Source organism: Spermophilus citellus (assembly GCF_964194105.1).
Source record: "Spermophilus citellus genome assembly, chromosome: 2".
Taxonomy (NCBI): domain Eukaryota; kingdom Metazoa; phylum Chordata; class Mammalia; order Rodentia; family Sciuridae; genus Spermophilus; species Spermophilus citellus.
This window is the reverse complement of record NC_138183.1, coordinates 75,121,564-75,409,921: the sequence shown is the minus strand read 5'-3', so window position 1 is coordinate 75,409,921 and position 288,358 is coordinate 75,121,564. Positions and strand designations below refer to the sequence as shown.

The 288,358-nt window shown below is 35.6% G+C and overlaps 2 protein-coding genes and 1 long non-coding RNA gene across 4 annotated transcripts; 2 read left to right on the top strand and 1 right to left on the bottom strand.

The window, feature by feature from the left end:
• Positions 1-22,312: 22,312 nt before the first annotated feature.
• On the bottom strand, positions 22,313-40,507 carry ANXA1 (annexin A1). The gene is made up of 13 exons (XM_081279097.1): positions 40,296-40,507; positions 34,028-34,107; positions 33,834-33,942; positions 33,216-33,310; positions 32,295-32,408; positions 31,762-31,852; positions 29,699-29,778; positions 28,973-29,029; positions 27,360-27,453; positions 26,403-26,498; positions 25,288-25,346; positions 23,700-23,822; positions 22,313-22,561 (listed from the first exon to the last, which is right to left on the bottom strand). The coding sequence occupies exons 2-13, from the start codon at positions 34,091-34,093 to the stop codon at positions 22,505-22,507; spliced, it is 1,041 nt and encodes a 346-aa protein (XP_081135223.1). The 5' UTR covers positions 34,094-34,107; positions 40,296-40,507; the 3' UTR covers positions 22,313-22,504.
• Positions 40,508-102,524: 62,017 nt separating this feature from the next.
• LOC308642305 lies at positions 102,525-105,504 on the top strand. The gene is made up of 3 exons (XR_014020525.1): positions 102,525-102,730; positions 103,299-103,420; positions 105,389-105,504. It is a non-coding gene; the product is annotated as an uncharacterized lncRNA (long non-coding RNA).
• A 40,218-nt stretch (positions 105,505-145,722) lies between these two features.
• ALDH1A1 (aldehyde dehydrogenase 1 family member A1) lies at positions 145,723-286,849 on the top strand. 2 transcript variants are annotated; one of them, XM_081279365.1, is made up of 16 exons: positions 145,724-145,857; positions 198,792-198,888; positions 202,286-202,413; positions 237,489-237,568; positions 250,814-250,918; positions 261,522-261,662; positions 263,576-263,705; positions 265,425-265,486; positions 267,100-267,228; positions 268,577-268,690; positions 269,724-269,826; positions 271,406-271,590; positions 276,216-276,380; positions 279,544-279,701; positions 281,656-281,730; positions 286,259-286,849. In XM_081279365.1, exons 3-16 carry the CDS (start codon positions 202,338-202,340, stop codon positions 286,329-286,331), a joined length of 1,596 nt encoding a protein of 531 aa, XP_081135491.1. In that variant the 5' UTR covers positions 145,724-145,857; positions 198,792-198,888; positions 202,286-202,337; the 3' UTR covers positions 286,332-286,849. The 2 variants fall into 2 exon arrangements, with proteins under 2 accessions (XP_081135492.1, XP_081135491.1); XM_081279366.1 differs by lacking the exon at positions 237,489-237,568 and having other exon boundaries at positions 145,723-145,857.
• The last annotated feature ends 1,509 nt before the right edge of the window (positions 286,850-288,358 follow it).

Genomic DNA, 288,358 nt, shown 5'->3' with positions numbered 1-288,358 from the left:
GACCACAGCTCCACAGCACTGGGGCTTAGATGAATGACAGTGAGAGTGCTCAGTAGTTAGGTAAATAGAGCACTCGGTGGGGCTGAAAGTGTAACCAAATCCTTGGGGAACTGCCTCCGGTGAGCAGGACCTGGCTGGCTGGCAGGAGGAAGGGAAGGAGGGGCCGTAGAAGTGAAATGGCTCTGGACCAACAGGATTGAGAGACTCCCAGGAACCGCCTTACAGGGATTGCTGTTGACACATTGAGGGCAAAACTCAGCCCGGAGGGCACAGCTTTGCCTACGGGAAGAGAAGAAAATGGATCTCTAAGACCTAATTTTATTTCCTATTTCATTTTAATTTTTTCTCTCCCTTTTCCCTCTCTCTCTCCCCTTCCAAGTTTTACTGCTCTTCCCATTCTCCTCTATGCTATCTATCTCCCTCTCCTTCTTTCTTGTCAAGAGCACCTACCTTCCCCTTCCCCCCAACATTCATCCCAAGCATTACGTCCTCCATTTTGCGTAACTGTCTAAATACAAATAGGTGTGCGCCCTCCCCCCGCGCCTGCAAGGTAGCCGGACCTGCAACCCATCAGCAGGTGAGGCCCAGCAAACTGGGAGTGGCAGAGCCGCCCCACGTGCCTGCAAGGTAGGCGCACCTGCTACCAACCAGCAGAACAGGCCCAGTGGCCTGCCGATGTGGTAGGCACAGTGCCCCAATTGGAGGAGGAGCAGAGCCCCTGCCCGCGCCTGAGCGGGAGACTTTGCAACTATACAAGAGTAATAAAATATATATGGGGAAAATTCAATAACACAACAGTCTCAGTAAGCATAAAGAAACGTGAACAGTATGAAGAGACAAGGAAAGAAAGGACCACAAGCAATGCAGGTCAACTCAACGTTAGAAGAGGTAATATCTGCAGCAGATGGAATGTCAGATAAAGAATTCAGGATATACATGCTTCAGATGATCTGGAGTCTCAAGGACGACATTAGACAGCAAAATCAGACAATGAAAGATCTCTTCAACAATGAAATACATAAACAAATCCAGGAAGCAAAAGATCAACTATACAGGGAGATAGAGGTTATAAAAAACAAACAAACAGAAATCCTAGAAAGGCAGGAAGCAATAAACCAACTTAAAAACTCAATTGAGAATACTACCAGCAGAGTAGAACACTTAGAAGATAGAACATCAGACAATGAAGACAAAGTATTTCAACTTGAAAAGAACATAGACAGCTCAGCCAGACTGTTAAGAAACCATGAGCAGAACATCCAAGAAATATGGGATAACATTAAAAGACCAAACTTAAGAGTCATTGGGATACAGGAAGGCACAGAGCTCCAAACCAAAAGAATGAGCAATCTATTCAATGAAATAATTCAAGAAAACTTTCCCAGACTTGAAGAACGAGACAGAATCCAAAATCCTAGAAGCCTACAGGACGCCGAATGTGCATAATCATAAGAGATCCACACCTAGACACATTATAATGAAGATGCCCAAAATACAGAATAAGGAGAGAATTTTAAAAGCTACAAGAGAAAGGAAGCAGATTACATTTAGGGGTAAACCAATCAGGATAACAGCTGATCTCTCAACACAGACTTTGAAAGCTAGAAGATCCTGGAATAACATATTTCAAACACTGAAAGAAAATGGGTTCCAACCAAGAATTGTGTATCCAGCAAAATTAAGCTTCAAGATGGAAGATGAAATTAAAACCTTCCACGATAAACAAAAGTTAAAAGAATTTGCAGCTAGAAAACCATCTCTCCAAAAAATCCTCAGCAAAACATTACAGGAAGAGGAAATGGAAAATAACAATGAAAACCAACAGTGGGAGGTAGGACAGTAAAGGGGGGAAAATAATCAAAGAGGAAAACAAACCATATTCAGTAACATAAATAAACAAATATGGCTGGAAAGATAACCCATATCTCAATAATAACCCTAAATGTTAATGGCTTAAACTCACCAATTAAGAGACACAGGCTAGTAGAATGGATCACAAAACATGACCCATCAATATGCTGCCTACAGGAGATGCATTTGATAGGAAAAGACATACATAGACTGAAGGTGAAAGATTGGGAAAAATCATATCACTCATATGGACTTTGGAAACAAGCAGGAGTGTCCATACTCATATCAAATAAAATAGCTTTCAAGCCAAAGTTAATCAAAAGGGATAAAGAGGGACACTACATACTGCTCAAGGGAACCATACACCAACAAGACATAACAATCATAAATATATATGCCCCAAACAATGGTGCAGCTATGTTCATCAAAAAAAAATCTTCTCAAGTTCAAGAGTCTAATAGACCACCATACAATAATCATGGGAGACTTCAACACACATCTCTCACCACTGGACAGATCTTCCAAACAAAAGTTGAAGAAGGAAACTATAGAACTCAATAACACAATTAACAACCTAGACTTAATTGATATATATAGAATACACCACCCAACATCAAGCATTTACACTTTTTTCTCAGCAGCACATGGATCCTTCTCAAAAATAGATCATATATTATGTCACAGGGCAACTCTTAGACAATATAAAGGAGTAGAGATAATACCATGCATCTTATCTGACCATAATGGAATGAAACTGAAAATCAATGATAAAAGAAGGAAGGAAAAATCATGCATCACTTGGAGAATGAACAATAGGTTACTGAATGATCAATGGGTTATAGAAGACATTAAGGAGGAAATTAAAAAATTCTTAGAGATAAATGAAAACACAGACACAACATATCGGAATCTATGGGACACATTGAAAGCAGTTCTAAGAGGAAAATTCATTGCATGGAGTTCATTCCTTAAAAAAAGAAAAAACCAACAAATAAATGATCTCATACTTCATCTCAAAATCCTAGAAAAAGAAGAGCAAAATAACAGCAAAAGAAGTAGAAGGCAAGAAATAATTAAAATCAGAGCTGAAATTAATGAAATCGAAACAAAAGAAACAATTGAAAAAATTGATAAAACTAAAAGTTGGTTCTTTGAAAAAATAAATAAGATCGACAGACCCTTAGCCATGCTAACGAAGAGAAGAAGAGAGAGAACTCATATTACTAGCATACAGGATGAAAAAGGCAATATCACAACAGACACTTCAGAAATACAGAAGATAATCAGAAATTATTTTGAATCCTTATACTCCAATAAAATAGAAGATAGTGAAGGCATCGATAAATTTCTTAAGTCATATGATCTGCCCAGATTGAGACAGGAGGATATAGACAACCTAAACAGACCAATATCAATTGAGGAAATACAAGAAACCATCAAAAGATTACCAACTAAGAAAAGCCCAGGACCGGATGGGTATACAGCAGAGTTTTACAAAACCTTTAAAGAGGAACTAATACCAATACTTTTCAAGCTATTTCAGGAAATAGAAAAAGAGGGAGCTCTTCCAAATTCATTCTATGAGGCCAACACCACCCTGATTCCTAAACCAGACAAAGACACTTCAAAGAAAGAAAACTACAGACCTATATCTCTAATGAACCTAGACGCAAAAATCCTCAATAAAATTCTGGCGAATCGGATACAAAATCATATCAAAAAAATTGTACACCATGATCAATTAGGATTCATCCCTGGGATGCAAGGATGGTTCAATATACGGAAATCAATAAATGTTATTCACCACATCAATAGACTTAAAAATAAGAACCATATGATCATCTCGATAGATGCGGAAAAAGCATTCGACAAAGTACAGCATCCCTTTTTGTTCAAAACTCTCGAAAAAATAGGGATAACAGGAACATACCTCAACATTGTAAAAGCAATCTACGCTAAGCCCCAGGCTAGCATCATTCTGAATGGAGAACAATTGAAGGCATTCCCTCTAAAATCTGGAACAAGACAGGGATGCCCTCTCTCACCACTTCTGTTCAACATAGTTCTCGAAACACTGGCCAGAGCAATTAGACAGATGAAAGAAATTAAAGGCATAAAAATAGGAAAAGAAGAACTTAAATTATCACTATTTGCAGATGACATGATTCTATACCTAGCAGACCCAAAAGGGTCTACAAAGAAACTATTACAGCTAATAAATGAATTCAGCAAAGTGGCAGGATATAAAATCAACACACATAAATCAAAGGCATTCCTGTATATCAGCAACAAACCCTCTGAAATGGAAATGAGGACAACCACTCCATTCACAATATCCTCAAAAATAATAGAATACTTGGGAATCAACCTAACAAAAGAGGTAAAAGACTTATACAATGAAAACTACAGAACCCTAAAGAGAGAAATTGAAGAAGATCTTAGAAGATGGAAAAATATACCCTGTTCATGGATAGGCAGAACTAACATCATCAAAATGGCGATATTACCAAAAGTTCTCTATAGGTTTAATGCAATGCCAATCAAAATCCCAACGGCATTTCTTGTAGAAATAGAGAAAGCAATCATGAAATTCATATGGAAAAATAAAAGACCCAGAATAGCAAAAATAATGCTAAGCAGGAAGTGTGAATCAGGTGGTATAGCGATACCAGACTTCAAACTATACTACAGAGCAATAGTGACAAAAACAGCATGGTATTGGTACCAAAACAGGTGGGTGGACCAATGGTACAGAATAGAGGACACAGAAACCAACCCACAAAACTACAACTTTCTTATATTTGATAAAGGGGCTAAAAGCATGCAATGGAGGAAGGATAGCATCTTCAACAAATGGTGCTGGGAAAACTGGAAATCCATATGCAACAAAATGAAACTGAATCCCTTTCTCTCGCCATGCACAAAAGTTAACTCAAAATGGATCAAGGAGCTTGATATCAAACCAGAGACAAGGCATCTGATAGAAGAAAAAGTTGGCTACAACCTACATACTGTGGGGTCGGGCTCCAAATTCCTCAATAGGACACCCATAGCACAAGAATTAATATCTAGAATCAACAAATGGGACTTGTTCAAACTAAAAAGTTTTTTCTCAGCAAAAGAAACAACAAGAGAGGTAAATAGGGAGCCTACATCATGGGAACAAATCTTTATTCCTCACACTTCAGATAGAGCCCTAATATCCAGAGTATATAAAGAACTCAAAAAATTAGACAATAAGATAACAAATAACCCAATCAACAAATGGGCCAAGGACCTAAACAGACACTTCTCAGAGGAGGACATACAATCAATCAACAAGTACATGAAAAAATGCTCAACATCGCTAGCAGTCAGAGAAATGCAAATCAAAACCACCCTAAGATACCATCTCACTCCAGTAAGATTGGCAGCCATTATGAAGTAAAACAACAACAAGTGCTGGCGAGGATGTGGGGAAAAGGGTACACTTGTACATTGTTGGTGGGACTGCAAATTGGTGCAACCAATTTGGAAAGCAGTATGGAGATTTCTTGGAAAGCTGGGAATGGAACCACCATTTGATCCAGCTATTCCCCTTCTGAGTCTATTCCCTAAAGACCTAAAAACAGCATGCTACAGGGACACTGCTACATCGATGTTCATAGCAGTACAATTCACAATAGCAAGACTGTGGAAGCAACCTAGATGCCCTTCAATAGACGAATGGATAAAAAAAAATGTGGCATTTATACACAATGGAGTATTACTCTGCATTAAAAAATGAAAAAATTATAGAATTTGGAGGGAAATGGATGGCATTAGAGCAGATTATGCTAAGTGAAGCTAGCCAATCCCTAAAAAACAATGCCAAATGTCTTCTTTGATATAAGGAGAGTAACTAAGAACAGAGTAGGGAAGAAGAGCATGAGAAGATGACTAACATTAAACAGGGATGAGAGGTGGGAGGGACAGGGAGAGAGAAGGGAAATTGCTTGGAAATGGAAGGAGACCCTTAGGGTTATACAAAATTACATACAAGAGGAAGTGAGGGGAAAGGGAAGAATAATACAAGGGGGAGAAATGAATTACAGTAGAGGGGGTAGAGAGAGAAGAGGGGAGGGGAGGGGAGGGGAGGGGGGATAGTAGAGGATAGGAAAGGCAGCAGAATACAACAGACATGAGTATGTCAATATGTAAATCAGTGGAAGTTTAACTGATGTGACTCTGCAATCTGTATACGGGGTAAAAATGGGAGTTCATAACCCACTTGAATCAAAGTGTGAAATATGATATATCAAGAACTATGTAATGTTTTGAACAACCAATAAAAAAAAAGAAAAAAAAAAGAAAAGAAATAAATAAAATGTAAATGTTGTGCTAAGAAGAATAGATGTTCCCTTAACCACATTGGGCCCTATCCCGCAGTCTTTGCAAAGGAAAAAAATCGCCACTTAACTCAGAGAAAGTTTATCCTCTACTGTGATCTGATACCTATCTGCAAAGCTTGCCTTTTGTTTTTAGTGTTTGCTGTGTTTTTGTTTTGTTTTGTTTTGTTTCTTGGCAAGGCATTGAAAAGGAGGCGGTTAGAAACTGCAATAAAATTAAAACTGTATTATTTACATATAGAGTCTCTTACCTGATCTAAGAAGTAAATTACTCACTACATTTCTCATCTCCCATAAGACAATCTTTTATCAATTTTATAGCTGAGACACCCAAGGAAACTAGCATATATTATACACAGATAAGAAAATAAATGATATTTTTCCCTGAAAAAGTGAAGGCAAAAACAGAATACTTATTTTTTTTCCTCTTCATAACTTAATTGGAACCTCAATCAAAAAGCTTTCGCATTAGGTAACCAGGAATTGAAGAATGTCTGTTTCAAATGGTCTTGATTTTATTTTTGTTATTGTTAACACAAATGAGAGATCATTTTATCTAATGTTCCAACTCATATCCCATTATTCAGCTTGTAGTAGCAAATCTGTTTATGTAGGGCAGATATATAGTCATCACCTGGCCAGGTGAAGCTGGCCACTACCACCAGCAGAGCCTCCAGCAGTGTGTGGGGTCAGCCTATTGCAGAGCCTCATTCTTATGTTTTGAGCATCTGAAGCCCAACTTTGTTGGTGTACCATGGAAATCTGAATGCTTATTGATCAATGCAAAATTGAAAGCATGCATGAAGTCTTTTCTGAGAGTGTAACTCTGGAATGTGCTGCCCAAGGAACTTGCCATCAAATTCTTTCAATTCAAATGCTGAATGCATTTGGAGCCTTGAGAAACCTTTGATCCAGTGTATGTCAAAGTCCAATGAGGTTTCTGTCACTTTTTCCCTTCCTGCTTCTCTCTACTTCTTTCTCCTCTTCCTCTTCCCTTCTCATTTTGATTTTTCTTTATCTCTTTTCTTTCCTTTCTTTTTTCTTTTTTTCTCTCTTTCTTCTCCTGTTTTTTCTTTTTTTCTTCCATCCTCCCTTCCCAGTACCCTTCCTTGGCTTTCTTCTCTTTGACAATAATAATAACACTGATAATATCAATCGAAAAAACAGAGCAGTAACAACAAATAGAAAACTAATAATATTTGTATATCTGTACCTTACTGAGATTATCTCATTTAATCACTTTAACCTCATTATGAGCAAACAGGGACATTATGATAAAGTAAACTTTTCAACATATTAATTCAGCACATATATTTGGACACATGTTATGAAATTAGGATATAACAGGCATCAAATCAGATGAATATTCTTATAGAATTTGCATTCTAGAAAGAAAGACAGCATGAACGGTTTAACAAAATAACTACGAATTATGAAATAAAATGTATACTCTAGACAGAAAATAGAGTCTTAAATAAGGTAGCGAATATGAACTGAAATGTTCATATATAGAGTAGTATGGTCCTTAATGATGACAATGATATATTCTGAGATATGTGCTGTTGGGTGATTTTGTTAATTCATTGCCTGCTGATCAAAATGTTGTTGTGACACACTTGAGCACATACGAACACACCCAGATGATGAAGGAACTATGTCCTCGAAATCTGGGGTCCTGCTTCTCTGAGTTGTTTTTGACTCCTGCTATTTTAGTTTTCTTCCTATTAGTCTTACACTTTATAGTGTCTCTGTTTATATTACCCTTAGTCTTTTTTTTTTTTTTTTTACATTCTGAAAAAATTAGGCTTTCACTTCCTTAGGTGAAATATTGCAATCATACTTTGTGAATTGTACCCCTACTGGGGCCAGGCTCCTCAGAAATGTGTTCCAGAGCTAATATCTTAGTTAACTTGCATAGATGGTCAATCTCATTCATCATGTCATGCATCCTTGCCCAGATTTTAAGCTATGGGGACTTTTTATCTCTGTACCTAATAATTATGTGTGTATGCAGACATTTTAAGGATAAAAAAGTTTGTAGGTTTTTAACAATATATTTTTAGTCACTTTAGAAAATTTGTAATGTCAAAAGTAATCATTTTTTCTAATTTTAAGTAATCTAAAATATTGAAAATATTATAAAATATTATATTATTTTTTCCTTGAAGTATTGTTAAAGTTTTAAAGATATTCTTTAAAAAGGAGATCATAGTTTTAATATAGTCCTTGTTTTAATTTATTTTCTGCATCCCTAATGCTAACAAATTAAATAAAATATTAAAATGCATATTTTAATTTCATGCCACACTAAGATTCCTCAGCAAATATAAACAGCATTTCTCATTACACTTACTTAGGTTTTATTGAGTACAGTCATGTTGTCTAATGTAGACCATCCATATTTGTCATACATTATAGAAAAGCAACGAAGATAGTACTACTTAAGAAATATATGGATTTTCTGACACCCAAAACATAACATTCGTCAAATAAATATTTTTGAATGTGTTAATAAATGAATGAAAATCAATATTTCTTAGATTGACAAAGCTATATGGCCTCAGGACAAGGAATGTGTATGTTTATTCATTCAACAATGTTTATGGAGCATTTTCTGTCCTCTAGCAACTATATTATATTTTTAGAATTTCACTTTTAGAAACAGTGCCTGCATTTTAATAGAGAAGACCTATTAATAAATTATTGCCAATTAAAAATTGAACTTCAATCATCATAAGCTTTAAGAAGAATTTCAAGATACTAGAATATACTTTGTATACAACCTAAGATATGAAAAATTGTGCTGTATATGTGCAATAAGAATTGTGATGCATTCTGCTGTCATATATAAATTTAAAAATATGAAGAAAAAAAGAATATAATAAAGGAGTGATCCTCTGTGGGGGGCCACTGGTGTAATAATAAAAAGCTAATGAGTTATCAAAGGTCTAAAACGCTTTTAACAAAGCTCTAAGAATCCACTTAAGCTCAAGCAAAGCTCAAATTTTTAGAGTATGTTTATTAATGCCTCATATTTTTATAAAAGCAGAGCTTAAACCGAAAAACTAATCTTAATCATGCTGTAGCAAATTAAAAGACACTGCACTTCCCCATTGCCTAGATAGTATCAGAAACATTTAAGGTTCTACTATGAAATAGGTCTGTAGATTAGATAGAAATATTGTGTCAATGTTAATTTCCTGATTTTGATCATTTTACTATGGTTCTGTCAGAAAATGTCTTTGTTCTTTAGGAAACACATGCTAAGGCATTGAGTGATAAAGGGAATCATGTTTAAACATGTTTTCCAATGGTTCAAAACAAATTTGGGTGTATGAGAAGAAAAAGAGAGAGAGCGCAAGGGGGACAGAAAAGATGGAAAAATGGGAAAATGCTAAAATTAAACTCGACATAATAGTGTACATAATATAATCCCAGCAACTGAGGAGGCTGAGGCAGTAGCATCACAAGTTCAAGGCCAGCTTCAGCAACATAGTGAGGCCCTAAGCAACTTATCTAGATCCTGTCTTAAAACAAAAAGTAAAAAAAGCTGGGGTTGTAGCTCACTGGTAATTCACCCCTGAGTTTGATCCCAATACCAAAAATAAATAAGCAAAAGTTCAAATTAGGGGATCTGAAATAAAGGTATAAATCTTTGTTCTAGTCCTAAAACTTTTTTGTATGTCTGAAATTATTTAGATTTTTTTTTAAATTACAATTAGAGTGTATGGAAAATAATACTAGACACAATTCCTGGCATGTCTTCATGTCGAGCCTTAAATTGATGATTTTCAACAAACAACTTGAGTCAATCACTTGATATGACAAATTAAATAAAAAAGTACTTGTTTTTGGCATACACAACATCTTTGTTTGTATGTGGTGCTGAGCGAGTGCGCTACTGCTTGAGCCACATCTCCAGCCTCCCTACATGAACTTTTAATTCACAAAGTGAAAAGTAAAATATCTGTGTGTTAGGTATAGGATCACAGAGACAGTTTTAAAAGCTGCTTAGAAAGTTTTAGTTCAAAAAGACTGAATTAAGCACAGGAATTTTTATCCTCTCCTTACTACAGTCTTCCTGAAATTACAATAGACATACCCAAGAGAAAATTACTTATGATGGGAAAAAAATCAAAAATATAGCATCCATCAATTACATAAATGTTGAATTTCCATAGTATAGAAAATCAATAGATTCCTATTGATGTATAAATGGGCATATAAAGGCAAATCAAAACATGTGCAGAAGAAGGCTGAGAAAAAATAACCACAATTTCTTTCCATAGAAAGTGGCTGGGCTGGGGATGTGGCTCAAACAGTAACACACTCGCCTGGCATGTGTGGGGTGCTGAGTTTGATCCTCAGCACCACATAAAATAAAAATAAAGATGTTGTGTCCACCGAAAACTGAAAAATAAATATTATAAAAATTCTCTCTCTCTCTCTCTCTCTCTCTCTCTCTCTCTCTCTCTCTCTCTAAAAAAAAATAAAAATAAAAAGAAAGTGGCCATGCTCCCCAAAGTGGCCAACCTCAGAGTAGACAGACAAAGTTCAGGAAGGGCAAGGTTACCTACAGAGTAATTAGTGAAAGGCTAAATAGAGAGTGGTAGAGTTTCCATATTTGCATCTGGCTGCAATATATGCCACCAAGTAATGGCATCAGAGGAATGATAATCCATGGTGTTTATTTGGCCATAAAGAAGAAGACCAAGATATTGCAGAGTTGTCCAGAGGCCGTGCTGTTATTAAGTCTTGGCCAACCCTACAACCATACCCTCCAGACTTTCTTGTTATGAGCAGGAAATAAATTCTTACTCATTTAAGCCATGATACTAATAATGAAGTTTTCTTTCATCAGGAGCCAAAAAACATTCCCAAACTGAGCCAACATTTAAATACGTAAACACAATAATCTGAAAAAATCAAAATAATGATATAATTAACAAAGAGTTATAAATGTAGGTAAGACCAAGGAGATTGAGTAAGAAAGTTATTAACTTCATCTTTTACGATAGGGATATTAACATATACTCTCTAAAGTTAACAAACCAAAAAATAGAAGTTTATGTTTCTAGTAAGAAATATTGAATTAATCATCTAAAGAAGGAAAATATAAATTTTCCAAATGCCTTATCCTGTGGAGTATTGTAATTTCCCAGACAATATATGAAAGAAAGACAAAATTAGGAAAAGTGACTTAAGGATTTTAAATGAATTTTAAAAAGGAGTAATTCAAAATCATATATATTGAAAATATGAAATGAGGGAAGATAGCATACAAAATGATATCACATCACTTTCTTAATATTATATCCCTATTTACCTGTACAAATAAAACATGGATAAATAAGTTGATATGGTTATTCAGTGTATTTCTTGCAATTTTTTTGTCCTAAATGTTTTCTTTTTCCTTCACACAGCTGAGAAAGAATAAAAGGTTAACAATGTAAAAAAAATTCTTAGAATTTAAGGTATATTTTAATTTTAAGAATCCCTGGAAAGAGGGAATTGAGTATTATTGGATTTCATGTGCCTTCAGTGGATGCTTTTTTCCCCTTACATTTTTTTATTTTCAAGGATCTCTTTTTATTTTTCTTGCCATGTCAGATATACACCCTCAATCAATGCTAATAGTCTTAAGTAATTGAAAATCTCTTGTTTATGTGTGAACTGACTTTAGACAATCTGCCATAAATCCAAGTGTCTACTGGCATAGCACCAGGAGACAAGAAGCAAGACTTTAAAACACTAGATGTTTTCTGCTAAACTTCTGTTTTCACAGTGCTGAATTCTAAATGGAGTTATTAGTTCTTATTGATACTTTTGGCTGTTAAAATCTAGAGGAGTCCTTCTACTAGTAAACATTCCTAATAAAACACCCTTAACTTTTGTTTGTTTCCATCCTTAATAATCTTATTAATCTTTGGCAGTCATTGGGGTCCCTGAATTTCTGTTTGCTACCAGTGCAAAGATCCTGGTAATGGTGGCCAGACGTTATCCATCTCTCACAGTGTTATTCTGTTACTCAGCAAGCCTTAAATTCATTTTCAGATAGGAAAAGTGGACACAGAGAGCTTCAGTTTGCAAGAATCATCCAAGTGTTGGAGAAGTCACTAGATATACAAGGGGGAGTGGGCTGTGAAAAGTCAGTGTTCACACCTTAGGCTTGAAGGACATGGAAATGCAATGGAAAATAAAACCAAGCATGCAGATTATGTTATGTGACCATAAGTTAGCCAAGTAACCACCTTAGGTCATAGATGAAACACTTAAGAGAGTAGTCAGGGGACACAGAACCCATGGAGGGTAGGGAGGAAGGGAAAAAAGGAGAGAATCAGAGGATCAAATTCATGGGAGAAGATGATATAACAGAGTTGTTGAATATAGCAAAGAGAAATAGGGGCTAAAAGTGGTCATTTTGACTGATAAGGTCGAAAGTGGTTTCCAAGGTCATTTTGGCAGAGTAGTGAAGAGTAAAGTAGGGGAAAGGATCACCAAGGTGTACTTTTTAGGAGCTACGGATGAGAAGGGGGACAAAAAAAATGTGTGTGTGACTTATAAAGCTCCATGCTCTATTAATCTTAAACAATGTTACACTGAATTATAGACAATGGATGTTTGCATTCTAATGCTTTATTACAAATAAAATAATGAATGTATAATATCACTATTATGTTTCCCTGGTACATATATAGTTTTCCCATTGTAGTTAAGTTTTTATTCTTTTATATCCTCTTAAAATATTTTTCATACTTTTCAGTGGATACAGATAATTTGTCCTGGGCTAGATTATAAATCCTATACAGATATAGAGCATGCTTTCTAGATTTTTTTTTAAACATTTTACCACATGGTTCTTTATTCTGTATGCATTGAAGAGGAAGTTCAAAATATTGCCACTAGATGGTGCAAAAGATCAAAAGGTGGATGAAATCAGGGGCAAAAATCTTCCACCATGATCGATCATTTTGAAATAAATTATGAAATTGTACTTTTCAAATAAATATGAAAGCTACATTTCCAAGTTCTCTAGCTAATATATATCTGAAAAAAATATGCCAACTCATTATTACTGTTTAAAAGGAAGATTCTCCTGGGGAAAGCCTTGGAAATATTGAAGTCAACATTTTAATGACTGGAATCTAATAATGGTCTTACTATTTCCTTGAAAAGTGTTCCCTCCATCACCCAGCACAACATAAGAAGTGTGCCTAAAATTTCATAGTTCAATTCTGCACTTTCTGTCAGAAAATATTAAGTTTCCCCAACAAATAAAAGTAGGGGAATTTCTTCATTTACGATTTTATCATTTCTTTTTTTTTTTTTTTAGCACTTTCCTCATTTTTGTGGAACAATTGACTAACATAAAACAATATTAGGATGCTACACAGTAATGCTCACATAACAATTATATATTAAATGTATTTAAGAGCAGAGTTTTTAAAACACAGTTCCTCATTTTTATCAGCATTTTATTGTGGAAGAATTATGGTTCCCTTTGCCACTAAATGCGAGTGTTCTGGCAATACATTTGCATTATTGTCTTTGCACTCTAAAGAGCACCACATGTGCACTCTGATCAGAACTCATGTGGACATATTCACCACCCAGAAGGAATCTCAGAAGTAGGAACACTTTGTGAATTCCTCAGCGGATCAGGGTTTCCTACTCACAGCTCTGGCTTGGTATCTGTTTTCACTAACCAGCCCTATTACCTAATGGAAGTAAGTAATGCTATCCTCAGCTTAGGTGGCCCCAGAAGCCTTGGCATATGCTAAGCTAGACACTTGAGTTTTGTTTTTATGTTTTATGATAGAAAATCCTTGAATCTTTTAAAGAAGATAAGAAAGAACTAATAAAAGTAAAACTTTTAAATTCAACTAAACAATGATGGACCCTATTAGTGTCATTTTCCATTGAATACATCAAAACAAAACTAAGAAAACTAAGAGTAAACAAGGGGCAAAACGTACCCACTTTAAACAGCAACATTATTTAATAAATGAGCTTACTATACAAGTAAATAAGTAATGAGTACTTACTTTACTGTTGTTTTAAGCATAAGTCGTTTTGTTTGACTTATTATTTGTCTCAAGTTTTTTTTTTCACAAAACTCACCAAAACATAAATTAAGACTTATTTTTAAGTATAAAAAAATTTGGGAAAACTACCATATATGACTAGGTCATAAAGGTTCCACAAATCACAGCTTATTTTTAGAGAAAATTATACTCCCCCGCTTTTTTTTCTTTTGACTGTGGTTAATCTTGTCTTTATTCCAAGTTTGCACATATTAGTAGGAAAATTAACCTGGTGACCTGTCTTGTTTAAAATCCACTAATAATAATCCTTTTAAGAACTGGCAATGTCTCACCACCCAAGTTTACTAGCTATAGACTTTAGTTTCCAATATCAAGTAATCCCCAGAAGGATAAGAGATGGATAAGGGACAAAAACAGAAGGGTCAGAAGACACTGGGCCTCCATCTTCATATTCTCCAATGACTCCCTTTTCCAGTACATGCCTAAAATTCTTAGACTAAAGCAAGCAAGGGAAAGGGTGGAAGAGAAATTAAGAAACCACACTGTTTTTCCTGGACAAATAAAAGGAGTATCTAAAAGTAAATTGTCAGATCCAATGAAGTCACAGCAGATGCAGAAAAGTTAAATTCTCCCCTCCTAAAGCAGAATGTATTAGTTTTTGAAAAGTAAATAATTTTCAGACAAAACACATAAGCTAAATTCAGGGCTGGCTTCAAAGATGTATGGCCTGTGCAGATGCACAGGGCTCCATGACCAAAAAGTCCAATTTTGCTTATTGATGGGCTCTCACCTTCTTGAAATTCTTAAGAATTTCTGAACAAGGAGCCTTATCTTTTTTATTTCACACTGGCTCTGCAAGTTATGCAGATGTGCTTGCTTAACTTTATTCTCTTGTCCTTTCAAAATATGATGTGAGGCCACTACAGAAAAGCCAATAATTTCTTCCTCCCTCCATCTCTCTTTTTCTTACCCTCTCTCTTTCCTTTTAAAAATACTCATAAAATACGGTTTTTCTATGACTATGAAGGTATGTTTTTTGGGTACTTTGATATTTTTCTCCCATGGTATCAGACTTAGAAAGTCGTAAGTAGGACCCTAAATGCAGAGACTAGAAGGAAGACATACAGACACTAGATAAATGAGGATAAAGATATTTAAAATATAAAAACTGAAAATGAAATCAGTATTTTGAAGAAAAAGATTGTGCTTGTGTGTTATTAAAGCAATTTTTAAGTCTAGGAAAAAAATAAATAAAATATAAAAGTTAAGGCATCTGAAATTAATAGCTGGTTTGCATTCCACCCACACAAACTTTCCAGTGGTCACAGTCCCCATGAAAATGGAACCACAATAATTGTTTCCAGTTAGAAGAAGAGCCTAAAAGTTTATTTCCATATTTCCAGTAGACTAGCCAAAATCAGTATTCTTTCCAGATGAGTGGTTTTATTGGTTGATGACTCAACTTGGGACTAAGCCTGAGTTTCTGTGTACCCCTCTACTTGGACATAAAGGAAAAAAATGTGATTTTTTTTCAAATCACAGGACTTTATTAAGCTGGAATCACTGATAATAAATAAATAAAATCTACTTTCTCTAAGCTAAAATCATGAGGTTCATATGAGCTTATAGTTACACAAATTGGAAACAAATGGTTATTCAAAATCAGAAGAAAATGTGCTGGTGTCCAGGTCATAAAGACTGAGGAGGATGAGTCTGAGCCCTTATGAACATTGTTAAAAAAAAGTTGTGAACACACTGGTGCCTTGCATGCAGGGAGTCAAAAAGCTCCTCCTGTCTAATGGGGCGGATACAAGTTCATCACAGAGCTCTGGCCACTCCCAGGCCTATATGCATTTCTCCAGCTGCCCATCCTGCTGTCACTGTTGTGAGGGGATCTGCCAGTTCTCCTCTCCTGCCTCCCTGGGGTCTCCAGGCCTAGTCAGCATATTTCCCTGATCCACCTGTCTCACCTATGGCCATGGTTCTGGATTCAACAGGAGCAGAAAGAGTAACACCTCTGTAATCTTTGATACCCAGATGTATTCAAGGCATTTTCATTTCTATTCTTTTCTCCCATGTCTAATAGGCTGAGTTTGAACCCTGCTCCTTTTCATTTTCCCTGCACCTACATTGGATCCATTTATAGTTTTATATTAATATACAAAAGACAGTCTATAAACAAGCTATCCACTATTTAAAAGGCTGACAGTATTTAATAATCTTCAGTGAGCTAAGAATATAAAGAATATAACCCATAGCCTAGTTGACTACATGTGATAAATTCACTACATTTATCTTTGCAGCAACTGGAAATGGTCTAATGTTTCTAACATTACAGGATATTTCATAATGAATTATCATATTAAAGGAAGATCTCTTTTTTAGCAATGCTACTCGTAGTAGCAGTAGCTACTATATATTAAAATTTACTGAGTGTTTTCTGTATGCTGCATGCTGATGATCATGTTCAGTTTTTTTCATGATCATTAATATTCTCATTTCACTGATGAGCAAACCCAGCTTAAAGAGGGTAAGAAACTAGGCTGAGCCCCACTACCAGTGCATATTGGGGCTGGGATTAGACTCAAACTGCCTAATTCCGAGTTATGGCTGTGAAGACACTGACCTCCTCTGAGCCCATTTTCAGAGTCAGAAATTAAACAGTAATAATAATTGCCAGGAGCACTTTTACATGTCAAACGCACAGAAAGTATTTAAAAGGTGGGTCGCTTTGGCTATTGAGTCAGCATCTCCAAGCATTAGAATCAAAGCTAAGGAAAAAGGATCATTTCCACATGACTTCTTTTTGGTTTTCTGGATACTAACAGCTGTTTCTATTCCAGTATTTCTGGTTCAGCTACAGCAGGCACTTAAATTCATCTTAAGAATTTCTTATATGATATTGGGGCAGGCCCCAAATGGCTAGAGTTAGGCTCCCTTGCTGAGGCTTGTGGTGGACTATGAGATGTTTTGTTATGTTTTTAGTATGTAGCCAAGGCCACGAATTGGCTCTATATGGTTAGTGTGTAGTCAAGACCAGAAACACTCTGATTCAGCCTACATACTCAAGGTCATAAAAGTCTGCTTGTGAGCCTGCACCTACTTATGAAACATGTTGGCAGTGTGCATTCTCTGTTTGGCCTACATATAAAAAGGGCCTATGAAAAAGACTCGGAGGCTAAATGGCAATGACTAGGGCAAAATGTAACTGGCTGGGGGCTAAAGCTGAAGCTGGAGGCTAGAGGCTGTTGTCACATCTGAATAAAGCATGTCTACTATTCTAACTGTGTCTTGCATCTTCTTCCACCTGCTGGGAACCTGAATCTGTTTCCTAGGTTAGAGTCCCTCCGAGATATATGACCATACAATTATTCAAAGTCATTTCAGTTTGGAGTTGAGAATTAGCTTAATCCAAATTTAATCACCACAAGATCTCTACCATCTATATCAGCAAAGGTGGATGAAAACTAAAATCTGATTCAATTATTCTGTTTGGCCTATCATTAACAATTATGTTAGCATTTGAAAGCATTGAATTTTTTCACTTTCTCTTAATTGGCTTGATATTAGCTATTCCTCTGATTATTTCCTATTAAGTGTCAATTGCTTTAACTCTATCATATATAATCATTGTAGCAACTCTGAATAGCAGGTAGGGATAGCAGAATTTTACTAGTGAAAATCTATAAATTACAAAAGGTAATTGTTACCTTTGGGGCCACAGTAGAAGTTTGATTAGACAGATCTTTTTTGGTTTCCAGGTCACTATCCTCTGTACCACTCTGCTCCTGTGTCATAAAAAGCCCTAAGCAAATATTTACAAATGTCTTTTCTTCTCCCTCTTCTTTGGCTAGCAATATTGCATAACACTTGCAAAAATCAAAACAAAATGAAAAAAAAACATGATTATTCTTAAGTCTTGTTCATAGAATACAATCCTCTGAGCCAAAAAGTAATTATGCTGAAAAACTGTTAACATATAATTACAACTCTGGAATGCACTATAATATAGAGGCTTAAGTGCTAAAAAATGTCTGTTAGGGCCCTTCAGTTGATAGCTCTAGGATTACTAAAGTTAACAAGAATGAGAGGAGAACAGATAAGGTTTAGAGTGATAAAGTATAAAATGTGAGCATTTGAAGAAGTAAAGATTGTAGAATACCCACAAAGGTGAAGTACAGAAAGTGCCAGAGAACATGCTGACCCAAGATGGGATGCTGGGTGAGACCCAGGTCATGTCACATATTATTTGTCTCCATAAGAAAGTTGTCTTTTTCCTAAAAGCAATTGGAAGTCAACAAAGCAGTGTTAACTCTGTCTGTGTGTGTGCATGTGTGTGTGTGTGTGTGTGTGTGTGTGTGTGTGGTGGGACTGTTGGGTGGTAGAAGTACTAATGAGGATCATATTTGCTTTTTGATAAGGTAATCATTTTATACTTACAATTTTGCAATTGTTATTGTTAGTATTTAATGGAAAGAAATGTGAAAAAATTGAAATGTAGATTCTAGTGGTAAGGGTACAGATATCCTAAATTTATTCATTAAAAATAGAAATCTTTGCAGGCTCTGTGGTGCACACCTGTAATCCTGGTGGCTTGGAGGCTGGGGCAGGAGGATTGTAAATTTGAAGCCAGCCTCAGCAACTTAGGGAGGCCCTAAGTAACTTAGTTAGTGAGACCCTGTCCTAAAATAAAACATAAAAAGAGCTGAGGTTGTAACTCAGTGGTAAAGTACCTCTGGGTTCAATCCCCAGTACCTGCCTCCAACCCCCCAAAATATGAAATTCTAGACCAAACTAACATCTTGGAGTTCAACATCATTTTGCAGATCTAAAGGCAATTTACTGTGAATTCAATTCTGATGAAAAACAAAATTAAAGAATGTGTACAAAAATATTTATTTTGAGATAAATATCAAATGCATGCTAATGGTAGGTTGCCTATGAGAGTAGAGACAAAAGTGAGCAAGGTATGGGGTAAGTCAGTAAAAATAAGTAAATAATATCTTGTAATTAACGTGAAGAATAATTGGGAATATTTTGTAAGTTTTAGACCTCTCCTCAAGATAGTAAGTAATACTTTGCTTGATTTTCCCTTGATGAATAACCCATAATAAAATGGACAAGAGTGTTATATGCCTAAATTTTTAATAAGAATTCCATGAAACTTACACAAAGTAATTCTTGTGGGGGGAGGAGCTGCTGTCCTGCAGGTTGTAGTCAGATATTCACAGGTGTCATTTGCTTCTACCCACTGAATGCCAGTAACACCATCTCCCATTTGTAGTAGCTTCACAATGTCTCCTGACATTGTCTTGTCTTCTGGGGGCCAAACCTGGCCCTGATTGAAGACCACTGGCTGAGACCAATTATGCCACCCTATTTCCAATCTGATCAGTGATTCTTAAAACACAGTCTGCTGATGTGGGGATGGGAGAAAGTTTTCTAGGAGGGAAAAAGAATGAGAGAGAAAATATGCAACTGGCTCCACCTTCTCTTACTTCCCTTTTTTCTTTTTCTTTTTATTTTATTTATTTATTTATTTATTTTTTGCTGGAGCTCTGGCTGCCATTTTAAAACAATGAGATAAACACTAACGGGAAATGCCAAAAGAACAGAGCATTTCCTGCTGTCGTTCAATCCTAACCCAATGCAACAATGCAAACAGTCTTTCCTGTATTTGGGAGAGGAGGATGGCGAAAATAAAAATCCCATTTATTTCACCATTATTAGACATCTTTTCTGTTACCTATGAAGGACCACAATCTTATTTGATATGTTCCTAAAAACTATCACTGTTCATTTCATACAAGGTATTAAGGAACAAGGAATAAAGGAAGAAGGGAGTCAAATAAAGGGGGCTTGAACGAATTGACCTGGGAACTCCAGGGGCAGAGGTATTATCAGAAGTATCACAGGGTACAATATATAGGTATTTGCTTTATTATTTAATAATAAGAAAAGCATGCAAATGAGGATAGATAAAGTTGATATATAAGCAAGGAGCGAGGAGCTTGTGGAACATTTTAGACATAGATGAAAGACATAAAGCAAGTACATCCTGAGAATAAAATGAGATGGAAGGACCAATAATTAGTACACAGGGAAGGTATTATAGCATGAGATATTTTCTCTCTTGTATTACTTCTAGATATGATTACTACTTTATTTGAGAGATTACTCATTGATAGTATTTAGTTTCTACTTCTCCATGTCAAAACCAACAAGTATTGTGTGTGTGTGTGTGTGTGTGTGTATGTGTTCATTTAAAAAACTAATGTACCAGGCCAAAAAAAAAAATAGAGTTTGTGCCAATGCAAAATACTGACTGCATGCTTAATGTGTTTGTACATTCATATATTTAATTTTTCAAGTATATATTATCATCCAGGACTGAGTTAGGTACTACAAACACAGAAGCGAATTGAACAAGCATAGTTCCTACCCTTGTGAAACCTGGAGAAAAACAAGGACAGCTGATTAGGAAATTACAGCACAAGATTATGGAAAACAGGAGGAAGACTTAACCAAAGACTATTTGGAAGAATTAAGAGCTTAACACAGATAGATCTGAGCCATTCATTTAATTAAAAAGACAAATAGAGGGGATGGCAAGTTTTCCCTGAGTTTAATCATTACATACAGAGTATTGTTAGAATTTTACCTACACCACAGTTTACCAAGAGAAATATCCTGACCAGGGGGACCTTATTTCTTAGCATGATCTTTAATTTTAATATCTTGTTGTGGAACTTAAGACTATCACCTTTTTATTCATCCCCTTCTCCTAAATCTTGACAAAAATGTTTATTTCTTATAGCTGCTATTTGCATGTCTCAACCATGTTTTCTTTAAATCTGGTTATTAAAAGGGCATATGCTATCACAAAAAAAATTGGCAAATAATGCAAAATTGCCTTTTATTGTTCTGTTCACTAGATTTACCACAAAAAGTAAGAAGCAAGCCGGAAGGAGGAAGAAAGGTAGGAAAGGGGCAGGCAGGGGAAAAAAAAGAATCACAGTATTTGTAAGAAAAAGAAGATGTATTTACTTTTGATATTTTTGGATACTTGTGATTAAAATCATCTCCTGTCAAAGGTCTGGCATCTGAAGTAAATTTTTACTGAGTCTCATTCCTTCCTCATACATGTCCTTTTTTCCCACAACTTTGGGAAGGAGAAGAAATTTCAGGACTTCAAATTAGGTGAAGAGTTTGTAAATATGCTATTAAAAGTAAAATCTATCAAAAGAAAAATAAATAAATTGGATTTTATTAAAATGTTAAGCTTTTGTTCCAAAAAGTCATGTTTGTATAAATATGTCAAAATTGACTCCACTGTAATGCACAACTAAAAAGAACACATTTTTTAATATTCCTAAATATAAAGAAAATGAAAAAAAAGCTACTCACTGAAATAAAATATTACTAACAGAGAAAATCTGGCAAAGAACTATTATCTAGAATATGCAAAGTATTCTCAAAAATCATCAATAAAAAATAAACTAGTGACAACACCAAATTCTAGCAAGGGTGTGGAGAAACTCAACCACTGTTCCATTTATGATGGCAAAGTAAAATGGTATTACCATAAAAACCTGATATGTTTGACAGGTTGTTTTAGAAAAAAAAATCAACATACAATTGCCAAGAAACAAACATGAGAAATTTTTTGTTGGTGTTGCCATTTCATTTTTATACTACTCCATGAAATATTGCAGATGTCAATTATAACGTTGGTGCATAGAAATCCAGACAGCCTCTTGGTAATCTGTACTCAGATGACAAAATGTTAAGGAGTTCATTTTCCAACTCCATTAATATTTTCTTCAATTTGGCATGTGAAAATGATTTCATTAATAATTGTCAATTAGCATTCAGGCTCCAGTCCCTTGATACCAAATTAAATCTCTGCATTACACATAAAAGAAAATCAGAATAAAGAGCCAATGACACCAATTGTCTTGTAACACTTTATTTTCAATTACTTGTACCTTTCTCAGGTAGTTACCAGAACAACTTGTTTATGGGGTTTTAGGGTTTAAGGTAAACATATTTAAAAAAAAATGTTTCTCTCTACTATACAGAGTTGTGATATAAAAATTACTTATAGGCTCTATATTTCAGAAAATAGGTAGCAAGACTGTAATCCCACTGAGCAAACCTTCCTAGTTAACCCTGTTACAGAATGAAAAGCTACAATTCAGCAATCTTTTGATGAGAAGGCTTGAGAACATCATGGATTGTTTAGTTTCCTCCACAAAGGGCCACCAGGATTTTTTCATAATCTCCCTTGGTTTCATCCTGTTGATTCAAAAATAGTGTACCCTTAGTGCTATGCAAAATCTTAAACAATATTTTAATTGTAGAAAAATTGCATATTTACAGACTATTTCATACATTGCAGTACATCCGTGATCTGGGATCTATAATCAAAATACTGTTTGTATAATTAAATAATATGCACAGCCAAAATCTGGTAAGTGTGGATTGTTGTACAAAAAGCAAAGGCTTTCAAGATTCAAATTATAAACTTCCCTGAGTTAATTATGTTATATGTTAGAGCCATTTTTATCTAAGGGTAAAATACATTATACAGGATTGAATAAAGTATTACAAATATAACCTCATATATATGAGAAAAATATTTTGATTCACTCACCAGAATCACTCACTTTTTATTTGTAGTTTTTAGTTATTGGATACAAATAACAGTGTTAATTTAAATAGTTATCAATCTTTCAATATGTTCAAAATCCTTGACTTTTCTTTCTGTCTTATATTTCAACATCCAAATGAGGAAACTTTAACATATATTTTATACATTTTACCATGATAAAATTAATTAAAATATTTTTAATAATAAGCCTTTTATCTTCTGACAGATTTTAATTGTAAAATAAATCATGATGTCTATGCTGGTAAAAATTCTGAAATATTTTGAATATTTATGCAAGAGCAAGTAAACATTTTTATGATTTAAATTGAAAAATGTACTAGTTCTCCATTACTAGTGAGTAGATTTTGCCAGTGAAAGTTTATTGACAAAGTATTCACCTAGATATACTGAATTAATCTTATATATGAAATTTATGGATACAATGAGTTATCTCTTTTTTTGTTTTTGTCATTTAAAAAATAAAATAAGTTATTACAATGATATTTGTATACTTCTATTTGAAGAAACATAAAAACCTCTTCCAGCCACACTATGAACCTATAAATGCTAGACAAAATGTTAATGTAAATCTAGAGCTAATATAACAAAGAAATGTGAAAAAATCAGTTACTTAAATAACAGGCAAATAATTTTCCTTATCTCAGAAAATAAAATTTTAAGTTTTATACAGATTTAATTATGTATTTAGTCAGTTCTTCTTTTGAAGATGATCCTAAAAGAAATTTCATTTGTGGAGGTGAGACTATAAAAAGCACTACATACCAGAATGGCTTGGCACAGAGAGATACCATACATCTTCTGATAGTATGCTTTGATTTCATTCATGTCGATTTCAGAACGGGAGACCATAACTCTGATCAACGTCTTATGACGGGTTCCAGCACCCTATACAAAAAAAAAAAAAAAAAAAAAGTGCCATTTCTTGTATTGTATTCAGAAGGAACTCTCATTAAAGAGGGATTTTTAAAGTGAATCCCTATGGAGAAACCACCTCTCTATTCTTACAACACACACACACACACACACACACACACACACACACACACACACGGGGGTACCCAGACAAGTGGTAATGAAATTAAAAGAAACCAGCTGCCTGATTAGAGCTTTTCAACCTCCTAACTGCCCTTCTACCAGTCAGTCTTTCCTATGTCTGAACCATCCAACAATTGCAAATAAAGAGCATTTTTACAAAATTGTGACTAAGATCATCTAACTCATCTAGTTAAAATACTTCATCAGTCTCCTGTTGCTCTCAGTTTTCATCCAATCATTTTATCAGCCTTACAATATCCTGCTTGACTGCACAACCTCTTCCACTGTGCACCATCACTCTGATGATATTTACCACTTGAAAAGAGTTGTGCTACTATCTGCTTCCAAGCTTAAGGATGTGCCGTTTCCTTTCTTGGACCATCCTTGCTTCGTCCCCCTTATCATATACCCTTGTCCTTACCTGGCTCATGTATACTCAGGTTCAGGTCTTAGGTTAGCTGACAGCGAACCTACTTGGTTTCTGAAGTCTGGGGCACATGTCCCTTTTTGCTCTCTTTTAATGCCAAGTAGTCATCATTACCCATCTAAATACCACACGGACAGTGGCAGGCATGGTGACAGCAAATGTGCTAAGTACACTATACTAGTACCTGTCATTCTGTGTTAGGTATGCCTAACGTGTCTACCATCTCCCAGGATTCCTTAGTAGTATTGGAATGGTTAGAAACCCTCTGCCCCTATATTTCTCTGAAGACCTCCTCATTTTGGAATACAAAGACTAAACAAAGATAACTTCCTAACTATCCATTTGAGAACTCAAAATGAAAATATAGAGGTGGTATCCTGTATAATACTGTGCATGTTAGACAGTAAAGTTAAAGTGATATAGTTTTAAGTATCTCAAATTCATCTTAGTAACACCTTCTACTTCTGTAACCATGGGATGACATTTTAAAAGATTCACTATTAATTCATGGCATGAAAGACAGCATAATAAAAAAGATAAATGAAAAGAAAATGGAAGATTATAAAACACACAACTTTAGTGGAAGTAGGCTACTAAAATCACACATTAAAAGGGAAGGTATATCACCCTTCCCTTGGTGTCTCAAGTTTTGCAAGTCACAAATCAGCCATAAATCACTTACAAGCTGCCATTACAACCACATCCATGTATTTTTAAAAATGCACCAAATCTAACACAAATAAAGTGGTAGATTTTCTCTTGTACTGAATAGAAAAAAGATTCTCTTCAGTGAGAAGATATTAACTCCGATTTTCAAACAATATTAGGTTTTCTATTCTACCTGCTAATACATTTATTCTCTAAGCAAAGCATATGAGTGGATGGTACCTTCATGGCCAGATGAAGCTTCTCAGCAAAGAAAGCTGGTTTGCTTGTGGCACACTTCACTGCAAGAGAGATGAGTTTTAGTTGATATATTCATCACAGAAGAAAGATGCATATGAAAGAAACAGGAATAGAGAGTTTTGCCAATAGGTTTCCATCTACCTCTAGTTCTTTCCCATCCCAATATGAGACATTCACCTTAAAGAAAGATATTGTAACTCTCTAGATGGTGATTCGGAGTATTCTTTCCCCTGAAAATATCAACTATTTCCTAATTATATTTAATTCATCCCAACTGCAACTTCAAGAGTTAGAGCTATCCCAAATAAACTCTCAGTGCATACAGGGAAACAAGCAAGTATTTAAAGCCTACAAGTAAGTATTTGAATCATTTGTAATAAGAACATTTTTTAAAGTCCTGAAATACAACAAGCTTTAAATATAAAGAAGATGCTCAAACAAAATACTAGCACAGGTCTTTTTTTTTTTTTTTGGAGTTTTCTTTATTTGCTATTCCAAGGGAGAGCCATGGACCTACAGCATTGCTATCTACCAGAGGCTTGTTAGAAATGCAGAACCTTCTGAATCAGGATCTGCATGTTAACACAATTCCCAGGGTATTCAACCATAAGCAAGGTAAAATTTGAGCAACACTTTTTGAGAACACAGATTCTTTTACTCTAATGGTCAACTCAATAATCTAGAAGACTTTTTAACACTCAAATTTTCAGAAGCCAACTTCAAACTGCTAAATCAGATTCTCCTAGGCTTGCCCAAGACCATACAACTAACAAATGGTAGAATAAAATTTGAATATATATTTATCTAATTCCAAATCCCATGCCTTTGGTGACCATTCTTGACTGCCCAGCAGTGTGTCCATCTTAGTGTACCGCTTGGCATAAGTAGTTATTCCATAAGTACATTCTACTTCTCCATGTTTTTGAAAAGGGAAATAGTATCTGTTGCTTCTTTGTCAATTTTACAAGTAGCCTCTATCTGAAACATGGATGTATCACCTCTGAAGGTTGGTGCTTTGTTTGTTTGTTTGACATATTAGGCAACATTAAAAACACAGTTCCTAGTTAGAAATTTCTTTGAAGCCCAGGACTACATACCAATGGCTGTAAGGCACTTCTCAATGTCACCCTTCAGCTCCAGGTCCAGGACTTTGTTCATGTCATGTTTGCTGTATTTGGTGTATTTCTGAAAAACTGAACATTAAATTTAAATTAAGGTACATACGAATCATCCTTTTAAAAAGTCTAGCAAAATCAGGGTAACTGATTCAAGGAAATTCTAGGGTTGGCTAAACTCCAGCCACACTTTAAAAACTATTCATACAAATCAGCATAATATGAATACTTCATCTCCTCCTAGGAATGTAACCCATGTGGCCATTTTGGTGCTCCTGTATATTTGGGGAAAAGTTTGCAAGTGTTAACAGTTATTAGAAATGATACATGATGGCAACCATAACACTTACTACAGCAGAATTATGTGCCAAAGCAAATGGATGTTCCCTCATATAAAGATCTGTACGGTGATTTTCTCTTGTTTAGCATTAGAAATCAATGTGTTATAATAAGATAATGAGCTTTAGATAGACATTATGGCACTACTCTTGCCTTGACTACTGTTGGGCTCAGAGCAAGTCTTGTGCTCAAAGGTCAGAAGTCTTTTTGAGCTTTGGTTTTGTTTTAACTTTTGTTTTCTGTAATACCTGTGTAATCTTTTCTTCTTTTACCCCCAAGTGTTTTGGTTTGTTTTGCTTTGCTTTGTTGTAAGTTTTGTTTTGTTCCATTATATGGGTATTTTTTATCATATCTAAGCCAAATCGTTGGGGAGAATAGAAACTGTGAAAATAAACAATGTTCCACGTGCCAAAGATGCAAAATGTATTTCCAATACATTGTAAAAATGGGCAAATAGCTGTATTGGGTCAGGAGCACTTTACCATATGATATAGGAGGGACCTGAATAAGACGTTTGTCTTTCCCTGCTCTATATGTCCTCAGTGAAAAAAAAATTCCATTTTCCATGAACTGATACCATAAAAATATTTTTCTTGTTACCTCTACGAAGATGGGGATAGCTTCTTGAGGTAAGAATGGTATTGAACACATTCACATCTGTCCCCTTTCTTCTTTCTCCTGCTTCATATAAGGCCTGTCAAGAAACACAATAGATTAATGCTTGACTGCCAAAATGTTGTGTCCATCAGGATGGTAGATTTTCCCCAAAGCTTTTCTAGACAGTTGCTCTGTGCTCAATACAATCGGAGGATGCCAGAAGAAGACGGCACATTCCTCAATGACAGGGACCTATTTTGTTTGTCATGTCAGCCACTAACTCTCTCAAGGTCCCGTGTAAACCCTAGAGACAAGAATATATTTGCAGACACATGTTTGCAGAATTACATTGCCTTAAGATTATGCTGCACATCAAGACCTCTTCAAGTAACTCTCTTTAAAAGATTCTCACTCTACTATTCAAAGTAATTATCATTAAATGGTACTTGTAAATCAATAAATTAACCATAAGCTAGATCAGGTGTTTTGATATTACAATTTCTAAGATTCAAATGCTGACTCTGAAAATTTAAAGGCTATTTAAGCTCAGGCAAATAATTTAACTTTACTGAACCACAAATTTTCATCTTTTGTAAATGAAATAGATAATCCCCTGCCCTATTGTCACAAGTATGCTCTGTTAACTTTGAAATGTTAATTACTATCATCCTCCTGGGTCACACTAATCCATGTAGCCTCTATAAATATACATCTAAGTGCCCTGAGAGTCTTAAAATGGAAAACATATTCAGAAATGTCACAAGCAAACAAGAATAATTTTTATCATGGGCAATTATTCAAGTGCACACTCTAGTTCTTTTATATGCTTGTAAAATTTCTGTTTAAACAATCAAACTTTCAATCAAAAGTTATTTTGAACTTTTCAAGCAAAATGATCTGCTATGTATGCATTTAATTAAACAGAAAGTTAATTAGTGCCTATTGCAAGATGATGTACTGGTACAATATGTTGATGTGGGTGGACAAATAAGTTTTTTTTTTTCCTTAATGACTCATTTGTTGGGAAAGCATAATGCAAATAATTGTTCTTTTTAAATGGAAATTCCAGATCTGAAATGTTCTGCTTTTTTCTAACATCAACAATGGTTTACTGCATAAATAAAGGTAACTTCATTGAATGGTATGCAATAGTATGTTTTCAATGATATAACTTTGATATTATAATTTAAATTGTATTTATAATATCACTGCAAAAATTTTAGAATATAAATTTGCATCTGTAAACCATTTCATAATCACTGTTAAAAGAATGTTAGATGTGCTTACTGTTTTATATTTTGAACTTAAAAATTTTTCTTCCCTTTCTTATACTTGATAAAATGAAAATTTAGAATTGTTCTCAATAAAGCAATTCTTGGAAAACAAACAAACAAAAATTCTCATTGTTCTCTTTTAATCCTCTCTGGCTGTATGAGATCCATTGAAAACTTAAAGACCATATTTTCAGTCTTGAACCAGGAAGCTGTATCTCATTCAGGGAAGGAATGTTAAGGAACCACTGGCTTCTCAGCAGATCTGAACCCTGATGTCACACAGGCTGACCTGTGCAGTGTAAGAAGACCTACTGAAGCAATATTTGCTGAGCTCTTGCTTACCCTGGCATCTGTATCAGCCAAGTCTTCGTTCACGCCCAAATCTTCACATCTGTCACCCTAAAAAGAAAAAAATAAGTCTCATTCTATCATAAGCTTTAAGTAATCACATGATTTACTTAATTCCCTTGAACTCGGACACATAATAATTTTTGAGAAAAGAGTCAAAAGAGAATCTTGTCTTTTGTGAAAACATGGATGAAAGTGAGGGGCACCATACTAAGTGAAATAAGCCAGGCACAGAAAGACAAATACCACATGACCTCAGTTAGACATGGAATTTTAAAAAGCTGAACTCACAGAAGTGGAGAGTATATGGTTACCAGAGTCAGGGGGAAGGGAGGATATTGACCCAGGAGTACTAAGTTTCAGACTGGAAGCATAAGTTTGGGGATCTATTGCACAGTAAGGTGACCATAGTCAATGAAAATGTAGTGTATATTTCTAAGTAAATAAGAGAGTAAATTTCAAATGTTTCACCATAAAAAAAGGATAGGTAATCAAGGTAATGAGTATACTATTTAGCTTGATTTAATAATCCCACATGTATACATATATAAAACATCACAATGTATCCATAAATGCAATTATGATTTATCAATTAAAATAGTATTAATTAAAAAAGAAAATAAAGGAAAACAGTTAATTAGTTATTTCTAGAGAGGGTTCAAATATCAGATTTTACTGTTCATGAAAGAGCAGAGGAATTTCCCAAAGTATTTGTTATACCTTAGCAAGAGAAAGCAAAGCATTCCGAAAGTCTCCAGATGTGTCCGAGGTGATGTCTTTGGCTAGATCTCTTTTCAGTTCTAAGAAATAAGAAAAATAGGTTTTTTAGTAAGCTATTGAAAAGCAATGGTTCTAATAATAGAATAACCATATCTGATACGTATTGGCTTACAACTTATAATTGCCACAATGTCCATTGACTTATGAAACATATTTCAAATTATTATCATTTTTGAATAAAATTTGAGAAATTAGAACAGGTGAAATTTTAGATAATGAAATTGATTTCCTAACCAACCTAGATGCCCCTCAATAGATGCATGGATAAAGAAACTGTGGTTTATAGACCCAATGAAATATTACTCAGTCTTTAAAAAGAATGAAATTATGGCATTTGCAGGTAAATGGATGGAGCTGGAAAATATCGTGCTAAGCAAAGTAAGCCAATCCCACAAAACCAAAGGCCAGATGTTTTCTCTGATAAGTAAATGCTGATACATAATGATGTGGGAAAGTGAACAAGGGACGAATGGAGGAACTTTGCATTGGGCAGAGAGGAGTGAGGGGAAGGGAGGGGAGGTGACAGTGAGAAAGCTGGTGAAAGAGATGGACATTATTACTCTGTGTACATGTAGGATTGCACAAAAGACGTGACTGCATTGTGTACAACCAGATAAATGAAAAGTTATGCTCCATTTGTGTACAATGAGTCAAAATGCGTTCTACTGTCATGTATAGCTAATGACAACAAATAAATAAATTATTTCCTGTAGGGCTTTGGAAGCAATCTGAATAACACTGTGAATGAAAACCCAGAGTCAAAAAGTTTTATCTAACAAGAATAATTTACACATTTATCAAATAATTCTGAAATAAAAGTATGCCAGAATTAAGCAATATAGTGAATAGAGCAGGTATTTAAAAGAATTAAACAAAAATACTCACTTCAGCATAAATTATTTATTTACTTTAAAAAGTGTAACTATCTTGTATGCAATATAGCTTAATGATGTATGTATGTGTATAGAGATATTTTAACCTGTCTATATACACACATTAACTGTACAAAATCATGCTGTAATAGAAAAAAAATTAGCTGAATTTGTAATTGACTAGAAACAGAGCAATTTAATAAGCTATCAATGGACTAATCTTCATTATAATGGAGAAATATGGATGTTTATCTTTATAAAATATGCTTTGTCAAACAAAAATTAATAACAATGTTCCTTTTGATTATTATCACTGATAAATAGATATAAGGTAAAAACATCTGTAATGACATAAACATTTCAAAAATTAAGTTAAAATTTTCTTGCTTTCATACTTTTATTATATTGTTCTAAAAACAATGTATAAGAACTTTTGGGCTTTCGGGCTTGATATGAGAACAAGGGAGGAAGATATCTAATGGAAAAAGTCATGTATTGGTTTGGGGAAAGAAAAGGAAAATAGTAACTGATATGTGGGTATCCTCTTATTAGTGGGGAGCATGCCATTTAAATGAGATATTTCACTGAATATGTAAAATGAGTCATGGTTGGTCTCTCTATACCATGAATCTAATTGAGATAAAGAGTATGGGAATCATTTATGTTCATAATGGTAAAGTTAAGGTTTCCAACATAGAATTAAAAGTACCCAATTCTTTACCTTGTCAAAGACAGGTGAACAATATTTTTGAAGATGTTTTATTACATACTCTTCTCAAAAATAAAAAAAAATAATAATGCTGGACCATTTTTATGAAATAACTCTCAGAAAACAGTGCTCTGAATTAAGGTCTCCATCCTAATAACTTGAGCCCATTAGTTCTGGATGGACATTTTCTATTAAATGCCAGCCCCATGTGACCTGGGACCTGGGATATCAGCACCCTAGACATTGAATGCTGCCTGATAACAATGTATGCTTTCAGTAGATATGTGTAAAACAGTAAAGACACATTTTAATAGGTAGGCTTTCCAAAGCCTGCACAACCAACATCAGCATTTAATTTTAAGATAGTGTATCAGAATTCCTTTCCCAGGAGCACACTTGGACTGTTGGACACTACAACTTACCATCTCTGTAGACTCTGTTAATTTCTCTTATTTCTCTATTATTTCTTGATGCCAAAATTTCAATCAGAGTATCTTCATCAGTTCCAAGTCCCTGAATTGAAAGAAGAGAAAAGGAAAAACATATACAAATCTGGATTCAAGAGGATCAACAAGATTTTTTTTAATTTAATTTGAATTTAAGTTGTTTGAATTTAATCATGTCAATTTCACCTGTAATTTTTAATAATTATGATAAATTCTATTTACTGTATGCCTCAAATTTAAACCCCAAATTGGGTTTAAAAACCAATATTTCAGGTAAAGACATAAAAATGCAGATACTTGATTTAGATGATGTTCAAGAAGGATATTAGTGCCAACATTTATTTTTTCTCTACTAATTTATATTTATTGGATCATTGATTTACTAATTCACTGAGCTCCCACTGATTGACATACACTGTACTAGATATTGAAGAGGTGATGCTAGGAATAAGCAGACTTGCTCCATTTACTGTCCTAAGAAAGGAGTTTTGCCTAATCAGGAGGGTTACCTTCATGGCAGCACGGAGCTCATCTGCATCAAATTGGGCTGGAGTTTTCAGCAGAGCTAAAACAACTTCTTCCAGGTGACCTGTAAGGGCTTTCTTCAGAATTTCATCCAGGGGCTATAAGAAAGTTTAGAAGAAGTTAGGTGCTAGCTTCTATAGCAATGTGGTAATACTTGATCTTAGGTCATCTTGCTAGAATATCCTAAACACAGCCATCTTTTAGAGTTCCTTCCCTTCACCTTGACAAGCATGACAGATATTTAGGAATGTCATCTTCATTTTATAGATCTAGAGAGATTAGATGAAATTTACTGAATCTACTTTTAAATTCTTAGAGAATAGGGAGAAAAGAAATCACACAATTCAAAGAACAGAAGTCTGTCTATCAACAGAAAATATTAGTAAGAATACTTTAAAAACACAATATGAAGTTTTCCAAGCATTGAGCTTTGCTTGCTCAGATAAGTACTATCATTGAACATCAATGATTTACAGCTTTCTAATGGCACCAATTTAAAAAAATTATATACATATTTTCTGTAGAAGATACAAAGCTTACTTCTAAAATAAATATATACAAACTTTAAATTTCAGTTCATTTTAAATTTAGCAGAAGATGCATTTCAATCAAAATATATTCTTTGTCACCTATATTAATTTTAATATTTGTTATGTTCAGATTGAAGACTTATCTCTAATATAGAACATCACTCCTGCAAAGAACTTACACAAAGATGACCAGCATATGAAACCAACTAATTTGCTAAACTTGAATCAATTCTAACAAAATGGATGAATAAATACTGCAATGCCAGTCTCAGATATAATGGGAGAATGATAGCTAGAAACTTGAAGAACTAGGTAAGTGTGCTTCAGAATCTATGATGATGCATAAATGAAACCCAAATCAAACTTCAAAACTACCTTTCCCTTTTCCTGGAGGTATGCAGCTTTGATTTGTTGACGCTGAGCATTGTTTCTCTTAGTCAGAATGTCAATAATGGTTGCTTCATCCACACCTGGAAATAAAGAGACTCCAGACTTTAAAATCAATTTTCCTCATAATCAACAACTAACATAAAATGATTCATTTTCAAGGTGCTCCAAGTGAGGTTCTTAACAAACCAAAAAATATAAATTATATCATCCCAAGAAATAAATGCCACACTACTATCAAGCTAAAGCACTTAGGATGGCATTTCATTCATTTGAATGAAAAATGAAACTCCAATTAATTGTCCCTGGACCTCAGTGTCACAGGGTTTGGTCCAAGTTTAAACCCTAAAAGTGATCAGAATGGTGATTTCAGGCTTCAGTATCTGCTTGAAATGGGCTCAGTGGATACCTGTAACAGCAATTATTCCATTGATTATACCACAATTTTTCAAAGTAACAAGAAAGGAAATACATCTTCATTCAACAAAGAGAACTTTTATCTTCAAATGAAATTCTCTTTCCAGTCTCTCAGATCTATTATTCAACAGCCAATGGAAAGCCACTTTGGAGTTCTGGGGAGTAGCTGTTCTCAGGAGACACACTCACCTTTAGCCATGATGGCCTTGTGCAAAGCTTCGACATCCGAGGAAGGATTGAAGCTAGGATAGGGGCTCACGGCTGACCCAGGACCACCTTTGGATGATTTCACAGTTTGCTATGGTGGAGAGACAGGCATACATTAATGTCCATTTACTTGTGTTAATTCCATTTTAATATAGTAACTAAGTCATTGTACTTACAACATATTCCTGCTCTTGGTTGTCAATAAACCAGGCCTGCTTGAGGAATTCTGATACCATTGCCATTTTCAAAGAAGTGTCTGGAAAGAAAAGGGGTAGATGTTTTTGTGAAACAAACCCACCACACACAAACACTCCCCTTACATACCCAAGACATAGCATTATAAAGTTTCCTTGTGCTTACTTGATGGGATTGTGTTTAGGGGCATAATAAATATAAAGTGTAGGTATTTTAAATGGTCTAACTCTAAAAAAGAAACTCACAGCCTTCACTCAGAAACTGAACTCTTTCTTAGTATATTTAATTCTAACCTTCTTAGAGCAAGTGCTGGCTGAGCAAAGCCCTTTACAAAATGAGTCAAGATTAATCTGTCAGAAAGTAGAAGAGAATAAAACAGAGAAGTTGATCTTATTTGGAAAGCTGAAAAAAGTTTGCTGGGGCAAAAAATGTTGACAGAAGCTGAAACAAAGAAGTTCAAATGTATGTCCAGAGCATTAAGGAAATGATACATTTGTAAAAACAAAGTGGCATAATTTCATTTATATTTCAGAAAGATGCTTCATTTCAGGTCATGGAGAATGACTAAGAGACGGACAAGTTGGAAGATTGGAGATCACTTAGTAGGTGATTAGAGAACCTGTGTGAGATGAATTAGGGCCTGTACCACGGGATGCTTAGAGGAAAAGCATAAGTTTTACATTTGTGAGGTCAATATTCTGTAACAATCTGCAGGTGTGGTTTACTTAAAACTCAATTTACTCAAAAATCCATGTATTTCTTCCCAAATCATCCACTTTCTTCCTCCATTTCTGGGTGAAAAATGGTTTCACTACTTATAGTAATTGCTATCTTCACATTTCCTTCTATCTGAACTAAGTATTTCTTAGACATACGTGTTTTTTCCTCAACACACATGCACACATGTGTGTACACACACACACACACACACACACACACACACACACACAGATGGACAAGGATTATTTTGTACCAATATTTTTTTCTAACAAGAAGCACTGGAGTGAAATTGCAACATGCATGCCCTGATGTCAAACTTTATGTTGAATAAAATTTCTTAAATTGTTCTGTTGTGATAATACTTTTACTTAATGGATCATATATATTTTTAAAACTTTATGCATGTTAAAAAATTAATGTGTCTTCTGTTTTCTTCATGTACACACACAAAAAAATTGCCATCAGTGATTCTTTTTCTCTGGAGCTGTATTTTAGAAGCTCATACTGAAAATCTACCCTGATATCTCTTTCCACACCCTTTTGTTATATCACTTTGGAGACTACTCTCATGGATTCTTGTGAAGGAGGTTGAAAAGATAATCTCTGCAGTTTTAAATTCATGATATAAAGTGAAGTGACTCACGAGGAGTAAAACTCATAACCTGATTCCTTAACAGCATGTTCAGACAAAGTATTTCAATCCACACCTGCTGAAAAATGACTGCACTTCCAAGTAATGAGATTAAATACCTGAGGGAAATAATATCCAAAGCAGAAACAACTGCCACTTAATTATCATGGGGATTGTTCAAATTACTATTTTGTCATCTGTGTGAAAAACCAGTATATTGTGCATTCAGTTAATGCATTTTCTTCTCTCCAGCAACCCATAAATTTAGCTGTTTTCCTATGGTAAAGTCATGATGTGCAGTTTTGCACAAGATTTTACTTCCCATTATAGTCTAATCTGGTGCAATTGCTGTTGCCACATGAAATTTCAAATGCAAACTGTTTAATTGGCACACCCTACATTTCATAGCAATTCTAGTAAAATTTCAAATATTCAGAATTTCTTTTTCATCATCTCATTCAAACCTTTAATAAAGTAGAATCCTCAAAAAAAGTAATATAATTGGTCACTTGGCAAAGTTTTTTTTTTCTATTACTTATAAAAACATGTTCAATAATTCTATTCTTTTCAACTAGAGAAGAAAAACTCCTAAAGAGAGCAAAGCAGAAATAAGAATATTTGCAAATGTGCTACTAAAAGTACATCCATTAAAAACACTGAGAAAGTCTAGGAAAATAATGATATTGCTGTATTAATTGCATAACACAAAATAACAATAAGGGAGTTGAATAATTTATTTGACATGAGTGTCCTTAGACAAGAGAGCTTTGTGACTTGTAACTTCTGAGTGCCTCCATTTTAGTCTGGACTCTTGACCTAGAAACATAGTCTAGGAGAGAAAAGCAGGAGAATGAAATCACCCTCAAGACAGTCCAGGGAGGGAAATGAAAGTTGAGTCTGTCAAATAACATCTTCTAGCTCTTAGCAAAGCTTAGACACAAGATCATGGTAGGATGTAAGAAACTACTCTAAAGGAAACATATTTTACCATAGTCTGCTAGTTTAGTGCCCTCATCAAATTTCATGTATTAACAGAATTTTTGCATAACCATAGCACACCTTACAAATACCACAGCAAAACAAAATTTTGGCCCAATTTTATTACTAAATCCCTCTGCCTATTCAGCACTTTACACTGTGTATGAAAACCACCTTAGACTTGAGAGTTCACAATAGGGTTTCTTTTTTAATAATATGTTTAAAACTTGACTGGGTTTTTAAGATCCTATTCTACTAACTATTTTAGATTAATATGTATTTCAATTAGCTACCAGTGAGTTTCAAACCAAGTTTATCTCCATGATGAGCATCAGATATTTTGGGGTGAAATTAGCTATTTGTACATAGGGCTGACCTACAAGAAAATTAATAATGTTCCACATTTCTTCTGACTGATGAACAAGCACTATGTACCAATCTCAGTTTATCTGTGGACTAAATATGTAGCATTTTAAAGGTTAGAACATTTTTGTATATTTGTGTGTCCTAAGAGAGTCCCCATCATTTTTCTATCTTTATCAGCCTTATGAAAGGCAACTTCCAGAATTTGTGACAGAGGAAGCTTTGTTCTGTGGTTTACCATAACTTCCTGGTTACAACAGTGATATTACTATATTAACTGCATAACACAACATACAAAAGATAACAGGCTTGAGCAATTTATTTGACACAAGAGAGTGTCCCTGGAGGAGATATCTTCGTGATTTGTCTTGGTTACATGCAAGAATTATCAGAATTTCTGCAATGCCAGTAGCATCGCCTCTTGTTTGGAACAACTTTATCATCATAATCTCATTTTCTGTCTAGGAAAATAGAGCATGATTTTCAGTCAGTGTTGTAGCTAGTAGTGGCCAGAATTGTGACACAAATCCATGCCTTCTGACTTCTACATGTTACATGCTTTAAAAATTAGTGACCAAAAGACAATAATATCAAGGACAGTATTATTTTTAATAACTCACACTTGAAAATCACATTCATTAACCATCAAACCGTGGAGACTATAGCAGGTTTCATAGCAGCACTAGGGAGTTTATTTTTTTTTATTTTTTTTAGAGAGAGAGAGAGGGAGAGAGAGAGAGAGAATTTTTTAATATTTATTATTATTATTATTATTATTTTTAGTTCTCGGCGGACACAACATCTTTGTTGGTATGTGGTGCTGAGGATCAAACCCGGGCCGCACGCATGTCAGGCGAGCGCGCTACCGCTTGAGCCACATCCCCAGCCCCAGGGAGTTTATTTTTAAATGCTTTGGCCTAGTACATTTTTTTCCTTGACTATGTATTTTATAAATCCTTACCATTGCTATTCTTGAGAAGAAGACAATTAAACTATACAATGGCCTGATTCTGAGGAACCAATTTATGAAATGTAAGTTTATATTCCATTGCCTGAAATGTGCTTTCTCCTGCACACCCTCTTCCTTTCACCTTACTGCTTACTTCTAAGTGAGGACTTAGCATAGAGGACCCATCACATCCTACACCAAGCCTTCATTGAGTCCTCAGCACTGGATTGACCTTCTGTGCTCTCCCAAAACATTCTGTCTTCATCTCTGCAGTAGCTCAACTATTGTGCTCTTACCCCTTTCTGATGACTCCTTTATAGCCCCCAGAAGCATTCCATGAGAGCAGAGCAAATATACCATTCATTATGTACGTACGTCCTAACCCTGGCAAAATGCCTGGTATTTAGTATGTTTGTAACTATTATTGAATTAATAAATAATGCATCATTGCTAGGATTTTAGAAGAGATCTATACCGGTTTAATCAACATCTATCCACATCTATAGAATAGCAACTTAAAAACTAACATACTCCTGGCCTTAATTGGATTTTATTCATTTTTACTTATTTATTACTGGTGCATTTTAATTATACGTAAAAGTGGAATTCATTATATCAAGTCTAAATTTGTATATAACATAATTTTCTGAGTTTTCCCTCTCCCCCCATCCACTTGTTTTACTATATTGATTTTCCTTCTATTATTATTATTATTAATATCTTCATCATTATTTTAATCAGTACATTATTACATATGTATATATATATATATATATATATATATATATATATATATATAAGCAGGATTCACTCTGGTATATTCATACATGGATGTAGTATATCTTGGTAGATTTCTTTTCCTAGTGGTTCCTCCTGCTCCCCTCCTCCCTCACTTTAGATCCCTTTCCTCTATTCTATTAGCAATTTGACCCCAAGAAAATATCAAACTTCTCCAGATGGTTTTAATTGATAAAATATAAATCTTGGAATGAATAGTATCTAAAAACCATTACAGCTCCGAAGTACCAATCTTAAATTTCACCTTGAGTGGTTGGAGGTGAAGAAAGTTAGCCTGATGAAAGAAGGCTACTATTGGATCTATCATGATCTTCATGATAAATATCTGTCAGAACTCAAAGGAAAGGGAAGTAGTTTACTTCAAAACAATTTATAGCTTATCACTAAATGTAATAGGCCCATTCACTTTGCTTTGATGTTAAATAAGTCATAAATTAATGGTTCTAGAGAGAATTAAGAACAATCAGTTTAGATAGCTAGCATCATGTACTGAAATCAACTTTGCAGATGTTTCGATTGAAAAAGTACTTAATAAGCTTGAAACTCTAGCTGGTTCCCTAATAGTGTTGTTATTATTTTGCCAACATCAATCATATGTTGGGTGTCTGCCAGATGTGGATGCCTGGGGCTAGGGCGGTAACATAACTTCTGGGTAAGAGATCATTTCAGAGTTATGAAACCAGTATTTTTCCACATTTGAATCATTTGTAACATGCCTTCTCTTACAGCTACCAAAATACTTTTCTGCAGACATAGGAGAACATTACTTTTTCAAAGTGTCTACATAATTTTAGGCACAACCAAAGCAAGAAAAGGCACATCTTTCTTAATTAGCTAGCATTAAAAATTAAAAATCAAGGCATTTCATTAACATTTAAAATGTTTAAAAGAAAAATCCTTGAAGGAACATTTGTAAGGTTATGATTCATAATCTCTCACATAGCAAAGCTCTCAAGACTTGCTTTGTGTTTTCCTAAGGAGTTCTGTGACCATTAGCTCATTCAACAGTCAAGATACTGCTAAGCTAGAAGAGCTTTTTGAAGGCCCCTCTGGCATTCCCATGGGATGACTTATCTGACACCACCCAGGAAATATTTCCTTTCCCTTAGGTTTTCAAACCAGCACTGGAAAAGCCTGTTGATGACACAGAGACTCCAGGAGAAAGAATGTGACCACACCCTGTTTAAATGAAATGAGTAATAAGTGGGCCTTCTTAAACTATATGAGTAAACATAACATTAATTTTAAAACGTTAATTGCAAAGGGCACAATTACCGCTCTGAGGTATCTTTAGTTTGCCTTACAAAAGAGAAAAATAAATTATGAAACTTAATAGTTCCTTGTAACCTATCAGTGACACCCCTGTTTCTCTGACCACCACCCCACCAAGCACCCCCTCCAGCATGATTTACATGTAACACACACACAGCTCCTGGAGACAGGGGACCCAAGGAGGAAGGAAGGAAAAACACAATCTTTCCAGGCTGCCACAGGCCAGGCACATTCTTTCCTTCTTTTCCATGGTAACTCAACAACAGTACAGGAAGAAAACTTAACATTTTTTAAAACGTTCTTTAAATAAAATAAACATTACAATTTGCGATTCTTAAAATATACATAAATATCCAATGTGATTTTACAGATTTATTAAAGCATATTAATGCAACTAGCCACAAATTCTATAGAAGCAATAACATTCAAGTTCATCAAACTCCTTAGAAAAACACAAAGAAAAATCTAAAGAGTTTTTACTGGTGTTGGAAAAGTTTTCAAAACAACCCAAGTATCTAAAGGCAAAATCAAGGCTTACCTTTTTTCTACCTTCTTCAAAAGAACGAAAGAAAGGTTCTTTCTGAAGGTTGCAGTCTAGAAGTGGAGCCTTGTACTTCTGATTTTATAGGATTTGAACGGAGGCCACACCTAGCAACCAGAAGTTAGTAATTGGCTTCCTTTTGTTTGAAGTACAGGCTCAGCTTTGTCCAAAACCAAAGTGAAACGACTCTTGCAAAACTACTCACTAAACCAACTCAGCTGACAGTAAGAAGAAACGGAAGGACAGTTTTTTTTTTTTCCCTCTCCTCTTCCTTTTGCACATTTTTCCCCCAGTGGGAAAGAATGTGATACAGTTTCAAGTATGCAGTGCTGTCTGCTCGGATCCTAATGCCAAATATTGGCACACTTTTAAATTAAATAGATTGTACATTAATTTGAAAACCAAAACAATCAAAGAAAGAAAAGGGTTTGAATTCCAGCTCCATTACCTATTACTATGTGACCCTTAGGACATATTTAATTTCCCTGAACTTGTTACTACTTTTGTATATAGGAGTAATAATACCAATGCTGCCCATCCACAAGAATTCTTGCGACAATTGCAAAAAAAAAAAATTGTAAATTTTAACATTATTCAGGGATAAGTAATTTTCTATTTTCATATCTCACCATCATTTTTCTGCCTTCAAAATAAAATTCTTTTTGTACCTGTAAGAAATATTAAAAAAAAATTCCAGAGGAGTTCCAAATTTTGAACAGAGTTAAAATTAAAAATTTGAATATTATAACATTAAAAAAACCCACTAGCATTAGAGCAAGGCCTATCTATATTAATTCTTTTGAAGAAAATCATTCATCTATAAACTTTGATACAAATAGATCCTTGACACTGGGAAGTAGTTGAACTAAAACTACACATTCAGAGGATTAATGGAGTAGCAACTATCACAGAGCAGGTATCATAAGAAGTTTCCCACCTGACATAAGGAAGGGGAATTTGTTCCCGTAACCTCAAGAGTGATTCATTTTTAATTCTTTATTAAACCTTACAAAATAATGTATGATGTTTCCATAAAACTATGCACAAATGTGAGCTGCTTCACACATGGTTCTGTTTATTTTGCATTTTAGTGCTTTGTTCTTTTTCCTCTTTCCTCATAGATATCTCTGGTAATTATGTAGGTCAGGCAAGAAAAAACAATGAGAATACCTTTGTAAGATTTGGCAACATTTAGAACACAATGCCAATTTCAATGAAGTCAATATAGCCTACAGTCAGATGGTCATCTAATTTGAATATTGGAAAAAATATCTATCTGTATTTTGGTACCTATCACATTGTTATGTGCTAAATATAAAAATTAATTAATTAGATGCTAATTAATTTGATTGATAGCTTTGCAAATTGATCTTGACAGAGGTAAACTAGCTTCCTAATAGTATATTTACATTGTCAGCTGAGAAGGGAAAAGATAATTATGTAAAATATGGTTTCTTTTCTTTTCTTTTTTCTATTTGTGTTTGCATTTCTAACTTTGGTCTTGGAAATGTTGGCTCATACTTGCATAATGACACTCTTGTGAAATGAAGAAAAAAGTCCATGTATTTTTAAGTAAAATATAGCAACCTAAAAGACATGCCATCTTATTTTGTTTTTGTTGATACCAGCAGCATGAACCAAGGGAATTGCTTTACATGTTCAGATTTGCAATGTGTTGTCAAACTCAAAATAGCAACAATAAACATAGTACTTGTGGTAGAATTTGGAAAAAGAAAGTTTAAGGAACATTTTTCCAAAATTAACTTCCAGCTGTGGCTCTAAAGGCAAGGGAAACTCCCAAACATGAAGGAAAAGAAATTCACTAATCCTGGAGTAATATTGCTGTGAATAATCTGTTGGAATCTTTTTTCCCCATACAGTCATAATGCCAAGTGGATTTTTGGAAATAAAAGAAGACATAAAATATGTTACCACTGAAGGAGAATCAGTTTTTCAATGCTGTATGGGAGAGAAATGCGGATAACTACAATCCCAGAGAAATGACTCACCACTCTTCTGTTTCTAGAAGATGATTCATCAGCTCCATTTACTTTACAAATAGCAAGAGAACATAAAGTAAAGGAAGAGGAGGAAAGAAAAGCAGACAGTTAAAAGCACCCAGTACATATTACTTTTTCACAGCATACTTATTTCTTCTTCTTTTTGTAAAATCTGATAGTGGAGAGGAAACAAAACAATGAGAAAAAATAGGGAGCCTCCCATGTACCCCTCATACCGTAACAGAGAAAGAGTGGCAGAATGTCTGACATTGGTGAGGTTTCTCCCAACCTTTTTATTAAGGTTTCTCTAAGCACTATTGCTCATATGGAAGAAGAAGTATACTCAGAATCATGGAGAAGAGCTGGGTGCAGTGGTACACACCTGTAATCCCAGAGGCTCAGGAAGAAGAGGCAGGAGAATTGTAAGTTCAAAGCCAGTCTCAACATCTTGGGGAGACCCTGTCTCAAAATAAAAAATAATAAGGGATGGGAATGTGACTCGGTGGTGAAGTTCCCCTGGGTTCAATTCCTGATATATAGATGTAGATATAGATATAGATGTAGATATAGATATAGATATAGATATAGATATAGATACACACACACACACACACACACACACACACACACACACACATATATATATATATATATATATATATATATATATATCATGAACAGTGGTTCACTGAAATCTTCAAATGTCCCCACAGCTTTCTCACACTCACTATTTTATAACCAATGACAGTCATTTTTTAAAAAACTTTCTAATGTGTTCTCAGATAAAAGCACTTTGAGAACTAAGGCTCTAAATGGGTTTCCCGTTACCTGTAGGTAAGTCTAGGTAGGTATATTTAAATATGCTACCTCATTTGTTGGATCTCATTTAAGAAAACAAAAAACAAAGTTATCTGTGTGCAAACAAGACAAAAAGAAAAGCAACTTCATTTTCTTATCACATCTGGTATAGGGAGATGACTGCTTAAAAGAGTAACAGATCAACCCTTTGATAAATTATGTTGCTTTTCCTGATACAGATTCAGCAAAAAAGAATGAAGGTATAAACCTGAACCAAACAATAAAGCCTGGATTTGATATTTCTCTAAAAATTAGTCTGTTAACTAAAAAAGAAAGTTCAGTTGACAAGATAATTCCAAAGATATATTTGGAGTATATAATTCCTAATATAATTACTCAGAATCATTTTAAATCTAAAGGAAAAAAACTCATATATACATTTTACAATATAGCAAGCCTTCAGATAATCATCATTAAGACTGCTCACGACATGAGCAAGGGTTTCCACATCCTTAAATTTAGAAATGATGTCTGTCTTGATTTCTATTTTAATCAAATTGGTTAAAAAATAATTTAAAATATTTCTTTTTTTTGGGGGGGTGTATTGGGGCTTGAACTCAGGGGAATTTGACCACTGGCCACATCCCCAGCCCTATTTTGTATTTTATTTATAAACAGGGTCTCACTGAATTGTTTAGTGCTTTACTTTTGCTGAGGCTGGCTTTGAACTCACAATCCTCCTGCCTCAGCCTCCTGAGCTGCTGGGGTTACAGGCATGCGCCACACATCTGGCTAAAATAATTCTGTTTTGCATTTATTTTTATTGGTGCACTATAATTACATATAACACAGGATTCATCATTCCATATTAATATAAACACATAACCTAGTTTAGTATAATAATTATTTAACCTAGAAGAGTTTAAAAAAAAAAAACTGGGTGGGTATGACATCTTCACTAGCAAGACTGTTAGAAAGGATGCTCTGCTCATTGCTATTTGTTTAAAAGCAAGCTAGCAGCAGCAATTAAAATAAAATATACACTCCAGATGATAATTCTGAAGAACAGAGAGCAAGCTGAGAGCACATAACCCTGGGGAAGCACTGAGGAGAGAGTGTCAGGAAGGAAGATGCGAAACCCATTGTGAAAGGCTGGTGTTAGAGGGGCCTGTATTTGGAAATCCAGAGGAAGATGATGGCCTTAAGCATAAGTTTCAGAAGTACAGTGGAGAGAAAGTGGTTTGAGAAGGGCATTAAGGGCTGAGGGATGGAGTAAGGGTCCTCACTCTCAGGCATAGACTTGCAGTAAATGGTGATAAAGTGAAGGCAACAAGGCATTTACTATGAAGTGAGAGTGGAAAACCTGCATATATTTCTGGGTGGAAAGTTAAAGCTATTAAGGTAAGAGAGTAAAGATAAGGAATGAATGATGCAGTTGAGGGACCATGCTTCTAGAAGATTTAAGAAGATAGAAAAATCAGTACAGAGAAAGCATTACTGCCCTTAGAGATGAGGAATACCCCTTCCACCAGGAATCTCCTCGTATTCTCCTTTCTTGTTGAAGACCTGATGGGAGGAAGGCGAAAACCCAGTAGTGTAAGGGGACAAATGTAGTCATGCTGAGGAGCAAAGATGTAGCACTGGCAAGAATGTTCAAAGGGAAGGTTATGGGAAGCAACAGGGAGAAGACAGCCATCCGCAGGCTCAGGAGAGATACCAGGGTCAGATCCTTCCCTCACAGCCCTCAGAATGAACTATTCCGAAGGTCCTAGATCTTGGACTTGCAGCCTCCAGAACTGTGGGCAATATATTTCTATTAAGCTGCCAAACCACAGTACAGCTACAACTGATGCTCCCATAGTCTTAGGGGAGGCAATGGATGGGCCAGAATGTCTGCCTCATGAAGCAGTTGCTTTTCCATGCCTGAAGAACTGAAGCTATTAATGGTGAACTTGTTCCTTGGGGTGCACCCCCAGGAAAGTGCAGGTGCAGAACGGCAATTGAAGAAGAAATGTCTCTCATTCATAGAAAATATACATTTTTGCACTGAATCAAATAATGACTAAATATAAGACTAGCTCTTTGACGAATTTTTGCTCTTCATATTTGGAAAAGTTGATTACTATAAAGAGGTTTTAAAAGACTTTGTTTTGTGTATATGTTATCTCTGATTTTGACAATGTCTTAGAGCAACATTTTATTTTCATGTTGCAAGACAGATGTAACTAGTTTAAAGGAATCAGATAATGCTTTAGTTTTGCAACAACATATCACATTTTTTTTCCCAGCAGTTATAATCAGGGCAGGGGATATAATGCCAAGTTTAATAACCAAATAATTCAAAATGTTTTGCATTGTCAAAATAAGCAAAAATATTGTACAAAAATATTGGAAGTAACTGTTGTATAACTAGCTAGCATATAAAAATCATTGACTTCACTTTTCAGGTATTTATATTTTATATACCCAGAAAATAAGGAAACTCGTGCAAGTACCATAAAATGAGCATCAGAATATAACATACACAGGTTGGGGACCTGCACACTTTTTATAACTATGATCATCTTTAAGCTCAAAGCCAAACATGCAAATTCTAACATTTTCCCTAAATCTGATACATAACCTGGAGTCTTTCTGAGAGACTAAAAATAAGCACAATGTGAAAAAGAAACAATTCTAAATTCCACATGTGATAGTCAGGTGGAAATGAACTCCAAGAAATTCGAATTCGGCTAATGGGTTTATGGTAGTCAATCCAGAGAATTAAAGATCCTTAGGCTTCATCAGAAGCTCCTCTGCCTATTTGAAACTGTATCCCATTGCCGGGTTAAGGTTTTGCATTTTTAAGAGGCTGTGGCAGGTGCTTGCAATATGCACACTGAGGTTTAATTTCCATCTGGGTGAAAAAGAAGTCAGCTGCCTGAGGCTGAGGCTTATTTGCTGTGGACACAGGTAAATTTGCTCAAAGTACTCTAAGTGTAAAGAGAATAAAGGCTTAGTTGGGTAAAGAGGGAGCACGAAAACTCACTGGGATTAGAAATGATGGGTTAGGCAAATATTCTTTACAGCATGTGATATTTGCCATATGGAAATGAAATGCAGATCAGAAAAACAAGCTCATGAGCTTCTTAAATCGCAGTGTCTCCTAAACTTCCTTTAAACTGAAACATCTAAGTTACATTTCTATGTAGTTTGAGTGTACTAAAGTTAACATAACTATGAGATATTTTTAAAAACTCTATAGATGGGGTTTTGTTGTTGTAAAAAAGCACTTTGTTGAAGAGAATTATATAGTGAATGTCAGTAACATTAAAAAAGACTTTCTGAAAAAAGTAATAGAGAATTCATTTTGTTAACAAACTTGCTTTTGCAAAAGCAGTTACAAAACTTCTCAATGTTTAATTGTGGTTTGATGAATCATGACTTTAAAATTTGCCCTGAGGTACAGAAGTTGTGGAGGGAGATTGTGGGAGATTGCATAGTTTTGTTTGTATCTAAATAATGAAAAAGTAATACTATTTGTTTTTTTTTGAAACATATTTCTTTATTTACTTTTTATTACTTTATTTACTTTTTTCATTAAAATGACAGATATTTACAAATAAATTAAAAGCTCTTAAAAATAATTTTTTTTTTAAGTGACTCATTTCACTTTAAGAAGTGGTAGAAAAGCCACATTTCCCCCCAAGGGAAGTTGCCCAGAATTGCTTAAAGTACTTCTGACTTAAATAGGTTGCAGTGCTTAATAAATTACAGTAGTTATTTCAGCTATTGAGACATAGCATTCTTTACTTTTGCTAGTTTTACAGAGGCTCAGAAAAGACTTTAATTTCTAGAGCAAGGCATTCTGTGACTTGGAGCTCTCTCTGCTGATTTTGTTCCCCCATATTTTAAGACTCAGCTCAAACCCAGTTCTCTAGAGCAAAACTTCAAGTCTCTGTAGAAATAAATGTTGCTTCTGTTGAAAGCAAACAGCATATTGGTGGGATCTTGAATAAAGAATTATTTTATTATAATTTGTAGTGTATCTGTTTTATGCCATCTCTCTACTAGATTGTTTCTTTAAAATTAATTCTTATTCATGTCCAAATTATTTGCAGGGCTTTGTTTGTTGTAGGTGCACATATGAAATACTCGACACTTATTCAATTGTTTAACAGAGTGATTCAAATCTACCCAGTAACTGTGTGTTAACTCTTCAAAAATTGTTACCAATAACATAGAATTTGGTGCTTTGCCTGGCACTGGGGATTCAGTGATAGACAAAACAAAAGATCTACCACCCTCACAAACATATTCTAAGGACACAGTCACTACATTATGTCAGTATGGTAAGCTTACCCTTTCACCCTAATGTTTTCCCATAGTCTGTTCACACATAGTGCAGTGCAGACTGAAATCAGACTTTTGCCTTAGGAGGTGATGGAAGATTGTCTCAAGGCTTAGCTCCTGTATTTACAATTGTAGCCAATATTCGCAGTTACAAAAAAAAAAAAAAATACTCTAAGATCCCAACACAAAGGCGGTAATAATTAGATCTTTGAGGGCATCCAAATTCAATTATCTGCTCTTTGTGGCCATGATGTAAAGACAGCACATCCATCTATCCATCCCCAGTGTGGGCCTTAACAGGAGACTTTGAAAAACCACTATCAGTGTTGTATCCAAGAGAGAGAAGGACTAACTCATCCCTCGGGGCCAACAGGAGCAGGGGCTTAGAGGAAGGGGATCAGTAGAAGGTCAACTAAATCCAGCAGAGGGCCAGACACCAGACTCATCATATTTTGTGTGAATATGATGGATGAGTATGATGTGTGAGTATGATGGTTGAATATGATATTGAGCTCTTAAAATAGACTGGGAAATAACAATTAGACTTGACTAGGGAGGAGGATAGAGAAATAGGTTCAAGAGGACACTGGAAGGGGCCTTGGCAATTGCCTAGGAGGAAAGTGCCTTAAGCAAGGGAGTTTGTCACAATTGTAAAGTTAATTAATCAGTCTGTAATATAAAGAGTGTGTTTTATATTATTGATTTTTATTTTAAAATACAAGTCATCTGGATTACTCAGGATTGCAAGTGCAGCAATTGTACAACAAGGAGTTTAGGCAATGACTGGAGTATCTATGATAACTGAAGGGTTAAACCAGACCCTCAGAATCTTTTGGGATCAGGAATTTGAATAATGTTAGAAGTTTCTTTTTCTTTCTCTTGTCTCTGCATTTATCAAACTTGTTTTTGTTCTCACAGTAATAAACATGACATTCAACATTTTTGTTCTTGCTTCTCAGAGCTTCAGTAACATCTTCTTTCTTCCCCTATTTGAAGAAATGAAAATAAAAATCCCATGGAAATGTTTCGATTGACCTAACTTAGATCTGACTTAAAATAATCCACTGTGGACAGAGAGCCTTAATTAGAAGACTCTGCAGAACCAGTTGGTTGGTTTTACCCAAAACAAGACAGAGTTGTTCATCCATAAGGCACTGGAAGAATTAAGAATTTTAATACTAGTGAAGGCTGCTTCTTAGACAAAATAATGAATTCTATATCGCCTTATGGCAGTGGAATCCACTGTCTTCCTCAGTAACTCATATCTGGAAAGGTTTTAAAACCATAACCATCCATACAAAATTGATCATCTTATTTTCCTCTTGATATAGCTGAAAAAAAAAAAATCTTGTGTAACCAACATAGTGACTTATGGTAAAGACAGAATTTTTAAAACAGATAAGAAATATAGTATGTTGCTTCTATAAGTAATAGTAGACACAAAATAAATTTTTCCCATGATCCTGACTTTATTTTTAAAAATCCCATTTTCAGAATAAATATCATCTCATGATTATTACAACTTTAAAGTTAATTGGTTTAATGCTTTATGTAGTCGATGTTTTTTGCAAAAATAACAAATCATGTAACACCTTGTCATGAACAGCTACAACATGACAAAAATTTTAAAATTATATAACTTGAGTTTGGTGGTATCTCTGTATAATTGTTAGTAAAATCTCATTCCATTCACTTATTCCCTGTCTTAGTAAAATCTCAAGAGGATGGGCAGATGAAGATGACCCCCATGTCCTGTGTACAATCACCCATGTAATCTTTTGTGGTTTTTGTTTTTTAATTTTCCTTTAATCATAATCCTTTCCATTCATTAATTAGGGTTCTATTATATAATTATTTAATTTTATCGTGGTTGACTACCATATACTTTGTCAACCCAATTCAATCACAATATGATATAAAATAGCCATCGGGCTAGATTGATTAATATTGAATAAGGTGTACTTAGTTGCCTACGTAGAGCTACTAAGAGTCAAATAAAATAAAGATCAAAATTTATTTTCATGATCTTTCATCAGGCCCCCAAACATAGCATGATTGAGAAAATGAGTACTATTAAAAACATAGTTTTTGTCAGGTCATAACTAATTTTGAGCATTCTCCCAATCTCTGTTATACTTGTTGCTTAGCTTAAAGGTCTATTTAAAATCACAGGGGATAAGAATTATCTAACAATAGTTTACAGTCTACTCAAAGTTCATATTGATGGTAGGTTCGTATCAATGATATAAATATACTTAGGAATAATTAGGGATGTCCTTTATTTTACATTTAGGAAAAAAAACACTTCTCATGTGGTATCTCAGATTTATGTTTAGTTGAGTTCTTAGGATCCACACTTAACTCAATGGCATATTTACCAAATCATTTTTGTGATTGTAACTCTAAAACAATATATGTGTCATTGACACCAAAAGAAGATTTGATCCAGGTCCTGAAAAATAGAAAGGAATTTCCCAAAGCCTTGGAAGATTGATGTGCAGCATTACATGTAAATATTGTTTTTAAAGGAAGACAATATACAGTTCAAAAGCATTTATTTTCTACTAAGAAATGAGGAATACATCATTTTAATGAAAGAATAATGTATCCTTTCTATGAAATCTAGTAACTTGCTTTCCTTTATTTTCATGTATTGCTGAGGCTCTCAGCCAACATCCCCACAGTAAAACCTTTTTTTTTCCCCTAAGAGTTCATCTTTTCTCATCACATTTTTTGCTACCTGAAGTAGTGATCCTCTTTTGCATATGTTCATTGCACTTGAATAAAGGAAATTTATGGCTTCAGGTAGAACTCTCTGTGATGAAATAAAGGTATTTTTCTATTTCTATGTATACGTCTATTACATCAATGCTGAGAATGTATTTGAAAATGTGTATACAGAAACAATAACATCGCTAATACTTGCCAACCTATTTTTAACTGACCTTGTTTATTAAAAGCCTATTGTCCTGATTCTGTACCTAGGTTCAAATGAAGTCATACTTTGAAGACTCAAGGAAACACTTTTCCTCTCAATTTCATTTCTGAGGAAGAACACAAACACACATTTTGTAAAATGAAAATTTGAGTTTCATCTGTTGCCTTAATGTCTAAAAAGACCTAAAATGGTAAAATAGACATCCTTTCCTGTCCTTTCTCTCTCTCTCTCACTTTCTTTTTTTTTCTCCCTTTCTCAAACTTCAGTTAATAGTGACATCTTGTTCTTTCTCTCCCATTCTATATTCTGAGCCCCATGTGTCCTCATCCTGGTGAGACCCTTTCTGTACAATTTCCCAAACACTTTAGATTCCAACTTGTGCTCATTTGGTTGTTCTTTGGAATGACACTTCCCTCTATTTTCCATAAATCTCTGCATTTTTTCAAGCCCAACAGTAACCCACACTATATACTCCCTAGCTTTCTGATTCAGTCCTTTGAAAATTCTTATTCTATTTTTTTATGAGCTTTTCATGCTTCCATAGTCTTAGAAATTCCTTTAGAGCACTCACTGTTTTTAATACTTCTTTAATTTAAACCTCAGGACTTTCATGTTAGAAATTATAATTGCCATTTTTCTAATGAGAAAAAATTAAATGAAACTCACCAAATTTCATACTTTTTTCCCCTAAAAGTGAATTAAGTGACAATATTTAAATTCAGGCAAGATAATTTTCTTCTACACTGACTTCACATTATACTAGATATTTGAATTAATTGTTACACATATCCAGTTGTGATTAGGAAAAAAATATATGAATATATAATTGTGACTTAAGAAAGATTGTGCTGAAATTCTATTTACTGAATTGCTGCAAATGTCTAGTTACTTGTGCAGTTTTGTCTGTAATTATGTGTTTGATTTCTATCTCTAAAAACAAACTGTAAATTTATTGATTTCTTATTTGCCCCATTTCCTAGCACAGTGTCTGGCACATAGTAGGCACATAATAAATACTTGTTAAATAATTTATGAATGAGGATATGATATTTAAAGGAGGTTATTTGGACTAGGACTTCTTAAATAATAAATAATCACACAGAACAATCTGGCTTAGCTTTCACCACTGGGAAACTGATATTTCCTGAAAGAAAATCTGCTTGGACAGTATTAAGGGGAGCTGATTCTGACCTGTTCTATATTTCAACACAAGTTTCATAAATGATAAGGAGATATGGAAAATTTATATCTATGAAATCAATTCCAGTTTCAGTTTCTGCATTCTAACATTCTTCTTGTTTTCCATTTCTTCATCTTAAAGTGAAATTCTTTGCTGTGAATGATAGTGATGATAATAATGAAGCATGACATTGTTGTTTAATAACCTGTCATAGACATGTTATTAACAAGCAACATTTGTAATAAGGAGATTTAGAATGATCTCATAAGGATAAATAAACATTATTTGGATATAGTTTTAAAAGTTGATGAGAAGGTGGCAGGGTGGGGTGAGGAACATGTTGAGGGTGAAACTAAAAAGAGGATCAAATATAAAAAGAAGTACTGCCTGCCTTGGAGGAGTTCCTGGATAAGTCCTATACACAGGACACATGCAGAGCTACTTGAAATCAAGTGAAGGGGCAGCGGAGCCAAGCATCCTGGCATAACCAAATGAGCTCTGTTTCTTTAATGCATCTCCAATCAGTCAATAGTCTTTCTGTACCCATGAAAACTCTGAAACATAAAACTTTGCAGGGCACTGTGCCCAGGTGGGCAGGTGACAAAAGAATGACGCAATAGTGTTTACTTAGAGTTGACTAGCTCTTTCTTTGTGGTTTATGACTGAAACTCTACAGATCCCACCCTCTAGTGTACACTCATGCACTGAGATTGCTCAGGAAAGTTTGAACTTCTCTAAAAAGGGCAAATGGAAACCAAGTCAGTAGAGACTCAGCAGCCCCAAGTCTTTCCCTGGCAACTTTCAGGGTAGGAGCAACTCTCATTCTTTAAGTTTCCCTCGCAGAGTGATCCACTCTGCTTTTGTGGATATGTTTTACTTCCTGTGAAAAGACTTCATCATATAAGTTATTAAACTGGATTGGTTCTGTTCTTCTATAGATTAGACAGACACATGGGTATAAGTGTAAAGGTGTGTATGGGCATTCAACATTCACTCAGTGCCAATGTTCCTGGATAGCAGTAACTTAAATTTCTGAATACTGTTGCCTAACTGATAACTGGCAGCACTTATGTTTAAAAAAGTTGAAACATATCGGAGTGGTGAACTGAACGGCAAGGACCACAGTGATCACGTTGTGTACATTCTACTCTTATTCTTGCATAGCAGCTGCATTGGCACTTCACCGAACAGCATTGTGTACAGATTTCCAAGGATAATACTAACTATAAAGCAAACACTGATTCAGAAAATGAAGTGTAATTGTAGTAGCTATTCAACCTATGGTCATTTTGTTTGAAAAATGCAATGCTAAAATTGTATTAATAGAACTAAAAACAGTTATTAAATCATAACTCACTGTATTTATAAGACCTCTCAAAGAGTGCTTAAAACTACTGTATTGAATGAAATTTATGTATTTATAAATATATTCTTATTTTTGAGTATAGACAAAGTTATCTTCATGCCAAAAATTGTCACTGTGCCAATGAGGTCTATCACTGATCACTTGGAATTTATTCTTCTGACTACCAGGTTCTTGAGGTGCTATAGAATCTCACTGAGGAAAAAGACATAGCTGAATGTCTATCATTTTCTTCTCAAGCATGTAACTACAGAAACTTTAAGTAAAAAATAAAGAAGTGAAATCTTATCTGCTACAGCAGTAAAAGTGAAAATTTTTGTTGGTCTTTTACAATATTTATCCCAGGTGATACAATCACTGTGCATATTTCAAAACTGAAGCCCAGTGAAGTTAGGATTTAGCCAAATTCCATGAATAGTAAACCCAGGAGTCATGACTTGAATCTAATTCTTCTAGCTTTGAGTGCAAATTTCTTTAAATCAAACCACAGTGCCTACTTAAGCTTAGTTATTTGAAGGCATAAAATTATCTAAAACTTCTACCTAGAAAACAAAATTAGAGGATGTCAATAAAGCCACACAATGAGGCTAGAATATGAGGGCTTTAGTGACTATGAACTTACATCCAATTACCCTGTAATAGTAAAATAATTTCACATTGAGCGCCTAGCCCAACAGCCCCATTTTTGTAGCACATAGAACCACAGGTATCTATTCTAATTCTCTTTTTGGGAGGGTGAGAGAACCTCAGAAGTACACTTTTGCTTCTAACTCCTCTAGCATTAGTCAGTTTCCTTGACAATTCTTGAAAAACCAGCTATTCTGGAGTTAGCACTCCTAATGTGCTCATACTTTTCAAAAGTTTCCTCCCTTTTGAAAATTTTTGTTCTTCTCAGTAATTTTTCATACCTGACAGTTTAAACAAAGCCAGGTGATGAAATAATGAGACAGTCTGATTTATTCTTTGTCTTTATAATAAAAGGAATCCAATGCAAAGGCACCAAGCAAGCCTAGTTTTTGTCCACTCCCGATCTTTTCTCTAGGTTGATTGTTCTTGAACTCTACTATTTTTTGTAATTTTCTTTCATTTAGTTTCTGAAATTGTTTCAATCCTTGAATTAGCTTTTAACCTTTAGTTCTTTTGTCAGAAGTCTTCCTTCATGATTTCTTTACTTCAATTCACTGAAGTCATTGACTACATGAATGCTTAGTTTCCAATTTTCTTAGAATTCTTCAGGAAAATAAAAAAAAAATAAGCTGACTCCCCAGACAACTTTCTTTGTATATTAGGTTTCAAATAAGTTATAAATCCTAGAAAATTATGATATAAGTTCTATTGATTACAGCAAATGTCATTTAAAGTGCTATTATTCCATCTTCAAAACAAATCGACCAGAGGAATACTGAAGCATGGATTAAGAAAGCTAACAGATACTGTGGTTTATGCTTATCTCACATGGTCTATAGAGTAATCAAATTCATTCAGTGAATGTCTAAAACCTCTGATCCTCTGTTTCTGAAATGTATTTAATTAACTGATGGCACTAGTCATTGAAATTTATGGTTTATTCATCTTCTAGAAATTTAGCACATTTTATGAGCTAAAACACTTTGTTTATATCAATAGCAATATGACATAATCTTGAAATGTCATTAAGAATTTCATCTTAAAGTCCTTACTAATTATTGAAAAGCCAAAAGTAACTTGATTTTCATTTTTTCTCAAGCTAATGACCTTAGATATTCAATGAAGAATCATCAATATAAAAGGTCTGACGTATAAAAAACTTTATAATTTCTAAAATCTCTGGCTTTCAAAATATAGGATTTTAAAAAAATTAACAAAAAGCTTTAATAAACACTATTTTTAATGAAATAAATTTGGGAAAGAAAAAACAAAAATCTACTATAAATCAGCACTTTCAAATGAAGGAAGATTTGAAATTTTCTGATGGGCCATGGGTAGATATATTTTCTCTCTCGAAGTTTGGTCACTGGTTTATAATTCAGCAGAGTTTCAGGTAGAGGACAAATGTAATTAAGAAATGTTTCAGGAGATGTCTTTTGCATTGTATATGACTCATGGCTGATGCTTGAGTGATATGACTACTGGGTGTAGATGGGGATTAGGTGGAAACATAGGAATTATCATTCTGAAAGGACTCTCACAAAGTAGCTGGAATGTGGACAGTCACCTCGGGTCATGAACGCTAAAGACTGCTTTGGTGAGCAAGATGTGAAAGGCACTCTGGATATGAGACTGGGGCTTGCTACAACTGACTCATAGAGTAGAGCCAGGAAAGCATGAAAAAATATATCACACAGAAAATGCAAACATCAAACCAGTTGTTGGCCAGAGTCCTGAACATCTTATTAAAAGGAAAAATATCTTGGCTCACTGTGATGTTAGAATGTGAATCAAAAATGCTCATCAGAATAGCTTGTTTTTATTGGCACTCTATCAGTTTTATATATTGCTAATACAGGTTTAAGTATAAAGGCTAATCCACCCCTTTACTATTTGGTTTTTAGGAAGGTACAAAAGAACTCACTCATCCAGAAACTAACTTGATCTGAACTCCAGTATATTGAAACTTTGAGCCATGAAGTTTTTTAAATAAGTTAAATTATAATTGAAAACATTAGATAAAAGATAGTAGTCACATAATCTAATTTTAAGGAATCTGTCATTACAAAGTAAAATCTATGATTGCAGAACAACACAATGAAGTTGGGTGAAGATTTAAAGCTAGAATTCATTAAATGGCTTCTAATCATATCCATCTATTTCTTACTCTATTCCCCATATGATTTATATAGAACCTGAATATTATCCACAAAGAAATCTTTTTCTCTATCTAAAATCATGTGTTTTTTTAAAATTTTTTGTCTTCCAGTTTAACTTCAGCTCATCTTAAGTAATAAAAGTAAAAGGTAATATTTATTTATTATGTGCACATCATAGGACATTGGTCAAAAGTTCACAGCATACATTTTCAAAAATAACCCTTATAACAGTTATATGGACAGGATACCATTATTATCCCTACCTCCCATAATCACTTATTTGCTTGAACAACTTTCTGAAGTTCTCACTGTCCTTAAGTGAGAGAATTACGACTTAAATCTAGAGCAATTATTCTCCATAGACTATGCCTAAAAAAATCTGTGCCATGAGCCATCCAACTACAGGCTTCTTTCTTATAGAACATTATTTCAAGTTCAATACATTTTAGTATTAGTTGAGCTCAAACTTCATTAATATGAGAAAGAAAAGTAAACCCCCCCCCACACACAGCTTTTCAGTTGTTCATTATTATTTTTGACCATTTATTGTAGAAGTCCTTGTGAAAGTAATTTTATGTCAGTATCCTCATCTATAATGCAGGTGGTATCACTTAACTTTCTTTCACCTATGGAATGATGTGAAAAATGGTGATATATAGTTGAAAGGCAATAAATGATGTGAGATGATGTAACATAAGAGCTAAATTGCACAGTTTCTTGGTCTACTGGAAAACAAATCTGCTTTTGCTACTTACAAGATGTGTAAGTTTTAACAAGTTTCTTTATTTCTCTATGCCTAAATTCCATAAATTCTGTAAAATATGCATGGAAATTAGTACTCCATATTATTTTTGGTGGATTATATGAGAACGTCTGTGCAGAAATTTAGCATGATAGTATGTAGACATTCCTCAGTAAAGTTTTCCTTTTGTTTGCTCAAAACAAATGAAGTAGACCGAGTTCTTTAAAATAAGAATGAAAGTCATTTTAATAAGGCCATAATAAGAAAAATATTTTTCAAAGATATAGATATTTTAAAACTAGACAAATTTAAAGTTTTCTTTTGAAAAATGTTATTTTTATCATTTTGCATTTTCACAACGCCAATGAAGTTATTTGGGGAAAGAGATTGATCATTTGTACTTCACTGATGTTCTCTGAACTGCATTCTGTGTTTTTAAAGACAAACGATCGACTTTCCCTACTGAGTTTGGTTCTGGAGGAAAATAGATTAGAAGATACTGTAAGAAGTTGAAAGCAAGTGAATTATTTATTTTTCCATTTCATCTAATTGTGTTTATAAGTTACCATTTGGAACAAGCAAAATGTTCATCATTTTACTGTCAGAGTCTACAGTTGTCCCTTGTTTTTATGGGGGATTGGTTCCAGAACCTGCTGTGGATACCAAAATCTGCAAATGCTCAAGTCCCGCATATAAATTGAGAAAATATTAGCATAGAGCTCACCCATATTCTCCTGTATACTTTATATCTTCTCTATATTACTTATAATATCTAACTAAATGTAAGTACTAGGTAAATCATTATTACATAATGTATTGTTTATGAAATAATGACAAGGAAAAAAATCTGTATGTGGTCAATACAGACACAATTTTTTCCAAGTATTTTGAATCCACACTTGATTGAAAGATGAATGTGGTTGCCTGAAGATACAGAGGGCCAATAATATCTGTTATAAAACAGGAATGAGAAGAGGTACTTATAAAAAATAGACACTGTATAAAAAGGAAGACTCTTAGAAAAGATGACAAAGATGCTGTAAGATCAGGATATTAACACTAGAAATCAAGGAGGGGAGAAAGGCAGAGGTATGGGTTTCTGCAAGTGAAATGCCTAATACTGGAACCTGGAGGAGCTAAAAAGCCCCTGGTCTGAGTTTTAGGCCTTGTTGGAGCATGTTTTTTTTCTGTCAAGGCACTTCCTCTACTGGTTGCTATAGAAATAATTATACTATACAACTCGGGGAATCAGAAGCAGATGGATGTTAAAGCAGAAATGCTGTCATCTTTGTGTGTTTGGTCCTAATGGTCTCAGAATTAAAAGAAGATAAAAACAAAAGACATCAGTATTTAAACTGAAATTTTAGTAATAAGGATTTCATCATTAACCCAAGTATTGCCCTTGGGTTAAGGCTCTTTGCTCCAAGCCTCAGAACAGTCAGCTAATTCAAAAGAAAACAGGAAGCAAGAGCTGCTGTCAAAGGGAAGAAGGTCTGATTTTAATCAAGAAATGAGAATAGGTATATCTTGGAGGGTGATATCATCTTGTAAATAAACGGTTGTGCTGGGGTGAGGGGTGGTTCCGTCACCAACTTAAAAAACTCCAAAATGTAAAGCCGTCATTTTACCAGCACTATGTTCACTTTGACTCGTTCTTTATTTTAAATGTTTTTGAGGCTTAATATATGTGTGTGTGAATACAAATGTCTATATACATATATATAACGTATATGAAACATATATACATTTATATCTTTTTATTATCTCTATTCAGTACAACAGTATTTCAACTTCTAAACTTTTGTAATAAATTTTGTTATCTGATAGGGCAATCTTAACAGCCTCTTATTTAAGTCTCTCTCTACCGAGATCCTTTGATATAATTCTCATAGAAAACAGCCAGCCACAGTTCCCATTTTGGCATGGTGATTTCTGGAAGGGCCCTATGATAGCAATTGTGGCTTTTTAGTCATTATGAAGCAATGAATAACAAAGTTGCAGAAGAGCCTAAATTTCAAGACTTTGTATCTGTTCTGCAGTGGCCATTGATTATCCCTTAACTTATCTGATGTTGAAAACTTATAATTCCAGCTTAAAAAACACTGATAGACAAGTATATATCTCTCCACCCTAGTTAATCATTCCATATTAAATCACCTAGCTACTTAATCTTATCTCATGGAGTTCAAGTAATTCAACCAATTAAAATCTGAGATAAAGGCATGGGTGTAATAATGTTTGCATTTTGATAACCAGTGATAACCAGGTATATTTCAGTTTCATAAAATGGAAGGAATTAAAAGTACTAAGTGGCTGGACATGGTGGCACATGCCTGTGATCCCTGTAACTCAGGTGGGCTGAGGCAGATGAATCACAAATTCGAGGCTAGCCTAGGACATTAATGAGAGCCTATCTCAAAATAAAAAGTAAAAAGAGCTGGGGATGTAGCTTTGTGATGGAGCACCCCTGGGTTCAATCCTCAATATCTAAAAACATTAATGACACCAACAAAAACAAAAGTGCCAAGTGGAAAAATTTAATCAAGAATTTGTTAAACAGAAAGCACATTGTAATAAATTCTAAGGTATAAGACATCCTGTTTGCAAGGGTTTGAGAATCTCTTTGAGAAAAAAAAAAATGGCTTGTTTATATATAAAAGTCGTAACAAACCTTTCAAGGCTGAAAGTGGTGAATGTTAAATAAATGGTCAAGCTTATGTTTGGAGGAAGGGGTCAGTCATCAGAGGAGGTTTCCTTGAAGTTTTAAAACAGAATAGCATTCATTTAGAAGGAAGGTGCAAAAGCTATTCCAGAGATAAAAGGCATAATTAACAGAGTAGAATGCATACAGTGGATTGCTGATTGTCATTTCAAATTGTTCGTGAATTACATGTAAAGTTATGTGTACAGAAACTTCCATGGTATGTACTTGTGGAATACCAGGCTCTTTCTGTTCATCTGAGACCTCGCTCAGGGTTTTTAAACCAAGACCTTATTCCATGGGTACTGATGACATGAGGTTTCTGCTCAACTTACCTTAATCATTCTCATTCTGTGTGTCAAGCCATGCTCTTGTGAGCTGCCCATCTATTTTTTTCTTTAGAAACACAATCATCACTTCAGATCCCTAATGGATGAGGATCACCACGTAACCTCTGCTATTCTGAAATCCTGTCATCCCCACGGACAACAGGGAGCCCAGTTGAACCCTCAAACAATACTGTCTACCACCACCCTGGTCCAGCTTCCCTGGTCCACCACTGAGCTTCTCAAACTGCCTGCCCCTCCATCAGCAGCACATGCCTTGTCAGCTTAGAGAAGAGAGCATTCTCTGGCCCTCCCAATGAGCATAGTCAGCCGGGAAGCTCTCTGGTGCTACACAATAGACTCATTCTCTCATGCTTTCTTCTCTGAGCCTTTTGATCCCTTCCTCAAAACTCTGCCAAGGCAGTTCTGTCATTTCAACTTAATTTAACCTGAGACTTTCCCTCCCTGCCCCAGGCTTTCAGTGACCATCCAACCAGTGTATTAGGATGATTTCTGGGCACTCGTTCCAGGGAGTTTTCATTCATGGGAGAATGCTCCCGTATTGACAAATTCTTTATTAATTTTATCTGTCACCATCCTTAGCCCCATCTACAGTCCAACTCTATCAAAATCTAATTTTTGGCATATTTCCCTGATCCCTTTTGCTGCACAATTTCATGTCCTGAAGTTTCTTTGTTGAATAATTCCTTTTCTCCTTTCCCTGGTTGGCCCCTGCCAGGATTTGGCCATAGGTAGAGAACTAGAGTTCCATGTTCTTGAACTCATCAATCCCTAATTCTCCACTCAGTGTCTTAGAGATCCATCCTTCCCCATCAGGATTCCAATTTAGGGGAAAAAAAACCCACCATGGGTGTGATTTAGACTTCCCTATAGTTCTACTACTTTTACCATAAATTGTGTAATCCAATCTTCAGTTCTATCTACCTTTTAGCAGCAAACAAACAAACAAAAAACCTTGGATTTCTTTAAATGTTGCACTGGAGACCTTCTAACTTTCACAGTGTCTCTGATCAGTAACTGACAAATATGAGCTTGTACATTTTCTTCTTCAATAGAACATCAAGGCTTAGCCACAACTAATGTCTCAAAAGTCCTTCTAATAACTGATTTCCCCCATGGTATATCATGCAGAACAGTACATCTCTTTTCACTTGTATCCATCCCATCTCACCACCAGTGAAAGTTACAATTGTAATGATAAGATTTCGGAGACTCTCTAATAATGGGATCCTACTACTAACCAGTTGGCCAGTGATCTGATTCTAGAAACCCTTTCAATGCATTCGATCCTTAGGGCCATTTTTGAAATGCATTCTTTTCATTTGGGCAACTTCATTAATTTCCCAGAACTGCTGTAAAAAAAAAAAAAAAAAAAAAAACTTGGTGGCATAAGGCATCAGAAATATAGTCCTGGATACATCTGGAGACCATAAGTCCCAAATCAAGGTTAGTAGGGTTGGTTCCCTCTGAGTGTTCCAAATAAAAATCTATTCCATGCCTCTTTTTAATTCCTGGTGGTTTTCAGGGAATCTTTGGTATTCCTTGGCTTATGCGTAAGTCATTCCAGTCTCTGCCTCTGTGTCCACATGATATTATTCCATTTGTATCCCAGTGGGCACATGACACTTTTCTTATATATCTAGGTCTCAGCGTCCAATCTCCCCTCTTTGTGTAAGGACATCAGTCAGTTTGGATTCAGACCCATTTAATATAGTCTGATCTCACCTAGATAGAGGCCTTACTTTGAAATAAGTTTACATTTACAAGTTAGAGGACTTTAACATATCTCTTTTGGGGGGAAAACTATTGAACCCATAACAATGTCCCAAAGATAAAGAGACAAATCCTATGATGATCACCTGTTTATAAGGAAAACACAGGAAAGTGAGGAAATGGGAATGGTAACAGAAAAAGATAAATCAAGGGTACATTATCAAGCCACACCCACCTGAGGGTAACTTCTATTCATTCCCATCAAGGAGTTCTGGGGACAGTGTAGGTCATAACTCTGAGTTCATTGTCATTCAGAGGCCAGGAAGCTAGGTTATTCTTATCTGAACAGTCACCAGCCATGGGTCAGAGCTATGACTGAGGGGATATAAATCATGAGACATATTTGATTCCCATTTGTGCATCCTGAAGGTAGCTTTTATGGGTTGAGTTGTACATACCCTCACTCCCAAATACGTATGTTAAAATCTACCTCCAATACATCAGAAAGTGACTATATTTAGAAATAAAGTTTTTAAATGAAAAGGACTTTCTTTTTCCCATACCAGGTAAGGATGGAGGTCTCAAGAAACTAAGTCCACTATACCACGATATGGGACATCTGGCCTCCAAAACCATGAGGAAATAAATTTCTGTTGTTTAAACGACCAGGTCTGTGTTATCTTGTAATAGCAGCCGAACAAGTTAAAGCAGAGAGGCCCCAGAAAACCATGCAGGTTCTGGCTCATGAGAATGAGAACTCCCTAGAGGAAGGTGGGCATGGAGGGGCAGGGAATCTGAGGGGATGTGGAAAGAGCACCCAGTGTCTGCTTTGACCCTCACCCTTCCTTCCTTGTAAACATTTGCAGAATGTGTGATTCTTGTCCCCACCTGTTTAGCTTTTGTTTCAGTAAACATTCTTCTTTCCAGAAAGAGCATAATAAGGGTTCTAATGAAATCTGAAGCTGTGACTCACACCTGTCAATGTAGGCACTAAAAATTTTACCTAGGACTGCTTTTATATAACAGAGGCAAAATCAAGGATGGTTGGACCATGGGAAATTTATTTTGATTCATCTTGATGTTTTTACATCTGCCAATAAGAGTAAATAGGTAAGGCAGCAGTTTCTTAAGGATGAAGGCAAGGTCCCGAGTACAGTTACTTCAAGGTAGAGGAAATGGGTTTCCCCAGAGAGTGATCAGTGTAGACAAGGTACAATTAACCAACTATGAGGAAACCCTGGAATAGGTAGTAGGGTCGGGTGCCGCAGTCTTGGCTGGGCACAGAATCACGAGCCAGTCAAGCAGGAACAAAACTTTATTTTGAAAAAGCCGCCGCAGGCAAGCCAAACCCGGTCCTCCCACGCGGGCGTCTGCCGGAACCGCGCGCCTCCCGGAGCCAGGGTCCCGGACCTTCCCCGGAATTTCCTCCTACTATCTTTCCCCAACCAATGGGAACTCTCCAGCAGTCCGGTAACTAGAGTCCTGTAGCAAGCCAAGGTGAACAGCAGGAGCCCAATTTGCATATGAATGTAAATCTTAGCATAATAATACCTCAGTGGCTAGTTGGCGTCACTTTACAACCAAAGGTGCCATTTATATTTTGTTTGTGGCTCCTAGCATCTGCCCCCTTCTGTTTAATTAAGCAACAAGCAATGTGGCTATGGACCGTGCCTGGTAGGTTGTCCAATTTAACATATGGTTCTTACCCGTCATGGGAGAACTGACCTTTAGGCGTCAGCTTCCTGTCTTAGGTTGAATCCATTGTAATCAGATCAACCCGTCACTGACTACCGGTCCAGCATTCAGCCATGCTTGTGGATAGGCCTATGCACCAGTGGGGGGGGTGAGGTTCTTGCCTCACCTCTGTTGGCCCCCAAATTTTGCCTTGGTGCCAGTGGGGGGGTGAGGTTCTTTGCCTCACCTCTGTTGGCCCCCAAATTTTAGACCATCACTAGTAGAAGGGAGGAGGATACAGAAATGCCACGACATTAAGCCAATTGATGGCTCCTTGGAAAAATTGCGTCACTGGTGACACCATCAGCAAAGATATGCCAGTATTACCACAATAAACATGGGGTGAGCTGGCAAGGAAATTGCATCACTGGTGACACCATCAGCAAAGATATGCCAGCAGTACCACAATTCGGTGCACCAGATGATATTTCACAATGTATGCAACTGATATATAGTCCAGGCAAGTTCTGGAAGCAGTTCAAATTGGAGGAGTCTATCAATGTGTCCATTTCCTCCCAAAGTAAATCAAGTCTTTGATAGCATTACTTGTTGAGTTATATTCATTGATGCATCAGTTTATACAGTTTACTGTGATTGCTATCATAGAAGCTGTAGTTTGGTTTTATCTTAGTCTTCACCGGCACTGGGATGGAGATGGGAATTCTGGCAATGATGCTAAAGAGACATTATCCTGAACAGAATTATTAAATATAATAAAAAGGAAAGGTGAAAGTAAACAAACAGATCTGTTAAACTTCTTTAAAAACAATCCTTAACAGCTGTTTACCAAATTTAAATTAGCAAACAAACAGATCTGTTAACCATCTTTAAAAACAATCATTAACAGCTGTTCACCTAATTTAAATTAAACCATATAAATCACGTGAATAAAGAAAAAATTTGGATCCATTTTTTCATGAGCGCTCCTCATATAAGAAATATGGACATACATACATACAGACATACAACACAAAACAGAAGTGTGCACACAACATACAACACATAAGACAATAGTAAATAAAGGCCTTGTAACTATACCTAGGTGAAATCTCCATTGCAATGTTTAAAAACTCCACAGTCAAAAAATAAAACACAGTCAAAAAATAAAACTGATCAGAAAAACATTAACCTAGGTTTGTATGAGCTCAAAAAATAAATAAATAAATAAAATAAAATAAAATAGAACTTTATGGTGTGGGAAAAATGCAATAATAAAATAGATATTGAAAAAAAAAAAAAAACACCTTGGTTAATCACTGCCGCAGATGTAAGAATAGCCAAGCTGGAGCTCTGGATGTCAGCTGTTATGAATTTGAGTCAAATCATCTTCTTTTTCTGTAGAAATTGTTTTAGTTAATCTCTCTGGAATCCAAATCGGTTGCTGTTCATCCTGTGGGAAAACACAGACAGCACCCCGATTCCATACTATGACTGGATCGGGGCCTTTCCATTGTCCTGTTAGAATATCTTTCCAAAGTACCTTAGGCTTATGTACATTTTTGGGGTACAAGTGTCTTTCCGCAGCACTAAGTCCCGATGAATCTAAATTTAAAAAGTTTAGAGTAAAAAGGGTTATTTTAAGTTTATCTTTGGGGGATATATACCCCTTTCCAATTCCCTCCTTTTGTTTTAATAAGTACATTTTAATAGTTTGATGAGCTCTTTCAACTATGCCTTGTCCTTGTGGATTGTATGGAATTCCTGTTATGTGAGTAATACCAAATGATGAGCAAAATTGTTTAAAAGAGGTGGAAGTATAACCAGGACCGTTGTCCGTTTTTAACTGTTTTGGAACACCCACAGTGGCAAAATTTTGTAAGCAATGAGCTATAACATCTTTAGTTTTTTCTCCGGCATGAAGGGAGCCCATCAAAAATCCGGAAGAGGTATCAACTGTAACATGTAAATATTTTAATTTTCCAAATTCTGGCAAGTGTGTGACGTCCATCTGCCAAATATGGTTAGGTATCAGTCCTCTAGGATTGACTCCAAGATTAACTTGTGGTAAAAATGTCACACAATTTTGACATTGTTTTATTATATGTCTGGCTTGTTCTTTAGTTATTTTAAAACGTTTTTGTAAAGTATTAGCATTGACATGGAACCTTTTATGAAAATTTATAGCTTCTTCTATTGTAGAGAAAATATGTATGTCATGTGTAGATTTATCTGCTAGTTCATTGCCCATACTAAGGGCTCCAGGCAATCCTGTATGTGCCCTGATATGACCTATAAAGAATGGATCTTTTCGGTCCCAGATTAGACTTTGTATAGCAGAAAACAAAGAGAAAACAGTAGAAGAAGGTGAAATCCTACCAGCATCTTCAAGGGATATTATAGCATTAACTACATACTGACTATCAGAAAATAAATTAAATACAGAATCTTTAAACATCATAAAAGCTTGTAATACTGCATTAAGCTCTACCTTTTGAGCTGATTGTTTGGGAACTAAAAATGTAAAAGTTTGATCAGGAGTAACTACTGCTGCTGTACCATTGTTTGACCCATCAGTGAATATATTTGGAGCATTTATGATAGGGGTTTTTCTTGTCATTTTTGGAAAAACTACAGGATGCTTAGACCAAAAAGACAACAAAGGATTAGATGGTAAGTGATTATCAAATGAAACACTAGTTTTACACATGATTATTGTCCAAGTATTTAACTCATTAGCTAACTCATCAATTTGATCCATAGTATATGGAGTGATAATTTTATTGGGAGAAATCCCAAATACTCCCTTAGCTGCTTTTATTCCTTTGAGTATTAATTGTCCTACAGCCTCAGGATATCTAGTAAGAATAGTGTTAGGAGAATAAGATAAATGTATCCACAATAATGGACCTTCCTGCCAAAATACTCCTGTAGGAATATTTTTTGTTGGTAGTACAATAAATAATAAAGGCAAACTTATATCAATTCTATCCAAATGCATATTTTCCATATACGTTTCAATGATTTTTAATGTTTTTCTTGCTTCAGGCGTTAACATGCGGGGTGAATTTGGATCTGATGGACCTTTTAGAATATCAAATAAAGGTCCTAACTCTCCTGTTGGTATGCCTAGATAAGGCCTTATCCAATTTATGTCTCCCAATAACTTTTGAAAGTCATTAAGTGATTTGAGTTGATCTACTCGTATTTGAATTTTTGGTGGACGGACCATGGTTGAGGATAATAGAACTCCTAAATAATTAATTGGAAGATTTAATTGTACTTTATCTATTGCTATCTCTAGATTATAATTTTTCAATAAGTTTGTAAGTGTGGCATAACATTCTAGTAATGTGTTTTTATCTTTATGTGCCAATAACACATCATCCATATAGTGAAATATTTGTAGTTCAGGATTTTGGTTTCTAAGTGGCTGGATTGCTTTATTAACATAAATTTGACACATAGTTGGGCTGTTAGCCATCCCTTGAGGGAGTACTTTCCATTCATATCTCTGATCAGGACCTTCATGATTCAGTGCAGGGATAGTAAATGCAAAATGTGGACTATCCTCGGGATGAATTGGAATTGAAAAGAAACAATCTTTAATATCTATAGCTAAAACATGCCAGGTTTTTGGTAAAGCAGACAATTGAGGAATCCCTGATTGAGCAGGTCCCATAATAACCATCTCATTATTAATGGCTCTTAAATCTTGTAATAATCTCCATTTACCAGATTTCTTTTTAATGACAAAAATGGGAGTATTATGGGGAGATATGGAAGGTTGTATATGTCCTTCCGCTAATTGTTGTCTGACCAAGTCATGGGCTACTTGTATCTTTTCTTTAGTCAGGGGCCACTGAGGAACCCACACTGGTCTTTCTGATTTCCAAGTAATTTTGATTGTCTCAGTGGCCCTTTCTGAAAACCCAATTCGTGTCTATTTATTTCTTGATCTATTTGAATAGGTGCTGTTATACCTTGTTCTTGTTCTCTTAATCTTTTTTCTTTCCTAAAGCCTTGTTTAGCCCTAGTAGTGGGCGCATTAGGATTGATGTTATTTGTTAATGTCAATCCTAATTGATCTAGGACATCTCGTCCCCATAAATTTACGGGAAGATGATCCAATACATAGGGCTGTATAGTTCCTTCACATCCTTCAGGATCCCTCCAATCTAATACCATAGCACTTCTATGGGGATTAGTCGCCACTCCTAGGCCTCGAAGCGTTTGAGTGGCTTGTTGTAATGGCCAATGTTTTGGCCATTCTTGACGAGAGATGACACTAAGGTCAGCTCCTGTGTCCAGCAGCCCATTAAAGTTATGTCCTTGTATATTTAATTTTAGCATTGGGCGAGAATCTAAATTCAAAGACAGCATAGCCCAATCTACACCTGTGGAGCCTAATCCCTTGGAACCTCTTTCTACATTACGACTGGAAAATTTATCATGCAGGCTGGGTATTATTAATAACTGTGCTATTCTATCTCCTGGTGAAATTACTGATATACCTCTTGGAGAACTAGCTATAATTTTTATTTCACCCTCATAATCGGGATCAATTACCCCAGGACTTATCGTAAGTCCTTTTAGTGTAGAAGAACTCCGTCCCAATAATAAGCCTACTGTTCCCTGGGGAAGAGGTCCTTTTACTCCTGTGGGAATGATTTGAACTCCCATCTCTGGAGTTAGTACTGCTCTGGCAGAGGAGCAGATGTCCAGCCCTGCGCTCCCTCTAGTTTGTCTGATGAGGGATTTAATGGATAATGCGTCCTGGGCACTACCTTGATGGTGCTGTTGGGTTCCTCCATTGCCCCATATATTTGTGGTTTTGGGCCCCGGGGCATTGGGCCCTCTAGTCCGTTTTTTGGCAACGGAGCCTGATACCTTTCTCCATGATATCGTGGGTAAACACTTGGTCTTTGTCCGTTTTTTGATAACGGAATACCCTCTATGGTGGTTTGAGAACGGCATTCATTAGCCCAATGTTTCCCTCTATGGCATCGTGGGCAAATACCCGGTATTCTATTCCTTTGATACCCCGCTTTGTTAAACCCTCCTCTTATGGGGCAACTCCTTTTAAAATGTCCTGTTTGATTACAATTATAGCATGTTTTTGGCCTGGCATCTAAAGCCTGTTGTACTGCTGCTAAGACTTGCCCTTGTTCATTAATGTCTCTACATAATTTAATATATGTGTTTAAATCTTCATGTCTCCATGGTCTAATGACCTCTCTGCAGCAACGATTTGCTTGGTCATAAGCCAGTTGTTTTATAAATGGCATTACCTGTTCTGTATTACCAAATATCCTAGAGGCTGACTGAATAAGTCTATCTACAAATTCAGCGTAAGGTTCATTAGTTCCTTGTATTACCTTAGATAATTGACCTTGTAAGTCTCCATGCCCCTGTAAAGTTTTCCATGCCCTAACTGCATCTATAGCAATCTGTGCGTATACGCCAGGGTCATATTCAATTTGCTGTCTTTGACCCTCATAAGGTCCCTTCCCCAAAAGCATTTCTATATTTCTTTGAGGATAACCAGCTTCTGCATTTCGCCTAGCTGTCTCCATGCAAAATTCCTCATTGGCAACTTTCCATAATAAATATTGTCCTCCATTTAGCACAGATCGACACATGTTAGCCCAATCTGCTGGTGTCATGTCCAAGTTGGTAACAGATTCGACCATGCTTATTGTGAAGGGAGCTTGCGGCCCATAGGTCGTTACAGCCTCCTTTAATTGCTTTATTGTTTTGAAATCTAAAGCACGGTGAATTCGTTGCCCTCCTGCCTGCTCAAGTACAGGGCATGCTAATCTTTGGGGTCCTGCCTCAGAATTCCGTCCATCAACTACGGGAGTTGAGGGCCGCTCAGCGGTAGATGGAGCTGTTGGTTGAGTTACGCCCTCTGGTGATAGAACGGAGTTAGTAGCAACCTCCTGTTGTAATTCTCCACCTGATGGCTGCTTTTCCTCTAAGCTTGGTTTCTTTAAATTTTCCTCTGTCTGACTAGCTTGAGAGACCTTCTCTTTTGCTTGACCTAGCGTTTTTTCTACCATAGTCTGGACCTCTAACAATTTACTTAGCAGTTTTTCGGTTTGTTTTTTACTGGATTCTAATCTACTATAAAGGTAACGTAACCCAATAAGATAGGATAAAACAAAGCCAAAACAGAATGAAACAAAAACGGAACAGACAATGGTTGTATCAATTTTCTCTTTCTCAGGGCCGAATAACTTCAAACCTTGAGCCAACCATTTTTCCCAGTTCGCCTGAGAAAATTCTAGGGCTAGGGAGCTTGAAATGAAAACAAAATAAATCAAAACAAGAACACATTGTTTTTCTAAATGTTCACCCATTCTGTCGCCTTCCCTCAGGGGCGAGCAGTTTTACTCACCTCTAAGTTTCAGGCGTTCCCCGTGCGGGCCGCCAAATGCCGCAGTCTTGGCTGGGCACAGAATCACGAGCCACTCAAGCAGGAACAAAACTTTATTTTGAAAAAGCCGCCGCAGGCAAGCCAAACCCGGTCCTCCCACGCGGGCGTCTGCCGGAACCGCGCGCCTCCCGGAGCCAGGGTCCCGGACCTTCCCCGGAATTTCCTCCTACTATCTTTCCCCAACCAATGGGAACTCTCCAGCAGTCCGGTAACTAGAGTCCTGTAGCAAGCCAAAGTGAACAGCAGGAGCCCAATTTGCATATGAATGTAAATCTTAGCATAATAATACCTCAGTGGCTAGTTGGCGTCACTTTACAACCAAAGGTGCCATTTATATTTTGTTTGTGGCTCCTAGCAGTCGGGGAGCTCTTAGCTGACTGATTATATAGAATACTACTTAGTACAGCATTATTAAATTCTGTTTCTTTATCTGCACATACAAGGAATCTACATCTCAGTCCTAAAAATAAAATTCATAGTCAAGTTTGCAAAATTATTGTCTGTAGGTGGAAAAAATGTGGGAAACAGTCACACAAAACTTCTTTGCTCCCATAAAGAATTAATAATAACACCCACAATATAGCCTCTTTGGTTAAATTTGGCTATATATGATTTCATATTTCCAAATCTAATTACTATGGTGTCACATTGAAATGACATTCTATTATGTAATGTGATGTTAAAGTTGATCTTACTTTAGTCACTCCTTATCATAACTTTATGGTTTGTATGATTTTATTTTTACCTGAGGTTGACTTTCTATGTTCATTTCTTATAGGAAAAATTTGCTGTGAATTTTTAAGTCACATATTAATTACTAAACCAAGTATCTTATTTTACACTTAAAATCACAAAATGGCAATTTAGCTTTTGAATTTTTAAGAATAAAATATACAGATGCAATTCTCTTATTAGAAAAAGAAGAAAAATAATAAAAGTGATATAGTAAGATTTTAAAATTAGGAATGCTATTAACATATATGCATATACATATATAAGATATATGTATATACATATGTATAAACATATACAAGATTCAAGTTATTTCCTTGTTGTTGTTCTTCCAAACATGACAAGTAATATGAGATCAGTTTTATTTTCAATAATGGAAGTTGAAATTTTTACATGTAATGCTTAAAGTCATAACAAAAATATTAATGTAAAAAAGGCTGTAGGTTATTTGCAAAGACTCCAAACACAACGCAACAGTTTTTCATATCTAGAATAAACATCTAAATAAATCTTACATGGAAAATTGTGTACCATATGGAAAGTGATCCTGATGTTAGCATCACAAATGTTCTCCTCACACTTAATGTTAATTTGCTTTTAAGCCTGGAATCAGAACAGCCAAAGCTTGTGCTGTAATACAATAAAGAAATAATTTTCTTCCAGAGGAGCAAAGATTGAGTTAGTATTCAGACCCAGAAGCTGAATACAGACATAAAGATGAACTTTCCAAATCAAGTCAGTCTCCAAGAAGACACACAGAAACAGACTTTAAAAAACAATTCTAAATGTAATAACTCCATTGTTATAGATCAGTAGCTCATTTTGAAAGAAGAAACAAAAAATGCATTACTCTTATGTAATTGGAAGGTTTAAGGATCAATGTGGCAAATATGCCATAAACACACTAATCACCATGTTATAATATCATCTCATTTATGCACATTCTGAGTTGTGTAAATAGTAATCTCCTAATTTTCTGTTACCCACAGAATCTCACCCTCGTTCTTTATCTTTTCATGTCTCTGAGTGTTAAAAGAGTGTCTCCATGGAAGCAATGAAGTCCAGTGGCTGAAAACAGCCACCCAGTGTTCTTACTCTCTGGATTCATTCACCTAAACAGCCATTTTCAATTGAAGCAGGTAGTGTTTTATCTACTACACTATTCCTACCTTCATCAAGGTGATATTTCATTGGTGTGATGGACATAAATAAAAAGATAAATAAATAATTATCTTAAAATCCAGAATCTTCCACTTATTGTACAAACTTGAATAAATGAACCTACTTAGCTTCAGAATATTTTTAACTTGTAAAATTGGGTCATAATATTGCTTAAAAATTGGCATATATATATTCAATATATACACATATATTCATATATATATATATGCATATACATATGTGTATACACACACATTTCTATATATACATTCTTTGTTTGTCTATTTATTGGTACCTGAGATTAAACTCAGGGGCACTCTGAGCCACATCCCCAGCCTCTTTTTGTATTTTATTTAGAGACAGGGTCTCACTGAGTTGCTTATCTCCTCGCTATTGCTGAGGTTTGGCTTTGAACTTATGATCCTCCTGCCTCAGCCTCCAGAGCTGCTGGTATTACAGTACATTCTTTGTTGAGATAAAAATTAGTTTCCATCAAAAAGGAAGCATAAATCAGAATTAGACTGGACAAGGAGCCTTATGTAGCTCATTACATAGATAGAAATCAAACTCATGGAACTAAACATGTACTAGACTCAGATTTTTTAATTATAAATTGCCTTTGTTAATATGACCAAGTAGAAAGAAAAAAAATGGAACATGTCCTGTTCTTTATCATAAGTTGTAGTTGCTTTATCTTTTCCTGAAAGTTAATGGAAAGATGATAGATTCTTTGAATATCAAATTACCTTATGAAAGAGGCCATCATTTTGTCAACTCTAAAAGTTAGAAATCATTGTTTTTAAGTTTTGCATTATAACTATGATATGACATGAAGTTAGTTTAAAACTTTTTCATCTTTTAAGTCACTCAGCCTATGGGGGGAAAAAAACTCTGAGCTTTTTCTTTATTTGCTCTTCTAATCAATCTGAAACCTCTTACAGGAGGGAAAACAGTTGTTGTAGTAGCAGCTTATCTCATGCTGCTGTAAGAGACAGCAGTTTTCTGACTCTAAATATAAGGCAAAGTTTTGATTCTCCCTCATTATCTCAGAAACCTCTGGTTAAGTTAAAGAGAGATCACCTTGCAGACACAGTGCCTAGTACATAGCAAATGCTTAATAAAAGTTAACTACTATTATCTGATTCCTTTCTCTATTCTCACTGGGTTTTCCATGACCTAGAATCTTACTACCTTTGCCTTATGATACCTTTACAATAGCTGCCAGTAGGTTTTTCCTTCCCCCATATGACCTTTTCTCCTCTTCCGTTCAATTGTCATCAAATTAAGTGCCCCAAGGAATAACTGGATCACTAGGATTTCATAACTTTCATGAGTTCACACTTTAATTATTCAAGACCCACCACTCTGCCCCTTTCTAATTTAGTTCCTCCTATGGTGTGTCAAAATGAACTCTGCATTCCAGCTTAATCAGCTTATTTGCTGTGCTTTGAAGAATCTCAACATTTCCTTCTTACATGAAATGCCCCACTCACTGCTTTCCACCAGCCCAAGGACATGTCCACATTCCCCATCCTCCAGTTGTCTCCTTCTCCTAATCCTCCCGGGTGAGAACACTTCCTCCCTCCCCTTGTCTTTTGGTTACTCTTCTCATGATCCTTATCACTTACTACTTTCTAATATTACCATTTGTGTACCTGCCTTATCTCTCTTCATAGAATATAGATCCTTGAGCTAAGAATCCATATCTGGTACATATTTTTATTCCCAAACATTCTAGACAGAATAAATATTTATTGACTAAATTAATAAATTAACCAAATCTGTCAGAATTCAAAGTGAGAAGTTTAAGCATCAAATATCCCTGTTTTTTCTTACCAGGGAGGTGCTGACTTAAATTAGGATATAATTTCTGGAGAACAAAAGAGATTTAACCCTTCTTCAAATTCCTCCTTATCTCCAGTATTCTACCAGCAGAAAATACTGGAAGTTGATATTCCTATATTGTCTGATAATGGCTTTGTCACTTTAGGTCTAAGAGTTACACACTTGCTAACAAAGTTGTGTGTTAAAGAAACAAGAAATGGCAAAATATACTCAGAATTGTTCAGAAGATACATTTTTTTTGTCTACTCTGAGCTCCCAAAAGTGATGGTTCTGTGCAGTATTTGGTGGGAATCTGATTTCCAAAGGAATGTATTATAGTTTACCTAACATGAGACAGGATACCAGCACATTCTAAAAACCTTCTAGGGAGAAGAGTCAGAGGGTGTAGCTGAATCTGAAGATAATTTTCAGGGGCCTAAAGGAAGGCATCAGTGTATCTGAAGTTGGGAACAGTAAATTCGGGAAATACGAGATTGAACTCAAGCAACTCATATTGCCTCACCTATGCAAATTCACACTCATTGCTGAGTCAAACCAGGTCTGAGCAGTTACCCGGTATCCTGGGAAATTCCAGAAAAGTCAAGGAAATAATTAGGAAGTCAGGAAGAGATAATTACTGGAATAGACTCAAAAGGGAAACAACCCAAGTTAAAGCAGGAGAAACGATGGTAATTGCAAAAAGGTGAGTGAATGAATGAACAAGATCCACATGACTTTGTGTATTGCCCTTCCCACACATAATGACCTTCAGTATGCCTTCAGGGATTCTTATAATTATGACATATTATTCATGTTACCTAGAAATCTGACCTGACACTTTGGGTGATTCATTTTTATTCTTAAGTAATGGTGGCAACAAACCCTCTACTTGATTGTAAAATGTAATGCTGAAGAAAGTGCCAAATCACTTAAGAGGTGTCTCTCATGAAGCATCGGTCATCTTTCCTCGTACAATGAGGATGTGAGATCTCTAGTCGGTACTGTGTTGGAGTTGCTTCTTACAAGCTCACCAGAGCCCACTGTGCACATCTCTTCCCAGATCCATGTTCAGTGATTGTATGTAATAATGACATATTTAACATTACAAGCTAGAATTTTTCCCTTGCCTGGAGAGCTGGTGGTTAAATATTACTAGCATAGCAACAGGTCTGCCTTGGTCTTTTCTTCCAAACATTCTCTTTTGTAGTTTAATTCCACTCTTCATGAGATTTGGAGAAAGCCCATCATGGCCATTCATCATCCGAAGTTCAAGGATTGTGCCAATGTTTTTGTTTCTAGATGATTTTAAAGTTTTCAATCTTGCAGTTGCCAAGGGACTCCTGAATTTCAAGCAAAGACAGTGAGAACAACCTACCGTAACTCTTCATTTTGCTACCTGGGCTTTTAAAACTCCTAGTATTCCTGTGGTTCCTCATTCTATCCCATCAATTTCTTCTTAGAATCTCAAAATGATTCCAACAAAACCTATAATAGATAGAAATGATCTCAACTCTTCTCTGATATGTCATTACTTAGGGTCTTCCTTCCAAATACCAAAATATGTTTCTCCTTCCTCGGGGACAGGAAGGCATCTATAAGTGTTAGTAATTAAAAGCAACTTAGTATGTACCTGGCTATGAGAAAATAAAAGAGGAAATGTTTTATGACACCCAAGAAGTCCAATTTATCTAAAAATCAACCATGTTATTTACATTTATAATAATGATTATGACTGATATTTTAATTAACCTGAGTTATAGCCCATTAATAATTTTCTCACTGATATTGTTTCTATTTGGTACACATATAAATCATATACTCATGTTGTTTCAACTATGAAAAAAATCTATCTTATTCCAAAGACCATTATTTATTTGACTTCAATCATTGTACATCTATATCACCTACAATTTTATGAGATATTTTCAAAGTTTAATATTATTTAAAATAAATAAGACCTCTTGATATGAATAAGTATTTGAAAAGAAAATCAAAAAGAATGGAGGATCATTAAAGATATTGGCTCTTGTAATACCTGTAAAAATATTAGTTTGATGCATATTGGTATGATAAAGAAATCCAGAAATTTTATTAGAATAATAAATATGTAGAAATGAATTGAAAAGAATGAGATCCACTCACTAACACTTTCTCTGAGTTTACATTAAAATGAAAACCTGATATTGTAATTTTGGTTTAATATTGGGGGTCTAGCAAATCCACTCTGATATTACAAAGGTCTCCAGGTTCACATTATTAAGTTGAGAAGTTTCCAGAAGATTTTCCTCATCATTTATTCCCAGAAAACCAAGCACTATAGTAATTCACACCAGGAATTAACTAGGATATGTTCTAGGCTGTCTAACTCCCTATCCCTCAGGCCATCATGAGTTAATCATGAACTAAGATGCCACTCCTCCAGCAGAATGAGAAAGGGCTCCCTGCCCCACCCAGACACCCGAGGACTTGGAGAGTGGTTATGTTACATGACTGATCCATGTGAAAATGTGGGAAGGAAGTCTTGCATCATTTTATTGTATTCTGTGACTACATAGTTCATAAAAACCTCTGCATACTACTGAATAAGCTGAAATTTCATCTTCCTATGATGTCATTTCCACTGTCTTACTAACTTTAAAGAATGTGATTTTGTAAATGTAACTATGTATTTAAATATAATTTTTAAATGTGAGTACATAAAGAGAAGGACTTAAGTTATTACCCTAAACTCCCAAGTCTCCAAAGGGTGTAACATAATGATTTGAACTTATTAGGATTTCTGTACCTGTTTTGGATTGAATGCAAAATATTTTTAAAAGGTTAGAATCATATTGATCATTACTAAAAGCAGTTCCAAATTTAAGCATTTTTTCACTTAATGAAAACATAATATGCTTACAGAATGGGGTCTTCAGGAAATACTGTGAAACCATCAAGGAGCTGAAGTTACACAAAAGGTTTATCACCAGAGCCATGGCACAGGGTATCACTGTCCCTGATGCTCCCTTGCCTGGAATTGTTCCGGATGAAACACAAACTCATCCACCCTGGGTGACTAAAGGTATTAAATGTGATGAAGAATATGGACAGGGTAAGCCATGATTAATTGCTTAGTGAGATGAAACTTCAATACAAAATGTGCATGTATGTTAGTATTTAATGTTCATTATAAAAAATTATTGACAGTTTCACCTATAATACCACTGATTCAACTAGTATATATTCTTTTACCTTACTACTAATTTTCACTCGTGTCTCTCAATTTAATAACAGCAATAATTCTAAAGAAATTAATCAGAATTAATCAGGTAGAAGTTTTACACTGTCCTACATTGTATCTAACATGAACAATTTTGATGAGATCTAATTACACGTCTGCTCCTATAGATCTGTATTTTCCTATAGATCTAGAGTCTCCTATAGATCTGTATTTTCCTGTTTCTTTTCAGAAGTAAGAAAATATGTCCCTTTAAAACTAAAATGTCAGAAAGCATTAAACCCAGAAGTCCCAGGACAAAGCTGAGAATAAGTACAGTATCAAAACTTGGCAAAAGTTTATAAGAAATCTGAAGGATGATTTGAGAATACAAATTGCAAAATGTTTTGTACCTTTGTCTACCTGAGAGAGAAGACCTTTCAATACCATTGTATTATTCAAATGGGAGAGGCTACATTGTGGTAATAAGCCCCCAAATCTCATCAGCTTAGTATATAAAGCTTTATTTTTTGGTACACTCAGAGTTAGCAGTGACTTGGTAACTCTGGAGAGCAGCTCTCTTCCCAGTTGCAACACAGGCATGCAGGCTGTTTCTGTCTTGTGGCCTCAGAGTTGGGAGTTCTTGGTTTAAGGACGGTTGTGTTGAGAAAAGAGAGAGCTGCTAATTGCATCTGGACTCCTCAATGCTGGGCTCACAACTGACAGGTGGACTGAAACACAGACCTTACAAATCCAAATAGTCCACATGATTTCATTTATTTTACAGTCTCACATAATTAATTTGTGCCAATAAAACTATACTTACCAAAGGGCAATGAGAAGCAGGGGCATGCCCCTCTGAGATGAGACCCGTAGGAGCCAAAGTGAGTTCCTTGAGCTTCCTCTCCAACTGCCACAGTGACTGAAGTTCCAAACGCTAGGGCTAGAATAAAGAAGAGAAAGAAGAGAGGACCTGGATCCCAAAGTGGTTATTTGGAAGGGAGCTGTCTAGAGAACTAGTGGACCAAGAATGACTGAGGACAAGTGAGGAGTATTCATTAAGCCCTGAGATGTGGGGGTTATTTCCATAACACAAACCAGACTATTAACACCTTAGTGAAGATGACAGTTTCCCAAATAAATTCTGTGAAGAAGGTTCTGGAGATCTAAGTTTCTTAGAATTCTGCTATTGTTGACAAATGGGCATCACAACTCCCATGAGGGCCTGGTATGAACAGGGGTAGGCTGTGTGGCTGGAAGTGTACCTATCCAGTTTAGCAGCAGCAATACATTTCAAACTTAACAGCTAATTCTATGAACAGGCCTGCTCTTATTCTTACTCATTGTCCTTATTTTTCCTTGAGAGTCTGTGAAAACTCTCCTGAGGTTCTTTTATGCCATGGACAACAGTTATTTTCATAATAAACCTGAGTGGCCACTTCTTCCACAGGGAAAACTATACCCACTTAGTTCATTTATTAAAGTAGGTCTTCTGATTGTGTGAGCTGTCATATGGAAAAGAGTTTCAAGTATTTTTTTATAATTGGACATGATGTAGATCACACCAATTGTTGACTCAGGATCTCTCACTCTGGGCATAAAGTCACTATTAATATTTGTGCTATGTCTGCTTCTGATGTGTTTTTAAATATGCATGTGTAAAAAGGGTCTGGACCTCTTCAAAATGGGAAACAATTACTGACATATTCCTATCAAGAGCAAGACTCTAAAACTGTTTTGAATAGTTCTGCAAATTTTAGTTCAAATATGTCACACATAGTTTTAAATTACTCAAGGAGAGATAGATATCTTTGCCTCAGGGAGGAATGGACTGACTCCATGATTGGAAACAGCAGTGAGAGGAATCATGCATGCACTTGAACAATTTTACTTTGAGTATTGAATCTTTTGGTTTCAGTCAAGATGTATGAAGTCAGAGTTATGACTAAGAAGTCATTTTTCTCTTTCCGTATAATGAGTCAGACGGAACAGACAGCTAGAGCTAAGATAGATTAGTGAGAAAAGAAATGCCGAGTTAGCAAATGCTCTCCTTTAAAACCAATATCAGGAAGCAGAATGTTCAAGTGCTTCTTTAAATTTATAGACCTATTAAAAAACAAGGACTTTTCAACACCGAAAGCTACATGAGTTTTAAAGGCATCATTTATAGACGAATATAGAAAACTACAGTCATGTTGCAAAGTGATTAGCAACAAGATATTTCTTCCTTGTTTATGTTAGTTTAAGGCTTACTTTTAAATATTTTACCTTAAGGCTTACTTTTAAATATGTTACTTTAAGGCTTTGTCTTTTAAACACACTAGCTTTTGTTATGCTTTAGAAAAAAATGACAAGTAGAATCTTGTCATTCAGAATCTTTTTCATTTCTCACATACAAGAAGAATTTCTTCCTTGTCCCTGGAACAATGGGTGTGTAAGAACTCATGTGAAGGACTTTAGCCAATCACATGAAGCCTGGTGTGGAATTTTCCATTGGTGATCTCACAACAGAGTTCAAAGAATTCATATTTGAACCATTTCAATTTCAGATTTTCTGATGAGAGGTGCTAAATCTGCAGAATTTACATTGCCAGTGAACTAGGACGGACACTTCAGGTGAAAGACTAATAATGGAATGGAGCTGAATGGTAAAATATTGCCTCCAGCCCAAGGAGAGAGGGAGGAAAGAGAAAGTTCCCCAAGTAAGATAGAAAACAAAGAAAGGAGACTTCATCTTAATTCATAATTCCACAACAAATGGTAACATGTTTAAAAGGCTGATACATTAAAAAGCATGTATTAAAATAACATAAATGGGAGAAAAATCTCCCTGCTGATCACTTTATAGAATGATTCTGGCTTTCCTTATTCTTCTATAAAGAGATACCTTTAAGATCTATATTGCTTTAGGTGATGCAAAGTTTTACAGTAATAATTGTGAATTGAACCCCATCTGTTTGTTTTTCACTGCTCTTGACCAAGAGTTACTTGTAGTAAAGAAAGGGAGAAAGGAGAAGGCCACGAGAGGACAGATACTGGACTGGAGGGAAGAAAAGATTGGGGAAGATTTTACAAACCAAGGACAGGTGGAACAATGCTGTCATGATGTAATGGCTAGTTTTAGGAGGAGACCAAATTGTGGGTAAAGAGAATTTAAAATGTTGGGTTTATTTGTTGTGAGTGAAAGTCTTTTGGAGAGAATTCAATAAAGACTGATGATTTTTCTCTCTTTCCTAAAAATAACCAACTACTGAAATGGGCCAATTTATAGACTGGTCTGACTTTTCATAAGGTATTTTAATTTTCAAGAAAAATATATTGAGTCAGACAGCACTATGTTTTTCCAAGTCAACAGAAAAAAGCATCAGATAATGACAAATTTAACAATCATTTTTAATGAAAATTCTCAGAATAAGCCCCTGGAGTCGGGTAATGGTTTAATTTATAAGTAACATGGTATAAGTCTAACAAGAGTTGAATGAGAGAGAGATGCTTTTTTTTTTTTTTTAATGAATGAGGAAGTCTGAAAGGGGATCTCTGTTGGCATTTGTTCACAAACTCAATGCTGTTTGGCCTAGCATCTCTGTTGATCTCCAACTTTGATGCTTGAAAACTATATACTGCTTTTTAGTGGCAGGTCCTTGATAATGAAGAAGACTACCTTGGCCTTAGAGCTCATGGCAAAAGAAGAGAATGACATGGGGGCAGATTAACCTGACAAGGAAGCTCAGAAAGCAACAAAAAGCTTTTGTGTCATTCAATATTAAAATTCAATATGTAGGGATATTCTACAGAGCGCCATATCTGGGCTTTTTAAAATTTCCCTGTGAGAATCCTCAATGTTTATATATTGCCATTAAGCTGGTTAATAAGAGGTTGAAAGCAGAGTTATGGAATAAGGATGTCTCTGGACCCTGAGGCATAACTTATTCCATCTATCTACTCTCTTCCACAAATAAAAATCCTTTGCAAAATAGTATTGACATATAAGAATTTGGTTTACACTTGTCTCTCTAAAAACTCAGGCATTTTAATTCTTAAAATGGAATATCTTTTGTATAGATACAGAGGAAAATTGTAATATCAAGGACTTTATTGGCAATATAAAATAGCAATGTGTTTTATGGTCTCACCATCTCTAACCATGTCAAAAATTGAAAATTCTATAAACACTGGTTGAGCTTCATTTTGGTTATGAATCAGATCTCTTATTTTTGTACTTAGATAATGTTGGAGATCAGAAAAATTTAGAGGTTTCCATCCAGACAGAGACATACACAGACAATATAAACTATCTTGCCTAACAGCTAAATGTACCTTCCAGCATGATTCAACAATGCTACTGATTATAGTTCCCAGAATCCTTAATTTTGTGCAGCATGATGTGTTCTCTCTGCACTGTTCTAGTATACTTTCTCCCATCTGCTCCTGTCTTATGGGCATGAACATTGTTTCATAAGAGACATTGACATTCTGGGCCATAGCAAAGAAATATTAATTACAAATAATTATTTTTATCTACCTTACTGTGTGAGATTTAGTCATTTTTCATTTAGGGTTGGTTTCAGGCACCTTGATTCCTTCCATATACATTACTCTCAATGTTTTTCACCTGAGATTATCTATTTCTTTTGAAGTGGAAGAGCTGGGAGTGCCCTCAATGGATAGATCTGGCATCAAAAGAAAGCTGAGGTTTTTCAGGTGGCTCATTGGGTGGAAAGAAAAAAGTACAACTGTGGAAAAAGGTATTTGATTACACAACATGCAAATGTTGTTATTAACTTGTAGAACAAGTTTGGTAAAACACACCCAAACCAAGATAAAGAACACCCAAATAACCTATTCTTCCTAATAGATTTAGCACACAAAATTTTCAATTTTATTACAGAGAATATTAAAAAGCATGTTATTTTATGCTATATTGATAAAATCTAGAGATAGTAAGACTTGATATTACCTAAAGTTGTTAGAAATAAGAATAAATCTGATAGATGTATCTATCTCATATATTAACCTAACAAAATAAAATTTTCTAAAAAAGTACATTTTTTGTTTATAACTGTTACCAATAATGAAGATAATAATAATTGCTCCTTCTATAGAATTTATTAAATGTCTTGTACTTAAACATTTTTTTTAATTTTACAATAGCTCATTAAGTTTGCACAATATCCCTAATTTACCAACTTACAAATGAGGAAAGCATGTCCTGAGGTAACAATCCTTTGCCTAAGATCAAACTACTTAACTATTATAGCACTAGGAATATAGGAATAGAATTTAGGTTTTTCAGTATTTCAATGCTTATTTTTTAAACACTCTTAATTTTGGCTTCTCAACCCTTAAATGTATCCTAGTAGAGAACTGGGAAATGTAGGTAATAAGGAACATGTTAAAGAAAAGAATATATATATATATATATATATATATATATATATATATATATATATATATATATAATGCACACACATGTTTATATATACTATTTATAACATAAAATATTGAAAACATTAAAATCTGAGAAGAATATCAATAAAGTAAAAATGTGTATTATAGGATGGCAAATAGAAGAACATTCAATGTACTAAAGACATCTGATCCATAGCAATAAGAAATAATATAAGTAATAAGCAGTATTTAAAGAGACAATGAGCCATAATTTGCCAAAACTCTTCCATGGACTAGAAAAAGAGGGAACACATTCCAGCTCATTTCATGAGGCCAGTGTAACCTTGATAGTAAGCCTGACAAGAGTACATGAAAGGAATACAGAGCAATCACTTCCCTGAACATCTCATTTATCAAATGTGAATATTATTTATTTGAACAAAAACTGATAGAAATCCTGAAGAAGCAAAATAGATAAAATGGAAAATCTTAATGTGATTTTTGAACGTTAAAAATTCAGTTATATAAATGTGTATATGTATGTGTGTAGTATATATTTTTGTTTATGTATTCCTATATCATTGATATTATATATATATTTATTTTCATAAATGCATCTCAACCCCAGAAAGTATAGTACATAATACTATTTTATGTTTATTTTAACCTGCCTTATGTCAACAGTGATCAATGAAAACAACTTGGAAGTAATTAATGAAAACAACGAAAGGCCGATTGAGCTCAAAGTCTTCCCAACAAAGCAACCCTATGTTCCTTATGCTTTAGCCATATCCTACATTACCAAGGTAAATACATTGTCCATTAAAGAACTAGGCCAGGAAAGTGTTTTTTGTTTTTTGTTTTTTTGTTGTTTTTTTTTTTAGTTTGCTTCTGTTGATTTATATAGAAAAAAATGCATGGAAATGTATGCAGATCTTTTTGGAATATAGGCAAGAATTTAATACATACTGAATTAAGTACAATCTATTTAAATAATATTATAAAATTCATCCTAGCAACCCATGAAAATAATGGTAAGAAGAGTATGCTATTACCGCCATTTAATAAATATGAAAAAAACAAGCTTGATAGTAAAATTACACTGTAATACTGCTTTGAGGGATGTCATCCAGTCTCATGATACCTTAAATATCCTGAGACAGCAGGTTGGTGAAACTTGGATGAAACATAACACCTTCTTCCAATCTGGTAAATCTCTCCTCTAAAATAAAGGTGGGTTTCATTTCTCTAAAAATTTTGAAGATATTTTAAATTACTGCCCCTGTCTGGGGTTTTTCATTTCAGAATTGATATGTAAAAATGTATCCAAACATCATTAAATAATATGACTGGAGTGGGAGAATTTTCCACTGAATTCTTCTTCAGATTCTTTGATGAGTCTTCACTTTTTTCATCTCAATAAGAACATCATCACCGAGCTACTTGTCCTGAGATATTAGCAGTTAATCATGTCTGCAGAATGAAGCCCTAGATCCTGTTGTAAAACACATTTTTTTCTCCAACATAGCTGTGGACCAGGTCAGAAAACTCTGCTTCCCTACTGTTATTCTAAGCAGTGTTGCCAGGTAACTTGGCATTTGTCACAATATTGTTCTAACTATATTGATGTGGGGAGTCTTTCTCATGAAAAGTAGTAGTAGTTTCATGAGTCAGGTTGGGTCATTCTGTCTTTGTATGAGCTCATGTAGTAGATCTTGGAATATTGGAACAGTAATGTCTGGAGGCATTTGTAATCCCCAAATTCAAGAACACCTCTGTATCATCTTGTAGAATCATTTAGAATGAATATACATGACATATAGTTTATAAGAAAAATATTAACAAGAACATGACAGAGAAGTCACTTGATCTTATTAGATACCCCCAATTTTGTCGCATATACCAACTCTGTAACTAGCCAATGATCACATATTACAGACATTTGCATTCACTGGAAAAAAATGACAATTTGAGAAGACTATTAATGAATCATTGGATTGAAGTTCACATGCAACTGCAACTAAACATTTCTTTTCTGATTTAATTTAAATATTTTAATTCATTATATACTAGGAGATGGCTAAAATAAATCTTTTAATTATTTTGTTGAAGGACTGTGATTGTAGATTACAAATTATTTTTTGGCTCCATTGGGAGAGATTATATTTGGGCCATATTGGTCACATAATCTTCCATAATGAAAATAGCAATACTATATTTTCTAGTACTAAATACTTTTTCTCTTTCACATCTTAACATCGTTATCATAGGAGATATGGCATTAAGTATTAAATAAGCTTTTAGTATGTGCTAGGTACTATATTATCAGTAAGAATAATAAGAAGTGGGATAAAAAGAATTGGGTTTAGAGATGCAAGTAAACCTGTTTCTACAACTAGGTACATTAAGAACTAAGTTTAAAAAGCAAAAAACTTTAAATAAGAAATATTTTCTTATAAGTTGGAGTTTTGAGGAGGCTAGAAGTAGAACATATAACTATAAGGAAATACTCAGGCAGGAATCTTTGTATGTTTTGTTCATGGATGTGGTCCCTGAAGCTTAATAGAGATAATTTATGGAACAAATACTGGATGAACATCTGAGCTACTCAAAATCATGCAAAAATACTGTAGCCAATTTAAATAAGACCAGGGATAGAAAGATAGCTCTTCTATTGTGTCAGGCCAAGTTCTAGGTGAATTATTCATACTAATGCATTTACAGTGCATTATTCTCATTTCATAGACAAGCAAAGAGTAACTTTAAGCAATTGATCAAGGGGAGTGTCAGAAATGGAATTTGAACCCATGTGTTCTGGCTTTGGCTCTGGGCTGTTAATGTGCTATGCTGCCTTTGTGAGATCTTAAAAATTTTAAAAATTATCCCATTCAAACCACACCTGAGTACTCACAGCATTATGGGTAGACTCAGTAAGATGAGATTCTCGGGTCTTTATTCTCGGGTTCACATTGCTGCCTGTTCTGTATTACACCACTGCAGGAAAGTCCAACAATCCAGTTATGAGAGGTGAGGGGTGTTAGAAATTATGATTTTTTTATAGTTTTTTTTAAAGAGAGACAAAGAGAGAGAATTTTTTAATATTTATTTTTTAGTTTTCAGTGGACACAGCATCTTTATTTTTTTATTTTTATGTGGTGCTGAGGATGGAACCCAGCACCCCACGCATGCCAGGCGAGCACACTACCACTTGAGCCACATCCCCAGCCCAAGTTTTTATAATTTTAATAACAAAAATAATATAGTATTTAACCATCCTTAGTGAACTAATCTTTTAGCTTATTTGATGTAATATGACTAAGGTTAAGTAAGAATTGTTGAACAAAATCAGCATGATATTAATTTGGAGATTACATGTAAATATTAGACTGAGAACCCATAAATTAATTAAAAGAACTATCAATACATGCAGTGGAATCTCTTAAAATAAGTATTATAAAATGATGTCTTTGGTAATTACATAAATACACAAAAAAAAATTTATGAAGAATGGCCACATTTAAACAGGGGTTATGCTTCTCTTTCATATTAAACTGTACTTTTTTACAATTTCCAAGTATTAAATAGAACTATCCAGTAACTCAAATTCTATTTTGATAACAGAGTAATGACAAATAAGACCCAAAATAGCTTTTGAATAACACATTCAGATGGTAATTTTGTTTAATAGAAGGTTTGGATTTACAATGTCTTTTCTTAAAATTCAAAATGCAAACGTGAGGCAATTTAATTATGTTATTCATGGCAGTAAATGCAGAATCAATATCATTAGCAAAGCCACTGTGGAGGTATATGGGGCCAGTTTTGTTTATTGTTCCTTAGTCAGCCTCCTGATGAACCAACTTGTTAGTCTCTGTGGGTTTCCCACTTCTCGAGAGAGGTGAGAAGACCACTGGTCACCTCAGGTTTCCAAAATATTTTGCTGTAGGGCAGATCAGACTAGGCCAGAAAACAGCAGGCACTTCTTATACCTCCTAAAAAATAGCAAAAGATTTTTGTGAAGGATATCAGTGCCTTTAGCACACGGTGATCACTATGAAATTGAGTAAGATTCTGGTCTCAAATGCTGACCTTGGAATGAGGAAGAAACAACTGACCCCATATATTTGGCATATGTTGAAGTTTGAGTGAATAGCTGATCAAAGGAGTAACTCAAGAGAAAAGATAATTACCTGGGAACTACAGTCAAAAGACAAAGGTTTAATTGTCAGATTAGCCACTTACTAATAATACAATCCTGAAGAAATCTCCTATCTTCTCTAAGTAGTAATTTCCTCCCCTATAAAATTAGATTAATGAAACCAATTGTGAAGATGATTTTTTGAAAAATAAACAAGATAATATCTGAAAAATGTTTAATACAAACATAGTAGATGGGAAAAAATTTTTGAGGTGAATCCTGAAAACACTGTGTTACATTTTAATATGCTGTTTTACATAGTTGTTTGGGTTCTTTTCTATTTTTTATTTTTTCTCTTCTGTTACCTTTTTTTTTTCCTTTTTTGCAGATGACAAAGGACATGCAACAAATGCAGCATAAACACAAGCAAATAATCAAGCAAATGCAGGTTATGAGAAAAAAGGAAAAGGTGAATGATGATAAACAGTGCCACTACAGAAATGCTATAGTACAGGCTGGGGTTGTGGCTCAGTGGCAGAAGGCTTGCCTAGCATGTGTGGGACATTGGGTTCAATTCTCAGCACCACATGAAAGTAAATAAATAAAATAAAAATGTTATGTCTATCTGCAACAACAACAACAACAACAACAATTAAAACCTTTATTAAAAAAATCTATAGTACATAAGTGCTAATAATTTGCCAGTGAGCCAACTTATCATGCACTACAACCAATTTTATGTTACAAAGTATAATATGTTTCACAACTGGTCATATGTTACACTTTATTGGGTTTTAATTTGTCAGATATACCTATTGACATATTTAACAAAATCTATAGTTTTTATTATTTAGATAAACATTACCACTGTGGTATGGATCCTCACAAAGAGTTTGGGCCTGGTTGTGCTATACAGCAGGTGACCGCTCCCCCTATACAGCAGGTGACCGCTCCCCCTACTGGTCAATTGTGTGGATGCAGCTCTGCCTAGCTGATCAAAGCCTTGAACGTATCTAGAGCTTGTCAATCTATAGTTGGGAAGACATCTACACACACACACACACACACACACACACACACACACACGACCCTACTTATCCACAGCTTCAGTCCTGTCACACATATATAGGCTTGACAAATGTTGAGGATGTGGGAGGTAACATGAAAGGCACCCTCTCAAAATTTTGTATATCAAAACTGCAGACCAAGCATTACCCACATGAATCAGCATCCAAAACTTTATGACTACATTCTAATTTTACAAAAGCACAAAATTTATGATAATAAATAATGTCTATATTAAGGGGAAGTGCAAGTGAATTTTTAGACTTATTTGTTTCTCTCATACTCTTCTTAATTTCTTGATTTGCTAAATTAATATTTACTCCATGCCTACTCAGGGCCAGGACATATTCCAAATGGTAGGGATACAGCACTGCTGTATACTCAACCAACAAGATCCCTTCTTCACATAGGTAACATTCTAGTGGGGAGAGGAAAATATTCACACTAGCTCATACTGAGTCTCTGAAGTCTCCAATATACAAAATGTGTCAAATAATCAACAGTAGATTTTAATCATTTCCTCAATAAAGTTGAAAATACTGAGTTCTGATTCTTTTCCTCTTGCTTAGACACTGCATTTGGCATATTCCTTAGTACATTTGTAGCTCTATTTCTGGTTTCTTGCCAATGTTCTCAAATGAGTCCAAACATGTTAATAAGTAGAAATATTGTGAAAATCAGATAATGTGATATGAAAAATGTGAAAATCAGTGGTGCTTGCGACATGGAAGTCAGTATGAGATATGCCTATGTGAAAGAACTTATTGCTGGTTTTTGAAGACCTTGATCCTTTTCCAATCACCCAAAATATGAGCCATCTCTACCACTAAATTTATCATTCTCTTCATTTGCAAAGAATTATGGAGTATTACTAAATAAAGTATGAGTTGCAAAATCCCCATGGGCTTGGAAAGAGCAGGAAAGATCATCAAAACAAAAATGCCTATGTATAGACTCTGGCAGGGGCTTGTGTTTAAGGTTACCTTCTGTTAAAGCTCAGTTTTTAAGCTACTCAGATTTTTGAAGCCAAACGCTAACCTTTTCATGACTGACTTGTGAGCTTTTATTTATTAAATCAAGAACTGTCCACAGTACACTGTTTTGTTACCATTTAGCTTGAAGCAGTTGTTTATTACCTTTGGGCTGAAAAGTAACTTAACACCAATGTTCAAGGTTAGAGGAGGCATGAGATCCAGAGTTACCAGCTGCTCTTGTTCCCATGAAAAAAAATAGGTGTCTTTGATGGTTACAGCTGTTCCGTCCAAAGAGGGGTCGACTGAGGTTTTATCTTATAAAATGTGCCCAGGCAACAAGCAGCAAGATTTCTGGTTAGTGAAAGCAGTTTTAAGGATGCTCTAAAACTTTCTTCTCCATATACAGAATGACCATGACAGGAAAATGAAGCTAATCAAGAGAATATTTGAAGCATATCATGACCAGACAGTACAGAAAAACAAACACTGCCAAGATACAGTAAAGGTAATGTTAAAATGTATGCTGTCTTCTAGAAAAATAATACTATATAAAATACAAAATAGGCCCACAGAGATGATTATAGCTAGTTAGGAAAATGTTCTGGTTTGGAATATGTTCCCAAAAAACTCATGTGTGAGAAAATTGAAAAAAATTCAGAGGTAAAAACGATTAGGTTATGAGAGGTGTCACCTAATCAATGGCTTGGTCCACTTGCATGGATTAACTGAGTGGTACTCCAGCTAGGTGAGGTGTGGCTGGGAGGAGGTAAGTCATTGGTTGTGCCTTTGAGGTATATATTTTGTCCCTGGTGGGCAGAGCTCTTTCTGCTTCTTGTTGCCATGTCCTGAGCTGCTCTTCTCTGCCATGTTTCTCTGACATGGTATTTTGCCTCACGTTGAGCCCAGAGCTATGGAGTTGGCTGTTTGTGGACTTGACCTCTAAAACTGTAAACCAAAATAAACTGTTCCTCCTCTAAATATTCTCGTCAGGTCTTTTCATCACAGTTACAAAAAGTTGCCTTAAATAGAAAATAAAGAGCTCCCTCTTCATATTGAACTTCATTACTGAGGTATTATTCACGTATTCCTCCTCTGATTCCTTCTGCTTTCTTCATTCTCACCAATGGAAAACAAATGACTCAAAACTATTTGCAGCAAACTTCTTTAAAGTGAGGTTAATATAGGCAAAAGGAAGATGTTAGATGCCTCTTGGCTTTCAAGAGTCTCATTCAGTAATAATGCATAATGTTTAATATAAGTCCATGAAATTATTCCAGCTTTGTCTCTTGCTTGCAAAACACGATCGCTTTGATGATGTATTTATATTTTTTAAAAGTCTGAAAAAGGGAGTCCTTGGTAATTTATAGAATTCTTTATCTTTTCAAGTGTCCACATTGCTATTTGGGCTCTTGGAAGAGGTCATAAGATCTTCCATAGCCCACATTTTTTTTTTTTTTAAAGAGAGAGTGAGAGAGGAGAGAGAGAGAGAGAGAGAATTTTTAATATTTATTTTTTAGTTCTCGGCGGACACAACATCTTGGTTTGTATGTGGTGCTGAGGATCCAACCGGGCCGCATGCATACCAGGCGAGCGCGCTACCGCTTGAGCCACATCCCCAGCCCAGCCCACATTTTTTAAACTTCTCCACACTCTGAGCCAGGCTCATGTTATAGACATTGAATCCATTCAATAGCAAAAAGAGGGAAGAGTTGGGAGGTTAGGCCTGGAAGAGGTCAGCCTTGCTAGCTCTCAATAACCTCACCTCAGTCAATCTGCAAATTGATACTCCTGAATTATAATTTTAATTTCTGATATTTCTTATACAATTAGAAAGTTAACAGTACACATAAGTAGCAATGTTATTTTTTCTAGTCACTTTCCAAATTTCAATTTAAGCTACTGAAGCTGTAATAAATTATTATAAACTTAAGTGACTTAAAACAACACAAATGTGTTATTTTAGAATTCTGAAGGTCACAAGTCCAAAACTTAAAGTTGGCAAAAATCAAGGTGTCAGCAGAGTGGTGTCCCTCTTCAAGCTCTCGGGGGAAATCCACTTCTTTATCTTTCCCAACATATAAAGCTGCACTTGTTTTCTGGTTTGTGGCCCTCTTCCTCCATCTTCAACACAGCATGATTCCCTCTTCTTTCATCATCATATCCCCACTGATTCTCTTCTTCGGCTTCTGTCTTTCACTTTTTAAGACTCATGATTACATTAGACTCCTCACCTATAACAATGCAGGCTAGTTTCCCTAATTCAAAGTCAGTGGATTAGCAACATTCTACCTAAATTTTAGTTGTCCTTTGCCATGTGACCTAATATATTTACAGGTTCTGGGGATTAGGTCAGACAATGGGAAGACTTCTTTGGGGTACACACACACAGAAAAGTGCGTAAATAAATGGGGTCAGTTTATAGATCCATGTAGCAAAACGTAAAGCCTTGAAACTTGCCTTCAGGTTTTGGGGGAGATTAAATGACTCATTGTGGCCACCTACTAATTTGCTGAATTGGTCATCATTATGTTAAGATTTATTCAACACATATTCTGGCATGCTTTTTAATTCCATAGAAATTTACTTACGAAGTTTTGAGACCAAAATTGATTAAGAATTTCTTTATATCTTAATATAAAAATTTTTATGTTAGTAGCAATATAGATAGCGATAAAAGTTATATTTCCATAATTTAAATTTTTTTTCTCTTTTTCCTATACCTTCTTCCAATGTCTATAGGCTCTGCTGAAGAGAAATGATGAGCTTATGGAAGAAAAGAAAATCCTCCTTCAACAAGCAAATGAGAAAAATAAAAAATGGAAGAGAGAAAAAGTAGGTTACGAAATATAAGCTTTATCTTTTATTGTTTGGGCCTGGTGGAGATCTACTTAGAGATTTGGGGGACTGTTGCTGTACCTAACCCTAACGCTAATTTTTGAATACCCATTTCTGAATAGTTCTTCATTTTTCCCAACCATAATTTATTATGCAACACATTATAGTCTAGTATTATAAAGAGGACTAAGACAGAATAAAGAACATATAATTTGATTGCAATAAGGATAGACTATTGAGAGATAGTTATGTGTTATTTTTTTACTTAGTAAAAATATTTTTTATTGGTTGTTCAAAACATTACAAAGCTCTTGACATCATATTTCATACATTAGATTCAAGTGGGTTATGAACTCCCATTTTTGCCCCAAATACAGATTGCAGAATCACATCGGTTACACATCCACATTTTTACATAATGCCCTATTAGTAAGTGTTGTATTCTGCTACCTTTCCTATCCTCTACTATCCCCCCTCCCCTCCACTCCCATCTTCTCTCTCTACCCCATCTACTGTAATTCATTTCTCTCCTTGTTTATTTTCCCATTCCCCTCACAACTTCTTATATGTAATTTTGTATAACAATGAGGGTCTCCCTCCATTTCCATGCAATTTCCCTTTTCTCTCCCTTTCCCTCCCACCTCATGTCTCTGTTTAATGTTAATCTTTTCTTCCTGCTCTTCCTCCCTGCTCTGTTCTTAGTTGCTCTCATTATATCAAAGAAGACATTTGGTATTTGTTTTTTAGGGATTGGCTAGCTTCACTAAGCATAATCTGCTCTGGTGCCATCCATTTCCCTGCAAATTCCATGATTTTGTCATTTTTTAGTGCTGCGTAATACTCCATGGTGTATAAATGCCACATTTTTTTTATCCATTCATCTATCGAAGGGCATCTGGGTTGGTTCCACAGTCTAGCTATTGTGAATTGTGCTGATATGAACATCGATGTGGCAGTATCCCTGTAGTACGCTCTTTTAAGGTCTTCAGGGAATAGTCCTAGAAGGGCAATAGCTGGTTCGAATGGTGGTTCCATTCCCAGCTTTCCCAGGAATCTCCATACTGCTTTCCAAATTGGCCACACCAATTTGCAGTCCCACCAGCAATGTACAAGAGTACGGTTTTCCGCAAATCCTCGCCAGTACTTGTTGTTTGACTTCAGAATGGCTGCCAATCTTACTGGAGTGAGATGGTATCTTAGGGTGGTTTTGATTTGCATTTCTCTGACTGCTAGAGATGGAGAGCATTTTTTCATGTACTTGTTGATTGATTGTATGTCCTCCTCTGAGAAGTGTCTGTTCAGGTCCTTGGCCCATTTGTTGATTGGGTTATTTGTTATCTTATTGTCTAATTTTTTGAGTTCTTTGTATACTCTGGATATTAGGGCTCTATCTGAAGTGTGCGGAGTAAAAATTTGTTCCCATGATGTAGGCTCCCTATTTACCTCTCTTATTGTTTCTCATGCTGAGAAAAAAACTTTTTAGTTTGAGTAAGTCCCATTTGTTGATTCTAGATATTAACTCTTGTGCTATGGGCATCCTATTAAGGAACTTGGAGCCCAACCCCACAATATGTAGATCGGAGCCAACTTTTTCTTCTATCAGATGCAGAGTCTCTGATTTGATATCAAGCTCCTTGATCCATTTTGAGTTAACTTTTGTGCATGGTGAGAGGAGGGGATTCAGTTTCATTTTGATGCATATGGATTTCCAGTTTTATCAACACCATTTATTAAAGATGCTATCCTTCCTCCATTGCATGCTTTTAGCCCCTTTATCAAATATAAGATAGTTGTAACTTTGTGGATTAGTCTCTGTGTCCTCTATTCTGTACCATTGGTCCACCTGCCTGTTTTGGTACTAGTACCATGCTGTTTTTGTTACTATTGCTCTGTAATATACTTTGAAATCTGATATCGCTATACCGCCTGATTCACACTTCCTGCTTAGAATTGCTTTTGCTATTCTGGGTCTTTTATTTTTCCATATGAATTTCATGATTGCTTTCTCTATTTCTACAAGAAATGCCGTTGGGATTTTGATTGGCATTGCATTAAACCTATAGAGAACTTTTGGTAATATCGCCATTTTGATGATGTTAGTTCTGCCTATCCATGAACAGGGTATATTTTTCCATCTTCTAAGATCTTCTTCTACTTCTCTCTTTAGGGTTCTGTAGTTTTCATTGTATAAATCTTTCACTTCTTTTGTTAGGTTGATTCCCAAGTATTTTATTTTTTTTTGAGGATATTTTGAATGGAGTGTTTTTCCTCATTTCCATTTCAGAAGTTTTGTCGCTGATATACAAAAATGCCTTTGATTTATGCATGTTGATTTTATATCCTGCCACTTTGCTGAATTCATTTATTAGTTCTAGTAGTTTTTTTGTAGACCCTTTGGGGTCTTCTAGGTATAGAATCATGTCATCTGCAAATAGTGATAATTTAAGTTTTTCTTTTCCTATTTTTATGCCTTTAATTTCTTTCGTCTAATTGCTCTGGCCAGTGTTTCGAGAACTATATTGAATAGAAGTGGTGATAGAGGGCATCCCTGTCTTGTTGCAGATTTTAGAGGGAATGCCTTCAATTTTTCTCCATTCAGAATGATGCTAGCCTGAGGCTTAGCATAGATAGCTTTTACAATGTCGAGGTAAGTTCCTGTTATCCCTAGTTTTTCTAATGTTTTGAACATAAAGGGATGCTGTACTTTGTCGAATGCTTTTTCTGCATCTATCGAGATGATCATATGGTTCTTATCTTTAAGTCTATTGATGTGGTGAATAACATTTATTGGTTTCCGTATATTGAACCATCCTTGCATCCCAGGGATGAATCCTACTTGATCATGGTGCACAATTTTTTTGATGTGCCTTTGTATCCGATTCACCAGAATTTTATTGAGGATTTTTGCATCTAGGTTCATCAGAGATATTGGTCTGTAGTTTTCTTTCTTTGAGGTGTCTTTGTCTGGTTTTGTAATCACGGTGATGTTGGCCTCATAGAATGAATTTGGAAGAGCTCCCTCTTTTTCTATTTCCTGAAATAACTTGAAAAGTATTGGTATTAATTCTTCTTTAAAGGTTTTATAAAACTCCGCTGTATACCCATCTGGTCCTGGGCTTTTCTTGTTTGGTAGTCTTTTGATGCTTCTTATACTTCATCCATTGATATTGGTCTGTTCAAATTGTGTGTATCCTCCTGACTCAGTCTGGGCAAATCATATGACTTAAGAAATTTATCGATGTCTTCACTATCTTCTATTTTATTGGAATATAGGGTTTCAAAATTTTAATTATTCCTTGTATTTCTAGTAGTGTGTCTGTATTTCTCTCTATGGATATATAATCAACTGATTTAATCTTGTATAACAGACCAGTGTCCTACCTGAGCTTTTAGAAAGATGTCAAATTACTTCTGTTTTTATAAATTTCTTTCAATCACATACTTGCACATGTATATATGCACACACATCACACAAGCCTTGTTTTACTAGTATGCTCATCAGAAACATTATGATGTAAAGATCTTTAGAGGTTTCTAGTATAGCAGAGTAAGATCAGATCAACTATTACACACATAACAAAATACAGAACAAAAGTTTTTAAAAATTAAATATAAATCTACTTGAGGGCTCAGGACAGTAGAAGAAATCAAACATTTTGAAAGTAAGTTAAAACTTGAAGGAAGAAACTATAATGGTATTTTACTGAAGGACACCCCAGCTGTAGCATGGCTCTGGACTAATAAATCTGTGATAGAAAGTCTACCATCCATCTGGCCTTGGGAACCATAGAATGGGGCCCAGGGTCATATGGAAAGTGAAAAGTGAGGAAGGAATTCCAGAATGGAGAGATGAAGAGTAAGGGAACTCCAAATTGTATGTTTAAACTTTCCTTAAGAGATTTCTGAACAATAAAGTTTGAGGGAGACTCCAACTATCTTGGTTAAGGTCCAGAAAGCCAAATGAAGCTTTGAGCTGCCTTTGCCAGTAATTTAATTTTAATGAATTTTATTTACTATTAACACACACACACACATACACACACACACACACAGACACACATTTCAAGGAATTATAACTGTTTCCAGAGGCTCAAAAATACAACATTCATAATGAATAGGACATAATTTAAAGAACCAGAAAAACATTGCATTCCGAAGGAAGAAAATGATCAATAGAAGTTGTTCCTGAGATGAGCCAAAGGTGGTAGCCAGGAGAGAAGGGTTTAAAAAAAATGTCATGACTATGCTCAAGAGTTTCTTTCTCTTAACTCTGGTAAAAAGGGGGAAATAAAACCACTTAGAACAGAAAAAAGTGAAAGAGAACCAAGTAGAAATGTAAAGTTCTCCTCTGTTCTTCTTATTACAGCTGCTAAAGAACTCCAAAAAATCATGGGGGATCTGGAAGAAGTTCAGGAAAATTTGAAATTTGCACATGTCCATCCAAGTATAATAGAAGTGTCCCCTGCGAAGATGATATCATGGAATTTGGATGTAGAAAGAGGACAGGAAAGTGAAAACAAACTTGAAAATGTAACTTTTCTCATAACTTTAAAATAACTAAAATAATTCTTGATAATAATAATCTAGTCACCCTTCAAGTAAATATCCTTTTGGAATTTCAGTTTGCAATATGAGGTGATCTATAAAATAATTGAGACCATTACACTACTTGACATTCATAAGGCATGTATTTGAAGGCATTTATTTCATAAATACCTAAATACATTAAAAGATCTATTTTTCCTCCTCAAAAAGACCTTTAAATAGTCACTACATAATGTCATGTTGAGATGTAGCTTCTGGCTGTTAGATCAAGTATATTCTCTAGATACATAACTCACTAGATGCATGTTGTAGCGCACAGCATGGACATCTTCAAAACTATAGATGCTGTGTCTTTGATAGTGGAGATCTATTCTCTTTGACTTTCAGAGAAAATGCCTAGATGAATATATTCCATTTAGACTTCTAGTGAATCACTAGTTATAATTATAAGACAAAACATCATATTGGTTTGTAGTGATCAGACCTAATCATAGGGTAAAACAGTGGAGAAATAACACATTAAAAGAAAGAAGAAAACTATCATTACCTTCATAAGAACTTTGAGTCATATTTTAAATGCCAAAATTCTGGAACTAAAATAATTACATATATATATATATATATATATATATACACACACACACACACACACACACACACAATTATATAATGTATATATAATCACATATATTTATATATTTTGTATTTATATATATTGTATATATATCTGCAGTTATATATCATATATAGTACAAATATAAGTATATGTGTGTGTGTTATAGGTGTTTTAATAAACAATCATGTAATTGGGCAGATATTGCCCCTTACACATGCATTCTTTTTTTTAATATTTCTTTTTAGTTGTAGATAGACACAATGCCTTTATTTAATTTATTTATTTATCATTTATTTATTTATTTGTTTGCTTTTATGTGGTGCTGAGGATTGAACCCAGTTCTTTATGTGTGCTAAGCAAGCGCTCTGCCACTGACCCCAGCCCCAGCCCTACACCTATACTCTTAAACAAGTTATTTGTTGTTCAAATGGCTGACTCTCCTTCCATACCAAGTTATAGCAGGCATACTGGTCATGGATAGCAAAATTCAACCTTGTGACTCATTGCTTTGTTCCTCCAGGGAATCTCACCCAGGCTCCATATCCAGGTGTGCCGCATTTGCTTTTACCTAGGAGAGCCCCATCCTGAAGATAAGGCACTCCTGATTGATCCACCTCCATTTGTGAACCCCAGTCACCTCTTTGTTACTGGGTTTCAGCTTCCCATGTAGCTCTTAGCTTCTTCTTTCCCTGAGAGTAAAACTGTCCTTGCCTGACTTGCCTCTTTGCTGTGGATTTAACTATACCTGTTTACTTTCCTTGCTCCAATCAGACCCACATGTACCTACCATCAGTACACACACACACACACACAAACACACACACACACACACACACACACACACACACACACACCATTTTCACAGGACATAAGGATTCAGCTTCCTAGGAGCATTTTTTTTTAAGGAGGTTTAGAGCCCAGAGTCACACATACATTATGTGCATGGAGCACAGTTTTTGGTGGCTCCCATTGGACTCAACCACAGAACCTAAACTCCTTTAATGGCAAGACAAAATGTTTCCTATGCCTGCCATCATAAGAGCAGTTCTTTCTTTCAGTTTAGAAAAAAATATAACAGGTAAGTAGGAAGCATATATCTGGAAAGATCTTAGAATAAAAAGAATGTAAATACCCCTTTTCATCTTAACAAAATGCTTTGGTCAAAAATACTACAATGCATTGGCCAAGATACAAAACAAAATGAAACAAAACAATTTTTTAAAATATTTTTATTTTTAGTTGGACCAGATAAATTCAAAATAACAAAACTGGCCAAGCAAAAAGCAGTGACCTCTTATATCAAGACTATTCTTTAACTCTTCTGAAAACCCAGGAAGATACATCAGTTTCATTTTCTTCTTCAGAAACTTTGATCCCTCAGTGATCATTGTTACAAACTGATATTTAATTACTAGTGTAATCTTGATTTTCAGTGGTGAAAGGTAAGCATTAGTTGTCTCCTACAAATTTCCATGAGTTCTCTTGCTGTATTTAAATTTTCAATTCACTTTGATAAAACAAATACCTATATTCTTATGCTATGACCTTTTCAGATTTATTTTCCTGCTTGCAAAGGTTGTTGTCTGTAAGCAGTGTCTTACTTATAGCCTCAACCTTTCTGTTTCCATGACCTATTGTAGTGAGTAAATGAGTGTTGTGAACTGTAATAGTTTTGTGAAGAATATTTGTTTAAGTCAAGAACAGATAGTCATCTTTGATATTAGAGAGAATATGATTCAGGCACCACCGTGGTGCACACCTGTAATCCCAGAGACTAGGAGGCTGAGGTTGGAGAATTGCAAGTTTGAGGCCAGCCTCAGCAACTTAGCCAGTTTCCAAGCAACTTAGCAATAATCTGTCTCAAAATAAAAAAAGAAAAATGGATAGGAATGCAGCTCAGTGATAAAGCACTCCTGGGTTCAATCCTAAGTACAAGAGAGAGAGAGAGAGAGAGAGAGAGAGAGAGAGAGAGAGAGAGAGAGAGAGAGAGAGAGGAATAAATAATAGTAATAGCAAGAAAAATAAGAAAAAAAACTTTAAAAACAATAAAAGTATTTCAAAGTAATCACTTTATAACTGGTAGTATTTGTTCCACAAATGCATTTTAAGTTAATTCAATCTTTCCTTATTCTCTTAAATTCTAAAGCAACTGATAAATCACCATTACCTAAGAAATATTTCAATTGCCTTTCCTATTCTCTACTATCCCCACTCCCCACCCCTCCCATCCCATCTTCTCTCTCTACCCCCTCTACTGTACTTCATTTCTCCCCCTTGTTTTTTTTTTTCCCTTTCCCCTCACTTCCTCTTAAAGGCAACAGAATACAACAGACACTAGTATGGCAGTATGTAAAAACGTGGATGTGTAACTGATGTGATTCTGCAATATGTATACGGAGGAAAAAATGGAGTTCATAACCCACTTGAATCAAATGTATAAAATATGATATGTCAAGAACTATGTAATGTTTTGAACAACCAAAATAAAAATTTAAAAACTTCTTAAAAAAAGAAATATTTCAAGATCACTTGCAAATTAGTAAGTAAGTAAACTAGGTTTAAACCTCAAGAAATCTATAAAGATATTCCAAGAAATTTTTCACTTTGTAAATCTTGAAAATTAATTTTGTTATAAAAATTAAACCAAGCAGAGTGGTGCACACCTGTAATCATAGCTGTTTTTGACGCTGAGGCAGGAGGATCCCAAGTTCAAAGCCAGATGCAAAAACTTATAAAGGCCCTAAGCAAATTAGTGAGACCCTGTCTCAAAATAAAATAAAATAAAAGAGCTAGGGATATGACTAAGCTGTTAAATGCCCCTGGGTTAAAACCCTGGTACAAATAAATAAATAAATAAATAAATATGTAATTATAAATATGAATTTTTAATTACTTTATATGACTATTCCACAGTTCATTGAGAATTGATATTTTATAGCAGCATCGCAAATTAAATATGAGAACAGTTACCTAAAATAATTTGAACTTACCATAACAAAATAATAAAATGTAAATGTAAATGTGACTAAGGAAAATATAAAAACATGACCCCTAAAAACTTAGGAATGTAGAATTTATTATTGGTTTATACAACTAAAATGTACAGTGAGGTAGTGATAGCCCTCTAACACTTGGATACATTCATGAAAATAATTGTTTTTTATGGAGAATTATTTCATATTTAAAAGGCAAATTAATAATCAACACTAGATGTGATATTTATTTTATTTTCATGATACTTGTGAATAGCCAAGATTTAGGGAGGAAGTATAGAAGCCTCTTAGAATTTTGATTAAAAGTTCACGGTCTTCAAAGCCATTTTCAAGATGTAAAGTACTAGATTTTGATAGGATTTATGTTAGTTACCTTTAAAACTCATGTTGGGACTTAACTGCCATCGTAACAATATGAAGAAGTGAGACCTTTAAGAGAAGGTTAAGCCATGATGAAGTCATGAGTGGGTTTAATGCTTTAGTAAAAGGGCTTTCTTTAGGTAGTAGACTCTCTCTCTCTCTCTCTCTCTCTCTCTCTCTCTCTCTCTCTCTCTCTCTCTCTCTCTCTTTCTCTCCTTCCTTCTACCAGGGGATGACATAAGAAAGAAATCTTTATAAGATGCTAATCCCTAGATCTTGTGCTTCTCAGCCTTTGGAACTATGAGAAAATGATTTTCTATTTGTTAAATTAACCCAGTCTCAGGTATTGTGTTATTGCTACACACAGGCGTGAACAAACACACACACACACACACACACACACACACACATCAAAAAAAAAACTAAGACAGATGAGATGGGATTCCTTATTCATATATTCCACATTTACTTTTTAAGTTAATGTTGACTGTTTTCTAGGGACATTTTACTTAATTAAGTAAATAACATTCTTTTATATTTGCCTAATTTTACCCACTTAGAATACAAATAGAAATTTTCTGGGAAATATATTTCCAAATACCCTTTAGAAGTCTGTGTGTGGTATTCTAATAAAAGAATTCTTAAAGGTGGTTTTCTCTCCTCAAATACTCACCCTGTTATTTGAAAAGATTAAACTATTATATACCAAAATGTCTCTCAATTTAAAATTGCAAATCACTTCCCACAAAATTTCTGGAGAATTTTATAAAAAATATTTCAGAACACATATCAGAATCTAATTATCTGGCATTTTATACACAGTACTTTACTTCCTATAAGCACATCTTATTGCAGCTTTTTATCACATGAGGGCACAATAAAATCCACTCTACTTTGTAGCTTAAAAGGGGAAACATAATTAGCTAGAAACTGAAACTAAACTTGTGTTCTTTTTTTACCAGACTGTTAATGCAGTGGCAGAAGGGAAGAAGGTACTGTCTGAGCAACATATAGAGGGGGCCCTATTCACACTGGAAGAAATGAAACAGGACTTACTCAAACGAGAGAGAGCTATTAATGAAATTTTGCAAAGTGAAAGTGAACCAAGAAGATTGAATGGCCCTCAAGAAACAATCAGTCAGTTATTGGAAATTTTAGTAAGCATGGTAAATATCAATGAAAATTTCCAAATGGATCTTTGGTGACAAAGGACGTGAGTGAGTGGCAAGGATTTTGATCCATTCGTTGTTTTTGTTGCCCCATGCAATGTGCTGGGGCAAATGATTCACCAAGTCAGAATACATCAGAACAGAGGAGTCATGAGCTCAAAGATAATTCACACCAGGGGTTTTCTATCCTTTCTAGAATTTAGATTCTTTGTCTTCAAACAAAATCTTAGCTTATCCCTGAAACCCAAAATTTAAAAAAAAAATAGAACACAAAAATAATAATAATAAATAGAGATGCCATGGGGATACTGGACTGGAGCCATTGGAACTCTAGAGGGACAATACTTGCCCTCCCCCACCCCCAAAACCAAGCTTTCCGGGGATGTTTGCAAAAATTATTGTGGTCCAATCCTTTTATTTGATGCCAGGAAAACAAGGAGTTGAGATCACCCACAGTCAGACAGCCTGTGTATCCAAAGTGAGTTTCCCCTCAGATACCCTTCAAGTACATCCTAGTTCAGCCTGTTCAGAATAGACAGGTAATCAGACATCTAACTGATGGTGCAGACAGCTTATATTTTCCTTCACAAATCCAAATGTAATTTATAGCAAGAAAAAGGAACAAGAATGGATGCTTTTCCTTCTTTTGAGAGGAAAACATTGTTAATACAGATGATCCTTGACTTAAATCCCAATGAAGTGCACTGTAAATTAAACATATAGCTCAAAAATGCATTTCATATGCCTACCTACCCAACCTTATAGTTTAGCAATACAATTCACTGTGGGATGTAAGTAGTTTCCTTCATGATCATGTGGCTAACTGGGGGCTATGGCTCACTGCTGCTGCCCAGCATCAAGGGGGAGCATCATACTACACGTGGTTAGCTGGGGAAAAGACCAAAAAATGAAAATTTGTAGTATGGTTTATATTCACTTCATATCACTTTTGCCCTGTCATAAAATAAAAATATTGCAAATCAAACCATCATAAGTTGGAGATCCTCTGTACATAGTGTGCTCATTGGGAAAGATGATCAGCAACATGGTAAATGGTAAAATAGCATTTTAATACAGACTTTGTCTGCTCTTCACCACCATCAAGACTGTGATTTAAGTCCATAGCGCATTGATTAGGACATTGAGATAATCACAGGTTTCACTTTTGTGTGGGCCCCATGGTCAAAGCCTCTCATTGGCCTTTAATTAAAGCAGATAATTATCTTTCAAGTACTAAAGGCAAAGGAATGTTGATGGATTTGTGTCTTTAATCTTGAAAGCTTGTTACAAACAAATGTTCTGATTATGATGTACACTATTAGCTTTATATGTTAATATTAATAAAGTATCCTATAATTATCATGAACATCTTAATAAACACATAAGTGCCATAATTCCACTTCAATTTTTATACCTTTTTTTCTTTTCTTTCTTTTAAAATTGTTCATTAAAAATGCCAAGTTAATGGTTGAGTTTGTTCTCAGGACTAGTATTTATAACTTTAATTACCTAAGTACAGAGGTAGTAAGGTATAGATAATTTAAATGATTGGAGCTTACTGGACATCCAAGGTCAAAATGACATTTCTTTGGAAAATATCAACAATAAACTTATCTTAAAATGAAGTTACTGAATTATTTGTTCAAATATAATGTGACTACATGTATTATCAAAAATTGTCCACTATGTTAACAAAAAACACAGAGCAGTTTTGGAACAAAATAATAACTTTTTTTTTTTACATTCTACCAAAGAGAAAAGTAAAATTTTAGGAAAGCCTATTTACAAAATGTGAATATTTTGCTAAAAAAAAAAAAAAAAAAAGTCCTGTGTTACAACAGTACATAACTAAATTGGAAGGAAACAGCAGTTCCCTGGTGTTACAAAGGACAAGTTGCACAAAGGCTGGTGTTTCTGTACAAAGACAGGATCCCAGTTCAGTTGTTTGGATTTATTTTAAAATTTACAAACCACATTTAAGCATGATGTAAATACAAATTACAGTTTGTCAGTGTTACATGCGCATTGGATTGTGAAAGAAAAAAATGCATTTGAAAAGTTGCAGATAGGATCTCAAGCCACACTGAATTTCAAATGACATCCAATCCAAATGGCTCTTAACTCTTGACTCCTCATAACTTCTCAGGCTGTTGGCCATTTAACCTTTGTCCAAACACCTCCAGTGTGGAACAGAATAAGTGAACGTGGTAAGGAGAAAGGTTCAAGTTTCTGTTCCTGAAATGATTTAATCTTAATTTTCATCAGGTCCACATCATATACTGTGACATTCCAGTTGCAAAACAAAGAATCCATCACCTGCTCACAGGAAATGATGCTGAGATGTCTGAGCAGGAGCCTGCAGACATGTGGACAAAGATATCATCTCATGAAGCATTTTGTAAGGATGAAACAGAGGAGTTGCAAAGGTATTTTAATGAGTTATGAATTTATAGACAAATTCTTGGAATTACATGTTTATCATTCATTAGTTACTAAAATATTGCTTTGTACATAAAGTCATAGCTTTCAATACATCCTATGTTACAGGAGATTTTAATAAAGAAGAAACAATTTAATGAAATATTTGAAAGTAAAACAAGGATAGGAATAATATTTTGAAATTTGAGTTATATTCCTCTGCCTTTTTGACATGCATTTCCAAAATTCCTGTAAAGAAGTCTCTCTGTATATTAATTTGATTTTACATCAATATTAACTCTTTCAATGTGAATTTAATTTTCAAAATCTGGCAATATAAATTCATGACTATTGGAAGGATCACCTTGTCCTAACATATCTGAAGATACAGAAATGGTATTTCCTAAGGAGTAATGTGACCCCAAATTTTCCAACTTATTTTATTTAACATGTTACACTTTCCACTACTCAGAAGACTCTAACTAAAAATGTCAAAATGTAATCATTGTGATACTTAACAGCATCCTGACTTTCTACAGTATGATGTTAATTATTTTGTGGCAATTTTTTTTTCAGAATGACTCTGATGCCCAAAACTTATTTGCTTTATCAAGACCTAAAGCAAATAACACTGGATTGCATTATAAAAGGAAAACTTCCCAAATTAATCATTGCAGACAGCCCATCACCACAGATAGGTGAGTAAATAATTTGTGATGTTAATTTTGCATTTTTAAAGTAAATATATTTTCTATGAACTTTTTTTTACATACTGACTTATATGGGCTACTATGGAAAACACATTTGTTAAAATTTAAAGTATTTAAAGAATAAAATTGGCTTTAATTTTTCATTCACAAATATTTAGAGAATGTTTTACTGTGTACCTCTTACTATTTATGTTAATAAGCTTTATAAAAGTGTAATTTGCATTCACAAAAATGAATCTATTTTCAGTGTTCAGTTCAATGGATTTTAATAAATGCATACACTTATGTAACCATCATCATAGTCAAGACATAGCATTTTTTTTCCTCCAAAATGTTCTTTACCTTCATCCTCCTCTGGAAAATCATTAATCTACCATATGTTACAAGTTAGTCTTGCCCATTCTGGAATTTTATATAAATGAAATTATTATAGTATCCATTATGGAGTTAGTAGGTACTTTTTTATATCTGGCTATGCTTTTTTGTGCTCACCCAGCATAATATTTTCTGAGATTTTATCCATAGTTCCTGTATTTCAACAGCTCATCTCTTTCTATTGTTGAGTGCTCCTATACTATAGATAGACTGGGTACACCACAGTTCGCTTCCCTATTCAACTATTGCTAGAATATTTTGCTGGCTCTCAGTTTTATGCTCTTATGAACAAAGTGTTGTGACTATTGGTGAATATATGTTTGTACAAACATGTTTTTATTTTTGTTAATAAGTATTTAAAATTGGATTGCGAGATCATGTGGTAACCTTGGGTTTAAATCCCAAACACATTTTAAAACTCCAAACTGCAGGTAATAACAAAACATGAGAGCTAATATTTCTGTTCTCCCTAAACTTGCCTGCCAACTTAGTTGGACTTACATAATAAAATCATCCAGTTTCATATATGTATATGTATATATGTATACATAAATGTATCCATACATGTAATATCTGAATAATAAAATACTAGACTAACATAACCTTGATTTTTAAATTTTGAATTTAAATATAAGGCATACTAATTTTCTATTGCTTCAAATGAATTACCACAAAATGGCAATTTCTGGGAATCATGATTCTAGTTACAACTGAGTTTAGTTCTCTGCTCAATGTTTGATAAGACCTGATGAAGGTGTTGACCAGGAGCCATTCCTTTCTAGAGTTTGGGATTCTTTTCTCCCAAGTTCAGGCGGCTGCTGGCAGAAATGAGCTTGTTGTGGTTGTAGGAATGAATTCCCCATTTTCTTGCTTGCTGTCAGTTGGGGGTTGAGCTCAACTGCTAGAGGTTGCTCCTGGTCCCTTGCCCCAGGCTCTATCCCAACATAGCAGATTGGTTCTTCAAGGCCACTATGAGAAAATCTTTTATTTCAGTAAGAGCCCCAGTCAATTTTTTAAAAGGCTCACCCGTTTTGGCCAGGTATACTCAGGGTAATCTCTCTTTAATCAACTCTAAATCGATTGAATAGGGATCTTTAATCATATGTGAAAATTCCTTTGCAATAAGATGTAACATAATCTTGAGAGCTATACCTGTCATAATCATAGCCCTGCCCACTCAAGGAGAGGAAATCATGCAGGTCATAAAGGGCCAGTATCTGGGAAGTCGTAGTATAATTCCACCTACCATACAAGGCAATAGAGCCAATCTATTCAAGTGTGTTTACTCCTCTCTCTCCACTCCTTCTCTTAAATTGAATGGCCATATATTTACAAACTGAGCAAGAATGATTATTTTGTCAAACAGGGGGCTGGAACTTCCATTACTCTAGGATCCTGCTGCATATGTTCTTGTTCACTTTACAGGTTGTACATTGAATCATTTCAAGGCAACCACCTAAGAAAAATGCTTTAAAAAAATCAAAATACAATGATTTGCTTTTTTTGTTGTTTACCTGAAAATTATTAAAATGAGTTTAAATCTCAGGCATCTCCTACTTTAATGATGCTGTCCTCCTTTAGCACCAGGCAAATATCAAGAGACACCACTTATTCTGGATGATCCATAGGCTGCAGAAGAAATATCAGAGGAGCTAAAAGAAGACTGGAAGGATGAACCAATAAAGAACTACTCTCCCTCCCTTATTCTCATTCCCTCCCTGTCTCAAATGTAAGCCAGCCCACCTTCTTCTTAATTGGAAGGGTGTAAGGTGCTTTGGCCCATAGACAAAATCCTTAATATTCACCTGATATGAAATCCTAAAGAGTATCTAGTCAGTTCCCGTCAGATCCAAGAGAACCGTTTATCCCAAACCAAATTATACACACTGGTAGAGATTTGTATGGCTCCTCTAATCTATCCAACTCATCAATTTAATTTTAGAGTTTTGAATAAAATCAGATGCTTTCCTTGTTCATCTTCGTATCTCTTTTTTCTTCTGGTTTGGGGATAAACTTCGAATGTTGTGTGTGCTAAAGAGAAAGAGCTTCCAAAGAAATCTGACATGAAGGAATAGTTCCAGTAAAACCAGTGGAGACTTCACTCCTATTAATCACCTCTTTATGTGATGTTTTAATCAGCTTTTTTGCTGCTGTGACTAAAAGACCAGAAAAGAAAGACTTTTAAGAAAGAAAAGTTGATTTGGAGGCTCACAGTTTCAGAGTCTCAGTTCGTAGACAGCTGGGTCCACTCCCTAGGGCTCTAGGTAAGACAGAACATCATGATAGAAGAGTGTGGCAGAGAGAAGCTGTTTACATGATGATCAGAAAGCAGAGGGAGACTCCACTGGCCACATACAAAATATATACCCCAAAGTCATGCCATCAGGGACCCACCATGGATTTGTGTTTTACTCATCTCCAACCTGTCCAAATGCCATGAAAGTAGGAGTTTTAGCCATTAGTGAGGCCCGCCTGTAACTCCAGCTGTGCTTGACTCTGAGGCAGAAGAATTGAAAGTTAGAGGCCAGCCAGGACAATTCAGTGAGAGCCCTGTTTTAAAATAAAATTTAAAAGGGCTGGCAATATATTTCAGTGGTAGAACACCCCTGGCTTCAATCACCAGTACAGCATTAGACAGAGAAAGCATTCATAATAGGTAAAAAATAAATAGAGAAGTACCAGGCCTTGAAAGGATGGAAAAGGGAAAATGGTAGAAAATTTACAAAAGGTTTGGAGCGAAAATTAAGATTCTGAGGTTGAGTTTCTTGCCATCTGAGGCACTACATACAATATACCAGTAGGTGGTGCTAGAGTACACATATTCCTTCATTCCAAAAGTCTTGAGTTGGTCCCTTTCCTGTCCACGTGAAAAAAACAAAATAAAGACTCAGAAAAATAAACAACCACAATGATCATTCAATCAATCAAATACTGGAATTTGAAAAATGGTTGATTCATTTTTAATGATGTTGTTTCTAAAATAAATTATACTTTAGTCACATTGTGAAAAAAAGGGAAAATAAAATGCAATGTCACATGAAAAAAAAACGCCGGAAGGCAGTGTCCCCTGAAATCCTTCATTCAGCATTTTTTTTCCTGAGGTTTTTGTTTTGTTTTGTTTTTTATCAATATTCACAAGAGATTTTTCCCATGGCTACTAAGTAAGTAAAGGTAAAAGGAGTTTTAGAGATTTTCAGTCCTTTTTCTCAGACTGAAGGAGAGAGAACAATAAAATTTCAATATAATATGATTGTAGTTAAGAATACACTGACCGGGGATACTTTTTAATTTCTCCATCAAATAATTCATAGTTTTACACACAAAAGGAACAAAAGTCTTTCAAGAAGTAATAGAGCCATTCTATACCCACCTGATCTAGTTCCTCAAACCCATATTCAATAGTCTGGTTTCTCTGTGGTCTCTGGATACACCAAGATAGATTTTGGAATGCTTATAATTTCAAGCCCAACAATATTTCAGTTCAGTTATAAATTAACCACTGACAAGACATATAAAATGGGCATATCTCCATTGGTTTCTTATCAAAAACAATGTTATCTGCTTATTCCTGGCAGTATCTTTCCTCCTCAGTCTTATCTACCCCCTGGGAGTCAATAAATTATTTCATTTCTTCAATGTCCTGGAGGTACAGCAAGTGAAAAAGTTTGGAAGAAACTGTAGGAAAACAAAGGAAGCATTCAAATACGTACAAGAAGATAACTCTTAAGTCAGTGAGCAAGGATGTTTGTAATTGAACTTTTCTTTCTCCTTCAGGTTTAAGATTTCAGGAATAAAACATTGTGATTATAAGATTATAAATGCTAGGCCACTGGTGGAGGTCTACAGGACTCCTTTGGTTGCCTTTTCTTTTGTTTTTTTGGGGGGGCAGGGAATGGAATCCAGGGCCTTGTACATGCAAGGCAAGCACTCTTCCAACTGAGCTATATCCCCAGCCCATGTAATCTTTGTGTGTGTGTATGTGTGTGTTTGTGTGTGTGTGGTGCTGGGGATTGAACCAAGGGCCTTGTACATGTGAGGCAAGCACTCTACCACTGAACTACAACCCCAATCCCAGGACTCCCTTGGTCACCCACAAATTGGACACTATGTGAGTGATGGAGTTTGCCTCCTTTGTCGGGTATTTGGGAAATGAGGGGAGGGTATCGCAGTGAAAATTGGGAATTGGCATCATTTTGTGTGCTGTTCTTCTTGCACTTCTGATCCCTCATGCCCACATCTAGGAGGCAGCCAACCCCTTTATGCTTTTTTTTTTCTTGGTACTGAGGATTGAACTCACCAGCACTTAACCACTGAGCCAGGTCCCCACCCCTTTTTATGTTTTTATTTTGAGACGGGGTCTTCTAAATTACTTAGGGCCTCACTAAGTTTTTGAGGCTGGCGTTGAACTCAAAATCCTCCTGCCTCAGCCTCTGAAGCCACTGGGATCACAGGGCACCACATCCAACTCCCTTTATGCTTTTAACTTAATGGGAGGTTTGTTCTGTGGGACAGAAAGGCCAACTGGGAGGCAGATGATTTGTAATCCTGACACCCACTGAAGGAATTATGCCGGAGAGGAGAAAGAAAGACAAGTGGCTTGTGTTATAGAAAAGGTAGGTGGGAAGCATCATCTAGAGGGACATCTGTGGATTCCTGTTTGGCACCATAGTTCACTCCAGCCTCCATATTTTGATGGGCTTAGGTCCATCACCTTTGCAAAGTCTACTGGTCTTGGCAGAAACAAAACCCAAGATTCTTTGATTCCACTGGTCCTTGCAGGTTTAGACCAGGCACGTTCATGGCAATCCAATGGGTAAAAGGTCAAATGGCTTCATAATCAACTTATTTTCCATGAGATGAATGTGAGATTCAGATTGACTTATCATGGGGTTAGAGCTCAGAGAAAGAGTTAAGTTCATCTTAAAATAAAATTCTGTTTCTGATATTTTGATTTAACATTTACATCTCTTTGTCTAATTTCTCATAAAATGAAAATTCAAGTGAATATCATTGTTATATAACAAACCAATTTTTGTGAGATGGAAATTACAGAGAGGTGGAATCTGTCCACTTTAACATCCTTGTACCCATTCCTGTACACTGCAACAAAAGAATCTTGTTTGGGCTTTTATAATACAATCAAGAGACTTCCTTAGAGCTTTATTACCCAATGAAATAAAGGAGTTATGGTTTCTACATTAGGGTAACAAAGAGGTGATAGACAAGACCTGTCTTGAGTCACACAGCGATTCCTTTGGTTCACTGTGTTCTTTCCACACCTGTCTTATTTCAGTTCTTTAAACAAACAAGATGGGTGCAGCCTGTGGTTGGGAATTCTCATCAGGTAATATTTCATCTTTTTTTTTCTTCCTTACCTACAGCTCAACCCAAAGTGGACAAAATACTTCACACAGATTTATTTTAAAGGAAAGGCAGTCCCCCCCCCCCCGAAGATTCTGCCTTTGATGAATCGCAGAACCATAATAAGGGGTCCTTTCTCCCATGATTTCCTCCTATCCGAAAGGCTCCTGACCCTTCAGATCAGTAGATCTAGTGCTCATTCACCCTTCTGGATTCTCTTGTTTTTCCACAGTGCTTTAAAAACTCCACAAAGTTGTTAGGTTGTGTTGAGATTTTTCAATGTGCTTTACCAAAACCAGATTTTTCCTAAATATCATATCTGCTTTCTTGACCCCATTCTCCATAAAGCACATATAAATCAGTCTTTGGCCTATACCATTACACCAAAATTAATGTTTAAATATAATTTTTAAAGAAGTAAAATTATGACTCTCATACAGATATAAAAAATGAACATGTGTTATTTTTTTTTCAAGAGAACCAGGCTGATATTATAACCAGTTCAAAGAAAATGTCAAATAGCACACAGATAGATAGAGCAATGGAATATTGAAATGATTTCCCAATAGAAATGAAATTGATTTTCAACCTCAGTTAAATCATTAGCAAACTGGATACAGAAAATTAACTAAAATCACTACCAGACAGGTCTAACATTTATCTACCACGTATAGAGTTATAACATAGCTCAAAGAGAATGAACAAGGGGAAAATCTGATAACTCAGAAGAGTCGTCAGGCAATGTATGATTTTCCATCAAAACAACATTTTTTAAAGTCTTGATCTTGTTAAGGTTATTAATGATGTGTACATTGACAAATTCTATGTCATTCCCCAGTAATCATCTTGTTCCTACTATTAACAGCTGTTTACACAACTAATGACTTCCTCCTTCTGGAAAAAAAATTACTTGGTGTCTTCCTTGCTGATTCCTCCTTATATTCATAAGCTCTTCTCCATCCACACTCAGTGTGGGGGTGATTTGATCCAGTTCCAAGAACTGAGACTAACTGTATGCTGACATTATTTCTCAGGCTCAACTTCTCCTTGACACTCCTGACTGGTGTATTGTTCTTATTTGCATCTGTCATCAAGTTCCCATCTTAAATTTCTGTTGTCTGAAATTTAGTTTTGATTTCTTTTAATCTGCCCTCCCTGCCACCCCCACCCCAGATATGTGCATGCACCTGTCTTCATATAGGTACGTGTTTAGGTAACATCATCCTAGATATCTTCCATTTGTCCTCCAAGGCTCATTCTTCACCCTTCTAACCCATGATTGATGACAACAAACTAAAACAAAAGTCGTCTCTTAGTAGTCATTTTTGCAGTGGGCCAAGCACTCTCCCCTGGCTCATCTACCATCTATTTGCATAAGCAAACAACAAATTTTTAAAACAAATATCACATCCCTTTTGATTCAGCCCCTTACCTCTGTTCTTCTAACTCTCCCAGATCTCATTCTACCCCAGCCCTTTAGGTCTTCTGGCCACTCCTTGAATATGCTTAGCATATTCTTGTGCCTGTGTCTTTTCGCTTGCTGTGGTGTCCTTTCTTTGATATCCATTTGATCTGTCCTTCACTATAACTATAACTCCTTTGATAAATGTCACTTGTTCAGGGGGTAATTTTCCTATCTTATACATAAAAGGACATCCTTATCCTAATCACTCTTCACTTTATTCCACATTATAGTTTTTTACCTACACTCGACACTATGTATATACCTGCAGCATGTTCATATTTGTTTATATATTCATTCACTATTTTTCCTTCTTGGCAAGCAAATTTAATAAGAGCAAGAACTTTATCCGTTTTTTTTTTTCAGTAATGTGCTGATTGTGTCTGTAAAAATGCCTGCATCCGTAGGTCACATCCAATGAAATGTGTGGAGTAAAGAAAGAACAAATAAATGAATTCTCAAATGTTACAGAAATTATGCTTTGGCACCCTGAGTGATAGATGATGAGTCCTAATCCCACTGGAGTCCCAATCATTTTTTAACAGAAACCAAAGACGTTCCCTAAATATAATCTCAAATACAATCAAAATTTGAAAGATGTCGATTGGTCTCAGTGTGACTTTAAAGTTGAAACACAAACAAAATCAGAGTTGTGCAATAATCTCTCAGGAAGTCAATTATGAGGAAATAAGGCAGCCGGATAAACAAAGATGGAGATAAACCAGAATGTAATAGTGGGTTCAAGCTGTATTTTCTTTGCATCAAAGAGCATAATTATGCCACTGATGTTATAATTAGTGTCTGCTTTCTAATTAATAGAATTATCTTGAATAAAATAATGACTATCTAGTGACTCCATTGGAAGGGAATTATTAATACATCAAATTTATATTCTCTAAGCATAAAATGGGTGACTATCATATTTTAACACAGCTGCTTTATTTTATTTACAGTTTTGCATTTGGATATCCTCCATTCCTTTTATTGTAACAATATTTCTGAGATTTCAACTCTGTAATGAAGCAACATCTGATTTATACTACATACCTTTGATAATATTTCAACAATTCCCTGATGTTCAACTTGTCAGATCAGTCGGGGCAGGCAATGGCCAAAGGAGGCAGATTTAAAAGGGCCGCTGAACAGGCTTCATTGAGATATCACTCCCGGGCGGAAGTCAATCAGACCCACAGAAGGGACTGGGGAAGGGTCTGAGGAGAAACTTCATGGAAGCTCGATGGGACTGGACATTTATGGGGCTTATAGCAGGAAGGGAAGGGCTTGGGGCAGGAAAAGGTGTTCTTAGAGTCCCTTGCCCCCTTGGAGTTAGTCAGGGGAGTTGGCTGAACTCCAGGATTGGCCAGGGGGTCCTGCTGATTGACAGGCGTTAGTCAGGAGATCTGGCTGATTGACAGGCATTTCTGCAGGCATCTGATTGATGTTCTTTTCCTGCGAGGGCTGCTTTGTTCTAAGTTGCCACCAGGTCGCCACCAAGTTGCCACCAAGTCGCTGCCACCGACCTAACACAACTCTATCCCATTAAATTGTTTTTCATTATATCCTGATGATAGTAGTAGGGAATAACTTAATATATTTCTGAAGATTATCAGCAGAAGAATCATCTGGGAAAGCCAAACTGAAATGTCCATACTCACGGCTCAGGAGATTGCAGTAGGAGGATCTAGAGTTCAAAGCCAGCCTCAGCAACAGGGAGTCACTGAGCAACTTAGTGAGACCTGTCTCTAAATAAAATACAAAATAGGGCTTTGAATATGGCTCAGTGGTTGAGCACCCCTGAGTTCAATCCCTGGCATCCCCCCACCCCAAAAAAATTTCCATACAAAAAAAGTCCATTAAAAAAAAGAAGAAGAAGAAAAATTACACTGATTTATGCCTGCTCAAGTCAAATGAAAATAGGAGGAAATAACTGACTCAAGCAATTAAAAAGAACAACCGATAATTACTTTATCAATGACTTGTTCCAAGAGTTCAAATAATAGTAGTTCCAGAACCTGCCATGTCTGTATCCTTCTTCTTTTCTTAATGTTGAGGTGGTTTTTCAGACTCCTTATGACAAGAAGTTTGAAAAAAATTTCAGTTCCAGGAGGAGTCTCTTCCCAGTTGCCCTTGTCTTAGCTCTGATTGACAAGTTATGAAAATCAATAGCTTTTTCTCTGACTTAAGCCATACTCTGGTTGAAAGTAAGTGAAAAAAAATTATATTTATAACAGGGACAAGACACGACAATTCTTTGAACAAAATATAGCAAGAGTAACATAATATATAAATAAAAGTTAATTAATGAATCTAAAAGTCCATAAAATAAATTTAATGATATGAACTATCATAGGTATGTCATATAACTAAAATTAATATGAAAACATTGCATAACTCAAATTAAAAACACAATGGACTTTTCTATGGAAGTATCTAAAATAATTCTATAATGTGTATGTGTGATGGTAAATCCTGGTTGTAAACTTGATGAGATGGAGAGACAACTAAAAAATTGTTAAAGCATGCTCTGAGTCTGTGTCTGTAAGTTAGTTTTCAGAGATCATGGCATGTGTGTCAGCAAACTGAAGGGAAAAGGATCTTTCCTGAATGTGAGCAGCACCATCCAATAGAGTAGGAGTCTAGATGGAACAAAAATTGGAAAAAAAAAAAAAAAAGGGAGATTTGCTTGAGCTTTCATGCTGGGCTCCTCTGAGCTTTATGCTCTTCCCATTGACCACGGGCAGCATATACTATTTTCTCCAACCTTTGAACATGACTTGCACCAAAGGCTATCCAATGAGTTTCCAGGGACCTTCAGCGTTGGACTGGTGCTGCATCATTGATCTCTCTTATCCTGAGGCTACCAGCTTCTTGGATGGAGCACCTACTGATTTCTCTGGCTCTCCATCCTGCAAACAATTATTGTGAGACTATGCAGGCTCTGGCCATGAAAGTCAATCTGATAAATTCCCTCTTATATCTGCATTCCATTAGTTCTGTTCCTCTGGAGAACCACAACTAAATCTCAAGTTGTAGAAAACTAAGTCTCAAGAATAGCAAATAAATTTATAAACACTGAATAATAACAAGAGGGCAAAATAGGAGACTTCCAGATACTTAATTATAAAGTCACTGCAATAAAAGTATGTGATATTGACCCAAGAATATATAAATTTATTAGTTATATATGATTGAGCGTTCACAGAAAGATCTAGAATTTATGTATTTTAATAAAATAAATGAGGAAGATTTGTTAATTTAAGTAAATAATATTGCTATGGCTGATTGTCCACCTAGAAAGAAACAGAATTGGATCCTTCCTTTTTCTTTCCACCTAAAGAAAATAGAGTTGGAATCTTATTCCTTTTTTAAAAAAATATATTGGAGAAAAATTTAAGATATTTATGTAAATTTTCAGAGAAGATCTTTCTAAATATAACAGGAATCTCAGAAACCATAAAAAGAAGGCTAGATACATTTGTCTATTTTGAAGTTACAGTTTTACATGGCAAAAGTTATTTTATACAAAGTAAAAAGAGAGATTCAAAGATGCATCTATAAATTTAGTATGAAAAAGCTTATGTTTTGATTGAAACTAGTTATTGAAGAAACATCACATGTACAATTAACCTGTGGAAATCAGAGGATCATCTCACTGTATATGTGACTGAAAGAAGTTTCAGACTTTTTCAACCTACTGGAAGAATTCCAAAGTTAAGATTTATGCTTCTATTACTCAGAATTTTTTTCTGATAACTCTAGAAAAATATGAAAATTACTTCAATTCTTTATTTTTAAAATAAATAATACAGAATGGTACAATTTGGAAAATATAAGAAGTGAAATAGAGGAAAAAGTACAAAGGCAGTATACAAAATAGTTAATAAGATATCAACATGTTCCCTCCTGAATTTTGTTTTCTTGTCAAAAAGACAGTTTGGGTCAACAGGCTTGAGCTTTTGACCAAGAAAAAATTCTAGAAATGTAAGTCATCAGAGGAAACATCCTGTTTTTCAGTCCTCACCATTGAAATGAAAAAATGGGATTCTGAAAAATACAAAGTAGCCATGCCACAAGTAAATGGCCACTTCTGGACTACTCCTAAATCATGAACAAAATAGAAACATTCTAGGAACACATATATTGTTTAACTAGAGTGTGTTTTAATTAATGGAAAAAAGCCTGTAGCATCTCTATCAAAGGAAATCAGAAGAAAGAAATCTTAGCAAAACTGCTTTCTCAGGAGACCATGGTAACTGTGAGCTCAGATCATCTGTACTTGGGAGAGTGGGGTGAGGGAGATCATTCACTATTGAAAGACTTCAGTGGATAAAGGCACTCAATCTGTCCCAGATGCATTTCATTAAAAGAAAATGAACTAGTTAACATTGCCAACATCAAGTTCACTTAAGGTAACAAGTGAGCGATATTTCTGATGGTCTGTCCATTTAACAAGGGACATGTTTGTCATCAGAATAGCAGAAAAAAAAAATGACAGAAAGTAGCAAATGTTAAAGATGTGGAACAATCAGAGAACTCTTTTATCTTGGTGAAGTGTAAATTGTTACAACCATAGCGAAAATCTAAATGGCAGTTCTAAAGTTGAGTGAATGAATTCTTACAACTCAGCAATTCCAATTCTAGGTTTTTATGGTCAGCAGGAATGCATATGCATGTTCACCAAAGAATGTGCTCAGAAATGTTCACAGCAGCACTTTTCATAACAGACCCAAACTGGACACTGCTAACTAGCTTTTATCAGCAGAATAAATTAGTAAATTGTAGCATATTTACCTAAAGGAACACTCTACAGCAATAAGAATGAATGAAATTCATTTACATCCAACATGGAAAATTCTGCAAAACCATGGCTAACTCTTGCAAACATAGTATGGAAGAAAATAAGTCAGGCATGAAAGAATATATGCTGTTTAATTCCCTTTATATATAAATCAAGAAGAGACAAACTCACCTATGGCATCCATTACAGACTGAGGCAGTCTAATATCCTGGAAAAACAGCTTGATTTTTATCTCAAGACCAGAGGCCATTTTTGCTCCTGCTCTGGAGACTGGTTTTTCATACACTTGGCTCTGTTTCCCAATTTTGTGAAATATCCAGTGTAAGAATATTGTTAATTTGAGAGAGATCATCTTGTAAATCACTTGACTGCCCACCGTAATTTCAACTTTGGAAAGCCTTTTTGCATAGTACTAGTTTATGACTCACAAAGGACCAGCAAAGTGAACTTCCAATAAACACTTTGAGTGTGAATGAGTTATCTGAGTGCATGCCAGAGGATGTTACACTTTAGACACTTAGCTAAGCACTGGCTAAGACAATAGGTAATTTGTTTCTTCCTTCTAAAGGTGTTAAACTCTCTTCTCAATATAATGGATTTTTAACTACCTTGTCCTCAGCTACTCTTGAGGTTGCAAAAACCCAGGGCTGTGCCAAACAGATATATGAAGGTCAAAAGGTCAGGAACAATAGCTGGAGGCAGCTGAAACCCAGAGAGGACTGCCAAGTATGGAATGCTAGAAAACAGAATTGGAGAGGCCAAGTTGGCAAGAGGAATCAAAGAATGAAGACTCTTTAAAAGAGTGACCCGCTGTGCGCCAAAATAAGTTGGTAGAAATATACAAATATGATTTACCAACAAAAGGCATTCACTTTGCCCAGGTCTTTTGACAATCAGAAAATATTGCAAGTGAAATTTTTAAATGTACTTCTATTTATATGCATGAGGAGAGTAGAAGAAAGCCTTAATTTTTAATCATCTCATAAAGAATAATGAAAATATGTATATACAACTATAAATAGATACAACAACATGTGATACATGTATACATATGCAGATGGATATATACATATGGTACATAAATATAGATATATAATTGTTATCATTTTCCTCTTCTCTTTAGGGTAGAAGAGCTCTTCTGCAATTAGGAGTCATAATTTAGGTATTTTTATATCTGACACCCCAAATGCTTGGCTTACCGTGGGCACCTAAAAAAAATCCATAAACAATAAATAAAATGTTATGCAGACATAAGGAGCTTCTTGACTGATCACTGAATAATCCCAGACATCTAAGGTTTTATATTACAGTTTAGTGTCTTTCTTCATTGTCAGTCACCAGATTCTGTTTTTAATTTAATTAACACACACATCTTCAACCTGGAGTTTTGACTCATAGTTCCTAACTCTACTCTGAGAATCTGAGGATGTCCCCTCTCTCTAGATTAAATCTATGAATTTTTGCCATCTTTAAACCTTGCTTTGCCCTTTATGTGCATTCACAGAAGTAGAGAAAATTTATAACCTCTAATAAGTTCAGTACCATATATAGAGTATAAGCTTAAACTGAAATGGAAAAAAATCATAGTTTTTTTTAGTAGTATCTTTAAAACACACTGTCATATCTTACTAGTCCCCTTAAGTATATGCGAATTTTTAGCAAAATCAATAAAAGCACACTTGTAATATTTCACACTTACTTTTGAATATAACATACTTTCTTGCCAATAATATACTTTTATAACAACACTTCAATAGCCAGAAATATTCATGATTTCAATGCAAGTATTGCACTTTATTAGCTTTAAATTTCTGCTTGAAATATTTCAAAGATACATAAAACTAATTTATTTACAATGATTTAGTAAATTTTGGCATTCTAACCAATGAAAAACAATTTTAAATATTATGATGCTGACAAGATTTTATTCAAATTAAGTCAGATACTCTTGAAACCACTGCCATCATGGTAAACCATACAAGCTTTGACTTGCATTTTGTATGGATTTCAATCATGCAGTAAACTCTTATGATTTGGACATAGTAACATTTCTGAGCCTCTTTTGGTGCAAAAGTTACTGTCAATACCTAGTTCACAGTCTGTGCCAAAATTGATCATTAGAAATGTCCACTACATTGATTGGCGCAAATACTGTATGGACTTTATCATTATCAATAAAAGCAAACAGCAATAGCTGGAGAGAACTAGAATATATCAAGGTGAATATCTATTTGTCTATTTCAGCATAACAAGATGATGATAAGTAAGAATATCCCTGGTTTTGAAAGCTAACAATCTGAGTATCTGCTGAGATTATGGGGTCTTTGAGGTAATCCTTGGTTAGGAAGCAAAGGTTCAGGAGTTATGCCTGGGACAGGGGTCAAAAGATACATCTCTCTAAGGCTAAGAGAAGATACTTTGACTTATGTTTTGCCAGCTTCTGAGTGTTCACAAAGTGGAGTGGAACAATTCCAATGGGAATCAGTACGAAAAGTGGGTGAAGAGACTGCCTAACCACAGAGATCAAGGAAAGCAGACAATTGGCCCAGGATGAAGCCCTGGGGATAGTCTGGGTTTAGGCAGTAGGTAGTAGGACAATGTAGTTTTTGTTTGTTTGCTGTTTGTTTGTTTTTTGTTTTCCCAGTTTCTTTCTTCTAATAGTGCCAAATCTTCAAGTTGGTTCTCAGAATTACACCTAAATCTCTGTCATTGAATATCAGTTCAATCCCAAAACTCATCATTGGGTATGAATTGTACAGGGAGAGAGTAGTGATCCTTTCTCTCCACAGAGTGAGCAGAAGAAGTGACAGATGCATCAAACAACAAATGTTTGAAATGAAGCAACCGCCTGAGCAGCTGCTATTGCTTGGTTTTGGCAAGACCTGGAGGTCAGACTGCAAGCCAGCGGCAGTGATGTTTTGGAACACACTTGAGATGTTACCCTTGGAAAGTTTCCTAGATACACAAGAGGCACTGTGATTGTAGTCCTGGAGAGAGACCTAAGAGTCTAATTTCCATTAAAATGTGCCATAATAATGTGTATCTGGTGCCACAAAAGTGAGTTTAAAAAAAAAAAAGAATTCAGGTCTTATTTGATTAGACCTGTATGATACACATCAAATGAGTGAGAAGACTCTACCAATCTCAAACACTTCCTTTTCACTGAAGCTTTTCCTCATCCTCCCATGTATCTATTCATTTAATCATAAATTAATTCCATTATTCATTGAATATTTAATCAACATTCCTGGGGATTTTACTATCTACATAATTATTAATTAGGCTGCAGATGAATGATTGAAATTTGCATTGTGGAATGTCTATTACATGTCTACAGTACTAGACAATGGACATACCATGGGAAGAGAAGCAGATGTGCCCCTGCATTGATGGGACTTGCAGAGTAGTAGAGAAAAATGTCATTAAAATAATGAATGAAGCCAATATTTGAGCAGGGATGGAGGATGTGATTGAGAGAGCAACAAACGATTATAGCCCAGCGCAGTGCCTCATAGAAATAAATGTCACTGTAAAGTCTGGGAAAGAGAAAATTATGTTTAATAAATGAATTTTAAAACATCAGAACTCAGAAAGACTTTTATTATGAGCCATTAAAATGAACTGTTTGGAACTTGGCCATCTCACTTAGCTGGAAAATGTACCCTGTACCATGCTTCAGTACCCAGGGGTAACTGATAAAGGTGACAGGATCGTGTATATGGGTGTAGAATTTACTCTTGGTAGGGCCTGAGAGTCATATTGAATTCAGTAACTATTCTCTGTAAACCACTTAAAAGATAGAGGACCTATATGCTTTTATGATTTTTATTTATTTTGTTTCTCCAGGGTGAAAAATCTGCATGATCATCAGTTGTCTGCGTCCTGTGTTTTATGCTTGTGTAAAGAGAAAGCCAATGGAGGCATTCCTCACAGGCAATTTGTTTTTATAGTCTGTGAAGCCATAAAACAACTCCCTTTAGCTACATCTGATTTAAGGTATATATAGCACAGTGCTTTTTTGTTGTTGTTTGTTTGTTTAAAGCATGTCTCTTGGATTTTGTGGGGAGGTACATGTGAATCTGAAACATTAATGGGATATACACACATCTGGAGTCCTGGAAACATCTGTAGGTCTCCCAACCTAATTAATAATTATTTACAGGGGCTGGGGATGTGGCTCAAGCGGTAGCGCGCTCGCCTGGCATGCGTGCGGCCCGGGTTCGATCCTCAGCACCACATACCAACAAAGATGTTGTGTCCGCCGAGAACTAAAAAATAAATATTAAAAAATTCTCTCTCTCTCTCTCTCACTCTCCTCTCTCACTCTCTCTTTAAAAAAAAAATTATTATTTACATAGTAAAATCCCCAAAGGTTCCCTCTGTATCTCTTAAAAATGCTTCTTCTTTCGTCTTGTAGTATCTGGGTTGATATTATATCTGGATTATGTGTTTAACTGGGAAAAAAATAGAGAATTGCAATATGAGAAAAGGCCCTGGGGTCTTTTCAAATTGGTACCCCAGTGTTCTCCTCGAAAAACATGCCAGGCCAGATACATCCTGGGCTCCCTTGTATCAGAGAGTGGCTAATGTTTCAACAGGTCTTTGTCTTTATGTTACAAAGAAGCTGGAGGGGCTATAGCTATAAGAAGGACAGAGAGATCAAAGTATCCACATATTCTTGCCTGTAGAAGAAATATTTCATTCCTACAACTCTTCCTTTTACTTTATTATGTGATGACTTTAAGGACTTCGCTCATCTTGGATCATCAACTGATGCATATGTACATACATTATCAGCCACTCCACAGTAATAATTCTGTGCATAGTCTCCATTTGAGTATTTCAACTGTTAATGTTCATACGCTTTTTGATATAATATTTGTTTACACAATGTTGCTTCTAATTATATTTCATAAAATAACTATTCATTTCAGGATGAGCAAATACATGCAGTTGAAATTAACTCATTTTTACATATTAAATGACCAACTTACTCCTATTTTGCTCTTATACTTTCTTTTCCTGATGTTATTCTTATTCATGTTTCTAAAAATATATAAAATGCAAATATGAGTTAAACAAAAATTGTGCCTAAGGCACAATTAAATAATGTACTATTGGGCTTTTAGAGTAAAAGTATAAATTAGCATTTTAATAATCCATGTGAAAAGCTTAAAAATGACTTTGCTTACTTAACAAGAGTGGTGAGAAAAACATAATTTTTCAAAGAAAATATCAGATAAGCAGATTTCAAGATTTTTTGTGGTGTTCTAGTCATCCCCATTATTGTTGATTATATGAAAAACTTGATTATATGGAAAAAAAATACAGGAAGGTTTTGTACTGATACACTACCATGGGAATAATATAAATAACTTCAAAACTTTTCTAGAAAAGCACAAATAGTTTAATTGGTTTATTCCCAAGGAGAATTCTAAATTTATATATGTCTGAAAATAAGACTAAGTCGTGACTGATTCTCAGTGTCGCTGAAGTGCTCAACTTCTCTGCTTCCCTTGCCACACCCTGGCCAGGATGTCTTCATCCGGAGGACCACACCTCCCTAGGTGCTCCCTCACCTTGGACTAACCTCCTGAGAAGTGCTCTATCTCCCTACTGGATTCTAAGTCTTTATCAGGCAACTCCACTTTAAAATCGCGATCTGAAACACTTGTTTCGTCACTGTCCATTTGAAGTTCATTTATGTGCCTTCACTCAATAACATATTCAATTAAATAAGCACAGACTTAGTACTGTGTACTATGTTTGAAAAACAATAAAATTAGGATCTCCTTCTTTTTTTGGTCATAACATGTAATTATGGAAAGAATTTTCTCCCCTCAAATTTTATGTAGTGAATCTTCGACCCCTAGTACCTCAAAATGTGACTATGCTGTACTTGGAGATAAAACCTTTAAAGGAGTGATGAAATTAAGGTGAGGATCCTACTTCAATAGGACTGGTCTCCTTATCAGAAGAAAGGGAGCCACCAGGGAGATATGCACAGAGAAAAGGCCCCATGGGGACAGAGGAAGAAGACAGCCATCTGCAAGCCAAGGAGGTACCAGGAGAAAGCAGCACCCTGATCTTGTGATTTTAGCCTCTAGAACTCCGAGAAATAAATTCCTGTTGTTTAAGCCACCTAGTCTCTGGTATTTTGTTATTAGAGCTGTTCTGACAAACTAACCCCACCCCCACCCCGCCACAAGGGTAATTTTGTATAGTTACCAAAAAGAAGTTAGTAATATTATAAAATCACTAGTTTGCCAGGGAATCAAATTTCCATGTGGAACATATAAGATGGTACCAAAATGGATTTTTTTTTTTTTTAGAGAGAGGAGAGGGGGAGGGAGGGGGAGAGAGAGAGAGAGAGAGAGAGAGAGAGAGAGAGAGAGAGAGAGAGAGAATTTATTTATTATTTATTTTAGTTCTCGGCGGACACAACATCTTTGTTGGTATGTGGTGCTGAGGATTGAACCCAGGCCGCACGCATGCCAGGCGAGCGCGCGCTACAGCTTGAGCCACATCCCCAGCCCCCCAAAATGGATTTTGAAGAAATCCACCTTCATGTCCTTTTCTCTACCTCTCTAAATCTAGCCCAGTTCATCTATGAAATGTCTCCTGGTCAAAGCCATCCTGGCTCCCTTCTGTGTCCCTACTAAAGACTTAGGACCTGCATCACTAAAAACAAATATACTGAATGTCAGAAACTGGCTCTTTTGAACACTATATTTAAAATTAACATGAATATAATTTTCTACTTAAAACGTGCATAAAGGAAAGGGGAAAGCATCCCTTGCCTGCTCACACCATCAGCCATTCATCTTTGCCTTCCTCTCACACTCACACTGACACCTGGGACATCTCACACTCGACAAATTTAAACCTGATTCACACCCTCTTTGTCATTACCTTGAAGTATACTTAGTATCTCGTGATTGAGGTCAGACCATATGCTTTGAAATATGTGACACAAAATTGAATCAGCAGCCTAGTTCAGGGCTGTACTCCTTAGATTGCTTGTTAAATAAACTTGGGTCATCTAATTTTTCTTACTTAAATAAGAAACCGTGCACTCGGTCTGCAAATCTAAGTAGACGGACTGCCTTAGTAGTGGAATTATGGTTGGAGTCGATACAGTTTGGGTTTTATTTCTAAGCCATAAGTTGTCAGGTCAAATCTCAGATCTGGGCATTTTTTCAGTTTGGGTCATTGCAGAATACCGGGTATGAAAATGAGTATCTCACTTTTTGCTACATGTTTTTTTCTCAGACACTTTTGGATTTATTTTCCAAATATCAACACCTTCTTAATAAGATATTTATTCAGTTTCCTGTTTTCATATGAAAAGTACTTGGATGTAAATAAATTGGGATTATCCCAAATAGTCCTTCATAAAATAGATAAAATTACATTTTAAGAAGAATTCATTTAAACACTTTTGCCATCATCTCAATTGCTCCATAATGATTTTTTAATTTTGTTTTCCACCAAATTTTTGCTCAATTTGGAATAACCTTTGTGTGGGTGTGTATCACTGTTCATATGTATGTGTGTATACATGTGTGTGTGTATACACACATGTGTATGTATATAATAATGAAATATAATCATATATTGACACATATATATTTAGTATATATCTAATTTTCACTACAATGGCTTCTGATTCATTAAATGCTATATAATAGTCTTAAAATTTTATTTCAGTTTTAATTATCTTATATGAAGAGTTCCACAAAATTCTTATAAGAATATAACACAATTGTGGAATAAATAGAAAGTAATTAATTTTCAAGCTCCTCTGATTTTAAAATGAATGAGAATGATGAAATGAGTCACCTGTTTCATTCTGATCCTAACATGTTTAGGAAGAGGGCTTTTTTCATCATCACAGAGAGGAGCCCGGTCTTCAGAAAGCATCTCTGCTTGAGCCCAGATCACTATACATCTGGTTCTTTCTTCTATCTCTCTCTCATTATGGTCACCAGATTTAGCTCAATGAATGAAAGCATGTTTTCTAAGACATTCTAAACCATACATCATGAACTCACCTGCCTTGACTAAGAACCAGGCCTCTTCGTGGGTGTGACCTTCTGGAGGAAAAACTTGGTTTCTGCCTTCATCAGAGGTCACAGACCTAGAGGGCTACAATCCATACCCGATCCTTCAATAAATTTTGTTTCATTTTCATCATTTTTTAAAAGTAACTCATTGTTGCTAATATTTAAACACCAGATTTCATATACAAACCTGAATTTCTTGTGAGGACTGTATCCTAACCAGTGGCACCACTAGAGCGTCCAGCAAATCTGTATTTCTGTTTTGTTTTGTAACTAGAAGACCTGACAATTCTGGGACAATGTTTTACTTCTCAGCAGTTCACTAGGCTGAGTTTGATGGAGATGACCCCCACCACTTAATGCTTTACCAAGTACAATTCAGTCATTTTTGGTATTTTCTTTATCTTTTTTTTGTTTGTTTGTTTTGAGGATTGAGTTCAGGGTTGCTCTACCACTGAGCTACATCTCCAGGTTTTTTTTTATATTTTTATTCTGAGACAAAGTCTTTGCTAAATTATTTAGTGCCTCACAGAGTTGCTAAGGTTGGCCTTGAACTTGCAATCATCCTGCCTCAGCCTCCTGAGTCATGAGAATTACAAGCGTGTGCAACTGTGCCCAGGTCATTTTTGGTGTTTTCCATTCCTCATTAGGTGCTTGAGTTTGTGACCTCTGGTTTAGATTAAACATGAGTAATTCTCTTATAGTATCCAGTCTTTAATCATGTATTTATTTTTTTCAAACAAGTGTCTCCATAAAATAGGATTTCTTAGTGCACTCATGTTAACCCAGTTTCTTCAAACATTACTCAATATTTAATATAATAGTAAATTATTAGGATACACAACATGTAGAGTTTACTAAGTGAGAAAAAAAAATGCCACTAAATTTACCTAGACCATATCTCTTCTTGTAATGGGCTTTAAAATGTTTAGTATCACTCAGCAGGATCACTCTGTGTGTAGAATGGAGGTATCAATTGTCAGATCAGGCGAGGCAGGCAGCGACCAAAGGAGGCAGATTTAAAAGGGCCACTGAACAGGCTTTATTGAGATATCACTCCTGGGGGGAACTGGATCAGACCCACAGAAGAGACTTGGGAAGGGTCTGAGGAGAAACCGCATGGAAGCTCGATGGGACTGGACTTTTATGGGGCTTATAGCAGGAAGGGAAAGGCTTGGGATAGGAAAACATGTTTCTAGGGTCCCTTGCCCCCTTGGAGTTGGTCAGAGGAGCTGGCTGAACTCCAGGATTGGCCAGGGGGTCCTGCTGATTGACAGGCATTAGTCAGGAGATCTGGCTAATTGACAGGCGTTTCTTCTGATTGATGTTCTTTTCCGGCTCAGGCTGTTTTGTTCTAAGCCACCACTGACCTAACATTAATCTCTGTAACCAACATGTCTTGCAGAAAGAAATCCTAGGCACTGTTTTCCATCATTTTCCTTGTTACAGAGATTGTGAAGTTTCCAATAGGTACATAGGAAAATCCCTCTCTCCCTAACAGTCTAGAGTGTGAGACATTATTTAGGACCTTGGGTGAAGATGCAGAAACTTTACAATACTTTGAATATGCATAAATTGTTAATCCTTGCCAAATTATTTGTCTTATAAAATTATGACCACAAGAAGAAACTGATTTCCATTAAAAAAATTTACATATCTGGATTTAGTCCTGCCTCTGCTACCCTCTCAGCATGAGACCTTAGGCAGTTGGTTTCACTTGGCTGAGAGTTTCTATTTCAGATAAGATGGGGATCAAGATGGCACCACTGCAGTGTTATTGAGGCTCAAGAGGGATGTTTCAAGGTTATGTGCATGACACACAGTAGGGGTTTACAAATATTAGCTGTGATAATCGTTATTCCCGCCACAGTCATCAGTATTGTCATTATCCTTACTTCCTCTGCAAGGGGGCTTTCATCTCAGTCCTCCCTTTTATAGCTTCCTTTTAGTCCACAAATATCTATTGAATGTTAAATATGCAGTAGGCAGTGCTGAAATAGAGGACAAAGCAAACAAAAAGAGAGGGGAAAAATCCATCTGATGGCTTACACCCCCGTGGGGGAATTCAGACTGCATTTGAGGTATCAACTGGTCATAGCGGTGCAAAAGATGAGCCCATGGTGTTCTTGGCCCACACCTCCCTAACAGTGAGTTGTGCTGTGGTTTGGATATAATTAGTCCCACCAGGTTTGGTTCTGGAAACTTGGTCCCAAATCTAATGGTCTTGAGTGGTGGGGAAGCTTTAAGGAGGAGGCTTATGGGAAGTGATTATGTGAGCAGGATCACAAAATTCAGGAGGAACTGCTGTTCATTCTGTGGGAGTGCATTAGGTCTCATGTGGCTAGACTGGTTGTCCCGAAGAAGAGTTTGAAAGCAAGCCCATCTCATTTGTTTACTCCCCTCCACACATGCCCCGTGCTGCTCTCATGTGTGATGCTCCAGCTTGGTGATGCCTCTACCATTTGTGACATAGTAGAAGTCTTTTTCCAAAGAACAGACAGATAGGAATGGACTTTCAACCAAATTTGGACTTTAAACCTTCAAAAGTGTGAACTAAATAAAACACTTTTCTTTATTAAAGCATCCAGTCTCAGTGATGTTGTGATAGAAACACAAAACAGTAAAATAAGCCTGATGGGTTGCTCTGAATTGGAATTTCCTTGAATTTATATTAAGGTATGACTCTTCTCATTACAAAGGAGGAGAAAAAATGGAACTTCTTTAAAAAGAAATAAGAGTAAAGTTTGGTTAACAACAATATAAATCTTTACCAGATTAATAAATAGCAAATAAACAAGTAAGCCAATTTTATCCCAAAATTAATTTGGGGAACTTACTCATCATAACTTAGTTTATATATGTCAATAAAGATGCAGATTTGCTTGAGAATGAAATAGCCATGTAGAGTAGTGTCTGCTGTGATACTAGGAAAGTAAAATATAGCATTGTAGCACATCCTGAAAATTTAAATTTTGAATTACTTGCTCTTAAACTGTCTCCTACAGCTCACAGACTATTTTTTAATTGATTTTATTTTTTTAAATACATGACAGTAGAATGTATTACAATTCATATTACACATATAGAGCATAATTTTTCATATCTTTGTATAAAGTATGTTTATGCCAATTCATGTCTTTATACATGTATTTGGGGGTTTTTTGCATTACAATTCTTATTACACATATATACCACAATTTTCCATATCTCTGTTTGTATAGAAAGTAGGTTGACACCTAATTTGTGTCTTCATACATGTACTTTGGATAATGATGGCAAGGATGTGGGGGAAAAGGCACACTCATACATTGCTGATGGGCCTGCAAATTGATGCAGCCAATATGGAAAGCAGTATGGAGATTCCTTGGAAATCTGGGAATGGATCCACCATTTGACCCAGCTATCCCTCTTCTCAAACTATACCCAAAGGACTTAAAAACAACATATTACAGGGAAACAGACACATCAATGTTTATAGCAGCACAATTCACAATAGCTAAACTGTGGAGCCAACCTAGATGTCCTTCAGTGGATGAATGGGTAAAAAAAAATGTGGCATATATACACAATGGAATTTTACTCAGCAACAAAAGAGAATAAAATCATGGTGTTTGCAGATAAATGGATTATGTTGGAGAAGATAATGGTAAGTGAAGTTAGCCAATCCCCCAAAAAAAACAAATGCCAAATGTTTTCTCTGATATAAGTAGGCTGACTCATAATGGGGAAGGGAGGGGGAACATGGGAGGAATAGATGAATTCTAGATAGGGAAGAGGGGTGGGAGGGAAAGGGAGGAGGCAGGGGATTAGCAAGGATGGTGGAAGGTGATGGACATCATCATCCAAAGTACATGTATGAAGACTCATAGACTATTTTTATTTATGTTTTTACTGGAATAATACTACATCTTTATAAATCTTCATTCTTTCATAAGTCAAAGTAATTTCCACCTATTACTAAATTAATATGTGTTAAACATTTGCACTTACTATATTCAGAGCATGTGTATGACTAAAATGTGCATGGAAAATTCTTAGTATTTCTATGACAAGATTGGCCATGGTAGGTAGACTAAATCATATCAGTAAACTATAAGGGAACTCATTAAGTCCTTTTGGTGTAACCAATGTGTTTGTGGCTTTTATAAATAATTTAGGAAAACAAAACATCACATCTTCAGTAATTTGTGGGAGCAACAATGGAATAGGTTCAAGGAAATCTGAATTCTAAACAAGGTTCTCAGTGAGATGTTGGGAAATCTTTAATCTACTTTAATTCCATTTAAGAGTTACGAAAGAAGGGTTGGTTGTGTTAAATGATCTCTAAGTGGTTTCTAGAATTAGAGAAAATGTGGGCAGCTGGATCCACAAAAGGGGTATGGAGAGGAACATGTTGATACAGGCAAGAGGCTGTATGCATCTGAAGAGGTAATCCTTCCAAAAACTAGGTCCTTTGCTTATTTGGCTTTCCCCTTTGTTCAGTATTGAGGACATCCAATGAATAATGTCCATAGTATTTACCAGAGTTTTGTACAACTGCAAATGGATGTAAATCAGATAGAGATTAGAATATTCATGATCAAATGATCAAAGCTTGTTGCACCATATGGCTTAATAAGCTTGCTAATTCTCTCACCTGAATTAAATATAGCTCTCTTCTTAATCTCTGGCTAAATCAAACATTTTCATGTTTCCTCTGGGAACATAATGTAAGGGTCCGGCGAAACGTCGGAGGAAGAGAGCACCAAGAGACTGCCTCATGCAACAGCAAAGGGTTTATTTGGGGACCAGCATGCTGGGGCTCAGAGCTCACTTGAATAGAGCAAAGAGAGAGAGAGCCCTGAGAACAGCTTAAGCAGAGCTTATATACTTTCCTTGGAGAGGGCAGGAAGAGAAGTTACATTTTGTAGTTTGGCAGTTGGGGACAGCTCATTCTGGGAACAAGATTAACAAACAGTTCACAGTTGGGGACAGCACATTCTGGGAACAAGATTAGCAAACAGTTCTTAAGATTTCAACAGTGTTTTGTTAAGCATATAGAAAAACAGAGTGACAAGTACCTATTTTATTAACCTTTCATTGGAACTTGAAATAATGAACAAGGCTCGCTGTTGGAGAAAATGCCCGTTTATTGAGGAACAGCTCTGCATATTTATAGAGCTGGGGGAGGTTTGACAGTTATGACAGTTTAATGGTTGAGCAGTTTGACAGTTGGCATGGGGTGCTTTCTGATTGGTGGGTAGGATCATGTGAGCCAGCAGGGCTAGTCTGATTGGTGGGTAAGGATCATGTGAGCCAGCAGGGCTAGTCTGATTGGTGGGTAAGGATCATGTGAGCCAGCAGGGCTCACCATTGATTTGCTCTTCTTGGGGGATGGGGAAGTTAGTCTTTGGAGCTGGGGTGACTCCCAACATTCCGCCCTCTTTGTTATTAAATGAGAGTGGGCATAGACTCATTCTAGCTGCTTCTTGCTGAGATGGGGCGGTGTGGAAGAATCAGAGAGGAGGGAAGTAAGGCGCCCCCACAAGAGGGCAGAGAGGACTGGTATAACTTCAGGAACCAGATCAATGAAGGTTTCTTGCCACCACAGATCCAGGATGGTGTCAGTCCATTCAACATAGGTCTCGACTAGAGGTATCATCAGTAGCCAGGAGTTGGTAATTCCTGAGAAGAAGCTGGTTAAAAGCTTGATTGGAAATTTTTTACCCACCCGAGTCTGAATGAACTTTATGATAAAGAGAAGGAACAGGCACAGGGAGTTTTTATAGCCCGAACCTAATGGGGTCTCTGGGTATGCAAGCTGCCTTGTTGGCACAAGGAGAGGTAAGTGCTCAGCCTTGAGCAGGGGCTTGGGCGTTTGGGCTTGAAGGAAACAGGTGATAAAGAACCAGACAGAGGGTTTGAGAAGCCAGGTCATCCTGCAGCTAACTTTGTTTGATATGCCCTGCAGACCAGCCTATCCTGCACCTAACACCCTCAATTCCACTCTTCATTCCTAGTCCAATCCAGCTCCCTCCCCTCTCTATTAAGGCTGCTCTTCAAATTCTCTACTACCTGGGTGTCTCTGAAACCAGCTTGCTTCTCTCTTTACCTTTCTCTGGCCCTTGGATCCCAAAATATCACTGTTCCCCAGCTTTCTTTTCTCTCTTCACACCAAGAAAGCATGGGCTTTGTAATGAAGAAAGCAACTTCTTCCACGTTCTGAAAGAAGGCGACCAAGGGAGGATGGTGGCCCATTGTTACCAGATTTCCCTTTAAGAGCAGTCAGATCTCTCCAGGTTTTATGTGAAACACCTCAACTTTAAATACTGATACTTGAAATTCTTACAAAACTGGGAGGGTAAACAAAACACATATGTTAGGTCCAGAAGGCAACTGGTAAAGTGCTCTCTTATGATCACACTTATTCAGGGGTCATCATGCTCTGGAAACCTAAGTGGTTTGTCAGAAGAACAACACACAACGGTCCCACAACTGGCCATATCCAAACAAGTGTGTGGGGGGGTCTGGCTGGAGGGTCACTTGCCTTGAATCTCCAGACATAGGGCCAAGAGAGGACCCAAGAGGGGCAAGAAATGAGGGGGAGCATTTTCAAGAGTACTTAATGACAGATGACGATATTGGCTCTTCTGATGAAGGTGTAGGAGCGCTGGGCTTAACGGAAATATGAATCCATGGGGTAAGTTGGTAATTAGGTAGTTTGAGTTTGGCTGCTGAGGGTGTGCACGTAGTCACCTGAGCAGGGCCCTTCAATTTGGTTTTAAAGGGGGCTTTTCTCTGGTTGGCAATAGTAAATAAGTTGACCAGGTGTTAAGGAGGTAGGGTTTTGAGAGAGACTGGGGTCAGGAAGGAGCCAGTCTTGATAGCACCAGAGTTCAGAGCGTAGATGGAAGAGGAGGGGCAGGGCATAGGTTTCAGAGATGGGTAGAAGTTCTGTAGGCAATCCGGGAGGAAAGAGGGGATGGCCATACATGACTTCGAAATGTGAGAGATTAGAAGGCTTCTTTGGCAAGGCCCTAATGTGGAATAAAGCCAAGTGGAGCACCTTTACCCAGTCCAGGCTTAATTCCTTGGTGAGCTTGGTGAGGGTCCCTTTAAGGGACCAATTGATCCTTTCAACCTTTCTGGAAGCCTGGGGGCGGTAAGGGCAATGGAAATGCCAAGGGATTGATATTGCGTGAGCCAGTCCCTGAGTTATCTGTGAGGTGAATTCTGGACCATTGTCTGATTGGATAGAAGTGGGCATCCCGAGATGGGGGATTATTTGAGTCAACTACCGTAGAGGCCTGCTTGTTAGAAGTGGGAAAGGCTTGTTTTTTACTCGGGGCATGTTGGTGAAATCAATCTGCCTGTCTGTAGCTGGGGTATGACCACGGGCCTGATGAGAAGGGAAAGGTTTATTGGTATTGTTTCTCTGGCAGATCTGACAAGTGGAAGTGATCTTTTGCAGGAGGGTCTTATCATGTGGGGAAAGGGTGAAAAAGGAGTGAAGGAAAGTAATGAGACTCTGTGGACTAGAATGGAATAGAAAGTGAAGAAACTGGAAGAGTTGTTGGGGATCTCTGGGCCCATCCCCAGTGGTAACGAAGAGTAGCCGAGAGGAGGTAAAGCTCTGTAGGGCGGCTGATCGACCTGCTTGATGGCCTTGGAATTCCCCATAGTAGTAAGGGAGGAGTCAGTTTGGTGGGCCTTGCAATGGATTATTCCCAGTAGGGAAGGCAGCCTGGAGGCTCGTAGTAGGCCAGAAATAAGTGTGGAATTAATGACTGCTGTCCCTCTGGTGGTCAATAGCCCCCTTTCTTCCAAATGGCTGCATGGGAGATCTGTATATAGGGAGAGAATTTTTCCCTCCACTAGCTTGCATGCCCTTGTGGCAGCTATGAGTTCAGCTTGTTGGTTGGTGGTATTGGGTGGGAGAGGTTTTGTCTCTATGATGGATGAGAGGGAAATGACAGCATACCCCGCCACTTCAACCCCTTCATGTATAAGAGGGCAGGGGTCCCTCAGAAATGGTGGTAGGGCAGGGTAAAATCGTCTCTAATACCTCCAGGCATTTGTGGACGGGATCTTGTGAGGGAGAAGATGGGAGGAGGGAGGCAGGGTTTAATGGAGGGCAGGACTGAAAAGAGATGGAGGGATTTTCAAGGAGAGACAAGGAGGGATAGAACCCTTGAAGGAGGAAGTGACTGTAGCCCCTTGTAAGTGAGGAAGTCCTTTAGATGGTGAGGAGATGAGATGGTTAGTGGGGATCCAAAGGTAAGCTTGTGTGCTTCTTTCTGGAGGTCATGGGCCACTGCTAGGGCTCTGAGGCATGGGGCCAGCCCCTGATGGTGGGGTCGAGCTGTTTGGATAGGTAGGCCACTGGTGCAAATGTGGGGCCATATTCCTGACCCAGCACACCCACACTTTGTCCCTGTTTTTTATGTACATAGAGGGTGAAGGGTCAGGAGAGGTCAGGAGATGCAGGGCGGGTGCCCGGAGAAGGGCCTTTTTAAAGGGCTTCCCTACCGCTGAGAGTAGGGGTTCATCTTGGGGGCCCTTGGCCAGATTATACCCAGCCGAACCCAAGAAGGAGAATATGTCATCTTTGGTCTTTGATGTAGGTATACACACTGTCTACTGTTATGGCCTTTTTCCCTTGAGAGATAGAGAACCCTAGATATGTGACCTCTTTACATGCTATTTGGGCCTTTTGTGGAGAGGCCAAGAAATTAAGTAGGTGAACTGTGTCATCTGTTGAGCGCCCTTTGGACGGGCTAGAAGAATTTGTAGAGGTTTGCAAGAGGTGCAGGATTGGATCAGAGAAAGATGAAGAATGGAGGGATCCAGGGACCCAAAAAGGGGCCATCTGCTTTGGTTGTCTAAGGGATAAGTGGGCCAGGCCTGGGTGCTATATTTGATCCAAGAGGCATTGTAGGGGAGAGTTGACTGGTAGAGAGGACACATTACCCATGTAAGGAGGAGGCAGAGAAGGAGGAAACTGATTTATTGGTAAAAAGGGGCATCCTCGCTAAAGCCAAAAAATCAGGAGTGCCTAAGTGGCAGATTCGAGCTGCAGAGATTGGTCATCACAGAATCCTGACAGTGGAAGCTCTCGCCTGGACGGAGCCAGAGCCGTAGGAGACCTTGGCCAAGGCTTTTTGGGACCCCTCCTGGAGAGGCTGGATACTCCCAGGGCCGGAAAGAGGGGAGAGGATGGGGAGGGTAAGTGTCTCTCTAGTGGTCGAGTCTTAAAGGTGAGAGGACTAGGACTTTCGAATCTGCCCAAGGAAGGAGTCCCTGAGGGCCACCGTAGCCTTAAAGGCTGTGGTGGGGTGCTTTCCTCCCTGCAGGTGGGCAAAGAGATTTGCCGGATGATAATCAACATATTGCAAGAGGGTAGATTCGGGGCACTGTGGGTGAAAAGATTGGAAGTCGGAGGCCAAGTTTTGTCCAAATAGGTGTGGACTATCTCGAGATGCCTGAGGAAGGACAGTCCAGGTTAAAGGCAAAAAGATATCCTTTAAATCTATGACCAAGAAGTGGGTGGCAGTGTGGGGGATCTGAGATAGCAGGGTATATGGGTTGGGAACCAAAGGATGTATGGGCCTAACAGAGGTGTTAAAGAGTCGTAGGTCCTGAACTAAGCAATAGGACCCCTTGGGCTTTTTTACCGCTAGTATGGGAGTAAGGGGAATGAGCAGAATGGAGATACCCCTTGCTAAGAAGGTCCTGAATAATAGGTTGTAGGCCCAGAAGAGATTTTGTGGACAGGGGGTATTGAGCTTGATTGGGGAAGGTGTTGGGATCTTTGAGATGAATGTTAACTGGTGGACAGGAAACGGTGGAGGGGGTGTGGGTATCCCATACAAACGGGTCAACCAGGTTGGTAGGTAAGAGGTCTTTTTTAGTATGGTGTTTCATGTCAGCCTCACAAGTGGAGCAGAATGGCCAGTTTTCTGCCAAAAGGGCCAGAAAAGATAAACAGGCCAATTCTGGGGCCTGACTAATGCCAGGAGCCTGGATGTTGATTGTTGTATTGAATTTAGAGAGAATATCTTGGTGGAGCAAAGGAACTGGACATTGGGGCATAACTAGGAATGTCTGAGAGAATGGGAAGTTGTCTATGGAACAGAGTAATAGGGGACTCTTTCTTGGATAGATGGTCTTTCCTCCTACCATGACAAAAGGAGAGGTGGACGGCACTGTTTGCCCCCAGAATTCTGTCAGGACTGAGAAGGTAGCCCCGGTGTCAAGGAGAAAATCAACCTTGCACCTATCCACCTGAATCCACACCCTGGATTCCTGTCTATTGATCGTTATGGCCGGGGACAAGGACCCAAGGCACCGTCAATTGATTGCCATGCCCAGAAAGTTGGAGGGTTCCCTGGCCATAGGTCTTCTATGGGATCTAGGACAGTCAGAGCCCCAATGACCTTGTTGTTGATATTTAGGGCATGGGGTGCGCAGAGTGCATGGTGCGGGGCATGCCCTGGCCCAATGTCCCTCCTTGCCACACTTGAAGCAGGCGCCCGGGGGCGGGGGGTGATGGGCGGTGACCCAAGGAAGCACCCTGCAGGGCCTGGGCGAGCATAAAAACCTTAAAGGCTACCGCCAAGATCTCAGTCTAGGGGGTGGCAGGGCCTTGCTTGAGTTTTTTTAGTTTGGCCTGGATATCGGGGTAGCTCTGCGAGAGGAAATATGTCATAAGAACATGATGGCCATCTGGGGTTTCGAGATCTAGGTTACTGCTGAAGGGCTTTTGTAAGCCTATCCAGAAATCCCGATGGGGTCTCCTCTTGCTTTTGAATAATCTCTTGTAATTTTTGGAAATTGACGGTCTTATGTGCCGCTTTTTTGAGCCCAGCAATAATACATGCAGAGAATCAGTCTCTACTCTTTATGCCAGCTTGTGTATAATCCCAGTCGGGAGTTTGATCTGGGGCAGCAAGTGGCCCCAGAAGGTGATTGGGATTAACTCCATGAGTTTCATCTGCATGGGCTCTGGCAAGTTCCCAGACTCTGATATGTTCCTCAAGAAGGAGAGTATTAGCCAATAACATATAAGTGAGGCTATAAGCCTGGAGGACCCATTGCAACTCTCTTCTGTGGTGAATGAGCCCAAACTTCGCTCGAGTTGCTTGAGGTCATTCATAGAGAAAGGGACATGTACCTGGATAATGCCCTCAGGTCCAGCAACCTTTCTTTAGGGGGTCATGGTTTGTGGGACTAGGGAGCGGAACCTAGTTTGGGGAGACTAAAGGTGTTGGCTGAGTCAGGGGGAGTACCTGAAGGGTTGGAAGGAGCCGACGGGGGAGGTGGGTAGGGAGGGGATTCATCTGCTGGAATGGTCGGGGTGAGAACGAAGAAGAGAAAAAGCCTCAACATAGGGGATCTCCTTCCACTTTTTCGAGCGCTGGCAGAAGTTAAACAGATCTCTGAGAATTGTGGGATCTAGGGATCCTCCTGGGGGCCATTGACTTTGATTGTCTAATTGATAGTAAGGCCAATCTTGTGTGCAGAATTTAATAAGGGGGAGTCTGTAGGGAGGAAAGAAGAGGCCCCCATAGGTCAGGAGAGGGACAGAGAGAGGAGTGCCTGTTCTTCCACCCCTCAGGACCTCCTGCTCATGAACCAGGCTCCAGAGAGTCCACCGTGACTGTGAAGGTCATGGTGGGGTGCGTTCTCTCCTCCAGATTGGGGGTCAGAGGTTTGCTGGACAATCACGGTCAAAGTCCCTGCATAGCACTTCTGAAGTTGGATACCCGATAGGGGAACTCACCTACTGAAGAGCCAGTGTTGTGTGAATAGTAGCAGTGCTCCAAATAGTGGACCAGGACGGCAAGCCTTGAGAGAGGGGGCCCCCAAGCAGCAAGGCATCCCCCCCTCCCAGGTTTCAGCACCAATGAAAGAACAAACAAGACTCCCCGTGGGAGAAAATGCTCGTTTATTGAGGAACAGCTCTGCATATATATAGAGCTGGGGGTGGTTTGACAGTTATGACAGTTTAATGGTTGATTGGTGGGTAAGGATCATGTGAGCCAGCATGGCTCACCATTGGACGGCAGGATCATGTGAGCCAGCAGGGCTCACCATTGGACGGCAGGATCATGTGAGCCAGCATGGCTCACCATTGGATGGCTCTTCTTGGGGGATGGGGAAGTTAGTCTTTGGAGCCGGGTCGACTCCCAACAGAACTACTCCTGTGGTGATTGCCAATGCAATTTATCTTCACTGTTAAGTTGGCTGACCTGAAGAGAGACCAAGAATCGGCTGAAACAAATGTGCCCAGTGTCTTCTCTAAAACTCATCAGATGAAATGTTGCTAATTATCCTCTGGAGTGAAGTGAATGTGAAGGTAATCTAGTAAGTCAGAAAGAGTCACAAGAAAACGTAAAATGATTTAATCAAATCCAGGCATGATTACAGAAGTGTCAAGGAGAAAGGTGTACACTTTTGAGTATGGGTCCAGAAGGTAGGATATTAGTTATGTGATGCTTCACATCCAAATAGATGTTTTGGATGGATTATCTATTATTTGGAATTTCTATATTTCCCTATGCTATTAGTTCATTTAAGAAAGTTAATGTTATTGTAGTTTAGTTATGAAGAATGATTATGAAATTTGCCTTTTCTCTACAAAAAAATAAATTCAATAGAAAGCTTCAAAGTAAAATAAAGTATTAGAAAAATAATTAACACAATGCAAATTTTAAATCACTTAAAGTGCCCCAATATCTAATATTTCTCACCTCTCAGACCCCACCATTCATTGCTATTTCAAAGGAGAATCATATACTTTAAATAAAGAGAGGAAGTGACTCTGAATATTTTATTTGGGAAAGCTCCTATGTAGAGTGAATTTTTCTGCCTTCAAATCTGGGTGGCTTCTGTCCAATGTTTCTTAAAGAAAAGTATTTTATTTATTTAATAAGAAAAATTATCATTATAAGAATTATAATTTTTATATGAAAGCATGTTACTCATTTCTTCTTGAATTTTTGTCTTGAATTTCCAGATATCCTATCAAATGAAGAAAGTTCCAATATAGACAATGTTGACACTGATCTAAACCCTGAAAACAAGAGAACAAATATCATGAAAAAAAGTGTTAATTATATTAGTATTCAAAATTTACTTCACATATGAATGCTAAAAACTAGGGGTAAAAGAATCTAAATATACCCATAAATCAATGCAGTTGCAATAAATTAACTATTGTAAATTAATCTGATTTTAAAAATATAGTTGTAACCTCCCTCACTAAGATAGTCACTATTCAAACAAATAGAAAATAAGCAGTGTTGGTGAGGATAAGAAGAAATTAGAACATCTTGTACACTATTGATGAGAGTGTAAAATGGTGTAGCTACTGTAGAAAACAGTATGGAGAGTCCTCAAAAATTAAAAATAGAATCATCACATACAGCAATACTCTTTTGGGTTTATACCTCCCAAAAATTAATGTAGCATCTTAAATTCATATTTGTGTACCAATGTTCACTGAAATATAATTCACAATAACTAAGAAGTGAAAGAAACCCAAATGTTCATCAATGGATGAGCAGATAAAGAAATTGTTGTATATACGTACAATGAAATATTATTCAGTCTTTAAAATGTATATTCTGTCCTGTGCTACAACATTGCTAAATCTGGAAGACATTATGCTAAGTAAAATAAGGCATAACAAAAGACAAATATTTTATGATTCCACTCATCTGAAGTATCAAATGCAGTCAAATTCATGGAAACAGAAAAGAGGCTGAATGGAGAAGGATGTCAGTGTTTAATGGGTATCAAATTTCAGTTTAGAAATATGAAAAAATGTTAGCTGCCTGTTGTACAACAATGTAAATGTATTGCAGGTACTGAAGTTAACACTTAAAATTTAATGTTATATATTTATAACTATGATTAAAAACAAAATGAAAATTTAAATATATAGATATATGCAATTTTGTAAGAAAAGCCAAATTGGAAACTTTGAACTATATAAATATTATTGGTATGTATTTTTTGTGGGGAGTACTCAGGGGCACTCAACCACTGAGCCCCATCTCCAGCCCTATTTTGTATCTTTTTTTATAAGAGACAGGGTCTCACTGAGTTGCTTAGTGCCTCGCTTTTGCTGAGGCTGACTTTGACACCGTTATCCTCCTGCCTCAGCCTCCCAAACAGCTGAGATTATAGGCATGCGCCACCGCGCAAGCCGTTGGTATGTATTGCCCAGCTTTTTTGCTACTACAACAAATAAGCTGAAATAAAGGGAAAGGTTTATTTGAACTTACAGTGTTAAAGGCTTCAATCCACGATCAGCCAGACCTGTTCCTCTGGGTCTGGAATAAGATGGCAGATCATGAGGCAGAGCAAAACTGTTAACCCCATGGGAAGCCAGGAAGCAAAAGAGAGAAAGAGGAAGGGAATGGGGTCCCACAACCACCCTCAAGAGCACACTCCTCATTACCAAAACACCTTGGCCCTCTCTTCAAGGTCCCACCACTTCCAATAGTGTCAAGCTGGAGGCTAAGCTTCTGTGGAAATTTAAACTCTGACTATAGTAGTGCGATAATAACTGTAGCTAAATTTATACAATAATAATTGCAAACAAATTTAAGAAATACAATTATAAATCCAAAAAACAAATAAAATCAAGTACCAATGAAAATATAAAGAAGAAGGAAAAAAGAATTCCGAGATACTTCACCTAAAATAAAACTGCTACAACATTTTTGGCATTTTGCTTTTAGTTATACTAAGAAGTTTTGCTTCGCCCATCTGTCACCTTTCAGGAAGTATAAGAAATGTGATAGGTAAAAATGATTTTTAAGAAACAACTATGAAATTTAAAGAGAGTAACATGGTAGCATGATACATTGGGATAGTCATTCTGAAAAGGAACCTGACAATAAAAACTCAACAATACTATTATATGAAAAATTCTACTTCTTAGCCTGAGTTGTATTTCAAAAAGGAGGCAAAACTCATACAAAAACATGATCACCTTAGCATCAGCACAGATTCAGCATCATTTTCTGGCGAGTCACTGGTTACAAACAATCATGATGCCTATGAGATGGGCTAAATGTGTGTGAGGTTGTACATTATGGAATATTTTGCAACTTTGAGAAACAACAAATTAGAAAAATGCCTGGCAACTGGATTTGGATATTTAAAGCATTTGGTTTCATAAGAAAAAAAAAGACTTAGATGTAAATTACATGGTAATATAAAAGTACATGGTTATATGTGAAAATATTAATCCTATTTTATAAGAATGCATAAAACAAAAACAAAAACATTTTAAACAGATTAAGAATAAACATCTATGGATTGGGAGAATAAATAAGGAATAAGGACCCAAAGTAATAAATGAACAAAAGCAGCCATTAAATGGACAATGATGGGACTGTACTATGAACAGGAGACTGTGGTTAACTCAAGTTTCTGCTCCTATAATCAAAATAAAGCAGGCATGATGGTGCTCACCTATAATCCCAGGGACTTGGGAGGATAAGGCAGGAGGATTGCAAGTTCAAGGCAAGCTTGGACATCTTAGTAAGACTCTGTCTCAAAATATATTTTAAAACATAAAGTCTGAGGATATAGCTCAGAGGTAGAATGTTCCTGGATGCAAACCCTAGCATTGCAAAAATAAGAAAAAAATAAATGAAATAAGAATAAGGTTTTCTGAATGATATGGGTATGACACAATACTATATTGGTTATGCAGTATAAGATAACAATACGAAATGTCCTGTAGAAGAAGAGGAGAAATAGTCTAAACTGTAAAAAGTAGATAACAAGATATTGTACTCAATCTCCTGAGCCAAGCATTTACCTTACACATTGACAAAAATTTTCACATATCATCTTCAAAGAAGTCACTCACAGTGCTAATATTTTTATCATCATTTAATGTGGCTCTCTTGGTAGCATCATATTTGTTATGGCAGGTATTAATAAGGCATTGGTAATGTCTCTTAGGAGGCAGAGGCAGCATGAGCACTTATTTCTATCTACATTTCACATCACATGTAAATTCCATGCAGGAAGAGCCACATTACTAATTAACGTGAAATGAATCTGGTATTTAGAAACCTAAGGAATGTAAGTAGATCATTTTAAAACTTGCACCCATTTTTGTTGGCAACGGTAATACTTAATCTTAAAAGAGTGTAGAATGGAAAACTAAATCACCAAACTCATTTCTCTCCTTAGAATTTCTTTCAATCGATATGTACATAAGCATGGTTTTATGGTTGTTTAACTCAAGTTTTTGTTTAATGAACCAATTCTTGTATTCAAGCAAATGCACTCAACAGTAAAGAGGTGATGTCATTCAACAAATAGAAAGCATCACACAAAAGTCATGTTCCCAAACATTGTTATATCCAATATGCCCATACTAGAATCAATTCTTTTTTGTTGTTCTTTTTAGATATAAATACAGTAGAGTGTACTTTGACATATTAGTCATACATGGAGTACAGCTTATTCTAATTAGAGTTCCATTCTTATGATGTGGAGTTTCACTGGTCATATATTCATATATGAAATAGGAAAGTTATGTTCAATTCATTCTACTATCTTTCCTGTTCCCATACCTCCTCCCTTCCCTTCGTTTCTCCTTTGTCTTATCCAATGAGTTTTTAAAGGAAACTTTTAGCTCTATTTATCCTGCCCGCCCCCTGCCATTGTGTGTTAGCATCCACTCATCAGAGAAAACATCTCCCTTTGGTTTTTTGGGATTAGCTTAATTTCACTTAGCATGATAGTCTCCAGTCTCCAGTTCCATCCATCTCCTGTCAAATGCCATACTTCCATTCTTCTTAATGGCAGAGTAATAGTCTGTTGGGTATATTTGCTACATTTTCTTTATCCATTCATCTGTTGAAGGGCACCTAGGTTGGGTGCATTTAGCTCTATAAACATTGATGTGGCTGTGTCACTTTAGCATGCTGATTTTATGTCCTTTGGGTATATTCCAACTGGGTCAAATGGTGGTTCCATTCCACAGGTTTTCTGTGGAGTCCCCACAGTAGCTTGAAAGAAATGTTTTCTGACTGTTCTTTTTTTTTAATAGTCAAGAATTTAACTCTTCTGTCCTCTTCATGTGTTTGTTTATCTATCTTTTTATGGTTTAATGTCTTTCTTGGAGATACTTATGATGTGAGTATTATATCAAAATTCATTTTTATATATAAAACCTACCCTAGTGAGAAATGAGGGACAATTGGAAGCTTCTTGTAGAGTATGCTTTATAATTATTCTTTATGTGATCTGATAAAATTTGCAGATACTTTTGACACATTAGTTTGAGATCTCAGAGTGCCAGATGAGAAATGAAGAAGACAAAATAGTTGCTAATTTTCTTCCAGAACCTTACCTACATGTTTGTCATCACTTATCAGTAAACCACAGATTCTTCACTCATGCCTGTGCCCTATCCTCAAGCTCAAGAAACTTCTGTTTCTAGGGAAATTGAGAATATAAGACTACAGAAATCTGCATAGGACTTTTAAACAAGAACTGTAAAACTACCATGTAATCTCACTCTCTGGATTTCAGATTTGCTAATGACATGAGTGGGATTTATTATGGCAAGACCTTGATGAAAAGAACCAAGGGAGATTACAACTTTCTGGGCACTCAGCGCATCTCATCATTGTCCTCTGTTTCTCACTGAAACTTTCATCCTGGTATAAATTTACATCCTTACCTTATCACTTACCTTGTAATAAGATAATATCGTAATGTTGTACAATTAGCCAATTTAGGGGCTGACAAACTCCCAGGGAGCTTAATAGACAGCAGTGGACTGTAGCAACTGGAAGAGCTTCACTGGAAGCTGTGAGTAAGCCATCGTTTGCTTTCACTACCAGAGTCTTCTTGTCTCTGTGCACATATCTCTTGCTAAATAAAGGGCACAGGCGATATTGGCCACTGCACAGATGATTACACTTCTGGGATCAAAGTTAACATTCTTGGATGTCAGCACTACCAATACTTTCATCAACTCAGATGCATCCATGGTGACAGATTTCCTCAAGCAAACAACAACAGTGAAGTATTCTGCTTCTGCATTTAGAATAGGCAACAAAAGTGTGTGCTTTTTTTTTAATGAATCTTTTAGCTCCCTCCATAATTCACTTAATATAAAAGAATATTTTTGTCAGGAAACAAAATGTGTTTATGATATGTCTGCCTGCAAAACACTCTTCATTTTTTAATATAACTTGCCTCATTATTTCCATTCCATTCATTACCACTATGGGCACCATGTTAAGTGTGAGGAGAAAGGCATCTTCATGTTTATTTCTCATTTCTATGAGTATAACATATGAATGATGGATAAACTGGAGATTTCATGTAAGGGGGAGAGACCATGGTCCAGGAAAAGATATCTGATTTCTGTCCTTGCTTCCAAATGCTCTTACAAAACCAAAAGCATCACTAAAATTATAAAATATGTGGTCACCTCTCCAAGAGTGACTATTATGTCAAATATTATTTTCAGGAATAAGTCACCAAAAATGAAAACTTTATTTTTGCAGTTTTAACCATAGACTAAATAGTCTTCCACCCTTTAAACATTTAGAAAAAAAAGTGCAGAGACTCAGTGTACATAGTCCCCTTTTATTCATGGTTTTGCTTTCTAAGGTTTCAGTCATCCACAGTCAATCATGGTCAGAAAAAATTAAATGGCAAATTCTAGGAAAATAAAATTCACAAGTTTCAAATTTCACACCATTCTGAGTATCATGATACCTTACTCCATGAAGCTCTATCTTTCTGTGCCATGAATCATTCCTCTATCCAGCATATCTACACTGTATATACTACCTTCCACTTAGTAACTTGGTAGCCATCTTGGTTTTCAAATTCACTGTTGTGGTAAGTAGTACCTTAATCATTCCTTAATAGTGACACCAAAATGCAGGAATAGTGATGATGGATTCAAGACATGAAAGCTTTTGATTTAAAAGGGAAGAAAGTGCATGGTGAGATTAAAATTTATGGTGAAAATGAATCTTCTATCTATAAAATTGTGAAAAAGGAACAATTCATTCATGCCAGTTTTGCTGGTATACTTTAAACTGCAAATTATAGCCACTGTGTGAGATAAGTGCTTGGTTAAAATGGAAAGACATTAAATTTGTAGGTGGAAGACTTGAGCAGAGAATGTGTTTTGATGGATGGCAATGTGCTACACTAGGAAGTATTACATATAGAGTGCAGGGATGGGTACAGTTTTTAGTTTCAGGCATTCATTGAAGATCTTGGAATGTACCCCAAATGAGTAAGGAAAGACTACTGTAGTTGATGGAAAACTGTTCTTACTTGATATACTGAGAGGAGAAAATCAAATTGTTGTACAACAAATTGACATCTTTATCCTCAATTTAATTCTTTTCACATTTCTAACCACCAGATCCAAATCCTACTGTGTAAGTCACTAACAAACAGAAAAAGATGTAGACAGCAGCCTTGTGGTTTGGAAACTACTTGAGGCCACATGAACTAACATTTAGCTGAGAGACCTGAACCCTGTCACTTTACTTCAGTGCATCCCAGTATCCTCATCTGAGCATTCTATCTTGCAGAATTAGACAGATGTTCTTTCAACAAATATTTACAGAACCCCTCAATGTTAGACTGTAAGAATTCAAAACAAAATTACATAGACTGGGAGGAAACTACATAAACAACAACAAAAAAGATCACAAAATGGGAAATGCTATTAAACAATTTGGTACAAAGTAATCTACCATTTTTCGAGAATCAAATTAGATCATTACCCAAAGAAAGAACTTAGTGAATCACAAACCATTTGGTGTGTATCTAATTGGCTATCTGACTCCCATTCTGTCTTTAAACTTCCCAGGCTGTTTATTAAGGTGATTTTTAAAACTTTCCTATGTCTGCATGACCTGTTCTACCTAAACATAAGTGGCTGATCCAAAGATGGGCCACTAGCCCAGGACAGATCTTCCTTAGGAATAGGAAAGAATTAGGAAAGATCATGCTCTCTTTCAGGAGTTAGATCTGTAAACTCTTAAAATCTGAAGATATAATTTTGAAGACACTGACCCACCAAATGGACCTAAGAAACCATGCAAGTAGGTCTGAACAATAAATGGGGTAAAAAATAAATAAATAAATAAAAGAGAAGCCTTGTGACCTTACATTCATTGTTGCTAGTGCTCTCTGAAGACCCAGGTACACTATTATCCTTAGGTTGAATTCCTTCTCATTTAAGCTAGCTAAATTTGTTCCTATGCATATATAGAATATTGTTATCTATCATATTTCATGGTAAAAAATAGATAAAAATAGAAAACACAACTAAACTGTCACACTTGGATTACTTAAGAGACAAGTAGCATTGTTGGGTAGCATACTGGTTGGCTATTGTAAACTTCTAGCTTTCTTTAATTTTTTAGTAGACTGATACTTGATTTCTTCAAAATATTTTTAAAGTATCTTAATAAGCTACAATAATTCCTGTCAATAGCAAAGAGTTATCTTCTAGTTTAGATGAGCATGATAGGCTCTACAAAAGAATGCCAGGAGTCAAAGGAATATTTACCTTGGAAATATTATGCAGCATAAATAATTCTATATTATCTGAAAGAAAACACTATCTTATCTGATTGTTTTGACCCTGTAAATTCACAGATGAAATTAATAAGCTACATCTACTTGGTTGGCACTGTTTTTCCAAGTAAGGATCTTGGGAGTTAAAAATGAGAGATCAGCCAAAATGAGCATTTAAGCTAAAAAGAAAAAAAAAAAACACAAAATCAATGCAACAGCTACTATTTGCAACCCTTCCTTTCTTCTCTCTGTTCCAAAAGATAACAAGTGAGGACTTCATCACATTTAGTTCTTTGCAGCCTGCTGACTTTACAAATCCTCTCCCATCAGTAGTAGTTAAAACCATTTACTGCACTGTAAACATGTGATACAGCACTAAGCAAATTAGGCACTGCTTTTACAACTGACACCCTGTGAATTATAACTCACCCTGTTACAAAGACTCTTGGAGAGATGAAGTCATTTTTTTTCTCCTATTTATTTCCCTATGTTTTTCTGAGCTTAGTTATGAGCAATCTGCCTCTGGCTCTTGCTTTTTTTTGAAATCCAATGTGTTTTGGGCATACACCAAACACCACCAGTTTGTTTAATAGTGCTTATCAGCAGCATTTCCAAAGCAGGATAGAGTAGGTAACAGGTGTATGTCTTAGGAGAACACTGGGCTCTCAGAAAGGTGAGTTTGTCACCTCCCTCTTCCTTTATTAGCCTTAGAACTTTCATTAAATCATAATCCCTCTTGACTTCCATTTCCTCATCTGCGTAATAATTACAACAGATAAGAAGATTTTAGAGGCTAGCTCCCTTCTTCGGGAATAAAAACCAACAGGAAAAACAAGGCTGAAGCCAGCGTGTGATGCACAAAGTGAAATGCCCCAACAGGTGATTCTGCCAGAGTCACTACGATAGTTAACAGCAAATCTAAGTAACCATGTAATTACTCTGGATTCCTGTTCAGTCAGAGCCCTTCTAGTTTCTTTTTTTAAATTCTCTTTGGCAGTTTTCCATGCTCAGTCACATTGCCAACTTTCTCAGGAACTTTCTTGGAAAATCCTGGAGGCACATTCTGTTCCTGTTGTTATGAAGGTGAACTCTGGCTGAGGACAGGGGCTATAAGACTGCTTAAGGACAGGTGGCTTCGAAGTTGAGATTCATGCTGACTCCTAATGCTTTTAGGAAAAAAAAAAGAAAAGAAAAAACACGTGAGAAGAACATAGGTTGAAAATGTTGGCACTGATTCTCAAACCTAGTCACACCTTCAGGAGCTGTTAAATAGTAACAATGGCCATATGGGCCAATTACATAAAAATCTCTAGGCACAGATATACTTTTGAAAGCTTCTCAATGGTGACTACGGGATTCCAGGTTGAGGGCCTTTTTTTAGGGAAAAACAGCATGCAAGTCCAATCATCAGTCTCACAAAATCCACTCATCCCATTACAACCAAACATGGAAGGCGCACCTGTGCCCAGAATGCTGGCCTATTAGTATGAGGAACATGGAGGAGGGACCTAAAGACTGAGAAGGATTTTGGCAAAGCTGAGTGTGTCCTAAAAAACAAGAAGCATCCCTGCCACCACAGCAACAGGGCCCAGAACTTCCCTGCAGAGAAGGGCCCGAAGAGAACATCCTGCCCTGAAGACAGGAGGGCTGGACCTCCCACTTGCACTTGCACGGGGAGGAGTCTGGAGCTGGAAGGGACATTTGGAAGCCAGGAAGAGAGAGAGAGAGAGGCTTCTGCAGCCTGTACAGGAGCTGTGAGACTTCTCCGTGAGTGGCTGCATGAGAGGTATGACTTCAAGGGCAAGGGGCTCCAGAGAAGGGAAGAAGATGGAAATCGACCTTGAATAAAACAGGGCAGGAGAAGGGAGATGGAGAGATGGAATCCTTTTTCAATTGCTGGTGTTAGACAGCGGTAGGGTCAAAAGGTACATAGCAAGGAGCAGGGAAAGAAAGAATAAGAGGCTGGGTAGGGTAAGGGGGTAAGGGGGCAAGAGGAGCCAACAGTACAGAGAGGTTGTGTTGCTTGGAGTCTCAAATTCCCTCTGACTAAAGTGCTGCACCAGGACAATACTTATCACCTCTGGGATATCAGCAGGCTAAGGTGCAGGAAGATGGATAGAATGAAAAAGTAAAGGAAACTTAGAGTCATTTTTACTATATATTGCTAGGTAAATGACCTGTGGTTTTTGACCCTCTTCCTGTCAGGGTATCTGCAACTTAACACTTAACAGACTTTGTTGTTTACTATTTTAAAGTAAAATAGTCAATATTCTTTATTTTTACTATTTTATATTATGCAACTTATTACATAAGAGACTTTGTTGTTTACTTCGGAGTTTTGAGCTTGGTAAGTATTCGGGGTTGCAAAGTCAGCTTTTAATGAGAGCATCCAAAATTGTTCTTTGATAGCCAGACTTTCTCACAAAGGGAAGAAAGCAAGCCTCCAAAGTAAATGATAAACCCTGGATGGTAATATATCCCCTGGATGGTAATCTTCAGGACCTAAGCTGAGCTACAGGGTTATACTGAAAACACACACACACACACACACACACACACAAAAAAAAAAAAACCCACGTATTTCTAAATATCTAAACTCTAGAAGTTATCTGGCATCCTAAAAAAAATCTGTCGCAGGCCTACAAACCATAGATATTCACTCACCCACTTGCAGAAATTTTGCTAAGTGGCATACAATCACGTCACATTTAGCTACCAAAAAATGTTTTATTTCTAATGTTTTACAGTGAAGCGTCTCCTTCTCTGATGTATAGAAACTCATATTTGATTAATTTGTGCAAGTACCTAATCACAGACTATTGATAATTGCCTGAGAATGTATGATTTGAAAGGTTTGTTGGGAGAGAAATGTATTCATTTGCCTCGACCTGCGACTCCATCAGTCAGGGTCATGCCAGGTAAATTGGGCTGGCATGAAATAACCACACAGACACAGCAAGGACCTTTTTCTTGGGGTTCAATTATGGCTCTTCTGATCCAGCTCCCACAAGGGAGGCAAAAGAAGCAGGCAAAAGAGAGAGAGCATGCCTGGAGCCCTATTTATTGGAAGGAAGACACTGGAGAAAGTTCCACCTAAATAAGGCAAGAGATTGGGCATCAGTGGGTTGCTTGGTGCTGTCTTATGGTCAACAGATGACTGACATCTTGGAAGACCACATCTATCTCAGGGGTGCTGTGTGGGATCAAAGGCAGAGCGAGCAAAAAAGACACACAAGTCACACAGCTCAACCAGGGCAGTGACATCAGTCCAGTCCCCTCATGTGCTCAAATGTGCATAGCTCACACACACAGCCCATGGCTGGCTCGAGACACTCATTGGTTAAAAGAAAACTCTATTCCATGGTAATAAACGTGGGGCTAATGTTTATAGTGTGCTTGCCATAAATAGACATTTTAAAGTACTTTTTATATTATTTTAATTATATGTAAGAAATTTTTAAAAATTATATATAAGAAATTAAATATAAGAAATTTTTTCTCTGTTTTGCATATGACTGATGATGAGGCCAGAGAAGTTTCAAAATTTGTTCAGGCTAATGGCATGTAAATAGTTGAAAGAAGATTTGAACCCAAATCGTTTAGTACTTGTGCTTTTTAGCCTTTGATGATATCACTTTCTAGAAGGGAACTTTTCCACCAGAACCTGAAGTTTCTGGGCTAGCAATAGTAATCCTTCTCCATAAAGTATGGTATATGAGAATCATGGAGCTAACCCTCCAAATTGGGTTATAGATCATGGGTTCTATGCATGCGCTATATGGCCAGGGGTGACATGTTAGCTTCTCAGGGGTGTTGTCACCAAGTACAACAAATGAGATGGCTTATAGCAAGGAATTTATTAACTCACAGCCCACAGGCCAGAAGTCTGAAATCAAGGTACTATTAGGGTTGTGCTATTCCACAGACTGTAAAGATGAATTTTACCTTTCCTTTTACATCTTTGGGTGGCTCCAGGTGTTCTGTGGACTCATGCTGCCTCACTTCAGTTTCTGTCTCGGTCCTTCCCATGATCTCTTCTTCTCCTAGTCTCTCTTATTATTGATTATAAGGACTCTCGTCTCTAAATTCAGGGCCCATGGAGATCATTCAGGTTGTCTCATCTCAAGATCTTTAAAGATCCTTTTCTTAATAAGGTCATTATCCACAGGATCTTGGGTATAGTCATATATATATATATATATATATATATATATATATATATATTTTTTTTTTTTTTTGGAGCTACTATCGAACCCCCTAGAGATGGGACATAACAACTGTTACCATATCCGCATGACTGGGGAATTGAAGTGAGTTCATGTACATTGTTACCCACTTTTCTTCTTAGTTTTTTTCTATGAAAAGCAGTTTATCAGGGTCTCTGAAGTTTTCCTGGATACAAATGCAAGCTCTGTTATTTCATAGCCTATTATTTAAATTTAATAAATACCTTAGTATTTATCAGTAAAGTGAGGACTTCTAGCAGTACCTACCTAAAAGTTAGTTATAAGAATAAGAATGACTTATTATCTGGAAAGTACTTAATATTGGGCACATAATGATAATTCAAAAACCTGTAGCTTCTCTCCAAAGAAAAGGAAGTGCTTTACAGATAAAGTACTATTTAGAATTTTAAAGCACAAATTGGAGGTTACTAAACAAAATAGGATGAAGAGGAGAAAAATCACTTGAAAAAGTAGAGAGGGCTAGGCATGGTGGTGCACACTTGTATTCCTTGTGGTTTGGGAGGCTGAGGAAGAATGGTCACAAGTTCAAAGCCAGCCTCAGCAACTTAGGAAAATCATGTCTCAAAATAAAAAAGAGAAAAAAGGACAAGGCTTAGTGGTTAAGAATCCCTGGATTCAATCTCCAGTACCAAGAAAGAAAAGAATGAGAAATCAGAAAAGAAAAAGTAGACAGGTTTAAAATAACTGGGCATGGTCAAGAAATAAACTGAAATACGAGTGGCAGAAGGTAAGACTAGAAAAACTTCATATACCAGAACATCAGAATCATTCCTGAATCTTCAATCTCTCTTGAATCCCACAATTAGTGACATGGTCCTATGGATCAACATATTTCTCACCAGCTTGGTCTCTATTCCCGTTACATTACCTAGATCAGGTCCCCATCAAATCTTGCCTAAACTAGTTCAAAAGCTTTCTAAAGTAATCAAGATTGTACTCAATAGCCAGAACAACACCAGCACAATTAAAATGACTTACATAAATAGAATCTATATACCTTACACCACCAAATGCCTAAAAGCAAGTGACTGTTTCCATAGCTCTGTGACAGTTGATATTTCTGCCATTTGTAAGACTTTCCCTTTTTGGATGCTGCAACTCTAACCATCACATCCATGTTTAGAATGAAAAGAAGGGGGAAAGCCCCAGGTGTGCAATTCTATTACTCGAGAAACTTACAATCCACATTGTAAAGCCCAAACTGCCAATTTAATTTTCAAGACATGCTTGATTCTATGAAACTTGATTGTTTGCTCCCTAGTTTTTTCCTTGGCTTTGGATACTGTGTTGTCTCATTCCAGTCTGCTCATCAGAGTCAACACACATATCTCCTCAGCTGCTGGGAATTTCTACTGCTAATGGCTTTCTACTGCATCCCCCAGGAAATGTTTCCCTTGGTTTCAGGACACTTTCTCCTTCAGATATCCCTCCTTTCCAGGAGTGGCCTGCAGCCAGGGATTGGCTGGATGCACAGATGCAAAGGTCCTGATGATTTGACTCAATTCAGGATAGCCAGGAAGGCTCACTCTAGCTCCATAAATTTGCAGATGCTTGATACTTTGATTAGATTTATATTTACATGATTAAGTTCACTCTCTGCTCAAATTTGCTTTCCCACTTCCTTACTAGTGTATCTTCTGAGAATTCCTCTCAATAAAACATCTATGTAGAAACTTCAATTCAGAGTCTGTATTCAATGAAAAGCAAACTCAATGAAAAAACACCTCAATTGGCATTGGCATTTGTAACAAACTGAATACGATCTTATGGGCAGTGCTGGCCTTGTAAGGATTTTCACATCTTGATAAACTGCTTCCTGCATGTCTGAATTCCTACCATACCAGGGCAATATTATTCAATTTGCATTTAAAGTTTTAAGTGAGAGAAAAGATTTTCTAGAGGTGGTTGATATTAGGAAGATTTGCATCTGCCTTCCTCAGTAGAAATTGTGTTTTTCCTTTTGTCTTATCAAAACGACTACATAAAACCACAACTCTACTACATAAAAACACAAATGTCTGTATCAACACAGAAGATTTATAATGTTTATTATTAACATGGCACCTCCATTATGGTCATCCTCCACCCCAGGCCTGCCCCATTATCATCACACATACATATCACCACTATAATACAAGCAGTATGCAGACATGGAGGCTCAGATGAAGATATTGGGCCCTTCTCAAAAATAACCAAAGTTTCTTTTGCACATAGAGTACAAGCACTCTGCTATCTGTTTTGATAAATGAAATAAAATTTTGTGCAAGAGCTAAATGAAATAATTGTGAAAGAATACATCATTTTGTTTACATGTTTCTTTGCTTCTACAGAAGAAAAGAAACATGTAAATAATGCCATTTTTTCACTGTCATAAACCAACCAGCACATGAAATAATGAGAGATACTTCATGATAACCATTAGGTGGTGAAAAATTATAGACAAAGGAAGCTATAAACTGAGATTTAAGCTACTTTTGAACCTCACATCAAACTCTTCAGATTGATCTTTTGCTGGAGCAATATGTGTAGGATATTACTCACACAGATCTCTGGAAGGTATTCCTATCTGGCTGTCTAAATCTGGGATCAGCAGCTACTGACTCTATGATCCACTCTTTGGCCTGCCATCTTGTTAGTGTCTGAGCTGTCTGAATTGAGCAGGTGTGAGATTTATAGTTTGATGGCAGATCACTGTAACTCCCATGTGGGACCTCAGAGAAGAGTTGGCAATTGTGGCAGTGATAGGTGGAAACTGTGTTAGCAGCATGTGAACAGTACAAAAGTACCACAAAGCCATAGGAAAATATTCTTCTGTTCATTACAACTCAATAATTATTTAATAATATATAATACAAAAATATAAATGGATTTGTAGATTACTTATTACAAACTTTTCCATATAAATGGTGATGAAGTAATACAAGTTTTCAATAATGCGTTTCTACTTTTCTGATAGAGTAGCTTACTATTTTACACTGCAACATCATGTATCTACCCTTGTACCCAGGCAACAAAATTTTTAGATTTTATCTTGAAGAGCTAATCATCTAAGGGAATCAAAATATATGCACAAAGATGATAATTGAAGCATTGTTTATGACAGAATTTTGAAACCACCTAAATTTTCTTCAAAATAGCATTTTGTACAAGGAATACTTTGCATCCATTAAAAATGATATTGGCAGCTCAATATTTATAACCATGGAAGATGTCCCTGCCATATTGCTAAGTAGAAAAGTAGACACCACACCACATGCATAGGAAGAACTAATCTATAAAAAATTATACATGCACCCAAACACACATACATTCATACATTCATAAAGAGATGATATCTGGAAGCAAGTTCTCTTCTGTTTGTGAAGGTTTAGGAAGATATATACTCTCTTCTTCATACTTTACCACATTGATTAAATTTTTTACAGTGAGCATACATATATCTCCATTAATAAAAAATGGATCTACATGGATTTTTTAATCATGATTTTATAAATCAAAGTTTTTATCAATATGCCCATTTCCATACTTTCTAAACTTATTCATTTATTTGTCTTTATTATAGTATTAGTTGTGTTCTCATAGTTGATAAAACCTTAACATTATTTGAAGATATAAACTTAGTGAGATGGAAACCTTCCCAGGATATGGGACTGATGCTCATAGAACAAACTGACCTGACTAGTCACTGTGTAAAGGATGACAACATGGCACCTGCCCTTCTATTTACAAAGGAAATTACAAATGGAACCAGAAATCCTGTCCAGTCACATTTACATGATAGTCATGCTGGCTTCAAGAGGAAATATGAGATGCTTAATGCCAAAGAGTATATAGCATATATCCTAGTCAGTGACTTTGAGTAAATCATCTGTCCTTCCTGAAGCTCATTTTTTTTCTAACTTGCAGTATTCTCTGGTGACTACAAAAATATGTCAAATTCTCACTTAAGATAGGCTTTCAATTAATGATAGTTGTGATTGCCATTATAATTAATATTGTGCTATTTTTATAGCAGGAAGTGTAATACTGAAAGCCCCATGATGAATTTAAGGAAGACTTTAAAATTAGATGAATTATGAAAGGAAAAAAAAAGTACATCAATTCCATGGGGGGGGGAATCTTTTTTTTCCTTAAAATTATAAAGCATTACCAAAATTTCATATCTTTACTCAAAATAATTCAACTTGAAAGGGAGAACATTTTCTTCTTTCACTTGGATCTGATGAAATACAAATTTTAATTAAATAGCACCTGACTTATTTTCATTCATGGAGAATCTCATTTTCTGTTGTAGAAACCTACAATTAGTTTTACCTTCAGATGGCCAATGTTTGGTATGTTACATATTCTGCAATGTGTTAAACTTTTTACTCAGACTCACTTTCCAAAAAGTACAAGCATTTTTTTCAAAAACTATATATTTATATGCCAACAAATTCCACATTAATGTGAATAATTACTAATTAACATATAAAAGTGAAGGCAGAAAACAAAAAAAAATCAGTGAATTCACTAAATATTAATTTATATTACAAATATTAAGGAGAAATATTAAAAATGAAAGTGAAGGCAACATAAATGAATTTCTCTTAAATTTCTCATGCATCTTTGGGATTAATTGCATGTGAAGGTGAAAAATGTTCAGGGGATGGGCAGTGTTGATATTTGCACAGTGTGAAAATACTTAATGCCCCTTACCTGTACACTTAAAAATGGTTAAAGTGTCCGGGCATATTGTCACACACCTGTACTTCCAGAGACTCAAGAGGCTAAGCAGAAGGATTGCAAGTTTGAGGTCAGCCTCAAAAGTAAGACACTATGTAAAAGGGCTGTCAATGTATCAGTGGTAAAGTATTTCTGGGTTCTATTCTTAGTACAGGAAAAAAATAGTTTAAATATAATTTTTGTTATGTATGTTCCATAATAAAACATATGACTGAAATTCTTTAGCCGAAGAAGAATTGGGATTCTTCAGTTCATAACATCCTAAAGTAGTTCCAACTTATTTATTATGTGTACCTCATTCACTTGAAGGTCAGTATAAATAGGAAAAAAAATGAATTTAAGGTCAAAATTATTTCCCAAGCATCTCTTTTTGTCATTTAAAAAAAAATTAAGTTAATCTTTTATTTATGCATTGGTTCTAAACATTTTGGAGCTGAGTAATCTGGAAATTTTTTTGACCTTTTTTTTAAGGCAGTGTTTGAATATCTGAAATTTTCTTAAATGAATATAAAAGCTACTCTTCGTTTATAAAACCAATTTTAAAAAGTACTAGTCCCCAGGAGTAATTATTGTGACTGTACTAATAGCTCTGGATTTGACTTGGGAATGGTATGAATCTGTTTAGAGGGCTGGAGACCAATGCAAGAAAGTATCTAGTTCCTCTATTCTAAGAAGGACTCAAAGGACTCATCCATTCCCAGAAGATGGCCCTTTATTATTCCATTTACTTTTCTTAAGACTCTCAAGAGACAGGGTTTATTCTATTTTTTAAAATACTATTTCTGCTTCAAGTTGCTCATACTTACCCAGATATGCTTACAATGTTCCTGTAATTGTCAATGAAAATTGTTTGTAACTTTTAAAGGAATTGTGCTTTTCTTCTTTTTCAGAAGTCAGATTCATTCAACTTATCATGCTTCCCAACATATTAATGTTATGAAGTAAGCAAGGGTAAAATTTCCCTCAGAATCATCATCAATATGGGAATACTTAAAGAAAAAAGGAAGGAAGGGAGGGGGGAAGGATAGATTGAATCCTGAAGGAGATTCAGTGGCTAATGAATGACTGTTTTCTACACAGTTAACTAATTTTTGAAACTCAGAGTATAAATGAAGAATTCCCCAGAACATTTGGTCTCAAGGTTTGAAAATTTAAAAAGTAGTTGAACCAAAGGTCGATAGTTGATCTCAAAGATGGTTGGAGCAGATCTAGGTAGCAACACCCTGCTCTCCACAGCCCAGAAAGGAAACAGTGAAAGAACAGAGATAGTATTGGACAGCTTGAGACTTGAAGGGACTTGGATTTTGGTTACTGGATCAGACAATAAGGAAAGGATCTCTTGACCTCAAACCCTGATCGTGATGGGATTAGGAAGAGAGAAAAATACAGTAAACTTACCTCCTTAACAACAGCTGGAAAGAAAAACAGACCACGTTGAATTGTGACAGGAACAGCACAGTCAAGCCTCAATTGAGCTCAAAAAGCTGTGCCAGCAGAGCAGCCATTTTGTATCAACTATTTAATCTCTCTAGAAGAAATTAAATCAATAGAGCTTCTCTCCACCTATAGCAAGTAACAAATAAAACCAGAGGGAATGATTCTGAAATGGGCTGTCTCAGTAATCTATCTATATAGTAATCTATATAGAGTGATCACTGCTAACTGATGGTTACCAAAACCCCCTCCCCCTCTTTTCAGATAAGGAAAGAGGGGTGAAGCTGACCCAAGAGCAAATCATTTTGGGGAAGTGCTAAACCCAACCCTGCACCCTCCACAGCCTCTGCAGGAGCTCAGGCCAACTAACAGCCAACTGACACCCTACCTACCTCCTGCTTATGGGTAAAAACCCCAGTGAGCTGCACCAGCCAGGATGGAGGCTTCTGTGCCACAAATGGCCCACAGAGAACCTGAATTCACAGGCCTTTCAGTTGTAGACAGCCACCAAATGCTGAGATAGGGCAGGGCACTCTAAAGAAGTAGATGGGAGCAGGTACTCAAGGGTTCACAGCCACATTTCATAGGAGTTCAGATAAAGGTAGCCAACAATACTCTACCCCAGTCATGGGGACAGTAGTACCTCAGTGATCTACAACAGCCAGGGTAGAGGCTTATATGCCACAGACCACCCACAGAGCCTGCATTCACCATCCCCACTGCTTCAGAGAGCCACCAAGCCCTTAGCTAGGACCATTAGAAGAAATTTCCACAAGAGTCAGCAATAGCCCTGAGACCTCTGCACCTTGGGCCCCCACACTGAACAGAAGCATCCAGCAGACACAACATGTTCCAAACACACGGTCTTGAGCCCCTGGACTAATAAGCACCAAGTGGAGAGAATTCTATAGTAACCAGGGCAGTAGCTCCTGTGCCCTAGCACCTCTTAGAGGATCCACAACTTTTGGTACCATACTGGTCCGTTAACTTGATTCTCATTCAGCTGCATGAAACCACAGAAGATCTTTCCTGAGAATAAATGAAAGCAGCCAACGGAGAATGTTTTATGTATACAATGGCAGTACACCCAAATTGAAAAGACTACAATACCTGTACCTTAGACCATGACACTCTGCAAACTCCTAAATATACATTGATATCCCACTGATAGCACTGAATACCTGAAGCTTTTCTTTTGCAAGGCCTACAAAGACTGCATCCCCTCTTAACAAGGAGTAATCTGGATACTAAGTCACAAACATGAAGGGTCATCTCCTCTGACCCACCAGAAAGCTAGTAGGCACCTGGATACACTAAAGATTGGAGGGGCTATCCTGGAATTGTAGCAGGTCAGCTGGTGTGATCACTACCTCCACACCCCATGGAAACTTAGAGGTAAAGCCAAGGAGTGGTGAGTGTCTTCTAATTCCAAGTCCTGATGAAATCCAAATCAGGCATCTCCCCAACTTGGTGTAGAATATTATAAATAATTCTAATGTCAGTTCTGATATTTCAGCTATCTCTTTTTATATTGAATTTGTAGATGTTCCCTGACTATTTGATACCAGGGTCCTCAAATCAACTGATCATATTTTCTTCTAATATTTTAAACCATTACCTGGAATTATTCTTTCTAAATTTGCTTTCTCGGCTCAGGTTTCCACTTGTTCCTATTAGTCTTTCTTTTCCCTCTTGTATTACTTATCCTGCCTCGTACCTCACCCATTTTATTCTTTTATCTTCTTTTGTATTATTTTTCTATCTTTTTTCTTTGTCAGCCCATTTTTTTCTCTTCTCCCTTTTTAATAATAATTCAATAATAATTTTACTATCCTGAATAACTGATTTCTTAACCTATTCAAGAACACTATTACAATTTTATACTTGGTTTAGAGAAACTATAGAGAACAGTTTGAATACATTTCCCTGTCTAAGCTTTACTAATACTTGTCTTTGTCTGGAGAGATTACAGTTAAAAGGATTTGGTGTCTTCTCTTAAATTGCACCAGATATTGCACATTGGAAAGATGCACACTCAGCATGGGTACACTTAGGACAAAGAAGCCCACTAAATATACTTTGCATAAAAGTAACAGAGACAATCATCCCAGAAACTGGGTAGACATATGAACAATATGAAAAGGCCAGGGTGTGCTTTTGGGATGTATATTTTATCCCTACCAAACCACTACAAACGGCACCCAGTTCAACAACTGATCCCACTGAAACCACAGTGGAGAAAATGTTGGATAAAGAATTCAGAAAGTTCAGAGTTAAACAACTCAATGAACTAAAAGATAGAAGGAATAAATTATGAGAGAAAATAGAGAAGGTGAAAGATCATTTCAATAAAGACAGCTTCTGAGAAATAACCAAACAGAAATCCTGGAAATGAAAGACTCAATAAATTAAATTAAAAAGCATCACCAATAGATTAGACCACACAGACGACAGATCCTGAGGTCTCAAAGATAGAGCAAATAATCTTAAAAATAAAGTTAACAATAAAGAAAATATGTTAAGAGACCATGACCAGAATATTCAAGAAGTTTGGAATGACATTTAGAGACCAGATGTAAGAATCATTGGTGTAGAAAAAGGCACTGAGAAACAAACTAAAGAAATGCACAGACTTTTCAATAAAACAATATCAGAAGATAGTTAAACCCTTAGAAATGAGATAAAAATCCAAATATTAGAGGTACTTAAAACCTCAAAGAGTCAAGATCAAAAGAAATTATCTCCAAGACACACTATATTTAAAATACCTAATATACAGAACAAAGATAAGGGATGGGGATATAGCTCAGTTGGTAGAGTGCTTTCCTCACATGCACAAGGCCCTTAGTTCAATCCCCAGCACCACAAACACAAAATAGAACACAGATAAAAATTTAAAAGACACAAGAGAAAAGCAGCAGGTCACAATTAGATTTTCTTCTGGTTTCTCAGCCCAGACCTTAAAGGCAGAAGAACATGGAGTAATGTATTCCAAGTCTTAAAAGAAAATGGAAACCGACCAAGATTGCTATAGCCAGCCAAACTATTTTGTTATAGTTTAGATATCAGGGGTCCCCTAAAAGCTCATGTGTGAGTCAATGCAAGAAAGCTTAGAGGTAAAATGGTTGAGTTAGAAGAGCTTTAATCTAATCAGCATGAATCCTCTGGTAGGGATTAACTGAATAGTAACAGGCAGGTGGGATGTGGCTGGAGAAGTTTGATCACTGGGGGTGTGCTTTTGAAATGTATATTTTATCCCTAGCAAGTGGAGCCCCTCTCTCTCTCTCTCTCTCTCTCTCTCTCTCTCTCTCTCTCTCTCTCTCTCTCTCTCTCTCCCCTTTCTGGTATAATGTCTTGAGCTACTTTTTTCCATCACACTCTTCCACCATGATATTCTACCTCATCTCAGGCCCCAAGGTCTCTGAAATTATGACCCTCCCCAATAAACTTTTTTCTCTTTAAAATTGTTTTTATCAGATCTTTTGGTCACAGCAGTAAAAAAGCTGACTAGAATAAAGATAAAATGAAAGCTTCCCATTATAAGCATAAACTAAAAGAATTCAACACCACCAAGAGAATAATAAAGAACATTCTCAATGAAATATTTCATGCAGAAAAAATTTTCAAAAAATTAAAGCCAGCTTATGGATGAATCTTACTAGCTAGAGCAGTAATCAATTAAAGGAGAATCAAATCTAAATTAAACATCAGAGCTGAAACTAATGAAATGGAAAAAAAAAAACAAAATATAAAGAATCAATACAACAAACAGATGGTTCTTTGAAAATATGAACAATATAACAAGATTGATAAGTCCTTAGCCAAACCAAATAAAGAGAAGAACCAAATCAATAAAATTAATGATGAAAGTACAATATCACCATAGACACTTGTAAAAATACAGAGAATTATTATAAAAAATTATACTTCAATAAACTGGAAAGAAATTAACAAATTCTTAGACACATGTAACCTACCCAAACTGAACCATGAGAATAAGAAATCCTAAATAGGACAATATCAAACGATGAGATTAAAGCAATTAAAAGTCTTCAAACAGAAAAGTCTAGAATCAGATCTAATCTATTGGACCTTTAAAAAAGGAACTCATACCAGTTTTTCTGAAATCATTCCATCAAAAAGAAATGGAGATAATACTTTGAAATTCATTCTGTGAAGCCAGTTTCACCCTGATACCCAAATCAGATGAAGACACATCAGGAAAGAAAACTACACACCAATATGACTGATGAATACAGATACAAAAGTCATGAATAAAATATAAGCAAATCATATTCTGAAACATTGAGGAGATAGTATGCTTATCTAAGCATGTGGGTGTTATCCTAGAGATGCAAGATGAGCTTAATATACACAAATCAATAAATGTAATTCACCACATAGATAGAATTATGGACACAATTACATGATCATCTCAATAAAGCAAAAAAAGACTGACAAAATAGACCATCTATTCTTTCTAAAAACACTGGAGAAACTAGGGAGAAAAAGAACTTACTTTAACATTATAAAGGCTATACACAACAAACCCAAAGCCAACAAAATACTGAATGAACAAAAACTAAAAGAACTTCCCCTGAAATCAGGAATGAGAGAGTTATGCCCACTCTCACCACTTCTCTTCAATATAGTTCTTGAAACTCTAGCCAGAACAATCAGGCAAGAGGAGGAAATTAAAGGGATACAAATACAAAAAGAAGTCAAATTATCTCTGCTGGTATGTGATTCTCTTTCTTGAAGATCCAAAACTCTTCTAAAAAGACTTCTAGAGCTCATCAACAAATTCAACAAAGTGGCAGGATAAAAGTTCAACATACAAAAATCAAAAGAATTCTTTTACTGCAGCAATGAATCTGCTGAAAAAGAAATCAGAAAAACTACCCCATTCACAGTAGCCTCAAAAAATAAAATAAAATACTTAGGAATAAATCTAACCAAGTAGAAGAAATGCCTCTACAGTGAAAATTATAGACTACTGAAGAAAAAAATGGAAGAAGACCTTAGAACATGGAAAGACCTCCCATATTCTTGGATAGGCAGAATTTATATTGTTGAAGTGGTCACACTACCAAAAGTGTTCTACAGATTCAATATACTCCCCATCAAAATGCCAATGACAGCCAGGCATGGTGCACACACCTGTAATCCCAGTGGCTTGGGAGGCTGAAGCAGGAGGAACCTAAATTCAAAGCCAGCCTCTGCAATGACCAGGTACTAAATGCTAAGCAACTCAGTGAGACCCTGTCTCTAAATAAAATACAAAAAAAAAAAAAAAGATCTGGGCATGTAGCTCAGTGGTTGAGTTAAATTCCCAGTAAACCCCACCCCACCACCAAAAAACAAACAAACAAGCAAAAACAATGACAATTCTTCACAAAACAAACAAAAAAACCTGTCCTAAAATTCATATGGAAGAAATAAAAGATCTAGAATTAAAGGTCAAAGCAATACTTGGCTGCACTGGAGGCATCCCAATATCTCTCTCAAAAAGAGGATATTTCTCAAAAGAAGAAATACAAATGGCCAAAACATTCAACAGTCTTATCAGTCAGGGATTGAGGCTGCCAAGAGACTGGAACTGCCAGTGGAGCTTTAGGTGTGTTAAAACTTTTATTGAGATTTTAGTTATTTTTGTTAGTTCTCTAGTTAGAAAGAAAAAAATATATCGTGTGTGGTGTGCCTCTAGCCTTGATTTTCCAATAAGTCCTGTTGGCAAACTTTTGTGTGTGTCTCTGTGTTTTTTGTTAGTGCTTCTTTGAAAATGTAGGTTTTTCTAGAATATTGTGTTATTGCAGAACCATCTAGGAACAACAGTTTTCAAGGAGGATTCTCAACATTGCATAAATTATTTCATTTAATTCTTAGTACAATCTTTTCCAGATCATTGTAATTGTGCCCATTGTTTTTGAGAAAAGTCAATTGTAGTTTTTTTTTTTTTTTTTGGTAAAAATACTGAAAAGAACTTCCATGTGTTCTTAGAACAGTTTTCCCAAATGGTAACTTTTTTATTAATTTTTTTTTTATATATGACATCAGAACACATTACAATTCATATTATACATATAGAGCACAAATTTTTCATATCTCTGGTTATATACACAGTATATTCACACCAATTCAGGTCTTCTACATGTACTTTGGATAATGATGTGCATTCACATTCCACCATCATTTCTAACCCCAGGCCCCTTCCTTTCCCCTCCCTCCCCTCTGCCCTATCTAGAGTTTGTCTATTCCTCCTATGCTCCCCCCCTACCTACCCAACTATGAATCAGCCTCCTTATATCAGAGAAAACATTCAGCATTTGTTTTTATGGGATTGGCTAGCTTCACTTAGCATTATCTTCTCTAACTCCATCCATTTACCTGCAAATGCCATGATTTTATTCTCTTTTATTGATGAGTAGTATTTCATTGTGTATATATGCCATGCCACATTTTTTATCCATTCATCTACTGCTGGTGGGACTGCAAATTGGTGCAGCCAATATGGAAAGCAATATAGAGATTCCTTGGAAAATTGGGAATGGAACCACTTTTTGACCCAGCTTTCCCTCTCATCCGTCTATACCCAAAGGACTTAAAGACAGCATACTATAGGGACACAGCCACATCAATGTTTACAGCAACACAATTCATAATAGCTAAACTGTGGAACCAAATGGTAAGAATTTTAATCAGATTTACCATTCTTTCTTCAGACTTTTAAGTTTCATAATGCTATCCTACTCAATACTTGAGTATAGTCCAAATATTAGACATTCTCTTATATAACTATGACACAATTATTAAAAACCAAGAAATTGACATTGATAAAATGAGAGTGTATTTCTTAAATTGTTCAATAATTTTTTTTACAGTAGGAGAAAAATACATTGCATTTAGTGGTCACATTTCTCTAAGCTCCTACAATCTAAAAGATTTAGAATTTTCCTTTGTCTTCATAATTTCATTACTTTAGTAGAAGAGCGCAGGTTTAGATTGTCATTAAATATGGGTTTACCTGATGTTTCCTCATGGTTAGTTCAAGGCATTTTGTCAGGAAGAGCCAATGATAGTACATAGTCCTAACAATATTACACAGCTATTTAAAGTTGGAGACCATGTTTTGAATTTTAGCAGGAATCTAGAGACTATATTCCCAGTTTTATTTATTTTATTTATTTTATTTTATTTATTTTATTCACAATTAATCACAAAGTTTGACAAATGGTATCATTAACAAAGATTAAGATTAATAATAAGATTATTATTAATCTTATTATTATTATTAATCTTATTAATAAGATTAATAATATGTATTAATATTACTAAGATTTAGTCTAGTTTCTGCTATATATTGGAATGTGGAAGTAGAAAATCAAATAGCCTATTATAGGAAATTCATGTTTATTATATATTATACAGAAAATGCAATTCAATGATTTGGATTAATGGAAAATGGAAAACTTCTCTATTTTTTTTTAAACCAGGGATTGAACCCAGGGACACTTAACCACTGAGCTACATCTCTGCCCCTTTTATATTTTATTTTGAGACAGGGTCTTTCCAAGCTGCTTAGGGCCTCACCTTAGGGTCTTGCCAAGTTGCTGAGACTGGCTCTAAACTTACAATCCTCCTGCCTCAGCCTTCCGAGCTGCTGGAATTATAGGCAAGTGCCGCTGTGTCCAGCTTTATTCTATAACATTTAAATTAACAGAAGCAATTCTCTAAAGAATATAATACAAACTTTAAAATTAAACTCCCCTACGTTCCAGAAATTCAATTCCTGAAAGCTTTGCACATAGATGGTGACTTCTATATAATTAACTGTTCTCCTAATTATTTTAAAATCCAACAAGTTAAAGAGTATTTTGAAAATATCAATAGCATGAATCAACATTAATAATAAAACCTCTAAAAAGTAGCCTATATATTTTCAAAACTCTATATACATTGGATTAATTTTTCTAAAAATCACTATTACCGCATACTTCTAATACTGTGTTATCATTGCTGTTTTGGTCATGAGTATCTTGCTTAAATGTGAAGATAAGTTATATAAATAATAATATAAATTTATATGGAATCTACTTTACTTTAAATTTTCAGTTTGTTTATTCTTTTTCAAGATTATGATTCCTTGATTTTGATGGGTAAAGTTAAGAAGTTCTGAAAATAAACATAGTTTCTTAAATACAAAGTAGTATCAAATTGAAAAGAATAGATATATGATGAAATGGTTCAATTCTTTAACTAACTAACATAAGAAATATACATATCTCAGATATCATCATACACTTTAAAACCAAGTCCTGGAAAACCTAAGCCCACTGAGAGAAAGTAAGGAGCAAGTGACCACGTGGTTATTTTATTCAGCCCACTGTTTTCAAAGATGTGGGTTTAGCTCATTAGCAAGTCATAACCAGTGCTTTTTAAAAATGAAATAAAACAGGATTGGAAAATATTTCAAGATATCATAGTCAATGTAATATTAATGTGAAATTTTAGTTTTACTGGATGTCTAATTAGGTTGATCTATAGATGCCTCTGTACCTGTTTTAAGTTGGACCTGAAGGTTTCTCTATATGTAGCAAATGTAATCTGATGTGCAGACTCTATCCTACTTCTGTAGGAAATAGTTGGGTCTCTGCCAGTCATAAGTGGCTACCTGTGCATGTTGTGTTCAAGTAAGGTGAGAGCTGTAACCAATAGGGCTTTCTCTGTACCTCACTTTTATTTTCTGTGTGTCACTTTCTTCGTGTTGACTATAAATATAAGGTGCCTATTTGGTGGAGCGCAGCATTCTGAACAATTTCTGGTTCAGACTTCTTCTGATTCTAGATTCACAAATATAGCCAATTAAGGCCTACAAGACTAGAGTTGTAATTTTGTCTTTCATCAGTGTGTGTATTTGTGCATACATAAATGTAAGTTTCCTTTTGTATAGAGTATGGAAAAGGAAAATAGTTTATTGTGACATAATCAAGAAATCTTGAAAGCCATTGGTTTAATCAGTCTTAGATTCAATTTAGTTTTTCACTATTATTTCCTATAGATAAAAATGTTCTATATTGTATTCTTCATTCATTTACTTTTTTTCTATGCCTGTAGTAGATATTTCTAAAACCATGTCTACTCCCCTTCCCCAAGTAATACACACAGATAAATGCTTCACTAAAAATTGTCTCCTCTACTACTTATTTTCTCATTGATATTAAAGGAGATTCAGCCAGTATACCAGTTACTTATTTAACTATTTAAGGTTTTCCTTCAATTGGTAAGAATCTTGCATCCTTTCCTACTTAATAAACGTTCCCTTTAAAATGTTGATTTCTAGTTACACCTCATTATATATGGAATTCCTACACAATTATTTGATAAATAAATAGATAAGTCTTACTAACAAGAGTATTCTACCAGTATACAATAACTTTTCAGAGACACTCCTTCTAACAAGTTGTTCTATCTGATCCTCATGACTAAAAGCATTCTCCCTGAGATTGTACAATGTAAGCTATAAGAAGCATACAAAATTTCTCCTTGATTGAGATTATAATAGGACAGACTTCAAATTAAATCTGGCAAGCAAACATGGTTAATTTGGCCCAAACATTTTAATCAATGCCCTATATTTAGGTACTAGCAATTCTCACATTAAAAACTCAGCTTGTCTTTAAAGATTGTAACATCTGGCAACTTGAGGTTTACATGTGACTGAAGGTTGAATGGCTTATTCATTTGTATGACTCATTTGGGTAAATATTTTCCTTTTGTTCTTTCTTTCTACTAGATTATGCATTCTCCATAATTCTCATATCATGTATATTACTCAAAATGCAAAATATGTGTGGGATGAATAAAAAATTATGAGAAAATAAAAAATAAAAAATTATAAGGTCAGTTTTTTCCTTAGTTCATGTTAATATTTTTAACATGTAGTTATACATGTTTATGTGGCACAATATAATGCTTCCATACATAAATGCTTTGTGAAATGACAAAGTCAGGGTAATTACCATATCTATCACCTTAAACATTTAATGTTTCTTTGTCATAAAAAACATTCAAAACTCTCTCATCTGGATATTTAAAATACACAATGCATTATTGTTAACTATAGTCACCCTAGTGTGCAATAGAACACCAACAGTAACACTGTCCCCATTGAAGAACCTCTGCATGCCTCTCTGCTCTCCCCTCTCTCTGTTAACCAGTCTTCTGTGCTCAGCTATTCTGGACTCCACATGAGTGAAGTCATTCAGAATTTCTCTTTCTGTATCTGGCTTATTTCACTGAACATAATGTCCTCCAACTCATTCATGTTGCTGCAAAGAACAGTATTTCCTTCTTTTAAGGCTTCATAGTAATCTATTGAGTATATGTACCATGTTTTCTTTATTCATTCATCTTTGCATTTTCACTGGTATCTGTTATTCTTTGTCTTTTTGATAATTGTGTTGCTAACTGGAATGTGTATTTTGCATGATCATTTTGATTTGATCTCTCCAATGGTTAGTAATGTTGAACATCTGTACAATGTATTTGATATCTGTTGATATTTTGGGGGAAATAACTAAGGAAATTGAAGAGGATACAAATAAATAAAAAGATACCCCATATTTGTAGATTGAAATAATATTACTAAAATATCCATCCTTCTGCTGTGGTTTGGATTTTAAATGTCCCTCAAAGATTCATGTTAAAGGCTTGGTCACCAACCTATGGCACAATTAGGTGTGGTGAAGATTGTAGGAAGTCAGGCCTAGTGGGCAGAATTGAAGTCCTGGTGCTATGCCCTTGAAGGGTTATTGTGACCCTGGTTACTCTCTGTCTTTGTTTCCTGGATGACATGAGGTAAGCAGCCCCCTCTGCCACATTTTCCCACTGCCATGATGTACTTCCTCTTCATAGGGAAAAAATGTTAGGCTAATCACAGACCTATTCCTTGGAACCATGAGCAAAAATAAATCTTTCCTCCTTTTAAGTTGATTATCTTAGGTATTTTTTCACAGTGATGAAAAGCTGACCAATGTCTACCCCAAATGATCTGCAGATTCACTGCAAATTTCCAGTGTCATTCTCCACAAGAATAGAAAAAAGTTCAAAATATATATGAAAACGTAAAAGACCTCAAATAGCCAAATTTACCTTGAGCAAACTATATACAACTGGAGGAATAATCTCCTGACTTTGAAATATAGCGTAAATCTATCATAACTAAATCCACATGATATTGGCACAAGGGCAGACACAGAACAATGGAGTAAAATAGAGAGCCCAAAACTAAACCCAGACATTTCCAGCCAACTGAGTTTTGACAAAATCTTCAAAAACACAATGAAAAAAGAAGAGTCTCTTTAATAAATGGTGATGGGAAAACCGGATATCAAAATGCGTGAAACGAAACTAGGTCCATATCTCTTACCATACACGTAAAAATAACTCAAAATGGATTAAAGATTTAAATTTAAGACCTGAAACTATAAAACTATTAGAAAACATGAGGACATACAATATGACATTCATCTGGCTAATGACATTTTATATAAAATCTCAAAAGCACAGACAAAAGAGAAAAATATGGGTTTCCAGTTTTCCCAGCACCATTTGTTGAAGAGGTTATCTTTTCTACAATGTATATGTTTTTGGCATCTTTGTCTAGTATGAGATAATTTTATTTAGGTGAGTTTATCTCTGTGTCTTCTATTTTGTACTATTGGTCTACATGTCTATTTTGGTGCCAATACCATGCAATTTTTGTTACTATAGCTCTGTAGTATAATTTAAAATCCAGTATCATGATGCCTCCTGCTTTACTTTTTGCTAAGAATTTCTTTGGCCACCTGGGCCTCTTATTGTTCCAAATAAATTCAAGACTGATTTTTCTATTCCTATGAGGAATGTCATTGGGATTTTAATTGGAAGCACATTAAATCTATATAGCGCTTTTGGTAATATGGCCATTTGGACAATATTAATTCTTTTTTTCCAAGAACATGGCAGATCTTTCCATCTTCTAAGGTCTTCTTCAATTTCTTTATTTTTCTATGGTTTCATTGTAGAGGTCTTTCACCTCTTTTGTTAAATTGATTCCCAAGTATATTATTTTTATGAGCCTATTGTGAATGGGGTAGTTTTCCTAATTTCTCTTTCAGAGGATTCATCTCTGATGTATAGAAATGCCTTTGATTTATGGGTATTAATGTTATATCCTGATACTTTGCCGAATTCATTTATTAATTCTAGAAGTGTTGTGATGAAATTTTTGGGATCCTCTAAATATAGAATCATGTCATAGGCAAATAGTGATAGTTTGAGTTCTTCTTTTCCTATTCGTGTACCTTTAATTTCTTTCATCTAATTATTCTGACTAGAGTTTCAAGGACTATGTTAAATAGAAGTAGTGAAAGAAGGCATCCCTACCTTGTTCCAGTTTTAAACCCCTATCTCTCAACATGCACAAAACTCAACTCAAAGTGGATCAAGGACCTAGGAATTAGAACAGAGACCCTGCACCTAATCAAAGAAAACGTAGGCTCAGATCTTCACCATGTTAGATTAGGTCCTGACTTCCTCAACAAGACTCATAAAGTGCAAGAAATTAAATTTAAAAAATCAATAAATGTGATGAATTCAAACTAAAAAGCTTCTTCTCAGCAAAGGAAACAATCAATAATGAGAAGAGCGAACCTACAAAGTGGGAGAAAGTTCTTACCACACTCACATCAGATACAACACTGATCTCCAGGATATATAACGAACTCAAAAACCTTAACACCAAAAAAACCAATAACCCAATCAATAAATGGGCCAAGGAAGTGAACAGACACTTCTCAGAAGATGATATACAATCAATCAACAAATATATAAAAAAATGTTCAACATCTCTAGCAATTAGAGAAATGCAAATCAATACTACTCTAAGGTTTCATCTCACCCCAGTCAGAATGACAATTATGAAGAATATAAACAACAGTAAATGTTGATGAGTATGTAGGGGAATGCAATTTGGTGCAACTTTATGGAAAACAGTATGGGCATTCCTCAGAAAACTTGGAATGCAACCACCATTTGACCCAGCTATCCCACTCCTCAGTCTATACCCAGAGGACTTAAAATCAGCTTACTACAGTGATTCAGCCACATCAATGTTTATAGCAACACAATTCACAATAGCTAAACTGTGGAACCAAAGTAGATGCCCTTCAATAGATAAAGAAACTGTGGTGTATATAAACTGGATAAAGAAACTGTGGTATATATACACAATGGAATATTACTCAGCATTAAAATAAAATAAAATTATGGCATTTGCAGGTAAATGGATGGAGTTGGAAAATACCATACAAAGTGAAGTAAGCCAATCCCAAAAAACCAAAGGGCAAATGTTTTCTCTGAATTGTGGACGCTTATCCAAAATGAAGGAGCAGAGGGTGAATGGAGAAACTTTGGATTGGGCAAAGGGGAGTGAGGGAAGGGGTAGAGCCATGGGGGTGTGAAAAATGGTGGAATGAGAAGGTCATCATTATCTTAGGTACATGTATAATTGCATAAATGGTATGACTCTACATACATCAGGTACAACTAGAGAAATGAAAAGTTGCGCTCTATTTGTATATAATGAATCAAAATGCATTCTGGTATCATGTATAACTAATTAGAACAAATAAAATAAAGACCAAAAATAGACAAATGAGATGACATAAAAATTTTTTTAAAAAAACTGCTCAGCAATGGAAACAATCAACAGACTAAAGATGCAGACTGGGAGAAAATATTTGCAAAGTACACGTTGGACAAGAGGTTAATATCCAGAATTTCTGGAGAACTTGAACAGTACAATAATCTGGAAAAAAAATGATTAGACATTTTTAAAAATCAGTTTTGAAAATGGCTTAAACAACTACAGGTTTAGTTCCTTGTCCTCTTCCTCACTTCATGGAGAGGTTAGCCCACTGAGATCTTGTCTAAGCTCAAGACTTTAGTAGCTATAATCTCTACCATGATGCAAGATATTCAGCTCTGACCTGCTTCCTGAATTCTACTCACATGTCTCTAAATATCTCTCAACTCGGAATCCTTCTGTCAAGAGAGGAATCTGTCATCTAGCCACTGCCCATTGTTTTTAAATTCTACCACCATTCTCCAGGCACATACTCTTGAAGCCTCAGCAATTTTACATTGCTCCTTTCCCCTCATTAGAAATATTCAGTGACTTATCAAGTTTAGTTTTTTTCATTTTTCAAAATATCAAGTGTCTCTTTCAATGCTCTCCTTCCTCTACCCCAGGTCAAGATTTATCAGGTTAACAGCTGAACATAAAGTCATTCTAGCCTCCTCATGTCTTTTGTCCTTCAATGTAGATTTTCTTATAATATTAACAAACATTTATCAAATGTCTTAAGAGATAGGGAAACAACAGTAAACAAAATTATCAGAGTGTTTATCCAAATAATGTAATGTCAGGCAATAATATAAGAAAAAAAACAGAGTAACACAATAGTGAATAATGGATTAGGGAGACACAAATTTGTTTTACATAATTATATCTCTTTTAACATTTAAATTTACATGCACTTACGGAAATGCCTTGCATACAGTTTCCAGATCAAACTTCCTGAACTATTCACCATATGCTAGTTCTCTATTCAACACATTGAACAATTATTCATCTAAAAGATAAATGGGATAAAAGCTAAAGCACTTAGCTCAAGGTTGCTAAATCTGGCTTCAAGTGCTCTTTCTTGCTTTAGGACTATAATACAAAACTCTAGCAGTATTGTTTAACTTCCAGTTCTTTATGCTTTTCTACTTTATTGAGTCCACACTTAACTGACCCACCCTTCCTTTTTTCAGGGAAAATGCCGTGCACTTTAGCTAACATGCTAACATGTTCCAGTACAAAAGTCCCTTACCTGTGGTAATTCTTTCCTAATCACAACAATCTCCCCTCTGTAGGTCATCCAGTATGACACAGAATATACGATCTTATAACCTTGGTTATATTTTACCTTCCCAATTGAATGACACAATTTTAAGAGAAGAATATCTTAAGTCAATTTGAAATCTATTCAATCTTACAAAATGGTTGTAAACAAACTTGTTTTCATTAAATATGTGTTGACTAACCAGTCCAGTGGAAAGAGTTGATGATAGTCAACTTTCTGGGCTGTGCCTATCACATGCTAATACCATCTGCCCTTTTCTCTTGATGACTGTACCACAGATATAACATTCATTCGAGTCGTGCATGGGTGACTTTTATTTCCTCCCTTGAAAGCAGTGTGTCATGGTAATCCAAATAGGCTGCATATAATTTTCTGTCTAGGCTGAAATATTTTATCAGGATGTCCATTTTCCACACTAACCACGAGGGGGCGCAGCAGTTCTTTGCCAGGAATCAGAATGACTCCATAGTTTAATTATCTATTATAGCTACTTGGATATTTTATTCTCACTCATACTTGTCCTCATGAATTTTTCCATGTTTGTTATTTTTTCTTCTATATGTGTTTCCCACAATTAATTTCTACCTAGATTCTTAACTCCCTATTTTTAATGAAATGGATCTCTAAAATGCTATCAGTACTTTTTGGAAAATATTTCTTGTTGAAAATCATAATGAACCTACAATAAAATTCTGACACATGCAGGAAGTAACATTTATTTTTGTCCTTCAGTTTTCCCATAGAGCTGAGTGTAGATGGGTATTCACTATTTGCCAAATAGGATGCGTTTTAAACAAAAAGCAGGAGTTCCGGTACTATACATGTATACGATTTTAAAGTTAGGATAGTAGAAGTAATCGAAACCATAATCTCCCAGTGTACAAATCTGTGGTTGCATTCTATTCCAGTGCTCTTTATATGAAGCTCCATTTTCTCTTATGATCTTAATAGAGCTAAAATCGTTTTTCATAAGTTGGCAAACACTGTGCTAAGAGTTATTATATAAATGTTGCACTGGGTTCTAATTACTGCAAAACACCATAAATCCAAGAACAGTATTGTTACTTCGCAGTTGTTGATCAAGTTGATTTTTCTGCAGCCATAAGAAGGCTTTGCACTGAGTGAAGAAAAAAGTTAAATAATAATAATAATAATAATAATAATAATAATAATAAAGAAATGATAACAATAATGATACTATATAGTATAAGTTTAATTCATGTTAAAAAAAACCTCATGGATATATATATATATATATATATATATATATATATATATATACACATATTTATATAAATGCATGTATGAAGCTCTCTAAAGCTATAATTAAATGAGAACCCATATTAGCATTACTATGGGAGGAAAAGGTTACTTTTACAAAAGACCAGTGGACTTTATAACAAAGAAATCCATTACTTTTTCCACTGGAAATATAGTCAATAGGTGATTAACCAGCATAATAATAAGAGTTCAAAACTGATCTCTAAGAATAACTTCATGCTGCACAATGACTAGCAAAGAATGGATTTGTTTTGCAGGAGTGATAAAAAATAGTCTTATGCCATATTTCTGAGTAAATTAATTACATAAAATCTATTTACTTCAGTGAATGTCAGAACAAGATTAAAGCATCCAAATATTTATTATTGGTCAAAAAGCTCAGACTCGGAAAGTTTTTCTTGCACCAACTTAGAAAACAAGAATGGCCAAGCACTGGGAAATTACTTCTAAGTTCACTTATTAGACTATATCCCTCCCTGTGAACTTTGCTTATTAAAATTTAATTGCATAGCTATTTTTCTTGTATTTAAATTTAGCCCCTTACTTTCTCCTTTCAAAAATTAGGATATAACAAAAAAAATTACCCAAATATCTGCTTATGATTTTGTTGTCTTTTTATTAAAGAGTAACCTTTACCTATCCCACCCCACCTCACCTCAACATCTCACCATGCCATAAAGGAAATGTATAGTACTTCAGTCTCCATTCCCCAATAGAGAACCATATTAGAAAAACACTTCCAGTCCCCTTTCTATGTGGAATTTTCTCCCTTAGATGAAGAAGCACTTTATCTGATTGGTGAGTTTGATGAGAACCTGAAGCCCACTGTGCCAGGCCTGGAGTGGGTGAGATGATTGCTGTTGAAATTCTTATCCATGAATGGTCCTGAAGCTTGACCATTTCTTTCTTAGAATAATCTGTTCTCAAATAGAACATGTTTTTCTCATCCTGCTCTTTGGTGTCCACTTGGTAACTGCCTGTAGGAAATACGTGTCACTCTTTAGTTACCCAACAGTTAGTTGGGGAAATAATATCTCAGCGGGACAAGGTACTATAATACTTTAAGAATAATTCTGTATGGCAAAAAGTCTGTAATCTGATGGGAAGATCCCAGGGTAAGATGACTTCATAGATTAATTCTGCAAAACACTTAAGGAGGTACTAATATCAATTCTTCTCATAATCTTCCAAAAACTAAGAATAAGGATACACTTCCTAAACCAATCAATCTGTAAGGGCAGAATTATCCTAATACAAAAGTGAGACAAAGATACTAAAAGAAAACTATAGAACCATATCCCCAATATATATTGATGCAAAAAAAAAAATCCTCAGCAAAATATTAGCAAACTAAATTCTGTAACATATTTAAAGGTTTATGTACTATGATTAATTAGGATTTATCCCTGAAATGCAAGTTTGATTCAACACACAGAAAATAATCCATGCAATACGCTGCATTAACAATAAAGGGCAAAAATTCGAGATCCAAGATGGTGGGCTAGAGGGAGGCTGCATTCCATATTGCTCTGTGACCTGGAATTCAGGTAGTGGGAATACTGTTTCTCTTCAAGTGATTAGAGGACCCCAGATAGCTGTTCCTGCATAGGAATCATGGCTGCTGTGCTGCACAAGTCTCCAGGGTAAGCGTCAGCATAGGACTCCTGGCCCCTCACCTGCACAGACTTCCAGGAGCCAGAACAGGACCATCGGCATCAGTACCCATGCAGGAACTAGGGCCTCCACTCCCATGTGGACCCCCATCTACCAACTTGGGGTTTCTCTGGTCACCTCAATCTTGGGACACTGTAACAACTGCCACAGTCCCCTACACACAGTAGCCTGCACCTGGGGACGCCACACAGAATCTGGAGACAGCTGCCAGCCACAACACTGCAAACCACATAGCTGTATCTCAGAACATGCCGCCCAGCGCCACTGCCCGGCCCCACCTAACCTGACATCCCATCACTGAAAGCAGTCACCTCCCTCTTGGGACACCTTCATTGCCATCTTTAGTTGGGGCAACCCACAGCTTGGAACACTGGCCTATATCAAGGTACCTATAGTTCCCAACTCCGCCCTCTCCCTAGCAGCCACTAACCAGGCACAGTGCCTGTGGCTACATGGCCAGTTCGCAGCTCCCCAAACCTGGTCCTGAACTGCCCAATACAAAACAGTTCTCACTGACAGGTGCGCAGCCCGCTGAGCGCAGCCCACAAGAACTCCAAAGAGGAATGTTCCTAATTAGGAAGTAGAAAGGAAGGGGGTGAGTGAGATATAGTTTAGAGACTAAAGACCAGGAATTGTGAGGCTTACAGGCAATACAAGGAGATAAGACCAGGTGCCCACATCACATAAGTGGGTCCCAAAGGAGATCCTTAGGGTGCAGTCTCCCATCAAGACCAAGTGCTATACCCCACCTCCAGGAGCTCTGCCCCCAGCAAACAACAGACAAACCCACCAGCTGGACGAGAAGGGAAGCAGGAAGGATACTGATCTCCAACAAAAACAACCCTTGTATCTTCCTTTGATATTTTTCTTTTCTCTCTGTCTTTTTTTTCACCCTCAGATCCCCAACATTTGTGAAACCAAGAACTTTTCATGAATTAGGCTTCTGAGGACTGGGATGTCTAAGTAGTATATTATAGTTGTGTTGTCTATTCTTTTATCTCTTGTTTTTACATTTTTTATTTTTCTTAACATTTATATTTGTTTGTTTATTGCTCTCTACTGTCTTCCCACTTACTTGTCTCCACAAAATCACTTTCTCTCTCTTCCTGCTACTAACCAACTTTTTAAATCCATCTTTCATGCTTTCTAAAATCTAAAAACTCTATATCCTCACCTACTACCCCTTCAACATCTCATCCTACACCTCACCACCTGTTCTTTATCCACCATCAGAAACTGTAGATCCTTTTGCAAACCTACTGTTTATATTGTAGATAATATTTGAACTCACAATTTCTGTATATTGTAACAAAACTGTTAAAGTCTTAATAGTAGCTATTGGGTTTAAGATTGTATACTGTTTGTATTGGGACCTGTTACTATTGTTCTCCCCCTTAAATGAGAGGCATTGGAATCCTGCAGGGATGCTATAAGCCTATAGGGTAAAAATGGTAATGCCTTGGATCTGCAGTGCTAGAAGGGAAGACACACAGACAACATGAAAAAAACAAGGGAAGAAAGTGCCCCAAAGAAACCAAGATACTACATTGTTAGAACCCATGGCCAGCACAGCAGAAGAAATGACAGAGAAGGAGTTCAGGATGTACATAACTAAATTTCTGTGAATAAAAGGATGATAAAAGAGAGCAAATACAGGCAGCAAAACATCATTTTGATAAAGAGCTACATAAGCAAACCCAGGAAGCCAAAGATTACTTCAATAAGAGATAGAGGTTCTAGGAAAACAAATAAACAAACAAATGAACATAAGTCCTTGAAATGAAAGAAACAATAAACCAAATTAAAAGCCCAATAGAAAGCACCACCAACAGATTAGATCAAATGGAAAAAAGGAACCTCAATAAGATAAAATATATAATCTTGAATTGAAAACAATGTTAACCACACAGTGAAGATGGCAAGAAACCATGAGCAGAATTGTGAGATAACATAAAAAGACCAAATTTAAGAATTATTGGGATAGAGGAAGGCATAGAGTTCCAAACCAAAGGAATGGACATTCTATTCAAAGAAATAATATCAGAAAATATTCCAAACCTGGAGAATAAATTGGAAAATCAAATACAAGTGGTTTACAGGGCACCAAATGTACAAAATCACAAAAGTTCTACACCGAGGCACATTATAATGAAAATGCCTAGCATACAGAATAAGGAGAGTATTTTAAAAAACACAAGAGAAAGTAATCAGATTACATACATAGAGGAGAAAACAATTAGGTTATTTGAAGATTTTTCAACCCCGATCCTGAAAGCTAGAAGACTCTGGAACAACATACACCAAATTCTGAAAGAAACTGGATACCAACCAAGAATGTTTTATCCAGCAAAATTAAGCTTTAGATTTGATGGCAAAATAAAAACCTTCCATGATAAACAAAAGTTAAAAGAATTTACAACTAGAAAGCTTACATTTCTGAACATCCTTGGCAAAATATTCCATGAGGAGGAAATGAAAATCAGCACAGGGAAGTATTACACTAAAGAAACAAACAAACAAAGGAGAAACCAAGTCAGGTTAATATCAAAACATAAACAAATGTGACTGGGAAAACAAATCATGTCTCAATAATAACCCTGAATGTTAATGGCTTAAACTCACTAATCAAAAGACATAACTGGCAGATTGGATTAAAAATAAAAAGACCCAACAATATGCTGCTTCCAAGAGACTCATCTCATAGAAAAAGACATCCACAGACTAAAGGTGAAAGGTTGGGAAAAAACATACCACTCACATGGACTGAGGAAGCAAGCAGGAATTTCCATCCTCATATCAATTAAAGTAGACTTCAAGCCAAAGTTAATCAAAAGGGATAAAGAAGGACATTTCATATTGTTTAAGGGAACCGTACATCAACAAGACAAAGCAATTATAAATATACATCCCCCACACAATGGAGCATCTACATTTATCAAACAAACTCTTTTCAAGTTCAAGAGTCAAATAGACCATAAGACAATAATTCTGGGTGACTTTAACACACCTCTTTCACCACTGGATAGATCTTCCAAACAAAAGCTAAACGAAGAAACTATAGAAGTCAATAATACAATCAATAACTTACACTTAACAGACATATATAGACTATCCATCGATGTGTAAATGTACTTTCTTTTCAGCAGCACATGGATCCTTCTCTAAATAGGCCATATATTATGCCACAAAGAAACTCTTAGCATATATTAAAAAAATAGGGATACTACCCTGCATTCTATCTGATCATAATGGAATGAAATTAGAAATCAATAATAAAATAAAAAATAGAAGCTATTCCAACACCTGGAGACTAAATAATATGCTATTGAATAAACAATAGGTTGCAAAAGACATCAAAGGGGAGATTAAAACATTCTTAGAGGCAAATGACAACACTGATAAAACATTTTGAAATCTCTGGGACACTATGAAGGTATTACTCAGAGAAAAGGTCATTGCATGGAGTTCATTCCATAAAAGAAGAAAAAAATCAACAAATAAATGACCTAACATTACATCTCAAAGTCCTAGAAAAAGAATAACAAGTCGATACCAAAAGAAGTGGAAGACAGGAAATAATTAAAATCAAAGCCGAAACCAATGAAATTGAAACAAAAGAAACAATTGAAAAAAAATTGACAAAACAAAAAGTTGGTTCTTTGAAAAAATAAATAAAATTTATAAACCCTTAGCCATGCTAATGAAGAGAAGGAGAGAGAAAACTCAAATTACATCCATGATGAAAAAGGAAATATCACAATAGACATTACAGAAATACAAAATTAGAAATTATTTTGAAACTTTAAACTTCAATAAAATAGAAAATATTGAAGGCATCTACAAATTTCTAGAGTCATATGATATGCCAAAACTGAATCAGTCTGATATACACAATTTAAACAGATCAATTTCAAGCAATAAAATAAAAGATGCCATCAGAAACCTACCAACCAAGAAAAGCCCAGGACTAGATGTATATACACAGTTGAGTTCTTCTAATAAAACTAATACCAATACTCATCAAATTATTTCATATAACAGAAAAAGAGGGTACACTTCAAAATTCATTCTATGAGACCAATATCACCCTGATTTCAAAACTAGGCCAAGACACATAAAATAAAAATATTTCAGACCAATATCTCTAATGAATATAGAGGCTAAAATTCTCAATAAAATTCTGGCAAATTGAACACAAAAACATATCAAAAAGATAGTGCACCACGATGAAGTGCAGTTCATCCCAGGATTGCAAGGTTGGTTCAACATATGGAAATAAATAAATGTAATTCATCACATCAATAGACTTAAAGATAAAAATCATATGATCGTCTCAATAGATGCAGAGAAAGTGTTGGACAAAATATAGCACTGCTTCATGTTTAAAACACTAGAAAAACTAGGGATAACAGGAAGATATATCAACAATATAAAAGCTATCTATGCCATACCTGAGGCCAATATCATTCTAAATGGAGAAAATTTGAAAGTATTCCCTCTAAAAAATGAAACAAGACAGGGATGGCCTCTTTTACCATTACTATTTAACATAATTCTTGAAACCCTAGCCAGAGCAATTAGACGAATGAAATTAAAGGGATGTGAATAAGAAAAGAAGAACTCTATCACTATTTACCAACAAAAATGAGATATCCACATGCAAAAAAAAAAAAAAATGCAGTTGGCTCTTTACCTTAGACCATACATAAAAAATAATTCTAAATGGCCCAGGGACCAATGTCTAACAACCAAAACTACAGGATTCTTAGAATAAAACACAGGTGGAAAACTTTATGAGACTGGATTTGGCAATGATTTTTTTTCCTATGATGCCAAAGGTTCAGGGTACAAGAGACAAAATAGATTGGATTATATCAAGTTTAACTTCTGGGAATCAAAAGACATTATTAAGTGAAACTGTAACCTGAAGAATGAGAAAATATTTGCAAATCACATAATTGATAAGGGGTTAATATCCAGAACATTAAAAGAATTCCTACAATTCAACATTAAAAAACGCCCAATTGCCAAGAGCAGTGACATGTGCCTGCAATCCCAGTAGCTTGGGTGGCTGAGGCAGGAGGATCATGAGTTCAAAGCCAGCCTCAGCCAAAGAGAGGTGCTGATCAATTCAGTGAGACCCTGTCTCTAAATAAAATACAAAATAGGGCTGGAGATGTGGCTCAGAGGTCAAATACCTCTGAGTTCAATCCCTGGTACCCACTCCCCCCACAAAAAAGAAACAATTTAAAAATAGGCAGAATACTTGAGTAGACATTTCTCCAAAGAATATATATCAATGACTAATAATCACATAAATATATGCTCAACCTCACTAACCATTAGGAAAATGCAGATCATAACCACAATAAAATTACTACCTAAAACATCCTCATCTCTCACCTGATCTACTGTCTCAGTGCTTCATAACCTACAGGTTCTCTGGACCCTGTTCAATGAGTTCACCATGCCATAGCCAGAGGCATCTTTTCTATTAATGGTATTCTATTACTCATTAAAGACAAAACTCCTAGCATAATCTATAATTAGGTCAGCAAATATTTCCCATAAAAATATTAGGTTTTGAGGATCAGACAGTCTTTTTTGCAATTGTTCAGCAAAAATAGCCACAGGCCAGGTGTAAGCAAGTGGGTGGCTCTTATAGTTTGGACATGATGTTTCCCCAAAAGCTCCTGCATTAATGCAGGAGATGTAATGATTAGATTATAAGAATCCTAAACAAAATCAGTGGATTAATCCATTTGATAGATTGATAATTTGAACAGCTTACTGGGTAGTAACTATGGGCAGGTGGGACATGGCTGAAGAAGGTGGGTCACTAGGGACGTACCCTTGGGAATTGTCTTGTTCCCCTGGCTTTTCTTTTCTTTTTCTCTATTTTTCTGCTTACCATGACGTTACCTGGTTATCATGAGGTGAGCAGCTTTCCTCCTTCACATCCTTCACCTGTGATGTTCTACCATCACCTTAGGTGCAAAGCAATGGAATTGGTTGACCATGAACTGAACCCTTGAAACTGTGAGCTCAAAATAAACGTTTCCTAGTCCAAGTTATTCTGGTTAGAAATTTTGGTCACAGCAATAAAACATAACCAGTAACTCTGTTCTAATAAAATTTTATCTATAAACACATATGATGGGCTAGGTTTGACTCGTGGGCTGTACTTTGCCAGTCCCTATCCTACGATATTATGCATATGTCATAGCCCTCCTTACCTCTCTATTCTCAACTACAGAGCATCTTCACTGCCATTTCCTACTTCATACTTTTGTACTTATTATATTCTTTCCCATCAAGATCTTTATAAATGTCCTTCTTTCTGCCTGGATGCTCTCAATTCTTCCCTGTAACTGGTTAGCTCTTACACATTCTTCAGATTTTAAATTATGTCCCCCTTACTCAGTAAAGTCACCTGTTATCTTCTCTCTGTATTATACTCCTGTGTCCAGAGCAGCAGTGAGGTTGATAATTCTTAACTCTGTAATCATTTGATTAAGGTTCATTCTGGCCACTTGATACCATTAAACTGTGAGACCTATGAAGGATCTTTACATCCCTAGGATCAAGAGTCCACCACATGGCTGGGACTCAATAAATTCTTATTGACTGACTGAATAAATATTTGGCTGCATGGGTGATTATCCCTGTTCCCACAAGCACCAGCTTCCAATATCCCATTGTGATCTGTGGCTTTTCTCGAGTCCTCTCTTCATAAATTGTTTCTGATAAAGCTTTTTGCCTCTGTCCCTTCTATCTCTCTGTCTCCATATCACTCTTCCTGTGCTTAGAGGAATTTGTATTACTGCTAACTCACCTCTCTGTCCTTTAAAATATCTTTCTCTTCCAGTGAGTATTCATCTTTTCCTTTGCCCCCAAATGCTTAGCTTATCCCATAGATTTGTCAAATTTCTTTAGCCAAAGATCTCTAGGAACACTCTCTCTCTCTCTCTCTCTCTCTCTCTCTCTCTCTCTCTCTGTGTGTGTGTGTGTGTGTGTGTGTGTGTGTTAACGGGGATCAAACAAAGGACCTTGTATATGCTAGACCAAAACTCTGCCACTGAGTCATATTAGCTCTCTAGGAGCATCTTGGAGTAGAACACAATTGATTTAACTAATTGCAATCAAGGAGACCATGCACCATGGGAAACACTGGAGGAAACTCAGTAGAAGACTGTAAGAAAGTACTTTGAAGATTTAGAGTTTTGTTTAGTAATTTTGGGGAGATTTCAAGTTCTTTTGTTCTGGATTGGCTGCTGCTACCAGGAAGTAAGGATAATTCTATGATTGGGAAACTTAATCATTATGATCTAGGCAGTAGAAAAGAATGGAGCAGAGTAAAAGTTGTAATTAGTGAAAGGTAGTGGTTCCTCTTATTATTTGGTCTTTTTTTGTGGTTTGGATGATGTTTTGATTTTTTTTTAATGTTAAGACATTACTACAGAAGGTGGTTGTTTTTTGCTTAGCTCCATCAAAGTCACATGGTGGCCTTGTCTGATTTTACCAATCTCCCCAAATATGTTCAATAGGGGAATTCAATGGCCTAGCTGACACTGGCATGCCAGCTTCCAGCAGTAGGGAAGCCCTGTAGTAGTGCCAGGAAGCTCCTAGATTTCAGAAGCAGATTTCCTCCTCCTCACAATGAGCCCTTCCAGCAAAGGGTGGGTGCCATATAAAGGGTGTCCACATGAAGGCTCTCTGTTGCCTAATTCTGTATCTGGCAGTCTGTTTCTGGGCAAGCAGATTTTTGGCCAGCATGTAATAGAATTTCATGAAAGAACACTTTTGTTTATAATTTTTCATTTGTTCATAGTTGCAAAGTCACATTAAGTTATGGAGTTAGATAAATAAAAGTCCTTACTTACTGAAAAATATATGGCATTCATTGTCCATGTTCACTATAATAATCACAGAGAAGATTTTGAAAGCCCTCAAAAATTTCTCCCAAATACATAGTCTTTGAAATAATTTTCCCAAGATTGTCCACACATTAACAACTAAGAAAACAACTGGATTTTGGAAAAGAGTTAATCTAGCAGAATTATTCATTGCCTGCAGCCATTGCTGCTTGGTGTGACATGTAAACAGATTTACGAGAAGAAGCCATGCATCAGTTGCAGCCTGGGAACTGTGATAAAGATAGCTCTATCTCCTCTGCACAGTTTGAGGTTTCCTGTTAACATCAGATGGCACAGTGATAACAGGAGTTTCATAATCTTGCATTGGCAAACAGGACCAGAGAGCACCCTGATTCACACAAATTTCTCTGGGACCAGTGAAATGCAAGTGATGGAGGTTTCCAGAACCCTGTTTAGTACACATTTCCAGAAGACTTTGAGCTGATCTGAAGCTGTGCAAAGACATCATCATTTCAATGCTGAGCAAAAATTAATCACTAAGCGACTGATTAGACATACAGTTTACTGACTGGGGCAATGGTGTTGTATTTGAAGCAACCTTGAATTTCAAGGACCACACATTTATGAGTTTTTATGATAGCACAATTTTATTAGCTTAATTAAATAAAATAAGGCACAGGTATGTAAATATTAGTATATGCGCGTTTACCTAGAAGAGAGGACACTGGTGAACTGGATCCTAAGGGGAAAGCACTCAGAAATAAAATTAACTAAAATGAGTCTTCAGAAATATAGAGGCTTGCTAACCTTCATTACTGCCTTTAATTTTTTGATCTGTACCTAACAACTTCCTTTTCCCACCCCCACAGATATTTTCCACTTTTATGGTATTCTGTAACTTTATTTTTGTTAGCAGCAAATTTGCCTACTTTGAATTGCACAGAGAAAACAGAACCACTGGGGATGAATACTCAACTCATTGACTAACTAGCAGATCTGTAACTGGAAACATTTGGTCTGTCTGGTGAGGAGTTCCCTTTATCTGCGGTTAGTCTTTCTTGTCGGCAATGAACTCCCCACTTCTCCCCCTTCTCAGGGCCTTTCTTACTCAGTTCTCTCTCTTTCTCTCTCTGTCTTACACAAACTCACCTTCAATATTTCCACCTCTCTATCACCTTTTATTCCAACATAATCAATATCCTCCTATTGGAAAAAAAGGTCTCTCAAGATTTACATTCATTACTAATTATTCTCTATTCAGGAAATGAGATAGATAAATATCTTATCTCTTCAACAAACAAATTTATTGAAAGAGTTACATAAACTTACTGCCACTCCTGTCTAACTCTCATTTACTCGTCAGTCTGCTGAAATTTTTCTCTTCCAGTTATACCCAGGAAAATGTCTTGCTCCAGATCACCAACTAGGTGAACCCCATCCTAGGTCTGGTTTACAATTTTCATAGCAAATAACTTCAAAATTCAGTGGCTTAAAATAACAATGATAATTTTGTATTTGAATTGGTTTTTGTTTTTCATAAAGTAAGTCAGGGTACAATGGGGATGGCCCATCTCCCTTCCATAGGGTCTGTAATGCCAGCAGGAACACTCGAAGGCTGGGGTTTGGAATCACTGAAAGTCTTGTTCACCCACATGTCAGGAGTTGATGTTGGCCATGAGCCGAGACCTAATCTGGGGATCTCAAATGGAACATTCTTCCTTTGACCTGGGCTTGTTCACACCTGATCGAGGCACACATCCGGAGAGAACTGGGAGAAAGTTATGATGACCTACCTTGAAATAACATAGCATCATTTCTTCCCTGCTCTGTTAATTGGAGGTCACAGGCCCCCTCTCATCTATATCGCTGTGCTTCCTATGTGTATTATGTTTAATAAAACAGAACCACCAAAGAACTTCATAATATCGAATGCTTGGAAAGCCCAGTATATTTTTTTTCTCTTTGAAGTTGTCTTAGGTCTGTGTCTGCTGCTACAACAAAATAGCTTAGACTTAGTGATTGAGAAACAACAGAAATGTATTTCTCACAATTCTGGGGCCTGGGAAGTTTAAGATCTAGGTACTGTCAGATTTAATGTTTGGTGGGGGCTTCTTTGTCCTTCTTGCTGCATCCTCACATGGTAAGAGACAAATTTTTCTTCCTCACATCATGGAAGGAGCAAATCAGTTCTGTCATACCCTCTTATAAGGACATAATAGCCTCCCTAAGGCTCCATCTCTTAAAACTATCACCTTAAGGGGTGGGTTCTCACATATGCATTTTGGAGCAACACAAATGTTCAGACCATAACCAAAGTCATACAAGGTCCTTTTGAAAGATTAGAATTAATCTTAACTTGATGATATTACCAGTTTGTGCCCATCATATTCCAGACCCCTTCATGCATTTGTTCTAATTCATGTTTTGGAGTAACAAGGTGTACACACTTACCATTGATGCATGGACAGGCTTTGACTTTTACTCAGTTCAGGAAGAAAAATTTCATATTTCTCCAAATCTAAAATCTAGTAAATTTGTTTATGTTGAGCCTCTATAACCTAAATAAATATGTATTTTATAATATCCCTTTCCAAGCTATATTTTTTTGCCCAATGTAAACTCACTAATTAGATTAATTTATACTGCAGTTAAAATTCTTATTTTATTTATTTATTTTTGGCACCAGGGATTGAACTCAGGGGCATTCAACCACTGAGCCACATCCCCAGCCCTATTTTGTATTTTATTTCAAGACAGGGTCTCACTGACTTGCTTAGTGCCATGCTTTTGCTTACGCTGGCTTTGAACTCAAGATCCTCCAGAGCCTCTGGGTATCTAATAATTCTCTGGATTTTTCCATGTTCTTTTGCTAGAAAATACCTAGAACTTCTTTAAATAGTCCAAGAATTTTGCCTATTGATCACATGAACTTTGAATATTTTTCTTTAGAACTTAATATAGGTTGTCTAATTCTTCTTTCCTCAAAGAGTTAGAATTATACTATGTGCATGTACAAATATATCACAAGGAATCCCACTATTTTGTATAATTGTAATACACTGCTTAAAAAAGGAATTAGTGTCTAACGTGAAGCTTATCCAAAACTTGAATTCAAATCTCCATAATTCGTTATCTATTTTTGCCTTAATTTGGTAACTTATTTGGATTCTAAAAATACTACCATAATAAAGCTGTATTGGATTGGGGATTTTTGTTAAATAAGGATTTTAGTTGCACTTGTAAAAAAAAAGTGAGATGACACATGTTAATTTGCTTCACTAAGTATTTTACTATCTATACATATCCCATAGCATCATGTTAATAAAACCTTTAATATGTATAATAAATTTTATTTTGAAATAGAAAAATAAAATAATGTCAAGATAATTTTAAAGAAAAATCTAATATTCAGCATTCCAAATGAATAAATGGCTTATTACCCAAGAAAGGAGGGGGAAAATTGAAGAGCAAGTAAAATTCCATAAAAATTTCATGTTAGAATGTAAACTTGTATATCCATATGCAAAAAAGCATAGAGCTTCCTCAAGAAACTAAAAATAGAATTATCATATGATCCAATGACACCACCTTGGGGTGGGTATATATTATAAATATTGATATCAGTTTTATTAAAGATATATCTGTACAGTTATGTTCATTAGAGCAATTTTCATAATATTCAAAATATGGAACACCTAAGTGTCCACCCACAGATGAATTTAAAAAACACTGTAGGTAGCCACAATGGAATAATATTCAGCCTTAAAAAAGATAAAGTTCTGTCATTAGTGACAACTGAATGAACCTGGATGATGTTAGGCTAAATGAAACAAGCCAGGTACAGGAAAACAAATGCTGCATGATTTCAATAGTAAGTGGAAACTAAAAAGGTCTCTAAAAGTAGAGGGTAGAATACTAGTTGCCAAAAGCTAGCAAGAGGGCATGGGGAGAAGTCAGCCAAAGGATACAAAGTTCCAACTGGATGGGAGAAATAAGTTTTGAAGATCCATTGCACAGCAAGTTGAATACAGTAAATAAAAAGCACTATATACTTCTAGGTTACTGGGTAATAGATTTTAATGTTCTCTGCACACGAAAAAAAGTAAAAAAGCATGAGATGATGGATATGTTGTTTATTGAGATATAATCATTCCACAATGTGTGTGTATGTGTGTGTGTGTATCTCAAAACATCACATGATACCCCATAAATACATATAATTATTTGTAAATTTTTAAATTAAATTTAAAATGAGAGATTCAGCTTCCTTGAGAACTTGTAGGTTGTTTGAATACATCTGCTTGCCCACCTCTGTCATTAGACTTAATTGCCAAACCCTTCCAGGAGTGGAGAAGAGATAACTCCTCTTAGATAGGCGATCCTCATTTTCCCCCTCTCTAAATCTCTGAAGGGCAGATGTTAGCAAAAAAAAAAAAAAAAAAAAAGTTTGTTTGGACATAATCCCTATGTCTCCCCCAAATCTAGCATGTTAAAAAACAAATATACAAACAAGTTCTGACATAGGAAAGCTATATATGAGATCATATTGAGACTTTTGAGATAGAAAAATCTAAAGGGTAAATTACAAAATTCATTGACACTTGGGTGTTTAAGATACATCATAATGAAACAGAAAAGAATTCCTATATAAAAATCATATTGGCATTTTTGAGCCCAATCATATGTATCAGAGTTTTTAGAAACTTTCAAGGGAGTGAGACTGGACAGAGTGAAGATAAAGGGAAAGACACAAATCAAGGCAAAAGTTTTTAACAATTTAAACTAAATGAAAGTGAAGCAAATAAGCAGAATGTATTGATTTTTGGAACACTGGTAGGAGAAAACACATTGTCCAGTAATATTGGTTGTTCTCCCTCTCCTCTGGCCTACTGCTCTCTGGGCTTCAAATTCAGCTGGACTGGAGACAGGAAACATTAACACTTATTAACTTAGACTCTAAGGCCGCATCTCAACCTTGGTAGATCACAAATGTTTGTGAAATGGATGAATAAACATTGGGGCTTGGAGTGACTGTGCATGTTTTAGAAAAGCTAACAAACGTGTCTCTGTCATTTTGTGTTTCTTTTTAAGTGGCCAGAACTTGCCCCAAAGGGACCTATCTCACTGCCTCGAGTAAGTGTCAGATTTTAGACATTTCCATTTAGCATTTTATATCAGGCAAGGGATATTAGTAAATGCTTTAGCTTATTATTTTCATTTTATTTTATTCCAGAAATAAGAATATACTCTGAGTTTAGGAAAGAAAGACAACTTTAAATTAGTGCCGTACAAATCATTATAGAAAGCAGCATACTAAAGAGAAATGTTCATGGCCAGACAGCAGGAGTCCTAGGTTCTCTCTACCACAAATTCATGCAAATGTCACTAAGTCATTCTGCTCAATAACACTAGTTTCTTCAATGATATAAAATTTTCCAAAAGAAAAAAAGAAAGCAAAAAAAATCACATTTATTAAAATAAAGATAAATTTTGTTCTCAAATCTTACAAGTTGATTGATTAACAAAATACCTGACTTGAAATTGAAATTAGTATTTAAAAGCTATAGAATATTTTCTAGGTAATCTTCTACAGATAGAAGCTTTTGCAGTGTTCATTATAGAGAATTTCTTTGCTAGTTGAGATTTTACTACACTTAAAAGGATGTCACAACCACTTGGTCATAAAGGCAGATTTCCGTTAAAGAAGAATAATTCTAGAAACAAAAACAGTTTTGCAACGTTATAGACACTTGAATGAAGTCAATGTTTTAGTTTTGGTTTTGCTTGGTAAAACTCAGTTTTCTATGCTCAAAGAAATATCATCAACTAAACTTGTGTTAAAGAAAGGATGACAAGAATCTCTTAAACATTAAATGTCTCTTACAAAACATTTTGGACAGTGAAGTGTAAATTAACCCAATATCCTAACATTGAATTTAACCTTCGAAAATATACAAAAGATCTGCGAAATGGACACCTGAATTCAATATTTTAAAAGAAAAATACAGCATTTCCAACGTAAATTGTACTGTTTTGCCTTCTAACTCCTCTCCCCCTCTACTGTCTTCTCCTGTCCTGTCTGATTCTCTCCTACTCTCCTCTCCATCAAGTCTTTCCTTTTCTGTTCCTCTTAAGAACACTGCTGTTTGTTTTATCAGAAAATAAACTTGATGAAATTCCCATTAAAAGCTCTATCTTGACTGTGTTGGGCAGCATTGTGGATATCACCTCAGCTTTCCCTTGGCCTGCCCTCTATGTTCCAAATTCAGGGATCAGTGGGAGAGTTGGGCAGAGTTCACATACAAAATTTGGAACTCACCCTCTCTAGCTGTTTTTCTAGCATTCTCTTTTTATTCTCTAGCAACCTGGGACACTTGATCTCCTCCTCCCTGCTCTAGGAAGGAAACTGGAATGCCTAGTTTTAGCTAGCCTGTGTACCCATTGCTGCATATAGTACATGAGAAACTCACCCAGGTTGATTGTATCCGTGATTTAACTTTCCTCCAAAACTGCCTTGTTTTCTCCATTTTCTATGTTCCTCTGATAGTGGGGTTTTTAAAATATTTTTCTCTGAAGTTTATAGCTATCCTGTGTAGGAGGATCAGTGTTTTTAAAGGTTATTCCTCCTTGTTGGGTACAGAAACTCATTTGGGGTGTGACAGGGGAAGGGGGAATGTGGGAGAAGAGAGAGCTTGAAGATTCCTGTTGGTTAATCTCACAGCAACTTGGGTGAAGGGATTCTTTTGACATTCCTGGAGTCTGAAGTTAGATAGTACATAATTTCCCTTTTCAGTTCCAAAATTCAAAACTCACTGCTGATTGTAGATTGATAAAGTCTTCTGACCTTTTCTTTCAGGGAACCAGCTCAGAAGGGCCCAAACTTGAAGGAGAGAGAGCTATAGTGGGAGGGAAACAACTGGCCCCATTTTGTGAACATTTTCTCCTAATATTCTCAAATAGTTCAAGACCCTTTAGAAGTTCTGGAATCTTTTTATTCTTTCCTGATTTCTATGCATGTAGATATTTAAAGTAAAGTAGATGACATGAAATTCCAAATATAAGTACCACAGTATTCGCTTAGATAAAACTTTCCTACACAAACTTTTTCCATACCTGACAAAATCAATAAAATATTCTTAAGGTTAGCTAATACTCATTTCATAGGCAAACTTCCTCAGTTGTCTCCAGAATGACCCTACTACTCTTGCCTAAACCAGGATCCTAATTAGGGCCACAATGAGAGCTACACATTGTTTTTTGTCTGTATTATTATTATTACAATTGCCTGATAAAGGAAATTGGAGGCTCTTCCCGTAAAATATCTATATTCTGGATTTGTCTATTAGTTTCTTGTGATTCTATTTAATTTTTTAGTCTTTTTTTTGATACTAGAGATTAAACCTAGGGGTGCTTAACTACTGAGCCATATCCCTTTCCCTTTCTTTTATATTTTATTTTGAGATAGGCTCTCTTTAAGTTGCTGGAGACCTTGTTAAATTGCTGAGTCCTGCTTTGAACTCGTGATACTCCTGCCCCAGCCTCCTGAGCTGCTGGGATTACAGGGTCACATCACCACTCCTGGCAACTTGTTAATCTTGTCCTTATATTTGTGTGGGTAATATTAGTCTACTATAACTACCATAACAGGGTACCTCAGATCAAATGACTTAAACAGTTTGGAAGAGTGGAAATCCAAGATCAAGGTGTCGGCAGGATTAATTTTTGGTTAGGCCTCTCTTCATAGGCAGTCTTCTTGCTATGTCCTTCTGTGTTCTTCTCTTGGGGTCTATTCCCTCCTGGTATCTCTTCTTCTTCTTCTAAGGATAGCCTTCCTGCTGGAATTAGGCATCTGCCCAGATGATCTCATTTTACCTCAATATCTTCTCAAAGGCTCTGTCTCTGGATATAGTCACACTAGGAATTAAGACCTTAGCCTATAAATTTTGAAGGGGCTCAGTTCAGCCCAGAACAACTTGTAAATAAGAAGCTATAGCTACATTTCATGAATCTTAGGTTAATCATTTGAGTGCTATTAAATACTATAGACAATGTTATGTTGACTTTTGGTATGATGTATAACACACATATACACACATATGTATATAACTGAAAGCCTCTCTATTTAGTCAGGCACAGATGTTTGATTGCATCAAATGCCTTTAGAAATTATTATATGAGTCATTCCCTTAGATTTATTAATATTTAACTTAAAATTGAAGCATGCTTGAATTCCAAGAAAAAACCTCATCTGATTGTGATACATTCATTTTATTTTTAAATATGTACTGTAGGATTCTATTTGCTAATAATTTAAGATTTTTACATCAATATATGATATTAGTCTATAGTATTGATTTCTTTTTATTCATTAAGTTTAAACTTGTTATTCTTGTTTTATAAAACAATCTTAGAACTTTAATTTCTTTTCTATGCTCTAAAACTATTTAAATACAGTTGGTATTATCATTTCCACAGGGTTAGTGAAATTTTCCTGTAAATATTGCTTAACTGCATTTCATACATTCTGATATATACAATGTCTTAATCCTTATTTTCCTTTGCAGTCTGTAGTTTTGTTCATATTTCCCCTTTAACTCAATAATTACCTAACAAATTTTCTTATTTCCAAATGAAAAGATGTTGGTGTTTTTTAATTAATTGAATTGTGTACATGGAATATTGTTTGCCTCATGTTTATTTTTCAGAATATAAGGAGGTGCTTTATGTGACCTAATAGAAGACCACTTGGTGAATGCTTTCATGTATTTCTTGTATTCATTACTATTTTGGCATTCTACTCCTTGTCCATCATGAATTTTGGCCTTTAGGTTTATACTGTTCCCTTCTTAATCTTCTTAATGCTTGTCAGGTCAAATTATACTTTACATGTTATTAAAAATGTGACTTTTGCTACAATTTCCTATAAAGATATTATCTAGCCTTTCATTTAAAATTTCCTGAATCATTTTCTTTTTGGGGGAGGATGTAGGGGCTGCACTGGAAATTGAACCCAAGTCATTTAACCCCTGAGCCATATCTCCAGCCCTTTGTATTTTTTAGAGACGGGTTTGGATAAGTTGCTCAGAGCCTTATTAAGTTACTGAGACTGGCTTTGAACTTGTGATCCTCCTGCCTCAGTCTCCGGTGTCACTGGGATTACAGGTGTGTACCACCGTGCCTGGCTTAAATCATTTTTAAAAAGATGTATTTTATATATGCAATAAGGAGTTGAGTCTTCGTTTTGTGAATCAATCTAAATATTTGTCATTAGTAGGTTAGAACATCCATTTATATACTGCTTTGACTGATACATCTTGTCTGAGTTCTACCATTTTATACTATATTGACTATATGCCTATATGATATGTTTCTTTTGCTCAGTTTTGGCAGTTCTGATATCTTGGATGACTTATATTTTCTTCTAGTCTGTAGGTCTCATTTCAAACATCACCTTCTCAGAAAGAATTTGTCTAACCTATCTGGATACTTCTGTGCCATGATCTAAGTTATTTATTATATTCCTTTCAAGTTTTTCAATATCAGTATCAGAAATTATCATCTTGGTTATTAGTTTAATAATTGATTAAATTTTTCCCACTGGACATATGTTCCTTTATGAAAGGATCTCTCCTTTCTCCCTCACATTCTCTCTTTCTCTCTCTACGCACACACTCAGCTTTGTATATATGACTTTTTAATGTATGCTCTCTCTTTCTCCAGGTATAATTAGGGTCTGTGATTATATACATTGGGTAATAAAGGTACTTAATAAATATTATGAATGTTATTTGAAGCTGCTTTTTATTATAACATATTCTTTCTGTAATATCTCACTCATTTTAGGCATTCAGTAAATCTTTTGTGCTACTGTATGGAAACTGTGATGACTGTAACTTATATGAAATGTGAAATATAGACAGTGGTATGATGATGATGATGAGGATGATAATGATGATGATGGCTAATGTCAGAGAGCATTACTGTCACCAGGCTCTGTTTTGAGGTCTACACACTTATTAGAATATTTAGTCCTAATGCTAACATTCACACAAATGCTGTAACAGGTACCATTACTAATCCCCCCTTTTACAGATGAGAAAACTGAGTCAAATGATCATTTAGTTAATTTTCCCAAAGTCACAGAATTAATGAAGATTTGTTAATATTAAGCTAGAAGCTTTGATGGTTATAACCATATTGAAAACAGGAAATATGTACAAAAATGTCATCATAAAAGAAGATTGATGTTAGTTTAATACTTTATACTTCTCACTATTGTTCTTAAATGTAATTATTATTTCCCTCATTGTATTTTGAGCTTTTAAAATGAATTTTAAGGCACTTTAAAAGTTCTCAAAATGCACAGAAAGGTTCTAAGTTAATAGCAATAAGAATAGTTTATATTAGCATAGCATTACTATGTGCTGGACACTGCTTTTTGTGTTTTAAATATATAAACTCATTTAATTCCTACAGCAGTAGGTATTCTTATCATGCTCATTTCATACATGAGAAATTAAAGCATAAAGAGGTTTAGCAACTTTCCTAAGATCAAAAACCTTGAAACTGGCAAAGGCAGAATCTGTACCCAGTCAGTCGGGTCCGAGATCAATGCTTTTATCCATCATGTGTGCCTATGACTGATTTTGTGATTGATAAAGACTCTGATGGCACGCACATTTCATTATAGGTTAACATGATTCTAGGCATCATTTCTCTATTTACTTATCTATTCAAGTCCTAGATTTATATACCTAGATAAGTCAAATAAGAATAAAGTCTAGTATTAGTAATTAGGAAGTACATTAGGGAAAACATGCAATTCAGAAAGACTGCAATTTCCCCTTAGATAACATCAATCAATTAACTGAGGTTAAATTTTAAACAATTTTTGAGAATCACAGCAATATTTTGCATTTATTCAATATTGTTTTTCAATTATTCTCCCTCTGATGCAGTGTATATTGGATGCTATTTGAAGTAGTCAAGAATTTAGTAGGTTTAGTATTTTCAAAGCATAGTTGCCAAAACAATCTTTCCAAACCAAGAGTGACTGTTACATTTTAAAAGATTATGACTTTTCTTCAAATATATAATTTTATAAACCACTATACATTCTTAAACTTCTACCAGATTATTAATTACACATCCCAAAATAAAATAAGAGGCGATTAAGTATAAATTTCATCAAGACAAAGTTTGGAATTAAGCCCCTATTATTGACTATGTTAGGAAACAAAGATATTATTATAATAAAAATATTAATAACTATAATTAAAAACTGCTTTTGAACAAAGTTCATCACTAAAAGTTATCTTTAGGTCCATTTTTTTAGATGAACCCATTTAGAATGAGACAAAATATTAGTCATCACAAGCATGTCTATTAGGAAGTATTGAAGGAAAATGAATTTATTTCCTTTAAATTAAATAAATAGGTTAGTTTCTTATTCAAAAATAACATGTAGTATTGACTATATACAGGACTTTATTAATATATAATAATATGTATTTTAGAGGTATTATTTTACATATAGCACTTTATATATATTTCATAAGAATATATAATTATAGAGTCTAAATATAAGGAATATAAAAAATTGTTACTAGAGTAAAAGAAGAATATTTTATAATGATAGAGTTAAAAACCAGAAGGAAAATATCCATTTACATTTCTGCCATTCAAAGAACTTTTATTTTTCATAAATATTTCTGATGGTTTCAAATTTTCTAGACTCATTTGATATTTCTGATCATTACAAAGTGAAACAAAATTCTTCTACAAAAACAGGGAATAATTATTTGAAAGGATTAAAAACTTTAAATAGTAAACATGTCTTCTAAATAACCTAGAAGCCATAGCCCTTATATTTCTAAGTTTAGTAATCCATTTAGCACTAAATAAGATTCAGTCTTTTAATAATGTAAACAATAAATCCATAATATCTCTACTAAAATGGTTTCTATGTGATTCAAATATTATACCACTTATTCTTCAATGTCCCACTAAAGAATCATTGGAATTTTATACTGTTTCTATAATTTGCTATAACAATAACAACTAACAGTAGGTTAACAAAATTGCCCTAACATAAGTAAGCAATGTACACATCCATATTTTAATAACTAACCCAAATAACATACAAACACAGAAGGCAACTGTAGATTTCCTCAAAAAATAAGAACAATAAAAATTAGAGGATCCTACCTTCTTCAACTCTAAAATCCAAAAGTATTTTTCATGCTTAATTTAATTATAGTACTTAACAGACCTTCCCTACTTGGTTTAAATCATATCACAACTGTCAGGCCAATTATTGACAGGTTCTGATATCTTCATTTAAGAACAGCTCAGGAAGGTAGTAAAATGTGTAGATGTAAATATCATTATCCATGTTAAGCTTCTCAATCTTGCCAGGTCCTTTATCTGAGAAGAGAAATTTCTGCTGTGTCATTTGTCACCATCAATCCTTCTTATTAACCCTATAGAAAATCAAGTCAAAGATTTTTGGCTTTTAAAGAAACATATATCTTCATAGTTGGAGAAGAAGTCCAGTTAGTATTTTGAAACATTTTCTTATAATTCTCAGAAATTTCACTTAGACCAGACTCATTAAATAGAGAGTAGAAAGTTCTTCAATAAATCTTCAATAAATTCCATTTCAAACCAGTTCTTTGGGACCAAAAGCAAAAAAAAAAATGAATTTAAATGGAACATTTCCAGGAATAAGAGCATGGTCATGCTTTCTCATCCTGTTCTTGCTCTTCAGTCTGATAAGGTAATCCAGATGAGACATCGACTTTCCATTTCATAGACTCTAATCATGGGCTTCTGTCCTGTTCATGAAGGTATGGACCCCTAGTTTGCAAATTGAGGTGTTGCTCTCCTTTTATTTTTAATACTTTCACAGGATGGAACAGGATACATTTTATCTCCTTGACTATGTGATTTGGGGATCAGTGAGTGAAGGTATAAGAGTTTGCATTGCAAAAAATAGTCAAAATAGCCTGATGATAACTTCACCTTCACTGGAGACTTTTATGAGTTCCCTGCAAACTCTTTAAATAGCTGATGCTGACTCACTTGCTTTGGGGGCACATTTATTGTGGACAAAAATTGTTCGTGGCATTGGATTATGGGAGCTCAGATTAGCAATGTTGCTTGGCAACACAAGAGCATCCTAGACTTTTTCATTTTGACTTACCTAAATTCAAATTTCAAACTTTCAGAAAGAACCCAGATGGTTTCAAGATTTAACATTTTTTATCTGTAAGGAAAAAATATATTCAATTTAAATTTATTCCCCTAACACAAGAAACTCTAAGATTTTGTGCTAAGCAATTCCATTTATATCTATGTTAAATGTCTTTGCCATTTCCTTCAGTCTCCATCCCAGCTGTTCTCAGCACTACCCACACTCAAAAAAATCTCTTCCCATCTACATTTTTAGTCATAATTTCTGCTCCAGGAAGGAATATGCAGGAATACAAGTAATGTCCTCATCTTAACACCATAACACAATGAGACCGGGGTGGGGGCAGGCAGAGAAGAAGAAAAAGAGAGAATTTATTTGCATCTAAACAATTATTCAAGAACTTGCTTTTTTATGTGGCAAATACTCCTTTTTAAAGGACGCAGATAGTAAATATCTGGAAGATTCAAGAAAAATGTCATAAGATATTTCCCCAAAATTTATCATATCAACAAGTGTTCATAAAGAATTTCCAATAAGACATTTATCACAGTATCATTTATTAATGCAAGTTACTTAAAACATTTAAAAATTTCCAAAATTAAGGAATAATTAATAACATTAGTATTTCTATGTGTTGTAATCCTATGTGGACATTAACCTCGTGGTTGTGCATTATTTAATGATAAGTCAAAACATTAACAGTATATTAGATTGTTAAGTACAAAACCAGTCACAAAAGCTCTGTGTAGAATAAGACACCATTTCTTTTCAAATATGAAGGGGTGTGTGTGCACATTGTGTGTGTGTGTGAGACAAGGACAGTAGAAGCAACAAAATATAAAAGGTTTGAATAAATTTTATTTTATTTTTTTCCTAACATTTCCTCAATTATCTATGCACTATTTTTGTGGTATGAAAATAAGCTAGTTCAAAATTCTTTTATAAATGTTGGACCGTAGAGTAAGTGGGCTATCCTATTTCATCCTGTGTGAGTTATTAGGCTTCTGTGTGTTATCTTCAGTCTCATCCTTCTGTTCTTCACTTTTTTAAGACTGAGCTCACCATTCTGCAAACAAACTCTCCTTTCTAGCTTGTTTCCTGTTAGATTCTACCAGTAGGAGTGCTGGAGGGAGGCTGAGGGAGACTTCCTATTTACTTCTTGATTCTGTGGGTTTCATCCCAGCAGTGGCCCATCACCCCACAGCAGCATTCCGTTCGATCACCCACTTCCTTCAGTACTCCCGGAGAGTACTGGCCACAGCCCTTGGTAGTGCTAGCAGAAAGTGGGCAATGGCTCTTTTTTTTTCATGGATCTGACTCCTGGCTTCCATTTCCATTTACTGAGTCATCTCTAAAATTGTTAAATTTGAGTGGAGGCCGAGAATGATCCTAAGTGTCTGTGGTAAACAGATGACCATATGACCACATAGAGTCTCTGGCAAGTCCTGGAAAGAGGATCAGAGTGTACACTCATAGGGTTTAGGAACAGATCTATGTTCTTTTCAACATTTATTCTTCCTCGGCCTTCACCTATTCTTCCCCTTCTTCTTCTTCTGTTATTTTTGATGGCAGTGTTTTGGGTATTGTTTGCTTGTTTTTAAGAAAAAGTTCTAGAGTGCTTTTGATCCTATGCAGATAGAATGCCCTTGAAGGGGTCTTCATAACGACCTTGAAATCTGAACTTCTGTTCGTGAATCAGGTATTGTACGGACAACAAAGCCCTAAATTTGGGCAAGAAATTAATCACCAAGTAAATATGCTTTCAAGAGATGCATAAGATGCTCAACATATTTATTAGTCCTCAGTGTTCTACTTTGACATCTCCTCCTGCTTCATGGTCTCTCACTTAATTCAAGGGAATTCCTTATGACCGAGAAGAAAACCTTGAGCTTAGAGATAGTTAGATCCTAAAGAACACATCCATAGGAAACAAAAGTTCAATTCAAATTGACGTTAAAACTATCACCTGGCCACTTTGCATTCTTCATGATACTAACCCATACTCAGAGGAGGTTTGTATGTTCTGGGGCAATCAATGTTGACTTTCAAAGATTATTTGAGTAGCTTCTAAGCAGTGACTGAATTCCCTGAGCACATATTCATACTTTGGTTCAATAACAAAAGTTAATAGAACACTACAGCAATGTAGTTTCCTGGAGATTTATATCCTCAGACACAAAGATTTAGATAGGCCCACCAGTAAAGAAACATATTCTGCTAAGGACAAATGGAATGTAGAATGGGTACAAAAAGATGAAGATTACAAATGGTAACCATGACCTTAAGATTAGTTTCAGAAATGAGGATGGTAGTATCTATGCATGCTTTATTTATTGCTTGATACATGCATTTATACAGTTGAGTTGACCTTCTCTGAAAATTCCATATCAGCAGATTCAAACAGCTGCAGATCATCAATATTCAGAAACATTTGCATCTACACTGAACATGCATAAACATTTTCGTCACTATTCCTTAAACAATAGAGTATAATGTCTGTTTGTATGACATTTAAATTTTATTAGGTATTGCAAGTAATCTATAGAGGATTTAAACCACACAAAAAGATTATCATGGGTTATATGCAAATATTTTGCCACTTTATGTAAGGGACTTTAACAGTTATGAACTTTGATATCTGCAGGGGGCCCTGGAAGCAATTTCCCATAGCTACCAAAAATACATGACTTTATTTTTATTAATATGCATGAGCTCATTAACTAATTTTTTTCTTTTTCCTCTTATTATATTATGTAAGGCTTTGTTGGTTTGCTCTTTTTTATACTTCATATTATAAATCTCCAGGTGAGACTGGGAAAAATTTGAAAAGTCATCAACATCATCCATAAATGTAAACCATGACTCTCGAGACAGATACAACTTTCACCTTTGTGCTGCCTATCCAGAGAGAAGGGAGAACAAAGAATAGCTGTGACACCTTTCTATGCAAAATCCTAGCTTTTGCTTTACGGAAGTTCAGAAAATATGTGGAGGCATGTATATACATGCAGAATAGTAAAAGGGTGAACTATACCAGTTTGGTAAACTACTTTTTTTCAACACTAAATTCCTTATTCTGTTCTCACTGAGAATGAAGCCTACATTTCCTCTTTGCCAGATGTGTCTTTCTAGGTTCTATGAGAAGGAGGCACTAGAGGGAGAATGGACATCAGAAGATAGAACAGAGAAAATATTTTGCTAACTCATTCGGAGGTCAGGATTACTCCAGTACTAAAACCAGACAAAATATTACAAAAATTGACAAATCTCCTGGAACTAAAAAGCAATTATATCAAGGTTCAAGATGCAAGACTAACACATGGAAATTAATTGCTTTTTAATTTCAGCAATATATGATACTTACTGTTCCTCAGCATTTCCTTAGCAATACCCTTCAGCCTGTAAGCAGAAGAAACAGTCCCTTCAAAGACAAGCAGAATTCCCTTCATCAGTCTGGAGGTCACCTCTGTGGTCCCTCTCCCAGCTTCTGGCTCTGATGATCCACACCAAACCTTGCTATTTTCTCATAGCCCTGTGGGCGTAGCTGCTTCCTGTGGGCAAAGCTATTATAAATAAAAAAAAGATAAGAATTCTAATCAAATTGACTTATAGATTAAATGCAAACAAAATTCCAACAAGTTATATCATGGGCATTGAGAAATTCATTCTAAAGTTTATACCAGGAGGGAAATGACCCAGAATAGCTAACTCCATATTGAAGGACAGACACAAAATGGAGGACTAACACTACCCAACTAAGACTTACTACAAAGCTCAATATCAAGACAAGGTGGTATTAGAAAAAATTAAAAAGCATGTAAATGGAACAGAATAGCAAGCCAAGTAATAGACTGACATTTAAAAAGTCAATAATCTTTGACAAAAGAAAAGGTACAATATTATGTAGTAAATATAGTCTTTTAAATAAATGATACAAGGAAAGCTGGACACACACACACACATTTCAGCTCAAAACAAATCATAAAACTAAATGTAAAATTGCAAAGCTATAAGGCTCCTAAAAGATAACATAGAAGAAAACTTAGGTGACCTTGGGTATGGCAGTGGCTTTTTATACACAGTGTCAAAAGCATAGCCTGTAAAATAAATTATTGGTAATCTAGATTTTATTAAAATTAAAACCTTCTACTCTGTGAAATTGATACCATGAGCATAAGAAGGCCAGACACAGACTGGGCGAAATATCTGCGAAATGTACAACTAGAACATAGGGTTATTTTCTAAAATATACAAGGAACACTTACTTACAACTCAACAATAAGACAACCAACAAATCACCAAAGAAATGGACAAAAGGTTGGGTGCGTTGGCCCATGTCTGTAATTTCAGTAACTCAGGACACTGAGGCAGGAGAATTTCAAGTTCAAGAACAGGCTGGGCAACTTAGCAAGATTTTACTGCAAACTAAAATATAAAAGGAACTGCAGATGTGGCTCAGTGGTTAAGCATCCTTGGTTCAATCCCTGGTCCAAAACAAACAAACAAAAAAATGGACCAAAAACTGAACAGACACTTCACCAGAGAAAATATACAGACGGCATTAAAGGCATTAAGTCTAAGAAAATCTTTTCAACATTTTATGTCATTAGGGAATTACAAACTATAACAACAATGAAATAACACAACAAACTGTTACAATGTACATAATCCAAAACACTGACAGCACCAAAGACTGACAAGGATATAGAGCAGCAGAGGCTCTCACCCATTGCTTGTGGAAACAGAAAATGGTAGAGACACTTTGAAAGATACTATGGCATTTTCTTTCAAAACTAAATACATTCTTACCAAATGATCCAGCAACCACATTCTTTAGTATTTATTATAATGAATTGAATTTTTTTCTTCACAAAAAAGCCTCTACATGAGTGTGTTCAGTGGCTCTATTAATGACTGACACACTTGCAAGCCATCAAAATATCCCTCAGTAGATAAAAAAAAATAAATTTGGTGCATCCAGACAATGAAATATTATTCAGTAATAAAAAGAAATGCTATCAATCATAAAAAGACATGAAAAAATTAAATGCATACTACTCATGAAAGAAGTTAATCTGAAAAAGTTACATATTGTATCACTACAAATACTTGATTTTTGGAAAAGGCAAAATTTTGGAGACAGTAAAAGGTTTAGAGGTTTCCAGGGTATTGGGGGTAGAAAGAAGAATAGTCAAAACACAAAGAAAAAAATTATGTGTGTGTATGTGTGTGTGTGTGTGTGTGTGTGTGTGTTTGTGTGTGTGTATGTTGCCCCCAGGGGTGTTTACCACTGAACTATATCACCAACCCTTTTTTAATTTTTTATTTTGAAACAGGATCTCCTTAAGTTACTTAGAGACTTACTAAGTTGCTGAAGCTGGCCTCAAATTTGTGATCCTCCTGCCCCAGCCTCCGGAGTTGCTGGGATTATAGGTATGTACCACCACACCTGGCTACTCAGAGAATTTTTAAGACAGTGAAAATGTTCTGTGTGATACTTCAAAGATGAATACATGTCATTATACATTCATCTAAATCCATGTAGTGTTCAACACCAAGAGTAAACCCTAATATAAAACTTTGGGCCATGGATGCTAATGTGTGTTGATGTAGGTACATCAATTGTTGACAGTTGGAGAGTCCTGGTTGTGGAGAGGAAGAGAGCACATGGGAAGTCTCCATACTTTTTTGTTCAATTTTGCCACCAATATAAAACTGCTCTAAAAAGTTCATTTATTTTTTAAAAATCCTTGCTTTTTATATATTTTTATGCCTCTATGGCTAGTTTCAGGGTGTAAAAATGAGACATGTTGTATGTTAAAATAATATTACTACTGTTCTAAAACCATGCAGTTCTAACAGTGTGATATGTATGAGGTCTTAGTTTTATCCATTTCTGAAATTCATTATACATTTTAAATGCTGAAGCTATTATGTCCAAACATCTGTTAGGTCCTAAAATTTCCAGAAGGAACAAATGACAGTCCCTATTTCAATTGGAGCAAAGGTCACATAAATGAAGAATTGGGATAAAGTATGAAGGAATGGCCACAAGAAAGGCACATAAAACCATTCACTTCGTTTTCACCTTCCCATTTTTTCAGTTCCCCTTAATGTAATCAAATAAAATAATGTATTTAAATGTTTTTGAAATGCTTGTATGTCTTAGTCACCAAATAATATGAATTTAAATGTTTTTGCTGATACCATGTTTCCTTTTTAAAAGGTAGCTTATAAAAATGGCATATATCACACAAATTATCGGTTCATTTCTAAATATTGGTATTTTTAAATGGAGAATAATATGCATAATTATATGTGTGTATCATATTTAATAATATATTTAAAGAATGAGCTATAAATCATATTTACCATATTATACATAATAATACACCTACATTTAATAGTGTAACTATAAATGCCTACATTTTTGTACTGGAAAGCCTCTTTTGAAAATGCTCTGTGGAATTTTCTCCTCTGTCCCCACTCCTTTTATTTCTCACTTTCCTCAGAGTTATACTGTCAAAGCAAGTGAGGAATTAGAAGAATTTTTTTAAAAAGTAGAAATAACAACAATAACCAAAAAAATGGGAAGAAGAGAAAGTGAGAACCACAACATTAACAAATGCATATTTAACTGAGTCTGGGAGATCAAGGCCGACGGCACTTGGTAAACACTCTTTGGAGACACAGTGCTCAAAGGTTGTGTTTGCTGTTGTGCTTGGCGTTTGCTTTGCCTGTGATCTAAGACACCAGATGACCAGTAATCTCACTTGCCCTTTCTTTTCCTACTCTCTGAGGGCTCTGCATACACCTCCTCCCCCCACCCTCACAACCTTGCCTGCCCTTGGCCATGGCCCAGCTCCCTTGCTCCTGGAAAGATGTCTGGGATGGTTAGGATTCTGCAGGTCACACCTTGGCCTGTCAGGACCTGGCGCCTCCTGTGCCCAGCATTAGCCCATCGCTTCATTTCACCTCCAAAGAGTCCAGCGACAAGTCTGCCTTGTTAGACTCAAATCTCAGGGAGCCCAAGGCAGCCGGCAGTTTCCCGTTTGGTTTCCTGTCATATCTCCTTATGTTTTGGCAGTCTGCGATATCCACAGTTCTTATTAACCTCAGTGAGAGCCATGCCACGGAGAGTGAACTAGGATAGGCGACTTGACTCCAGGGTTTTTACACTTAGTCTGCACAAGGTCAGTATTTACAAACTGCATATGGTTGGGCTTGAATTCATGATAAATTTTGAAAGTTTTAGTTTGATTCAAATCCTCCATAATATACTAAAGCTATGCAAAAGTCGAGGGGACTTGCCCATGGCACTTCCGTTTGAAAGGTTTAATTCAACTTTATCATGCATTACCAGCTTTGGACTTCACAACATCTCTCAAAGATGGAAGGGTAAATATTTCTTCCATTCACTGCATTCTATTCAATTATTATCCACTCATTCATTTAACAAACTTTTTTGGAGAATTATTAGCTTCTTGTTACTGTGACCAAAATTCCCAACCAAAACAACTCAATGAAAAGATTGGTTTTTGGCTCATGGGTTCAGAGGACTCAGTCCCTTGTCAGCTGGTTCCATTTCTGTGGGCCTGAGGTGAGGTAGCACATCATGGCAAAGAGCATGACAGAGGAAAGCTGCTCTGCTCATGGCAACCAGTACGCACAAGGAAAGAGAAAGGGGCCAGAGAGAAGATAAACCCTTCCAGGACATTTCTCCAGTGACAGACTTCTACTGACTAGGTTCCACCTGCCAATTGTCCATTCAGGTATCAATGGATTAATCATTTAGGCAATGACTAATCATTGCTCAAAAGCCCCATTTTGGAACCTCACTGCACTGAGGACCATGCTTGCAACACATGAGCTTGTGGGTGACATTCCAGATTGAAACTATGCCAAGAATTTTCTCCACTTAGCCCTGATTTTGGAGTGGAACTAAGGAACAACATATTGAATTATGTTCTTATCAGAGAAGCAGAGAATTGGGCAAATTGTACACATAGTAAGTGCGATGACAGATAAGCAAAGAACAGCAGAGTGATCCAATTTGACAGTGTAAGAGGGCACAAGTGAAGGCTGCTCAGAGGAGGCAGAGCCTGAGCTGAGACCTTGAGAAGCAAGACATTGCCAGGAAAAGAGGACACAAAAGACCCTGACATTCTGCACCTATTTACTACTTCTATAAACTCTATGACATTCTTATTCATATCATTGCCTCTTTTCAGATGTTTCAATCTAGGTTTAATGCAGTTATAGGACATAGGCAGTCAATTATCAAATAGCTGGCAGAGATGGGACAAGGTACTTAGCCTATCTAATTCCTGATTAGTGCTATTTCCACAAAGTGAAATCATTTCCTCAGGAGGAACGAATGTCATTTGAAGAAGGCATTGAGAGTACAGAAGAATCAAATGATACATTTAGATAGCTTCAACCTATCAGAAAACAAACAAACAAAAAATTCTAAGAATTTTGCATGAAGTATACCAATTTTCTAAATCCCTAGTACAAAGTAAATGGATGAGATTTTCCATTTCTATTTGAAAATGGGCTTATTATGTGGTGACTGTTTAATAATGTCTGTGAAGCACAGGCCACTACTTAAATTTTGCTAAACAAAAATAGTACCCAATTACAGTAAAATTCTGTACTTTTTTGGATGTGTGTGTGTGTGTGTGTGTGTGCGGGGGGGGGGGTCATTAGAGAATGTAGAAATTTGCTCTTATCCAGCCAAAGAGAATGTATTAAATCCTTTTATTGAATAATGAGAGGAAGTGAAACAAGTAAAAGAACATAAACACATTTCTCCTGTAAATTTTCCTAGAAAAACAACAGGAAGACCTTTACCAAAAAAAATCACTTAGAAAAATTACTCAATGGAAAACCACAAGACTGAGAATGACATCTCCACCCGTACTTGCTGTGCAGCTCCAGACGCTCCACTTGAGCAGGGTAGGCACTTGGCTTCTATTATATGTAAATAGTCATTGTATTTCAGTTAACAGTGTTTCCGTGGATAAGTTAAATGACATTCCAGAAATAATTAGAATCATAAAATCCTACACATAAAAAGGTAATGTTTAAATTTACAACAAATTAAGTATCTTGCATGTATTAATAAACAATATTTTTATGAGCAGATATTTGAGGGAAAGAGTTCATACAGACATCTCAGGAAAACCTCGAATCTCCAGGAGGCCAGATTATAGCAACTCCTGTTATGCTGTCTGTAATTTATTTTAAATACTTTAGGATAGACAAAATAATGTGTGGGTGGATGAAATACCTGTGCTTTACACGCTGGAGTGAGTTTATTTTTTGAAATATGCTAATGAGGAATCCACTACCCAAGGGTAGTTGGACCATTTGAAAAACATTAATCAGTGTTCTATAACTCAAAAGTTGTAATTCTTAGTGTAATGACTAAATAACTATGAGGTTTTCTGTTTGGGGTACAAAGAACTGAACCGAGTGTGGCTTCATGCTGAGCCCAGTCCCTAAATACCTTTTAATTTTTTATTTTTAGACAGGGTCTCACTAAATTGAAGAGAGTGGTCTTGAATTTGGTGATCCTACTGCCTCAGCCTCCAGAGTAGATGGGATTACAGGCGTGTGCCATCAGGCAGGCCCATAAATCCCAATGGCTTCTAACACCACTTCCCATCTGCAGTAGAAGAAAAAGACATTTGAAATACATTTTTTCCATTGTAAAGGTGATATGAGCACATGATGAACCCATGCTTACCATCCTTCAAAACTGAGCCCTGGCTCTAGGACTCTCTTTCTTGCCCATGGCCCAGGGTATATATAATAGAGAACTTGCCTAATTATAACTAAAGACTAGCTGATTCTCCCTCAAAACTATTGTCACACAGGCCCCAGAGCAGTTTTTAATACATGGTACTGGTCAGTGTCTGATGGATGTAGAGCTGGGACTTCACCTAATTTAAAGAATGGGAATCTAAGTGTTGTGTACCCTTGGTGAGAAATTTGTGCTAGATTGCATCTGAAACTTACTTTCCCATAATGTCCCTCATGGTGTGTGGAAGGAGGAACTTGAAGCACATGGTTACCTCTAAGTGGGGAGAGAAGTAGGGAAGGGTTGAGATAGAAATCAACTCAAAGAGCCTAATAATTGTGATTGGATGAATTGCCTTAAGCCATTTCACCATTCATTTCTCTTTTTAGCATTATTTGGAAAAGCAATTCATATTTCCCTTCTGAAATGTGCCAAGCATCTACTATAAACTGTGTATGTTGGGGAGATTATTACTTGGTGTACCATAACACAAGTTCCTATTCCAAAAACTTCAAAGAATCTATTTCTTGAAAGCATTGCTTCCGGTGAGGAGCTAATGGGATTTCATCTTTTTTAATAACAAGGATCATGCAGCTGGCATTATTATCTCCCTTTTCACTCTGTCTTTTTTAAAACCCAGAATTGTTTAATGTTCAAATTTATGTCCTCCGGGCTGATACAAACAGCTTTCATTTTAGTTTTCATCCTTTATGTTTTAATTTTTGAATTTTAGTCAAATTGTTCTATTTTTATTATAATGAATTTTTATATTATTTGCTACCTTAAATGCTTTATCCACCAAATGGATTGCAAATACAAACATATTTACAACTAAACTTATCACATAACATGGATTTTAAATGGTAAGAGAATTTGGCAGCATTAAAAATTTCCTCTCTACCACAAGTTTAATTTCATAGTAAATAATTGAAGAGTCAAGAAGTTTGTGAACATTAGAAGCTGCAGTATAAAAGCTGAGGGCTATTTAACAACTTTCAATGTGTACTAAATTATGAGAAAATGGAAAGTGTGAATATTTTAATAAGGAATTTAATTAATGTACTTTTTTATCAAAAGATGGTTTGTTCAAACAATAAAATTAGAAAAAAAGTTCTAACAATACATCTTTTACTTGATATATTTAATAATGTTTATTAATGCTTAATAATGTAATATCTTTCCAAGTTTTCTGTATTGTAACAGAAGATTATCAAGCACAGGTTTTAAATAAATAATCTTCCTATTCCTAATACCATCACCCATCCCATCTCCTAGCTAATAATAAATGCAGAATCTAATGCAATAAAGGGTTTAATGCCATTGTGAAGCTTGGGTTATTTCAGGTGCTGAATTTTTTCCTTGTAGAAAATCAGGAATGCTGATTCAAATGGGCTGAAGCCATTGATTGGCTATTGCTACTTTCAACATCCATGAAGCAGTGGCCCAATCTTTCCCTTTAACATTTATTTCCTTTGTCCTCAACATCTTTGAGGCTTAAAATTGGGATTACTTTCTTAATCTTCATGTTGTAGTACTTACCATCTCTCTCATTAGTCTAATTTGAGTTAATTAGAATCTATGTTACTTCTCAGACTGTGTTATAGAAGAACAATTGGAGAAAGAGGCACAGACACAATTATGCCATTTTATTGTCTGGAGGAGACAGAAAGCCAGTGGGGCTTCCCTTATTAGGTTAACATCTACCTGACTTCAAAATGTTCCACTGATACAAATAGTAAAGGGAGCCATTGGGAGTTCCAAACTCCATCCCTTTTTCCCTTATATCCACCATACAATCTGATTAATCCTAAGGTGATGGAAGAAAAGAAATGTTCTATGTGTCAAAATGACAAAGTCCATTACATGATTTACAAAATGAGTCGTGTGGGTGATAGTTGTGGGTGAGCTCATGTTTTTATTCTTAAACTGAATTCCTTTTTTGTCATGTTTTATTAAAATCTCCCATCAAATCTATGTGAATGAAGTATGTGCCTGAATAATCTCTTTGGACAACCACAATGATTTGATAAATGTGAGAATGAAATAAATATAAAAGCTTTGTGGCTCCATTACATCCCAAACGTTGACAGTCTGGCAGTGTGGTATGGTTTGATGCCCCAAAGGAAGCTTTGCTTTTGATGAGAGATTTGCAAAGACTTTTGTTGTAAAGATAAGATACTGCATTCTTAAAAATCGATGTGGTTTAAGCCTGTCCTGAATTTCAATGAAATTCATAAAAATTTCAAAAGAAACATGATATGCAATATAATTAAATATATTTGCCACTTACTGTATTTAAGTGAACTGCCAATTTAATGATTAAAATTAGTGACTATTAAGTAGATAATAAATATGAATGAGTCATTAATGTTTAGCAAATAGGTTTTTTATTTTCTCTCCAATACATAGGTACCAACAATATTCATTGTGTAGGAAGAAAGATCTCGAAACTCACTCCTTAAGAAAATTATAATTGAAAATCACTGAGAGCCATTAGAACATGAATAAATGTAAAACAAATGAAAAACAGATTTTAAGGTACCAAGATCAGGTGGTAGGAAACAAAATAAATGTCAGCTACTTAAGAAATCTACATTGAATAAAAAACTACTAATACTCTTCCAAAAGGGATATTAAGGACTTATCTGAAAGATATTCTCCTCAGAGCCCACTAGATTCATAAAAGCACTAGCTAAGTTGCTTTTCCTTATCTTTAAGTAAAAGATAGCATGAAAGCATTGCATATCATTAATCAAAAATAGGTTTTAATTGACTGTAGTGCAAAATTGCTTCTCAAAAATGGATGATATTTTCAGGAAAATTTTCAAGGTAGAACTTTTTTCATAGGTTCACTTAGATAAGTTATACAGAATAATTTAAATAAATATGTTATATTTTGGGTGATACTATATATCCAGGTATTTTGTGGCTCTTTTAAAACATAAATTAAATAATAAAACATGATAAATATATTTTATTGAAAATGAAAATTCAATGAGTTATATGGTTGGGTCTGTCTTTAGCCTATTATATTTATTTCTGGTGCAATGCTTATGTCTACGGAACTGACTAACAAGTTATGAGTTTTAATTTTGTTTGCAAGAGCAAATGCATTCTATATGAATCAAAAGGGGAAATTCACTCCAACTTTCTTGACTGTAAAATAAAAACAATACCTGCTTTACTTATCTCCTAGTATTACTTAAAAGTGTATATGAAAGTTGGAAGACTAATAAAACCTTTTTACAATGAAGTAATAATTCAGGATTTTTAATTAAAATATGGTGTAATTTATGTAATTTTATGTATTCTATTAGTCATTTAAAAATTAAAACAGGTAAATTTGAAATTTTTCAGTCACATTTTATTTAACACCACATATTGTAAAATATTAATCCAATATATAAATAATATAAAAAAGTAATATGAGCATTCTCCTTTTCTTTTTCCATTTTTTAGTAACTAAATCTTCAAAGGCCAATGCATATCTTATACTTAAAGCAAATCTCAATCTAAAGGCTAAATTTTTACCATAAATATTTCATCTGTATTGAGATTCATAAAATTTCTAGTTGAGGAAATTGTAGCAAGCATATTTAACATTTTTAAAAGTAAAATTAAAGATAGGTTCTACAGTCGCCCTTCTTTACACACTTAGTAGCCACAGGTGACCTTAGGCTATTGTGCTGAACAGCATGATAAAATTAAGTAACCATCATAATTGTTTAAAATATGTATTTGTTAATAATAGGATATGCTTTTGTATTTTTAAAAGGCATTGGATCTCAAAATGTAACAAACATTTAAAATACTATATTCTGATAAAGAAGTAAGTTAGTCATCAAATATAAAAAGTAATATCTTGATAAAATGTCTAGGTTTTATAGATTATGCAGAGTAATGGATGTCTACCTTGGTTCATATCAGTTTCTGGTATTAGCTTATAAACCTACTCTGTCATTTTTTTGTCATAAAATGACTCTGATATCTATAATACTTGCATTCATAATTTTCTCTTTAGAATACAAATAACTCAAATGTTGCCACATTTAAAACATCTCTTATGCCCCTTTTAATTTGATTGAATTTATTGTGTTTTTACTTTCAAGGAAATAAAGAGAAAATTCAATTAATTTCTTTGTTCAGAAGAGTAGCTTTTTGGTGTAGAGAAAGGATTTGGAGAAGACAAATTGGGTGTTTTATATGTATGTGTGTGTATATACAGATGTTATTAAAGTCACAACTTGGAAAATGAAACTATGAACACAATTCTCAATATTCACACTCTACCATTCATTTTCCTAGTCTCGGGAACAATAGAAAATTTGCAGAGTTATAGCAACCATTAAAAAAATCAATGTTTAATGCAAGTTATATTGCACTATTTTCTCTAGTTTAATATCTCTCCTATATGTTCTGGAGAATGTCCACCCTTTAGAGAAAGTTTTATCATTTTAATGGGAAAAAAGCTTGCAGATTTGTTCTATTATATTATTTTATACTACCTTGTCACCTTTAGGAAACAAGCAAAACTGAATATAACCTTCCCTTCTCCAAGTAAATGGATAAATAGCATTCAGACTCTTGATGTAATGTGCTTTGGTTTAATTGACTTAAAGTCTCCACTAATTCCACATGTAAAAATATATGTTAAATCTAGACACCTAGTAAGTATTTCAGAAATTAAATATTTTCATTATTCATGATTTTATTCATTGAAATTGCCTACTGTATTTTTCTCTAAAAATGTCTTCAAGCAACTTCCTGTATTTGGCACTTTAATGAAATGAAAAAAGACAATCTTTGCAACAAAAATCATATAAAATTATTTTCCTTAAAAATCATATGATTTTAAAAATATGTTTTGAAAAAAAGTCAGAATACAAACCTTCGTTGTCTGTTTTATGTTTTATGTGAATTTTCCTACCCGAAACCAGTCAGTGAGAAAGTATCTAAAGGACTGGGAACCAACTGATAATTAAAATTAAAATTGCTTCAGTTTGCAAAATCTGTTCTGCCTTACAGATAATTTTGTGTCTGGACTTGGGGTGAACTTAAAAAACTTCATGAGTAAATGGCATAAGCCAGTTCTAGGTTCACAAATTATTCTCCCTTCCATTTAAAATTACACAGAGTGCTCCTGCAATTTCCTTCAGAAAAAGCAGATGCCTTGTTATGTTGTTATTTATGATGTCCTCTGAATAGAGAGTCATTGTAATATCTACATCAGCAATGTAATTCATGGCACTATAAATATTCTGAACTGTCTGGTGACTCCATGATGAGGCAGTGAATTTCAGTGACAAAGGATTGTTCTATACAGAGAATGATGTGCAAATAAGAAAAGCATGTAGCCTCATTGCTTTAAGAAAAAATAGCTTCTACAAGACAAATCCCATCGCAGGAAGTCTGTTAAAGTACACTCGACAGTTTTTATACTGGTATTTTATTGTGTATAATCCCGTTCGTAATCAGTAATACATCAGTTAAAGCATAGAAAAAAAACACTGTTTCACATATTTTTACTTAATGGCAACAGTTATAGTGGGATTTGCTGTACAGAATGTAAAAAGGGAGTTTCCTCTTGATACTCCTTACAAGTTTATGAGCTAACTAAATCTTTTTCATATTTTAATATACCTACTGGAAAATATGTTTTTCATAAAAGCATAATGCCATATTTAGCCACACATATGTGAATACTTATTTATATGGTTCACAACACATAAATACATGCTTAAATTCAAACATATTCTTTTTAAAGCACAATAATTCCTTGTCCTCTTTATTCAAAAAAAATATCCAAACTTGTTATTCTCTGAACATAAAGCTGATGAGAGTTGTCACTTTGTATGTGAGGAAGGCCCTTCATGTTCCGATAGGTAGCACAAATGTAAGTCAGCTTTGCTTCTTTACATGTATGTATGTATCTTTTTGTATTTTGAACTGTAAGAATAGAGATGGAGAACTAAAGAATGTGTTGAATTTTCTTCCATATTCTTCACTCTTCCCTAGACTACTCTGGGCTTTTTTGTCTAGGTAGCAATTCATTTCCCACCTCCTTTGTGCTGACACAAACTAAGAATGTTGTGAGCTGGGTCCAAATGGGTACGCCTTCCTCCCTCCTTGCCTGATTAGATTCCTGTAAAAGTGCATTACTCCTACAGAGTAGTCCAAGACCATAACACCTTCTGCTGTGCTCAGATCCATTATGGACCCTCTGCTTCCCTCTTCAGTAAAAAGGAGCAGATTGGGAGATGCATATATTGCTCCATTTCTCAAAGTATGTCCCATAACAGAAGCATGAGCAGTTTCTCAACTTTTTAGAAACTCAAAATTCTGGGCTCTACTTTAATCTACCAAATGAGAATCCCTAGAGAGTGAAAAGCAGAAATTTGTATTTTAAAAAGTATAGCACATGATTGAGTTTGAGAATCATTGTGTAGTGAAAGGCAGTGCAGAATGATCCCTAAGGTACAGAGTAAGAAGTAGAACCAGCCTAGAATGCATGTGCCAGTTCTCAGCTCAGATCCAACTGCCTGTGACTCTGTGTAAACATCAGCCTCCTCTTGTATCTGTACTTCTTAAGGTTTGTTTGGGTAATACTTTAAACAGAATTTCCCTAGGACTTTACTTAACTTGGATAAATCAATAACAACATGGATGTTCAGATTGTAACAATGCAAAAAATGAGATCATAATAAATGATGAATAATTTTTGTTAAATGTTTCTTGACTTTGAAGATCACCTTGGAGACAAGGCCTCTGATTATACTCAAAAGGGAGCCAGCTTCTACAAATGAGCACATCTGAATATCTAAAAGTGTCCAGTAAAATCTTTTTGAGTAGCTTCAGTTTTTTTGTTTGAGAAATAAAATTCTCTGGAAGGATAACTTTGATTCACTGAACCTCACTTTTCTTCATCTTAGTTATCAAAATATGCATCTAAAGAACACTGTGAAATGGTACTTCAGTTCTCTTGGCACTGTCTGCCAATCTAATGCATTAGCACTCTGTTCTCTATTAGCTCATAAATTTGTGCACCCAAGAGTGAGCTATAGACACCATTATGATTGCTTTATTGTTTGCAGCCAAGTTTTACTCTCTGTCCCTCTACTCATGAATAATTTCTTTCTCAATTGCCTTTTTGTAATTTCTGTGTATTTTAATTTGACACATTTTTTTCAAGTTATCATGGTGGCCTGTCTCTCGCTTAAAATATTAAAAAAAAAATTGAACCATCTTTCCTCTGGAAGTATTTCACAAATGATCGCAGTGTGATAGTTTGGAAAAAATATGAAGTGTTCAAAGGGGGTTGGTGCTGACACCATTTCATTGCAATAGATAAATTCGAAATACCCTTTATGAGAATGCACTTTTAAAGTCACAAGTTGTTGAAAGAAGACAAGTTGTCATGAGTGATTATTCTTAACAGGCTTTATTTCCCTATCTATTAGGCATCCCATCCCCCTTGTCTCTAGGGAGATTTTGTGTCAAGTACAATGAAATTACCATCACTTGGGGGCTGGCACTGTCAGACATAATCCAGGTAAAACACATTTGTGTGATACAGCCAAGTATATGACTTAGTGCACTCATGATGGGATTCCTTTTGGTCTGAAAATTGATAGGCATAGCCAGAGGGATTATGTAAGTCAGTCAAGGGAATGAAATGCAAGGCAGAGAGTGTAACTCTATCCTAGTCTGCAAAGCAAGAGACAGCATGTACCTGGCACCATGCTGGACTAAAGGGTGGTGCCTAAAAATGGAAGCACAGTTACTTTTTATAGTTCAGCTCCTCACAAGGATTTACTCTACACAATATATTAAACAATCTCTTCACACTGCCAATGCTACTGCCAGAGGGTTTCTAAATCATTCCATATTTTGCTGCTCAGAACTCTTTTGGAATACTCTTTAGGCTTCTAAATTATGGTGATTAACCATTTAACACTATACTAGGTTCCTAAGAGTTATATTAAAATTTGTTATGAAGGTTCTTGCCTTCATAACAAATTTTAATATAACACTTAGGAACCTAGTACACAAAGATTTCTTGTGTCACCCCCTAAGACCATGATACATGGTATTCATGTATTTAGCAATTTGTTTAATACACCTACTCTCAGCTTCTAGAGATATAATGCTAGCAAGACACAGTTCTGTAATGATAAGTGGATTTGACAGATTCACAGACACCATAATATGGTGAGTTTCATGGCCAGAAGTCATCAGATGTATTAGATGTTGAAAGAGCTTGAAGGAAGCATGCTGACCCCAGATTTAAACTGTTTGGGGGAGGTTCCCTAGAATAAAGTCACATTAAGGCTGAGAGCTGGAGTAGTAATTAATCAAGTGAAGAAAGTAACACACAACAAATTAAAAAAAAAAGGTAAAATAAATAAACAAAGAGAAAAAAAGGAAGAAAATAAAGAAAGATCTCTACAGATGGAGCAAACAGCACATTCAAATTCACATAACCCAGACCAGGGCATTCTGTTCGGGAAACCAAAGTAACACGGTAAAGCTCAGCATCTATGGGCAAAGTAGAGAGGTGAGGCTGGGAGACAGAGAAGGCCTAGAACACAAAACAGCTTTGATACAGCATGCTAAAGAGCTTGGATTTTTGCATCCAGAGAACAATAATCCTAACAATGCTAACAATCTTTAGCATTTGCAGTGAGGTTACTATAACTCACTGTTGTGTCAGAAGAATTATCTGAATTTTTGGAGAGAAGATTGAAAGGATCAAGACTGGCAGGATATTTAGTGATCTATTATAGCATTTTCATTCCTCATAAATAATTCTAAAGCACAGTGCATGAAATATTGTAGATACTCAATAAATAACTGGTAAAGTATTATTTAAAAAATTTCCTCTTGCACTATATTGTCTAGTGTGAGTGTAGGAAAACAATACACTCCTTCCAACAAATTTTTAAATATCTCTTTAGAATTCTTTTAAAGCTAAAAAGCTTTCCTTTGGAAACTTGGTCACATCACTAATATCCTATTATGAAGCATTCAAATAGAGTGGGAAGGGACTCCTTTAAAGAATAACTTTTACCTTATCCCTGGACTTTAGCATCAAACTTACTTAACCCCAGTCATTATATAAAGGCAAAGCACTTTGGACATGGCCTTTCTCAATATTATATAGGAGAAAGGTTTTCACCACAAAGCAATTAGTCCTTGTTATCACCTGTTACGACATTTATGTAATCAGTTCTCCTCCCCGCCTCTCTCAAAATGCAGTGTCATTGATGTGGTACCTGATTGCCAAAACATTCGTCAATATATTTACTGCCTACATTCCCAACAGGTAAAAATCGAGAGGCTGTGTGAAACTTGATTCTGAAACAAAGATTGCTGCAGGAAAAACTGAAAGCTTCTTAACCCCAACTGCTTTCAACAAGGCAAGCAGATGATTAACAATTTTATTTGCAAACAGGTGCAGGGATAGGAATCAGTTCATCTATTCATATTTTATTTTAATAGAGAAAATTTTAGTTAGCCATTCTTTAAACATTTGAATGCAAAATAATTCATGTTTTTAAGATGGGAAAAATCATGTTAATGTTTAATTTGCCCTTTCTAGGCATATAATTTGAGTCAAATTATTATATTCTATTGCAAATAAATACCTAATAATCAGTTTGAGAATGCAAAGTGCATTCTCAAATACATTCTCATACATTAAAAGGCTTGAAAAGCAAGCCCATTGAACTTAAAGTCTTGTTGCATGATTAGGAACACAGAGGTCCTAAGAATCCAAGTCCTTCCCTTAGCCATGCATGGTTAGCTTTTGGAGGATGGACCTGGAAGCCTGACCCTTGACTAGAATCAGCATTATATCCACTTGACCTAGCATCTTCATTTTATATTAGGATTTTCCAAATTGGAAGTATGAATAGATTATGAAAAGAACCACTTGCAATAATGTTTCAACATATGTAAATCAATAAACATAATATACCACATCAACAGAATAAGGAACAAAAATTATATGATTATCTCAACAGATCCAGAAATTCAATCTATAAAATTCAACATCCATTTATGAAAAAAAAAATCCCTCAACAAACTAGAAAAAAATTTACTTTAACAAAATAAAGCCTACGTATGGCAAACCATAGCCAATGTCATACTGAATGGTGAAAAGCTGAAGTGTTTTCCTCTAAGGTAGGAATAAATAAAAGGATATCCACTGTTCTTCCATACAGTAATGGAAATCTTGGCCGAAGTAATAAGACGAGAAAAAAATGAAGGGTATCCAAATGGGAAATTATTCCTATTTGAAGATGAAATGTTTTTATATACAGAAAAACCTAGATTTTACCAAAGCAAAAAAATTACAATTGAAAAACAAATTTAGTAAGGTTACAGAATAAAAAATTAGCATGTGAAAGTAAGTATAATTTTTATACACAAATAACAGACTTGCTGAAAAAGTAATCAATAAAGCAATCATTTGCAATAGTTACAAAAAATAAAATTCAATTAACTGAGTATTAATTTACATTTTGATCAACTATTGGAGTCACTGTCCTCTATGGAGAATATCTTAGTTTATCATTCCTTCTTTGATTTCCACTGCCAATATTTAGGTAAAATTTCTCAAATGCATGTGAATTTCATATATTGATTTCTGTTCCTTAGTAGCTGCATAAGCTCTAAGAGATTTCTTTGGAAAAGGTTTGAGGATAATTCATAATGTAATCATTGACTATCTTGATATAATCATTGTTTAATTAGTTGGTCTTCCTAAGACATAGTAACCAAAGTTTTCTATTAAGCCATTATGCCATTTTCTTATCCATGGAAGATCCTGAAATTAGAGATGACTCTTTTTGTTCCTTCTCACATATTGTTTTGTTGTTTTTGTTTTTGTTGTTTTAGGATAGGCTGAGTTGGTTCACAATAGCATAGGTAATATAGTTTGTGTTTCACAGTTTTCTAAATTATAGAGTAAAATGTAGATATTCTAACATCCTAGAAGAGCATCGAGATTCCATAACATCACCCTGAAGTGGGTAGGGATAAAGAATTGAAAAGGTATTGTGATTCTGAATCTGAGACTATTACTAAGGAATCACAGCATTGGAAAGGATTCTCCTCATTGAGTGCTCTCTGTGTAAGCCTGGTGGACCCAGTGGGTCATCATCCAATCATGGCAGTGACAGCTGGTTTTAAAAAAATTCCTGGGCAGAGCTCCCTGCTGCAACAGAACCTGGCATTCCTCCTGAGAAGTTGTTTCTTTGAATGGGTCATACTGTTTCTCTTTCAGAAATCTAGGATTTCTATCCTCCAGTTATTTCGCAAGGACAATTACTTTCATTAGTAGGGCAAAAACTTTCTGTTTTTGCTATTTACAGCATTACTTATTGAATTATTTACCTTACATTATTTATATCAAATACTTGTTGAAATGATATATTTATCATGTCATATTCAACCCAGTGTATATGTGTATTGTCATGCATCATGTTACCATAAAATATAATTGAAGAAAATTTTATGAAATAATACCTACCCTTATGACATGCAATCCACACTTATTTTTTTCTGCTACCTTCTATATTTTAAAATGTTGATCTAAATTGATATTATTACTTTTTGGTTGTACACTGTATTTGGATTTTTCAATTGAAAAAATACAGTTTTAAGTCATATTAAACTATTTTTACAAATATTTTTAAAAATATGTCTTTTTAAGGATTTGGGAGTTTTCCCTACAGATAACTGAAAGTGGCCAAAAGCTTAAAGCAAAGAAATGAAGTGATCCTTTTGAGATTTTTAAAAGATTATTCTGCCTGCCCCAAGGAATGTGGCTTGGAGGAGACGGGTCCACTTGAGGTGTCGCCCACCTGTTCAGGAGCCTGGTGCCTCACTGGGTAGCAGTGGTGTCCAGCCTCTGCTTATCATGTTCAGGAGGCACCTGGATAATGAGAGCTTGAAGATGCTGTGATCTCCACCTTGTCAAAGATGTGACCTGGGAAACAAGGAAGTAGAGCAAGATATTAGTCTTATTTGGGGGGCTGGGGCTTCGAAATATCAAAATAGAGACTACTACTCATGTACCAGCCATGAGGGCTTTGTGATCCACATGGTATTAGAATTATAGTCACTGGCTTATTCATTCATTCAAGTTGCATGAAATCATTCCTATGTTCAAGACCACGGTGAGTGTCTGACCCTGAAGGAGATTCACACATTTTTCCCTGAAAGACAATAGATCCTATTTTACCCCAAAACACATCATGTGTTTTCTGTATTTCACTTTTTCTCTTCTTATGTAAAATTCTCTGAAAGCCTAGCCTGGCTTATTTTTACTGAGAGGGACTTCTAAGATTAAGAAAAAAAAAAAGAAAAAGAAAAAGAAAAATGAACCCTCTCACTACCAGCAGCACAGAGGAAATGAAAGAAAAAAATCAGTTACTTGGTTCAAACTGGACTTCTCTGTGGAAAATTCTTCCAGTAATAAACCTTTTCAGGTTCTGGATTTTGTTTTAAAGAGTGGGCATTCTCTTAATTCTGTATTATAATATTTTATATGCCTTTTCAAAACATGTTGGGCTAACTATTAAGAGAATCAGTTCTCATGAAGAAGCCAAAGATGAATGAAAGAGACTCCATTATTCATAAACATACTGGCAACAGCTGAAACACATTTACAAAATACTAAGGGACATAAGATAAAGATCTGAGCAGTAGCATAGAACAGGAGTAGGGTTATTCAAAGCACACTTTCTCCCAAACCCCAGCATACACAATAACTCCCTCTGTGAGTAGCAGGTTTCGGTAGAAGATCAAAGAACTAATACTTGAGACTATATCAAGAAATCTAGTCATTAAAGAGCCAAAAATGTAGATCAGAATCTTCTTCCAGATTAAGTCAGGATATGAAGCAGAGGAAAATGAGCAAAAATATCTTTCTAGTAAAGTGAAGATTAAAAAAAAGAAAGAAAAAGAAACCAGTAATCTGTAGTTCAAAGTGGACCCTTAAAAGGTAGGGCACTAAAATATGGTGTCTATTTGGAAACCTGTAGGCTGATAACTGCAACCACCACCACCACCCAATTGCTAATCATTTGTCCTAAGTTTCTGAAAATTATAAAACCAGTATAGAAAATTTAAGTCACTAAGTAAGAAACAAGGCATTTAGGAAAATTATCCAATAATCCTGGTACTTTTCTCACTGCAGGCAGACTGGTTTCAATAGGAAGCCATTAATAGGTTTCTACTTGCCCCAGATAATTGGTATTTGGTATTTTTTATAGGTAGTTTGTAATACTAATGAATATTTTGTTACTCTTGCTTTAACTTGTAAAATGAAACATTTAAAACCAGATAATCCCAATGCACTTCCCAGTTGTCATCTCTTCTAGGATAAAGCCTTTCAAGGATAAAGCCACTGGTTCAGAACACATACACCTATGAAAACAGAGCTACTTCTCTGACAGTGGAGAATGGATCTGAGCTATGACATTTCTGGTATATGGCACCACTAAGAGGGTCTTGAGGAGCTCTGAATAGTGTCACCGTGCTGATGGCTAATTCGACATGCTCCATAAAAGCCACAAGTGGGCATGTGATTCCACACCACATCTACCGACAGAGATCATATTTTTAGTCTGAGGTAATGTACTTTTCTCTGGATTTAACCCACAATTATGGTTCGACCTTTATTTTCTTGCATAGTGAGTCAGCATTATTTGATGCGGATAAAGAACATAAATGAATTTCCACACCTGCGATTATATAACCCATAAAAATATAATCGGCAGTTTTATCATTTCCCATGACATTCTCCTAACCTTGTGCTCTTTGTAACTCAAAGGGCCCTTATGTACAAGCTTTTGTAACAGGGCGTATACCTTGTGTACATACCTGAAGCCTTGTTTGTCTGTGGTTGCTGTGGTGGTATCGACAAGATCATTTTGGCAATAGGTGTTGCTGTTTGCATCAAACCTTTCATTCCTGCTTGACGTGTCAAAACCCAGGAAATGCAGTGACATGTGACTGCCTTCCCTTGTGTGTGCACAATGCCACCCAGCATTGCGTGACTCCTGTGTGCTGGTCTTGTGAAGGCAATCGCCACCTTGGCAAGCCCTTGAGGGAGCACCTTGTCCTGAGGAAAAAAATCAAAGTAAAATGTTTCTGAATTTGCCTAATAGTCATAGTTCAAGTGCTATGAAAATACTTGTCTTCTGTTCACTAATAGCCATTTTGTAGAAATGCATGAGAGGGGAACATCACTAAAGAGATTAGAACATTATTTCAAACATTATTTCAAGAACATATAATAGCCTAGTTTATCTTAAAATGTGCGAGTCTTAAAGCAACTGTTCACATATAAGTAAGTGGAAATACAGAGTCCTGGATAGGAGCCAATGGGGCCTAGTCCCAGAAGGAAATACTTGTAATATACTGCATTATTCAGGTCTCTAATCTCTTGGATTGTTATATAATGTTTCGTTCCACTATTTGAAAATGCTTCCAAACCACAGAAGGTCTTCAGCTTTGCAAATAAATGACTGTGCCAACATGTTTCTGCCACCCTGTTGAGCCACACTGTTAAAAGAATTCCCTTTAGCATAAGTTATTTTTGAGAAACTAGATTCATTTGGTTGGAAGCATCATAATTTTAATAACCATTTAATATAAGAATCTGGAATCTTATTTTGTTTTAATTGTGTTCAGGCATTAGCTAGGAGCAATGCAAGGTGTAGGGGAGAGGACTAGGAAATTATTCCCGTTCTCAAGCTGCTCAAAGTCTAGGTTAGGAAACAGACACATAATCACAATTATAAAACAGCATGATTAGGATTATAAGCAAGATTTCTAGGCCAGTGCTGAGATGAGGAAGAAGAAATAGAATTCTGATGCCATAATTTGAATTCCTGGATTCAGCTGTGTCTGAGGCTTACTCTCTTCTTGTTCTATTTGTTTGAACGCATTTTGTTTTATTTTGTTTTGCTAAAATAGTTTGAGCTGAGTTTCTCTGTAGTTGAAAATGTTCTCATTGACATAGAGAATAAAAGTCAGATAAGAGTGGAAGCAGAGAGCTGAACCCAGAGGAATTACAGGTTCTAGATGGGGGTATTAAAGAAAAGAAAACACACCTCAATGAGCCAGACCCAGGGACGTCTTAGAGGTGTGAGTTAGGGAGAAAGGGAGGGAGAAGGTCATGACCACTCTCTATAAAGCGCTCTCCACCTGAACATCTAGACAAGGGAAAGAGGTACTTGGGGACATAGGGCAGTTCTCCGTGGGGTTCAGTCCAAGCCAACCTACAGAGTCTGCTGCACCCTATTAAGAAACCAAGGTGAAGAAGCAGAGACCAGTCCTGTCTGCATCTCCTCCTAGACCCCCTGAGTTGTTTCCGAGCTCTGTATAAACAGCCTACAGAGTGCTCTGGCTCCTGCGTGGAGTGGCTGGGCAGGTCAGAGGTGAAGGGTCTGCTGAGCTTGGTGATGGCGTGAGGGTGAGTGCGCGTGCTCTGCTTCCCTGCCTCCCACCCTCATCTTTGAAGCCCATCCTTGCAGGTAACTCTAGGCAAGGCAGTAGTTCCACCCCAGCCCTGGAAGAACAGGTGACAGGGGTTTCAGGGAGGTGGTGGTGCGTCTGTGCCAGCAAACAGCTAAAGAGGGATTTCAATGCCCCTATTCAGATGCTGGGGATCAATCAGGTTGATTTGTCTCTTAGGATGGAATAGTGGGGAAAAAAAAGGCTAGGCAGGCTCAAGATAGATGGTAGTCCTGGGAAAAATTCAAACTACTAGTTTAAGTCTGCAAGCTCTGAATAGCTCCTTCAGCTGGTTCAATCTATGTGTGAACACTGACAAATCGACATGAAGGGAGTGAGCATGAGGCCCGCACGTGAAGACACGTGCATGATGTATGGCTCAAGGTTATGTGGCCCCTCTCACAGGCAATCAGACGCATTTAAACTAAAACTAAGCTGAAGTATCATTTGATGGCTGATAACTTGGAGCAGGCAAATGAGAGGTTAGAGGGAGATTATCCTTTTGGAATTATGATATTTACTTTATGGTACTTAAAAACACAGAATAGCCTTACCCTGAACCAAATAATATCTTAAGGATATTATTTAGCAAAAGAAAAAGTTATGTGCATAAAATGTTCACTATAAGCATTCCATGGAATATCAAATACATTGAGGAAAGTTCAGCTCAATGGCAACAGGCAAACGAATAACAAAACACTGCAAAAATGTACATATATATGCAACCAAAACCGTGTGGAAATATGGAAAGTAGTTATGGTAACTTTTAAAATAAATAATAAATATACAAAAAAGTCTCCATATTATGAAGTTTAACTGTATACATTTCAACAAAGACTAAGTTGAATCAAATAAGAAAACAAAGTAATGCATGTATTGAACAGTTTATGAATGAGAATTAAAACAGAACACTATTCATGCATAGTGTTTGGGTGACAGAAAGACAAGCTCAATTCTAGAAAATAAAAACAAAGCCAAATGTGAAAAATAAAATTGTCCATTAAAAAAAATTACCTAGCATTAAGTTTTTCTGACTTCAGGACAAGGAATAACTCCTTGAAAATACAATAAAAGCATTTACCACAAAAGAAAAATGATATAATTGATCTTATAAAAATAAAGAACTTCTGTTCATTAAGACACCCTAAGAAGCATAAAGTTCAAGTCATAAATGGGGAAGAGTTATTTGTGACAGATAAATCTGACAAAGTATTATATACAAGCTATACAAGCAATTGAAAAGTTAGCAAAAGACACAAATATATACTTTACATATGAAGAAATATAAATAACCATCAAAGAAGTGATAAAAATTTTATCACAAAAAACAAGCCATTTTAAATTAAAGTCACACTGAGATATGTTTCATAGCAGGGTTGCCATATGCAGCTCCATGGGCTGTATACTGATCAACTCTAGGAGGCACCCTTCATATGCATATAATAAAAAGAGCATCCCCCGAAGCTGGGCAGTGCATTGATCCTATTTCATACCATTAAACTGGTAGAAATTCAAAAGTGTGTAATAACAAGTCTCAGTGTGATTTTGAAATAATGGAAATCTCAGTCACTGCTTATGAAGTGCAAATTGATGCAATTCCTTTGAAGAATAGTTAGTCATTTTCTTCAATTATCTACTAAGATGCAACTAAATCTTGTGGACTTTTTGATATCTAATAAGCATAGTGGAAAAACTGGAGTAGAAAGTTGAATATTCCCTATGAATTGACAAAATCCTACAACATGTGGACACAGGTATCATTAATCGAATTTAAAAGATTTAAGAGGATGTTGAGAGGTTGAGTTTTGCTATTAGGTTCTCTGGTTATTCTTTTACTCCTCCACCCCCACCCCACAGTCGAAGGACTGAACTCAGGTTCTTGTGCGCTAGGCAAGCACTCTGCCACTGAGCTAAATCCCCAAGCCCTTCTATTACCTTTTATGATTCCTGTAGTTACGACAATGTCTACATCAAGGTACCTATAAACAGACCAGATGTATTTGTCGGGGTAAGACTAAGCTTCTATAAATATTGCCCAGGAATCCAGTGTCCTGATGATAAAATCAGTTCCACTCCCATTAGCAGGGAAGCTTTACTCTTTGAGGTCACCTTGGCAGATTTCTTCCACATCACTGTCCTTCCGTTCCCTAGGTATCAACTCTATTTGTATAGTCAGAGCTGACTTCTGGCCTCATCTAGCTTCCCACTTGTAGAGAAAGGAAAGAGATTGTGGAAGAGGTGCTGGTAGGATGTAGATTGGAACCCCGAAGAGAAAGAGTAAATTTCTGGGAGTGGACACAGAGCAGTCATGGACCATCTGCGACATTGTTGCTATGGAAGATGGCAGTAATAGATTTTGGTGGAAAAGTAGCAGTCCATACCTCACATGGAATAATAGTTTTCTACCAAGGGGAACAACGCCAGCCAATCCACCCTAAACAGAGATGTAAAGAATACGATTCCAAATATGGAGATGATAAAGTAACATTTTAAAGATGTGCTTAGAAGACAAGTCCATAAAAATTTTTCAGGGCTTTCTACTTTTAAACAGACTTATGAAGATGTGCAGACTTTTGACTAGAGGATGAGAGGAGGAAATGTAATATTTTTCCAGTCACTGAAACTTCTATATATTTAGTTATTCAGAATATGAGAACAAATTTGGCGGAATGACAGATTAATCTCCATCTAACATGGAAAACAGTACACTATCAATGTGTTATTGTCACAAATTGAGAATATTAGCAAGGTGACATGGTCATTATAAGTAAACAGTTTTGTGGGATGGAACTTTGTATGTTAGCCAAAAAGAATCATAAAGCCCCTTGTTTTGTTAGACAGGTTATTCACAATTCTAGGAATAGAAAATGATGATAATGCTAATTAATGACTTTTTTAAATTCTTTGAGCTGGGTATGCTAGTTGGAGACCCTGATTCTTACTATAAAGTGAGCATTCTATCTGTGCCAACTCAGGTTGAACAATGGTTCAGAAGACCTGGAAGTAATAAACTATTAGCTCATTATTGAACAGATACTGTGTGGTCTATACAAAAACCTGATCCTTCAAGGTTTTTTACACCATGGTTTTGTATTTAGAAACAATGAGTTTATTTCCCCAATTTTATGAATTTTGCCTTTATAGGGAAAACACCAAGAGTATCTTCCTATATGCTTCCTGGGGTAAAATAAGTTTTCCCTGCACATCATCGATGACACCCCAGGTAGAGACAAACATTAACAACAAACAAACAAAAATACCCACTTCTATTAGAGTTAGTTTGGGGACTGATTCAAATATTAGTAGAAACTATAAAAATAGATACATAATGTTGATTTCAATTTCTTGAAGCTGTGTACTCCAGTCAAATGGAGGAATGAATAATTCACAATTATATGGGGCAGAGTGGAATCTATGTGCATAGTGCTTCTTAAAATAATGATTTAAAAGTATATTTGGCGTTAGCTTAGTGCTTCTTAGAATTTTGCTATCTGGAGGGATTGAATTGCTGAAGTAATTTCATATTTGAAAAAAATATATCATGGAAAATCAACTAGTTAATGTTATGTGGATTATCCAGAGTGCTTCCAGGACTTTAAACTGTTGAAGTCCATTTTCTGAGAGAAACAGTTTGGAAGATTCCGTGTTTACAGAGTTTATGATCCATGTGTTTGCAAAAGAAGCTGGTCTTCATTACAGGGAATATAAGGGCAAGAAATGTGCCATTGCTTTTTTCACTAAGAAAGTGACATCCTAATAGAAGCATCTCCAAATGGTTTAAAGAAAGCCTTTGAAATGTGGGTCCAGGATAAACCATGATACCATCTCCTGAAAGAAACTATTTCCTTCATTCACACACCATTTGTTTTTGAAATGTTTTAAACTCTACATGCTAAATTGCAGTTTCATGCTCTAATGCCATAGTAGTCTGACTTCAGAGAGAAATTGTGTTCCTGACTCCCACTATGTTGTCCTTTCCAAAACCAATCAGGACTGCTTACTAATGATTCTGGATTAATGCCTAGTTTTGTTTTAGTCTTTGAAGGAGGGACAATGGTAGGGAAATCATCTTTTGCCCTTCCTAAAATGATCGCAAACAACCATAAAAAAAAACACAGCAATGATGCCCTTTTAGAATATTTCTGAAGCGCCATCAAAACATGCTAATCATTATTTGTTGTCACAACATCTAAGAATTGCAACTGAAACAATAAGACATAGGAGCAAAATATTGTAAATGTTGTGAAATTCAGACTTTCCCAGGGCATCCATTCCTGGGTCAGTTTGAAAATAATAAGAACTATGTTTCTCAGACTTTAATATCTGTGGTGTTGCAAGGTCTGCACCCCCACCAAAAAATTGTTCATTATTAGGGGTAGGCTTGGGTTGTCACACATGGTCACAAATGAGCTGCTCTCTGCTAACCCATTACATTTTTAAAAGAATGTATTCGCATAGGTGAAGTTCGCATGGCATAAAATTATGATTAAAATTACAAAATCAGCTATTTTAAAGTGAATAGTTCAGTGGCATTTATCACATTTATTGAGCTCCAGATCATTTCCATCACTTCAAAATAAAACTCTTTACTCATAAAATGGTCCTTTTCCATTCCCTCCTCCCCAGTCCCTGGCAACTACCAATTCACGGTGTGTCTCGTCTGCTTCTTTTTTCTCCCTCCATTCCTTTTAGTGAGAGTTCCTATCAAGGCTGTTGCTGTCTATAAAATCATCAGGCAGCACCTCTCCAATGCCATTTAGAACTTAATAAAATGGTCACTGCAGATAAAGGCATGCTCTCTCTTGGTGGTCATTAAGCTGCCAGCATCCCTCTGCTGCCTGGCTGCTATCTTATGTCCCTGGTTATCTGATCTCCTGGGCATTGCTGTGTCCCTACATCTGAGCTGCCATGAGTGATCTATAGGCATCTTCAGAGAGCCAGTGAGAATGTATTTTATGAGTCCATTAATACCCCTAAGCCGCTGTGGGGAGACTGTGTCTATCTCTTCTCCTATGTATTTCTAGAATATGGGGAACAGGGATAAATCAAGTATTCTTCAAATTTCTCTGTGTAGGTAAAAAGGTGACTTTTCATTAATTGAGAAGTTTTTCATTAATGAATTTCTGCTTGCTCGATCCCTACATTATAATCAGAGATCATGATTGGGAGGGGGCTTTGGAGGATCAGAAGCCAATCTCAATAGCAATTGGCCAGTTGTGATTAGAATCAGCTCTCATCCCTGACAACCATGGTATCAACATTTACCTGACTGCTGCTCTCTTTGCTTAGAAGGTGTTATTTCATAGAGGATCTTCATGCTTTGCTTAAAAATGCACTTTTGATAGGCAATGTATAACTATCTCCAAGCAAGTCCAAAAATGTCTGAATACTAGTGGATTTCAGCTTGAATTTAGGCTCAAACTGGAACTCTATCTAAATGCAAGTATAAAACTGCATATTGGAGCCAGGTGCAGTGGGGCACACCTGTAATCCCAGTGGTTTGGGAGGTGGAGGAAGGAAGATTGCAAGTTCAAAGCCAGCCTCAGCAATTTAGCATGGTGCTAAGCAACCTGGTGGGACCCTGTCCCTAATAAATTACAAAAAAGAGGGCTAGAGATGTGGCTCAGTGGTCGAGTGCCCCTGAGTTCAATGCCCAGTATCCCCAGGCTCTCCCCCACAAAAACAAACAAACAAACAAAAAAACCCCTGCATATTGGAGCAATAACAAAGCTGAAATGTTTTTGTAACTTTCAACATTAAATCGACCAAGGGTGTCTATAAAAAGAAAGAGCTAAAGGGAACAGACCCAAATCAGGAAGGATGTTTTAATACATATACATCTATGCATGTAAGTAATAACTGTGAAAAAATCCATATGTAAAAACATCTTCAGATGTTGATTGCTACTCATAAGAAAAAAATTTACAAAAATATGCACAAATCAAAAATGAACATGAAACCATAAAACTCTAGCAGTTTTGTGAACTAATGGAGTTTTTCTTAAAAATGAATGTACTCTTTCTTTTCTGATTGATAAAATAAGTTCCATTTTGCTCGGTATAGCAGGTAGATAACATGAGAATTCTCCTTCTGACAAACAACTGAAAATGCAAGGTAAAAATATCATAAGTAGCTATCAAATGCATACTTGGCCCACTAAGAAAGGAAATATTCCAGAAGTCAAAAGAACAAAGAAGAAACTGAAAATGGGGAGATAAACAAATTGGTCCTGCCCTTGAGAATTTTCATTCTTAAGAAACAGAGGGTTGAAGAGGCAGCTCAGAAGAGTGTCTGGGTTGAGTGAAGAGACATAGGAACTGAGATGCCATATCTTTTAAGGACTTGCACTCAAAAAAGAATGCAGTAGGAAAATAAGTTTTCTGAATGACCAGATGGAGATGGAATGTAGTCATAGCTCCTTAGCCTCGGTCTGTGGGTGGAAGAAAATTCTTCCTTCCTTGAGATTTCATAAACACAGGCTCACACTCATTGTTAGTGGTCCAGCCCTTACACAACTGCCATCCCCCCAAATACTGATGAAAGGGACAGCAGAAAGACAAGAATAAAATTTCCTTCTTCCTCCAAAGTAACTGAGTAACAGATACACTTACACATCTTAAATTTAGTGATGATAAAGTGGTAAATTGAGAACATTTACAACAATCTCAATATGATTCCCTCTCCCATATGGAGATTTGTATAAAGTCTGTAATCCTGTTCTATTCCCCAACACATTCTTGGACGTGTTATTTAAACAAATGAGCCTTTTAAGACATTCTGACTTTGGAGCTGGTTGCTGTGTTTTGTAAAATGTATCATCCTCCAAATGAAATTTTATGTGTTTTGCCAAGTAATGTTATTCAAACTGATAAGTTAATTTGAGATTTCATTAGTTAGTCCAGAGGAGAACTTTAGACTTTCTTCTTTACTCATTATGTGCAAAGATATAATATAACTAATAATTTTCTTGAATCCCTTAGTTATACAGTGATTTGAGACTATTTGTCTTATTTAAATAAACACAAGACAAAGACAAATAGTACATGATAATTTGCTTTGAAAGATCAAATAAGCTGTAGGAAAGTCATTGAAATTAAAATTACAATGGATGATCTAAGCAGTGAATTAAAAATGACTGAATCAAATATAAGTAAACAAGAGTATAGATTTAAGAAACTTATTTGTGATGCAGCAAAGAGAGATGAAGATATGGGAATTTTGAAGTAGATTCAAGAACACAGAGGCTCAAGTGACAAGGCCTAATATATGTCTAATGTAAATAAGAGCTAAGAATTCTGAAAAAACAATGAAGATCATGAAACCCAGATCTAAATATCACAGTTATTCCCAAAATAAATAAAAATAAAACATGTAGACATACATAGTAAAAATTAGAATACCATGAAAAAGGCAGAGCAGAGAATATTTATAAATGACTGAGGGGAAAAAAATTGATAGCATAGAATCATCATTTTACCTAAATTTTTAATCGAGATAATTTCAGAACAAAAAAGGAGAGTGTCTCAAGTTCTGGTAATGGCAGAACAAATAATCTGGACTGCAGCCTCCACTGAAGGATAACTGGAATAACTGGGCAAAAATATTTATATAGACAAACCTCTTAAAGACATAAAACTTGTTAACAAGATAGTGAAGCAAGATATGAAGCAAGTAGGAGCCCTGAAAAGAGATCCCAGTTTATGGTCTGCCTTTACCATGGGCATTTTAGGATTGTGGAAGGCATAATGAGCATTTTAGATGCCAAGTTGCAGTATTAACAACCGTGCTGTACTTGGCCCAGATCTTGCAGAGAAGTGCAGGGTAGTCCTGAGGAGAGCCTCTTGCTTTAATCCCAAGATCCTGGGATGATTGTTTTGGAAGAGCTGAAGATGGTAGGAGCTTTGCAGCAGCAAATGCATATACTCTTTGGAAGATGATCACATTTTTTGTAGGTATCTGTTTATATTAAATCCCTAACACATGATATCTAGCAAAGCCAGAGGAAAAGAAAACATGAACAGAATCCTGAAGAAACCACAAACAATATAAAGAGAAATGGTTCGAATTATCAGACAAACTTTAATGGGTGAGTGTTTGACAAAAGTGAAAGAGGAGAGAAAGTGGGACCAAAAATGAATAACAAGAAGAGGCTTCTTGAACTAAAATGGTCTGTGTCAAGATTTCACTGGATAGGAAGTGGACACAATTGAAGGGAAAATTGATAAATTGGCTGAGGTAGAAGAAAAATTCCATAAGGAAGCACAGAGAGATAAAGATAAAAAATTAGAGAATTTTATTAATTTTATTAATTATTTTATTAACTCATTCAGTTGAGTGACTGAATGAGTTAATAAAATAATCTAATAAGACAAAACTGGATTCCCAGTAGGAAGTTCTGTCTGGGAACCTTCCAGTTATCCTTCAGTGGAGGCTTCAGTCCAGATTATTTGTTCTGCCATTACCAGAACTTGAAAGACATAATGGCTTAGGTTTAAAAAGTTCTGTGAACTTGAAGCAGGATAAATAAATTTAAAAAAAATCTAACAATAAAGACAACTCAGTAAAGCTGAATTTAAAAAAAAAGACAAAGAGAGAAAACACTTAGCAAGAGCAACAAGGAAGAAAAGTATCAGGGAAAGGAACAACCATTAGATTGACAATTGATGGCACAACAGAAGCCAATTAAGGGAGATGGCGCTGAGATGGAGCCATCAAAGTGCTAAAATAACTGTCAATCTGGAAGTCCTCATTCCAGGAATTACCATCTTAATAGCATGTCATAGTGTATTATATTAATTAAAAATTCTTAATGAAGAATTAAGAGTGAAGGCAAAATAAATACATCTTTAGACCAAAACATCTGACATAATTCATCACCAACAAATTTTCACTAAAATAAATGAAGAAATAAATCACTATAGGGTATTCTCAGGTATAGGTAGAATTATTCTGAGTATCAATTTGGAGATGCAGGAATGAAAAACAAACAATACAAAGGAAAAAGAGGCCAATATATCTAAAGAAGTATTATTGAATGATGTACAAAGCACAATCATTATAATGTCTTGTTGTGCTTGAAATATATGTTTAAATATGCCTGAATTTTTAGGTAATGTGTATGGATAAGTGATTAGAAAGAAACATTTAAATCAAAGTAAAAAACAGATTTCTGCTTCCAGCCAAGATGAAATAAAGAAGATTAGATTTGCCTTCCAGCCTGTTTAGTCTTCAGTTATAATAGAAAAATAAATTGAAAAATTGGAGCTCATAGTTTTATAACTTTCATGTTCGTCCATTGCTGTGGTGATACAGTACATCATGGTGGAAGTCATGATAGAGGATGCTGCTCACTTAATGGTGGCGGGAGGTGAAAGAGAGACAGAAAGAGAAAGAGGACAAAGTCCCTCCATCCTCTTTAAGGGCATGTCCCCAAGGACCTAAAACTTTCCACTAGGTTTTACTTCTCAAAGTTTCTACCACCTCCCAATTTGCCAAGTCAGGGGCTAAGCCTTTAAAAGACATTTCAGATACAAACTCTATCAAGACTGTAACAACCAATTCTAAACAAATTCCTCCAGAATCCTGAAAAGAAGGATACTTCAAAATCATTATGTGAATCCAGAATTATTCTTATTTTTAAAAATTTGGACAAAGACATCACAGGAAAAGAAACTACAGACTATTATCCTTCTTAAACAAGATGCAAAAATTATTAACAAACAATCAAATTCAAAGTCTCTAAAAAGGATACAACTTTATGACTAAGTGTAATTTATTCCAAAAATGGAAAGTTGTCTTAACTTTTGAAAATCAATTAATATAATTCTCTGTAGGATTACCTCAATACTCAAAGCAGAATCATTTGGTAAACTTCATTATCTATCTCTGGATTTCAAAGGCTTTACCTGTTAAATGGGATCCAAGAAAAAAAATCTATGACCAATGTTACAAAATAGTGAAAGGTTGAAGCCTTTATCCTATGATCAGAAATAAGACAAAGATGTTCACCTGTACAGCAGTTCTACCTTGGAGCATGCATATCCAGAGGGAGACACCTGCACTCCCACATCCACTGCAGACTATTCATAATAACCAAGATATGGAAATGGCCTAAGTCTGTCTATGACTGCATAAAACATTTGGGGTAGATATACCTTGGAATATTAATCAGTCTTTTAGGAGAAGGTAATCCTGTCATTTGTGACTACAATGATGAATCTGAAAGACATTAGGCAAAGTTCAATAGCCAGACAAAGAAGGACAAATAGCATATGATCTCATTCTTATGTGGAATCTAAAAACACATTCAACTCCTAAATCAGGGAGAGAATGTTGGTTGCTAGAGGCTGGGTATTTGGAGAAGTGGTGATATTTGAGTAGAGAGTATGGAGATTCACTTAGGCAGCATGAATAAGTTCTGTAAAGCTAATGTACAGCATGGTGACTGCAGTTAATAATATTGCATCTATACTTAAAATTTGCTAAGAAAGTTGATTTTTAAATATTATCAACATGAAAGACAAGTGAAATGGAGCTGAAATGGAAAACACAATACCCAGTAATATCAATATAAGCTCAAACATTTAAGTAAATACCCATCAACAATGAGACATACATTGGAAAGGATTTAAATGAATTTTAATGGGTGCTAAGGAAAATTTTAATGGATTAGCTGAGGAAAAGAGTAAAAGTGTTAAATTTAGATTTTGATAAGTGAAAAGATGCATGTAAGTTCTAAACTAATTCACTGAAATATAGTAAGGACGACATATAATTCTTAAGCTAAAAGAACAAGGAATTAAAAAGCCTAACAATGTGAGATGGTGGATATGTTAATTACTTTCATTGTAGTAATTCCACAAGGCATATGTATATCAAAATATATGCAATTTTGTTTGTCAATTATTCCTCAATAAAGCTGAAAAAGGACAAGACAAAAATCAATTATATCACTTAGACTAAATATAAAAGTAAAAAATTATTGAGAAAAAGAAACAAATTGTATATGTCATGTTCATACAAAATATATACAAAACAGGAATACTGCTATAAGCTACGTATATTTTTCTTAAATTGCTAACCAATATAGAAATTCAGAAATGCACACCAAAATAACTAATTAATCAAGGAAGAAATATCAATCAAATTTAGAAAGCATTTTGAATTGAGTGAAAATTCATATATTATATCCCAATCTATAGGTGCTGCTAAAGACATGCCCAGAGTGTCAAACAAAATGATGGAAGGCTGAAAACCTAAATATCTAAGGCTATAAAAGTTGGAGAAGGAAAAGCAAACTAAGCTAAAAAAGTAGAATAAAGGGGTTGGGGTTGTAGCTCAGTGGTAAAGTGCTTGTCTTGCAAGTGTGAGGCCCTGGTTTTGATCCTCAGCACCACATAAAAATAAATAAATAGAAATAAAGATATTGTGTGCATCTACAACTAATATATATATATATATATATATATATATATATATATATATATATATATACACACACACACACATATATAAAATGGAATAAAGAAAATTACAACAGACATTAGTGAAAAGAAAGAAATGAACAAATCACAGTAGAGAGGACCAACAAAGCCAAAAGTTCTCTAAAAATCTAACAAAATAAAGGGGTCCTGACAAATATAATCAGAATGTAAACTTCTAACAGATTTTCAAATAAAAGAAATTAAACCCAGAAGGAAGGGTAGGAAACAAAGAGTAAAAAACAGGCAAAGACATTTCTAAAAGAGTGGTGACATAAAATAGAAATTCACTGAATAAAATAAGGACACAATTATGAGAAATTTGGGTTTGTCAATCAAGGTGGAGCAAAAATTTGTAACAGACAAAATCACATGAATCACCCAGAGGGCTTGCAGGTGGCTGGATGTCACCCTGGAGTTTCTGATTCAATAGGTCTGAGATGGAGCCTGAGACTGCATTTCTAAAAGGTTTCCAGGTGAGGTGGATGTTGCTCCAACGTTGAGAACTTTAGTTGGTTGCACCACGAGGAAATGGAACTCAACTCCACTTTAGTGTTTGCAACAGCTGACTACATACTGGGATTTCCTGAGAAGGTTTAGATGCATGCCCACACCTGCCTCACCCCGCCTTACTAAATCAGAATCTGTTTTGTTTTATTTTTTAATTCCCTGGATGATTCAAATGGACAAACAGGCAAAAACCACTATTCAGGTTTTATAAATGCTTCTAATACTTCAACAAAACAAATATGCACTCTCAAGTTTGCAAACCCAGCTATCTGAGGAGGTATAATATTTAGTTTAGGGACCCAACAAGCCTGGGAAAGAATTGTATACCTTGATCATAGATACAGGTACGCAAGCAAAACTTTAAAATGTGTGAAAAAAAATCAAGCAAGCGAATGGAAGCCAAAATTTTGAGACTGTCCAAATTGTTTAATAATTGAATAATGATATTCCACAAATATCATTATTGTATTTTATTTTTGCAACAAATACATATAAAATAAATATTCATTTACACTGCTACTGAAACTGAAAGATTTTCAAGATGTAAAGTACCTGAGGAGTTCTGCAATCCAAGGTACAGATAGGAAATTTACCTTTATTTGAACGTAATATTTAGATGTTAACAATGAGCCTGACTATGTAGAATAATAGGAACATGGTCAATGACAGAATGATCATTTGTCATCTCTGAACTTAAATTTTCATTGAATAGCATTTTAGTTTCCCAGGGTTGCTATAACAATTGCTATAAATGTGGAAGTTAAACAAACAATATTCTCTTATAATTTTGGAGACCAGAGATGGAAATTAGCTTCATTGGCTGATATCAGAGGAGGGAAAGACCTGCTACCTCCAGAGGCTATATGTAGGGGAGAATCCATTTTCTTATCTTTTCCAGTTTATAAAGTGTGATTCTTTGCATTCCTTGGTTCCTAGCCCCTCCGCCAGCCTCAAAGAAAGCCACATAGCATCTTGTTGCTCATATTGCCTTCTATTTCTGTAGACAAATGCCCTTTGCCTCCCTGTTATTAAAACACATATAATTGCATACACAGCCACCTTGAATGTCCATGAAAATCATATCAAGATTTTTACTTAAATCACATCTGCACACTTTCCTTTTTCATATAAAATTTATTTTCCAGAGATGTCTTTGGGGCCTTTATTCAGCATTGAACAGTTCTATAAAACTTAACCAGGGTAATTACACCATTTCTTATCCAACTGCACTTGCTTGTAGTTCCCTGCTTTTAGCTGACTTTAAAAATCAATAATTTTGGACGTCACACTGCTAGCTTTGCTATAGATGACATCTCTGGTATGTAAGTCATGATATAAGAGTTGCCTAAATTTCTTTTGAGGGACTTGAAAGCAACTTTTGTTGAAACCACTGACTTTCTTGGACCTGCACAAGTGTGTGACAGATGACCTTTTGAAGTCAGGAAGAGGAAAACTCCATTCCAGATGATCCTAATGATGCCATTTCCTCAACATGCATCTTATAAAGACTCAAAGTTTGGTTACACATGTACTGATTACTTCATCTTCAATTACCTATACCCATACCTTAAATCACCTGCCCCTTTTTTTCCATAAATAGCCCCAAATTCTGTTCTTGGTGAGATGAATTTGAGGCTTGGGTCTACCCCTCCACACCTGGCTGCCCTGCAAATAAACTTTTTTCTCTTGCAAATCTTTCTGTATCAGTGATTGGCATACTGTGTGGTAGGCAAAATGGCCTCATTCAGTAATACATTCAGCTTTCCAAAGGATAAGGTTGGGGTCAAAGTCAAGTTGCAGACTTTGGTCAGATACAAAGTGAGAAACACAATCTCTTGGCATCCATATACACAACATATGAGTTTGTAAACTGCTTGTAATTAACAAAATAATACAAGGATGGAGATATAGATCAGTGGTACAACACTTGCCTAGTGTGTTAATGTGTGTGAGTCTATACACACATACACACACACATACACACACTAAAATATGTTAATATATTAAAGTGTTTTTAATATACAAATGTATAACTATTGAGTTTTGCACTTAATGATCTTGCAATTTTCTATAGACAGCATATTTGATTCAAAAAGCAAATTTTAAATAAACAAAAAATAAACAAAAAGCAAAAATCATTATAATTGCCACTCATGTCTGTGAATGCTCCATGTAGGGAACAATAGTTAAATCTCTTTGCTCTAGAAGCTGGCTATTCATTTGAACTACTATTTGGATTACATAATTAAATTAGTGTTATTTATTGATTTATTGGGGTAAAGGGGAGCTTTTTATGAAAACCACTGAATGCAAACATTCAATGGTCAAATTGATAAATATGTTGCATAATCTGTGCACAAGACAACTGTAAACAAAAAATGAGAAAATTACTAAAATCTTAAAATAGTCTACATTCAAATCGCCACATTCATGTTTTTAGTGTCTTTAATCTCACCTTCTGCTTTAAGGAAACAAAGAGAAAACTGCAGGAAAAAAACACTAATTGCTATTTATGCAAGATTATCTCAAATTCTGAGCACACACTGTTTCAAGAGATAGCCTTGGTTTATAAGGTTTAGCAAAACCTACTTAAACTAAAACAATCCTTGTATGGAAGATTTAATCTGCTGTTTCTTTTAGAGACTTTACTAATCTGTGAGTGTCCTGATTATATAAGGTAAAAGGCATCTACCCTCAGTAATGTGGGATGAAGAGAAAAACAATGATAGGATATCTGAGGAGCAGAAGAAATCAGAGGTGAGAAAATTTTGCTAAGTAGAGAAGAACGGCAGATGAACAGGAGCCCACCAACCCATATGTTCACTTACTCAAATTCCTTTTTTTAACACCAACTTGCCAGTCAAGCAGATTTTCTCACCACAAACAAGGTCTACTTTTTCAAAAATATTAAAACCCAAGTGTCAGTATTAAAACCCAAATAGGACTAAGAATAATGTGATATTTGATAAAATTATAGTCATCAAATAATATAGGGATAGATCTATTGTCAAATTAACCAAAGGCTGACCCATCCACCCATGCTTAAGGTAAGGAGCCCAGGAATGGGGCACATGGCTGAGCAAGAGAAAGTCAGCTTCAATCTAGGATTTTGAAATTCAAAAATGCAAAGAAGCTGTCTTAGTCCTTTCAGGCTGCTATAACAAAAATATCCAGAGACTAGATGGCTTAGAAACAGCAGAAATTTATTTCTCACAGTTCTGGGGGCTAGAAGCCCAACATCAGAGCACCAGCAGGGTCAGGTTCTGTGAGGGCCTCCTTTGGGTTGCACTTCTTGTGTCTTCACATGGCAAAAATTGGCAGGAGACTTTTCTAGGGCCTCTTCTAAAAGGTTGCTAATTCCATTCATGAGGGCTTTACCTCATGACTTAATTACATCCCAAAGGCCCCACTTCCTAATACCATCAATGTAGATTTCAGCATATGCATCTTGAGGAAATGCAAACATGCAGTCCATTGCAGAAGGTATTTTTGTTTTACCATCCACTTAAGGTTTGTCAACATATTTGCATTTTCAAAAATTTTGGTTACTCAAGTGGGTAGGAGATTAGGATCCTTCCATCTTGTCAGTGTCTGAGGTCTGAAAGGAGTTCAGGAGAGGCTTCCTGTAAATGAGAGAGTGGTTTCAGTGGTTTCATTGGGAAGTCATGGTCTTTTTGTTTTTGTTTTTGTTTTTGGTATAATAACAGCATTCACAAAGAGTTGGAAAAAAGTCACATGCAAAAAAAATGAATAAACTATTACACTATATTACTTATTTATCTCTGTGTGTGTGAGAGAGAAAGAGAGAGAGAGAGAAAGAGAGAGAGAGAGAAAGAGAATTAGCTTGTCCCTATGAAAGAAAAGATTAATGTCCTTTGTCAAGAATGCAAAGTTGAAGTACCAACCCCTCTCTACCTAGCACACAATAAAATACAAAGCCCTGGGTCCAGCCTTAAAATGTGCCTCTGTGGCCACTTTGTTCTCACCAAAGCCATTTTTCCCTCTATAAGGAAAGGAAAGAGAAGAAAAAATCTTTCACCCATATAAACATTCCCAGGAATATACTCTTCTACAAAATAAGCTCTGGTATTCCATAAGACAGAAATACAGATCTCAGACATTGTAGTTTGTGCGCGGGAAAGATCTGCTCTTCAAGTGAGTTTAAGGTTGAAGAATGTCTGATGAATAAATGATGCTTAGTAAATATGTGTTGAAATTAAGTGGGCAGGTATGGTAACCTGTCTCCAAAGCTAGGGCTTCTACCTCCCTTCAGTAACTTCTGACTTAGACCTTTCTTATGTAACTACCCAACCAAGTACAATCAAGGATGTGCTCATCCAAAGAATGAGATGACACGCCAAGTGTGTCATGAAGCTCTGTGCTTTCACTGCCTGGACATCAAATAAACCAGTGTTTGAATCCACAAACAACTGTGAACTGGGAGCAGAAGAAAGTGGCAAAACACAGCTGTTTGGGCTTGGCGGAGTACCACTCTGCATATTATGTAACAGCTGTTGTGTAATTGTGCATTTAATTCAAAACACATTTATGAAAGACAAAACAATTCAACTTAAAAAAAAAACAGGTGGGGAGGAGAATTGAGAGAGAAAAGTTGAAAAGAACACAGAAATTTCTATGTGGTCTTTAAACAAGATGGGCAAGGTAGACAATGACTTCAGAATGGTATTGCCTTAGAATCTAGGGACCTGCTGATTTCCCAAATTGTTCCATCTCTTGTTTTTACAAATAAAATTTATTAAAAACACCTACACTTATGACCTATTATCTATAGTGTCTTTTGAGCCAAGTAAGTTACAATAGAAAATGGCCCAAAGAGCTGAAAATACTTCTTTACAGAAGTTTGCCTTAGATGAATAAAGACTAGGTGTCTAAGAGGGTGACATTCTCCTGGAGAACCAAACCAGCTCATTCTGGAACCTCTCTGGGAGCCCTCTTACAGAGAAGAGGGGAGGGAGAAGAAATACCATATTTCACTGCAAGATTGTCACACTTTATGCTAATTTTTAAAAATTTCTTTGCCAAAAAAGTAGACGATGACCATTGTGTGAAGCTTTTTAAAAACTTATGCTGGTGTTACTTTAAAAAACTATTTATTACTAAACTGTCTTTTGTACAAGATTCTGATGCCTGGAATACTCGTGAACATAGGTTAATATGGTGGTGACGATTATTTGGTGAAATACGGTAGAAATAAGAGCTCTAGTTTTGGAGTCAGACTGGCTTGAAACGAAATTTTGTCCTGTACTTATTATATCTGTGACCATAATCAAGGTAATTATCCTCCCTCTGTCTGTAAAATGAGGATACCAAATGAGGATGGAGAGAAACTAAGGCTCCAGGTTTGGAAAAACTATTTAATAACTTAATTTCCTTATCCAAATCTCATATTCAGGGGAGTAGGCAATTTCACTAGAAAGAAATGGTTATTATAAATTCTTAATAATCAGAGCATCCAAAGAATTTTATCTTCTTCTTATTTTAACTTTTTTTCTGAAGCTTCAGTACAATAAAGCATTGTACTTAAAATGGGAGTCCTGCAGTTAAAAATTGTACTTTTTGAAAGTTCCCAGCTTGAAACACTAAGAACTTAAACTATTTGGGAGTACTGTTGAAATTCTTTCTTTATCAATTGCATGTAGCAATGATTGGTTGATATAAACACCTAAAACCAGAGGTTACCTTAGTTTCATTATTTATTTATTTATTCATTCATTTATTTTTGTGGTACTGGGGATTGAATGAGGGGTGCTGTACCACTAAGCTACATCCACAGCACCACCTCTCATCCTCATTTTTAAAAAAAATGTTGAGGCAGGTCTTTGTAAGTTGTTCAAGCTGCCCTTGGACTTGTGGTCCTTCTGACTCAGCCTCCTGAGTGGCTGGGACTACAGACCTGTATTGTCAACTCAGTTAGGTCACTTGAGTTTTACATGAAGTTTTACAGATGGTACCATTATATTGCTAATTGTGGTGATTGTGTATGACAGTGTTCTCTGAATTCCCTAAAGGTCCTGCTGACTTTTCTGAAATCACAGAAATTCTGAGATCTACTTACCCTCCTATGAGGCACTGAAAATATATCTGATTGATTTTTCTTTTAAAAGTCAGGTTAGGGTAGGGTCTAGACAGAGGGTTTTCTTTCCCCAACAGCACCCTGATTTCTGGGAGATGGGGTGCTGACAGCCTTGTCCTGAAGGTACCTGGCTAGGGTCCTCTTTTTCCCAGCTTCTCCTGAGAACAAGTGCCCTTTTAGAGACATTTTTTCAATTTGAGAATTCTCAAATTCTCTGATTCCCAGTCTGTCAGAGAATGGAAAGTTACATAGTAGCATAAAAAGCACCAAAAGCCAAAAAAAATAATAACTGGCTTTAGTGGCCAGAGCAGCTGCACCGCAAACCCTTATCACAGGTTTCGGCTTTGTAAATTAATTCATCTGCAAATAGTGTACTGTCTCCAGATGCAACTTTGGTGCTGGACTGCTGGTTTCTTAAGGATTTAAGTCTAAAGTCAAAGGCTTCCTGCCCTAGGTGTTACAAATAAGTAGTGTCCTTTCTTTTTTGCTCCCAGTCTGTTCATCCAATCGTATCCCAATATGCAAATAAACCTTAGCCCCGTGCAGATAAAAAGGAACAAATAAAGCCAAGTGCTCTATCAGAACCAAATTGCTGAGCCTGTCACCTGTGTTCCAGGAGCCGAACCAGAAATGTTGTCCTCAGCAGTGCCAGAGTTACCTGTCCCACTCACCAATTTGAAGATTCAATATACTAAGGTTAGTACGATTTGTATGTGCTGCTTTGCCTTGGGTCTGTAAAAAGTACATGTATTTAAAGCATAAAAGGTCAATTTAAGTAAACTTATGTTCAAGAGCCTTTTGCAAATACAAGAATAAAAGGCTTGCCAAATGCAGGTCTGGGTTTAGTGTCCTGATCAAATGGTGGATTCTAAATCAGATCAGACAACTTTCCAAAATTTCATTACTTAAAATCTTTCCAAGTGAAAGGAATTCTCTGTTGTATGAAAGGTTCTTGCACCATAATTCAGTGGACTTTAGTAAGCAGTTCTATTAACTTTAGAACAGCTGGCATGTGTAATAAAGAAAGCAAATATTCACTAAATGAATTTACTAGAAGGAGTCAAACAAGTGGAAAATATATTTTTAAAGGAGAAACACAGCATGCTTTAATAATATAACTTTTCTATATGTTTAATAAAATGAGTGTTAAATCAGAGAACTTAATTCTGATAGTTGGCTGAAAGCTGTTTCAAAAACCTTCAAATGGACTTGTATTATTTTGCATATTTGGGGAAAGAAAGCATGCTTATTTATTTCTCCAACCAAGTTTGTTGTTATTGGAGCAGATGTGTCATTGTTAACTGATAAATATTTAGAGAAACAAGAGCAGGAGCCAGACCCAGACTTCAAAATCCACAGCCACAGAGAACTAGGAAATGGATCCTGCTGAAGTTGTTCTGAGAGTAATTCTGAACTTTGCCTATTTCACGGTTACAAGCCAGCTTCCCTGTCAGATCCTAGGCCTCCAAACAAAGAAACAAACAAAGCAGTCTAACCAAAATCACTTAGAGTTAGCTTTCTGGTCTGATGCAGAAAGTCAGGTATGAAACGAACTATTGCAACTCAGAGGATAGTCATTTTGCTTTGTGAATTAACCAGCAAAAAACCAAAACCCTTAAACTTGATGGAGCCCCACTATTACATATTGACTCTTTACTCGTGACTGTGGATGGTTTTGCTGTCCTGAGGTCTGTTGCATTTTCATTTTCATAAGCACAGCAAATGAGGAAGCTGCTCAGATGATTGGCTCTTTTCCTTAGGAAAATGTCAGCAGAAATGAGCCTGTGCCTTTAACAGGGTTGACTTGCAGCTATGAAGTACATGAAAGCATTATTTCACAAGGGTTTATTAGAGGGAACATACTTTTCCATTTAATTTTATTGCAAATGGGAACACGAAAAATTTGGTGAGTCCATAATCTCTGACAATTTACCTTTGGCCAAGGTAGGTCCAGAAGATCACAAGACTCTTGACTTTCTTCTTCCAGGTTTGTCATTCACAGAAATTTCAATTCAAACTAGGTGCTTTTAAAAATACATGCTGTGAAGATCAAAATTATCGGCAGATTAGATTATATCACTGCAATTGTTAGAAAGATATATTTTTCTATGAAAGTATACCCCAGAAGACATGTTAGTAGTGTGGATGCTCCCTCACCCTTTATTGAATTTGACTTTGCAAATCTTCCTGTGTGTATTTAGCTCTAACATGAAATAAGCTTTCTACTGAATTAAGCTTCATTTTGCAGTTATCAATTAGGCATGTAAGTAACAGTACTAGACAAATAAGTTATTCCTTAAAAATCTAATACACAAGCACAGAACTAGTGATCCTTTAACCACAGAAAGATATTTTTAAGATTTAAATCTCTTCCCTTCAAAGTCATTGCCCAAGAACACCCTTCGAGGGAAAATGACTGACCTAAGTGTTCAAAAAAAAAGACAAGATTCAAAGAACAGGCATTTGCTCCATGTTTAGTGCTACACTGAGTGCAAATATATGAAGCAATTTGGTGAATTTTAATTTCTCATGCATCTTCTATATGAATCTAGTCTGCTCAGAGGGCATTTTATTATTTGACTTATGGGTTACAACGTTTTCACACTTGGAAGGACACCAGTTATGTATGTAATTAAATCTAAATGGGTGAGCTTTTTCAAATGCTTTTGCGTTTTCTTTTTACTGTGTCCCACTGCAGAACTGCATTGGATTTGCACTTGCAAGAGGAGTTGGGTGAATGATGGTTAGGGAATAATTTTCTCCGTTACAAACCAAGAAAGCAAGGGTTTTATAAGGTATCTGTGGAATGAGCTTCTCCAACCAGCCCCTAAACTTCTGTATTATTTTTTTCTACAATTTTAATGTGTTTCTTTATTATTGCTAGAAGTATATAGGTTATGGGGCAAAGGAGAGAGAAGGGACCAGAAGGGATGAATAACAACAACAACAAAATTTATATATCCATATGCTTATAGATCTCTGTACCTGTACATGTATAGCTTCAGTAGAAGAGCTACATATGCTTAAGCTTAAGGCTGCTTTTCATCCAAACAAAAGAACCCATTGATGCATATCTTTTAGTGACTTATTTTTTAGTACAGTCAGATTATTTCTTTGTTGGGGTAGATGGAACAGAGATTAGAGTTGAAGAAATATTTTCAAAGATGATTCAAGAGCTTTTGGAAATTTAAAAACCTCAATAACATCATAAATCCACATGAACTTGGATCTCATCCCTGCCCTTATTATTCCCTCTTCCAATTGTAAGTGAATCCTACCTCTGCCAACCCATCCCTTGAATGGAGGCTTTACATAAAGAGCTTCTTTGAAAGTTATATGATCATTGGGCAAACAACATACCTCTCTCAGCCTCATTTCCTTACAAATAAAATGGGGATTATCCAGGTACCTCTTTCCTACTGGTGGGTGACAGTATCAAATGAATTCCCTGGCACATGGGAAGTGTTTAAGACTAAGTGTCCTAGTTACATTTATTTTTCCGAATTCCTCCCAGTTTTTCCAGAAATTTCTCTCTCACCTGACCTTTCCTGGATGGCTTCCCACAGATGCTCTTCTGGGCTCATTTTCTTCCCTCGTTTTCCTGTCACTTTGTCTTGCACAGTTATGTCCCACCTGACAAAGATCGAAATGGAGCGAAGTTCCTAAGCTTTATCCTGGATTTCAGGGATCAAGACTTTTCTCTTACGGGATTTGGTAACTCGGTTTTCCATTCTCCTTTCACAATACTGTTTTTACCTTAAAAAAAAAAAAAGACAAATGGGAAATTCAATAAGACAAGCTTTCTCAGATAGGATTCAAACTCCAATATGTTTAACTTGATTATTAAATTGAGCTCATTGAACAATAGTTTGTTCATGTGTGAAATTTTCTTTCACTAATTCATGACATTATATACACATATATGCACACAGAAAAAATTATGGCAAAAATACCTTGGGTTTACTCTGCCACTGACTGTTTTAGTTCTACACAATAATTTCATTGGCTCCATCACTAACAACCCTATGAAGAGGCTACTATGTCCCTTCTAAACCTGAGGGAACTAAAGAACAGAGTGGCTAAGTAACTTTCCTAAAGCTATACAGCTGGTGAGTGACAAAGCTGAGAAGACTGGCAGACTGAGGCCTTACACCAACTAGTGATTTGTCTGAGGCCAACACCACTGTTTGGGGAGGTGGAATTGCAATGTTTTGTCCATTTTTATTCTGACCTTCCATTGCCCATTCCTGATTACTGGAGGATGCATGACATTGAGACTCTCCAGCTGCTGCTCAGCTGTTCCCAGGCCAGCAAGAGGACATTTGCCACCAAATTAGCAAATTAAGAGAACTATAGGGACAATTGAAAGGAAAGATATTTTCTGCTTTGAATGAAAAGGTGGGGGTTGGGTTGAGAGAGGCTGTGAGGCAGAGGACTTTGACACAGGAGCATGATCTCTGTGTGAACTCCATTTCTTCAGCACCTATGGATTACATTTTGGTTAGAGAAGGCAATTGTTTTTCTAGATCTCTGGTTGGTTTAAACTTTCTGTATCAAAACTATTTTTGATAGGAGAGAGTCATTAATCTGTGAAGACTGTGTGCAGGCACAACTAGAAGTTTTTATGTTTTTCCCCACATTATCTCTTTTTTAAATGTTCACAACAGACAAATTCAGGTCACATATATGTCTAAATACCCACCCTTCCCTGATCTTTCCCTTTTTTCTATCCTTTTTCCCATTTTTCCATTTCCTTCATTGAATAAGGTTATTGTGAGATTGTTCTGTGTTAGGTCTCATAACATAAAAAGGCTAGTATGATTCTTGTCTCATGGAGATTATATTCCTAGAGCATGTGTGGAGCAGAAAACATGCAAATTAAATATTTTCATCACAAATTATGGTAAGTCCTAAAAGGAAGAATGCTGGAAGCTGAGAGGGGATGAGGAGCTAGAGCTTACTTTTCAGGAGGTTGTTTGGAAGAATCTATTTAAGGAAGGGACATTTGAGGTAATTCTGAGGGATGCAGAGATTAGGGTGGCCTTGAAGAGTGGGAAAGAACCAAGATTGAGCAGCCATAGCAGTGCAAAGACACTACAGACAAAACCTTTTTATGTTGAAAGAACTGTCTGAGGTCTAATATGGCTGGAATAAAGTAAGGAAAAGAAGGTGTGAGATTAGACTGAGATGTAGACTGGGTTCAGATTGACCGATGGTGTTTTTGTAGAGAAACCTCTAAGGGGCACTTAAAATAGGACTAGACTAGGCTTATGTTCAACACAATGCTGATTGTGCAGTAGTAGCACTACTTTCACTTGAGAAACTTTTTTTTTTTTTTGATACCAGGGATTGAATGCAGGGGAGCTTGACCACTGAGCCACATCCTCAGCCCTTTCTTTAAAAAATCTATTCTTATTAGAGATGGTCTTGCAGAGTTGCATAGGGCCTCTCTAAGTTGCTAAGGCTGGGTTTGAACTCATGAACTTCCTGCCTCAATCTCCCAAGTTGCTGGAATTACAGGTGTGCTCCACTGTGCCCGCATTTTCTTTCTTTCTTTTTTTTTCCTTCCCCAGTCCTTTTTATTATTTATTTTGAGACAGGACCTCACTAAGTTGCTTAAAGTTTCACTAAGTTGCTTAGAACCTTGCTAAATTACTGGATATGAACTAGAAAGCCCTGGAAATACAGGTGTGTATTTCTAACACTCCTGGCTGACTTGAGATTATACACACACACACACACACACACACACACACACACATATGCTTCTTACTGAAGCAATATTTTGTTTGCTTAAGGCTTGGAAGTAGTTGAATGAATAGCCAAATGGTTGTAAGGTGTACTGGTTCAATAAGGTCAGCCTGGCTTCAATTTCGAGCTTTCATACTTAGTAAATAATGTGACCTTGGCCAAACTTCTAATCTCCTTGAGCTTCAGTTTCCTAGTCTGTGAACTGGGAATAAAAATGGGTCCCTTGGAAAGTGGCTGTGAGAACTAAGTGGTTTGTGAAAAGTGCCAATATTTACCATTTGATCTTTTCTTGACCTCTCCTTCCCAAGAGGATTCCTAAAAGTCTTAATTGCTCAGTCCCCAATGTTGGTGAAATTTATAATTACATTACTGTCACGATTCAAAACTGATTCCATCTATTTATCTTAATTTAGGCTCAGTATTAACCCATGGAAGGAGTTAGCAAAGATGTTATCAGGTTTCCATTTTACAGCTCAGACGGCATGACAGATTTGCTCAAGGTCACCTAGATCCTAAGGTGCAAATATAAGAAGGTACTGCATTCTGAGTCCTGTCAATTCAGATTTGATGCTTTTCCACATATTAATTAACCAGTAAAGACAGTAGTACTCCAATCTCATTCAAGAAAACCTACTCAATAGAAATCCTAAAGTAAATAGCACATATCTGAAGACACGGCGTTATCCCCATTTCAGAATGCAGTGTTCATGACTCCTTTTATGTTGACATAATATTTATTCTCCCATACTGTTTTAAATAATCCCCCCCCTGAATATTAGAGTAATCAGCCTGTCTAAAGAAAATTAGGAAGCATCATAAATCACATAACTTTTTAAAGATGGATTTCACCTACAGAATTTTTCACTACGTACCAGCTGGAATAAGAGAGTTGGGTGAGAGCACTCAGAAATGTTATGAGAACTAATTCATTTGAAGAGCAAGCTAATGTTGAGATAGTACCTCAGAAATGAAATGTCACAGGTCATCTGTAATACAGGTCAAAACAAAAACAACAACATCAGAAGGAACAACCCCTCATGTGAATGCAGACAGATAGCATGGAGGTGTGTTTGCTACACAGCACTGATCTGGTGTCAGATGGTGGAGGAGGGGATTTGGGTTTTCATGACCATCACTATCATGATTGTGGTCAGGGGATATGTTACAGGTTGACGAGATATAAGAGGCAACATACAACCATGTTCAAAAGAACTTGAGCAATGATTGTTTCATAATTAAATATCTAACTAAAATCTAACAAATCAGGAAAGAAAACATAGTGGTCCCTCTTTTTACTTTGTGTAGTTTTGATTACCTGTGGTCAACCTTGGTCAGAAAATATTAAATAGGAAATACCAAAAAATACAATTCATAAATTTTCAATTGTATACTTTTCAAAGTAAAAAAAAAATCTTGAAACATCCCACTGTGTCCCACCTGGGAAGTGAATTATTCATTTGTCCTGGATATCCACACTGTGTACACTACCCCCTCACTAATCCCTTAGGAGCCTTCTAAATTATGAAATCCACTATGTCATCTCATTATGCTTCTGCTCAGGTAACCCTATTTTCACTTAATAATGGTCCCAAAGTGCATATATAGTGATGCTAGCAATTTGTATATTCAAAAGAAAAGTCATAAAGTGTTCACTTTCAGTGAATAAGTGAAATGTATAATAAAATATTTTCAGCTAGGCATAATAATCCCAGTAATCCCAGTGGCTGAGGAGGCTGAGGTAAGAGGATGGCGAGTTTGAAGCCAACATCAGCAATTTGGTGGGGCCCTAAGCACTTAGCAAGTCCCTATCTCTAAATAAAATATAAAAAAGGGCCAAAGATGTGGCTGAGTGGTTAAATGCCCCTAGTTTCAATCCCTGTTATGGAAGAAAAAAAAAAGGTATTTTCAGAGTAAGATACCATATTCACAAAACTATTGCTGTATATTGTTATAATTATTCCATTTTATTGTTCTTAATCTCTTACTTGGCTTAATTTATAAACTGAACTTTACCATATATATGTGTGTATAGGAATAAATATGGCATATATAGAATTTGATACTACCAATGACTTCAAATATTCACAGAAGATCTTGCCAGGTTTGTGCAAATATAGTAGTACCCATCTCCCTACAGACAATGGGTACTACTGTATTTGCACAAACCTGGATTTCATGGCTATTATGTTTTGAGTGTCTGTGTGTGCATGAATGTATATCAAAAGTTCCCACAAACTTAGCAGCCTGGCGTGGAAGGGATGTAAAGTATTGCTGATACTTGGTTTTCTGGTATCTCAATATCTCTACCTGTTTTATTATAATGTTGCGATTGTTAAAGGAATTTGCTCCCTGCAAATTTGCTCAGATACCACCGCTCTCAAAACTTTGCTTTGACTGAGACTTCTTCTGTCCTAAGTCATTATCAGGCTCTTTCCACTGATCTCCCAGACTTTTTTAGATGTCAAAGGAATACAAATAAGAAACAACTGAATTGTGCTCTGTATTTGGTATTTTATTTAGAAGTGCGAGGGTTCTGTGCAAGCACTGGTATTATTGAGTGTTGAAACTATTAAATATGAAGTATGCACAGAACTTTCTAGTGCTTCTGCAGGATATATATGATACCCAGAACTTGCCGGTAAGTACTTTTATTATTTTTAGGGCAGGCAGACTGACAGTATGGTTCAAACTAAATGCTGCAGTATCTTTTCTTTTTCCCCGACAAAATTGAAAATACTGAATGGCTTTTTTAAACAATCAGAAAAAAAATGTATGTATTCAGATTACAGAAGTCAGGCTATAATATAAAATAAAAATAGAAGAAAACTTTTATTTCTCCTATTTCAGTTTTGTTCATTTTCTCATTTTGTTTTTATACCTTTGACTGCCACTAAATATTTTCTTCCCAACTGTTATTTCCTCCTTAATTTCCTTTATATTTTTCTACTTTGAGTTTCAACATTTTGCTTTGCTGCCTCAGGGTTGAAAGGAGTTGCCAGAGATCTTGCTTTGATTCTTTTAAATGTTTCACACACACCCCCTCCCCAACTTACTTTTTTATCTCTGTCTTGTTGTTCATCATCCCTATCTTTCATACCTTATTCTCAGTGGGGTTTGGTACTTTGTTAGGTTCCTAAGGCAGGAGAACCTTTATACCTTTGCAGCTCACATCACTCCCTATGGGGCTGCATACCCACCCACCACTCCCCTGCTGTGACCCTGGCTTTCAGGGTTGCAAACCCATGCAGGTGACATAAAAAGAAACTCTTACCATTCCCTTGGGCTATCTTAAAAGAAATCCTTTGTGCATTAAAAATATGATAGGCCACCAAGAAAGTCTTGGCTTTCCTTATCAGACCCTAATGTTGGTGACCCAGTTACTGTCCTGCAAAGGTAATGTGATTTAGGGGGCCATGTTGGAAGGAGTCAAGGCTTCTCCACTTAAACTAACAGGCTCCAAAATCTTGTATGGGCCGATAAGGCTAGTGGGTCTTTATTTTGCCCATTAAAATTCAATTGGATCTAACTCAAAAATATTTTGTGGAAATCACTTATTTATTTAAAATTGTAGTTTTATACCAAGTACATTAATAATAATAACAACAAAAATGATAATAGTAACTTGTCCTCTAGAAAGGCAACATCATCCCCAAATTATGACTTAGACACTAAACTGCATCCAGGAAACAGCTACTTGTTTATCAAAGATAATAGGATATATCTATTTAAATTTGACATATCTAAAATGTAGAGTAGAAATCAATTTTTAAGTTGCCTCAACATACTTACTGATTATTTCCTCATATAAAAGCACTTGGTTTCCATGAGTATGCATAAACATCTATAATTTCCAACCGATACTGTGAACTTTAGGTTGATGTCTACTGTACATGGATATTCAAAAGTATCCTGAGTCCAAAATTCATAAATAGAATATAGTGAATATGATGCTTAAATAGTACCCAAGAATATTTTACTTTTATAACAACATCCCTTTTTCCCTACAATTGCTTACGGCCAATAACACATGGAAAATGAGGTTGTCTCCAATGACAGACCATTGCAACTGGACTAAAATAAAGTTTCACAACTATTATAATAAACATTCATTGGCCAAACATCCATATAACCATTTAATGTAACTGCAGGAAGGGTGATTATTGAGCTCTATTGGGTCACACAGGTAGCTAGCAGGCAAATGCCAAATGTAAAGCTAATTAAATTAAAATAGTAAAAAGATAATTAAGGTAGTTCCTACAATAAGTTCTTCATAGCTAAGGAGAAGAGCATGGGGCAACACCTGCCCCTCGGGGCTCTTGATGATGGTATAACCTACACTGAACTTTGTCTTAATGCTGAAAGGTCTGTGTGTAGAAGAAGATACACAATTTGTAACTTTTAGATTGTAGATGACCTATTGCAGTAGATACTGCTACCTACTCTAATGCTTTATAACATCATTCTTGGCACAATCTCTGGGTCAATCACCTGGACTCTGGTTACTCCAAGTTCAATTGGGATGCTTTAAAAAAATCAATATTTCTAAAATTTTATAAAATCAATATTCTAAAATATCTATTTGATGCAGAAGGGAGTTCAAGCTTTTCATCCTGGGGATCAAGATCCACCACAAATGAACTGGTTATCGTTGTCAGATCTTACCTATGGCTTTCTTTGCACTGACACTCTCAGTTTGGGATTGATCTCTTCACTGTGTTGCAGCCATGCCAAGATTTGCCCATCCCTTTGCTCATTTTCACCTTTCCACCAATCCCTTCCCTTTCTTCAACACGTTCTTCCAGCCCACAACCTTCTCTTCTGTGAATTACTGCTTTGGTCATTTGATTCTATATCTTTAGTCCTCACGGGGTGACCTTAGTAGTTAATCTAACCAGCAATCTCCTCTTAGAGTATACAGAAGGCCCATGTCCAACTCATCTGCATTTTCGCACAGTACTTCCTAGATGATGTCTCCAGTATTTGCTCATTATTTGACAAAAATGTCTCTGATAAAACAAAAGTGACCATCTCAGATTCTGTAAATGTAAGCACAAGTTCAAATGATGTTCTCTGCTAAAATTGAATGATGCAGAGCAATAGCTGGTAACTTGAAATTATCGAGAACTGATCTCTTCAGTTCCTAAAGGCTGCCAGATGAAGTTTTATTATTATGTAATGTTCATGTTCATTTATAAATCATTCACTGACTTTTATCTGGGTGGGGTGTAAGTGGGGGGTTATATACAGTTTAGACGCACAACTCTGATAATAAAGCAAGATGGTCTATACATATTGTAATGATTCTTTTACCAAAAAAAAAAAAAAAACCACAAGGAGAAAAATATATTGTATTGAAGGTGTATTATTGAAAACTTGAAACTACAAGTTATCACAGACTTAAGGGTCAGAGGACCCAGACGGGAACTGGAAAATCTCACCAGAAGCCTAACAGAATGACATCTGTATGTTGTTTTCATTTGATTTTTTTTTTTTTTTTTTTTTTTTTAGTGAAATTAGACCATAGAAGGATAGAATTCTGAGTGTATCTCTTCGGAATGAGAAATGAGACTTAACGTTCTCTCAGTTTAAAGATATAGTCTGAGGAGGTAACTCAATCTTTAGGGCAGAGGGAGACAGAATTATCAAGTGTGAGTGAATCTGATGATAGTTTTGAAAGGCTGATTTAAAAATCTAGGGCAGGTACTATGATTTGTTTGAAATTTCATGGGCTGATATGTGAACATCTAACTGTAACACAAAGCAGAACCTGATAACTAATTTTATAGAATACTTGCATGCTATTTTGAAGAAAGATTAAATCCAATTGGAGCAACTAGTGAAATCTTCATGAGGAGATGATGCCTTTAGCTAGAGTTTCAAGTACAAGAAGAAAATAGTGAAACTGCAATCTGAGAAGCAGCATGAATAGAGGTGGGATGCAAAGACCGCCATGGTATTGGAGGCAGAAGAGGGAGGCCCAGACATGGGTGCCTGAGGGGCAGAGGCTGGAAAAGCACCCGAGGGCCAGATCACAAACTGCTTCCATTCTAAGAAGCTTGACAAGGGAAGCCACTAAAGTATTCTGAGGAGAATTTGGTTGGTTAAGGAAGATTCTAGTAACTGGGTGAAAACTGAATTTTAATTAGGCAGAGATGGGGGGCAGGGCGGACAGGGAGAGAGTTAAATTGTAAGAAGGAACAAAGAGATGTGAAGAAGTGACTAGGGATTATATGTATCATTAAATGAAGAGGGTTATGTGTGTGTATGTGCGTGTTACATGTATGTGTGTGAGAGTGTGTGTGTATGTGAGAGAGAGAGAAAGAGAGCATGAGCGAGGAGAGGCTGATTAAAGTGTTTCCCAGCCTTCCCTTGGGAAGAAAAATACTAAGCAGTAAAGGCCTGTGATGCATAAAAGAAAATACTAAGAGTAATTATGGGTTTCTGTAAAGTGTGTTCCTGGTAGCTAATGTGCTGAGTCACTTTTAAGAGACGTTGGGCAACTCAGCACTTTAATCTGAATTTATTTTTCACTGAATTGAACTAAGCTGCTATTTTTTCTTCTTCTTTGGGTATAGTTTGATGAATTTTATGGTCTCCCTCTGTATTTGATTACCCTACCAGAGTAGCAAGGATTTTCTTGGTACTTGATCCTCTTCATATATCTATCTTTCCACATCTAGTCTCTGCATTTGAGCTGCTTTGGGCCCCATGGTCCTTTATTTATTCATGCCCGCACCTTTTTTCCTTTTGATTTTAGCTATCACTGAAATTCTTTTTAACTCTTCAGTATATAGGATAATGCTGTTTTGTTCTATGTATGATTGTATTGGTGCAGACAGGCAAACAAGGAGGCTTGTCCTTCCCCCTTTTGACAGCAAATAGCATAGTGTTCTCATGTGCAGAATGTACAATCTTGACAGCCATTGTTGGCAAATGTTTAATAGCTAAGTGATTTGCACTTAGCATAGCAACTGATTTAAACCTTGGGTAGTGGTTTTTTAATACATTCTGGATTGAACTATATACTTTTCTTTTGTAGCTATCAGGTAAGGAGAAATGTCTCAATTAAGATGTATGTTACAAACCAGGGCATAAGACATCTCTCTTATAAGGCTATATGCATCAACTTCCTATGAATCAAAATTAAATAAACTAGCTCATGTTGTCATGGCTTCAAAAAAGTTGTAATATGTGACATCCAATATTTATTATGATTGTTCTAATATTTCAGTAATAAGAAAAAAAAGGAGAATAAATGAGAAACAAACTGATGATAAAAGATTTCTCTAGCATATGTCAGAAATAGAGCTTCACTTTAGTTGTCACAAAGGGGTCATTCCTTAATTTGGCATTATCAAAATTTTTTTTCAGTAAAAGTAAATGAATATTAAAGCTGTTTTTAAAGAAAGTACAAATTCAAGGCTGCAAAAGTTCAAACTCAAGAATTTTTATACTATATGCTTTCTGGTACTTTAATATTTCTGTTCCCTTATAGTGCATGTAGAATAAAATTCCAAATTTTCCGGACCACTGTTTCTTTAGATGCATGTCTCTTTCTCATATATATCATTAAAAATCTAGCACCTGATCTCAGCTGATGACAAATAAATTATAAGATACTCTTTCTAAAAGAACAAAATTCCTATGCCTTTAAAAAGTAACCGGAAAACACACCACTAGCCAAGTTTTCCTAAGCAAACTTCTTTTTTAAACCCCAACCTAAAACTAGCTTTACAACAGTAAAAAGAAGCATCACAAAATTTTCATTTTTGATATCAAATCACCAGTAACCCCAAATGAGCATGTTCAGAATCTGAAGTGGAAAACAGGAACAATGACTGACAAAGATTAAGCCCACCAAAACTTCTGCTCTTGTCTCAAATTCACAGCAATTTCAGGTAAAAAGCATCATTTTCTAAATTGTTTTCTCCAATCTATATTTTCTGGCATTGAAAAGATTACATACCTTTATGAAACTTAAAAATATTGCTGTATTTTATTGTGTACATATAGTTGTGTGTATGTGTGTTTATATATAAAACATCAGAAACAACCAAAAATGTTTCAAGGGAAACAAGAATAAACAAAATTTAGGTATCATGTCATGCTTCCACTTAATTTATGTAAAAATACTCCAAATTTGTTGCATATTTTAAAAAAATTTAATCTACTTTCTCTGAATCCTTGCAGATCTTCATAAACAATGAATGGCATGATTCAGTGAGTGGCAAGAAATTTCCTGTCTTAAATCCTGCGACTGAGGAGAAAATCTGTGAGATAGAAGAAGGAGATAAGGTGAGTTTCAAAACACTAGTTCCATTTTATGCAGAGATGTTTCTTTGTTTCTCACCACTCTGAGCTCTGAACCCCACTGCAAGCTTAAAATATGTCATCGAAATGTGACTCCTAGGGCAGTTTGGGAAATTTTCCAGGTTACCCTTGGTTCATGAAGAGTACTTGATGGTCCTGTAATGATAATGAGCCTATGCTCCAGGTGTTATAATGATTTTTTGCATATTACTTTTCCTTGATTATTTTTAACTGAAATAATGTCTAGCTTTATTATACACTTCAGACTGAATAAAGAAGGATTGGTCATAGGTCTAATAAAGAGAGAAATCCTTAATCATATAAAATCATTAAGTTGCTAGATGAAACTAAAACAAAGGTTAATATATTTCCAAGTTATTTCATCAAGAATCATCTTATTGATATTAATAAAAACATTTTAAATTGAATTTTAAAATGACTTAAATTGAATAATTGTTTTATTTTAATAACAAAAACAAAAAAACAAACTTATTGAGTGACAATTTTTAAAATTCTAAATACTGTTTTAAGTTAATTAGAGCAGCTTTATGAAGAACGTGCACTTTTAGTTTGTTTTCCAAATGATGCTAAATGGCAGAATAGAAGGGGTGAGTGATTTACTCCAGGTGATACTGCTAACAAGCAATGAAACCAGCTTTCTGGTGCTGTCCTGCCCCCAGAACCTGTGAGTAGCATGGTTACTGCTTTACCTTGAAATTATTATAAAGATTAGATCATAGCGTTGACTGTAACAATCACATGTTCCTGTCCAGTTTCCACTTTTCATTCCCTTAGCCTCAATCCATGAGATCACAAATCTCAAAGTACTGACTGAGTCACACTGGCCTATTCCAACATAGCGAGAAAGCTGAGGGCCTGTTTGGATTTTTCAAGAGACTTTGGATTCAGACTGAAATACTATCAGATCAAAGTGAGACCAAAGAGCAGAAACCAGAGTGCTTCGGCAAAGGAGTCAACAATTTAAGTAGTAGAAACAGAATAGAATGAACATGTGTCACTTGCTTTCAGATTTCACTTTCTTCACATCCTAATGAGTCAACCATGCATAAATTCTTTACTTGGCTTCTTGTTGCCTTAGGGGAGGTATCCACACACACAAAGGTCCTTTATAGTATTACTCAACACTTTTCTATGGCTTCTGTCCCAGGCCACCACTTTGAGCTACAAGTTCCAACTTCACCATGCCCAATGTCACTCCCCAAACACTGCTTGCTGATCACTGCTTATGTGCATGTCCAGAGCTCAGGCCTCAGGAATAGTTCAAATCACCATCTATAATAACAGTACAGAGGTTCCATGTTTGTACTTACCCTTTTTGAGCTCCTGGTCCTTTTGTTTAAAATAAATAAATAATAAATACATGGAGGGATAAATGATACATACAAAGATTTTCAAAAGTTCCAGGCACATAAAACCTCCGTCATTACAGTGTTTTTTATTTCTTTCAAGCCGTCTTGAACCTTCCCAGGTAGAATTTCTCTCTTCTGTGTCATCATAGAGCATTGTATTTGCTGATAACCCTGGTGTTATATAGGTATGGATTACTTAGTCTGAGACAATGTACTCTTGTGGAGATCAACACTGCATCTCAGTTTCTGGCAATGCTTTAATGCAGTTGAACAGGTGAATGCAGAAACGTTCTCTTCCATGAAGTTCTGCTAGTGCTGATGATCACTGCCAAGGCAGTAATGCTGAAAATTTGGTATACATCAGAACTTCCTGGAAGAAGTCTTAAGACACAGATCCACACTTTTCTCTAGAATTTGTTTCCATAATACTAGAGTAGAGCTTGATAATTTGCATTTCTCACAAATTTGCATTTCTAACAAATCCTCAGGTATTGCTGATATTGTTCTTTGGGAAGGAAGTAGGGGTATACATTTTGAGAACCACTGAATTAAAGTATTAAACCCCAAATGATAACTTTCTCAAGGTTGGTATTTAATTGGGGACATAAATTTGTTTAATTGACCCATGATATTTGCACATATTTATGGGGTAATGTGATAACTCAATATGTATACACAATGTGTAATGATCAAGTCAGTGTAATTATCCTTTCTACAATCTCACATATTCAACACTGTTTATCTTTAGAACCTATGAACTTCTCTCTTCTAGTTACTCATAAAATATATATTATATTGTTGTAAACTGTAGTTACCCTGTTGTGGTGCAAAGCACTAAAATTTGCTATATATATATATATATATATTTTTTTTTTTTTGGAGGGTGGGGAAGATGGAGGGTGCCAGGGATTTAACTCGGGGACACTCAACCACTGAGTCACATCCCTATTTTATTTAGAGACAGGGTCTCACTGAGCTGCTTAGCACCTCACGGTTGCTAAGGCTGGCTTTGAACTCTTGATCCTCCGGCCTCAGTCTTCCCAGCTGCTGGGATTACAGATGTGTGCCACCGCGCCAGCTGCTAACTATATTTTGAACCCATTATCCAACCTCCTTCTGCTACTTTTTCTACCTCCTTTTCTTAGTCTCTAGTAATCTCTATCGTGCTCTTTTCTTTGTCATCAACTTTTTGTTTGTTTGTTTGTTTCCATCTATGAGTAAACTCATGCAGCATTTGTCTTTCTGTGCCTGGCTTATTTACTTAACGTAATGTCCTCCGGCTCCATCCATTTAGTCACACATGACAGGATTTTGTTCTTCACATGGCTGAATCATTTTATATTGTGCATATAAACCACATTTTCTTTATCCATTTATATGCTGACATGTAGAATCCATATCTTGTCTAATGTAAATAGATTGCAGGTACCTCTTTGATCAACTAGTTTCATTTTCTTTATATATATATATATATACTCAGAAATGAGGTATCTGAGTCATAATGACGGTTCAACTTTTAGTTGATTCTGAGGAAACTTCATTCTGTTCTCCATGATGATTGTCCTAATTTATATTCCAACCAAAAGAGTATGAGGGTTCGTTTTCCTCCACATCCTCTCTAGCATCTATTTTTTATTTGTTTGTTTTATTAATAACTCTTTTGATTAGGGGACGATGGTACCAATCCACTGTAGTTTTGATTTGCATTTCTCTGATCAGTAGTGATGTCAAACAGTTTCTTTGGAGAAATGTCCAGATCGTTTGCCAATTTTAAATCAGATTATTTGTGGGTGGTTTTTATTTTGGCTATTGTTTCAATTCATTATATATTCTAGATATTAATTCCTGTCACATGAATAGCTGACAATTCTTTCCCTCCCATTTGTAGTTTGTTCACTTTCTGGGCAGAAATTTTTAGTTTGATATAAACCCTCTGTCAATTTTTGCATTTGGTGCTTGTGCTTTTGGGGTCCTATCCAAAAAAGCATTGCCTAGACTAATGTTGTAAAGGGTTTCCCTATGTGTTTTTTCTGATTTCTAACAGTTTCGGGCCTTTAATTTCAGTATTTGATCCATTTTGAGTTTATTTCATATGTAGCGAGAGATAGAAGTCCAGTTTTATTCTTCTGCATGTGGATATCCAGTTTTCCCAGCTCCATTTATTAAACCTCTCTTCTTCAATGTGTGCTTGATGCCTTTGTTGAAAGTCAGCTGGGTATAGATATGACGGGGGCATGGATTTTTATAGGTAAAAAAGTTGATTATTAGAAACTCTATTATGACAGTCACTCTACATCTCTAAGGTTGGACAGAGAAACACTGACCAACCCTGGCAAAGTGCTGTAGGATGCCCAGAAGCCTATGGTATTCTTCATGTTAAAAAAAGAAACAAATATCTTCTATCAGAGACTTTTATAGATGCACACATTATTTCAAATGTTCCTCTAGTTGCTTGAGTGACTCTAACAAGCCTGAGGAAGTAAAATAAAGCAATAAAGGCCTAGGTGTGCACAGCCTGGGCCCCTGACAGTTGTCTCCTCCTTCTTTACATAGGCATAAATGCCACTCAAGTGGAAGACTGAGGATCTGTTTGTAGTTTGCAATTAACCAAAGAAAACAATATACTTGATGTTTTAACCCTGGAGCCTTGAACATTTAGCTTTGCCATTGGATTACTTTGCCACTGAGATTAGTTTCACCAGGAAAACAAATCTCTATGCCTAGAATCTACATGAAACCTTGTCAGGCAGTCTGAGGATTTTTCTTGGCACTATTTGTGGATTTACCTTCTTCTTAAAATGTTGTAAAGGAAAGCTGATGGTGACACCAGAAGTTATAGAAATGTTTGCCACTGATCCGCTCTGTGCTTACTGACCATTACTCCTGCCCAGAGAATAGGCCAAAAACACTTTATACATTCAGCAAAGCTTCAAGTCCAAAAGCTAAGCTGATTGGCTGGACATTTGATCACCCCAGCTAAACTGTTGGTGATACAAACTGTTTATGATAAGCAACTGTTTGCTTAACATTCAACATTTCTAGAGGAGTGTTCTTTTGGGAATTTTTCAAAAACTTTTCTTTCTAAAAGAGTTATTATTGTTCAAACAATTTTGCCAGCAAGCATATGCATAGTAAATATTGTCTATTTAAAGGTCCAAATCTAGTCAACTACATGGTCACAGTAAACCTAATATTCTGGAATTGACTCTTTAGATAATTAGCCAAAAGGCTTTAGGGATTTAATTTATGAGCAGAATGAAGCCAACAATTAGCAGTATCCAGCCTTTCAATAGTATCCTAAAGAAAGAAGGAGAGCCAAGAACAAATGGAGGCTACAAAGCAAAGCACTCATGTGGGTGGGAACTGTTTTCTTTTCACTTCAGTGGCTCTTTGAGGCTGTATGGACTAATCCTCAAATCTGCTTTTAATATTAAAGCATGACCTAACAAATAATTGCTGGGGATAAAAGTAAAAGTCCATTAAAGTAAGTGCTTGTGGCAGGTGTAAAAGGAAAACTGGTCTGATAACTATTTTCTCCATCTCTGAATGAATTTAACATGGAAATGTACCATCTGGGAGTGACTGAAAAGTTTAACTCTTCCTTAAATAGGCTGAAGAGGCATTTAATATCTCTCCATCATTCAAATTGTCTTTCTGTACTCAGCCTGGGGAATATGTCAGTGCCATAAGCAACAGTGATATTGATGGTTATGAATTTCAGTAAATGCACCAAATTGTTTTCTGGTTAATTAAAAAATTATATTTCTGGAAATACAAGTTCTGGAATTAAAATTTTTAAAAAAATCTGACCTTGAAAGTTTTTTAAAAAATTACTTTCTTCCTAATAGTTTTGAATAATATCAAGCATTTGTTATATAATAGATCAATTGAAATATGAGTATTATGTAATTGTAAATATAAGTAAATTATATAAGGTACACACTTATATAACATCAGTGTAATATGATAAGGTAGTTAAACAAATTATTAAATATTTATTAAATGCATATTACAGTTCCAGAATAATAAGAAGTAGTATGTTTGTAATATAGATAACCGTAAATACTCATTATTAAGGAGACATTATTAAGAGAGACAGACAGAACTCTAGATTTGGAGGCCAGATATAGGATCCAACTTTGGTTCTACTATCTGCTAGATTTCAGTCCACAAAGTCTACTCACCTGTAAGGCAAAGCCTGTGATACTGATTACACTGGAACTTGGGGGCCTACAAAGTACTTATCTTAGCACCCACAGCATGGTAAGATCTTAATGAGTAACTATCATCCAGCCAGATTAAACTGCCAATGACTGAAGTAGGTTGGGATATTTAAGCTGGGTCCTGAAAAATGTATAGGATTTTGAAAGTAAAGAGATGTGCTAGTAGAACCTTCTTGACAAAGAAAATTATGAGAGCAAAGATGAGAAAGAGCAGAGTCAGATAGATTAAAAAAAAAAAAGTATGAACAACAATTTTGAGCAGGTGAGGTGGGGCCCCAGAAGTTTGGACTTTGAAAACCAGCCAAAGGAGTTTGGCCTTGGGATTGCAGATAAAAGGGTAGCCGTTGCAAACATTGAAAAGGAAAGTGATAAGATAAAGCTCTATGAGGAAAGATTATTCTGGTAGTCATAGGCAAGGCAGCTGGGGAGGGAAGACAATGAACTTGGGGGAGCTGTTGACAATGAAATGATAAGTACCCACAATGGTAAAGAGAAGTAAAAACTGAAAGGAACTATTTATTAAAACATACTGAAATTGCTGAGAGTCATTTTCATGCTGCTTTGACTATAGTAAGAAATTGCTTCCATCTAGTGAACATTGAATGCCTGTCACATGGAAGCTGTGTATCAGGGGTTAGCTTATTTGATCTTCAACACAACCCTATGAAATAACTTACCTTGACTTTAAAGATGAGAAAACTGAACCTCAAAGAAATTGTGACACAATATTTCATTTACATAATAGATCAATTGAAATATGAGTATTATGTAGTTGTAAATATAAGTAAATTATATAAGGCACACCCTTATATAACAAATTCCAAGTGCACAAATTCCACATGTGTGGATTCATCCCACCATGGTTATGCTGTGAGGAAGTCCGGCCTAACATGGTTGTGTCTATGTTGAATGCATAGCAGCTTCTTGCTCTTGTCATCATTTCCTAAGCAATGCAGTGTAACAGCTATTTAAACAGCATTTACATTGTCACAGGCATTATAAGTCATCCAAGGTAATTTAAAGTAGATGGGAGAATGTGCATACGTTATATACAAATACCATTTCACTTTGTATAAAACTCCCAGCATTGTGGGCTTTAGTAATCTATAGGGGTATCCTGGGACTAATTTCTCTTGGATACCGAGGGATTACTGTGGTTTTCATGGTTTATAATATGGTAGGATAAATTGTTTGGTCTTATGTCCCTCTCATTTGTTGAATATTTTAAAATATTTTTTATTTTACCATTCTGTCATTAGCAGACTGATGATAGAAATGCTACAGAGTGGAGTGTGTGGGAAGTCTTTAGATGGATGGATGGACCATTGGACACCTCAAAACTTACACAGCTTGAGAGGAATCATAATTAAAATCTGGGTTATTTTCTTCAAAAATAATAAACGGCAATTACTCTATTTTTACTCCTGAAAGATTAAATATAAGATGTGAACAAGAGAGAGACAGACATGTTTCAAAAGACATACCACAAAGCATGTTTATTTTTAGCAGCATTCTCCAGGGATGGGTTCTGTATGGCAGAACTACTTGTCTTGAAGCCAGTGTCTCCACATCCCTTGGGAGGCCAGGCTGCCTATGATAGCCCATATTTGGCTAAGGCCAATGGCAGAACAGTGAGCAGAAGCATCCAAGTGAAAGCCGTGTCACACAGATGTTTAAACACAGGGCTGTGTATGTTTTATAAGTCTTGGGATCTACAGATCATGCCAGCAATCTCAGATTCTTGTGGTTTGCTTTTTTTAAAAAAAAAACCCCAAACAGTGCTCTCTGCATTTACTTTTTAAAAATTTCAGAATTTATGGCATAAAACAAAATAAGCAATTGATATGATTAACTGAATGCCCCAAAATATGCAATGTATATATATTTCTTAGGCAAGCAGGCAACAATTGCATATGTTTTATTATATGTACTCATTATTCTCCTAGAAGTTTGACAGTGAGATACACCAGTGTGTGATGTATTATAATTAAAGAGTCTTTTCTTGTAGTCAGTAAATATTATTACTAATCAGGACAGATTATACTTCTAAGAAACTGCTGTTGCCTCAGTTCATCTTAATTTGGTGATGAATACAGATGTTACCTGATTTACAATGTTTTGACATCATTTTTCAACTTTACAAAGATGCAAAAGCAATACAAATTCTGTAGAAATTGTACTATGAATTGTCAGTTTTGATCTTTCCCCAGGCTAGCAATATCCAGTTTAATATTCTCTGTGCAATGCTGGGCAATGCTCTCACGCAGCCTCACAACAAGAGGGTAAATAACCAATACTGTACTGCACGTTGCAACAGTGTACTGTAATCAAAAAATAAAATGAGAAATAATCAACACTTTAGTATAAGACAGGCATTAAGTGTTCTAAGCACATTAAGCCTAAGCTATGATGTGTCATATGTCAGGTGCATTAAATGCATTTTCAATTCATGATACTTTCAACTTACTGCAGGTTCATTAGGATGTAACTCTATGATAAATCTGGGAGCATCTGGTGCTGTGAAAATAGTTTATTTATTTGCATTTTAATTTGCAGAATTGTAAGATTGGGGCTTCTTGAATACAATCTGAGGAGAGGAATATTAATATGAGATCCATGCCTCACCAAGGAGGAGGCGATATCAATTCAGATTGTGAGCAACAATGACAAAAAAAAAAAAAGGGTAGTTTCTTTCCTCCTGCTCTAATTCTCGAAGGGAATTATGTCTTCTGCAAAATGTTGTAATCTACTGGCCTTATGATGTCATTATCATTTATGGAGTTCCCCGTAGTGGTCAGTCCTACGTGCAAAAAACTGTTGGCATGACTGTGCTTTTAAGGTGTTTGCAACTGACAGGACAGGATCAACAATGACATGAAGAAGTAAAAGAAGTGGTGATATTTGTGGTAGATACATTCTGTAGGAAATGAGAAAAGGTCTGAACAGGGATGTGTAGGCCAAATTTGTAACTGAGGTGGGTTAGGAAACAAGAGTATATGTGGCAGAGAAAAACACAAGAAGAAAAAGTGTGAATGAAGATAAGAAGCCAGACCTGCTCACTGAGTGTGAACGTCATCTGTTATTCAACTTTTGCTTGAATCAATGTAGTTTCAAGCAGTGTGTTATTAATAAAAAGAAACTACTTTTACCTAAAGGATCTCTTTGTACCCAACTGGGCTTATCACAGGTAGACGGACCCTTCTGTAGAACAGTTCCACTACTTCTATGCCTTTTCCCTTTTGCACAAAAGAAATGAGCACACATTTATAATGTCTACTCTTCATTAGCAAAGGAAAGTTCCTATTCAGTCCTCGATGACAGGAACTTTTATAGTTGAAGAATTAAAATGTGTCATAAAGGGTCTTATAGTCAGATAGGCTCTCTTTAAAACTCAGTTCAGCCACTTCAACTTCACTTAGAGTTATTGACTTTGGGCTAGTCTTTTTCTCTGTCTCTCTGTCTCTCTCTCTCCTTTGCTTTTAAAACTGCGGATTAATTTCATATTGTAAAAGGAATGTTTTTTTTCTAAAACTGGTAAAATTGTCCTGCCGACAGAAACTTTTAGACAGACAAAACAATATTCAGTCAGAAACTGGAAAGAGGAAATACCAAAAGTTACACAGAAAAGGTAAATCACAAAGATACAAGACTGCAGTACAGTGGCCATCCTGTAAAACCTTGGGATTTGAGGTATGAGGCAAAAGTCATAATGGTTGTCAGGTTCGGGGGTTTGGAAGCTCATATAACATCTCATCTGCTGCTTCCTAGTCTTCCACTTGATTTCCCTCATCTGCCCCACAAAACTTTCTACTCTATCTCCTACTTCATTGTGATCAGTATGCCTATTAGGAATAGCCCATCAAAAATTAGGGACAAGCCCCCTAACTTGCCCCTGCCTGACATTTCCTCCAGGCATCTGGACTTCCTCCTCCCAAATGGCAGGATTCTGCTTCATTCTGTGCAGAGGCTGATCCCCTCCTACTTTTTAATACTGAGAATTTTTTATTCTGAGAATTAAAAAAAAACAACAACAACTGGAAATTGAACCCATATCCCAGCCCTTCTTATTTTTTTTTAATTTTGAAACAAGGTCTCCCTAAGTTGCTTAGGGCTTCACTAAATTTCTGAGGCCACCTGTGAACTTACAATCCTCCTGCCTCAGCCTCCTAAGAAGCTGAGATTACAGGCATGTGCCGCTTTGTGCCTGGCACACTGATATTTTTTTTTAAAGAATTTCTCTTTTAGTTGTAGATGGGCACAGTGCCTTTATTTTGTTTATTCATTTTTTTATGTGGTACTGAGGATCAAACCCAGTGCCTCATGCATGCTAGGCAAATGCTCTGCCACTGAGCCACAACCCCAGGCCCAAAGCTGATATTTTTTTAAAGCATGTTTCTCTTTGGACTTCATTACTCCTAGATCACTCCATGCCATCTCCTACACTTTCTCATTGTACCAGATGCACAGCCAAGACTCCTGGTCCCATAGACCTGCTCCACCCATGGCCTCCAACTTTTCCAGCAGCTCCTGGCCAACAAGAGCCACCTGCGCTGATACCGCCTGGAAAGAGCAAGAGGGCAAAGACTGGGTCTCTTTTCTTTTGATATGCTTCAGTTTCTTCATCTGTAAAATGGGAAACATTTTTGTCCTATAAGATTATTGAGAATAATATGAGTTAATATGAATATAGTTACTGGAACATTACTTGAAATATGGGCAATACTCAAATGAGGGCAACTATTAGAATATTATAAAATTTATATTCCAAGAAATCAAACATGGGCGGGGTATATGGAACTGATCATTCCCAAGATTATCCTGCAGGTGTCATTACCTCACCTTGTCGTTGAGTGCATAGAATGTGCTAGACATTGGTCTAATGGAGACACGGCATCTGTTCATAAGGAGCTACAGTCTATTTTATAGGGTTATTGCCATTAGGTTTGCTTGTCCAATGTGTTGAGTCTACTGCACTGAATTCTCTGTGACTAACAGGCAGACGTTGATAAAGCTGTGAAGGCTGCAAGACAGGCTTTTCAGATTGGCTCTCCATGGCGCACTATGGATGCTTCAGAGAGGGGACGCCTACTATACAAGTTGGCTGACTTAATTGAAAGAGATCGTCTGCTGCTGGCCGTGAGTATTAACCAAACCAGATGCCCAGTGAGAGCTCTAAAAAGCATTCACTGTATGAATTGGCAAGCTGATTTGGATCTAGTGAGCACTATATGAAATCTAAAATTAAAATGAAAAGACCTCATCTCCAGATCTGGGGTAGGATTTGAGATTATCTCAAGTAGTAATCTGAATGCCAGTTCCAGATGATGACATCTGCTCCCAGAACAGATTCTACAGTCTAAACTTTGGCAACCACTTAAACCAAATTAAACAAATTTCTTTCCTTTACTCCAGACCTTCTCAGCTCCCCTAACAAAATCACATGCAGTAAGAATCTCCTGGAAGGATACACTTGGATTCTTAAACTTGGTTGACCACTGAACTCTTACAGTGGAAAATCTCATTGACTTTGTTGAAAGTGCTCAAATTATTTCCCTGAAAAAAAAAAAAAAAAGCTTATTTCCTGTTAGTCTAGCCCACCAAAATATTTACTACACAGCCACATTTTACCTTCCTGAAATGTGTCTGTTAACATACTCATAATTAAATGATGTGTTGCAGAATTAAATAATGTGATTTTTTTCACAGATGAAATAGGCAAAGAATAAAGAAAATATATTTTTTAATATGTTCTTAAAAGTTGCATATTTTTATGTGTGTGCCAGATTTGTTTTCTTAAATTTTAGCTTGTAGATGAGTCAGCACATAATATGTAGGGGAGGGCATTTTTTTGTCTTCTTGGCCAGGTAAAGACAATTTCATATAAAATAATTATAGTAAAGACAATTTCATATAAACTAATACCCAGATGAGATTTTAGAATCAATTTTATTACCTTTTGAGTCTTAAAGTGATAATAACAAAGAGCCCTACATTTTATTTAAAAATAATCAATGTCAATTATAGTTAATCAAAGGACAATTTGTTATGGTCCTTATAATTCAAAACATGCAAAAGTATAGAACCAGAAGCCAGATGAAATAAAACTGTATTAACCCCTTGTCCAATAAAAGAAAGAAAGCAGCATTTGCTAAAACTTGGCTCTTCTCATCTGTCTGCTTTTTGGGTTGAGAGTGCTGACTATCTCTATCACCATGAGAGCTGATGGGGGAAAAAGAACAGATATGAAAAAGTCCTATTTGTTTAAATTTGGGATGGTGGGACAGAATAGTACAGAGGCAGAACAGTTTTAGAAGTTAGGCATCTGTACATTCCTGTCAGAGAACCATCCCAGCAGAACACTAGAACCCAAAGAGCACTTGAAAGTTCTGCCTAACAGTGAAGGAAGAGACAAGTCACAATAGGTATGTTGCTAGGTATGTATAATAGGTATGCTGCTAGACCATTCAAATGATAGTTATGATGAGAGTACCTAAACTAGGAGTTTTGTAATTGAAAATTCTGTTGAAGAAAATTCATTAATGAAATATCCAGATGTTAAGTTTATGTGAATAAATCAGTTATATCCAGGTGGAACACAAAAATTAAAATGGTTATTGGTTATTAAACTCTCTATAAAACTCTGGCTTTTTAATGGTTGTTGGTTATTATATTCCTAACACTAAATTGTCACTATAGTTGGATTATAAATGAAATATTGTACCATTTTAACAGCTGGGTACATATCAAATTGGGATCAACTCTTGAAATGTTGGTTAGCTGGAAGACACCCAGAATATGAAAGAAAGAGCGCTAGGGTTTAACAACCAGAATCTCACTATTCATTCTACACAGATCTTTCCATATGAACATAAACAGATTATTTTAACTTTTTAAAGTCTGTATTTAAAAAGAGAAGGTAAGAGAAGTTGAGTTAAAATGTCTTCTATTTCCAAAATTCTCTAACACATGACTATTCAAAATATTGGTCATATATTATTAATCAAAAAGTTTTGTGGAATTTTATATTTGGAGACTGATTTGTTTTTCAGACAATGGAGTCAATGAATGCTGGAAAACTGTTTTCTAATGCGTATCTGATGGATCTAGGAGGCTGCATAAAAACATTACGCTACTGTGCAGGCTGGGCTGACAAGGTCCAGGGCCGTACCATACCGATTGGTAAGTAACTTGGGAGACCACCAGGGCTGAGCATAGGGAGGAAGTGATTACTATAGAGCTGAGTAATTTCAAACCCTCACTTTTAAAGATGTCAACCAAATAAGGCAAAATTATTTTCCCCTTGACTTTGAGCCAACACAATTCTGAACTTAGAAATTCTGTGAAGATTCAACAAACCACTTTTAAAGTTGCTTCAGCACAATCATACAGAAGATAACACTGTGGATATTTTAGAAAATATTAAGTAAGAATATTCTTATGGCCCCAATTACTGATTTGAGACATCTCTGCCTTTAAGGGCCCAAACTTTTCAAAGCTGACCTCAAATTATTTATTTGGGTTTCATTCCCATAGTAACCTTTATACCCTTTCTGTAATGTAATTATTTAAGTCTCTTTGCATGTATGAATTAAGGATGGTTATCTGTGCCTGTTCAAACTCAGTACAGTTAGACCAGGTTAATTAAACAAACTAATTTATTGATTTGTTTCAAATACCTTCAAATTAAGATGAGACTATGTTTATAGCCTGAGTTAAGAATTTGTGTATTACACATTCATGTGTATGTATATATTATTTTAGTGGGGTATACACATAGCAGAATAGAAATATGAAAAAAATTTTTATTGGAAAAAAGCATGATTTTCAAAAACATCAAAGATAGAAATTTAACTTATACAAACATTGGCATTAGAAATTCAGAATGCCTCCAGAATTGGCCCTGATGTGCATTTTCAATCTAATTGGAGCATCCAGTAGGTTAGAAGTGACAGCCAGGAAGTTAAAACAGGAGAATGAGACCATAGTACTAACAAGAAATGGGCTAGGTATGGAAACTACTATACTTCATCCTCAGGAAAAACGGAAAAGCCACTTAAAGTGCATGTACATCTTAAGGAGAGTTCTTCTTAATATTCAGGAGGCTCCTGCAGGAACCAGACCAGCACAGAACCCAGAGAACCATGAAACTCACAGAGTGACCATGTCAAACTCTGAGGCATATGAATTAGTCAAATGTATGTGGAAAAGAAATGTCTTTTATTATGGGCATTTTCTTCATGGATTAAGAGAATTTACTTCTGTGTTTGGTAGGCAAAACAATATGTTAGAATGAGTCAGTAGAAAGGCTTATTACTAACAGGGAGATATATTTTTTAATTATACTATTTTTTAAAATCACATCACCTTTTAAAAACAGATTATATTACAGGTCGAATTTTAAGCTCCTAAAAACACATTTGAGCACAATTTTTCTTTTAGCTAAAGATGATCTGACCTCCTTTCATTTCTTCTATAAAAATTGGAGAATGAAAATAATATAGAAAACAGCCTTCTTAGATGATGAGATAAAGAATTAATTATGATTCGGATCTTTTCCAATTTTGCGTCTTTGCTTTGAACTAACTTAATTGTATGGTTTTTATCATTCCAAAGACTTGATTTTTTTATTTAGTAAATTGTTGGATAAAAGGCTTTGTTGTTGTTGTTTTTCTAGTGCTGGGGCTTGAATCTAGAGAAAGGGTCTCATTAAGTTGCCCCATCTGGTCTCAAACTTATAATCCCCCTGCCTCAGCCTCCTGAGTAGCTAGGATTACGGGCATGAATTACTATTACTATGCTACTGTTTACTTCTTTCTCTCACACTACCTTCAAACTACTACTCTATGAATGGTAAACACATTTGTCTTCTTAGGATTGGGTGTGTGCTTTGTTTTTCAGATGGAGACTTTTTCACTTATACAAGACATGAACCTATTGGTGTATGTGGCCAAATCATTCCTGTAAGTTGTTTTCGTATAGGATTTCCAATGAAGGTTGGGGGGTGGGGAAGGGGCTCTAATTCTGTTCAGTTTAGTGATGAAACTTTCTCCAACATAATTGGATGCTTGTGTGTTAGATGTGATGTAAATTTCAAATAGGACTTGTTGAACCAGGCCTTTTCTGTGACAAAATATGAACTGGGTAATTCAGAAGCCTATCCATATCCTGGCATGTCTCCTGAGGGTGTTTTAGTATTTTTACCACATTAATAAATAAAGCCTGTTCCTCTATGGGTTGTTTTCAGAAAGCTATATTACACTTTCTTCTCAATGGCGGTGATTTACAAGTGAATGACAAAGTACTCCGTGTGGGTGTGTCTGCTGTGAGACACCACTTCAGTGCAATGTAGTGTGACCCTCTACACTCCAACACTCTTGGTCTCCTGTTTAGACTCCTAATCATGGACAAAAGTAGCAAAGAGAGCTCAAATGGTGAAATATACTTTTTAATTAAAATGAAAGAAATGATATCAGAGACGTTTGGAGCACTGTAGGAAATATATGGTACTCTTAGATAAAAGAATCTCATGCTCCAAATTCCTCTGAAAGAAAATAGCAATTTTTAAATTTAATCCTGAGTATTTCCTTTTAAGCCCAATGAATAGGAGACTCTCTAAACAGGGCTGATATACTTGAAAAGGCCGAATGAAAAGATGGCAAATTGTCCTGAAGTTCTTAGTTGAGGAAGTGTCAATTACTAATCTTTTGCCCCATTGAGGTTGAAGTATAATCATATCAACATTTTTAATGAAATTTCTCATCAGTTCAAAATTCCAATAAAATCTGTAAAAACTCATAATTCTAAATACTAATGGTAGCTAATGTGTTTAAGGATTTGGCCTACTTTCTTGATTAATCCTAAGGACAATTTTGCAAATGATGCTATCATAAACAGAAAACAAGTAACTTGTCTGAGTTCACATGGCTGGTCACTGATTTTGCTGTGATCTAAACACAGTCACTTGTCCTCTGGACCTTACACATCTTCATTTTTAAAAAGATTATTTGTTCTGGGCTGAGGGTATAGTTCAGTGGTCGAGCAGGCCCTGGGTTAGATCCCTGGCAATACACAATTGCGTGCACGCGCGCGCGCGCACACACACACACACACACACACACACAGAGAGAGAGAGAGAGAGAGAGAGAGAGAGAGAGAGAGAGAGAATTATTTCTCTTGGAGATAAATGCTACCAAATAATTTTCAGTGAATATAACAAATGACCTATGGAAAGAGGAGAATAACCATACTTTTTGAGCAAAAATAACTCACAATATACTTAATTATATGCAAAACCATGTAATGAGGGTTTTTTTTTTGTTCCTGCTATTTGAAATAACAGCACCCAATTAAATTTTGGGGCTCTCTCCTGGTCCCTTCTCCTATCTGGTTTATTTAGAGCTTTTTATTATTTACTAGTTGCTGTTCACATCAATAGAATCCACTATGATTACATAAGACTACTACAGTTATTAGTTAACATCTGTGGGGAATGGGAGTTTATCATGTAGAAGTTACACTAGAAAATGTGCCTTTGAGCAATACAAAGACTCTATTGTTAAATATTGCTTTCTAGTGGAATTTCCCATTGGTCATGCTCATTTGGAAGATAGGGCCTGCCCTTAGCTGTGGAAACACGGTGATTGTCAAACCAGCAGAACAAACTCCCCTTACTGCTCTTCATGTGGCATCTTTGATAAAAGAGGTAAGTTTCCTAAATCAAAACATGCACAAGAATTCAGCCATCCTAATTTATAACAAGAAGGCCCCATTTGGTGCTACTATAAGCTGCCTGACTTACAAATGGTTCTCGTCAGTGGTTGGGGCACATCTAGCAGGACTGCTGGCTGAGATTCCTGGAGTCAACCCAAACGCAGACAGAAAGCCAGACTCAAGGGCTTGGAGTCAGTCATCTTATGACCAGATTTTTTTCTTTCTTTTGTCCAAATCAATGGGCATAAATTCATGTTACAATTAATAGACCATTCTTTCACATGTTGAAATATTAAACTAGTTTGCAACTTCTACTGATGTCCTGATGAGTCTTGCAAATTTATTTAAACTTAAACAAGTTTTTAGTTTTCATCTATATGGTGGTTGCAGGCCACTGTGCCAATATGATTGTTTATGTTATTGGGCCACATTATTTTCAAACACATGTCCATGTTTATATTCACTTTTCTTTTATAGTTTCCTATACATTTTCTTTCTTCTCCAGAAATGGCAAAGTGCACTTCAAACTTATTTTCATCAACTATGTGAATTGCATGAGTATAGTTTTTTCTTGAGAACAGGTCATTGCACTTTGACCTTCCTATCTTACCCAAACTTATACAACTGTTAGTTACCAGAACTTAAATTTCAGAAAATACAAATTAACATCTTTAAAATATTCTTTATTTAAAATTTATAATAAGCAAAAGAGATGTTAAAATGAGGCAATTTGATGCAAATAACATGAAATTTTAATGTGCCCAACTCAGTGGTCACATTGCTTCTTCTTCCTTGAATTCTTCAGCTGGGATTGATATGGGTCTGTAAAGTTCCATTCTAAGCGATCTGATTAGCTTTCCTAATATATTACTAAATCATGTCAGTGGGGATTTGCAACTCAGATGATATGCCCTGAGCAATCAATAGCTACAAACTAGAAATATGAGATCCCTTTAGCTTCTTATTTTTACTGATGGAGTTTATAAAATATGTTGCTTTCCTTCCAGGTAAGTAATTCACCAAACACTCTTATATACACTACTTTTTTGAGTTATTATTATGAAATTTGAGCGAGCCATCATGAGAGTAGTGATCCATAAACTCTGGGCTCACGCCAGGAATCTTTCTATAATGCAGCCCATCTAATTATTTTCATGTGGGCTAAGAAATGAAATAATAATAATAAGGAATAAAGAATGAAGGCACTTAGGTGAATTTTTCCTGGGAGAGCAATCATAAGATGAACATTACCATAATGAAGCAGCCTCAATCCCATACTCACCTCTCTTTTGAATTAAATTCTGAGTTGTGTTTTAACAGTTTTGCTTTTTGCCTTTCAGGCAGGGTTTCCTCCTGGAGTAGTGAATATTGTCCCTGGCTATGGGCCTACAGCAGGGGCAGCCATCTCTTCTCACATGGATATTGACAAAGTGGCCTTCACAGGATCCACAGAGGTAATACCATTTACTCAGGCCTGCAGTGAAGAGACTGGCATCTCTCTCTACCTATTGGAATCATGTTTTATTGTAACTATTTTAAGCTGACACTTCCTTAAAACAAAAAGTATTTTTTAATGATTTGTTCCTTATTCTGGCCTTCGAATGTATTTATACAACATAAGTAGATACAGTTTGGATGAAATGAAATACCGATTACAAATTCAGAAGGTAGAAGAAACTGTTTTTAGTGTGTTCATTACCTCCTATTATGAGAAATATAGCCCCTGAGACTGTATTGTATGATTAGTTAAATTTATGATAAAAAATATTTATTACAAAATCTACTATTATTAAATTTATTTTGTGACAAATAAAAGTTTCATTAGTTATTCACATATTTTAATTCGTTTTATTATTTTGGTATATCCTTAGAGGTACAAAAATGTATATATAATTATTCAGATTAAAGTGATATTTATAGTTCTTACAGGGAAAACATATTGTCTCAAGCCAATCAACATTACACTTTCTGAATTAAAAGATTATTCTTGATTGAGAGACAAGACAGATTAAAAGTTTGTGGTGATTCTTATCCATGGACTTATTTATTGTGCCAACCTCCTTGTAAACATGAAGTTTATGATAGAAAATACTGAGAGTATGACAGTTTGTCTGCAGATTCCTGTGACTGTCAGTAGATGGATAAAAGGTCCATTAGCTAAGTTGGATCATGATATGTGTGATCAATACATGCTCTGATATAGAGGAAAAATAACCTACTAACTAGTCATGCACATCAAGATCCAGCCTTCATGTTCTGTATATTTGCTCTCTCACCCATGAACATTTTTCTGATTTATCTCATGTCTGTATGTTTGGATGGGAAAGCCTTTTACATCTGAAGGTGCCAAATCTTGAAAAATGTCACTTGATGTTTCTTCCTAATGAAACTTAACAATCGCCCAAACATCATACAAATTTTAAATATTATATATTCCCATCTTTGTGAGAGCAAACTAAGACTCCTCTTTGCAACACTTCATTTCAGGTTGGCAAGATGATCAAAGAAGCTGCGGGGAAAAGCAATCTGAAGAGGGTCACCCTGGAGCTGGGGGGAAAGAGCCCTTGCATTGTGTTTGCTGATGCCGACTGTGAGTAGGAGGCTCATTGTTCACTCTTCACTCTTCCTCCTTTCTGGTGTCTGATAACACCGTTCAGTGAACTTGAATCTCACAGTTGGGTTTGCTTCAAAGTGTAAGGAATTAATGAGAGTCCAGAATTACTCTTGAAAATCTTGTAAATTGTCCTGAAGTTAGAACACATAGATAAGTTAAACAAAGACACAGTTTCTTCCTGGTCTGAAATAAATTGCTATTTCCTCAGCTGAACCCTAGATAACATAAATGTTTTTCATTTAGAGGCCATGATGTATTCTTTTTAATAATTCCGTATCTTTAATTACTGTTTTCGGTAAAATGAAATTCCTCAGCTATTTGGACTTAAGAGCAGCTGGGGAGACAGCAATTACAGTTCACCATCTCCCTTCACTCTGGGTCATATAATCATGAAATGAGATGGCAAGAAGAAAATTAAACCAATTTAAATAGCTCTCTCTTTTTTTCCAGATTATCAAGGATAGTTTTGTATGTGTATCAAGTCTACAATTATTATATGACCCCTCTATATAATATTCTAGGTTCATTCTGATTACATTACCATATAGAATCCCCAAAATTACTTTCTAAATAGGTGGTAATTAGCAGAAAGAGATGGTCAAACATTCCTTCAACTCTTTCTTAAACAGTTGCATTATTGTTATGAGGCTGTAAAAACTAATGGTTCATGGAATTGGCCTTTGTTACTCTTGTGATCTTAATCAAAGTTTTTTAGAACACACTGCCTTATTAAACATTCTACAACCATGACATGATTACTAATTTGCCAAGACTGCAAGATATTTTCACTACAACTTAAGCAGGTATGATTAGCTCACAAATTCATACCTAATTGCTTTAATGTTGAATTGAATCTTTGGCCTTTAGAAAAATAAGATGAAAAGAAGAATTTATTCTTGTGGTTTAGGATCTACAAATGAAGGAACCTAAGCATATTCTACCATCTAAACAAAATATATGTTTTCAGACATATATGAATGATATATTTTAGACAGATTTTGAAAATGTCTTTCTTAGAAATAATACCATGAGGTGAATAATTATAAATATTAGTGGGTTTTGTTACTGTTTTTTGGTTGCTTTGGTTATCGTTATAGTTGTTTTTTCAGAAAAATTATTCGTTCTACTAATTACAGTGTATAAGATTGTTTTGAAGTTATTTAAGGTAATTGGCATTTCATATTTTCTTTGTTATTTAGTCAAAACCTGATTCCTAAAAAAACTTCACAATTATCTCAGTATAATGATATTTGACCTTGCAATCAAATTCACATTCTTGGTAATGTCCATATGAAAGTTGTCTTAATAACAATCATTTTTTTAGGTGCTACTAATTTTTGCTATTGTTTTCATAGTAAATAAAGAATCACAAAAATTAATTTTCACCTAGCTTTTAAGAGGTGAAATATCTTGAACCCATGCCTGACCATACAACTTATAATTTTTCTATATCACCACACTGAGATACATAAATGTACATAAACGGAAAAATCTGCATAAATATATGTAATCTTTAGAAAATATTTCTTCTTTAACGTGAATGCTCTCTTTGCAGTGGCCAGTGCTGTTGAATTTGCACATCAAGGCTTATTCTACCATCAGGGCCAGTGCTGTGTAGCTGCATCCCGGCTTTTTGTGGAAGAATCAATTTATGATGAGTTTGTTAAAAGAAGTGTTGAGCGGGCTAAGAAATATGTACTTGGAAATCCTCTGACCCCAGGAGTAAATCAAGGCCCTCAGGTGAGCATAAAATATAAAGAATAGAATTTTAAGGGACAAGAATAAAGTGTCCTTCTTGATCCAATTTTGAATAATTACTTCTCATTTGTGCATCATCTTAGGTAATAAGACTGTACCAGTCCTGTGGTTTCAAAAAAATCTAATTCTCAAAGGTTCAGAAATTATTCTTTGTGTTGCTGATTTTTCATACCTGAAAACACTTTAGGAGGCATCCTGGGAACTAAAGATGAAAGGAAAATTAACAATTTTCTTGCTTTCCTCAACCTGCACACCTTTTGATTCCTTTTACAGTCCTTTGTCCATTTGGAAGTTCATATACATTTTTCTCTCTCAAACACAATCAATCCTTCATCACAGCTGCCATTCCACAGATTCAGACATCTAGCACACCCCTAAATCCTCTGCAAAGTCCTTAGTTACTCTGACCTGATGTGTGTTCTCTAAAGATTGTACACACATCCTCAAAGGTCCTAGACTGCTGGTTTCTAACAAATTTTTCAACTCAGTTGTTAAAGCCCAAACAATCCTCCAGGCTCCCAGTTTTTTTCATTTACTCCTAATCATTATCAATAAGAGTGCTTCTGTCTCTCATTAGAGGTCACCTTTCCCTCTTCCTTGCACAGTTCTTTGTCATGGTTTGTTATTCAGACTCCTGGACCTTCAGTTTTGGATTTTTTTCCCATCCCTTGGGGACCTGGTGTAGAGGAATCATTCTCAACTAGGGAGAACTTTGCTTCCCTCCCCCAAGGATAGTTGCCCATGTATGGTGACATTGTAAATTGTCACAACTTGGTGGAAGGATGTAGTTCTACTTGCATCTAATGAGTACAGACAAGGAAGGCTGCTAAACACTTTTTGATGTGCAAGACAGTCCCACAACAGAAATCAGCTAGCCCAAAATGTCCACAGGGCCAGTGCTAAGAGATTATGCTCCAGAGACTAGACCTTAAGCTTGCAGGCCTTATTGCCCACATTAAGCATTATATGCTGTTCCATCCTGTAGATCTGAAACCAAACTCTATTCTTGACTTGCTCACTAAGCCAAATATAAATTCAATTAACCAAAATTTAGTGAACACTGCTATCAGTAAAACCCTGAGTTTGTCATCTGGCAATGCCAGGAGGAACAAGAACAGCATGCTCCCTGACCTTGTGGAGTTTATGAACTGGGTAACTTAGAAGACTGTCTTAGATTTTCATTCCAAGTATTTAGGTAGGAAAATCCTAGGACTTCAGCAGTGCCAAATACTGAAATCTAAAAGCCTTAAAATAACTGGCAAATAAAGTAGTAATTTGTTTTATCTTAATCTCATTGTAGTTTGCATTTGTCTTTGAGTTTAATGCCTACATAGAAGGAGTTGACAGTTTTATCATAGAGTTGACAATTTTTATCATATTTGGTAACTTCTCAAATATCCATATCAAATATTCCAAGAAATATGATCAATTCTAATCTAAATTAGTCTCCTATTTCAAAAAGGAATAGGGTTCTTAATTTTCCTTTGTAATTATTTATGTCTGCCTATCTTTATAAACATAAAGCACTTTTCCAATTAGAGAAGGAGACACATAAAAAAGAGAGACGAGGGGAATATCTAAGATATTTAATATAGAATATTGGTTGGGTAATACAACTAGGGAGGAAAATCTGTTTAATTCAACAATAGTCTAAAACACTGAGCTAAAATATCTCATTATTTCTAAGAGGAAGAAGTTAAAACAGGGTTTGAAAAATTCTTGTTCATAGGATCCTAGAGGAAGTGATACGATAATCTAACTGATTAATATGACTTTAATCTCTATAAATAAATAGATTTTTATCACAGGTTGTGCTAAGTAAGTAGGATAAGTAGGTATGTTGGAACTTTGAGAAACAAAACACTGAAAAGTCCTCAGGGATTCTCTACTCTAAAAATTTGTCATCTGTTATTATAAGAAAGAGTATACAGAAAAAAAGCCATGTGTTCATTAAGCTTTATCCTAGATCCTCATCCCAGGTGCTTGAATGAACTGAGGCTTTTAAAATGTATAATCTTCTTCATGAAATGCCTCAATAAAATTGTTATAGAGAATATAAGCAACAAAAGTATTTATTTAGGAAAAATAGTTTCTAAAAGAAGTTTGATTCCTTTCTTATTTTGAAGATTAAGAACTTAAAGTATCTGAATGTTGAAGCAATTACAACATAGTATATATTATTTATATTTGTTTTATGTATGTGTGTTCACCTGTGTATATTGTTTCTTTATAAAGGTGGTTTTCCTATTTGGTTCATAGAACAAAACGTATATTTCCTTAAAAACTTGGAAATAAGTGTTTTCATTTGCAAAAAAAAATGATGCTATCCATATAAAATGTATTAAAAACAGCAGAGTAGCATCTTATCATGGTATGGAGATATAGGCCTTTAAATTATACACTGAATTTTACATCTAACCTCCCTTAGACTCTATTTCCTCATTTGTAAGATGGGGTTAGTAAATTAATCTTGAAGGATCATTTTGCAGTGAAATGAGATAATCTATAGAATGTCTCCATCTGAGTGATTGGTTCACTGTGTGTTCTTAGATAGCTGTTAAGTAAATGAAAATCACATGCCTGTATTTATACCTGGCAATAATTGTAAAGATCAATTTTTTAGACATCTACTTTCATTGATCTTGTTGGTCTAGTTTCCAAATACTTTGAGGAATGTGTCTTTTTTTCAATTTACCTTCTTCTTATTCAACCTACCAAGCCTAAAGAATCAAAGAGTTTGAACTTTCAAAGTCACTAAAATATATACTTTAAGACCATCACAATAATGCTATAGACTAACCCATGGCCAATGACTCATTTCATAGCAAAGAATTCCTTTACAGGCAAGCATTACTGAACAGTGCCTAAGATTCACAAAGAAAGCCAAGTTCATCATTGATGAATCCAAAACCTTCTGAAGAAGGTTTGTATTTATGGTGAATCAAAATTAGCTAGACCAAACTGGATGTGTTTCAAAGTATAGCTGAAATTTTCTATCACAAGTCCCAGGCTCTGGCATGGTGTTTCTCAGTCTTTCTTGTACCTCTGAATCACCCAAGGATTCAGTAGATCTAGAGAGGGGCTTGGGAAGTGCAGGTTGCTTCCAAGTGATGCCAGAGCTGCTGGCTCTAGAAACACATTGCAGTAACAAGGCACTGCAATATACAGTCCTGTATTTTTTAGAAGTCCGAGATCACATGTTTCCCAACAAATAAATCCTTTCAGTGTCTTTCTGCAGTGCATATGCATGTATTAGACAGTCACCTGGGAACCACTCTGGTCACAGAGTGGGAAACATTATGACTTGGGAAGCATACTGTGAATAAAAACTGAAAATTATGATTTTGAGGTCATAGTCCAATTAATAAATTGAAATAGGCCAGAGGAGCTTTGCATGGAGGCATGTAGATCTTTGAGTCTTTACTGAGTCTTTACTGAGACACTAGAATATCTTAACTAGAAAAAATATCTAACACTCCCCTTAATTTAGTTGTATTAACTAGTATACAGTAACATAAATATCTCTTCTAGACCAACTCTACAATTTCTTTGATCTGATGAGAATGAAGAGATTTTCTTTGTGGGATACATGTTTGAATACTGTTCAGTGGAGAGCCTGCAGGAACACTGCACCGAATATTGAGCCAAATTTTGTAAAACTAGTTTCTGATTGAAGATAGCATGTAATCTACTTAGATAGGAGTGCTGAATCCCATACAGTTAGAAATGACTTCTTGGAAGCTTTTTCTTGGTCTTGGGTGATGGGAAATATTTGCAGAGTCAAAGAAGATAAAGAATAACACTTTTTAAGTAGAGAGAAGGGACAAGTAAGTTAAACTAACAAGAGCCCTCAACCCCCCTGCTTAGCTCCTGGATCTCCTGGTTTTCCTTTAATCCACAATGACATGGTGTTCATAACCAGAACTTCTAACTCCTTTTCCCCTATAAATATCTTATTCAAAGAATTTCACTTCTGTAACACTTTTCATATATTTAGATGTGGCTCATTTAATAAAATATAAAGATGAAAATTGGGACTGGCCAGAAACTGAAATCAAACCTACTGACCTGGGGAGGATGCCCAACCTATGGCCTGAGTGTGATATCCAAGGTCATGGACTAGGCCAGAGGGGATGGTCCAGGATGGGAAAGTCCCCACAGAAATATAGGAGTCTTCTCAAAGTTCAAAGGCATCTGCTTCCCAAATGCCCTAATTAAGCCAGAATCACAGCTTTCTTTTTCTTGTTTCACTCCTTTTATTTCAGTTAGGACTACAATTTCCAGGTAAATGTGTTAGATCATTAACAAACTTTTCTTTAAGAATGACAGTTGTGTGAAAGGGTCAGATGTATTTGCTGTGCCAATACACTTTCTTTTTTCTTTTTTACACAACTGTAGATTCTAAACATAGGTATCTTCAAGGTTTCCTTCCTAAAATTTCATGAGAAGTAAATGTGCCCAGAGAATGAATCTAAACCTATGTCAGCTTTTAAAATTCGATATCAGATTTAATAGAAATAGAATAGCTCACTGAAGCCCTCATCAACAGGCCCATAACTTTATAAGTTGCTGATTTTTTTTCTTTTCATGTGATATTTTTCAAATAGATTGACAAGGAACAGTATGATAAAATACTTGACCTCATTGAGAGTGGGAAGAAAGAAGGAGCCAAACTGGAATGTGGAGGAGGCCCCTGGGGGAATAAAGGCTACTTTGTCCAGCCCACAGTTTTCTCTAATGTTACAGATGAGATGCGCATCGCCAAAGAGGAGGTAAATGGTTTCACTCTGTTCTGTTCCCTTTATTGCCTCACTTTGTCTGCAGGTGTGTCTACTATCTGTGCCTTTAAATTTCCCAGCTCTTTGAACATCTTTCTCAGTAAATGTTACTCTTTGTTTCTGCTGTTGATAAAGGTTGAAGTTACTTGTGATCAAGAATAAAAACAGTAAGGAGTCCACTGAGCCTGTGAAGAACTTGCAGCCAAACAGACCAGGATCGTAACAATCATTAGGTGCTTCCAGTGTGCATGATAGTGTGAATAAACTTGAGAACATTCTGTTGAGTAAAATATGCCAGGCACAGAAAGACAAATCCTGAAAGATCCCAATAATATGTAGAATTTTAAAAAGTCCAACTCAGAAGCAGGGAGTGAAATGGTGGTTACCAGAGACTTTGGGGACACGAAGTGGAGAAGAGGATTGGGGAAATGCTGGTCAAAGGACACACAATCTCAGTCATACAGAAGGAATAATATCAACAGAACCATTGGACAATGTGATGACTCCCATCAATAACAACATATTGTATACATGAAAATTGCTGAGAGCAGATCTTCAGTGTTTCTATCATGAAACAAAAAGTGCTTCAGCCCTACCTAGTGATGCCATATTTGCCCTATGGTCTTTTTCTACATTCATCTCCACGTTCCTCCCCATCCTCTGTGTGCTCTTGGCCCTGTGTTTATTAGTGGTCAGATTTCCCAATTTTGTGTGTGTATATACATATACATACAAATATACTAATTGGGTATAATATAATACACTCGTTAAATATTTAACCATACAACACAAAATTAAGAATCATAACGCCTGAAAAATCTGGGGCCAAGAATACATGAAAGGGGCTGGGGATATGGTTCAGTGGTAAAGCACTTGCCTAGCACGTATGAGGCCCTGAGTTCAATCCTCAGCAGCACCCTCACCCCCCAGAAAAGAGTACATGAAGACTGAGGAGATGTAGGGAGTAAATACTTATATTTACACATAATATATGCTTATTATATATTTAATATATAATAATAGGTAAAATTATATGGCATAATATGTTACATATTATAGTTAAAATATTTGGTGAGTACAAAATTAAGAAAAATGTAATCTAAGAAGGCAATGTATCACTAAGAAGTACTGATTTTTAATTAAGAAAGGAAATAACCTACCTCATAAACAATGAGGGTCTCTATTAAACTCAGAGAAGATGAACTGACTTTGGATGACAAAAGTGTCATGTAATACCCTACAATAAGAAGACACTGACAACTCAAAGGTCCTCAGTTATAACCCTTTCATCCTGTCAGTTTGTACTTTATGTCCATGATGTGATGGATAATCTGAGAAGGTTATTCTCTTTAAATTTCCCCTCCATCCCAAATTTTATTAAGTCAAGGAGAAAAGGACAAAATCGTGTTTGCAAACAGAGGAAATAAATAAGAAAAACGGAAATAAAAGCAAACATAGATAATCAAACCTACTTAGTTTCTCTATATCACTTCAGTCCTCAACTGAATTGTAATTATTGCATTTATTAATAAGTTTTTATCTCACTACAAGAATTGTTCTTGTTTATGTCAATTAATACCAAATAGAAAGGACTGTGGGAATATCTTCAATGAGGTATTTGTTGTGTTTCTATAATGTATGTGATAGAATAACTATTTGGCTCCTTCAGAGTGGAAGCCTGAAGCTACGTACTGTATTCAATTCAAATTATGTAAAATGTGAGTGTGTTTATTGTAGTAGCTGTTCTACATCTATCTAGTTCCTAGATTACAACATCATGATTCAATTCACAACCTTAGGCTTTTCCCTCAGCCTCTACTGAATGGTAGTCCATACCCCTTATACTACTTAAATCAATGGTGGATACCAGAAAATCATTTGATATTTCTGATTTTTGCCCACCTTCGTTCACATTTCCCAGAAAAATGTTATAATACTCAGAGGAGCCCCTCTTTTATTGTAAGCTTAATTTTTCAGAGAAAATCCAGCTGTTTTCTCCTCCCTGGAGCTGAGAGCCAGAATGAATTGAGTGTGGCCTGTGCTAACAACAGTCTAGCAAGAGAGGTCTAGACTTGAATAAGCAAAATTGTGATTGTTGTTTCCTGTCCTGTGATTTTATCAATTGCCAGTGAACTCATACTTTGTTAGTATAGGGTAGTTCAGAATTGCAATAATGAATTCTGTTTGGCATATTTAAGCAACATAAGAAAAGAAAATGAATAAAATCCCTTGTTGTTTTACCTATCTTGACTAATTTTTAAAAAATCCAAATACAGAATAAATGATATTTTAGTCAATGACACACTAATATATAAAACATTAATATTATTATGAATCATTACCTATATATTTATCCAATAGAGCAAGCATTGCTTTCTTGGGCTGTTATATGCAGTAATTCAGAAGATGAAGAAAGCTAGGGAAAGAATTTAAAATATATTCAAAGAAATCTGAAATTAATGATTTGATGCATAACTTTAAGTAATTGGGAGCTTAACTTCAACATCTAGAAAATTAACACTGCTTTATTTATGTGTGCCTATGGTGTTCCAAAGAAAATTAAAAATGGTCATCACTTTTTTTACCTTTCACTTCTACAGATCTCAATTTTGATTCTTACATGTAGGCCTAAAAGCAGGGTGCAATGGCTCACACCTGTTATCCCAGCTGCTTGGGAGGCTGAGGCAGGAGTATGATGAGTTCAAAGTCACCCTCAGCAACTCAGTGAGAATAAAATACAAAAAAATAAAATACAAAAAAGGGCTGGGGATGTTGGCCAGTGGTTAAGTGCCCATGGTTTTCAATTCCTGGTACCAAAATGTAGGTCTGAGATGAGAAACAAAATCTTATCCAATTTAGGATAATCTGTAGAGGAAGAAATCTGCAATATTATTTTATTTTTTTTAATTTTTTTTTTAAAGAGAGAGTGAGAGAGGAGGGAGAGAGAGAGAGAGAATTTTTAATATTTATTTTTTTTAGTTCTCGGCGGACACAACATCTTTGTTGGTATGTGGTGCTGAGGATCGAACCCGGGCCGCACGCATGCCAGGCGAGCGCGCTACCACTTGAGCCACATCCCCAGCCCTGCAATATTATTTTAATTTTTTTAGTTTTAATATATTATCTTTATTTATTTTATTAATTTCTTGTGTTATAGATATTCGGACCTGTGCAACAAATCATGAAGTTTAAATCTTTAGATGATGTGATCAAGAGAGCAAACAATACTCTCTATGGCTTATCAGCAGGAATCTTTACCAAAGATCTTAATAAAGCCATAACTGTCTCCTCTGCTTTACAGGCAGGGACCGTGTGGTAAGTCAGACTGAAGTTATATATGCCTTTCCAATATTAGCCACTTCAACAGGTTAACTTGAACATTTCATTTCAAATTGTGTTGTCTGCTAGAAAAGTCGTTTTTTAAAACTCCCATATAACACTAATGCTCAACTAGCACTAAGAATCACAGCTCAAAAGCCTTTTTTTTAAATTTGTTTGTTTTATTTTGTTTTTATAATGGGTGGTTTTCTTTCAGAAACTCTGAAAAGAGATCAAGCACCTTGTCAATCTGAATGGCTAGTGATAAACATAAAATATTTCTATGATAAAATGGCTAATAAATGTCAGTATTAATATTGTATATATGTACATTATTTCTGTTTCCTAAAAATTTACTGTATACTAAATATTCTTATAAACACAGTCTATGCATCATCTTACATAGGCCTAGAAATGACCTAATTAAATAGTATCATCTCCACTTTATAAGTCAGAAAACACATGAATAGGGAGGCATTTCAAATCATAGTTTTCTCTAAGTAAATATCCTTCAGTTTTCTATTAATGCATATTAAATACTTTCATTTTCAGTGTAGAATCAAAAGAGCAAAATTGTTTTCTGCACGTTTTAACAGAGATAAGTTTGAGAATTTTTAAATTTTGAATTAACAGAATGTTACTTGAATATATGATGGAGAAATTTGTTATCACATCATTCCACTGAATAGCTTGGGAATCCCATTAGGAATTTCCATACATATTAAAACAGAGTAGATCTTATTATTATTGCTTTATATCCCAGAGCATAATAATGTTCTGGCATTGTCTCAGACCTAATAGCTGCTTGGTGTTTCTCAGACAATTGTTGAATCCAGAGTTGCTGGGATTTTATACTTAATTTCAAAGTAAGGATTTGATTTTCCAATTTAAATGACAATTAGTTTAAGCAAAAACAAGATTCTTTTTAAAACTGTAAACTTATTTACGAAACTATCCTTCTGATAAGGGAAATAGAATGTCTCTGTGGCACAATGAGAATTTAGAACTCTAGGAACGGGGATATCAAGTTTTTAAATAAGAAAACACCTGAATATTATTTCAAAATCAAAGTAATAATCAAACTTTTCTAAGTACAAAATATTTATTTGGAGGTCTTCTCATCTTTTTGACTATCTTTTATAATAACATGAAAGTAGGGGAAAATATGAAAACTAATTTGGAAAATTGTATTCTTTAATTTTTTTTATTTTTGTGTAATGAGAATCATATAAGTAATTAGATTTGCTGTTAACTTTAGCTTCTAGGAAATTCAAAGCTAAGCATTGTTCATAGCCTACAAAATTGCATTCTAATTGTCCCCAACCCACTCTATCTTCTATTGTAATTTTTTTTAATTCTACTCACTTTTTTTTTTAGTAATTTTGTTGCTTCATATAAGCATCTTTAAACACTTTGTGAAATCTGATAAACAAATCTATAATTAAATCCACTTCCTGACAAGGCCTTTGTTTAAGTAATTTATTGAACCAAATGATGAAAAAAATGATGTATTGTGATACACATTGCAATCACAAAAGAATGTTGATTCTAGTCTGAAGAGTACATAAAACTCAAAAAAATCACAAAGCTCATTGAGTATAAGCAGTAAAGAACATGCGTATAACAAATCTCAGCCTCTAGTAAGCTGTATCCTTTCCTTCTAGATCATATTGGCCATTCTATTTTATACTTCAAACTACCACTTCTTAGGGACATGATATACTACCCAAATGACTATTCATATATACATAGTTGCACCTTTCTATTTATTTCTAAGTAGTGTATATATCCATATACTTTCTGGATTCTAATTTATAATGTTGTTTTTAAAAAAACTCAATGAGTGTATTAAATTAAAATAAATGCAGTTCTTTGAATTTCTAAAATTCCCAGCTTAGGAGTTATTTCAAAGGTTAAGTATTATCTATAATGTACTTTTTTTTTCCTTCAGGGTAAATTGCTACAGTGTGGTATCTGCTCAGTGTCCCTTTGGGGGATTCAAGATGTCTGGAAATGGACGAGAACTGTAAGAATAAGTTTCTATTGAGATAAATATTGATCTAGATGGTTATCACTCCAGGGAACTAATTCATGTTCACCACCTTAAATAAAACCTGCCGCTAATCTCTCTTTGAGATCCATACCACCAAATAGCTTTTTAAATGTTGAATGTACTTTATGAGTTTATAAAGGCAACAGCAGAAGGGAAATATAATTTATTAAACCCCTAATATTCATAAGAGACCCTATTAAGCACTTTACACCAGTGATTGCATTGTTGCCTACTTGTAGAATGGCTAGATGTATGTCTGAATGTAATCCATTTGGGAAACATTCTCAAAAAGAAGATAGGAAATCTAAATTGGTGATTTTAAGAAGCATATAAATAGAAGAACACTGTAGTTATTTAAAAATACTTCTTAGATAAATAAATTAGGTCAGTTATCCCCAAAAAATTCAGTGTTGAGATGAATGATTCTCATTTGTTGAAATATTATTGATGCAGACTCTAAATTTTTAAATTAACTAAATGAGTTATTTTGGGTACTAAAATATAAACCCAGAGGGAAATATGACTATTGAAAACATGCTTTATAGTTGTGACTAGACTGAGAATTTTTATACATAAATGCATTTATGAGCCCTCCATTGCTTTGGAAACCAAGATATACAGACTTTTAAAATATGCAGATATATATTTATATGTAGAAAATAGTGACACTATATTTGGTTAATTTAATGGTTTAAACAATTTTATATACTAAAATTGTTTACATTTACTAATAAATAAAAATCCATTCGAAAAAAACATACATATAAAGGCATAAATTGGTGTAAACATACTTTACATACAGAGATACAAAAATTGTGCTCTATATGTGTAATAAGAATTGTAATGCATTCCATTGCTGTCGTGTATTTAAAAAAATAAAATCAATAAAAGATAAAAGAAAAGAAAAGAAAAAAGACATACATCACATACAAACTATATGGAATCAAACATAGAAAAAGCTTCTCATTTTGTTAATATCAGGTAAAATGAATCTAATATCTAAAGATCATGAGTGCATTAAATAGACATCAACTTTGTTATTTATCTTAATTGATCAGCAAAATTACATTGAAGCAAACATCTTTGGAGAGGTAGAGAATGGAGAAAAGTTAAAATGATGGATGCACTTTCTTAATACGTGTTCATTATGTACTTGCTGTTATTTATAAGGTCCTATGAGTCCCAGAGACATAACACTATGTTCCATTCTTCAAATAACTGCAGTGGCAGAAAGAAGATGTAAAAAACAGTGCAAAATACCTACACACAGTTTGAACAGTAGTTCTAGACTATTAATAAAGTGGGAGTTCATGCCTCAGGAAGTCAGGAAAGTAGTTGAAAGTCCAGAGGAAAGGGTATCAAGGGAAAGAAAATCTGAATACCAAGAGAGTTTAATATTTAATACTATATTTCTAATTTTCAGTATTTTCATCTGTTAAAAAAAGTGAGGGATTGTGGATAAAAATAGGAGTGGGAGAAGGAAGTACATCTTTGAGATCCTTCCCATGCTTAAGATTCTGTGGTTATAACCCCAGTGAGAATTTAGTGGCCAAAAATTTAATGATATTGATAGAGTAAAGGACCTCACAGTAAAGACAGGACTTCATCTAGGGCATGAAGCTTGTGTAAGACATCAGTAAGTAGAGAAAAGCATATTCCTGAGTGGAATGGGCTTTGGGGATGTTGAGGGGCTAGTGAGCGTGGGTGGTTGGTATGGATTTATGGGGGTGAGAAACATTATTACAAAGATAAATTTGATCTAGATTAAGAAGTCCTGAATCTGAGGACATCAGCTGGATCTTATTAGTGGAGTAATAAAAAGCCATAAATATGTTTTGTTTTGTTTTGTTTTTTCTTCCCTGGTTTACTCTCCTTATAATGTCCACTATTAGAGAATTTCTTGGCAGAACTAACTACTTTGTATACAAAGCTATTATTATAAAGTTAGATTACTCTGAAGGACAGTTCACTGCTGGCCCAGCGATCTAACACATTACCCTGGGAATGTTGACAAAACAACCAAAAGGAATGAAGTAACTAAAGTAGACAAAACATGTCAACTTTGTTGAATACAATTTGGTCAAACTTTAAAGCTAAAGCATAAGGAAATTAAATAGAAGAACTGAAAATAAGAATAAAAAATCACCCATAATTTCCTTAAAGTCTATAATGTGGGTCTAGATAATTTCCTTCTTTAAAATACAAAGAAGACAGTTATGCTATTATTTTTTTCACTTCAAAAATCCATCTGAGAATGCTACAGTTAAAGTCTATCTAAAAAAACTTGGTAAACTTAATAAACAAGTCATTCACAACAAGATGTTTCAAAAGAATCAGTGAATCTAAAGCCTCAAATGACTCTCAAGGGTTAAATTATAGTTTCCCCTCCAAAGTAGAAAGGCAGAATCAATCAGTCAGGAACAAAGTCCTCAAAGAGCCCAAAATAGTGATATGTACACCCCAATGTGTTAGATAGTAACACAGTGCCCTTGGTTTTTAAATCTCTGCTCCAGTGTTGGCACTGGAATAGGTTAATGGCAGAAATCCCTCTTTGTGAAATCACACTCATTTTCACGTAGGTTAGCATAGACCACTTGAGACTAGGTTACTAGGACATTTAAAATTTAATTGGCTCTCAGTAAATCACAAAGGTATTTCTTTTTTTCCTGTTCCTTTCAAAAAAGGGGAGAGAGGAAATGTTATTAATGGACTTATAGCAAGAACTCAAATGAACATTTTTTTTCTTGGTTATATTTGCCAATTCAGTTCAGCACACATTTCCTCTGGCCTGCTTAATTAGTGTAAAGCTTATTTCTGGGCATAAAAGAAAAAATGGACATATCTTATTAGTAGAACCATTTTCCCTAAGGTATGGACCATGGATGAAATGCATGAGCGTCAATGTGGAAGTTATTAGAAATGGGGTCTCAGACCTAACTCACACCTATTGAATTGAAAATAGCATTTGAATAAGGACTTGGTGGTTTGTATATTGAAGATTTTCAAAGCATAGAACTGGCAGCTTATACACTTAAGATAAAGAGAAATGTAAGCAGATGTTTTTATGTTCCATTATAGATATGATATATGCATTCCTAAGAAAGCTGACCTGTTTCTAACAGAGTTTGAAAATAATCACACTCATTATTGTCCTGAGAGTTCCAACTTCCCTTGTAACCCAAAATACAGTGAAAGGTCTATTGGTGAAAATCATGGGTTAATTTATCTACCTCTGTGAGATAAAATGCTTATTAAAATACTATCTTTTAATGGGTTTCAGACAGCTGAGTCTAAACCCTTTAATTACTTTGAAGAACATGCTCATTGAAGCTTTTAGAAGGTATTTTTAAAAGCTTAATTGCCCAAGAAAATAATCAGTATAAGGGGATTAGGTTTTCAAGAGCAAAAGATGTCTTCTGCATACCTGTCTAGATCACAAGAAGGGAGGCTTAGGAAAGGATCAAGATCTTATTCCTCTGTAAGCTACATGTGCATAGGTGTAATGGCTTTAAGAATAGTTTAATATATATGCAATTTAATCTCATCAAAACCACACAGAGAATAACTGAGCCAATCCTTCTAGTTCTATTCAAAAAAGGGTAAATCATAGTTTCCTAAACTGGTGGGAGATAGAGAACTGATAACAAAAAAAAAAAAAAAAAAAAAAAAACAGGTACAAACAGATCAACTAGTATTCATTGCTGGTCATTTGGAATGGCCTTAGGAGCAACATAGCATGTGGGGAGGACAGAGGAGGTTGTACCAAGAGGAAAATCAATATCTGCAAAAAGCTCAAAGGCCTGAATGTAGGCCAATCTCTAACAGCTTTCCTCCTTAAAAAGAAAACATACAAAAAATCAAAAAGGAAAGAAAATTCCAACAATGAAGATCAGGTTTTTGTTTTGCCATGAATCAAAAGATATTGTTGAAACTACATCTGCCTAAGATCAGAACCTTAGAATGCAGATGGAAATAGGAGCATTTTCTACCCCTCACTACTGCTGTGCCAACTGCACCTAGTAAATACATAGCTTTACTGGGTACACTGGAGTGACTATGGCTATTTCTCCATATATATATATATATATAATTTATTTGAAACCAAACTAGAAATGAGAAAAGTCTTATAGGATTGAATTATCTTTTGAGCAGTTAAAGCTTTAATAGTTAAGTAAAAGAAAAAAAATGTCAAAAGTGGATAATTTCTATGCATATCAACTGAAAGTGCCTAATTGTTTAGAATGAAAGACATTTTGTGTCATTTTTTATGTTTTCAAAAATGAAAGACATTTTTAAGAAATTTTCTCTACAAGGGGATTTTTGCATAACCAGACAACTTATGGTCAAACTAGCTATTACATGAAATGTTCTCTGCACAGAAATAGTTTCCACATTTCCTTATGAGATAAGCAAGAGTGACTTATACCACATCAGTGACTATCGTACATTTATGCTGCTAAGCTCAATGGCGTTTACAAGTATTTTTCCCCCCTCTCTCTAGGGGAGAATATGGTCTCCATGAATACACAGAAGTCAAGACAGTCACCATGAAGATCTCTCAGAAGAATTCGTAAAGATACACCAGAATGGACAGAACACTTTTCAACGACTAAGCATCTCCTATAATCACTACTATGTGGGGTCTAAATAGAAAAATGTTCTTTTTTTGATTTTTTTAAACATAAGCTAATCACCTTAGTATTAATACTGCACATAGAAAGCTTGACATGTAGCTTATTCTGAAAGAATAACTTGATTTTTGTTATGTGACTCCCAAGTCCTATCCTAAATAAAAAGGATGGACTTGGATGTAAGATCTCTGACTCTGTGGTAGTCATGTAGTTTTCTTTGTAGCTACTGGTCCAGAATAATCATTTTACAGAAGACAAGCAGTAGTCGTGTAGCCTCTTTCCCCTAATGACTCCCTGAAGTACTTAATATACATGCTAACTGCAGAGTAAGTTGCTCTGTTCCTGGTAGGTATGAAGTCCTTTTTTGTGTTTTCTAGAATGTTATGTCAGCTTGTCAAATAAAATACATAGGTGTAATCTGAATATAAAGCTTAATAAAAAATGACCTTGCATGAATCTTATTTAGTTTGAGATTCTTTTTAGGTGTATGTTTGGATTATGGTGATTTACTCTCCCTACTATCAAAAACAGTGTTAAATTAAGCCTAAAGATGAATTTAAATATAAAAGTCTAATCCACTCATTCTCAAATGGGTAAAGAAGCATAGTTCACTTCCCAGTAGAATCCTTGAAATAAATAACACACATTCAAGATAGATGGGATCAGACTTTCATAAACATTTATTGAGTTCCTACAAGCTCTAGGCAAAGGAGTTGTACAAAACAGGTGAATAGTGAATGGCCCATTTTCTCCAGGTGCTTTAATTTAGTGGAAAACAAAGACAGTCCCTGCCACCCAACAAACGAAGAGGTTACAAAATAGAAATAAAGAGTCTGAAAACCCTACAGTGTAGTAATGGGGTAGTGATGAAGTCTAATTGAGGGACCTGGAAATGGTTTCATGAAGAAATTTGGCTTGAGCAGATTGGCAGTGAATAAGAGGGGAAAGATTCTACATGTAATCTCTCAGACACGTTTCACTGAAGAAAATTTGAAGATAGTCTATATAATATATTCTCCTTTGGGAGTTTCAAAATGTACATTAGCTTCATATTCTAGGTTCTGAGAAATCCTGAAACCTATTTACTTTTGTTTCAATATGAATGCTTTCCAAATTTATTATATCAGAGAGCTTGCCTTCCTCCCAGCCTCATCTAACGCTAATACATTAAGAAATCCATGTTGGGAGATGCTGTTCTGTGCAATGAGGTAGCTTTTAGTGTTCCAAAGATCACAAGGGAGCAGCTAGAAAAATGTCCTCTATGTGAAACTACCTGCACCAAGCTTCCATTATGCCTGCTGTGCTTCCCTTGGAAAGTGACTTAAGCGCATGGAAAATCAAGAGACTACATATTACTCTACATATTCTAAAATACTCTAGTCCAACAACTAAGATCTTTAGGGTGATTTTGTTTCACAAATTAGTTTATCAATTTACATTAACAGACACCCTAGTGACACTGATATTATAGTTATAGCTACCATAATCAGTATAACAATGCAAGAATGAATGAAAACAAATCGCTTCTCAGAATTGAAATCATTTCCACTCCACTTTCAAAGAGTTTCTCAAACTTGTATGGGCCTGTAAGATTTGCAATTTGGACTACCTTATATGATTTGAGACATAACTACCTTTTGAAAATTGTAGAAACCTAAATCTTAGGGAGAACTGAAAGTTTTTGAACACTGAGAAGGAATAATATCCAAGTACAGAGCAGGATTGCATTAACCTAAAACTAGACAGTGCCTACATTTTTAAAAGATGTGTTTGAATCCATGTGCAAATAAATTAATAGGTAGACAAGTTAATATTGTAATGGCATCCTCCCAGAACATTTCAAAATGTATAACAAAAGGGTTGAACACAGAACATAACAAAAGCCAGAAGCGAGTTAAATATTTGAAAATTAAATCTTCGTTGTATAAATAAGACATTACAGGATTAAACAGAAAATATCTGTTTTATAT

Bases quoted from the DNA above. Each gene is read 5' to 3' on its own strand.
- ANXA1 (XM_081279097.1), bottom strand. From the start codon at position 34,093: ATGGCAATGGTATCAGAATTCCTCAAGCAGGCCTGGTTTATTGACAAC. The intron at 33,311-33,833 runs GTGAGTGTGTCT...CTTTATTTCCAG, and splicing joins CAAGGCCATCATGGCTAAAG to GTGTGGATGAAGCAACCATT. The intron at 31,853-32,294 runs GTAACCCTCCTG...CTTTCAATTCAG, and splicing joins AGCTCCGTGCTGCCATGAAG to GGACTTGGAACTGATGAAGA.
- ALDH1A1 (XM_081279365.1), top strand. From the start codon at position 202,338: ATGGAAAACCACAAGACTGAGAATGACATCTCCACCCGTACTTGCTGT. The intron at 279,702-281,655 runs GTAAGTCAGACT...TTTTTCCTTCAG, and splicing joins TTACAGGCAGGGACCGTGTG to GGTAAATTGCTACAGTGTGG. The intron at 281,731-286,258 runs GTAAGAATAAGT...CCCTCTCTCTAG, and splicing joins TCTGGAAATGGACGAGAACT to GGGAGAATATGGTCTCCATG.